Source organism: Homo sapiens, chromosome 9 (assembly GCF_000001405.40).
Source record: "Homo sapiens chromosome 9, GRCh38.p14 Primary Assembly".
NCBI lineage: Eukaryota > Metazoa > Chordata > Mammalia > Primates > Hominidae > Homo > Homo sapiens.
Window position 1 is genome coordinate 15,068,852 of NC_000009.12, and position 243,793 is coordinate 15,312,644.

Sequence of the window (243,793 nt, forward strand, 5' to 3'; positions counted from 1 at the left end):
CTAGTTGGATAAAATATTAGTGCTAATAAAAGTATAATAAGGATCTGAATCCTAAAATCACTTATAAAGAGCCTACAGAATGTCCCTCTGGCAATAAGAATATCATATAACACCTAGATTTTCAAATAATGTGCAAAAAATGCTAACTACTCATACTTTTCAGAGGGAAGAAAAAGGAAAAACATCTATTATAATAGAAAACAAAAAAACTTTATTTAGATACATTGCTGATCTAATGAATGTCAAGAAATAATTTCGGGAGAAACTTGAAAAAATAAGACCCCAAACTTTTATTTCAATGGCAAAGCTACACTTTGTGTGGTTTAAGCCCATCGTTAGTCCTCTAGGATCTGGCACTCTTCTAACTTCCACCTTTCTACTCTACCCCCTCTACTGAGTCACAACAAAACTGCCTTTGTTGTATCAAATTAACCCAAGAACAACATACTAGGCATTTCCTCCCATCACAGCATTTACTCATTTTATTATATGCATCAGGAATGCCCTATCGAGTTCCCTTGTGTATGTGAAAACAGTCTGCTTTGATAACACTTGTCAAAAGGAGACTCATCTCCTCTCCCCCTAAGAACTTTGGGACTTTAGGGGAAGAAGAGATTTCTATCATTTCTCTCATTCACTAGAAGTTTACGAACTTCCTCAGGATTTTGTTTCTTTGTTTTAAACTTCTTATGCCTCTACCAGACTTAAAACGCAAGTTCAAGACTTAAAACACAGTTATTATGAAGATACTTGTAGTGAGAAGCAGTTTAGCCTCATGATTAGAGTATGAGCCAAGTATCTGGATGGAATTCTGACTTTTCCTTAACATTTCCTCCTCTCAATCTTGTCGACTGGAAAATGGGGATTATAACAGTGCCTACTTCATCAACTTGTGATGAGGATTTAAATGATTTCATACATGTAAAGCACTTAGAACAAGCCAGGCACAATAGCTCACACCTGTAATCTCAGCTACTCGGGAGGCCGAGGCAGGAGGGCCGCTTGAGCCCGGGAGTTGGAGACCAGCCTGGGCAACATAGTGAGACTCTCTCTAAATAAAAATGTTTGTCTTTTAAATTAGCCAGATGTGGTGTTGCATGCCTGCAGTCCCAGGTACCTGGGACAGTGAGACGGGAGGATCTAAGCCCAGTAGTTCAAGGCTACAGTTTGCTATGATCACTCTACTCTTTCACCCAGGCTGCAGTGCAGTAAAACAAAAAAACCACTTAGAACAGTATTCAGCTAACAGGAAATTCTAATAAATATTAGTTATTATTAATATTACTATTTTTATCATAATTCTCCACAGCACCTAGTAGTGCTATATATATATATGTATATATGCTCACTTTGAATGAAACAACATTTAAATAATTTTTAAAGGCCCCTCATGGAGTAAATGGAGGCTCAGGCCCAAAAGATCAAATCCATTATAAAGGGTTGGTACAAGAAAGAAATTTGACCTCCAAAACTACTTAAACATCTTGAACAAATTAAGAAGAAAGTCAAAGTGTAAAACTAACAGTCCAAATAAGCCAAGTATTTTTTCCTGATAAAAAAGGAAGAGACATTTTGAGAGAGCTTGACTGTTTCTATATAGGAAATCTACCCCTAAAGATGGTTATTTCTGAAATGTCATCTTAATTTCTAATCTATCAATAGTATATCAAACTGATTCTATTTTGAATCTACTTATACTTCTAGATTTGACATTATTTACTTAAGTAGGAAGCTTCACTATTTACCATCTCACCTTGAAAAGTAGTATTAAATTCAATTTACCCAACAAAGGTAATCCCTGGCTATAGCACTCAGGGATTTAGTATACAGATCCATGTTTACTTTATTGATATGCTTCACAATTTTATACTTTATCTGCCTCTTCACTATCAGCCTGAAGATCAATTTTAATCATTATAGTTTTGTTCTTCCTCACAGGGAAGCTGATTCTGTTTTTTTTTCGATTTGTTAGCTGCCTGTCTCCATCAGTTCCTTTGTGTTGACCCATGGCTACAATGGGTCATAAATTATGGAAAACAAGTAACATCTTACGCATAGACACTAGGATACTACAGTATGTTTGAGGAAATACAGTACAGTCAAGCAAGCCCAATAACTGCCTTATCTCTTCTACAAATACACAATGTTACTTTCAAATAACAATGGCTTATATTAATAGATTAGTTCTCATCAAGTGATAAAGAACCTATCTGAGTTGCCAAGAGTAGGACTGATTTAGATCCTAAGCAAGATTCTTAAAGGATTATTTATGAAAGTATAATAGAAATAGAAAGCTTATGTTTTGATAATATCAGTAACCATGCCTACTCTCACATAAGTTTTGGCTTATTTCTTATTATTTGCATATTTTACACTGAGACAGTCCATAAGTAAGTTCTGTCAAAGACTGTCAAGCTTCACACAAAGAACTTAAATTTCTGAAGCCCAGGTATTCTAGTTTATCATCATTAACAACCAAATGTTGTAATAGCATGGGGAAAACATAGTCTGTCCTGTTTTACAGTTTAATTACTAATTAGCAAATAATGTGACATTTGAACACTCACTATTCATTCACCTTGCTTCCTGTTTAAAGAAATCATTACCAAAAAACTGATGATGAGAACACAGGAAATAGAAGAACTTAGGATTATAACATTAAGAAAAGAAAAAGCTCTCAGTGGTGTGATTATGAGAAATTATTTTCTCCTTTATGCCTTTAGATATTTCTTCCAAACGGAATGCTCAGTAAGCCTTAGAAGTTTGAGGTATTTACCTGTTCTGTGTGTAGTGACCATGGCAAATGTCTGCAGGTTCCTTTGGGAAGGTTAAGCAAAGTAGTCTCCATATGCATTTGTGATGTTTTTGAAATTTTCTTTCTCAAGTGTACCTGCCTCCTTTTCAAAGGACTCTGGGTCTAGGAAGTGACTCAGTCTAAAAATTGGAAGAACAGTCACAATTCTCTACATATTGACTCAATTCAGGCAAAAGCTTGAAGTCAATCAGGCCCAAATGTTTTCATATATACCAGCAATCTGGGTGAACTCCCTTTCAATTTCAATCTTTAGTACTCCATGATCAAACAGTCCCATTAAAATACCCCAGCAATAACAAAACAAAGTAAGACAAAAAGATCGTATTTCACCCCTAAATATTTTATCATGCCATCCTAAAAACAAAGGTCATTATAATACCACTACCACATCTAACAAAATTAACAAATTAGTATCATCTAATATCTAGTTAATATCAGTGTATCTCCTCCTTATCCCCAAAATAGCTTCTTACGATTGATTTATTACATTATATTATATTATGTTATGTCATAATATAGTACACATTACATTAAAATACATTAAATAGACTTCTGGTTTCAGCCCAGAGATGTAGAGAGCTGAAAAAAAAGCATCACTTACACCTTTACAACAAGAAAAAAGCTGCACAAAGCGGAAAGTAACTGCTTTTCTTGATCTCATCCATCAACTGAGATCACAGGGCAGACAAGTCATCTGCAATCTGGGAAGGAGAAATAGGATGGCAGCATTCACCAACGTGGGGCCAATGCCCCTCGAAGCCACATAATCAGTAAGAAGTTCCAACTAGAAACTCTAAGAATAAAATAAGCATCTATCAGCCCATGCTAATGTAAATCAAGGACAGAATAAATAAATAAATGAAAGAAAAGGGACAGCTCTTCCCTATAAAAGAATTCTCTTTAATAAATGCAGAAGGAATGAAAGTCATAGAAAATAACCCTTAGGACACCACAGTAATAACCGTGGCAAGATTCACAGATGAACGCTAAAATTATGGGCAAAACATTACAGAGAAACAGAATATTTACATAGCCTCAAAGTATCTTGCCCAAATATTTATTATTTTTAAAATAAGTACACAAATTCTTTGATAATCCACCCTTGGAGATGGAGCTTAATTCTTTTCCCCTTGAGAATGGGCTGCGCTTAGTGACTTGCCCCTCAAGAATAAACTATAGAAAAGGTAACGTAATAACTACACGATGGAGAAACCTGGAAGACACCACCTTATCCAAATGATCACATTTAACAGCACCAGTAAAAAGTCGCATTGATGTCAGGTAGCCTTTGATATAATGTGATGAAAAAAAATACTTCACCTCAGTGGTATCTTTCCCCAAAACCTGTAACTCCAAGCTCATCATGAGAAATCATCAGAAACCCAAACTGAGGGACATTCTGCAAAATACCTAATACTCTTCGAAAATGTCAAAGTCATTAAGAAAAGGTAAAACTATGAAACTGTCATAGATTACAGGAGAGAAAGAAGACATATAACTAAAGGCAGTGTAGTATCCTGGACTCATTCCTGGAAGAGAAAAAGGGCATTGATTGTAGAATGATTGGTGATATCCAAATAAAGTGTGTAACTTAGCTAATAGCATTGCACCAAAGTTAATTTCCTAGGTTTAGTAACTTTATCATGGTTATGTAAAATGTTCAAATTAAGCGAAAGTGGGTACGGGGTATGCAGGAACTCTGTATTGTCTTTACAACTCTTCTGTAATCTAAAATTATTTCAAACTGAAGGCTTAAATTATATATATTAACATTATGTATGTTCATATAAGTAGCTGTTGATCTGTATCACTATTTGTCTTATCTAATTATCTAACTAGACCTAGAGTGAGAGAGAAACAGAGAGAGAATTCATTTGGATGTATACATTCCAATGTGAGTCTTAAACCAGTCCTTCTGATTAATAGAATGACTTCACAACTCCATTTAGTAAGGCTCAGGGCATTTCCTTTTTGCTAAAGAACAAGAACTTGATCACAAAATTCTCCTATGAGAAGGGTAATAGAGAACTTCTCTCTCATTTTCTCATTGAATTCTGCTGTGGTCAGAGAACATATCCTTTACCATTTCAATCTTTTGAAGTTTATAAAAGCATTTTATCATACTGGTGGGGAATGTTCCCGCATGCATTTGCAAAGAACGTGTTCTGAAGTTGTTGGGTGGAGTGTTCTAAGTGACAATTTCATCAAGGAATTTGACAGATGATTAGATCATCCAAGTCTTGTCTTTTTGCCTATTTGTTCTATCAACTACCAAGAAAGGGGTGTTAAAGTCTCTAAGATGATTGTAGATTTGTTTGTTTCTCCCTCTAGTTCTGTCAATTTTTGCTTCATGTATTTTGGATCTCTGTTATTAGGTGCATACACATTATAATTGTTTTGTCTTTATGATGTATTGACCCTTTTATTAAATATCACAAATGGTCTCTGTCTCTGGTGAATCCTTATAATTAGGGCTACTTTGACATTAATATTGCCACTCAAGCTTTCTCATCCTTATTATTTGTATGGTATATCTTTTCCCATCTCTTTTCCAATTGCAATATATGTTTCACTATACTTAAAATATATCTCTTTAGAGAGCATATAGTTAGATCTTGCTTTTTTATAAAATCTGACAATTACTGCTTTTCAAGTGGAGTATTCAGTCTATTTATATTTAATCAATATGATTGTGGTTTAGTCTACCATCTTGCCATTTGTTTTAAACAATTGTCTTTTAATGAAATTAAGAAAAAAATTGTAGTATTTTGTATTTATCCACATAATTACCATTGCAAAGTGCTCTTTATTCTTTTCTATGGATTTGGTTTTCCATCTGGTATTATTTCTTTGTAACTTCAACCAAATCCTAAAGGATTTCTCACAGTTAAAGCTTACTGGTGATGAATGCTCTCAACTTTCATTTATGCTAATGTATCTTTATTCCACTTTCACTTTTGAAGGGTATATTCTCTAAATATAGAATGCTGGGTGGATATGTATTTTGAGGAGGTTTGTTTGTTTGTTTGTTTAGCACTTTACCAATACAGTTCCATTGTCTTCTCCCCTCCATCACTTCCATTTAGAAATTACCATAATTTGTATCATTGGTCCCCTCTATGCAAAGTATTTTTTCTTTACCTGCTTTAAAGATTTTTCTCTTTATCTTTGGTTTTCAGCAAATTGACTGCAATGTGCTTAGCTAGTGGGGTTTTTTGTAATCATCTTGTTTGAGTATGCGGAACTTAGGTATGTAAAGATTACATCTGTTACCAACTTTGAAAAATTTCAACCATTGTTTCTTCAAATATTTTTCCACTCCACTCCCTGCCTCTCTTCTCTCTTCTCTTCCTTCTCTCTGTCTTTTTCTCTCTTTCCCTCTCCCGCTCCCTCCCCAGTGAAGGAATCCCCAAATGGCACCCCATAATCTCCCTGTAGTCTAGTACCCTGCTGCGTAAATTCTAGGCACTTGAGCAGTCTTGAACTCTCACCTCTGCCTGCTCAGCTCAGAAAAATCACCATAATGTGCTTGACCCCTTCAGCCTATACTGGAGTCAGGCAGAAAGATGAGGGCAAACATAGTTCCCATCCTGTATTAGTCCGTTCTCACATTGCTATAAAGAACTACCTGGAGCTGAGTAGCTTATAAACAAAAGAAGTTTAATTGACTCACAGTTCTGCAGGCTGTACAGGAGCCATGGCTGGGGAGGCCTCAGGGAACTTATAATCATGACAAGGCAAAGGGGAAGCAAGCACATCTTCACATGGCAACAGGAGAGAGAGAGAGCAAAGAGGAGTGCCACGCACTTTTAAACCATCAGATCTTGTGAGAACTTACACACTACCATGAGAACAGCAAGGGGGAAATCCACCCACATGATCCAATTACCTCCCACCAGGTCCTTCCCCCAACATTGAGAATTACAATTCAACATGAGATTTGGGTGGGGACACAGAACTGAACCATACCATAACCCTTGTGTTTCCCTTCTCCCAAGCATCACAGTCCTGCACTGTCTATTGTTCAAAGCTTACAAAGAGATGATGCCCCATATATTTGTCCAGTTTTACAGTTGTTTCTGATAGGAGGAAAAGTCTGGTATGAGTTACTCCATCATGGTCAGAAGCAGAAGGACATCCTTCTCACAGTGTTAATAATAATAGTTAAGTCAAGACATAACACAATTGCCCACGAATAGTAAAGCAGTTAAATTATAATTGTATCATGGAAAACTAAGGAAAATGAAAGATTATATTTCATGGGGGAAAATGATGCAGAAATATCTGAGTCGCCTATTTCAAATTTTAAAGGTAGATTACAAAATGGACGTTTGTTAGTGAGGACACTAAGCGTTAGCCAGGTGAAAAAAATAGCCAGAGAGCTATCTTGGTCAGAGGAAACACTGGCAAAGAAGCACTGACTGTTGGACTATTTGGAGAACTGCAAAGAATTCAACTGAGCTAAAACAATGGATACAGTGAGTGTTTAACAGGACCTGAGGTGGGAGAGATTAGCAGAAATAAGATCAAGCAGGACCTTGTGGATGTGCTAAAAGATGTCTCTCCTTAATTATTCAGCCTTGAAAAGGAAGGAAATTCTGACACATACTGAAACATGGATGAGCCTTGAGGACATTATGCTAAGTGAAATAAGCCAGTCACAAAAAGACAAATACTACATGATTCCACTTATATGAGTTTAACCTAGAGCAGTTAAACTCATAGAGACAGAAATAGAATGCTGGTTGCCAGGGGCTGGAGGGTTAGGGGAATGGGAGGTTGTTGTTCAATTGACATACAATTTCAGTTTTGCAAGATGAAATGAGTTCTGGAGATTGGTTACACAACAGTGTGGATGTAATTAACACTACCGAACCACATATTTTTAAATTGTTAAGGTGATAAATTTTATGTTATGTGTATTGTAGCACAATTAAACATTTTTAAATTGAAAAACGATTTTTCTATCTGAAGACAATGATTGCTAAAGATGATTGTTAAACAGAGTGACATAATCACATTTTAGTTTAAGAGAGGGTGCCTAGCTGGGGAGATAGATTAGAGGTTGATAGGCAAGGAGGACCTGTAGAAGGCACTTGAGCTACTCAAAGTGAGAAATGATGAGAATCTGGACCAAGGGAGAGCACGGAATAAGGGGAGAGCCAGTAAAGAGACAGCCATTTAAGAGGTAGACTTGACAGATTTCAACAATCAATTGGGGAAGCAGGGGAGAGAAAGAAAGAGAAACCTCAGAGAACAACCAGAATTCCAAGCTGGGAACTCAGGGAGTGGGAACATTGAACCAAGAGGAGATAATGTGAAAAAGACCAAGTTTGGGAGATCAAATTCAACCTAGACATATTGCGGATAAGGAGCAGGGATGTTCAGTTTATGTCAAATGCAAACTTAAAATTGTTTTGGCTCTAAACATTACCTTCAATAGACATTACCATCAATAAAATTGAAGAGAAGGTGTTGAGTAATATAGTTGTAAGTATGCAGTCTTTAAAATTCAATTGAATTATCAATAAAATCAAAGGGATACAAATCTTTCAAATTTGATGAAAGTTTTTCTGAGTCAGGCTTGGACCAAGATATATTTTATTTCCATGGATTACTGGATATCATAGGCTATTAAAAGTTTCTAATACTGTGGTAGTCAAACAGGCTCCATTGACCCTTAAGTGCTCCAGGACCCTAAAAGAGAAGTTCTAGAAGCTGTTTCAAAGGCCACATAAAAACATTAAGATGAGCCTTCAAAGCACATATATGTTTACACAACAAAAAAAAGGACCAGGTATTTATTATTCCTCAATATTCTAAATGGTGGGGTTTTGAAAAATATATTCCAGTATTAACTTCAATGATATGGAGTTTTTTTTTAATATGGCATGACCACAGTAGGCCCTATTTGGTTTTGTTGGCCCTCAGGGCAATTAAAAGCCATCACTTTAAGCAGTAGGTCCCAAATTAGTTTTATAGGTATTAACAATGGGAAAATTAGAAGATACATATGAGCAAAAGGAAGAAAATGAAAATCACTACTTGTAAATATCTTTTTATATCAATAAAAGTTATTCTACAACATTTTCTGCTCTCCATTTAAGCCATTAAATTTTCCCTAAATATGATTCATAGGTAGAATATAATGTTTTAAAGGTCAGTGGAATGACAGCTACAACACCGTAAATTGTTGATTATAGTATCTGCCAAAGTAGATGCTTTTAAAAGCAAAAATAAAATTCATAGGAAGACACTTTACTGTACAGTACCAAATTAAGCAGTTTTAATGATCTTCTCTTAGGGTCTTCGCAAAGGCCACATTTGCACAATTTCTCCTACTCCCATTGACTCCACCCCCAACCCAGGAAATCCTATATCAGAGAAGTGTCACTAAGGAATTAAGGGAAAAAATTTTTTTTAATTTATGGCAAACAGCTACGTGCTGTTATTATACTCAATCAGATAATTATATCTCAGTTGCTTACACAAGCTTAGTCCCAAACAAACATATGTTAACTGATAAGTGAATAGCTGAGGAAGTCAAGAAGGAAAACCATGACCTGCTTTTGCTGCACAGCTTGAAAAATTCAAGTGAAAGGAGAAGAAAGAGTATTGTTTCAGTATTTCTCTTTCATACCACGGTGGAAAGTCAGTACATGGGAGGCTATATGTATGCACTCCCTTTTGATCTTTAAAATAAATATTGTTTTTTCTTAATTGCAAGAAAACAATTATTATCTACAGTAATAAGTTTGCTAAGAATTGAAAGGCAAGATAAGGCATATCGATAACGGAAACTTACAGCAATGGTGGTGACTCTTATACAAGTGTGTCTTGGAAGTACATGCTCTGTTACACAATATACGGCAAGCTCTCCCTGCCACTTACAGCCATCTTGAGTGGAGTGGAAGGAGGTTCATGATACTCTGCACGGGTATCCATAAACTGGACATACACAATCCTCAAATAACACAAACTCATAAACCTTATGTTTGGAAGTGGTCTCAGAATTTAATCTTTTCAATCTACCCAACTGAGGGAATCCCCTTAATACAATGCCTAGGAGTTGGTATTCATAGAAGTCTCTGGCAGAAAAAAAAAATGTATGAAAGAGTTAGCAGGGTGGAAAGAAGATTTCGAGAGCTTAGAGTAAAGCTTCTCCCCCATTTTCCCTGAGGAAACCAAGAAAGTTTATAAAAATGAGGTTGGAGAAAGATTTTAAAGAAAATTAGAAAATCATTTAGCCTTGAGAAAAGACAATGATAGTGAACTTCAAGATAATGTTTTTCTCTCAGGGTATGACCAATTTTTTAAATATCCACAAGGGTCACAAAAGGAAACATTTTAAATCATAAACCATTTCATTCTCCTTTTCATTCTATTTAAATTATAAAGCACAGAAATGTCCTGAAAAGGAAAAGTTAAATGCCACAGTGGGCTTCTGAGGGAATGTGGCTAAACTCATTCTTTGGAGATATTTGAAAACTGGATTGACTTAAGTGTAGCCCAGGGTCGGGCATGGTGACTCATGCCTGTAATCCCAGCACTTTAGGAGGCTGAGGTGGGTGGATCACTTGAGGTCAGGAGTTCAAGACCAGCCTGGGCAAAATGATGAAACTTGTCTCTACTAAAAATACAAAAATTAGCCAGGTGTGGTGGCGAACACCTGTAATCCCAGCTACTCAGGTGCTGAGGCATGAGAATTGCTTGAACCTGGGAGGTGGAGGTTTCAGTAAGCCAAGATTACACCACTGCACTCCAGCCTGGGTGACAGAACGAGACTGTCTCCAAAAAAAGAAAGAAGGAAAGAAAAGAAGAAAGAAGAGTAACACAGGATAATTCCACTTATGAATGACGAAAATAAGGTGTTAAGTGTAGCCCAAAGACAAGAATGGCTGGATGACCTCTTGAAGACCCCAGCACTGTGGTATCAAATGCACTGCCTCGGTGTTCTCTGGTATCTTTCATATGCCTAAGGAAGAATTCAGGAAGTTCATTGACTATGGAGGTCAAAGTTAAGGAGTCCCAGAATTCTGCAGCATTGCCAAGAACCTCGGAGATTATTAATGATTTTTTAGGATGAGTGAGCAGCTTCATGAAGGAGAGAGAAAAAGAAAATGCTTTGGTGAAAACTCAAGCTTTTTCAAAACAGTTCTGCAAATTTTTCGATTCATTTCCCGTTCAGTTTGGGATTTGATTTTAACCTATCTACAAGTTAATAAGGTAGCCCAATATTGTTTCATGGATGCTGGCAGGAGACACAGGACCTCTAGTTTGGAAGCAAAGGACTTTGTTGCTCATGGTACAGCAAGCAGCTCATGCATCAATATGTCTGTGTCAGTTCTACTTGCTCTCCAATTCTCACAGGTCCTACACAGAGTAGGCTGCTCTATAGGAGAGGAACACTGAGCTTGGGGGACTCAACATTTCATAACAAGCAATAAGCAAGGTGACTCTTTGTCCCAGAAGAAGATATTACTTCATCCCTCAAGGTTGTCCACTGCAAACACAACCTTGGGAAATGGCCTGGGTGCAAAGCATTGTTGGCCTTGCATTCTTGGCATACTCAGCAAGATGTGTAGGATTGCGAGATACCTATGTGACAGTGTCCCTCCCACTATTTTCTCTCATTATCTTACTCTCTTGCCTAACCCTCCTCCCCTCCTGAAACCGTGGGGAAAAAGGAAATTCTAGTATGCGGTCTCAGATTCTTCCCATAGCCTAGCTCATCACACCTTTGAGGTCTGTGGCCTGAGAAGAACCCCCCAACACTCAGGAATTCTTATACCATTTCAGATTCTGAGAAATAAATGTCATCATCTCCATAATCTCTTCTATGCGCACCCAGGAGGTAAGTGGGCTGTTCCTGCTTCTCTTGGCTTCCTTTATGCCTCACTGCCCACAGTTTTCATCTCCTCCCGCTTGGTGTCTAACTTTCATCTCTGTTTGTTGTCTCAACAACACTCAAAACATCTTACCATACTCCATGTACAGATCCCCAAAAGTTCAGTTTTCCTTTTTTTTTTTTCCTTGCCCTGTCACCCAGGCTGGAGTGTAGTGGCGTGATCTCTGCTCACTGCAACCTCCACCTCCTGGGTTCAAGTGATTCTCCTGCCTCAGCCTCCTGAGTAGCTGAGACTACAGGCACGTGCCACCAGGACTGGCTAATTTTTTGTATTTTTAGTACAGACGGGGTTTCACCTTGTTAGCCAGGAAAAAGCTCAGTTTTCTTAGTTCTGTCCCTCATTGAGGAACTGTATCCATAGTTATTTCTGAGAAAACATTGAAGCAAGTGTTTGGTAAGAGAAAAAGAATTAACATTTACTGAGTGCCTACTAGGTACGACTAGATACTGTACAAGGCAATTTCACCTATGGTATATCACTTAATATTCACAATCCATAAGGTAGGAATTATTATTTTTTTCACATAAGAAAATAGACTCAGTGAAGCAGTTATCCTACCAACACCACAGACCTGTTGGGAAGAATCAGCAAGATGTAAACAGAGATCCACGTGGCCTATTGTACTACAGCACATTTGCTCAACCATACCAAAGGGTTTCCACAAGTCACACAAGTGATTTGCAAGTATTCCTCATTGCTCTGAGCTGTGTTACGATATATGAATGCCAAGGCAAACTGACCATTTGCCCAAAAGAAGATATTTGGCCTTCTTACCACACACACACACTCTTCTCTTGAATCAGAATTTTGGATCCAAAATAACTACACATTTTTGTTAACCATTTGCCCTTTTTTTTTTTCTCAGCTATGCTATGTGCTCTCTCCTATGTGACAATGAGGGGTGGCTGTGGAGCCACCTAAGGGCCTAAGGAGTATGTGGTTTCCAAGGTCTCTGGCCGGCGTCACAGGAAGTTAAACAATAAAAACAAAATGAGGACAAGGTCAGGCATCTGGGTTGATCACCATGAAGCTACCTGCAGCATTCAGTTCAGAAACAGAGCCAAGTTTCCCTACAGCTTATCACAGTTTCATGGTCAGGAGTAATCTATGAACAAAGCAGCCTGAGGGTCATTTGGAAGCTTCTGCTTAACTAAGGCAGAGAAGTTCAGAGCTCCCTGTAAGCCTCAAGTTTGCCGATCAACCCTTAACCCAGCTTCTGTCTTAGTTCCATTATTGTTGGTGTCTTCCGGGGATATAATAGAAAGTACACAGATTTTTAAATCAATGGATTTTAAAGCCTAGACCTATTCTATGACCTTGAGCAAATAATGTGCTCTGTCTTGCATGTAAGCCCCATAAGGACATAGACTATATCTGTACTCACAAATGCCAAGTATATATTAGGTGCTTGATCAACATTTATTTATCAACAATAAATTTCTCTGGAGGATACCTGTATTAGTCTGTTTTCATGCTGCTAATAAAGATATACCTGAGACTGGGTCATTTATAAAGAAAAAGAGGCTTAATGGACTTACAGTTCCATGTTGCTGGGAAGGCCTCACAATCATGGCAAAAGGCGAAAGGCATGTTTTACATGGCAGCAGACAAGACAATCTGTGCAGGGAAACTCCCCCTCACAAAACTATCAGATTTCGTGAAACTTATTCACTCTCATGAGAACAGCACAGGAAAGACTCACCCCCATGATTCAATTACCTCCCACTGGGTCCCTCCCATGACGTGGGAATTGTGGGAGCTACAACTCAAGATGAGATTTGGGTGGGGACACAGCCAAACTGTATCAATACCCACCTCAGATTGTGGTAGGCATGCAATGAGCTAATGCATTGAAACCTTCTGGCAGTGTCTAACTTAGTAGAGATTCTTAATAGCTGCTAGTCACCTGCGTCGTTCCTCTCCAGACAGCCTGATAAAGCGTGCTGAGGAAGGTACGAACACCTGCACACCTCTCTCTGCCTCTACCACCTTCCTCCTAAATTGAACAAGAAGCCAGCAGAAGACATTCACTTCTCAGAAGGAGAAGGCAAGGATGCAGGACCTTCTTGTTTGTCTATGTTTCAAGTCAAATTAAGGTCTTAAAAAGTACGCTTTAAAAACTGCAGTTCTTTAATAACGGGGGATTTGGAAGCACAAGAGTCTTTTATTTTACTAATCTCCCTCTGCCTCGGGGAATAGGTAATTCTGGCTCTACCTTAGAATCGCACTGGCTCAATACATCCCATTTTCTTCCAGGTTTAACTTTATAGAAAGAGTTCCCAACAACCATGACCACTGATACTCACTTCTTGGATCAGGTTAAATTCTCACCTGCCAGCAATAAGGCCACCTTTCTTTTCGTCACCCACGAAGTCATAATGGCAGCGAGTAAAAGTGATACCATATAAAGAAAGTTTAGAATACATCCTCACCTATTTGGTTAGAAAGTAAACCATTTGCAAGCTTGACTACTTTACCCTGATATTACTATTAAATTGCTGGTGAACCAGCTCACAGCTGACAACCCAGCTCACAGCACTGTGGTGAACACTGATAAATGATTAAGAACTATTGAAATCTTCAGAGTGTAGATAATACAAATTTTCGCAAAAAGTATTTCCTGACTGGATCTCTTTTGACCTCAGCATTTTTAAGTTAATTTGGAGAAATTAACCTAAAAAATTATTAAGAAAATGTAACTGACCTTTTTAAAGATGTGGGGCATTTCAATTTTTGTTCAGAGAAGGGTTTCATTCCATTAGCTTATGACAAACACACACACACACTCACACACGATATTGTCTTGTGTAACCTTACGCCTGCCAAGAGACAGTTTATGGCATTTGCTTGGCTTCACCACCAACCAGTTACTTGTACAATATATGTGGTTGGTGGGGCAGGAGCAATCCCAGAGTCAGGCCTTCTTGCAAAATGTTTACAAAAGAGTTAATTCAGCAAATGATAGGCCCACTATTTCTCCTAGCTCTATACTGGGAAGCTCCCAAGTTTAGTCACTCAGCTATCAAAGAGGAGATATATTCTCTGTCACTGTTCTTTCTCTATCTTAATATCTAATGCTCTTTGATCTCTCTGATTTTGACGTTCCCCAACCATACTCATTATTCATGGGCCATACAGAGGTAAGAAGGAAAATCTTTCTCCTTCATATTTAATCAGTAGCATTTCCGTGAGAAAAATCCCCTATAGTGGGGGCACCATGGCTTTATGCTGCCATTTATCAGATCTTACCTTGTGTGGGCATTATGCTAAGAGCTCTGTCTGCTTGGTTTCATTTAATTATCACAGCAGTCCTCTGAGTGTTTCCTAATAGATGAGGAAATGGATACTGATAGGTGTAAATGTCTTGCCCAGAGACGCCAGTGTCAGGCTCCAGAGCCCATGCTCTGTCTATGACCATAACGCTATAAAAGAAGGTAGCCTTGTTGCTGGAAAGGGGTCTCAATCCGGAACCCAAGAGAGGGTTCTTGGATATCACACAAGAAAGAATTTGGGGTGAATCCATGATGCGAAAGCAAGTGTATTAAGCAAGTAAAGGAATAAAAGAATGGTTACTCCACAGGCCCACTTTTATGGTTAAACAAGGGGTGGATGATATGCTGATGATATGCTAAACACGGGGTGGATTATTCAGGCCTTCCCTTTGTAGACCATACAGAGTAAACTTCCTGACATCGCCATGGCATTTGTAAACTGTCATGGCACTGATGGGAGTCAGCAGTGAGGACAACCAGTGGTCAGTCTCATCGCCATCTTGGTTTTGGTGGGTTTTAGCCAGCTTCTTTACTGCAACCCGTTTTATCAGCAAGGTTTTTATGACCTGTATCTTGTGCTGACCTCCTATCTCATCCTGTGACTTAGAATGCCTAACCTCAGGGAATACAGCCCAGTAGGCCTCAGCCTTATTTTACTCAGCTCCTATTTGAGATGGACTCACCTATTTGAGGTGTTTTGGTTAAAACACCTCTGACAGCCATTTTCTAGAACCATTTTCTAGAACTTACAGTGTTACTACAAGGAAATCATTGTCCACTTGTTCTCTCTGCTAAGGCTCAAACAAAAGAACATGAGCATAAGTTACATGGAAAGAAGAGTTGCTCAGACAAGTTGATCATGATCCCCTGAAACAGAAAGCTAGGGGATGGAGTGGAAGCTCCATCCTTCAAAGTGACTACAGGGCCAGGCGCAGTGGCTCATGCCTGTAATCCCAGCACTTTGGGAGGCGGAGGCCGTCGGATCACGAGGTCAGCAGTTCAAGACCAGCCTGGCCAACTTGGTGAAACCCCATCCCTACTAAAAATACAAAAATTAGTCGGTCGTGGTGGCAGGCGCCTGTAATCCCAGCGACTCAGGAGGCTGAGGCAGGAGAATCGCTTGAAACCAGAAGGTGCAGGTTGCAGTTAGCCGAGATCACGCCACTGCACTCCGGCCTGGGCAAGAAGAGCAAAAATCCATCTGAAGAAAAAAAAAAAAGAAAGAAAGAAAGTGACTGTAAGATGCCAGGTGCGATGGCTCACGCCTGTAATCCCAGCACTTTGGGAGGCTGAGGCGGGTAGATCACGAGGTCAGGGGATCGAGACCAGCCCAGCCAACATGGAGAAACCCCTGTCTCTCCTAAAAAACACAAAAATTAGCTGGGCGTGGTAGTGCACACCTGTAATCCCAGCTACTCGGGAGGCTGAGGCAGGAGAATCACTTGAACCCAGGAGGCGGAGGTTACAGTGAGCTGAGATCACGCCACTGCACTCCAGCCTCAGCAACAGAGCGAGACTCCATCTCAAAAAAAAGAAAAAGAAAAAGAAAAAGGAAAAGAAAGTGCCTATAAGAGAAACAGTAATTGCCTGTCTTTAGTGGTTAGGGAAACATAAGAAACTTTTTTCTTTCAGGGTTAAGTGACTCAAAGAGGAAATTTTAATCAAAGGAATTCTCATGGCTAAGATTTAATGTGGTGCTTTTTCTGTGTCAGACTCTATTCAAGTGCTTTATATTAGGTAATGGAACTGAGATCAGAAAAAATGAAACACAGTTTCTTCCTCTGAAAAATAAACTGTCTTCAAACTATTTTTAAAATTACAAACAACAAAGCTCCATTTCACAACTACTATCAGAATAATATTTCCGCTCCAAGGGCAATAAAAAAAATTGGTGAGGTGGAGATGGGGGAGAAAAAAGAGAAAATAATAAGTAAAGCAAAGGTAGGTAGCGGCGAGGAGGAAGTAAAGAGAATATGAAGGAAACATATTTAAAGGTGGGGAAGGGGAGACGAGAAAGAATCAGAAGGAAAGGACAGGAGAGAAACTGAAAGGTAAAGATAAAAAGCGGAACAGCTGAAGGAGAGGAAAGCTTTATACGATTATTTTTGCATCACGCTCTGCTATTCATTTAGGTCATAAGTGGACTTTAGGCCAAACTATCAATGGGTTCTGTTACAAGAAAACTTCAGACAAGTTAAATCTGATGGAGTTTAATTGAGCAAAAAAAATAAAAAACAATTGGTGAATTGGGCAGCCTCCAGAATCACAGCAGACTCAGAGAGACTCCAGGGGTGCCTTGGGGTCAGAATAAATGTATAGACAAAAAAGTAAAGTGACGTACAGGAATCAAAATCAGAAGTGAGGTACAGGAACAGTGGGATTGGTTACAGCTGGGGTTTGCCTTATTTGTACACAGTCTCAACACTTAGCAGTGTATGAGTGGTGGAGGTGTGGCCACTGGGATTGGCCAGCATTCAGCTATTGTTATGGTTGCATACTACTAAGTGAGGTTTTCAATCTTGTCTGCCTATTAAGCTAAGGCACTGTTTGTCCACAAGGACTCAAATATAGAAGTATGGAGTCCTTCTCCGGCCATATTTAGTTGGCTTTAACAGTTCTTTCCTTTTACAATGCCTAGTTAACTGTTCAACCATTGTTCACAGGTTTTCAATGTCTCTTATCAAGTTTTCAAACTCTTGGCATGAACTGGGGTAATACCAGTAGCTATCGGGAAAAGTTACCACACAGGCCACGCTGCAGATAGCCAGGGACTGTCGTTTTCACACTGAACGAAATCAAAATGAAAACAAATTGATCCTTAAGTCAGAAGTCACTTTAATATTCTCTGAGAAAATTGATTGGACTACATGGTTTACATTTCAGTTCAATGCCAAAAAATAAAATAAAATCTATCTACAAACATAATACTGTGAGAAGCATTCTCAATGGAAAAAGTCTATCCTTGGCTGGACTCTAGATTTCCTCTCTCTGTGGAGCAATCCCTTGCTACATCTGTTCCTCAAGCTAGTCAAAGAATCTTCCTTCTAGTCTAAAAGTTCTGTTGGCCAGTCTCATCACCTCCTCAAAGAAATTCTCTGAGGTGTTTCCTGTATCATAACAATGCGTGAAGTGACTCCTCTAGCCTCATTCATCTTGGCTTTCCATTCATCACTATGTTCTACCCCAGCTCAAGAAATCAGGAATAGTAGCACATTTTTCAAGTTAAGTTGAAAGTTTTCCAAGTTCCCTAAGTCTCCACAGACAACTTTACAGATTTGTATAACACAAAATGGAATTCTGAAAGCAGAGTGAAGCTGTTTGGAATAATCAGAAAGTCACCAGATGTTGCGGTTACAGGGCATATGAAATGCTTTCTTCTAAATGTGCATGTGATTAAATCTTGCGGAACTACTCTATCATTATAGTAATGGATTCTTTTCCTCACAAAGTTGCATTTTTTCTACTCAAAGTCTCTTTAGACTAAATGAATTTCATATGTGTAATCAAAACATTATGTATGTCATTGTACTTGGAGTTAATTTGAGCAATTTTTATTAAAAATTACCCACATGGTAAAACACTTTGAAAACACTTTCATGAAGGAGACTTTTTAAAGTTATTATTTTAAACATATCCATGCATCTTTGCTTTTGCTGCAGCATTTTTATTTTGTTTTTGTTTGTTTTACCAAATGGGTGTTCTTAGATACAACGTGTTTTTACATCAGTGCAGACATTATATTTTGATGTCGAGCAATAACTGGAAGGTTATGTATTACTATGCAGGAACATTTAAAACTTCAAAACTTACTAGAAGGAAAAGGAATTTACAAGTATATTTATTAACAAAAATGATGTTCACAGTACAGTAAGAACACAGGTTACAAAGAGGGTTAGAGTATAATTTTTATTTAAAATGTAATAGTAATATAAGAATTAACTATTATTGAGGATTCACTACAGGTAGGAATTGTACTAAGTATTTTGCATTGATTATTTCATTTTAACTTCATTACAATTTGGTACAGAGCTTGTACCGAATTGTAATAAGGATACGTTGTAATGTATGTGAGAGAATGCGAATTAAGGCAAAACAATATTAATTATTTTGCTTAAAGTCACACAACTTGCAACTGGATTTAAACCCAGTTAGTTTGGCTCTAGGGATGACTTGATCAACATGCTGTTCTGACTCGGGAGCTCTGGACTCAGACTTCGTGGGTTCAAATCCAGGCTATGCTAATTGCCAGTCATGTGATCTCAAGCAAGTTATCTAACCTCCCTAAGCCTCAGTGTCTTCCATTATGAAATGGAGAAAACAATAGCTGACTTATAACATGGTGCTGACATGTAGATAAAGTGAGAAAATCCATTTAAAGTGTTTAGCACAATGCTTGGCACAAAGTAAGGATTCAATAAATTTTCATCATCATCTTCAAATTCTGAAAGAATATACGGTCATGCACCACATAACAATGTTTTAATTAATGATGAACCACATATATGACAATGGCCCTGTAAGACTCTAAGATATAATGCAGCTAAAAAATTCCTAGCACCTAGTGATGTCATAGCTGTAGTAATGTCATAGCACAACACATTCCTCATGAGTTTGCAGGTGTAAACAAACTTACTGCACTGCCAGTTATATAAAAGTCTAGCATGTGCAATTATGTAACAGTAAATAATACTGATGATAATAAACTATGTTCCTAGTTTATGAATTTACTGTACTATTCTTTTTATTCTTATCTTAGAGTCTACTCTATTTATTAAAAAAAAAAAAGTTAACTGTGAAACAGACTAAAGCAGGTCCTTCAGGAAATATTCCAGAAGGCGGCATTGTTATCATAGATGACAGCTCTATGCCTGTTACTTCTCCTAAAAACTGTCCAGTGGGGGCTGGGCATGGTGGCTCACTCCTATAATCCCAGCACTTTGGGAGGCTGATGCGGGCGGATTGCCTGAGGTCAGGAGTTCGAGACCATTCTGGCCAACATGGTGAAACCCGATCTCTACTAAAAATACAAAAATTAGCCGGGGGTGGTGGCGCGTGCCTGTAATTGCAGCTACTCTGGAGGCTGAGGCAGAAGAATTGCTTGAACCCGGGAGGCGGAGGTTGCAGTGAGCCGAGATGGCACCACTGCACTCCAGCCTGGGTGACAGAGCAAGACTCCGTCTCAAAAAAAAAAAACTGGCCAGTGGGACAAGATGAAATGAAAGACAGTGATATTGATGATCCTGACCCTGTATAGGCCTAGGCTAATGTGTGTGTTTGCGTCTTCGTTTCTAACAAAAAAGTTTTAAACATTAAAAAAAAAAACCTAGAAAAATGTGTATAAAATAGGAATACAAAGAAAGAACGTATTTTTGTACAGCTGTACGATGTCTGTGTTTTAAGCTAAGTGTTATTAAGAGTCAAATTTTTCTTGAATTAAAAGGTTTATAAAGTTAAAAAGTTATAGTAAGTTAGGGTTAACTTACAACTGAAGAAAGAAAAATTTTATATAAATTTAGTATAGCTTTAGTGTACAGTGTTTACAACATCTACAGTAGTGTACAGTAAAGTCCTAGACATTCATATTTACTCACCACTCACTCGCTGATTCACCCAGAGAAACTTCCAACCCTGCAAGCTCTGTTCATAAGTGCTTTATATATGTGTACCATTTTTTACCTTTTATGCTGTGTTTTTACTGTACTTTTTCTGTTTAGATATGTTTAGATACAGAAATAGTTACCACTGAGTTACAGTTGCTTACAGTATTCAGTACAGTAACATGCTGTACATGTTTGTAGCCTAGGAGCAATAGGCTATGCCATGTAACGTAGGTGTGTAGTAGGCTATCCCATCTAGGTTTGTGTTAGTACACTCTACAATGTTTGCGGGATGATTAAGTCTCCTCAGGACACATTTCTCAGAATGTATCCCCATTGTTAAGCAACCCATGTCCATATGCCCAAATAGTAACAGTGGTAATATCTAGGAAATATAATTACAGAAAACTTTCCTTTTTTTCTTTTCACTTAACAGTGTGTTCTACTTTTTCTTTTCTTTTTTATTTTTTTGAGACATGGTCTCACTCTGTTACCTAGGCTGGAGTGCAATGGCACAATCTCAGCTCACTGCAACCTCCACCTCCTGGGCTCAAGTGATTCTCCCACCTCAGCCTCCTGAGTAGCTGGGACTATAGGTATGCGCCACACCATGCCTGGCTAATTTTTATATTTTTAGTAGAAACAGGATTTTGCCATGTTGGCCAGGCTGTTCTTCAACTCCTGGGCTCAGCGATCCACCTGCCTCAGCCCCACAAAGTGCTGAGATTGCAGGTGTGAGCCACCACGCCTAGCCTACTTTTTCTATGATAAATATATGTTGTGTGTTTAACAAAACTCCTGGTTATAAAGTAAAATTCACATTACTTAATTGTTGCATGCTACAAATAAAATAATATCTATAGAGAGAGGAGTCACAGTGCTGAACTTTTACCAATCACATACTGTATATCAGGCATCATCGTGGCTTAAAAAACACAAATATCAATAAGACATGGAATAAACTCTGACACAGTTTGCAGTACAGCAGGCAAAAATGACACGTAAAGGGAGAGCTTTCAAGACAACAAGGTAATATTTCAAGAGAGACATGTGCACTATGTTATATAAGCCCAGAAGGGGCTGGAAAGCTCTCCAGGAAGCAGGAGAAGGCTTTGCACTGAAGGGGAAGGGAGTATCAGTCCTTATGGCATCAGGAGATGTGTCCTCCAACTTCTCAGAGAAAAAAACTAATTATTAGTATAATATGTTAGAAATGTCAGATGTATCAAAATCAGCTGCATAAACTGTAAGCCAGAAGCCACATGTTTATATGGGACTAAAATTTACGAGTACCACATCTAAGGATCTGTGTGCTCCCCAGCAACCAAGTCACTGCCCAACATGCTCACAGGTAAGTCTAATGTCCTGAGTCCTGAGAATGAGTAGGAAATCTCCAAGTGGATAAGTGGGTCAAGAGCAGAGGAGACTTTTCTGACCAAAATAAGTTAGAGTAGAAGCAATGGCAGGGACTTGTTAGAGGAAAGGTTTGGAGGAAAAAGGAGAAGCTCACCCCATGAGAGGTATCCATGCAGGAGGAAAACTGGCAGGAAGTCAGGTGACAGGACCTACTCAAATTCCCAGAAAACAACAGTGAGAGAAAGGAAGACTCGGCAAGATAGTGGAGCCTGCATTGGATTTTGCGCTGATGGAGACATGAGCCTGTAAAATATGGATTCCTTATCTCATTTTCATACACTTACCACTCTCCAAGAGACCCGTATTTACCTGAAACTCACCTGATCTGAAAGAGTCAGCTAAGCCCAGGGATAACATTTGATTACCAATGGGGAAAGTCAATCTGATGTATTATTTGGATGCTGCTGCTCATAAATTGCCATTCTTCCAATTCCTGGAGACAGGCTATTTATTTTTAAAAATCAAACCAAGCTTTTATACTCTCTTAATAAATTAAACATAAAACCTTCAAAGTTGCCAGCTGACAAAAAATCTCAACATAACCATAAGAGTTGGAACTACATTAAAGGCCTGATACAAATCATTAAGACAAATGAGAACCCTCCCTATAAACTGAATGTTTGTGTCCCCCTAAAATTCATGTATTGAAACCTAATCTCCAATGTGATGGTATTAGTAGGTGGGAACTTTGGGAGTTAGGTTATGAGGTTGGGAGCCCTCATGAATGGATGAGCGCCCTTATAAAAGAGGCTCCAGAGTACTCCCTTGCCCCTTCCACGAAGGAAGGACACGGCAAGAAGATGGCAGCCTATCAGGCATAAAGCAGGCCCTTACCAGCCACCAAAAGCCATCGGCATCTTCGTCTAGGACTTCCCAGTCTCCAGAACTGTGAGAAATAAATTTCCATTATTTATAAGCCATCCAGTTTATGGTATTTTGTTATAGAAGCCTGAACAAGCTAAGACAATGCCCAAAAGTGAGATGTGTAAAAGTCATGGTCAAGTAATTTATACACAAAAACAAGGGCAAATGACAAATACACATACAAAGATGGCTATTCTTCTCTATAATAGAATAAATTCTAATTAAAACAATTAAGTACAATTGTTTTTTGTCAAACTGAAAAATACTTTTAGAATGAAAAAGCTAATATTATTGTTTAGGGAAACTTTCAGAACTGTTTGATAATAGGCACATACTTTAACCCAACACTTGCACTTGCACTTCTAGAAATGAATTTTAAGGAAATAGTTAAGGATATGCAAAATTTGTGGCAAACATATTCACTGTAGAGTAGCTCAGGCAAGGCATGGTGGCTCATGCCTGGAATCCCAGCACTTTGGGAGGGCAAGGCTGGTAGATCACTTGAGCCCAGGAGTTTGAGACCAGCCTGGGCAACGTGGTGAAACTCCATCTCTATAAAAAATACAAAAATTAGCTAGACATGGCAGCACATGCCTATAGTCCCAGCTGCTTGTGAGGCTAAGGCAGGAGGATCCCTGGAACCTACGGTAGGGGATGGAGAGCTGAGATGGGTCCACTGCACTCCAGTATGGGCAACAGAGAAAAACTCTGTCTCAAAATTAATTAATAATTAATTAAAGTTGTTCAAAAAACAATTTAGAAACAATCAAAATGTTCAACAATCAGTGATTACTTAAATAAATTATGTCATTTTTAACTTTTTATTTTGAAATCATGTTAGACTTACTGAACAGTTGTTTAATAGTACAGAAAACCAGCCAGGCATGGTGGCTCATGCCTATAATCCCAGCACTTTGGAAGGCCGAGGCAGGCGGATTGCCTGAGGTCGGGAGTTCGAGACCCGTCTGGCCAACGTGGTAAAACTCCATCTCTACTAAAAATACAAAAAAATCAGCCTGGCGTGGTGGCATATGCCTGTAATCTCAGCTACTCGGGAAGCTGAGGCAGGGGAATTGCTTGAACCAGGGAGGTAGAGGTTGCAGTGAGCCGAGATCACACCACTGCACTCCAGCCTGGGTGACAGAATGGGACTCTTCCCAAAAAAAAAAAAAAAAAAAAGGTACAGAAAACCCCCATATATCTTTGTGTTTGTTTTCTATTGTTGCTGCAACAAATTAACACAAATTTCGTGTCTTAAAATACCACAAACTTATTAACTATCAGCACTGTAGGTCAGAAGTCCAGCATGGATCTCACTGCGCTAAAGTCAAGGGCTGTGTTTCTTCCTGGAGGCTTAGAAGCAGAATCCATTTCTTTGTTCACTCAAGTTGTTGGCAGAATTCAGTCTCTTGTGGTTGTAGCCCTGAGGTCCCCATTTTCTTGCTGGCTGTCAGCTACAGGTCGTTCCCAGCTCCTAGAGGCCTCCTACATTCTTTGGCTCATGGACGCCTCCTTCCCTCTTCAAAGCCAGCAACCATAGGCTGAGACACCCCCACATTGAGAATCTCTGCTGCCTCTTTTTTCATCACATCTCTCTGACCAGCTCTTCTGCCTTCCTCTTCCACTTTTAAGGGCTCATGTCATTACATTGGATAATCCAGATAACCTCTTTTCAATTTAAGGTCCAGAACTTTAATTCCATCTGCAGTGTTCCTTTTGGCATGAAATGTAACATTCCACAGGTGCCAGGGATTAGGACATGGACATCTCTGGAGGAGGAGGGAGGATCAGATCACTATGCCTACTACAACCCTTCACTCAGCTTCTGCTAATGACAACGTCTTGTAAAATATAATTAAAGCCAACAAATTACCTTTAATACAACACTAGAAATTGAACTACCAATTTTACTCAAATTTTACCAGTTTTTCCACTAATGACCTTTTTCTGTTCTAAAATCCATTCCAGGATCCTACACTGCATTGATTGTCCTCTCTCCTTGGTGTCTTCCAATCTGTGGCAATTCCTCATTATTTCCTTGTTGTTAATGACTTTGACATTTGTGAAAAGTGCTGGTCAGTTATTTTGTAGAATGTCGTTAATTTGGGCAACATAGTGAAACTCCATCTCTACAAAATACAAAAATTAGCTGGGCGTGATAGTGCATGCCTATAGTTCCAGCTACTTGGGAGGCTAGGCAGGAGGATTTCTTGAATCTGATGTCTTGGCATGATTAGACTGAGGGTATTATTCATTTTGGGCAATAATACCACAGAAGTGATGTGCCATTTGCAGAATATCACATTAGGAAATATATGATGTTGATATGTTTTATTACTAGAGATGTTACCTCTGATCATTTGGTTACAGTGGTATCTGTTGGGTTTTCCCACTGCAAAGTTACTATTTTTCCCTTTGTAGTAAAAATATCTAATAAATAATAAATAATAATATCTAATAAGTACATCATGGGAGATACTTCAAAACCAAGCAAATATCCTCTTTCTTCTCAAACTTTCACCTACTAATTTTAGCATCCCTTGAAAGATCTTGTTTGAAGGAACAGTCACTGCATTCCACTGCTGATTTCCTAGATCCTCATTTCTTCTGGATTCATTTATTAATTGAAATTGTTCTGTAAAGAATAGCTGTCCCTTCTGTATTTTATTTACTCTATTACTTATTTATATCAGTTTGGACTCATGGATATTTATCCTATTTTATGGGTTATAATCCAATAATATGATTATTTGCTTTGTTGCTTAACTTGTTCCCACTTTGGCCATTGGGAGCTCTTTCAAGTTGGCTCCTGTGTCTTTTTGACAGCCTCCCGTCTTTTTCCTTCTACCTTTTTTTTAAGCTCTTCTTTACTCTCTGGCACAATAAGACGCTCAAGGCTCATCTTGTGTTTTCTCCACATCAGCTCTAGAATGAATCACTTCTCCATAGAGCTCTGATTCCTATCACAGCAAAATAGTACTTAGACACCAAGATCTGGGTGTTATATGAGCTCACTGTTCTTGAGAAAACATTACTTCTAGGCCTTCTCAATAGACGGAGTTTGGAAGTATATATGGGTATATTAACCCATTCTTATACACATTTTTTTAACCTTTCCGTGTGTGTGTGTGTGTGTGTGTGTTTGTGTGTGTGTGTGTGTAGATTTAAACTGATACCTCTGATTTCTAATTCTACATCAATGGTTTCTTCTAGCCTTTCTCTTACCTTTTTAGGTAACTGTCTTTTCTTTCTTTGTCCTTCTTTGACAGTGAGAAATCTGGTTTTTGTTTTCTACTATGTATTTGTTTATTTGTTCAATCTTAGTATACATTAAAGTCATCTCAGAATTGCCAATCCATAACCCTCTAGGAAATAAATTCACTAATTAGAGTATAGTATTTATATACAGTTCTTTTTGTCTTTAGCCCTACAGTGTCTAGCCAGAATACTATTAAAGAACTTCAGTTCATTCTTTTCTTGACTGCTGCCTTCAATGTTATTTGTAATACAGTTAGGTTCATTTATTACTGTATTCCATTTGGATTCCCCCATATTCTGACTGATTTTAAAAAATATTTTACCTACAGAAAACTTCATTTTCTGTGACACACAGTCCTATGGATTTTGACAAATGCATAGTCCTGTATCTACCATCACAGTTCTGCTACAGGGAAGTTCCATCGCTCTAAAACTTCCTTCATACTGCCCCATCTAGTCAATCCTCACCTATTCCCTACTCTTGGCAACCACTTTTACTTTTTATCCTTCCAATTATGCCTTTTTCAAAATGTCACATGAATGGAATTATACAATGGTAGCCTTTTGGGTCTGGCTTCTGTCAATTAGTAAATGCACTTAAGGTTTATCCACATTGTTTTGTGAAACAATAATTTATTCTTTATTGCTGAGTAATATTTCCTTGTATGATGTTTCACAGTTTATCCATTTACCAATTGAAGGGCATCTGGGTTCTTGCCAATTTTTGTCAAGTATAAATAAAGCTACAGGTCGAGCATGGTGGCTCATGCCTGTAATCCCAGAATTTTGTGAGGCCAACATGAGTGGATTGCTTGAGCCCAAGAGTTTGAGATCAGCCTGGGCAACATGGCGAGATTCCACAAAAAATACAAAAATGAGCTGAGCCTGGTGATGCACAACTGTAGTCCCAGCTACTTTGGGGGTTCAGGTGGGAGGATTGCCTGAGCCCAGGAAGTCAAGGCTGCAGTGAGCTATAATCATGCCACTGCACTCCAGCCTGGGCAACTGAGCGAGAGCCTATCTCAGAAAAATAAATAAATAAAGTTACTATAAACATTTACAGTTTGCATACAGCTCTTTGTGTGAACATAAGTTTTCATTTCTTTTTGGTAAATATCTAAGAGTGGGATTGTTGGGTCATATGGTAAGTCTACATTTAACTGCATAAGTCTACATTTAACTGCATAAGAAATTGCCAAACTGTTTTTCACAATGATAGTACCATTATGTATTCCCAACAGTAACACATCATTTCAAGGGGATACTATATGGCCACATAAAATCTTGTAGATGAATACTGATGAACAAATAATATATTCACAAAACATTATGTTTAAAAAGCAAGCTATGAAACATTACCCAATGTGCATTAACATGTCATTTTTCTTCAAAAGTCATGATTTTAATTACTTGCATAATATTTCATTAAATGGCTACATCATTATTTTACTAATCCTCTGCTATTGAATATTCAGGTTATTTCTAATTTTTCACTAATATAAGTAAAAATATGATTAAAATTTTGTATATAAATCCATATACACACTTCTGGTTATTTTCTTAATAAATTTCCTTGGAAATGCAGTTACTGGGTGAGAGAAAAATCACTATTACCATTTTTAAGATACATTGCCAAATTCTTCCCAGAACTTCCTAACACAGCACCGCATTGTGGTATTTTAATTTAATTCCTGGTCTCTAACCCTTCCAGGTAATCCTCCTTCCCCTTCCCCTAGCCAATCCTCCACTCTTTCCCATTCCTACCTGGGAACTGGGCCTCCCCGCCTATCTATCCAGACTGACTTCCTCAGCAGATTAGAGGGAAGTTCTGCATTCCAGCGAAGTTCCCACTACAGTGATTAGTTCTGCACAGGTTGATCCACAAATTCCTGTTTTGGCAGCTATTCCACATCTGTTAACCTTCAACATGTCGCTCTACTCTCCCCATTTATTTTTGAATCATTAGTTATGATTTCAACTTATTTCATACAGTCAGTAAACTGACTATACCTCATAATCTTTGTTCTGACTTTTCAGCCAGCTTTGGATGTTTTACTGAGCCATTAAACATGTGGTTCACTTCAGTCTAAGCTGATGGTTTTCAGGTATTACATTTAAAGGCATCAGAGAGACATAAAGTATTAACAGTAATACCCAGAATCTCCACTGGGATCACTGATCAACCCTTCAGGGAAATTCCATATAAACAGCATAATTACATGTACTCACTTTCTAATCATAAGAGACTGGATAGGCTTCTGTTTACATGATTCTACCCGAGAAGCAGAAGAGAAGCAAAGATTTACCTAAAATTTTTCACCAAATACACTCACACACATCCGCACCTTCTGAATACTGAAGATTATTCTAAAGCAAAATATACCCACAGTACAGATGCAGGGAGGACCACGACCTCATAGGGAAGAATGGTGAAATACAGTTATACTTTAATATGGATTAGGGATATAGGCAAACCAAACCCTTCCTAAAGTCTAGATATGACTCACACACACCACCACCACACTCCCCCAACTTGGAGAAACCTGTGCTTCTCCGTGGAAGCAGAAAAACATTTTAGGGAATTACAGTCCGGGGAAAATGGCAAGGAAAAAAAAATTCCTTTATCATCAGTAAATAATTCTTACAATAACTTTGGAACAAATTTAGATTAAGCCCACAGAACATTTTAGTACATGCCTTCTAAGTGGCCAAGGGGAACTGCTCCACCAATTCTGGAACTTTTTTGCAAGAAGGCTGTGGGTAAGGTGCCCTCTGTGCAAGCTTAGAAACCCAGTGGGTACATTGACTTTGACCAAGCTAATGTAAGACTACAAGCCCCCACATTGCTGATGGCTTAATTACAACAGAATGTTGAGTCTCCATCTCCTGTCTGTAGAGGAAAGCTAGAGAAACACAGATAATCTAACAATGTTCAGATAGAATTTTTTTATTTTTTATTTTTTTATTTTTATTTTTATTTTTTTGTGAGACAGAGTCTCACTCTGTCGCCTAGGCTGGAGTGTAGTGGCGCGATCTTGGCTCACTGCGACCTCTGCCTCCCGAGTTCAAGTGATTCTCTTGCCTCAGCCTCCTGAGTAGCTGGGATTACAGGCGGGCACTACCACACCCAGCTAATTTTTGTATTTTCAGTAGAGATGGGGTTTAACCATCTCTACGGAAAGGTGGCCAGGCTGGTCTCAAATCCCTGACCTAAAATGATCCGCCCACCTCGGCCTCCCAGTATGCTGGGACTACAGCCATGAGCCACCACACCCAGACCCAGATAGAAATTTTGAAAAGCATAAACCAGTGAAATTGATGATCAATGCCCAGGAAAATTCTAGAACTGACTACTACTCAGAATTGAGGAAAATGTAAGAAAAAATAACATTGGCCAGGTGCAGTGGTTCACACCTGTAATCCCAGCACTTTGGGAGGCCGAGGTGGGCAGATTACGAGGTCAGGGTTTCGAGACCAGCCTGGACAACGTGGTGAAATCCCGTCTTTACTAAAAATACAAAAAATTAGCCAGGCATGGTGGCAGGCGCCTATAATCTCAGCTACTCGGGAGGCTGAGGCATGAGAATCGCTTGAACCCAGGAAGTGGAGGTTCCAGTGAGCCGAGACCATGCCACTGCACTCCAGCCTAGGCAACAGAGCAAGACTCCATCTCAAAAAAAAAAAAAAAAAAAAAAAAAAAAAAAAGAAATAAAGAAAAAATAGCAGCAGCATTATGAGACAATATAGGCTCACAAAAATTAGTCAGACTAGATCACTCTCTTTGACTTTTGTCAAAGGGCCCCAAGATTCATAGAATAAGAAAATGCCATAAAGAGACATAGAGGATTTTTAAAATATACATATCTGTGATCAGTAGATATTCTGTCCATTGACCCACTGAAGCACTTATCATATTTTATTAAATGTATTTGTATAAATGTGGCGCTCATTATTTTCTTTATATCCCTTCCACAATGCCCATGTATAGTAGGTACTCAAAAATGTTTGCTGAATTGATTTTAAATGATGCTATACTTTAATTTTCTTTGGAGATTCCAGTAAACTTTTCAATGAAAGGTTAGCATTTCAAGAAAAGATCCTAAAGATAAATGTGAACAAAGGGCTCTGGTTTTCTTTAGCAGACCAAAGGCAAATAGATTTTCCCTCTCAAGTTCCCAGAAGAGAGGAAGAAATCCATTTGTTGGTGCTCATAAAACAAACACTTGGAGTCCCATTAAATTCCGTTTGTCCTCAACTACTACCCATGAGCCCTTATTTTCAGTCCCAAAATCTGAATGGCCACTAACCCAACTCTTTTTCTCCAATGTCCTTGGAAGTTAATTTTTCAAAATAATAAAATTTAGCATGACCTGAGCTATACCAAAACAGTAAGAGAGCTGAGTAGTGAGAAGGAAGGCACATGATACAATAAGATTGGGTCTCACAAATCTTCTAAGAAATGTCCTTTCCTCATTTAGATAACCAGCTTGGTTAGTTTTTCCCTCATTTGCTTACGCTGTTTTAGACTGAAGTTAAGTATATGTTTACATTTCTAAAATGCTGTCATTTCAATAATTCCATCTCAGTACCAGAGAACACAAGTCTTGACTTTCCAACTGCCTCCCTGGTGCTTAAAAAATTTGTAGGAATTGAACTTTTAGAAAGAAAGAGAGAAAGAGAAAGAAAGAAAGGAAGGAAGGAAGGAAGGAAGGAAGGAAGGAAGGAAGGAAGGAAGAAAGAAAGAAAGAAAGAAAGAAAGAAAGAAAGAAAGAAAAGAAAGAAAGAAAGAAAGAAAGAAAGAAAGAAAGAAAGAAAGAAAGAAAGAAAGAAAAGAAAGAAAGGAAGGAAGGAAGGAAGGAAGGAGGGAGGGAGGGAAGGCAGGCAGGCAAGAAAGAAAGAAAGGAAGGAAGAAAGAAAAGAAAAGAAAAGAAAGAAAGAGGGAGAGAGAGAGAGAGAGGGAGGGAGTGAGGGAGAGAAAGAGAGAGAATTCAGGTCTCTAACTAAAAGGAAAGAGCAACTCTTCCTAAATGTTTAAGTTACAACATAAATTACAGGTAACTCCCACCATAAACACAGCTGCACTATCTCCTTTCATGACATTAATGACAAACACTGTTCCATCAGGATCTCAGGAAAAGCAACAGAAGTCTGCCTTTGTAGAAAGCAAATTAAAACAGTCCTGTTGGCATTCCACAAAACACAGCGCATTTGAAGATGTGGGCAAACAAACTAATCCCTCCCATCCACTCTCTCTGGCTTTAGATAAGTAGGAACATTTTTTTAAAACAGCTTCTAGATGAAAGGAAAGACTTTCCAGCTGGAATGGGAGCCTGTGTGTCAATGACAAACACATGTACCGAATGTCAACAACACAACCGTATGAAGCATGACAGGAAGTGCCTCAAATGACTCTTTCCAATGTAGGCCTGACTGGCCGTGCTGCTGAGACATTATTTTAAAGGGTCCACAGACACAGCTATGGAATGGGAGCCCCATACAATGAGAGACTGAGCTGAAAACTTCCAAGGAAGTAACAGAAAAAGTAGCTCATTCTTAAGTAACTGAGATAATCTCAGTGCCACTGAGACAGTTTCAAAGCTCCTAAGGACAATAAAAATAAAAATGAGGAGAAAATATTTTGCACTTATTTTTACATAGAGCTATGGCTTTGACATCTGTAAATAGAATAGAATAGCTAGAAATAGAAGGAGGGAGGGGGAATGGAGGGAAGAGGAACAGAGGAAGAGGGAATGATGAGGAGATAATCCTACCAAATCTTGGGTTGAGTCAGAATTTTAGAGCTGGATAGAACTTTAATGTTACTCAGTGGTTTTCAAGCCCAACTGTGCCTCAGAATCAGCTGGGGAACTTAGGAAAGGATGAAATAGATAAATAGACAGTCACCAAATCACTCATCTCCAGACTCTGATGGATCTGAGGTGTGCTAAGGCTAGGGTACGAGTTATTTTTAAGCTCCCGGGGGGAGAATTCTCTAGGAAAGTCAGGGTTAACAAATATTGGTCACACGAAGTATGTTCAGGGCTAAGAGACCAGGGGTTCAGGGTGCTATCGAATCACAGACAAGGAACCCCTGCTCCCATTTGACAGGCTGGAAGGACGACTGATGGGCTGCTAAAATTGAACCTTAAAGGATAAATTATCGGACAAAGAAAAGAGAGGCAAAGATGAAACTGAATAAGTAAGCAACGTACATATAGCATGCTAAGGAGTTTGGCAATTATCCAAAGACATTTAGGAACTGTTGCAAGACTTCGTACATGGAATGTCATGTACATCTGCTGTGTTTCCCTGCCAAGGCTCCCTTCCCCCTTCGGCTGATAACAGAACCAATTCATGAGGTTTCGGTGGGGCTGATTCTGTTCTCCAAGCTACAGCGGGTGGGTGTATTACCCAGTCTGGCCAAAGAGAAGGCTTAAGCATTAGCAAATGATTCAGGAATAGACCAGTGATCCTCAATGGGACCTTTCTGCCAAAATCACATGGGAAGAGGTTCTCTTTTTGCTGGATCTTGCAGCTGGTAGGGTCTCAGTGCTGATCTGCCAGTGGCCACCATAACCAACAATGCATATGTTTGAAACTCTGTGTCAAGCTGGGCCTGAAGTCAAACCTATCTCTTGGAATTCTCAGAGTTGTGGGTCAAATAAATCCCCTGATTTGTTTAATACAGTTTGAGCTGGATTTCACTCACTTGTAAACAGAAAAGCCTGACTAATACAGAAACACTATTTTATTTTAGAAAAGCTATGTTCACTGGAAGAGAATGGCATACCATTTGAGAGGCTACCGCAGTAATGGAGGGGAAAAGTAATGCAGGCCTGACCCAGGCATGAACAATGGGGGTGGTGAGGAAGTGGAGAAAGAGGGAAAGAAAGAGAGAGAGAAACTGCCTGACCATGGTGTTTGGAAGATGATACATAATAATTACAAAAAGAAATGATAGATGTGGCTAAGTGCAGTGGCTCACACCTATAATCCCAGCACTTTGGAAGGCCAAGGCAGATGGATCACTTGAGGTCAGGAGTTTGAGACAATCCTAGCCAACATGGCAAAAACCCTGTCTCTACTAAAAATACAAAAATTAGCCAGGCATGGTGGTGCGTGCCTGTAGTCCCAGCTACTTGCCAGGCTGAGGCACGAGAATCGCTTGAACCTGGGAGGCGAAGGTTGCAGTGAGCGAAGGTTGCAGTGAGCCACTGCACTCCAGCCTGGGTGACAGAGCAAGACTCTGTCTCAAAAAAGCGAATAAACAACAACAACAAAAAATGATAGATGTATGCATTCATTTGACAAATGTTTATTTTAATGCTTACAGTGTAAAATAGAAATAATATTTCATGAGGAAGTTGTGAGGATTTGAAGAGTCAATGCATATTAAAAGCATGCCAGATGGGTGCAGTGGTTCACACCTGTAATCCCAGTACTTTGGGAGGCCGAGGTGGGCAGATCACAAGGTAAATAGATCTAGACTATCCTGGCCAACATGGGGAAACCCCGTTTCTACTAAAAATACAAAAATTAGCTGGGCTTGGTAGCGTGCGCCTGTAGTCCCAGCTACTCTGGAGGCTGAGGCAGGAGAATCACTTGAACCCAGGAGGCAGAGGTTGCAGTGAGCCGAGATCGCGCCACTGCACTCCAGCCTGGTGAAGAGCGAGACTCCGTCTCAAAAAAAAAAAAAAAAAAAAGAGCATGCCTTTGTAGACATTGAAAATCAGGGTAAGTACCAAAGACAGCTTGCTATCATAGATATTTTGTTGGTATCTTTGAGTCTAGATTTCCAGTCATTTTCTATTCCAAATCTGTCAACAAGATATCATTATATATTGCCAGTAAGATATTAATAATGATTTTATAATTTGGAGGAAATCTGATATTAATACTTTTTAAAACAAAGTTTTATTAACTTAAGTTACCATAAAGTAACACCCCAGATTAAAACAACCAAGCTCAGCACAAATTATGTGTTTCTAGTGATTCTTGCAGATCTCATTTTTAAAATACGAAGGGAAAGACCATTCATGCCTGTCCATAGATGAATTCAGTAGCAGAAAATTAATGAACAGAAATATTGGATATTTATCAAAATAAAAAGACCAACTTGATATGAGAATAAGGCTATTAAAATTTTGAGGTATTCAAAGAAGTCTATTTCAGTGAAATACAGGCAATTACATATGATAGATAGATTACAAAGCCTAATGCAACGACTGAAAGAGACCCCAAGAGAACTAAGATTATCCACCAAGGACATAACATCAGTGATGGAGTCCCAAAAACCAAGTCTCCAGTTTTAAGTAACAACTTTCTACAAGTTTAATAAGCTATGCATCATTCTACATAAGCGAAGTTATTCTGAGGCTGACAGCATTAATGATACACTGCAACGTGGTACATATTGGCAGGAAATGTTTGCTTTAATGTATGCCAAGCCATCTCTATCATGCTGCTTGATGATCTGCAGAGTCTTAAATGTGATCTGTGTAGGGAAATACAAGAGAAGTTATTGTTTGCATCTATTTAGCCCCACATATCCTCTGTTATTCAGTAAGATATTGTCAGCCACTTCCTGCATGTGGACAGAAAGCCTTTATAGTCTGTGAAAATCTGTCCACAGTGTATTGATGTGTTATGTACACACATACACAAAAAGAAGTACAGAGGCAAAAACCAAAAAATATAACCTCCGAGTTTTAGCTGAATCCATCAGGGCTGTGCCATGCAGATAGATATTTCTACCTGGGGAAACTGAGTATTTTTTCTTGATGTGTTTCATTACCTCTTTTTCAACACTGCATGGTGTTCTAAATGTTATAGCCCTTCCACTGATTTTAGCTTCCACATAAAATGATCAGGAATCAGAATCCTTCACCAAGTTCATACAAATTCAGACCCAGATAATTTTAAGACAGCTTAATAGGTGTACTTCCATCTAGAGTACGAATTCTTCCACATCTCTGTCAATTGATTTCTCTGTCTCAGCTTAAATACTTCCGAAGATGGGAATCTCTCCAACCTATGCTATATTCTGATGATACCTTTGACATTTTGCTTTTTGATAGAACACGGTCTATCTCCTTAGATATTTCCTTTTAGGAGACATTCATTTCCTCCAATAAGCTGCTGACTAAAGAGGTGCTCTTCAAATCTCCCTTAGCACAGATGTCACCTTGATCTTGTGATCACCTGGATAGAGCTATAGGCAGCCTGATACATTCTCAGATCCACTGAAGCAGATCCTTCAGAATCCCCACTTCCTGGATATCAAATGAATCAGAGTTCTTTGCAGGTTTTTCTAGAAGCTTCCCCTATGAACTGCTAGAAAAATTGCCTACTTCTCCAGCTGTTCTCATTCTCCCTGGATTGAAAATTCTTTTCTACCTACTTGGTTCCACTCTCTAGGAGCCAAAGCCTCTTCACTATAGATTCCATGGAGAAACACTGATGCTCAATATTTTTTATCTTAATTCATGTAGTAGACATAGAGGCACTGTTTTTTAGCTGTAGTCAATATGACTTGATAATCACCTAGTGTTTTGATTCCTAAATGTCTGCAGAAGAAATAGGTGTCAGAGTGATGTTAGCAAGATGATGGACTAGGAAGCTACAGGCCCTTCTTTCCCCTACAGAGACACCAAGTTAACAACAGTATATGGACCAGAATGCCCCTGTGAGAACTCCAGAGACCAGGTGAGATGCTATAGCACCCAGGCCATTGTAAAATGAAGAAAGGATTCCAGAAAAGGGGTAGAAAGCCTTATGGCAGTTGGTGCACCAGTTCATGCTTCTGCACATTCACAGTATAGTATGGAGAAATTGGGAGGAAATCTTCAAACTGAGGGTCCTTCCTCAGAACAGAAACAAAAGAGCAGACTTTGCACTCAAAGTTCTGGCATGTAGGGGGGCTGTCTGAGAGTCTGGTTTTGCTTGACTTAGAGCAGAGGCAGGATCAGACGCTGCTGAAAACAAAGTCTAGCAGCACATTAGATGTGCAGTTCTACAGGCAGATGCCAGGGGGAGCAAGAGATCAGAAAAGGTTTGAAAGGTGCTTGAACAGATAAGTAGACTGACTGGTGACGGGTTCCACCTGAACAAATCCAGTATGCAGACTGTTAGAGGTGGGTGCTTTTTCAAATGCCCAAATCCCAGCCAAAAAAGAAAAAAATTTACAAGATGTACAAAGAAACACGGAAACATAACCCAATCAAAGGAGCAAACTAAAACTACATAAACCAACCCTAAAGAAATGCAGATGTATGAGTTATTTGACAAACAATTTAAAATAACTGTCATAAAGATACTCAATAAACTAAAAGAGAACAGATAGACAACTAAATGAAATCAGAAAAACAACATATGAACAAAATGTGAATATCAAACAGAGATAGAAGCTATACGAAGAACAAAACAACAATTCAGCAGTTGTATGTCAATAAATTGGATAACCTAAAAGAAATGGATAAATTCCTAGAAACACACACCCTACCTAGACTGAATCATGAAGACATAGAAAATCTGAAGAGATCAGAAACTTGTAAATTATTGAAACAGTAATCAAAAATCTCTCCACAAAGAAAAGCCCAGGACCAGATGACTTCACTGGAGAACTCTACCAAACATTTAAAGAAGAATTCAAGTCAATTTCAAGAGAATTCACATCAATTCTGAAACTCTTCCAAAAAATTAAAGAGGAACACTTCTAAGCTCATTCTATTAGGCTCTGATACCAAAACCAGACAAAGAAATTACAAGAAAAGAAAACTACAAACCAGTATCCCTAATAAATATTGATGTAAAAATCCTCAAGAAAATACTAGCAAACTGTTCAACAGCACATTAAAAGGATTATATGCCATGACCAAGTGGGACTTATTCATGAAAAGCAAGGAGAGTTTTGCATACAAAATTTAATCAATGTAATATACCACAATAACAGAATGGAAGACAAAAATGACATCATCATCTCAATTGATAGAGAAAAAACATTTGACAAGATTCAACACCCTTTCATGATAAAAATCATTCAATAAACCTGGACAGGAAGGAAACTACCTCAACATAAGAAAAGCCATTTATGAGGCCAGGCACAGTGGCTCATGCCTCTAATCCCAATGCTTTGAGAAGCCGAGGCGTGTGGATCACTTGAGGTCAGGAGTTCGAGACCAGCCTGGCCAACATGGTGAAACCCATCTCTACTAAAAATACAAAATTAGCAGGCGTGGTGGTGCACACCTATAGTCCCAGCTACTCAGGGGGCTGAAGCAGGAGAATCACTTGAACCTGGGAGGCAGAGGTTGCAGAGAGCTGAGATCCTGCCACCGTACTCCAGCCTGGTCAACAAAGCAAGACTCTGTCTCAAAAAAATAAAATAATAATAAAAGCCACTTATGAAAAGCCTACAGCTAACATTACACTCAATGGTGAAAGACTGAAAGCTCTTCTTCTAAGATAAGGAAAAAGGCTTAATAACTGCTCTCCCCACTCCTATTCAACATAGTATTGGAAGTCATAGCCAGAACAATTAAACAAGAACAGAACAATTAGGAAAGAAAAAGAAATACAGACGGGTGCAGTGGCTCACGCCTGTAATCCTAGCACTTAGGGAGGCCGAGGCAGGCGGATCACGAGGTCAGGAGTTGGAGACCAGCCTGACCAACATGGTGAAACCCCGTCTCTACTAAAAATACAAAAATTAGCCAGGCGTGGTGGCATATGTCTGTAATCCCAGCTACTCAGGAGGCTGAGGCAGGAGAATTGCTTGAACCCAGGAGGCAGAGGTTGCAGTGAACCGAGATCATGCTATAGTACTCCAGGCTGGGTGACAGAGCGAGACTCTGTCTCAAAAAAAAAAATAGATAAATAAAGAAATACAAGAAATCCAAATTGGAAAGGTGTTAAAATTATCACTGTTCACAGATGACACGATTTTATATGTAAAAAACTCTAAAGATTTCGCACCAAAAGAAACCTTGTTAGAATTAATAAATTCAGTATAAATTGCAGGATACAAAATTGACACAAAAAAACCCATTGTATTTCTATATACTAACAATGGACAATCTGAAAAGGAAATTAAGAAAACGATTCCATTTATAATAATATCAAAAAGAATAAAATGCTTGGGAATAACCTAACCAAGGAAGTGAGAAGCTTATACATTGAAAACTAGAAAATATCACTATTACTAAATGAAATTAAAGTTGACACAAATAAATGGAAAGGCTCCCAGTGTTTGGGGATTGGAAGATTTAATATTGTTAAGATGGACATACTACCCAAAAGCAATCTACAGATTCAAAGCAATTCTTATCAAAAAATACAACAGCATTTTTTGTAGCAATAAAAAAATTCATCTTAAATCATCTTAAAATCAATATGGAATCTCAGGGGATCCCAAAAAGCCAACACAATTTTGAAAAAGGAGGAGATATTTGGAGGACTCATACTTTTGATTTCAAAACATACTACAAAGCTACAGTAATCAAAACAGTGTGATACTGGCATAAAGACAGACAATAGACCAAAAGAATAGGATAGAGAGCCCAGAAATAAATGCTCGTATATACAGTCAAATAATCTTCAACAAGGGTGCCAAGACCACTCAGTGGAGGAAGGACAGTCTCCTCAACAAATGTTGTTGGGAAAATTGAACATCCACATGCAAAAGAATAAAAATGGGCCCTTATCTTACACCATACACAAAACTTAACTCAAAATAGATTGAAGACCTAAATGTAAGACCAAAAATAATACAATTCCTAGAAAAAAAAATCTTCATGATTAGGATTTGCCAATAATTTCTTAGATATGACACTAAAAGCACAGCCAGCAAGAGCAAAATAGGCAAATTGGAATATATCAAAGTTTAAAACTTTTGTTTATCAAAGGACACAATCAACAGAGTGAAAAGGTAACCCACAGAATGGGAGAAAATCATTGGAAATCATAGATCTAATAAGGGGTTAATATCCAGAATATATAAAGAATTCCCACAACTCAGCAACAACAACAACAAAAATACAAATAACCCAATTAAAAAATGGACAGGCCAGGCACAGTGGCTCATGCCTGTAATTTCAACACCTTGGGAGGCTGAGGCAGGCGGGTCGCTTGAGCTCGGGAGTCTGAGACTAGCCCAGGTGACACGGCAAAAAGCCGTCTCTACAAAAAATATAAAAATTAGCTGGGTGTGATGGTGCACACCTATAGTCCCAGCTACTCAGGAGGCTGAAGTGGGAGAATCACTTGAGCACAGGAGGTTGAGGCTGCTGTGGGCCGAGATCACACCACTGCACTCCAGCCTGGGCAACAGAGTGGAACCCTGCCTGAAAAAGAAAAGGTGGGTAGGGGTAAAGGATTTGAATAGACATTTGTCATAAGATGACATACAGATGGTCAACACACATGTGAAAAGATGCTCAGCATCAGGGAAATGCAAATGAAAACTTCAATGAGGAGATCACCTCACACCCATCAGAATGACTACTATTAAAAAAAATAGTAAGCGCTGGCAAGTGCTATGGTTTGAATATTTGTCCTCCAAAACTCATGTTGTAATTTAATCCCCAATGTGGTAGTATTGAGAGGTGGAGCCTTTAAGAGGTTATTGGGTCATGAAGGCTCTGCGTTCATTAGTGGATTAATGGACTAATGGATTAATGGGTTAGCATGGGAATGAGACTAGTGGCTTTATAAGAAGAGGAGGAGAGACTTGAACTAGGATACTCAGCTTCCTTGCCAGGTGATGCCCTGTGCCATCTTGGGACTACAGAGAATCCCCGTCAGCAAGAAGGCTCTCACCAGATGCAGGCTTTTGACTTTGGACATCTCAGCCTCCATAACTCTAAGAAATAAATTCCTTCCAGCCTGGGTGATGGAGCAAGACCCTGCCTCCAGAAAAAAAAAAAAAGGAAAAAGAAATTTCTTTTATCCATGCAGTTTTAGGTATTCTGTTATAAACAACAGAAATCAGACTAAGATAGCAAAACATGGAGAAATTGGAACCCTTGCACATTGCTGATAGAATTGTACAATGATGCAACCACTATACAAAACCATATGGAGATTCCTAAAAAATGTTAAGATAGAACTGCTATATGAGCCAGGAATCCCACTTCTGGGTTTATATGCAAAAGAATTGAAAGTAGGGATAGCCAGGTGCAATGGCTCACACCTATAATCCTAGCACTTGGGAAGGCTGAGGCAGGAGGATCACTTGAGCTCAGGAGCTCAAGGGCAGCCTGGGCAACATAGTGAGACCTCATCTCTACAAAATTTTTAACATTAGCCAGGTATAGTGGTGCATGCCTGTCCCAACTACTGAGGAGGCTGAGGCTGGAGGAAACTCCTTGAGCCTGAGAGGTTGAGGGTGCAGTGAGATATAATCATGCCACCGCACTCCAGCCTGGGCGACAGAGCAAGACCCCATATCAAGAAAAGAAAGGAAGGAAGGAAGGAAGGAAGGGAGGGAAGGAGGGAGGGAGGGACAAGGAAAGGGAAGGGAAGAGTCTCGATGAGATATTTGATGCCCATATCCACAGCAGTACCATTCAGAACAGCCAAGAAGTGGAAGCAACCCAAATGTCCATCAACTGATGAACGAATAAACAAAACATAGTATATACCTACAATGAAATATTATTCAGCCTTAAAAAAGGGAAGTGGTGTCACATGCTACAACATGAACGAACCTTGTGGACATTATGCTAAGTGAAATAAGCCAACAACAAAAAGACAAATAGTATATGATTTTACTTACATAAGGTACTTAGAGTAGTCAAATTTATAGAAGCAGAAAGTAGAATGGTGGTTAACAGAAGCTAAGAGGAGGAGGAAAAAGAGTTATTTAATGGGTATAGAGTTCAGATTTGTAAGATAAAAAAGTTCTGGAGATCTGTTTCACAATAATATGAATATATTTAACACTACTGAACTGAACATTGTTTAAATTGTTAAGATGGTAAAGTATATGTTATGTATTTTTTTTACCACAATAGAAAAAAATTCTGTGGAGACCTTCAAGAACCTAATGAAAGTTATGCCCCTAACCTTGCCAGAAAAATACATAGACATTGTATATAATTTCAGGGAGTCAAAGGACATCCACTGGGAGAGATGCATAGGTAAGAACTGCTAGGCTAGGCTAAGCTTTATACTTGAAAGATAAGAAAAATAAGGAACAGAGAAGGCAAATTATTTTCTCCAAGATCTCATTGCTCAACAGTAACAAAGCTTGCTTTAGACCCCGGGTATTCTGATTCATGATCTGGTGCCTTTTCTACCGCTGCATGTTGCTTCTTATATTGGGGGCTATATAACCACTAAAAATTGGGCAAAAAGTCGAACTGAAATTCATTTGCAACAAAGGCCTCAGCTGACCCTATGAGGAGCTCTGGAGCTGAGAAGGCCAATCATAGTTGTCTGAAGTTGGAGAGGGGCTAGAAAGTGGGATCAGGAGTCTGGTCCTTCTTTCTTACCCATTAGCCAGTCAATAAATGCAGCTGCTCAGAAGGCATGTGACCTTGGGCCAGGAAGATCTCTTCAGGACCTCAGTTGAGACCCATCAGTCATCAATACTCCCAGCAGGACAGTGGGATGTATACCTGGATCCTGGGGAAGGGGGAATTTGGGCAAGGCAGGATTACTTCCAATACAGTGGGTATGGGAACACTTGCAACAAGCCTTCTCTTCCTTTTCAAATAACCTCAACATTTTAAAGTCATATTTTCCTCTTGTTTCTTCATGCTTCTTGAAGAACTAAGGACAACCCATAGATTATCAAGAGCAGAAAGAATGCAGCTATGATGACTCAAGCTTATCTGCGAGGCATCTGAGGACTCCTCTAAACACTGTAATGACAATTGACCTTGACAAAATTGGGGAGTCTGTTTCCGAAAATAGTCTCTGGGGGATCCCAAGAGTAATGGGATGAAATTGATCGAGCAATGCACTGCTTCGCTTTATAGGCTTTCCATTTGTCACACAAATTATAATGAATACTTATTGCTTGATTTACATTTCGGCCTTCACACTCTTTGCAGCTCCTGCCATGTTTACATGCACCATCTGGAAGAACTAATGAGTCAAGAAGCACCAGAAATTATAATTTGCTCTGACTAAACCTAGAAGATTTTTACTGGCAATAAAATGATTTTGCTTTTTATTTCCCCTGGAATTGCAAGGAGATTAAAACATGAGTTTCACTGAGTTTAGGGCAGAAATATGCAAAGCAAATTTTAATAGAATGAACCTGCAGGCATCTGGCATTCCTTATCAATTCAGAATAATTTAGTCATTATAGCAACAGTCTCATGATAGAAAGTCTCCTCTGACACTGGAATTCTTAAAAATGATTACCTAGCCTGTACTCAAATGTCACAGTGGGTCTCAGTGGGCATAAGAGGGAACACACAGGAATGCTAAGTAGCTTAGAGTTTAAGAACTTGGTCTATGTCTCCCATGGCCTTACAGCTCACATCTGGCATTTATGATTGATATGACACTGGACAGGTCACCTAACCTCTTTATATATGAGGTACTTTGTATACAAAACAGAGATAATAATAGGAACCATATAATGGGGTTATTGTGAGAATTAAATGAGATAATAGAAGGAAATTACACTAAACTTTAGGCATGATACTAAAGCACTCAATAAACAGTCACAGTTATTTCCCAAAAAATAAATTACTCTTTCAAAGGAAATTTAGTCTCTCTTGGGTCAGAATTGCCCTGCATAGAGAGTAACTAAGGATAATATGGATGAGTTAATTAAATACATCCATAGTTTAGTCGAAGTGTTCATTTTTATTCCACGACAGAGTGTGAAGGAGTTAGCCCTGGCCTAGCAAGGCTAGGTCCAATGGACTCTAGGAAATGTAAATGAAGATGCAGATGGGGTCAACTACTTGGAAAACATTTCACATTCTAATTCTTCCTAAAAATTAAATTTAGAAAAGGAAATAAATGACTGTTCTAGTCATTTCTGTTGCCATAGCAAACATCTCTCCCACTGGCAAAGTGAAGGAAAGAGGTAAATATTACGACTACCCAGTAAATCCAAAAGGACATAATTATAATCCTTGAAAGGCTCTACTAAAAATAATGTGTTCAATTTAGCATGCTGGAATTAATGTAATTTGTACAGGTTTTATAAAATAGTATTTGTTATTTCTGTTTATAAAACAGAAAATTTTGTATTGTAGAAGATTAATAAACTACATTAAACTTCTGAAGAAGATAACAAAAATCACCCAAATTCTACAACTCAGAGATTAAACACATAATATTAATGGGTTTCCTTCTAGTTTATTCCTATGCACAAATATGTTGGGTTTTCTTTTTTCAGAATTATGATCGTACTATCTGTTCAATGTTTGACCCTACTAAGATTTACTGTTTAAAAGTAAACACTTTCTACTGTCATAGTTTTTGAAAATGTGATTTTTAGCAATGTGTAATATCCTCTTATATAGATTTCTTGTAGGAATCATTAGTGATTTTTAACTTTTTACTTTAAAAAATAAAGCTGCAGTAAACATCTTTGCTCATTAATCTTGCTCCAAATCTTTGCTTTTTTAAGATAGATTCCTAGAAGTGGAATTATTACAAAGACTATATTTTAAGCCAATTAATGCCAACCAATTGCTTTCCAAAAAGACATAAGATGATACCCACTTACATTTTTATCAGCAATGCATGAATACTCATCTTACCAAACCTTCGCCAGCACCAAATTTCTTAACTCCTAAAATGGAAAAGTGTACTTCACACAAAATAATTGATATCTTGACAATAAGGTTATTTTGTCTACTTCTTGGTTAAAATTTGAATATTAATTTATGATAATTCAGTCAAAGTTAGTTATTATATAATCTCTATTACGGTCAGTCTTGTGGTTGAATTGGTTGTGTATTCCTTTATCTGTTGCCACCATCACTGGTTTACGAGCCTCTGGAAAGCAGCAAGGGATATTATGTACCTCCCACACCACCTAGAACAGTATCTTGTACACAGTTCATGTTCAACAATTATTTGTGGAGTGGAATTGATTATGCTATCTAGCCTTTAGGAATATGTCAGCCAATCTTGGGAAAGGGTGAGATATAGATTTCAATAGACAGATGCCTATCTTCTAGTCACCATAGTTTTGTTAAGATCAGGGAAAAATAAAAACAAACCACAGAAAACCATCTTGGCAGTGACAACACTGGCAAACCTTATACTAGATCAAGATCTTTCAAATTTTTGGCCCTGACCCAGAATAAGAACATTTACATGACTCAGCACACACATACATCTATAGAGATCTATAATTAAAATAAACAGTTTATTCTTCTCTATGCTACCTGTGAAATAATCTACTGTTTCCTTTTCTATTTCAATGTTTAAGAAATGTTCAATTTTTAAGGAATTTTTAAGGACTAAAGACAACATTTCCCAACTCCTTTGTAGGACCATTCACAGGTTACAAGAATAACCAAATTATTTCACAATAGATGGTTTGGAAAACAACTCATTTGAGCAAGATCATAATTGACCACTAGTCCTGTGGCAGCCTTATAGGCCAGCTGCTTCCATACCTATCAGAGGTTGGGGAGACCTTCCTTGGCTTTCACCTTTTCTTTCCTACACATGCAAGTCTACAGAGGCTGCCTTGAACCCATAAGGTCCCACCAGTGGGCCCTTGTTTTCTTAGACTACAGCTCCAGGCAACAGTTGGTAAACCTACACTAGTGTTGCAGACTGACCTGTGTCTCAAGGAAGTTCAATGTGAATAAATCTTTAATTGTTAAATGTAGAACTTGTACAATGAAAATAGACGGCAATATTATAATCAACTTAAGTGGATGAAAACACTTAGGAAGGAGGAATAGATTTCACATTTAGTCCTCGGATTCAACTGATTTTCTCTAGAAATCAGAGCAACTCAGAAATATGACTTCAGCTTTTTCAAATTCCAAATGTGAGTTTTCATCACAGGTTGCTGAAGGCCACAATAGTTTTCACAAGGTTGAAGAAGCTGCCTTTTTCCTTCTTAGAAGCTCTAGCAACCATTTTCTGACCCTGAGATTCACAAGCAATCAACACCTCTACTAATTTCCAGAAACTCGAGTCCCGAATCATGGCATTTCTGATAAAGGCTACAAATGAGGCAATTCTTGATAAGATGAAGGGGGAAATAGCAAAGACTCACAGCGTGCAAGGTCTCCAATACCCTCACAAACCCTCCAAGTCCAGCTCTTCATGCCAGCAGAGAAAACTCTAGGTTGACGCAAAATGCAGATCACTTTGCCCTTGTGATACAGTCAATCATCTCCTGGGGATAGAGCTATAAAACAAATATACTAGCTAAAAACAATTGTTTAATAAAAACTACCCTAACAAAAGACAAGCATCCAAGTAAACCTACTACTTTACTCATAGTTATTTGAATAGTTATGTCCTAAGTACCATATTAAAAGTCTTACAAGAATTATCTCATTTTCCAGATGGAGGAGATGAGACACAGAAGATGTAAATAATTCATCTGTGCAAGAAGGCAGTTGTCTCCTAAAATCTATTATCCTCTTCTTATTTTAATAATAAACCTCTGAGTTTTAGCTGGGCACATAACCACCAGACTAAAGACAACATTTCTCAACGCCTTTGTAGGACCATTGTCTACAATGGCATTGTCTACTATGGCAGCTTGAGCTGCCATAACAAAATACCGTAGACTGAGTGGCTTAAGCAACAGAAATTTATCTCTCACAGTTCTGGAAGCTGGTAAGTCCAAGATCAACGTGTTGGCCAGTTTGGTTCCTGGTGAGGGCTCTCTTCCTGGCTTGCAAATGGCAGTCTTCTTGCTGTGTCCTCTCACAAGGCAGAGAGAGATGGAGAGACAGCAAACTCTCTGGTTTCTTCCTAGAAAGGAGCTAATCCCATCAATAAGGACCCCACTCTAATGACCTCATGTAAACCTAAGAACCTCCCAAGGTTCCACCTCCTAATGCCATCACTTTAGGGGTTAAGGCTTCAGCATATAAATTTGGATGGTGGACACAAACATTCAGTTCATAACAGCCATAGAGTTAAGTCTTAGGCAATGGGCTGTGACTGAAAGTGACCCATTGACTTGTCCCATAAAGAGACATGCTCTCCACTTCTCTTCTTTCCTTCCCAGTGGCTGAGATGCAGATTTGGTGATGGGAGCTGGAGCTCTGCTTTGGACCACAAAACAGATGCTGTGGGTTGAAGGTGGAAGAGCAATGAGAAACTAGATACTGTGAGGTTGTCACATAAACCCTAATGTGTATAGGGTGATACAAACCTCTATCCTATTGGAGCCACTTTACTTTGGCCTTTGCTACAACAGCTGAATCTGCATCGTAACTAATTCATTATCCAGGTCGCAACACTGATAAATAACAGAGCCTGTTATTTGAACTCAAATCTGTGTAAATCCAAAGCCCAGTCTCTTACTGACTATACAGTACTGCCTGCAAAAACCAAAAGGTTAAAGTATAACAAAAGGAGGTCAAGCTGACACCCAGAGAAAGTGCTAAATGCAAAATAATTTTAGCTCTTTGAGGTCTGAAACAAGCCTGTGCCACTTACACTAAAAGTTCACGTGTCCCAATTGTGAATAAAAACACTAATAAACATTCGGAAGAATGGAGGAGCATGCCGCAAAACTGAACTACCCAAGTACAATTCTGACAGTGGCAGATAAGGGCTGGATTCAGGTTTACTGTGGGAAGCAACAATTGTAAACCACCCACGGTGATAACACCATATCAGGGACACTTCCCAGTTGAAGTCCACTGTGGTAGCACCAAGGTTCTTTGGTTGTGGTCACCTCTCACCCCACTCACCTAAGGCGTTTCTAAAGCCCAGCTCCCAGTAGCACCCTAGAGCCTGAAATTGGAGAGCAGTCACTTGGAGATCTACACTGTGAATGAATCAGGTCTGGTCCTACAGGCTAGCCCACTCCGAGAACCTAAGCAGGCATTTCCCCCTCAGCAGGAAAGCCTCCGTTTCCATCCCAAAGCCGCTCTGGGAACATTCATTTGATTTAGTTGAAATGGACAAACAAAACCTAAATCATCTGGTTTTAGACCTGAAAGATTTTCAAATCCAGCAAGTAAGCACTCTTTACGCGTTTTTCTATCTACACCCCACCCCTGCCGATGCCCTCACCACCTCCTCCCTGCCACCTTGTGACACAAACACTGTGAGAAAGCACTTTAATGCAAACAGGAGGATTGTGAAGAAACTGTGCCTGTTTCTTTCATTTCTGAAGACATTACTAAAATCCATTCTGACCCAAATGCAGAGCTAGGGGCCACATCTCACAGCCAAGCAACAAGGATTCCAAGCCAAAACAGCCCCAGCTTTTTGTGACTGTGGAAGAATGTAGTCCAGAAATGGTTTCCAGCCTGCCCAGTGGCAGAAACCGAAATCCGACACCCCAGAGAGAGTCCCAATTCCCTGTAAACAAAGAAGGGAGGAATCGTTTACTACAGCCACTGAAGTCTTAATGTAAGGCTCCAAGTATGTCAGGCACACCAAACAAATTTAGCTTCACCACCTGTTCCGGAAAAGAAACGCCCAGCCAAAATCCCCCCAAAAGTGCACAGATATTCTCAGTGTGGATTAGCTGGGAGTCTTTTCAAATATATTCTATATTAGAGTTTGTAAACTGGGCACTTGATGTATACCACATGGCTGCCGCGTAAGACGTGAAGTTTTTGTTCTGTGCCTCAGAAAATCACACTCTTTTGCTCCATAGTTTTCAGATAAAATTTTACAAAATGGTAAGAAATCCTAAAAAAGAAAGAAAAAAGAAAAAAAAAGAAGAAAGGAGCTTACAGTCTTATTGGAGGAAAAACACACGTACTTGAAAAATTCCATTATCTAAGAGGTATGCAGACAGTGTGGTTAATTGCCAAAAAAAAAAGTGGGCTAGGTGATAATTGATAAAACACAGATGTGTAAGCATGTCAGGGCCAAGAGGTATAAAATGCCATTGTATAGACAGGTGACAGAAAAGTAATGCCTCAGTTAAGCCATGCAAAGGGTCAAAAAAATAAAATCAGGGCAAATGCCAAAATCTAGTTCCACTCAACATTTACTTGCAAAGCACCTTCTAGTCTATGGATTCTGATAGATCAAATTGAGAATGCCTGTAAATTGTTTAGGAAAATGCCAAGCACCTGCTAAACTTTCAACAAATGCTCATTGCTCCAGTTGCTGTTAAGACAAAACTACGCACCCAGGGTATGCTGCACCTCCCATGAACTTGCTGAACTTCTATCCTTCCTTTAAGACTCAACTCAAACCTCCTCTCTGAAGCTTTCCTTGGCCCCAGGTCCCCTCCCCAGGCAGTGTTAGGAGCCCCTTTGTCAGTGCTCCCAATGCACAGTCTTATATACACAGTCCCCCTAGAGATCCAGGAAGAACTTAAAAGTAAGGCACAAAAACTATATATCTATGAATCTAATGTCTACTTTGAAGCATTCTTGAAGAATGAATGAGCGCTGAGTGCTAGAAGGAAAGAAGGCAGGAAAACAGGTCAGTGAGAAAACCTGAATATGCCCCAACCTCACCAATCTCCAGATACATATGAGGTCTCACCAACATTAAATCTCAGTGTGAGAGCAACAGACCTACTCATATTACTGACACAGGAACCCAATCCTTTCCAAAATTGCCCTGAGTTTCTTCTGAGGTTCTCCAGAAAGTGTTTCTCAGGTGCTCACGAGTCAGTTCTGCCTACCACTCCTCATTTTCCTTGGGAACTCTGAGCCCACTCTTTGCCCCATAACACCACTGCCTCTACAGCTGTACCATAGCATTGGGAGCAGCAGCTCTGCCCAGGCCCAGATCCCTGCGGAGTCGCCCAGGCACAGGCTCTCTTTTCTGGCTGTGCGTCAACAGCTGGACTGTCCCATGAGAAATTAGAAAGGAAAGGTACGCGCTCTATCCACCACAGAACTCAGGAAATGGACTGCAGCTGAGGGTGGGAGCAGGCTAAATCATCAGATAGCTGAAATGGGATTTTCAGGTAACACACACAGCAGCCATTTCTCTCCTTCCCCACTGGGTGCCCATGGGTATCCAGAAAAGCAGAGTTAGAGTGGGAGCAAGTGCCAGAATCCTCAAGCCCTCCTGCTGAGTCTGAATGGGGGTGGTACCCACTCCGCTTCTTTCCCCAACAGGAAACTCTCGAAGGGTCCTGCCTCAGGGTTGTTTTATCCACTAGCTGCTCTAGACACAGTGCCTGTGGCCTTCCAGCTATTCAGTCAACAGCATATGAAAATGGTGAGACCTACTATAAAAAGTATTTATTCCAAAATTTTTTTAAAAAAATACATAATTGAAATGAATAAATATTTATCTAAAATGATTATCAAATGTAACATTACATCAACTCAAATACTATTTCCTTAAGGACATTCATCACCATAACGTGGGTGCATTTGCATTTGTTGGAATGATATGGGATGGCGTCTCCAAAAGTAAGATCCCTGACAGCCTCTGTAGTCAAAACAGGTGGCTCCTCCCTGCAGTCTGGTTTCTCTGACCGTCGTCAGCCTCCTAACTCTGCCAAGCCTGTCTAAAAAGACTGCAACCCGATTATAGGTACACTTCAATTTTCAAAAAAAATTGTTATAGAAATGTTTGACTATACAGAAAAGAATACTATCAACCCATATGAAGCACTCAAGACCCAGCTACAATGTTCATGAACCCACAGCCAATGCATACCTCCTTTCCCTCCAGCAAATTCCAGATATTGTATCATTTCATCCATAAATATTTGATATATATATTTACATATATATAAAATCTTTAAACCTTTTTCAACCTACATACAATAGTATTATCATACCTAAAATACTGTAATTAATAATTTCTAATACCATAAAGTATCCAGTAAGGATAGAATCTAATTTTTACTTCTTCCTTAGCCTTCAGGTAAGTCAGTCAATGGAAGTAGTTTGGTTTTGTTTTTGTTGCTGCTGTTGTCGTTTGGAAGAGGTCACTTTACCCACCATCTGCATCAATCAATTTCCAGCCCAGGAAAACTCCTAATAGGTAAGACTGAAAGAGAAGAAATGAAAAGGAAGATGGGGCTGGGGGCAGTCACTCATGCCTGTAATCCCAGCACTTTGGGAGGCTGAGGCAGGCGGATCACTTGAGGACTGGAGTTGGAGACTAGCCTAGCCAACATGGCGAACCTGTCTCTACTAAAAAAAATAACAATACAAAAATTAGCTGGGTATGGTGGTGCACACCTGTAGTCCCAGCTACTTGGAATGCTGAGGCAGGAGAATCCCTTGAACCCAAAAAGTGGGGGTTGCAGTGAGCTGAGATGGCGCCACTGCACTCCAGCCTGGGCGACAGAGTGAGACTCTGTCTCAAAAAAAAAAAAAAAAGGAAAAAGAAAAAGAAATAAAGAAAAGGAGCTGGAAGGAGGGAGATATCTCTATTTGACCACGGAAGGGATTTACGGCAAGGAGAACTGGGAATTTTGGAGAATGAAAGAGGGTCTGGAAAGAAGAAAGGCAAGAGATAGGTGGACGCCAAACACAAACATGCCTGTATGCTGAGGGTCTGCGCTCTCATTTAGCAGGTATGTCTGAAACATGTTCAATCCTTCTGTTACAACAGCCAGCAGAAGAGGTCTCCTCACGCTGAGGGAATCATTGATGGTGGTCTTTGACAGCACTAGCAGCGTCTCTGGGACTTCACCAGCTGAACACAATAAGCTTCACAAGCCTGCTCCTCTTGAAGAGAAAATAGTTTTTAAGTGGATTTTATTTCAAGGCAGGCTGGCAATTCAACAGACACAGGCAGGCAAAAATGTTACAGAGCCAACAGCAAGTTTTGTTTTAATTCACATTATGCAAAACAAATGAATTTGAGGTACTTAAAAAAATGTTCTCTTCACCTCATTCTCATTGAGAAAGTAAAAATTGTTCTCCCTCTTTCTGCTAAGAACCATAATTATTATAAAACCACAGGAGGAGCTCTGCGACACTGTAAAATGTTTTCATAGTTAAACGATTGTATCTTTCTTTGTTTTTTGTGGACAGTCATATCTGGGAGATGTCCCTCTGTCTGTGAAGAAAACTCCAGTCTCTTCAGCCTGGAATCCAATCTATGCCCACCTTACCTAGCTGATCCCAAGAAATACTTCTCTACCATAGGTCTCCCTCCTTCCTATTCCTCACTCTCATTCAACCCATTCCCACAACTCCAGCTTTATCCAAAACCTTCTCCTCACCTGGTGTTTCCAACCTCTCTTGCTCAGGCACAGTTGAAGTTCTAGTTCCCTCTCAAAAGCTTTTAATCTGACCAAACCATCACATCCTTCTCTTCTCCAAAATCCTACAACACAGAGCTTGACCCCACAGCTTAGTCCTTAAATATGCTTTCTCATATGATCTAAAAATTGTTTCTACTTATATCTTATTTCACTAATATGATTTGCAACTTCCCTGAAGCAAAGGACTGTGACTCATGCATCTTTTATACCCAGAACGGTACTAAGCACCTGGTAAACATGTGGTGCCTACTATCTTAATTTGCCTTGAACTTTTAGATCTAATGTGGGAACTGTCATTTCAGCTACTTGTATGCTTACCAAATGGGATTTTATAATTTCACAAATATATATGGAAAGATTTGGATGACACTATGGTATAGTGGCATCTTTTCATCATAGACGATTTGACATGGCTCCCTTTAAATAAATTACCATTGCCACTTTGACAAGTTCATTTGTTGGAAACATAAAGGACTCTATTAATATATGGGCTGACCTATATGTATATCTTAGCATTTTCCAATGAGTGAACACTGAGTTTTCCTTTTTGTTCTTCATGTCAATATCCACTAATGTACTTCTAGCATTCTAGTCAATGTATACCAAAAAGAAAGAAGACAGAGAATAAACATTTTGTAATTTATCACTAGTCCAATTTAAGATGAGGTAGGAAAAAATGTATTATTTTAACAGTTGCACCATGCCCTCCTAGGGATGGAATAGGTTCTGAAAAACGCTTTGACGAGCACTTGCAGTATAAATTGAGACACTGAGCATCTGGCCATCAGAGAAACACTTGAAACTGCTCTGAGGACAAGGAAAGGAATTTCTTTGTTGTTTAAATGAGTCGAGGAGAGGAAAGAAAAGTAGGAAAAGAGAGCAGAACAAGCACAAGACCCTATGAAGAAACCCTTTCTCCCTTTTCCATCTGGAAAGAGCCATGGGACGACCCCAAATGGAAGGGCCTTAAAGGGTTTTGGAGAGCTTAATATAGACTTTTAATTTCTTATTCTATGTAAATGGAGACCTCTGTTCCTTGTGCCATCCAAATCTCCCACCAAACTCCTCAACACTTTCTCTGAAGTACTCAGTCTTTGTAAAACTCAATCTCTACATAACTCAGCACCTTCTCAACACAACCTCTACGCAACTCAAACTCTACTCAAGCCAACTTCTATGTAACTCATTCTCTACCCAAATCAATCCCTACTCAAATCAAATTCTTCTCTACTCAGTTAAAACCCTTCTCAATTCATACTTGAATCAGCTCCAACTCAACCTAATTCAAACTCTACTTAAGTAAACTAAACTCTACTCAACTGAGTTTCCTAAACTAAAATTCACTGTGCTTACAGATGCTTTGTGTGGGTGTAGTTTTTGGAAGAAATTGAAGAAGTCTGCATCTTACATCTACAGGCTGTGGTTTCAAGCCACTTTATCTTAAACTTTATCTAGACATCAGAACAAAGGCTCCCAGCTGATGTAAGTTACAGACATTGTTTAAAGCTTTGAATATGCGTATGTAGACTACATGAAAGTAGGAAAATTTTTTCTGGACTGAAGGTACTCAGCCCAGAATGCACGGGTTAGAGAGCAGAACTATGGCACTGAGCAAGTAGAAAAGGAAGCCATTATCAGGTAGCAGGTGTTAAACAAAAACCATAGGAAGTCATTGTTTTGAACTGAGCTCCTGGACTAACAAAACAAAACAAAATGGGGTCACACATGCTAAAGGCCCCATCATCAAACTGAAACTTTTTTTTTTTTTTTTTTTTTTGAGACAGAGTCTCACTCTGTTGCCCAGGCTGGCAGGCTGGAGTGAAGTGGTGCAATCTCAGCTCACTGCACCCTCCACCTCCTGGGTTCAAGCGATTCTCCTGCCTCAGCTGCCTGAGTAGCTGGGATTTCAGGCCCAACAGGGCAAAACAAAACAAAATGGAGTCACACATGCTAAATGTCCCATCATCAAATTGAAACTTTAAGGAAGCAGATAGATCCCTTAACAGACCAGTTTTTCCTGAAAACAGGAGATTCCAGTCTACCTGAGTCAGCATAATAAACATGTCCCATCAGGCCGGGTGCAGTGGCTCACGCCTGTAATCCCAGCACTTTGGGAGGCCGAGGCGGGTGGAGCACCCTGAGGTCAGGAGTTTGAGGCCAGCCTGGCCAACATGGCAAAACTGTGTCTCTACTAAAAATACAAAAATTAGCCAGGCGTGTTGGTGCACGCCTGTAATCCCAGCTACTCGGGAGGCTGAGACAGGAGAATTGCTTGAACCCAGGAGGCAGAGGCTGCAGGGAGCCAAGATTGTGCCGCTGCACTGCAGCCTGGGTGACAGAGGGAGACTCTGGCTCAAAAATTAAATAAATAAATAAATAAATAAATCCCATCTGCTTTAATCTTTACCAAAATAAAGTAACCTGAAATAATCTGATGTTAAGAAATCAGTTTCTTAGATGTTGTTCTCTTTCCTTGTTCTCACCTTACAAAACTCACTGTTCTGCCATTGCCCAGTCAGAGCTCTCATTCTGTTTTGCAGAATGGAGGTTGTCCCAATTCATGAATCATAACCAAAGGCCAATTAGGTCTATAACTAAATTTGTTGTAATTTTCTTTGACACAGGTGATCAGTGATAGGCATTTTACAAAGCATACTTTGGATATCAAACCTCTTTAGAAATAGCATTTTTGAAATGTTTATTGTTCAAAGCAGTGGAAAAGAGTACATCTGGCATACCAGAGTGAAATGAAGAGGTGTAATTGTCCATCACCTTTTGAAAGGCCACTAAAATAAATTAAAGGACTTTAAAATGCACATACCCACAAGGACAAAGAAAAAAAAGGAGAGGAGACACCTGCCAATGAATGATGTCAACAAATCTTCAAAGATGGAAAACAGACAAGGGAGTAGTAGCAACTCTAGCAAAGGGGTCTAGCATCTGAGCACAAAGAAAAATAATAATGCATGGGGCCATAGCACCTGCAGCACCAGGAAAGGCTCAGGAATGGAAGTACCAGGAACCAGAAGGCAGGATGAGACTAGGAAGGAAAATCTGTATACAAAGTAGAGAGTGATCAAATACTATGGACCCTTTTACTTTCCTCAGTTCCTTGCAGCCAGGCTACTGGCTTTCTCCCCATTGCTTAGGAGAATGGAAATGTGGTCTCTGGAAAAATATGGGCCAGAGAGAGTCAAAAGTAACTAGGAGTACAGAGTTGGTCTGAAGCATGGAGCTCAAAAGGGTGGGATTAAGAACGCCTTCAATGGTAAATGTTGGGACTACATCTTCTTACCCTGCAGCTGGAAACTATATTCTCTCTAGGAAATATGTTAAAGTATTCTTGTCTAAAGAAAGTGAACAATGGGCCGGGTGCGTTGGCTCATGCCTGTAATCCCAGCACTTTGGGGGGCCGAGGCGGGCGGACCACGAGGTCAGGAGATCCAGACCATCCTGGCTAACATGGTGAAACCCCGTCTCTACTAAAAGTACAAAAAAAAAAAAAATTAGCCGGGCGTGGTGGCGGGCGCCTGTAGTCCCAGCTACTCGGGAGGCTGAGGCAGGAGAATGGCGTGAACCCGGGCGGCAGAGCTTGCAGTGAGCCGAGATCGCGCCACTGCACTCCAGCCTGGGCTACAGAGTGGGACTCCGTCTCAAAAAAAAAAGAAAAGAAAAGAAAGAAAGTGAACAGTATGAGAGGGGGAAGAAACTCTAAAGACATTGATATTAGAGGATCTCTTAATGAAAAAGTCAAATCACAAACCAAAGCCCACATACTTTCCTATCAGCTACCAATATGCTTTAAGTATTATTGAGGTTGTTTGTTTGTTTGTTTGTTTTGAGACAGAGTTTCGCTCTGTCGCCCAGGCTAGAGGGCAGTGGCATGATCTCGACTCACTGCAACCTCTGCCTCCCAGGTTCAAGCGATTCTCCTGCCTCAGCCTCCTTAGTAGCTAGGACTACAGCCGCGTGCCACCACGCCCAGCTGATTTTTTTTTTTTTTTGTATTTTTAGTAGAGACGAGGTTTCACTGTGTTAGCCAGGATGGTCTCGATCTCCTGTCCTCAAGTGATTTGCCCACCTCAGCCTCTCAAAGTGCTGGGATTACAGGCATGAGTCACCGCGCCTGGCCAAGTATTATTGTTTTAATGAGAAGACAGAAAATATCCCCAAATATCTGACCAAGTTGGTAGCCTTACACTACCTGACTTCAGGACTTTTGATAAGCTGTGGTAATGTTGCTATAAAGATAGATATATGAAACAATGAAATGGAAATAGAACTGTACATATACAGTCAGTTGATTTTTAACAAACATGACAAGGTAATTCTCTGAGGAAATAACTATCTTATCAGCAAATAGTGCTAGAACAACAGGATATGTATATGAAAAAAACTAATCTCACACTATGCACAAAATTAACACGTAAAAGCTAAAACCATAAACAGGCAATGACTTTTCTTATAAAAACAAAAAATACCAACTATTAAGAGATGTTAAATAAAATTTATGGGAGGCTATTGTTATGGAATGAGCGCCTGCACTGGGCCCCAACAGATCAGACCAAACCACAATGAAATCACTTCTGCTAGGTGCCACGTAATCATGCCAAACTTTAAAAGAGGCCTGTTTTCAAAAACAACAGCCTGTCCAGGCACAGTGGCTCACACCTCTAAACCTGACATTTTGGAAGGCCGAGCCCAGAGGATTGCTTGAGCCCAGGAGTTGAAGGTTGCAGTGCACTATCATCACACCACTGCACTCCAGCCTGGACAATAGGGTGAGACCCCAACTGAAAAAAAAACAAAACAGAAGATTTACCATAATCAATCAAAAGGGGCCCAATGAACCTGAGCTGGCATGATAAGGAAGCCCCCTCAGCTGTAATTCATAGAAGGGAAGTAACTTGAAGTAACCTGGTGTTAATCGATCTCCTTTTTAGACTATGCTGTTTCCTTGTTCCTGCTTAAGCCACCTTTAAAAACCAACTGTTTTGCCACAAATGGAGGAGCTCTTGTTTATTTATAGACTGAATGCTGCCGGTTCATAAATTGCTGATAAAAGCCAATTTGATCTTTAACCTCAATTTGTTGAAATTTTGCTCTTTGACACATAAAGAATATTAATAATATATTTTGTTAAAAATGTTTAAACTTTTTCTGTATAAAATGTCCATTTATAGGTAATGAATAAACAAGGTAATATATCTATACAATAGAATACTACTCAACAGTAAAAAGAAGTAAGAATAGACATGCTGAGTGAGGTGGCTCACCCCTGTAATCTCAGAGCTTTGGGAGGCTGAGATGAAAGAATTGCTTGAGGCCAGAGTTTGAGACCAGCTAGGCAAAAAACCAAGACCCCATCTCTAAAAAAAAAAGTTTTAAAAAAATCAGCCAGGCATGACGACACTTGCCTCTGGTCCCAGCTGCTCAGGAGGCTGAGGTGGGAGGATCGCTCGAGGCCAGGAGTTCAAGACCAGTCGGACAACAAAGTGAGACCCCATCTCTGCAAAAACAAAATTTTTTTAATTAGCCAGGCATGGTAGCATGTGTCTGCAGTCCCAGCTACTCATGAGGTTGAGGTGGCAGGATCACTTGAGCCCAGGAGTTCAAGGCTGCAGTGAGCTATGATCACAACTGTGCTCCAGCCTGAGTGACAGAGCAAGACTTATATGGTTTGGCTCTGTGTACCCACCCATATCTCCTCTTGAATTGTAATCCCCACGTGTCAGAGGAGGGGCCTGGTGGGAGGAGAATGGATCATGGATGCAGATTTCTCCTTTGCTGTTCTTGTGATAGTCAGTGAGTTCTCAAGAGATCTGATGGTTTAAAAGCATGGCACTTCCCCATTCACTCTCTCTGTCCTCCTCCTGCTCTGATCACATACGATGTGCCAGCCTCCCCTTCACCTTCTGCCATGATTGTAAGTTTCCTGAGGCCTTCCCAGCCATGTAGCAATTAAACCTCTCTTCTTTTCTTTTTTTTTTTTTAAGATGGAGTCTTGCTCTGTGGCCCAGGCTGGAGTGCAGTGGCACGATCTCGGCTCACTGCAACCTTCACCTCCTGGGTTCAAGCAATTCTCCTGTCTCAGCCTCCCAAGTAGCTGGGATTACAGGCGCCTGCCACCACGCCCGGCTAACTTTTATATTTTTAGTAGACACAGGATTTTGCCATGTTGGCCAGGCTGGTCTCGAACTCCTGATCTCAGGTGATCCACCTGCCTCAGCCCCTCAAAGTGCTGGGATTACAGGTGTGAGCCATCGTGCCCAGCCATAACCTCTTTTCTTTATAAATTACCCAGTGTCAGGTAGTTCTTATTTATAGCAGTGTGAAAACAGACTAATACAAAGACCCTGTCGAAAAAAAAAAAGGAGAAAGGAAGAAGAAGGAAGGAGAAGGAGGGGGAAGGAGAAGGAGGAGAAGGAGGAGGAGGAGAAGGAGGAGGAGAAGGAGGAGGAGAAGGAGGAGGAGGAGAAGGAGGAGAAGGAGGAGGAGAAGGAGGAGAAGGAGGAGGAGACGGAGGAGGAGACGGAGGAGGAGAAGGAGGAGGAGAAGGAGGAGGAGGAGAAGGAGGAGAACAAGGAATTCAAGATGGTATAAACACCCATCAGGTTCTTCCTGATCACTGCACAAACCAAATCAATTCACAGAAACTATGGCACTGCAGTAAAGAAAGAGTTTGGCTGACACAGGGCCAGCCATACCATGTGAGAGATGGAGTCATTCCTCAAATCAATCTCCTTCAGCATTTGGGGGCTAGAAGCATTTTCAAAGGTAGTTAGCAGGGAAGAGGTGGGGTGGCTAGGCAATAGGTGGAAAGGAGGAGGAGAAGAGACACAATAACATGGATGAATCTCAAAAACATAGATGCTGAACAAACAAGTCAGACGTAAAAGACTGTAAGTGTATGATTCCATTTATATGAAGTTCTACAACAGACAAATCAAACCCATAACAACAAAGAAAATCAGTGGTTATCTGGCACTGGGGATGGGGGCGAAGGGATTCACTGCAAAGGGGTATGAAGTAACTTGGGGGGTGATGGAAATGTTCTAAAGGTGGATTGTAATGATGGTTGCTCTGGTGTAAACATTTACCAAAACTCATCAAACTGTCAATTTATAATGGGTATATTTTATTGTATGGAAATTATACCTCAATATATAGTAGTTAATATTTTCTAAATCTCTTGGTATCACTTCTTCCTCCAACTTCTGTTCTATTTCTCTGCTCCTGTTACAGGTATGCTCTCAGAAAGATTTGTCTACAACCGCTAACTCTATTTTTTCTCCTCTTATTCTTAGGGGTCCTAAGTCAGGCTTATAACCACACGATACACCAAAACTGTTATTGTTAGAATCATTAATGACTTCAAATTTCCTAACCCAATTATCAATTTTATACAGTTTCTCACTCCTTCTTCATGATATGCTTAGAGACACACCTAACTCTTTTTTGGTTCTCCTCCTACCTCACTGCCTGTTCCCTGTCAGTCTGCTTTATTGGTTACTTGTCATCTTCCCAACCTCTGCTTGGAGTTTCTCCATGCTTAGTAATCCTCTATTCTTTCTCTACGCTCATTTGCTGGGTGATCCCATGCGGCCTCTAGCTTTAAATATTATATCTAAATGCATGGCTCCCAAAGTTGTATCTTTATCTCAGACCTCTTCCTGAACTCTAGACTCACATACCAGCTGCGACTTGATATTCCACTTGAATGTCTAAGAGGTATGTCAAACTCAAAACATCTACAGTATGCCGAATAATGGCCTGCACAGCTATCCAGATCTTAATCCCTGGCTCTAGTAAATGTTACCTTCTGTGGCAAAAGAAACTTTGCAGATGTGATTAAGTTAAGGTTTTTGACATGGGAAAATTATCCTGAATTAGCCGAATTGACCCTAATTATCATCTCAAATGTTCTTATAAAAGGGAAAGGACTGCAGATGAAGGCAATCACATACTGACTAAAGTTCTCTAACATAAAAAGCTGACTTTGAAGATGGAGGAAAGGGCCACAAACTAAAGAATGAATGCAAGGAATGCAGTTCCAAAAGATGGAAAAGGCAAGGAAACAGATTCTTCCTTAGAGTCTCTAGAGGCAGTGTGGCCCTGCTGACACCTTGATTTTGGCCCAGTAAAACTGTTCTCAGACTTCTGACCTCTAGAATTGTAAGGGAATACAGCTGTGTTTTTCTTGTTTGTTTGTTTGTTTTGTTTTGAGACGGAGTCTCACTCTGTCACCCAGGCTGGAGTGCAGTGGCACAATCTTGGCTCACTGCAAGCTCCCCTTCCCGGGTTCACGCCATTCTCCTGGCCCAGCCTCCTGAGTAGCTAGGACTACAGGCATCCACCACCACACCCGGCTAATTTTTTGTATTTTTTAGTAGAGACAGGGTTTCACCACGTTAGCCAGGATGGTCTCGATCTCCTGACCTCGTGATCCGCCCACCTCGGCCTTCCAAAGTGCTGGGATTACAGGCGTGAGCCATCGCGCCTGGCCAGCTGTGTTGTTTTAAGCTGCTAAGTTTGTGGTAATGTGCTACAGGAGCAGTAGGAAACTGATACCACGTCCTGAAGTGAACTCCAATCTCTTGCCTCCAAATCTCCATACCATTCTCATTCTCAGTAGATGGCTCAGGCCAAAAAACTTCTAGATACACATTCTATAAGGAAACAGACTTTGTTTTATGCACTGCCATATCTCTAAGCATAAAATAATGCCAAAGTAGGAATTCAACAGTCATTTGCTGAACAAATAAATGAGTGCAGAAAACAGAAGATCAATATAAAACTCTCCTTAATAACTACTTTTGCATCCATGAAACAGGACTGAAGTAATGTAGTATTAAAAATCAAATATTAGTACAAAGAGGTCTTTAAAACTAATATCTTTGCTAAAGTTTTTAAAAATGCAACATAAGGGAGGGAAAAGTAGAATGAAAAAGCTAAAGACAATACTATAGCAGACTAAAAAATTAGGATTGACTGCTAATTCTTTTTCTTTCCCTTTTTTTTTTTTTTTTTTTGAGACAAAGTCATGCTCTGTTGCCCAGGCTGGCATGCAGTTGTGCGATCTTGGCTCACTGCAACCTCCACCTCCTGGGTTCAAGCGATTCTCCTGCCTCAGCCTCCTGAGTAGCTGGGATTACAGGCATGCGGCACCATGCCCGGCTAATTTTTGTATTTTGAGTAGAGGCGGTGTTCCACCATGTTGGCCAGGCTGGTCTCAAACTCTTGACCTCGTGATCTGCCTGCCTTGGCCTCCCGAAGTGCTGGGATTACAGGCGTGAGCCACCGCGCCCGGCCCTTGACTCTAATTCTAATCCAAAATTACAATCGAGGCCCATGATCCAATTAACAGGCATTCCAGATGGAGAAAACAGAAAAAGGGAAGAAAGAAAATTACTAAAGAAAATAAAAGAATTTTCAAAGCTGAAGGACATAGGCCTTCATGTTGAAAGAACTCATGAGCACACATAAATTATGAAAGGACTACATAAAGGCAAGTATATAGAAGAAGATATAGAAGAAGAAAATTTTCCACAAATATAAGGGCTGTGGCACAAGAGAATGTCATCCCTCAGTACCTAGCGCTGCGCGGGACCAACAGAGTGAGGACCGCGGGGAAAGGAGCCAGTGGGGTCAAAGAGAGACCACTTTCTAGCAACACCTGGCTCAGAGAGTTCACTAGTCCTCTTGTGAACAGGCTGTTGGAAACTAATAACGCCATACGTTGCTTTGTTGTTTTTAGTTTTTTGCACATGAAGTTTTACCATGGAGAAATGTGCTTATGGTTCTCGTAAACACTAGGTTCAATCATTCTCAGCAACTATCCATATCCCCCTCAGCAAGACCTGAAGTCAAGAGCCCTTCAGGTATGTCACAGTTAGAAATCTGTACTGGCCAGGGCATGATGGCTCACACCTGTAATCCCAGCACTTTGGGAGGCTGAGGAAGGCAGATCACTTGAGGCCAGGAGTTCGAGACCAGCCTGGCCAACATAGTGAAACCCCGTCTCTACTAAAAATACAAAAATTAGCCGGGAATGGTGGCAGGCACCTATAATCCCACCTACTTAGAAGGCTGAGATAGAAGACTTGCTTGAACTCGGGAGGCAGAGGTTGGAGTGAGCCAAGATCACGCCACTGCACTCCAGCGTGGGTGACAGAGACTCCATCTCAAAAAAAAAAAAATCTGCATTGGCCAGAACCAAGGGCAAGTTTGACACAGAGGTCCTTTGACAGAAAGCTAAAGCTAACATTAACTGAGTCATTATTTGAACCATTAAAACACACATGCACGTGCACACACACAGACTCAGTGTGTGTTCTCGAGAGGAAATTTCACCATTGTCTTCTGGCTTTTCTCACTCACTATTTGCTGTTCCTGTCTTCCTCCCTTCTTATTATGGTTGCTGCATGACTTTTTTAAGACTTCATTTTTTTAGAGCAGTTTTAGGTTTACAGCAAAATCAAGCAGAAGGTACAGAGATTTCCCATGTGCCCCCTGCCCCGACACACACGGCCTCCCTGACTTTTGACATTTTACATCACAGCAGTCCATTTGTTACCATGAATGAAACTACACTGACATATCACGAACACCCAAAGTCATAGTTTACATTCTATGGGTCTGGACAAATGTATAAGAACATGAATCCACCATTAGAGCATCATATGGAATAATTTCACTGCCCTAAAAATCTGGTAGCACCACTTTTTAATTGAACATCCACATTCAACTTACCTAGAACAATGATATGTAAATTGCATTGTGTGAGCTGAGCAAAAGGCACAGAATACTGTAGTACATAGACTGGAAACAACAAATTATAATAATGCCAAAACTGACTATAAAAAGAAACCTATTAGCTGGGCATGGTGGCTCATGCCTGTGATCTCAGTGCTTTGGGAGGCTGAGGTCAGAGGATTACTTGAAGCCAGGAGTTTGAGACCACCTGTGCAACAAAGTGAGACATTATCTCTACAAAAAAAAAAAATGTTTTTGATTATCCAGATACGGTGGCATGCACCTGCAGTCCCAGCTACTCAGCAGGCTGAGGCGGGAGGATCGCCTGAGCCCAGGAGTTTAAGGCTGCAGTGAGCTATGATCACGCCACCGCACTCCAGCCTGGGCAACAGAGGGAGATCTCATCTCAAAAAAAAAAATCTAACTGAAAATTGTTCTAATCTAATCTCAAACATATCTGAAAATTACTCTAATTTAAAAAGATCTTGCTATGTTAGAAACTTCTTAATGCTAAGGCTGTGTAGTTTATTGATATATAGCAACATCTTTATAAACATATTTTCATTGTTTATAAGGCCGCCAGGCTTGAGGGTCGCCTGTAGTCCACAAATAACCTTTGACCAAAACAAATAAAAACCCTTTGTTTCAAAACAATGCACAAGTACTTTTTTAAAAACTCAAATTACGTTCAAAGAGTTGTTTGTGTAACCCAGAGGTAGTGGGGACTAAATAATTAAATGGCAAACCCAGTCTCTGAGCTTACACCAAATACCCAGAAAAACCTAGCTAGGAAGAAAATAGGTGGTAAACTATTAAACACAGATGGAGGTACTTCTAAATAAAATGGGAGACTTCTAAGAAGTTCCCAAGTTGGTTTTTTGTTTTTTTAACCTAAAATCTGGGAGGTTTCTAAAACTTCTCCTTTCACAGTTACACAAAAAGCATTTTGCAATAGGTGTAATCAGAGCCTGTCCACCATGAAGAAGAGTCCCAGGCAACTTCAACGTTGCTGTGGCCCTGAAACACCATTTCAGTCATTTCTGGCCAGTAGCCTGTAAAGAGATATTGATGGGTAGTACCAAAGCAACCTAGTGAAGCCTGTGCCTCAGGAGGGGCTGCTTCGTGGGTATGCACATGTATGTCTTCACACACACAAAATTGCTCAACCGCATCTGGCTAGTTACCGTGGAATGAAGTGGCTATTACGTAGTTGGTTTTAGAGTGTGGGTTCAACTCTTTAGTGAGAGCATGGAATTATGGTTCAAGCCACACACCCTGGCACTTAGTCAACCTGGAGTCAAATCCAGCCCAGCCACGTACTTGACCTTTCTGTGCTTCTGTTTCCTTCTCTATAAAATGAGAATGAGGATATCTCTTTTACAGAGTTTTGTGAAGATTAAATGAGTGAATAAACATACAACACTTAGAACAATGCCTGGTACAGAAGAAGTGCTATATTAAGGACTGGCTATCACTACTATTCTTGGCATCTGCATTTGTTATCATAAAGTCTAAGTTAAAGAACCCACAGAAGGATTCTCAATAAATGGGAACTGAATCTGGTGGATGCAATGAAACTTGAGGCCAAGACAGTTGTGTCCATGTTAGGGTGCCCAGGTAAACTGCAGCTCTAGGTTCAAATTCCAACTCCTCCATCTTTGCACTGGGAGCAATTCTTAACATTGTTGAGAATAGAAATTACTTGAGTTACACTCAACCTGAAAAATCGAGAGGGGTAAGTGAATACTATCAATATTTCACTTAGTAGCTGACACGTAGCATGTGCTTCCTGAACAGCATTTTACTTTCCATGCCCTTAAAGTGGCAACCTACTGTTCAATAAGCTCCACTGAGACTGAATCACATCATGGGCCTTGTTACCTGCCGTTATCAGTAGTGCAGTAAATAAATGATTGCAGTGAGTATGTGCTCACTTAATAGTGGTTGTATGAATGCATGAATATACCTATTAACCAATTATTGATTAATAAATGAGTGACTACTTGCAAAGGATATATTTCTGTGAGGGCATACCATTCCTTACAAACTGGTGTTCAAAAAGAACATTTAACTGAATTGATCTGCCCTAAGCAATAGGTATGGATGAAATTTAACTGAAATGGTGTTGGGGGTGACCAAAATGACTATAATAGTCTCAGAACCAGGGATATTGTGAAAAAATTAGAATTAACCTAAAAATTGTACAATAAATGAGATTTGAGTCAAAATACTCTCTAATAAACACTCTAATAAAATATGACATTTCCATTGAAAGGATGGCAAAATTAAGAATAGGGAGAGATTACAGTGATGAAAAACATTATTTTGTTGTGTAAATTAGAAACTATGTTTCTAATCCTGAAGATGTCTGGCCTTGGAGGTAGGTGAGTCCAACAGGAATTATTCATTTTCAGGTAAGATACCAACGCTTTAGGGAATACATTCTTCTATATAGAAGGTACAAATGAGAGAATACTAGAAAACCATCCTGAGAGAGGGTAAACAAGAGGATATTAGGCATTTGTTACTCCTGGGATGATACAAAGCTCACATGATAAATGCCACCTGAAGAGCACGAGAATGCAAAAGCATACACAGAACTGAGGATTCATGGAATGGCCCCAGAACGGACCTTGTCCCATTGCAACAAGCACTGAAATAAGACCAAAAGAGGAGTTTGGAAATGTTTTGAGTCACCAAATCATTATTAAAAGAAATGCCTGGTACCCCACAGAGATTTCTTTGAAGAGCACAGTGTCTATTTAGAAGTAGATATTTCTATTTGCTTGCTAAAATTCAGTCTCTTTTTTTTATATTACACTTGAAGATGATTTGAGGGAAAAGTAATATTTATTAAGGGTTGCATGATCCAAGGAAAATTTCCCACAAGTAAAATGCACACTGGTGACCCAAAGTTCTGGAAGGACACAAGAAAAGGAGTGCACTAATTTTCCAAGCAAGATGCCTTAGGAAGTGGCAACAAATAATTAAGATGTGAACTCGGGACCGGGCGCAGTGGCTCATGCCTGTAATCCCAGCACTTTGGGAGGCCGAGGCGGGCAGATCACCTGAGGCTGGGAATTCTAGACCAGCACGGCCAATATGGAGAAACCCCATGTCTACTAAAAATACAAAATTAGCTGGGTGTGGTGGCAGATGCCTGTAATCCTAGCTACTCAGGAGGCTGAGGCAGGAGAATCATTTGAACCTGGGAGGCAGAGGTTGCGGTGAGCCAATATCGCGCCATTGCACTCCATCCTGTGCAACAAGAGTGAAACTCCGACTTAAAAAAAAAAAAAGATGTGAACTCGGAGAAAGAGTAATCTCAAGTACAATAATGCCTGTGTCATCACTCCAGAAAATGTATTCCAGAAATGTCTGTATGCCAAATGTATCCATGTTATGTGCCAACTTCTCCATGTCAGAACACAGCCAATTCTCAAATATTTTTTTTAAAGGACAGAATTCTGAATAATATACCTAATTGTTCATATACCTTTGTTTTCAATTAGCAGTCTAGCCTTGGGTTTTTTGTTTTTTGGGTTTTTTTGTTTTTTAAATTCTCTCCTTCTCACTATTGTTAATGATAAAAACCCCATACAAGGCTGGGCATGATGGCTCAAGCCTGTAATCCCGGCACTTTGGGAGACCAAGGTAGGCGGATCACTTGAGGCCAGGAGTTCGAGACCAGCCTGGGCAAAATAGTGAAACCCCGTCTCTACTAAAAATACAAAAATTAGCCGAATGTGGTGGTGCACGCCTGTAATCCCCGGTACTCGGGAGGCTGAAGTGGGAGGATCGCTGAGCCTGGGAGGCAGAGGTTGCAGTGAGCTGAGATCACGCCACTACACTCTAGCCTGGGCAACAGAGTGAGACCCTGTCTCAAAACAACAACAACAATAACAAACTCCATACAAAAAGTTTACATTATTATCATCTTGTAAAAAGAAAAAACCACATACTCAAATTTTTTTTAAATCTTGATTTCTCCCAATTCTTTGAGGGGAAAAATACAAAGAGGAGCATTGCTTTGATATCTTCTGATCTTCTACACACAAGGTGGCTGGGAAACGGAGTCACTTAAATAACAGCTCAGACTGCTTTCCCTCACAAAACAGAATAATAGTAGGAACGTTTCTGTGCCTCCAAGAAAGCAAATGTTTCTAATTAGTGAATAAGCTCAGCAGCGGTAGCTGCTCTGGGTATCAGCGCCTCTCGTTAGGGGCTCTATCCTGTTGACAAGCTAAGCAACAAAATCGCCTGAATTCTGTTTGTGAAGGTTGCCACCTACTGAAGAACATGCAGTACTACAGCTGGCTTCACGGGGAAAGAATGCTAGGGGAGTAAGGAAAAAGCAGTTGGTAATCCTGGGAGCACGAGGAGTTTCCACGCCAAAGAATTCAGAAAGGGGGTATGAACCGACCTGGCAGGGCACAGCTACGGGTACGGGAGGGGTGAGTCTGGAAGGCTTTGTGTAGAGCAGGTACTTAACTGTGCCTTAAGGAGTCTTAGGGTTTGGCAAAGGAGTGAGGGTTTTATACAAAGTGGAAGCATTTGGGGCTCAGACACCGCAGAGAGAAAAGCCACCATAATGACAGGGTCCAGAAAGCAGATGTCACTGGCTGTAGAAGATCGTCTGCAATGGAACTTACGGGAAATGCGATTAGATACTGAGGGCCTTCGATTGATGAATTAGGACTTCTATTAAGGCCTCGGTAAACGACCCTTAATTCAGAACCAACGGAATAGGGAAACAGCTCAGTTAGAAATTACTGCATGGATTGCACACCTTTTTTTTTTTTTTTTTTTTTTTTTTGACAGGGTCTCGCACTGTCGCCCAGGCTGGAGTCTGCAGTGCAGCGGCAGGATCTCGGCTCACTGCAACCTCCGCCTCCGCCTCCCGGGTTCAAGCCATTCTCCTGCCTCAGCCACCCGAATAGCTGGGATTACAGGAGCCCGCCACCACGCCCAGCTAATTTTTGTATTTTTAGTAGAGACGGGGTTTCACCGTGTTGGCCAGGCTGGTCTTGAACTCCCGACCTCGTGATTCGCCTGCCTCGGCCTCCCGAAGTGCTGGGATTACAGGCATGAGCCACCGCGCCCGGACTGCACACCTCTTGACTCTTTGGAAATTGCCTCAAAGGAAACTTCAGAGTAAAGATTGAGATGAGAACTTTACAGGTAACCTGCACCCTGGGCAACCACCCTCCTCCCAGCACTCAGAGCTACAGCAGCCATGGCTACCCCAAGATCTGTCAGTATTGGAGCCCCAACCCTGCCCCCCAGGACACCAAAGCCTACAAAGTACCTCAGTACTTCACTGCTTAACAAGTAGAACATCAACTGTGATACTAAGCAGCATTGATTAATGATAAAGATGACCCTTGGTTGGTAAATTGCATCTGGACTAACCAACTCCATTTTGCTTCTAACCACCAAGCTGTCCTTGTTCATTCCTGGGCATAGGCTGAATTAACTTTGAGAGGAACCTGTTTATAGTTTATAGTTTAAAACAAAGATGATAACAGGCTTTTCCCAGGGAAAATCTCCTTCTTGCCTGGGGACTAGACCGCCTTCGCAGGACTAAGAAATTAGCCACAAGATTAGAAATTTCGGTTTAGGAGTCATGCAGCTGGAGGCTACAAGATTCTGACACTACCTAAGCTGCTCCTAAGAGCAGTGCTTGAGATGTTTTGCAGACCCAGCACTTGAAGGATCAGGTGACACCACCTGGACCAATAAACTGGCTCATCTGATCTTGTGCCTCCCACCCAGGAACTGACTCAGCACAAGAAGACAGCTCGACTCCCTATGATTTCACCTCTGACCTGACCAATCAGCACTCCCGGCTCACTGGCTTGCCCCCCAACCACCAAGTTGTCCTTACAAACTCTGATCCCCAAATGCCTGGGGAGACTGATTTGAGTAATAATAAAAGTCCAGTCTCCCGCACCACCGTCTCTGTGTGAGTTACTCTTTCTCTATTGCAATTCCCCTGTCTTGATAAATCGGCCCTGTCTAGGCAGCTGGCAAGGTGAACCCACTGAGCAGTTACACTATTAAGTTGTTAAAAAAAGTGTTTAGCCACTGTGAAGTTTGAGGCCTCCAAGCCATGTGCCTGCCTAATGTGTTTTGCCTCTCCTTGTACCACATCTGTACTGGCACAAGAACTCACACTGAAAAGGAATGCCTGATGCTGCCCTGTAGATGCACTGTGGTTCCTGTCTGACACCTTCCACGGCAGCCTGGGCCAAATGCATCCTCTGATAGTCTTGAGTCTCAGTGTTTAATTGATTCTAACAAGTCCCCCTTATAGGCATTGCAGATACATAAACACACATTTATCTATCTTTACAAAAAGTGAATCATCCCATAAAGTCTGATTTGGAGTCACTTTTACCACTTAAAATATCATCGCCATTTTTCTGCTGTTAAATATTCTATATTATTTATAATAATTGCATAATATCTATTATGAACATATAATTTACTAAACCTGGTATTGAACATGAAGACTGTTTTTTTTCCTTTTTTTGTTTTTTTTTTAAATTTCAAACCACACTTTAAGAAATATGGGCTGGGTGTGGTGGCTCATGCCCACAATCCCAGCACTTTGGGAGGCCAAGGTGGAGGAGAGCTTGAGCTCAGGAGTTTGAAACCAACCTGGGTGACATAGCAAGATGCCGTCTCTATAAAAAAGAAAGAAATACATCTGAGCTCAGTGGTTCATGCCTATCATTCCAGCACTTTGGGAGGCCGAGGCAAGAGGACTGATCACTTGAGTTTGAGACCAGCCTGGGCAAGACAGCAAGATCCTGTCTGTACAAAAAATTTAAAAATTAGCTAGGCATGGTGGCATATACCTGCAGTCCAAGCTACTCAGGAGGCTGAGGCTGGAGGATTGCTTGTGCCCGGTAATTCAAGATGGTATAAACACCCATCAGGTTCTTCCTGATCACTGCACAAACGAAATCAATTCACAGAGACTATGGCACCGCAGTAAAGAAAGAGTTTGACTGATACAGGGCCAGCCACACCTGGGAGTGGGAGATGGCGTCATTCAAATCAATCTCCCTGAGCATTTGGGGGCTAGCAGCATTTTCAAAGGTAGTTTGGGGGAAGAGGTGGGGTGCTAGGCAATAGATATCTGCTGTTGATTGTTTGGGGGTGCAGTCCTAGGGGTATGGGAAGTTGTCCCCCTGCATGCTGAGTTGCTTCTGGGTGGGGCCACAGGAGAGACTGGCAAGTCCAGGTTGAGCCATCAGTTTCAGACATGCAAAAATCCTGAAAAGATATCTCCAAAGGCCAATCTGAGGTTCTACAATAGTGATGTTATCTGCAGGAGTAATTGGGGAAGTTGCATATCTTGTGACCTGCAGAATAATAGCTGGTAATTGTTTATGTCTACCCCTTAGCAGAATTCAGGCTCCTCTATCCTCCTAGCCTGCTGGTCTCTCATTAGCTTTACAAAGGCAGTTGAGTTTTGCGGAAGGGCTATTACCATTTAAATTATAAACTAAATGTCTCCCGAAGTTAGCCTGGCCAAAACACAGGAATAATTAAAGGCAGCTTGAAGGCCAAAGGCAAGATGTGAATTGGTTAAATCAGATCTCCTTTAACCGCCATAATTTTCTCACCATTACAATTTTTGTGAAGGTGGTTTAGGCAGCAATGATCTATGATAGTGCCACTGCACTCCAGCCTGGGTGACAGAGCGAGACCTTATTTTAAGAGAAAAAAGAAAGAAAAGAAGAAATATGTGTAAGATGTCAAATAATTTAATATATCTATGATTATTTCAAGGATATGTTCACAGAAATGAAAAAGTCATATATATTCTGCTTGCATTCAGACTAATTTTGAAATTTCTACAAAAACCTTCTGTGACTATTTCTTTTTTTTTTTTTTTTCCTTTTTTTTGAGACGGAGTTTCGCTCTTGTTGCCCAGGCTAGAGTGCAATGGCGTGATCTCGGCTCACCACAACCTCCACCTTCCAGGTTCAAGCGATTCTCCTGTCTCAGCCTCCCGAGTAGCTGGTACTACAGGCATGTGCCATCACGCCTGGCTAATTTTGTATTTTTAGTAGAGATGGGGTTTCTCCATGTTGAGGTTGGTCTCGAACTCCTGACCTCAGGTGATCCGCCCCCCTCAGCCTCCCAAAGTGCTGGTGAGAGAAGAGAGACAGACCCTCTCATATTGTTTTATATTGTTTTATACTCAGAAAAGAAAAGAAAAGCAAAACAAAATGCAGGCAGCCCGGCGCCTAAGAACCAGACCCGAAACCAGGCCTGGGCCTGCCTGACCTAAGCCTGGTAGTTAAAGATCGACCCCTGACCTAACCGGTTATGTTATCTATAGATTCCAGATATTGTATAGAAAAGACATCATGAAACTTCCCGGCCTGTTCTGTTTCACTCTGACCACCGGTGCATGCAGCCCCTGTCACGTACCCCTTGTTCAATCGATCACGACCCTCTCACACGGACCCTCTTAGAGTTGTGAGCCCTTAAAAGAGACAGGAATTGCTCACTCGGGGAGCTTGGCTCTTGAGACAGGAGTCTTGCCTGATGCTCCCGGCGGAATTAAACCACTTCCTTCTTTAACTCGGTGTCTGAGGAGTTTTTGTCTGCGGCTCGTCCTGCTACACTAGGATTACAAGGCATGAGCCACCGTGCCCGGCCACCTTCTGTGACTATTTCTTTGATATAAGTGCTTTTTTCAGCTCTTAATTCACTAGGTGAAGACCTTATCCATATCTATTTTTCAATGATCTAGTATTTATAATGTAAAATATGTAATAATTATTATTTTTCAGAGATTTTCCATAAAATAAATCCACTTGATAATGGTAAGTATACTGCTTTATAAATCTAACAGTCATAGTTTTTTGGTTAAAGAATAAAATGAATTTATAGCCTATACATTTCTTTTTTCTTGCCAGTGAAATGGAGACAAGAAGTTTCCTCAGTTGCTGAAGCATGTTTATAAACCTCTTCTAAAATTAGAAGTAATTTATGAGTAAATGTTCTGTGTGATACAGCTGTGTATCCATCTGGCCCTGGTGCTTTATTACCTGCTATGTCTTGTAGGGCAATTTTTAAACATTTCTTTTCATCCACAGAGCATATTTAATTTCCCTTTGCGTCTGGCCTCAATAATTCCAAAACTCTATTTCATCCTCATAGCAAATACACAAAAGAAATCCCATAATCCTACATGTTATTTTCCAGGGGTTATACTTGTAAGGCTCATAAATCAATGAGAAGCTTCAAAAAGGAATTTTCTTAAAGTCTATTTAGAATTTGCTTATCTTGTCCATGAGACAAACTTTAAAAAATATTGAAAATCAGCTTTTATCTCATCAGTATATGTCCTTTTAGAATCACAGACATATCTATAAAGAAGTTGCCAATGTCCTACAGAATTTCTTTTCAAAGAAGAGACCATTTCTAGGGAGTTACTCATAATATCTCAAAGGGCAATCTGGATAAGTCAATTAAACAAGCAATTGGTAGGCCTTCTCTGACTTTAGACTTGAGAGTAATGAGGAAATAATGGTTGCCTTTGTTGGATCCCAACAAAACTAATATGGAGGGCTATCTCCTGAGAAGACTGGGAAACCTGAGCCACAGCTACCAAGGTGTATGCTGTGGTTAATTATGAGAGTGGAGCCAGGTGAGTGCCTTTCGTCCAGGGTAAGTATCTAGAGAGAGATTTTGAGGGCCCTCACTCCCATACTCCACTGCATCTGAGACTTCAGGGCACAACCAAGACAGAGGCAATGGGAGGGGATTATTTTTAATGTCCTTTGTATTAATAAGTCCAAATAAGGGGAACCCCATACCCACTGTGAATGTAAAAAGGCACGATGCTTGTGAAATGGCATAACCTGGATACTGAACTCAGGCAAATCCTGAGAAAATTGCACTGATGTCCTTGGAGAGGTGCTGGGTCCAAATGAGAGAGTGAAGGCAAGTCTGTGACCTGCTCAAGTCACTCCATTGGCCACATCTCCAACAATAAAACCAAATCACCAATTGGCCTTGATGCCAAAGATCACAGTGATGATCATAATGATCTCCCCTTAAAAGCAGATGAGTTCCCCAAGTTTAGGAAAGAGGAGGGTGTGGTGGGGTGCTTCCCATAGCTCTGGGGTACAAAGCCGCACTTTCTACAGTGAACGTTGATCACAAGATTGAAAACCATCTACTTGAGGTTTGTTTTTAGTCTTCTTAGGAGACATGGCAAAGAAGTTTGAAGGGTCTAAATTATCTACGATGCTCTCTTCAACTCAAAGCATTTAACTAAGTACCTAACACTGCCTGCTATTACTTACTTAAGGTAGTACCTGATTCTAGAAACAGTGCTAAGCATATCACAGGTAACACACTCACTTACTAAATATCGGATGTAACAGAGTATAAGAATTAAGTAGCATAAGACCGTAGGATTTGCATCTACATTTCCTTTTCATCAAGAATGATGTCTTATTTGTCTTTGCATCCTTGGGAGAGTACTGGGCACACAATGGGCACTCCACAAATATGAAACAATCTAAAGCTATAACTATTTCAAGCAGTGAGAAATTTTCCAAAGAGAAGAAAGCCTTTCAATTTTTTCAGTAATTCAGCATTTATTTTTAGTAATGTAAATTATACCCCCAAAAAGTTATATCACCTATGTATTATTCTGTTTGCTTTAAGTATGACATTTCAGAATACAAAAACCAAAGCCTAGGCCTGTTCTAGAAGAGGTTTGCCTCCTTGGTGAGAGTGTATTTACAAACCTCTCCTGGAGCAGCAACAGCCCCCAAAGTATTCCACAGAGCATCAGTTCTGCAGGCCACTAGGTCATGTGCATAATCAGCAACGGCATTAAAGTGGATCTGTGGTCAAATCAGAGTAGGGGATACTGGGCTAAGAAAGGGTAAACCAGTTTCTTTACAGGAACGCGTATTAGAACCCTGACTGCACTTCATACCTTGTAAACCTCCCTCAAAGAGCATATGGGCTGTGGCATTTCTCAAGTCCACTTTTGCATGGAACTGCTTCTTCATGATATGTCTTCAGGAGCAACCGTTTACTGAACCCTCCTGCCTACCCATGTCTCCAGTGGTTTGCTTTTGGTTCTGCTTTTCCTCCTTGCCATCAATTTTTAGTAGGTGAGACTCTTCTTCTGTTTGTGGTCTAGAACATTAGGAGTAGAGGCAAGAAACCAGGTTCCAGAATCCTAACTTCTAGATCACCAATTGCTCCTGATGGAACTAAGAAATGCCTTCAAAGCTACTTGGAACTACGGGTAAAGGTGAAAAGATAATTAAGGCAAAGAAGAAAGAAGGCAGGGGATACAAGAGAAGACGAAGGCAGAGTAAAAAATAAAAAGACAACACAAGAAGAAATACATGGTGAGAAAGGATGCAAAACCACAATTAACACTCCACCTTCCACTTTAACACAAAAACCTCAGAGAGGAGTCAAATTCCAACCATCAAGGAGGTAGTATTCCTGCAGGAGTAGTGGACCGGTGACCTGAAGAGCAGCCTTTTTCTGGGTCCTCAGCCTCTTACCCTCGTTAGCCAAGGGAAGTTATCCAAGCACACAGCAAATCTTTGCCATCACTCTGATGTATTCTTAATGTTTCTCACCATTAGGGTTTCTGCTATTTTGAATGCATAATATACTGTCTACTAAAATTCTTTGATCTTAACAAAAACAAAAGCACACAAATGTTGAGTGGTGGGCAGAGACCATCTCTATTTGGCTTAGAATCACAGATTCACAGATGTTCAGAGACTTAGAGACTTTAGAGGCAAGGTTGTTTTGGTGACTGTCTTGCAAGTAGCCCACAGAGATGTGTGTTTTTATAAACCTTGCTCTCTTTTCCAGCAGTTCATTAAAAGTAAACCATCCAAGTCACCTGTTCACTGTGGCTTCCTGTCAGGAGGGACAGTTTAGATGACTTCTTGGAGCCTGTCAACTCGTACTGCACTGATGGTATCAGATGCAAGCTGGGGAATTTGGAATGCTATCTGCAATAGTGACATCTGGTGGCTTCTAAGTTCTACTGCACCTCCTTAAGGCAGGAAAGCAAGCCTGGCTTTTAAGCAGTATTTGTGAAAAAATAAAGGAATTACATGAGTTCTGGAAAAGGACCTCAGAAATGGTATCATTTAACAATCTCCACTTGAACGCTTATGTTACTCACTATATTAAAAATTATGGTGCTTGTTTCAGGAGCACACAGACTAAAATTTTGAAAACTACAGAGATTAGCATGTGCAAGGATGACACACAAATTCGTGAAGTGTTCGATATTTTAAATTTTATATATGTACATTTTTTTGAGACAGGATCTCACTTCTGTCACCCAGGCTGGAGTGCAGTGGTGCCATCATGGCTCACTGCAGCCTCGACTTTCTGTGTTCAAGCGATTCTCTTGCCTCAGCCTCCCAAGTAACTGGGACTACAGGTGTGCACCACCACGCCTGGCTAATTTTTGTATTTTTTGGTAGAGACAGGGTCCCACTATGTTGCCCAGGCTGGTCTCAAACTCCTGGGCTCAAGCGATCCTCCTGCCTTGGCCTCCCAAAGTGCTGGGATTATAGGTGTGAGCCACCATCCCCAGCTTATGTAATTATTTTTAGAAAAGATAAAAAGAAAAAATTATGATGAAAGAACTATTATGAGATGAATCCTTGTTTCTAAAGGAGAAGCAGCTAGAAAAATATTGAATTATTTGGATTGCAAAGGGTCTTGCATGTCTCTGAGTGGGGTTTTGAGTTGGTTTTCCATGTCTGCTCTGTGGTGTCCCTCATCCACACACCTGATAAATGGGTGATGAGCCAGGCAACCCCACCTTGTACCCCCTGCACCATGATTTTAAAAATGAAATGAACAATAAACATTCTCTTTTAAGAATTCTGAAATTGGGAGAATCAAAGATATTGTTATTTATCTAGAGAATTGAAGGTGGCAGTATCCCATGAGGTAGTGGGGTAACAAAAATGGACCCTCTACAAGATGAAGTTTTGAAGAAGCAAGAATCTATGAAGACACGAAGCTGCCTTCTTCCAGTCATGAGAAGAATGGAATAAATGTGCAAAGACAGGCCACGAAGCATGAAGGAAAGATAGGGAAATCAATGGAGAGGGAGGCAGAGAGTGAGGCAGACGGTGAGGCAGTGGGGCTTGATCCTGGGGCTAACTTGGTTGCTGCCCTTCCTTGGGCTTAATTGCTCTTTAATTGAAAAAAGAAAAAGTCCCAGGGGACACCTGAGTGATTTCCTAGACATAAAAACAGACTTGACTACTCCTAATTAAAATATCAAGTTTTTTCACAAATCTGAATTTTGCTTTTCATACTGCACTAATTCCTAAGTACTCATTGCCTGTTTTCTCTATTTGTCAGTGCTCAGCAGCCCTGACAGAGGGGGCTTCTGGATTGAAACTATATTAGACATGTTGCTTCCACATTTATGCATTAAAGGCTTGGCCACCTGGGAAAAACATAACCTGTGGACTCCTTTGTCTTTTACTCTTCAGCACCGCACAGGTGCCCAATTCAGTTCTGCAGAGGTGCTAGCTTAGAGTCAAACTTGATGTGTTCAACTCGGCTTACTCATCATCCCCACTCATCCTGCCAACCCACTCATCCCCGTATCGCTGACTTTCTTCCAGGAACCTGTGCCAAAAAACTGGGAGTCATTCTAGTCCCTCTTTCACACCCCAGATCAAATTTCGTGTCACTAAATTTGTTTAACTTAAAATTGCAGAAGCACAATCTTAGCCATCAACTTGCTTTGTGTAGTTTCCTTATGCATTGCTTCATTCCTTTGGTCTGAATTAGAAATGCTTCTTAAAGAGTAAACACATTAAATCTAATCAACTCTATTACCATTGTTGACAGTCAACACCAATGGGTGTTTTTTCCTATTGTAAACTGGTTTGGCAAAAAGTCAAAATTGTTTTAGTCCTGAGTCAACACTTACTTCTCCAACAAATACTTTGACTAAATAATACATGTTGGGGACGCTGCTGGACAGGATAGAAATGTGATTAACTTAAATAACTTAACTCATGTTTTGAAAACACATACTTTCAAATTAACTGTAAGTAAATGATATGCATATTGTAATACACAGATGGAAAATATCAGGTAACAGAGGAAGAAATAAGGAGTCTCACCCAAGGAATAGAGATGTGAAAACTATATGAACCTAGTCAAGTAAATATCACAAAACAAAATGTAAAGAATATAACTGTGCCAACTGTTAAGAAATAAGGAAAAATTCGTAATACACAATTTATGTATAAATAATATTTGACTACATTCAAGTAAACATTACTTCCAAGCTTTTTTAGTGCCACCTCATAAAAACAGGAGCAAAACAGGGATGAGATCTGGCTTTCCCAGGAGAAAGGTGGTATGGCCAGTAAGGTAAAGTGGTAAGGCCAGTAAAAAAATTCTCAAAATTCTTCCATCACCAGGACAGGAGGCAGAATGGATGGGGCATGTGCTGAGCTGGCCTCAGGTGCTACACCCCTACCCCCACCCCCACCCTCACCCCCACCCCAGCCTGGGCCCATGCCAAAATGTCTCCGATGTTCATATGCCCATCATAATAATGGACAGAGAATTTAGCAACCTTGCATAAGGATGGAGGTGTACAAGAAAAATCTGGCCCACTGACAAAGGCAGAACAAATCACTTGAGAATCTTCTCATGAATTAGAACCACAGGGGACAAATTGCCACTGCCAAGCCATGTTTTCCTTGTCGGGCAGTTTTGTGTGAAAATGGACAGCAAAGCAAAAGGACACAAAGAACACAGTATTTTGCACCAGGAGTGTTTTCTCAGAGGAACAGACAACTTACTGACCTCCACTTTCTCTCACCAGGTTCAAGGGCACCTCGGTAGGAGGGTGGCTTCCTCCTCCTTCTTCCAACAGGCCCAACATGGCGGGTTCTTTACCTGTTCCAAGATCGCAGTTCCCAGAACAACATCAAAAGCAGTAATGTAAAGTCTGTTTTCTTTCTAAAAAGAAAACTCAGGAGGTAAGGAGAGGCAAGACCTCAAAAGCCTCCTTTATTTGGAATACTAAATTGCACCTGAGGCATACTCAATTGAGACTTTCTCTCCCACCTTTGGAGATCTTACTCCGTTGGAGTGGGAAGACGGCAACTCACATAGTAATATGGAATTTGAATAGAAAATAAATTGTGCTGAATCTCACGTATGATGTCCTAAAAGTGTCCAAAATGATGTCATTAAAAAGGCAGGGAGGGGGACTGCAATTAGATGGATGAGGAAGAGGCAGTTGAGAAAACAGATTAATGATGCCGTTGACACAATCAGCCTGTGAGGAATACTGGTTTCTATGACAACCAAACCACTTAACCTCAATTAACAAAGCTGTTCAAAAAGAAAAACTTGAAAGATGGGGAGGGGAAAAGCCAGCGGATCCTCTTTGGGGGAATGAAGTAGCCTGTCCCCTCAGCGCCTGTGAGACAAGCGTGTATTAACTACATATCCGCAGGGTGCGTATCCTCTTACACTCTCCAGTTCCCAGTAATTAGTTTTCAGAAGCAGCCCAAAGATGTTGAGAAATTGCAACTCATTAGCGCGGTTTTCTGACAGAAGAGACTTATTATCCTGATTGAGCTTTAACTAAACAGCACGGACAGGAGGAGACAAAAGGCTACCTCTTGCTTTTCCCAAACTCAGTGTTGCTGTTCACACACACCAAGTTCCCAGCATCTTCCAGGAACCCCTTTCTGAGAATTCGGCAGGTCAGGCTGGATTCTGGACTTTAGTTTGTAGCAGAGAATAGTTGTTGTTAGAACGAAACACCCAGGCCGTTCACAATAAAACAATGTCAAAATCAAATAACCGAAAATTTATGCAGTTTAACGTCCTCCATGTAACGAAGGGAACTGGATTTTCCAGAGTCGCTCTTAAGTCAGTGGAGAACTATCTTCATACTTTCCTGGGTCTGAGATGCGTTTGTCTGGGTTGCAATGGGCATGAATAAAGTGAGTCTAACAGAAAGGAGGTGGGGGGAACAGCAGAAGGGTTCATCTTTCTTAGCATGGCATCCATTACCAATTCCTACACCGCTCCGTCACCCTCTACAGACCCTGAAAGTGGTAGGAAATGGAGACTTTTGTTGGAGTGCCTCTTGATTGTTTCTGATGAAAATATATCTAGTTATTGATATTCTACTATCAACACAAATAGGAAGGACAAAAAATAGAAACCCTAACAATATCAAGAGCATTGCCAGTTTTAGCATTTTGTATAGGTGTTTCTTGCCGGTTTTATTAGAAAAAAAAGTAAGTATTATAAGGAGAAATTAATTTACAATGAACCCTTGTTAACATACGTTAAATTTTGTAAAAAACTAAGAATACATTGGAGTTATAAAAAATAAAACCAGTTTCTATCAAGCTAAATTTTAATAATTAAATCTAAAAGGCAAAAACATGCACCTTGAAATTTTTTAAAAAATATAAATAGCCACACACATCTACATAGGAATATCTCCTGTTTCACAACTTTGTTGTAAATTTTGACTCATATTTTCCCTCCGATGCTGGGGATGTAAAAAAAAGTCAGCCTGACTATAAATAGAAGCACTGACAGTCTGACAGAAGAGTATCTCATAGTTTAAACTTTGTCTTTTACTTTTCAAATGCTAGTGATGATGGGCTGGGTGCGGTGGCTCATGCCTGCAATCCCAGCACTTTGGGAGTCCAAGGCTGGCAAATCACTTGAGGTCAGGAGTTCGAGACCAGCCTGGCCAACATGGTGAAACCCCATCTCTACTAAAAATACAAAAATAGCTGGGCCTGGTGGTGGGCGCCTGTAATTCTAGCTACTCAGGAGGCTGAGACACGAGAATCACTTGAACTCAGGAGGCGGAGGTTGCAGTGAGCCGAGATCATGATGCTGCACTCCAGCCAGGGTGAAGGAGCGAGACTCCATCTCAAAAAAATAAAAATAAAAAAGTTAGTGATGATGCATATTTCTTCTTTCTTGAATTGCCTATGTCCATTTTTTCCTGCTAGAGTTTTAGAATTTTTCTTACGCTACTGAGATTTTGAAACAGAAAAACTATTAACATTATTCTTGCCATATTTATGAAAAATACCATCCTAGATTATTACTTTTAAATTTTATGATGTTTTAGCATACAAAAGTTTTCTTTTTTTGTAGTAAAATCTGCTAATATTTTCCTTTGAGGTTTTACCTATTACTTTTATCCATTGAAACTTCACAGTCTGGCCAGGTGCAGTGGCTCACGCCTATAATCCCAACACTATGGGAGGCCGATGTGGGTGGATCACTTGGACCCAGGAGTTGGAGACCAACCTGAGCAACATGGTGAAACCCCATCTCTACAACAACAACAACAACAAAACAACAACAAAATAAGTTAGCTGGGCATGGTGGCGTACACCTGTAGTCCCAGCTATTCAAGAGGCTGAGGTGAGAGGATCACTTGGGCCTGGGAGGCAGAGGTTGCAGTGAGCTGAGATCTTGCCATTGCACTCCAGCCGGGGCGAAAGAGCGAGACCTTGTCTCAAAAAAAAAAAAAAGAAAGAAAAAGAAAACAAAGAAACTTCACAATCCTCAGAGCAGCTCAATATTCATGTACATTTAATGTAAGGATTTATGTCTCTAACTTGATATGATTATCTGCATAATCTATTTTTCCAATACTTTTTTTTTTGAGACTTAATCTCACTCTGTCATCAGGCTGGAGTACAGTGGCACCACCTAGGTTCACTGCAAGCTCCACCTCCCAGGTTTAAGCGGTTCTCCTGCCTCAGCCTCCTGAGTAGCTGGGATTACAGGTGCATGCCACGACACCCAGCTAATTTTCGTATTTTTGGTAGAGACGAGGTTTCACCATGTTGGCCAGGCAGTACTTGATCTCCTGACCTCGTGATCTGCCTGCCTTGGCCTCCCAAAGTGCTAGGATTACAGGCGTGAGCCACTGAGCCCAGCCCAATACTTTTTTATTGAGCTATAAATGTGCACAATGTAAAATTTACCATAAATTTTTTTTTTTTTTTTTGAGATGAAGTCCACTCTGTCACCCAGGCTGGAGTGCAGTGGCACGATCTTGGCTCACTGCAACCTCCATCTCCAGAGTTCAAGCGAGTCTCCTGTCTCGGCCTCCCAAGTACCTAAGATTGCAGGTGCATGCCACCATGCCTGGCTAACTTTTTATATTTTTAGTAGAGACAGGGTTTCATCATATTGGCCAGGCTGGTCTTGAAATCCTGACCTCAAGTGATCCACCTGCCTTGGCCTCCCAGTGTGCTGAGATTACAGGCCTGAACCACTGTGCCCAGCTCATAAAATTTTGAAGTGTTACAATTTAATGATTTGTAGTAGATTCACACAAAGTTGTGCAACTATCACCACTATCAAATTCCAGAATTCTTTTCATCATCCCCAAAAGAAACTCTGTGCCTATTAGGAGTCACTCCCCATTCCACTGTCCCCTCATCTCCTGGCAACCACTAAGCTACTTCCATCTATTCTGGGAATTTCCTGTTAATGGAATCATTTATGTGGTCTTTCATATCTGGCTTCTTTCACTTAGCATAATGTTTTCAAAATTCATCCATGTAGCAGCATGAATCAGTACCTCCTGACTTTTTTTTTGGCTAATATCCCAATGTATTAGTACACTGTATTTTATTATCCATGTATCAGTTGATGGACATTTAAACATTCATGTACAAGTTTCTGTGTGGATGTACATCTTTAACTCTCTTGGGTATCTACCTAGGAGTGAAACTCCAATACTTTTTGTTTAATAATGCCTTTCCCAGTGATTGATGATTCTTTCTTTATCATACATTAAATTCCTTGTTTCAGGGCTTTCCCATCTGTTCTGCTGTCCTGTCACTTCTTTTGCAAATACAAGACCTTTCCAGTTTTAGTAGATGTATGTTTTATGCGCTCATAGGGCAAGACACCCCTAACTTTCCTTTCTTAAATTCTCTTATTGCTGCTTATTCTTCCCTCTCAGCTTTAGAATCTATTTGTCATACCACTGGTATTTTGACTGGAGATGGGAAATTGATTTGGGAAAAACTGATATATTTGCAATATTTTATCTTTCTATCCACAGATATGGTCTCTCTTCTTTTATTCAAGTCTTCTACTATACCTCCCACTAAATTTTGTGACTTTCCTCATACAGGACTCACCCATTTTTTGTTAAAGAATAACTAGATAATCTAGCCTCTGAGGGGGTGACAGCTGGACTCAACTGATGAGAAGAAGTGAACCAAGCAAAGACTTGAGGGAAGTCAACTCCAGGCACAGCAAAGGATGAGTGCAAAGGCTATGAGGTGAGCCCAGTTGGCAGGAATAGGGAGAAGGTGAGTGTGGCTGGGACAAAGTGATCAAGGAAGAGTAGAAGAAGTTGAAGTTGGACTTAGGCAGGCCCAGATCAAATAGAGACATAGAGGCCACATGATGAGCTTAGACTTTTGCCTTATGCAAATTGAAAGCCATGGGAGACTTTAAAGCAGGCACTGACATGGACTTGCATGAGGGCAACTACCCCTGGTCTAGCTAGGAAGTTGCCCTCTCAATGTGACCATGTGGCTTCCTGACCTGTGGTCAGTGCCAAGACCTAACAGACAGACAGGAACTTGAGACAGCTAGAAGAAGTCAGTCCATAAATACCTGTGAGTGGCTCATCAGGATCACTAACCCCACAAGCCACACACTTATTGTGCTAGAGGCTGGTCCTGAACTCACCAGCACCACCAAAGGGAACTGGAGGTCCCAGAGAAAGGCAACCCTAATTCCCCATCTACCTTCACATGCCTACAAAAAAGCCCACATGATGACTGTAGCCATGAACACTTCTGGAGAGAAAGTAGCAGGCAAATACCCTCCTCCCACCAGCCTGCCCACCCTTCTCCCTCAAAGCTGCTACCAGAAAAAGTGTTGTGGGACGGGCATTTCCAATACCAAGGAAGGTGCCAGGAGTCACCAAACCACCCACAAATCTTAAGGGGATTGCCGTGGCCTCTTAGTCACCCAGCCGGAAGCTGCTATCTTCCTGGCAGGAATTGCCTCCCCCTCTACCCCTGCTATTGTGCCAGATGTTCAGGTTGCCTGAATACGTCTGCCCTGGTGGATTACTTCAGGCACCCCTGCCCAAGAACATTCATGGATGCCACACCTGGAACCTACTTGACCAACACTTCTAATGATTTTGTAAGCACCTAATTTCCTGTATTAAATTCTTTTCTTCTTAAAGTACCTAGAGTGATTTCTGTTGAACACTGACTAATATTCAAATAGCAGCACCAACACTCTGCCATGAGAGATGCAGCATGAGTTTGTGTCCTCAGCAATCTCTATCATCTTCCACTCCGTCTATTCACCTTGCTCTGTGAAACCATTCTGCCCAGCCACTGTCCTGGTGAGGCAACTGCCTCCACTTGCAACCTTCCCCTCTCTATGCTAAGGCCGAGTCCTGTGTTAAACCCATAAGAATCTTTTAGATTTCTTTTCTGTCTATTCTCTGTGGCCCTCCCAGAAGGCAACACAACCTGAGGTCCCCAGCAGAGGCAAGTCCACGAAAGGACTTCTGACACCAGCAATCCACGGGTTCATTCAACACATACTGAAGGTCTATGTTTTGCCAAGGCTGTTTGCAAGAGACCACAAAATTTCTGAAAGTCCCTGCATCAGCAAATGATTGATATAAAGGTAATCCTGCAGGGTACCAAAAGGTAGCCAAATTGTCCTTTCCAATCAACTTTCCATTGACATTTGAAAAAGGAAAAGAGGGTTGGGCACAGTGGCTCACGCCTGTAATCCCAGCACTTTGGGAGGCCATGGTGAGCAGATCATGAAGTTAGGAGTTCGAGACCAGCCTGGCCAACATGGCAAAACTCCGTCTTTACTAGGGATACAAAAATTAGCTCGGCATGGTGGCGGGCACCTGTAATCCCAGCTACTCGGGAGGTTGAGGCAGGAGAATCACTTGAACCCAGGAGGCGGAGGTTGCTCCAGCCTGGGCAACAAGAGCAAGACTCCATCTCAAAAAAAAAAAAGGAAAAGAGGACGTCAGTGTTTTGCCCCTGCTGCAGCATGCCAAGTTGTCTGGAGTACAGCAGAAAGCTTGGCAAAGTGGATTGAAGCACTTGCCTGAGCCTGCTGCTCCTGCAGCTCCAAAACCAAATGGGAGATTTTCAGTGGGGCAGACCCCTCTCATGGACGAACTTCACACAGGTGGAAGACAAGGTGGGAAAGTGGGAAAGCGGGAAAGCTCATTCAATCTTGAAACAATCAGAATATTTCTGCACAAGGCAAAGAGACTTGTCCTTTGTGTGCTGTGTGTGCATACAAGAACACACACACATATATACACTGCCTTGGTAGTCTTGGGGGAAAGCAATCTCTCGTGGTGCCTTGGAACTTCAAGCAAATGCTACCTGGTGCTGTGGATTTTGCCCTTTGGCCAACAGACTGTCTTCTGAATTGGTTCAAGTCTACGTAGGGTTTAGTATACAAAAAAAAAACAAAGATATTTTATTGGTTAAAGTGCAGTGAGTGGAATTTCATTTAATTATTAGTGAAACTGGTTTTTTTAGTACTTTTTTTGTATTGGTCTGCTCCAATAAAGCCTAGCCACTCTACATAAGTGCTCTGACTACCCCCAGTCAGCCTCACTCAGAAGGAGCCTTTCTCTGGCCTTCCCCTGGGGCATCTGGAAACAACAGACTCTGGTCCACGCTATTATATGATCTGCCCAAAGTCCCACCAGCAGCATTGTTATCCCTCCTGAGCAGATGGGGCTGACAGTGCCCACCTCTGAGGTTTGCAGCGTGACAGCCACCCTCCCCAGACAGATCTCCACAATGCAGTTCTTGGCCTTGAAGCATGAGTGCCGGGACCTTAATTCCCTCCTTTTTCCCTTTCCCCACTCAGTCAAAGGGTGGAGGTAAATGGCTATAAAGCTTGTTTTCTTGCACTTATATCTAATAAGCTGGGTTCTCTGAATTAGGCCTACTTAGAAAAGAAGTTTTAGAACTTAGACACCTATGCCCACTGGAAATGCACAGAAAATGTTGCATGAGGGCCTTTCCCCAAACTAAAGAATGGAATGTCCTATTGGCAGACTTTCTACTCTTTTCTTAATATTTCATTTTTGGTATCTGTGTTTCTTCCATTAATTGCCATTTTCATCCTTTTAATTTTGTATAATTGCCTACCATTTAAAACCCTTCCTATTTCAGTAGGTGCCCGGTCATTGATACTCAACATTATTTGAACAATTTGGTATAACAAAACAAATAAAATATACCATAGAGAAGAAAAAAGTGTACATTTGCTTGGAATAACAACAAAAATGACATCCATTGCAATCATCAATCGTCCACATTACACACGAACTGAGGTCTGAACCCAGAGACTTCAGAATGGGATGAAAGGCCTAGGAGGTTCCCAGCTTTCCTTCTATCTATCATTCTCAGCCAGTGAAGACTGAAAGCACGACATACCTTCCTGAGTTTGCCAAGGAAAAGTCCAACAGAATCTCCTTTGGTCATTTGAAATCCTGTTTTAAGGCTAAACAAACGTCCAAGCCACAAACCAGGATAAAGAAGCACAACCTCAATGACTGTCCCAGGTGACAGCTTGGAAGCCCAACCTGAGTTTAATCTCCAGCTCAAATGTGAATTACCTGTGTTGTTTTATTGCAACACATCCAACAAAGATAGGGAACAACGCAGCCTTAGCCTCATCTCCAGGTCCTTCCCAAAAAGGGGCTACTGTCAGAAGAGCTGAAAGTGGCTGGAAAGCTAGAGACTGTTAGCAGCATCCATAAGAGAGTCAACAAAAGGCTGTAACAAGAGGCCAGTTGGTGGCTGGCTGGCTGCTAGAGGCCACGTGGAGGAAGAAATTTGCTGGCCTTGGAATAGGAGTCTTTTCCTTTGGACTAAGCTTTAAAGAGTCTTCCTTTGGAGAGCAGAAGATTGCTCAAATAAAGAAAGAAACCAGCTTTATTAAAAAAAAAAAAAAACAGGTGAGAAAGGAACAAGATGAAATCAAATCTATTATGCTTCCTAAGATTTTGGAAGACTTCCAGGGACCAATGTTAGGGAAAATGAAAATTGAGCATCAAATGTTAATGGAAAAATCACTATCGGGGATGTGGAAAAATAAAGTTAATCTGGAAGGAAAAATGGAACAAATGTTGAATGTGTGGGCTTCCCAGTGGCTTGTATAAGAGCCACGAAAATGGATTTTAAGTATAGAAGATTCTGTTGACCTGGTATTGACTTGTTGCTCCATGACCAAATGGGGGACACAGGGTTTTAGCATCAGTTATTGAGATTTTGTGCTCCCTCAGTCCCCTCATTCGCCCCAACAATATCGCCCAAGAATGATTATCCAGCCAAGGATTATTTTGATAATCAAAATCATGGACACTTACTATTTTTTGTGTGTTTGTGTAAACTAAGTCTAGGGACACAGAGCTCATCTAGGAAGATGAGGAGGAGGGCATCCTAAAGGTACATGGTAGTGCTCCAATCTGCAATACCGTCCCTCCCCGCACCCTCACGCCATCTCACTTTCTGCTTAGACAGCAATAACAGGTGCCTCTCCACCTCGTCCTCCCCATTCCCCGAAAAAAGATTTGTAGAATTTAAGATGTGAAAAGCTGGGAACCACTGCACTAAACCACACTGTATCCAGTACTCCATACACAGATTGCCAAATGGCTGAAGAACAAGGTCTAGCCCTTAAAACGAATGAAGCTGGATGGCTAAAAGAGCATTGCAACAGAAATCTTTGTTCTACAAATGAACTGAACCTACCCAGACGGTCCTAACCATAAGGCCTATGGCATCCTTTCTAAGAGCCACAGTTTTGTTGACAAGGAACACCATGCTGCTATTTTTAAAGGAAGCATTCATCTTTCTGACAGCTAGTCAGTAAGTCACCTTTTGTGGTCAAACTTTGCGTGATTTGGCCTTAGGAAGCTCACCTGGGCGAGAAAGGGTAGGGGAAGAATGTGTCCTTCTTCCTACTGGATAAAAGCTATGCATAAATCTCAGACAAAAATTAGAGAAAAAAAAAGAATCCCCCATGGCGCTAAAATGTCAGAATATACATTTCCTAATAGATTAACAAGTACTATAAATATTTACATGATCTGCTGATATACCTAACTTGTAGGGGGAATATGGGAACAGGGGAAGAAGCAGCCAGATAAATATTAAAGCGTATTTTTAAAATAATTATGCTGTAATCATTTTTTTTTAAATCCATTTTCCTGAAATAAGGGATTCCGTCTCTTTTCGGAGAAGCCATTTAATAGCCAAATTAAAGAGAGGTTAGCTCCATCACTACACCGGTTCCCTTATCACCACTCTAATCTCCATGGTCACCCAGAGTTTGCCAACTAGAATTTTGGATGAATTAAGATTTGCTTATTTAATAATGTAGAGGAGATCAGGAAATAGGTGGTGTCTCAAGACTTTAAATGAACACATGCCTTCAGTCTGGGTTTTAAGAAGTTTTATTGTTATAAGTAACTTCAGACACAGAAATAAAAAGAAAAAAGAGAAATGTTTTTCTCTTTTAATAAAGAAAAATATAAAGCCTCCAACATATTATTAAAATGACTTTGCTTTTAATTTCAACATAGAAGTTCTCTGTTTAAAACTATTAATAGTTTATTAACATAAATCTTTAGTGAGTGAAGAAAAAAATGAGATGGAAAACTTTCAGGGCTGGAATGAGCTCTTATTTTCCATTTAATATTTGGGTAGGAACAATTCTTGGAAATGATCACAAACGCAATAATTACTGGCTTAATCCTAAATAGATTTGCAGCCGTTCCTTTTCGTGTTATTTTTGGCATGCTGGCTGTGGCATGCTGTAATGTTGACATAACTGGTTTCTCAGAAAACAAGATTTGTGACAATTTGCTCCATTCTGCTCCAAAGACAATCAATCTGAGGCTTTCAAAGCAGGGCTAAAAATGCACACAAATCTCCCCCCTCGCAGCTGCTTCTTGTTTAACATTGTCAAATTTTCTTAATTAAAATTTGAGATTTTATGCTTGGCTTCCTCTCCCCTTCCTCTAAAGCTCAAATGACACTTTGCCTTTTTTAGCTATATGGAAGTCTACAAAAAGCCAGACAAAGGCCCTAATTGTTTTATCAGAAGACCTCATTTTTAAGTTTGTGCTTAGTATTTTTCATCTATATTACATTTTATCCAATCTGAATCTTAGCAGGCTTAATTCAGCTTTGAGGGTGAACAGAACATGTATTTCACCCAAAATCATAATTACTGATGAAATATTGGAGGCATTTCCTGAGGTTTTCTCATAAGTCTTCAGTCACATGGCTTTCAATGCCATCTGCATACCAAAGACTCACAACTTTTTATCTCAACCCAAGCCTCTTTTCCAAATTCCAGTGTCATTTATCTAATTGCCCTCTCAACATCAAGATGTCTTATAAGATCCTTAATAAGGATCTTAAACTCATTATGTCCATAATGCCTTCTGAGCATTCCTCCAAAACCTGCTCAGTCTGCCACTTTGCCCATCTCAGCTGATGCAACTCCACCCTTCTGGTCATTCAGGCCCAAACCCCAGACATCATACTATGGTCTGGGTCACTGTGATGGCCTCGTCTCCTGCTTCTACCTCATCCACCTCACTCTACCCTCAATATCCAGTCTTTTCAAAACTTGTTAGCCCATGCCACTCCTTTGCTGAAAACTGCAATGGTTGCTCATTTCAGTCAGGGTAAAAGTCAAAGTTTTTTAAATGGCCCCATTACATTCTGAAGATTACTTATAAACCTGCCATTCAGAGACAATATTATAGGTCTCTTGCTTTTCTGCATACCTCAAAGAAAAGGTACTGACTGGCTTTGTTCCAGACTAGCTTTTCAAAACTGTTTGGAATGAGCAGCTTTGTAAGATATAGTGTCTCCCCCCAGAGAAGAAGGCAGGTTTGCTTACTGTTCAGTGTGAGGCAAAGAGAATGTCTATCTTCCGAGGAAAGGGCAAGAAAGTTTGCTTGCAGTCTGTTATAAAAGATTCAGGTTTGGCCAGGCGTGATGGCTCATGCCTGTAATCCCAGCACTTTGGGAAGCCGAGGCGGACGGATCACAAGGTCAGGAGTTCGAGACCAGCCTGGCCAACATGGTGAAACCCTGTGTCTACTAAAAATACAAAAATTAGCCAGGTGTGGTGGCAGGCACCTATAACCCCGGCTACTCGGGAGGCCTTGGCAGGCAAATCACTCAAAACCGGAAGGCAGAGGTTGCAGTGAGCCCAGATTGCACCACTGCATTCCAGCCTGGGAGAAAGAGCAAAACCCCATCTCAAAAAAAAAAAAAAAAAAAAAGATTCAGGTTCCCTGAGAGGCTCCTCTGCTGTGACACAAACCCATTGAGGGTGCAGCAGCCACCTGAGCCCCTCCACATCACCCTTGTGGGACTTGGCAGGCAAGGGGAATTGACACAAATGTGCCAGTGTTCATGACGCTTGTTGTGCCATGAGTAATAAAGCATTTTTTTCTCTGACCCAGGATTCTCATGTCTTCTGCCAGAATCCACAAAACTGTGCAGGCTAACCTTGTTAGCTTGCAAGAAGAGTAAAATCTGACTTTCGTCAGTACTTAACCACCTATGTGACTCGTCTCCTGCTACTGTCCCCTCAGTGCCTCAGGCCAGCCACATGGTCTCCTTGATGTCCTCAGAACACATTTGGCACACCCTTTCTTAAAGCCTTTGTATGGGCTTTTGTTTTCTTCCTGAAATGCTCTTCCCCCAGATATCAATTTAGCTCCCTCCCCTCTGTCAAGTCTTTGCTCTAACTTGACCTTCTTGATGAAGCCAGCTGTAACCATCTTTTTTAAAACTACAACTGACATCCTTCCCCACCTCAGCATCCCCAGGTCCCCTTACTTGGATACCTTTTCTCTTTCCAAATGCACCTATCACCTTCTACAGATTATTTAGGGGTCAGTGAATGTTTTTTTAACAAGTCAGATAGTAAATATTTTAAGTTTGTTTGCCTTAGATATCTGTTGCAACTATCCAACTCTGCTGGTGTATTTTGAAAGCAGCTGTAGATAATATGCAAATGAATGGGCATGGCTGTGTTCTAGAACACTACTTATAAAATAGGCAGTCTGCCTGAGGGCCTTAAATTGCCAACCCCTGCATTATATAATTTACTTATCCCATTTATTGTGTAATGCCTGACCCATCCCATTAGAATATAAGCTCCAAGAAGGACACAATCTGTTTATTCACCAGTATTTTCCAAGTGCCTGGAGCCGTCTGACAGGAAATAGTAGGAACTCAATCAACATTTGCAAACAAAAGTGTCATCAGGGAACATATAGTTGTGGATCACTTTTCAAGTAACCTAAACCAGAGTTAGATTCCAAATGATAGATGATATTTTGGGGGTAACTTACCTGGGTTATAATGACCACTTACCCTTAACTATCCCACTCACCAGTCCATAGGGTGAACTTCCAGCAGCCATGTTTGTTCCAAATGACCCTGTTCTCTTAGTTACAATTGTTTGAAGGGAGGGTCACCACACCTCTCCCAAGCTAGGCCAATAAAAACTCCCCCTATGAGGACTTGTAACCTGTACTGAGAAAGAGGGTCACAGAATTCTAATATGTGAACTCAGAACCATGGATAGATGGGTAGAATTGTACCTACCTGTCTCCTTGAATCTGGGCATAGCCACATGACTTGCTTAGACCAATGAAATATGGATGGAAGTGATCCATGTGAAAATTCTGGATGGAAGCTTTAAAAGTCAATGTGATTTTCAATAAATGGTGATGGGACAACAGGATATCCACATGCAAAAGAATGAAGTTGAACCTCTACCTCACATCATATACTCAAATTACTTCAAACTGGATCAAAGATCCAAATTTAAGAGTTAAACTATACAACTCTTAGAAGAAAACATAGGTATAAATCTGTATGACCTTGGATTAGGCAATGGACTTTTAGATATGATACTAAAATCACAAGCAACCAAAAAAACAAAAACAAAAACAAAAACAAAACAGATAAATTGGACCTCACAAAAATTAAAAACTTTTATGTCAAAGGACACTATCAAAAAAATGAAAAGACAAATCACAGAACAAAATATTTGCAAATCACGTATCTGATAAAGATGTAGTAAGAAAACCAAATTTTAAAATGGGCGAAAGCTTTGAATAGCTTTTTCTCTCCAAAGCAAATACATAAATGGTCAAAAAGTACGTGAAAAATGCTCAATATCATTAGTCATTAGAAAAATACAAATCAGGCTGGCGTGATGGCTCATGCCTGTAATCCCAGCACTTTGGGAGGCCAAGATGGGTGAATCACCTGAGGTCAGGAGTTTGATGCCAGCCTGGCCAACATGATGAAACCCTATCTCTACTAAAAATACAAAAATTAGCTGGGCATGGTGGCGCATGCCTGTAATCCCAGCTACTTGGGAGGCTGAGGCAGGAGAATCACTTGAACCCGGGAGGCAGAGGTTGCAGTGAGCCAAGATCACACCACTGCACTCCAGCCTGGGTGACAGAGCGAGACTCCATCTCAAAAAAAAAAAAAAGAAAGAAAGAAAGAAAAAAGAAAAATACATATCAAAAACCACAATGAGATACCACTCATTATCTTGTATTTTAATACAAAGTAAATTTTGTATTAAAGGCAAAATTACAGCTGTAAATAGGTCAGTGTTTTCCTGGGCCTAAGAGGTTGAGTTTAGGGATTGACAGCAAAGGGACAAGAGGGAACTTTTTGAGGTGATAGGTGCGTTCTAAAACTGGATTATGGTGATGGCTGCACAAAAGTACACATTTACTAAATGTAGACCTGTTTTTAAAAGGAGTAAATTTAATGGTATTTAAATTATACCTCAATAAAGGCATTCTTTTTTTTTTAAAGCCAGTATGCAATTTGCCAAACTTCTCTTTGCCATGGCAATGAGTATAATCCTAGATGGTGAGGGTCCAATGGCCTCCACAGTGCAGAACAAGGTTCTCTACTGACCAAAAATGCACATGTAGTGTGAGCAAGAAAAAAACTGTTATTTTAAGCCGCTGAGACATGTGGGGCTGTTTGTTACTGTTGCATATGCTAGCCCATTCTAATTAATACAGAAATCAGTCCAGAGATGGTATTGGCTCAAGTTAATATTAAGTTTCATTAATTAAGGCAACAGGAATGAGTAATGTCTTAGACACACTGTGGTGTGGTTATTTGGCATATGATGCTGTATCAAATAGAATAAATTTTTTAGAAAATTGTACTACTGAAGAACCACCTGCACTGAAAAAGGCTGACTTTTTGAAACTTAAAATGATCCTTTGGCCCCAGTGTGAGGCAGGAAAGGTTGAGAAAGTTGTTCTGCTCCTGGGGAGGGCAATTTCTTTGACAGTCTCTTCAGATATGGCAAAGAAAAATCACAGAAAATAAAAAAAATCTCTCAGAAGGTGAACCCAGATGCCACAGAGACTAATGAACAAGAGCACTACTCCAGGAAATGGGCTCAAGGCCCAATCAAAGAACATTCTCTATTCTCAAGATATGGAAGCTCAAAACATGAGATTTCAGAATCATTACAGACCAGTGCTCACTGTGGTTTCCCATGCTTCACTTTTCATCTTCTAAATGGGAGTGTTCACTGTGGTTATCCCACTTCTGTTCAATCAGTGTCTTAGTTCATTCTGTGTTGCTATAATGGTATGCCACAGACTTGTAATTTATAAACAAATTTCTTCCTTAGTCCTGGAGGCTGGGAAGTCCAAGGTCAAGGGGCTCGCATCTGGTAAGAGCCTTCATGCTGTGTCATCCCAAAGTGGAAGGCAAAAGGGCAAGAGAGTGCAAGAAAGCAAGAAGGAAAGAGAGCAAGAGAGGGCCAGACTTGCTTTCACAAAAACCCACTCCTGCAATATCAAACCCTCTCCCAAGATAACATTAATCCATTCATGAGGATGGGCCCTCTTCACAGTCCTACCTCTTAATACCATCACTATGGCAATTAAATTTCAATGAGTTTTACTGGGCACATTCAAACCACAGAAACCAGTACATACATTGTGTGTTGAGGGCAAATAACTGTTAAGCCCACGGTGTCCAGATCAATTGGAGCCACATTTGGATTCAAAATAAGACAAGAGGGCATGCCACAGAGATGTTACAACCAGAAGGGATTTTTTTTCCCCAAGATGGAGTCTCACTGTGTTGCCCAGGCTGGAGTGCAATGGCACGATCTCAGCTCACTGCAACCTCCACCTCCTGGGTTCAAGCAATTCTCCTGCCTCAGCTTCCCCAGTAGCTAGGATTACGGGCACCTGAAACCATGCCCAGCTAATTTTTGTATTTTTAGTAGAGACAGGGTTTCACCTTGTTGGCCAGGCTGGTCTCGAACTGCTGACCTCAGGCAATCTGCCCACCTCAACCTCCCAAAGCACTGGGATTACAGGCATGAGCCACTTCGCCTGGCCCCAGAAGGGATTTTTGTTGTTACATCCCTTGGTGGAGAAGTGAGCGTATTTTGTGTGTAGGAAAAAGAGTGAATCAGATATCTGGCAACCAGAAAGATAGTCATTTGTGCTACTCACCATCTACTTCTGGTGCTTCTTCCAGACACATTAGCATTGTACTTTCCTGCTCAGTTGAAGTTAGGTAAAGCTGTGTCATTTGCTTTGGACATGAAATATATGTCACTTCCAGGTGGAAGCTGTAAGACTAAGACAGCCAGTTAAAAGGGGTCACTGGAGAACCTCCAACCAGCCTGGGCACTGGGAAGAGTATACAATGGGGTGGAGCATACACTGGGGTGGAGCCTCGGGAAGTTCACGCTATTTGCAGTGGGGAAGAGCCTGGCCTCTCCTGTTCCGAGGTGGTACATGGGATTCAATCTGTGAGGCGGGAAGCCTGCTAGCAGGACTCTTGCTTTGCCAAGCATCCCTGTTTCCTCTTTTTTTTTTTTTTTTTTTTTCCTTTTCACCTAATAAACCCTGCCGTTCTCACCCTTCAAAGTGTCTGTGAGCCTAATCTTTCAAGGTAGTGTAACAAGAACCCGGCTTTTAACAGAACTAAGGAGAAAGTCCTACAACAAGACCATTTTATATACACCATGCCTCCTTCCTCTTCTCATTCTAGATAGTGGAGTCTCTGGCAATCCAGGGCCCTGTGTGAGGATAATATGGAGCTGATCCCTCCCTGGCCTGAAATAGAGATGGAGCATGAGAGGAAAATAAGCCTTTGCTGTTGTGGACATATTCCTCCCATCAAGTCTCTTCAGGAAGCACAGGAGAGACAGAAGAAATATTCTCCAAGTCTCTAAAGCTTTTCTATTCTGAATTTAAATACTTCCTGAGTATCTCCCACATTCTTGCCCCTGAATTCCACAGGCACCCTTTATCCATTTACTAGATAGCTGTTCAAGTTTTTGTTTTTAAACAAGCTCAAGTTGATTACACTGAGTTGTAACTGATGCATTCATAAATCTATCAAGCTTCTCATGCCAAAGAACAAAGGAAAGACAAGCAGGAAGGCATGGGACACATTGGGAGAATCACAGTGGACCCAGCCCAAGTGGGAATGTGGCAGAGACAAGCTAACTGTTCACCATACCCATTGCCTCTTTTTCCTGAGCCCATGGCTAGACTATATTCCTCTGCCTCTTTTGTCATGAGGCAAAGCAGTGACTGAGTTCTAGCTAACGGAACTTAAACAGATATGTACCACCTTCCTCACACACCCCTCCATGCTTTGTCCCCTTCAATAGCTTGATGCAAAAGACCACAGTGACCTTAGCAGATGTGTGAAGACAGCAGAGCCACAAGACTGAAAGAACCGCGATTACTGAATCACATCATGAAAACCCACCCTCTGACAGAAACAACTGGTTTGTGATGGACATCTGTTTGCCTTATCTCACATAGGGGAGGAGGGGAAGAATTTAATCTTGGATTAGCCCTTTGTGGTTTTGCATACCCCCTTCTCTGATCCTCCTTAGAGGTGAATAAAGTAGTGGAATGGTCCCCATTTTACAGCTGTGTTAGGCAAAGTTCAGAGAAGTTAATGGCTAGGGAGGGGGAGCACAGGCCACAGTCTAGCCAAAGCCAGCCTCAAATATAGATCTCCTGATTCCCAGAGCCTATTACTTCTTCCACTGTGCTATACCCTGAATGCTGAAGATTCCTCCTTAAACTGAACATGTCAGCAGCTAATCTTTGAGCTATTAAATAAATTACAAAAAGATGATATAAAAGGCAATCCTTCCTTGAGACAACTGTACCATCCCATTTATCTCTTCATGCCCAGGACTTGGGCAAGAACTTGGTACCGAGAAGGGCCTTCATAACTGTATGTTATGATTTTTAAAAAAAGTCTTACCAAGAAACAAAAATTCAAGTTTATATCACATTGACAACTAAAGACCAGCAAAACAGATGTCGTGTACTGCTTCCACATGTAGACCAACCAGAATAAGACTCCAATTCCATCAAATGTAATTTATTTAAATAACAATTCAATTGCATGTTAAGTAAACCAGTTGTAGCAATATAAAAATACAGAATTTTGAGAAAATCTGGCAAATTAAACCTGTATCTAAATGCAGCATATTCTGTGATACTACGGAATGAAAAATAAAATGTGTTGACTTTCAAGTCAGGATGATTTATTTGCACTTAAAAATATAATTTCTAAGATGACATCTGTTTTCAAAAACATCCTAATGGTAAAAACAGGCTACAGGAATTGTTGTCATCATGTTGAAATTTTAGATTTTATATTAGCATTAGCTTAAAAATCATAGACAATAACATTAACACAAAATCAGCAAGAGAACACTCATTGGGAACAGTTTTTATGTTAAAAATATCAGAGGTTCACAGTTTTCTTCTTTTTTCTTGACTTACATTGATAAAATGCTTTGATAGCTACAATCAATTTCACCTTCTAGTACCAGATCCAATGCCTCCTTGATCAGCAGATGGATGTTACTAACACATTCATTTTATATAGAACTCACACATATTCAGTTTCTAAAAATGTTTTGCTCTGCAAAACTGTGACTGCTGAGAGTGGGAAAGATTGGAGACTAAAATGTAATGAGAAGAGAAAAAGATAAAATGCTGACAATTTTTACTAACAGAACATTAAATTATAAAGTACATACAGGTAGCTTTTATGATTCAACAAGAAACTTCACATTAGTTTACAAAGTGCTATGGACTCTAATTTTATTTTTGTTTAATCCAAACAAAAGTGAAAACCACACATTATCAAAGAATTCTGAACTCCTTCTACATGTCAAGTTAACAGAGGTTTTGAGGTGGGCAGACCACAAGACAGGTTTATTTTGTATGTTTTAAGGCAAAGCAAAATCTCCCAAATGAAACATCTACAAAATACATTTGCTTTGAGAATAAATTTCAGTAATAAAAAAATACTTCTCATTTATTAAATATACATATTTGCCTTTACATTTGATTTAGCAATGTGAATCAAAAAATGCAAGTGTTCTGTGAACATCTGCAAATCAATATTTTTAAACACCAATACAGAAATGAGTCAGTTTTCATTCAGGTGTTTGGATGTTAACAGTCAGCAAAAGAAAAAAAAAAATAGACTACTTATGGAATTTTCCCTAACACAATATGAGAATGCAACATATTTTTGAGAATTAAGTAATTTTTCTGGACCATACATATCAGTGAAACACATATGTTCTCCTTCTGCAAATATTAATTAAAGAGAACCCAACAGTGCTTAAACCATTAAATTTAACCAACAGCCTAAGATTTAAAATGTTTACCATAATCTCTGTTTATGTAAATTATTTTCTTAAAGAAAAAACAAAACACTCTATAGAACATAACTGTCTACTTTGAAGAATAAATCACTTTGGGGAAAAAATGTGAATAAAAGCTGAACTCGGCCAGGCATGATGGCTCACGCCTGTAATCCCAGCACTTTGGGAGGCTGAAGTGGGCGGATCACCTGAGGTCAGGAGTTCGAGACCAGCCTGACCAACATGGAGATACCCTGTCTCTACTAAAAATACAAAAATTAGCCGGGTGTGATGGCACATGCCTGTAATCCCAGCTACTTGGGAGCCTGAGGCAGGAGAATTGCTTGAACCCAGGAGGCAGAGGTTGTGGTAAGCCAAGATCGTGCCATTAAACTCCAGCCTGGGCAACAAGAGCAAACTCTGTCTCAGGGAAAAAAAGAAAAAAAAAGGGTGAACTCATTTATTATCCCCAAAATTGCTACCTGGACGTTTGTCTACATTAAAAATAGGAATGACTTAAAATGTCTACATGATTTCCAAAGCAAAGAGTGTCATACCTTCAAATTGATTAAGACCATTGTATTAGTCCATTCTCACACTGCTATGAAGAAATATCTGAGACTGGATAATTTATTTAAAAAAGAGGTATAATTGACTCACAATTCTGCATGGCTGAGAAGGCCTCAGGAAACTTAGAATAATGGCGGAAGGCAAAGGGAAAGAAAGGCACCTTCTTCTTCACAGGGCGGCAGGAAAGAGAAGTGCTGAGCAAAGGGGGAAAAGCCCCTTATAAAACCATCAAATCTCGTGAGAACTCAATCACTATCATGAGAATAGCATGGGGAAAACTGCCCCCATGATTCAGTCACCTCCCACTGGGTCCCTCCCATGTGGGGATTATGGGAACTACAATTCAATAAGAGATTTGGGTAGAGACACAACCAAACCATATCAACCACACAGCACTTCAAAATAATACAATTCCTTTAAAAATGAAATAATATTCTTTATTATACTTATTTTTTATTCAAAGTTTTTGGCTACAAGTCTGCTACACTGAGACCAATTTATTTCTTTCCCAAATGGTGCCCAACAGACTACCAATAATTAAAACTAATTTACTAGAAAATACTAAGCAGCAATAAAACTGAAGGTGTCACTGGGATATGCCAGCACCCCTTAAATTTGTTGTTTAAATTAGTGTTTCTAAAAACTATGGCATTAATATACAAGGTATATTGTATGTTAATATTCAACAAGTTTCACATAATGAAGTTTGTTATTAAAGTGCCTTAATTTTCCCTATTAAATATCCAATCTGTAGGCATTCTTTTCAGTTAAATACAGTGAGCCAGCTGCTTTGATTTTTCCATGTGATGTCCTGTTACAGTATTACTGTGCTAAACACATATCATGGGTACATTGTAAGCAGAAGGGAATGGGGTGTAGACTTCCTCTGAAGCTAGATCCACCTATCTCCTCTGGATAATTCAGGCCAAGAACCTGCTCAGCCATCTCAGTCCACTAAACAGTCCTTGCATCATTTCTTTCTGCAGTTATGAAGTTACAAAATGACTAGAATGGACTTCAACAGTCCTCTAAGAGGACAGTCTGTCAAGATCAGATAGCAGCTGCTCAACATAAAAGATATCTTCCCTGATGATAAATTCTGATGTGTCCTTTTCATTACATTTCAAGTTCAACATTTCAAAATAACTAAATCTAACAGCAAATGTGTAAAAGACAAAACTACCAACAATAGGCAGCAGAAACAAGCAATCTAACACTTAAAGACAAAAATATGTAAATAACTGGACTCGGGGAGGAAGGACTAGGATAAGAAATCCTGCATTTCTTTGGAAAGAACTGTATAAAACAATGTCTATTTATTATTTGTAAGTAGTTTTGTATATAGCTATCTATAGATACATGTATCTTATGAAGAAATATCTGAAGAGATTTAAAATGTCTTAATTATATATATGCATATCACTTAGGTATCATACACATTCAAAAATAAATTATTCTCTAAATGGGTAACATGTGTCCACAAACCTTTATTTTATATATATATATATATATATATATATATATATATATATATATATATTTTTTTTTTTTTTTTTTTTTTTTTTGAGACAGGGTCTCACTCTGTCACCTGGGGTGGAGTGCAGTGGCATGATCTTAGCTCACTGTAGCCTCAAACTCCTGGGATCAAGCAATTATCCCACCTAAGTCTCCCTAGTAGCTAGGACTACAAGTGCACTCCACCATGCACGGCTCATTTTTTTTTTTTTTTTTTTTTTTGTAAAGACAGGTTCTCACTGTATTGCCCAGGCTGGCCTCAAACCCCTGGTCCCAAGTGACGCCCCCCAACTTTGGCTTCCCAAAGTTTTAGGATTACAGGCGTGAGCCACCATTGCCAGCCTCTAAAAACCTTTAAATAGTAATACTGGCCTAGTTGAGAAAGTCAGTGTTGAAACATTAATAACAAAGCAATGGAAAAGATTCCACTAGATTTCTCAGAATAATTTTATCTTAGAAAATATTGGGCCAGGCATGGTGGCTCACGCCTGTAATCCCAGCACTTTGGGAGGCCAAGGCGGCCAGATCACCTGAAGTTGGGAGTTCGAGACCAGACTGACCAACATGGAGAAACCCCATCTCTACTAAAAATACAAAATTAGCTGGGCATGGTGGCACATGCCTGTAATCCCAGCTACTTGGGAGGCTGAGGCAGGAGAATTGCTTGAACCTGGGAGGCAGAGGTTGCAGTGAGCCTAGATCGTGCAATTGCACTCCAGCCTGGGCAACAAGAGCGAAACTCTGTCTCAAAAAATATATATATTAATCATGAAATCTATCTTCTCAAAGATGTGAATCACTCTTCTATAACTCTAACAACTGTACTTTGTAAAAAAGAATGTCTGTAAAATCAAATTAAAATCATCATCTCAAAAATAAAATTTCTTAATCTAGTACATAAGGAGTTTGGCGGAGGGAGGGCAGAATAATGTTCAAATATGCCAATGACACTGACCATCTGCAGATAAACACGATCAAATGAAAGTTTAAGGGCACTTTAAATAGAAAAAGCAAACTTCACAGATATGTATGTGAAGCACAAATCAGGTGATCATAGTAGACAGCAAGTAAAAGCCAGAACTCCGCAAAGCAGGCTATTGGGAGGCCTTTAAGAAGTGCAGCACGTATGAGTGAATGCTTCCTCAGCATTCAGCACCATTCCCACATGTGCTGTAAGCCATTCCGGGTGCTCCGCAGCCATGTGTGGCGAGGGGCTACTGTACTGGACAGAGCAAGACTGAGGGGAAACAACACGGTTTACAGGCTCATGAGGGCAAGGTAATTTTCTAAGATCCATTCCAGGCCCAAGGAATCACAAAATCTTAGGGTATTAAAACATCACTGGAGTCTTCGTCAACTCATTTTAACTAAATGTATTTGAATTTAAGATTTCTAAATATGCAGAGTATAAATACAAAAAAAAAAAACAGAAATGGAGGGAAATGAATGAAGCATTAGATAATTCCAGAAGATTTTCCAGTTAGCCACAAAGATCTTTTTAAAAATTATTTTTAATGTCCAAGCTGGAGGAAAACCCTCCTATTTATGAAGATCAACAGACTAGACTCACTTTAAAAAGGAGTGGATCACGAGTTCAGGAGATCGAGACCATCCTGGCTAACACGGTGAAACCCCGTCTCTACTCAAAATACAAAAAATTAGCCAGGCGTGGTGGCGGGCGCCTGTAGTCCCAGCTACTCGGGAGGCTGAGGCAGGAGAATGGCGTGAACCTGGGAGGAGGAGCTTGCAGTGAGCAGAGATTACGCCACTGCACTCCAGCCTGGGTGACAGAGCGAGACTCTGTCTCAATAAAATAATATTAAATTAAAATAAAATAAAAGGAGTGGAAAGTATTAACACCGGGGATTGTTAGTGTCTATCACAACTACCTCTAATAGTAGCTTTGAAAGAGAAAACATTCACTTTTATTTGAAATGGTAGGGGGGGAGCATTTTTTCTTTACACACTCCCTGCTGATTTGAAGCCCTAATAAAAGAATCATAGAGTGACCTCAAAGTTCAACTAGTCTAAGCTTGCAGGACAGGCAGAAATGACAGTCACATTAGCCCTGCTTAAACTCACCCCTTTGCAGAAGAACTGGTTATTGATTTTAGACTGTTGGGTTTTCCGATAATGAAAAATCTTCCTCGGCACTGATTAATCTGGAATTCAGCTTCCTACAGCCTTTATCCACTTGTCTCATTTCTGCCCTCTGAGGATAAAGACAGGATCAATGGACTTAATTTTCCTATATAACTTGGAAACTTCTTGTATCAGGGAGCATAGAAAACATTAACATATATGTCCAGATAAGAGCTGATACAGTTCACCTTTCATTCCTTGTCAGGGGGAAATCATGCCTTCCTTGTCACCATTCCTACAAAGCACAAAGTTACTTAAATTTATACAGCACCAATCAGAACCCTGCCTCTCCATTAAGGAAAAAAAAAAGGCAATTATGCCAGGAACTACATGAATTGCACTGTCAGACACAATGGCAACCCAACCCCATCATAAATGCCCCTCAAAAAACTAGATAAAACTGTCACTTCAGTATTCATTCTTCACAGAACACCCTAATGACTCCAAAATGCAATATTAGCTGATGCCCAAGAAGTTGGTGCCACTACAATATCTTGAACATAGCAGGAAACATAAATATTTGTAGCATTTTGATATTACAGTACTAAAAGATCCACTGGATATACTGTCCATAGTATCAGGTAACTGCATAAAGAATAGGAAACAAAAATAAAACAAAATATAAATAACAAAAAAGATTTTTAAATGGAGATGAATTTCTTTTATATTTGTTTAGTAATGCAGAGTTAAAATAAAAATGGCCACTCTAAGCTTAAAACTGTTTCATTTTATCCCCAAAAGAGAATTTGTTACTGACTTGCAGCACTGACTTGCAGCTTCTCACAGTAACAATGTAAGAATATATGCTCAGTATACCCACAGTCACAATGTGAGTGTGCGCTTTCAAAAATAATGTTACCAAAGCTCTTCTAAGAGCTTTTTTCCAAAAAGCTTTTTTTGGAAAACTTTTTTCCAAAGCTATACACAAATAATTTTTAATGTATTTTCCACTACTAATTATAATGACAGTTAATTTTATTTTCTATTTTGTCTGTACCTAAAGTTGTATTACTAATAACACATTGATATCTACCGCCATTGATATCTATCTTTCATTGGATATACATCCTCAGTGTTGGTCAAGAATCAGTACCTTGAAGAAAACAAGCCACACACTGCTTGATACAGGTCCATGTGGCAGGGAACGGCAGGAGCAGGTTCATATAACCTGGGTAGCCTACTGTCAACATCAAACACATGAATACACAGTAAGGTATTTGAATTTCTACACTTCTTTCATTTTACAACACAAACCACAGTATCAGCCAATACTTTTGTGTTGATACTGTAATCCAGACATAAAAAACCATAATTATTATAATAATTCATACTTTTGTATAGCCTTTTACAGTTTACAAAAAGCTATCATATGTTTTATCTAATTGAGCCCTCACAAGTACCAAATACCACACCGCTATCCATAGTGGGGCAACTGAACCCCTGAAAAGCTGAGCTACGTACTCCGTGTCATGGAACTATTAACCCACAGAGATGAACTCGTGACTCCCAATATGTGGCTCCTTCTGTTAAACTGCAGAGGCTTCTATGACAAGTTATTCTTCAAAATGGAAATAGAAATAAGGCCCAGATTCATCAACTCATAAATTGTCTTTTCTCACTCTGGATGCCACAACACATACATGTGGGGAGTTGGGGGCAATGATGATGATTGAAAAATAAAACACTCCAAGTGGGAATGGTTTGCATTCGACATTTTAAAGTCATTTGTTGAAAATAAATACCTAATACATAGACTCACAGTTATAAAACTGAAAAAGACCTTGAAAGTCATCTGTTCTTTAATCTTGATTTCACAGAAGAAAATGTGGTGACACACAGGGCACAGTGGACTCCCTAAAGGTCTCCTCACTAATCGCTAATGGGTAGCAGAACCAGGACCATATGGAGTGTCAAGCTCTCTTCTGCTCTATGCCCTGATTCTGTTTCCCAACTAAAGGACTAAGCAAGGTCCAGATTATCTACAAGGAGACATCACAGTGCTAGAGAGATTAGAAAACTAGGTCTTACCAACATCTTAAGTGTAAAAATTATTGATATTTTACATATCATTTAAAGCAGCAGGAAATTTACTTCCTAGAAGAAAAATAATCCATGTATGTATTTTAGGCTCTCATTGCTAAGGTTAAGAAAAATTCCTAAAATATGACACTTCCTTCCCTTTAGATACACAGGGGTTTTGAATTTTGTTATTATAATAGACTTAAGTACATTCAAAATCAGTCTCTCCAAAACGTCACCACCTTTAATCAAATGAAGAGTAAAAAACCACTAACTGAATACTGCATCATCCTTTATAGAGAAAGGTCTCTTCAACCCATGAAGTACATTATATCGATCCGTGTTCATGTTCTCAGACTGTCTTTTTCAGAAGTCTTCTGAAGGTCACTGTTAAGCTATTTTAAATGCAATGATATTTATTTATCTTCTGAAATTTAAATACAGGCAACAAAATATCTCTGAAGTTTAACTACCCAACAAATCCAAAATTGGCTCAACTTGTAAGCTATTTGCTAAACAATATTAATTTTCACATTAAAAAAATAAATAATCTAATTAGACTATTGCATCTGCAAGTCTTTCAAAAGACTTCTTCGCCCCCTAATTCAAATAATATGAAATTCTTTTGGGGGAGGCAAAATATAAGAATTTTCTAGATAATATAGAATGCCATTCCATAGGAAAAAAAATTATGTAGACCAACAGTAAATCTCTCAGATGATAGAAAATATTGACCAAAAAAACTGTTTTTTTGTCTCTTATTCACAAGATCATTTTTCCACTTTAATATAAGGTTGAATCTATAGCAGATGCCGATGCTAATTGAGGAAAAATTCCATCCTTCAAGTTCTGATCAATCTGAGGAAGGTTTTCTCCAGAGGTGAAGAGCTGCCTGAATTCTGAAGTGTAGTCTGGACTCCAGGGAGTAATCTTTGTAGTTGTTCCTGAAGACAATAACAATAAAATTGTACAGTCAAAATTTCCTTATATACCAGGTACCACCACTCTCCCATTCCTCTCTCTGATCTACTTACTTACTTTCAAACTCTAATATACATAACCGTAGATCTTAGTAAAATGCAGATTCTGGTTCTGTTGGGGGGTTTTGGGGGGAACTGCAATAATCTGCATTTCTAGAAGCTTCCTGGTGGTCATCTAAAGGTCATACTTTGAGTAGCAAGGTTCTGCTTAATTACCAAATCATTCACAAGCATAGCAAGAAGTTGTGAGAAGGGCTGTACAAATTTTGTGAACTAGTCCTAAATAATTAGACTTCCTTTTTTAAATTGGAAAATTTTAAGGTAGGTGCATATAAACATGGTTAGCATGATCACATGATCGATCACTCAAGAAACTCAAATGAAACAACTGCAACAAAGGCAGCAGAATTACTTAATGACGTCAAAATTACTTATTCCAATTCTCACATGTAAATATCAATGGTTTGGCCAATAATTACATAAGAATTAGGCCAATGTCTTTAAAGGGGGCCATAGAAATCCAAAGATTATTTAAAACCTGCCTAAGAGCATTTATGTTGACCTCCCTTTACCAGAATTGTTAAGAATCAGAAAAATGGAATACTTTTACATACTGCCTTGGCCCATGGGTGAGCTATAACTGCTTTCTTTACAGTGGCACTTATTTCTATAGCCCTTCATTTTGAACAGGTATAAGGGCTACTCACTGGTAATCTTGATGTGGGTTAGTAAAATGTATTATTCATAAACTAAAATCAATATGTTACTGGAGTTTACCGACAGATGGAATTGAGTATTTTCCTAAATGCCACCAATGTGGGCAACTTTGCAAAGCTCCTAATGCATAAAGGGAAAGTGCAGATAATAGTCTTGGAATTACTGGGAAGTATCTTTATGTTTGAATTGTCAGTATTGTCTTGAGTTAGTGGAGGCTTTTCATTGCTTTTTAGCAGTGAGTTACTAGTCTTTTATTTTTATCTTATAAAGTTGCCTTATTATACATTGTATATTCAAATAATGAATATTTGGAACAGCAGCATTTATAATCCATAATTTTCCAATAGCTGGATTTGAAGATATCTATATCTAACACATGAAATATTGGTCATACTCCCAACAAATTAACTTTAAAAGCAACTTGCTCTCATATCACCTATATATAAATATTTTAAGGAAGCCCTTCTTGGCTCTACCATGCCCGTAAAGCTTTTGCCCCATTACGATGTTCTATTCACAGCAAACATCCTAAAAGAGTTGCCTAAAGTAGCGGACTCCATTTTGTTTGTCACCTCATTTGTCAAGGTCACCAATGATACTCATGCTGCCAAATTCAGCAGCCACTTTTCTGGTCTTAACTTGTTTGACCTCTTAGTTGCTGCCCTCATAACTGACCATGCTCTTCTTTTTGAAACACTATTTGGTTGGCTTTCCTAGATGTCTTCCTAACTCTCTTAATCTTCTTAATCTTATCATTTAATGTCTAAGAAGATGGCATATCCCAGACATTGTGCTAGACCTCTTTCTCTAGCTATATAACATTCACAAAATGACTTCATCACACGCCATTGCTTTAAATATTACTGTCTCTGTGCTGTTGACTGCAATCTCTACATTCAGCCCTGACCTTATCACTGAACTTCATGCTAAGTATGAACGCCAACTTGCCATCTACCTAATATGAGTACCTAATAGCCATCTTAAAGAATCATGGTCTGAACAGAAGTATGTTTCGTTCTCTCCCCAAATACATTCTTCTAAGTATTCCCCAGCACAGCAGAAAGCATCATCATTGACCCAGTGGCTCAACCTCCTCAATGCAGATGTTCACTAACTGTGACTTCTGTCAGGAATGCTCCCTACCTAGTTGGTTGATTTCTGATGACTGATCTCAAGATTGGCTTTAATTATGCAAATCTCAGCTACAATATCATTTCCCCAAGGAAATATTTCAGAATCAATCTATCCTGAAGTAACACCCAGGCACCATGTATCATATTATAAATCTCAGCAAACATATACCACTGATATTTTTCTTGTCTATTTAGTATCTCCCTCTGGCTAACAGAGCAGAAGTATTGCCTGCTTAGTTTATAGTTGTCTCTCTAAAGCCTTTACTAGTAGTGTCTGACACATAATAGGTGCTCAGTGAATAACTGCTGAATTTGAATAAATGGACAAATCACTGTTTATGACCTAGAGCTAGTCTGGCATTCTTTCTCTACTGCAGAAAGTGTTCAAGGCAAACAGGCCACAGGGTTTTTGCCTTACCTAAGTGATCCATGACCACAGGTCTAAAAGCTATTGTCTACCAGAATTGATAAAAATACTTTGAAACTGCCGCAATAAACAGAAAAAACAGAGTCTGGGTAAGATCTGCAAGCTTCACAAGATCAATGGCTCTTCAAGGAAATAATAGGTATGGCTGAATACAATGAAGGTTGGCAAACTAGGACCCAAGGGCCAAATCTAAACATACCCATCTGTTTACATATTACCTTCTATGACTTCTTTTGATATAATGGAGTAGTTGCAATGGAGACTTTATGCTATAAAGCTAAAAATATTTACTATCTAGCCATTTACACAAAAAGCTGGCCAACCCCTGATATAGAATAAAATAAGTTAGAAATCTTTCAAATAGATGCCCATAATCATATCTGTAAACAGTCACAGGGTGAGGCAGTAAGAGGGTTGGAAACAGCACAATTACAGCAAAAGCCATGAGCATAAATCAACCAGAAGTTAGCAAAAGTAGCATTATTACTAATTTGACATTGTTAATTGTTAAGTATATAATGTTACTGCTGTTGTTAGAGCAGTACTGACATTTCTGACTCCATAACAATCAAGGAAAAGCTGCCTTCAACACTTACCTTGCAGTTTCTAGGAACTTTATGGCCTTGTCAATTTCCCCCTGGCTTTTATACAAAGATGCCAATTCAAATAGAGTGAACGGCACTAGGTAGTGGTCATACTTCAGTAGCTTTTCACTGAAAGAGCAGAGGAAAATCAAGTAAATCTTAACAGAACAAGAAATACACATTTTTCTAAATATATATTATTCCCATTCTTCAGAAAACATGTGCAGCACTAAGTCTATTATCATAGAAAGGCGGCCATTGTATAGTTATGGAACTCATTAAACTATGGCAATAAATAATGTTCTTTTCCTATATTAATCTTTTATTCCTTAATGTAAACCCAGCACTGATGGTTGATCGCTGTCTCTTAAGTAAATCAGCGCATACGGATCTTTAAAGATTAACCCTAGAAATGGCAAGATCATCTTTCTGAACACAAATGTGTTCAGAAAATGACTCCATTTAGAAATAAGAAAGTTGTATTATTTTTAAACTAAGGTTCAACTCCCTTTGTATTTTAAAGTCTTATAATACTTTAAAAGGCCAATAAAGAAATGGTCAACACTTCTGTTTTCAGCACTATTAGGAGAACTCTCTGGTTATAAAACATGTAAAAGCAATGAAAAAAAATACAACTAACACCATTTCAAATGCATAGCTTAGCTCACCAGAACATAAGAAAAAACCCTCAAGTGCCAAAAACAGCTAGAATTGAAAAAGTGAGACTCTACATATGTGGGATGATGCTGAATGAGCCCTGTGGTCTACCTCCAACTGAGTCAAGGGCTTTGTATCCTAATATCCATGCAGGAGATGAGGCCTTGGGCCCACAGAAAGCAGGGAGCTGAAACTGAGACCTCTATTTAAAGCTGGGATCCTTACAGGACTACTCCTTAAGACAAAGGCAGGTTAGAACAAACCCACTCACTGGCAAAGGAGGAAGACAAAGACAGTTGTCTCCTTGGCCAGCACTTTCAATGAGAAGAAAAAAGAATTCCTTAGGAAATCAATAACCAATAGGCCTGCCCACATTGAATGTGCAATTCAAATTTACATTGTCTAAATGATCCAAGAAGTAAGCAATGAAATTAACATGAAAGAGGCCCTGGGCAGAAAAAACCTTTAGGGTACCTGACAGAAATAAAATGCAAAATCACTGTAGAGCAACTCTTCTTCAGTATAGCCTCATGGGAATCTCAAGAAAAAACTCCAATGAAGGTGAGTTCACAATCCACAATTATAAAGCACATGAGCAAACAATTCACTATGAGATTCACATACAAAAAAACAGCACAATAGGTCATCCTTTTGATCATCCTTTTAATCCTTATAGAAACACTAATAAAATAGAATTCAATAGATATTTCTTTAACATGTTTACTAATTACAGAATATTACTAAAGACAGTACATTTGGGAAGTAGATATTTTCTCTTTATTCTTACAGGGGCACAAGTCCTCCTATATTCCCATCAATACTGTCAGGAAGAAGGGGATCAGGTGGCCACGGATGGAAAGGCACATGACACAGAGCACAGGATGTCCACCAGCAGTCTATAGCTGTGATTGTTTTGGCTTGCAGAATATTTTCAAAAAATTTGAGCCAATATTTTAAAATCAGGTGATTTTACATAATATCCAGATTCCAGGCTTCTCGTGAAAAATGGTAGGGATTATTGCTATTGGGCCCACACTGTGCAAAGCAATAATCAAATAGAGCTGAGGAGTGTGGCTACACTCTTCAGAGAAAACACCCTGACCTATAGAGCCTACCAATCCTATTCCTGCCACCACTCAGCCGGCCTTATTAAGTAAGGTTACATATCTGGCCCCTGTAAATACTGCATTTGTGATACAGAGAAAAGGGCCAGGCATCAGTACCCTGATTCAACTCTATGGTTAGTAATGGAGCAGGACATCATCATCAATGCTACTGAGGGGGAATAAAACCAGAACAAAACTCAATTATATACAGAAGAACTGCCCTTTGCCAAAAGAGAGACAGAGTGCTCATCACATGCCTCTCTTTACTGCCAAATTATTATCACGGTGATGGCAAGTCTGTTTACTCAGCTCTGAATCCTTAGAATCCAGCACAGTCTCTGGCATATAGTGGGTGCTCAAATATCCATGGAATAAATGAATGGACAAATAAATGTATGAATTAAATTAGTATCAGAAGCCAGGCATAGTAGTGCACACTTGTAGTCCCAGCTACTCAAGAGGCTAAGCTGGGAGTATCTCTTAAGCTCAGGAGTTCCAGGCTGCAGTGAGCCATGATTGTACTACTTGCACTCCAGTCTGGACAACAAGGAAAGTCTCCCATCTCTTAAAAAAAAAGAAAAGAAAAGAAAAACTAAAGAAATATGTAAAAAACAAAAAAATTAATGAGTAGCAGAGATTCAGTATGATGCTGCCAGAGTTTGGCTAGACACCTGTTAGTTGAGCTATAAATACAGTTTTTGTAAGTCATCTTTAAACATCAAGTAGAAATACATAAAGTCATGTTCCACCCAGACCATAATTTTGTTCACGAGGAAGAACAACAACAACACACTACTGGATTTTCTTTCTGGTAACACCAAGTAAGAGTTTAGCAGTAAGAGATAAAAGCATTTTGCATCACTTTCTCACAGCAATTCCCCAGAAACCACAATTTGCACTTGGGCTGGTTTTATTGTTTGGTCTTACCTTTCCACAACATGATTGTAACATAGTTCAGCTTGCAAGGGCCGCTGTAAGTTCTTGAGGCAACATCCTTTAAGTAACTTCACTAAGCACTCATCATCCACAGAGAAGCTGTTAAAATCTTAAAACAAAAAACATACAAAGAAAACACACAAAGAAAAATACTTTTTAAGATCTTTTTTTTTTTTTTTTTTGAGACGGACTCTCGCTCTCTCACCCAGGCTGGAGTGCAGTGGCGCAATCTCGGCTCACTGCAAGCTCCGTCTCCCGGGTTCACGCCATTCTCCTGCCTCAGCCTCCCGAGTAGCTGGGACTACAGGTGCCCACCACCACGCCCGGCTAATTTTTTGTATTTTTAGTAGAGATGGGGTTTCACCGTGTTAGCCAGGATGGTCTCGATCTCCTGACCTCATGATCCACCCACCTCGGCCTCCCAGAGTGCTGGGATTACAGGCGTGAGCCACCGTGCCCGGCCTTAAGATCTTAATTAAGAGAAAGAACAAAGTTTCAGAGGGATCATTTACAAATAAGGAAAACTTTTTAGCATTTGTTATGCCTCACTAAATAAAATACAATGAAATTATTTTAAATGAAAAGAACTGGGCACAGTGGCTCACATCTGTAATCCCAATGCTTTGGGAGGCCAAGGTGGGAAGCTCACTTGAGCCCAGGAGTTCAGGACCAGCCTGGGCAATACAATGAGACCCCGTCTCTACAAAAAAAAATTTTTTTAATTACTGGGCATGATGGCACATGCCTGTAGTCCCAGCTACTCAGAGATAGAGGCAGGAAGATCATTTGAGCCCAGCAGTTGGAGGCTGCAGTGAGCTATGATGGCGCCACTGCACTGCAGCCTGGGTGAAAGAGCAAGACCCCATCTGATATACACATACATTCCTACAGTGCTGAATTTACTATATCAGAACATCATTTTATTAAGGAGTTCACTCTATTCACTTTAAAATATTCTTCAGGTGGTCACGCTCTGAGCTTTGTGACCTTAGATACAACAACCGAAAATCTGAGCTCTAAATAAAGAGCTTTATTAATTCTATAAAAGGTAAAGCCATGAGGAACAAGAAGGCTGCCTCCTCCTGTTGTTTGGCTTCTGTGTTGGCTTCAATACAGGAGAGGATAACACTTCCATATGGAGAAGCAGATGGCCTTATCCCCATTAAAAATTCAGGAAGTAGAATACCCTCTCCAGATCATTATGTTTACAACTTATCAATTCTCCCAGGTTGTGTTCTTTTTGGGGAAAACTATGCCATAAGATTTAACAAAACGGTTCTGAAGTACATGAAAGGCACCTAAAATCTCCACAAACTTCTAACTGCTTGAGGAAAATGTCAAGGATTTTTTCACCACTTTTTCCCTTTTGAAAATGCTCTCTGCCTTCTACAGCCCAAGACAAATGTGTGTTAAACAGAAGGAACCATATTACGTGTGACATCTATCTGACAAAGGTAGCCATTCCACATTTACACTTTTGAAATTTTTTTGCAAGTTACAGGCAAGTACAACGTTATTCCAAGACAGAACGACAATTTACACATTTCAGGCTGTGACAGTAGAGAGGACGGCAGTAAAGGGAACATACGAGGCCCTGGGAGTCCCTCCTATTGAAATCCTCCTGCTTTCAGCACAAACCTCAGAAATCATCATTAACACATGCTGGCAGTTAAGATGGTAAACCACTTGACTATGGAGATTAACAATGCTACTTAACCAACCAGAAAGGGGTTACTTCTTAGGTGCTGAAAACTGAATATTCACCTCTAACTTTCAAGCTCTGATAGGTCATTCACCCAGAAAACCACGGGTATCAATAACACATTACCTTTTCTATTATTTATTTAGAATCATTTTTCTACCAAAATAAAATTCTATCCATTGCTTTTAATCACGGATGTTAAAACAGACATTCAAGAAGTAATATCTTTTAGGACCTAGAACCAAAACCAAAGGGTCCATATTGGATGCTAGCTTGTAGTATCATTTTTGTGCATTCTACTGAGTTTCCTGTAGCATTGTATCGACAGTTTGTATTATGACAACATTCTGGTGCTCTGTGAATGATGATTTTGTTGAGGAACAGACGTAACATCATGGGAAGTTAAAATACTAGTAAAGCCGCATGTAACTTCTATGACGAACTTGAGTTAGGCATACGGCGACTGGGTTCAAAAATACTATATTCCTCCAAAAACCTTAGATGGCAAAATCATTATTTCCTCCGACTACAGACCATTATCTAGCAGATGATTATTTTCCCTTGAAGTATAAATGCTTTGTCATGATTTTCAACCTCATGAAAGTGTTCATAGATGAACATTTCGACACACAACACACATGTAATATGTTTCCATTTAACATTCAAAGAAAATTACATGATAAAGCTACTAGAGTACAATTTTACGACAAAAGATCCGCTGAACTTTTATGGTGGATAGGCTGAGAAACAGGGAAGTTTGAAGCCCAAACTACAAAAAGTATCTATGCTGAAATTTTTAGAAGCTAGCTGAAATGGCCCCAAGAGAAAAATCTGAAAATAGATTTAGAAAGTAAAAAGTCATAAAGTCAGTATCACTTTCCCTTTTACATAACTCTCATAATGTTTGCTATATAATTTCATTAAGCAAATTAGTCAAAGTGGAACTTCTGGTTACATGTTGAATTTAGTTAGATTTCAAATGAAACACTATTGGAATTAATACCAAATGCTGACTCCAGGGATGTCACCAAATTCTGTTCTGTCTTCAAAGTTCTATCTTTTGTATCAATGGCCAGCATTTAATAACTATGGCCAGAGTATTGCAGAGTAGATCAGTTGTATCCTCTACCATCTTTTACTTTAGACACACTTGCAAAGCTAGGAGAAGCCAATACACATCCAGTTTCCAATAATGGGGGTGGGGGATGGGGTGGAAGATGATGTAACCTCAGGTTTACAACTTCTCCCCATTTTCCAACTTCTCTCCATTTTCCAACTTCTCTCCATTTTCCAATTATGGACTTTTTCTTCCCTGCTCTGAAGGATAGGAGCTTAATTACTAAACCGTCCTAACAGTTCAAGGTGGGAAGGAGAACAGGAGATAATCTTGCATAAAAGAAGTCCTAGAAGAGGTCATCATAAGTTTCACATGAAATATCTGGCAAAGGTGATCTTCAGAAAATAAACTAATTATTTCACCCAGAGAGAGGACACACAAAGCCAAAACTGTAGGTAAGTATGGCATGTCTGTCTGTCTGTCTGTCTCAGTATCCCCCGCCCTGCTTAAATATCTCTAAAGCCTATCATCTCAGCATGTCATTAAGAGAAAAAGGAATGGGTGGAGGAGAGTGACTTGGTTTTCCAAATTTCCACTGCATTTTACTAGCATAGTCTGATAAAATATATTTCCCCTCGAATTTTGCCCCCAACCAATGGGGGGCTGGGGGTGGTGAAGAGCTTGCTCAAATAGACAGTAGGCTGGGCTCCTGGAGTGCCCATCTTTTTACAGTTAACAAAAATGAGTTAACTGTTAAAATGTTTCCCCACCATTCCTGAATTTCTATGCCCTTTACCATGTTTAGCATCACAGAAGTTTTCATTTTACTTATGTGGTTAGAATATTACAAAAGACCATTTCTCTTGGGGTAATACCTAAGTGACTTGGCATTGAAAAGAAATACAACAAAGGCTATCACTTATGGCATGGTTTACCCCTCTTAAAAATACAGAATCAAAAAATGTCAGGGCAAGGAAACAACTTTGGATAGCATCTGGTCCAACACTCCTCCCACTTCACGAGAAAACAGAGGTGTTACCCAGAGTCTGATGGCAGAGCTGGGACTATAAGCCCAGACTGCCTGATTCTGATACTCCTTTTACCACATCAGCTGCTTCCGGTAAACTGAAATGTGGCCTCTAGCACAACCAAATGTAATGGGTAGAATAAATCGTGATAACATTTCACCTTGAAAACTATTCCCTGTGTCTGCAGAAACACACTAATGGTTAGACAGCAATAAGGAGGCATAGAAAGAGTCACAGCAAACTCAACCCAGAGGGAAGTGCACGTTTCCTTGTGCTGCGCTAAAATTCCAATGCTGGGCTTCCTCTCTTCATCTTTTTTGTCATAGTTTTAAGATACAGTTCACATGCCATACAATTCACCCACTGAGAGTAACCATTCAATGGTTTTTAGGATATTCACAGAGTTGTACAGCCATCACCACAGTCAACTGTAGAACACTGTCATCACCTCCCTCCCCAGAAAGCTATCATAACTCCTAACTTCCATACTCCATCCCTAGGCAACCACTCATCTGCTGTCTGTCTTTATAGATTTCCCTATTCTGAGTATCGTGTAAAGGGAATCATATAATATGTGGTCTTTTATGGCTGGCCTGGCCTTTTTCCCTTAGTAAGCTGTTTCCAAGGTTCATGCAGTTGCAGTGTGTATCATTCCTCCCTGCATTTGACTGCAATCACCCAGACCCCTGCAGCTCAAGCTCTTTGTCCTTGGGATGTACACAAATTAATGTTGGCAGATGTGCACAGGGAAAAGACAGGAGAGCAGTCATGGAGCAGAGACAAAGGCTCCTCGGTGCTTACTGTGTATACTTACTTTGACTTTGTAAAGCTGCCTCAGCTTTTTCAACAGTTACTAACAGATTTTCAGAAAGGTCTTTTCTTTTGCTCACTATTGAAAAACCATTCCAGACATACATCATTTCCTAATGAGGAAAAATGAAAACCATTTGCAGTTATATGAGGTTATTCAATGTCCTTTATGATCCCCAAACAATGTTCATGTGTTTTGCTTCGGTTTCTAGGAACCTCAGGACAATATTTACAGATCATTTTCCTTTGCTTTTGCCTTTTATACTGTGAAGCAATTCAGTATATATATTTTTACCAAAAATTTAAACTCATTCATATAACAAATATTTATTAAATATCTACAAGCATTTAATTCTTTTGGAAGGTAATAGAATACAGATACAGAAATAAATATTTTAAACCGATACTATGAATAATAATTCTGTTTAATGTAAACTTTTGTTGTTACTTTTAAGTAAAGAAAAATATTTTTAAATGTCTGCCAGTTGTTTACATAAAATGTTTCCAAGAATATCACTGGATATAAACACTGGAATATTTCACTGGGCTTAGGATCTTTCATACAATTAGAAACATGTGACGGTCCAGTAATGTAATCCAATATGCAGAAAACGTATTCATTTAAAAGCCATATGGCTGAATGACAGCTCCTAAAATGTAAACTAATGATTTCTCATTACAGATTATATTTAATGGGCTACCAGATGAGAATTTTTTTGGATCAAAAGCAAATGTGCTTTTGCTTGAAAATATTTTTCTAATGTTCCTGATAGTGCAGTTCGTATTTTGAAGGGTATGAAGTAAGCAGGGTAATTAGTATCTTCTTGGAAATAAATTTTAAGATATGATAAAAATATAGCTTGAAAAGCCTCTTAGCAGGAGGTAGTGGAAATGAGGACGACACACTCAAGTAGAATGGCAGCAAAGGTATCTTTATCTTATGGCACCGAAAACTAAGATCATGACACTCTACCTTCAATTTTACATGTAACAATTTATTGCTGCTAATAGAGCAAGAGTTCAATTCAATAACAGAATCTTTTTTAAATTGATGATGATCTTTTAAAAATTCCTTTTATTGATAAAATCTTTTTATCAGAAGAGGGCAAGCTCATATCTGAGACTTTATGAAAAACAGGCTTTTGGTAAAATTCCTAGGTACAAAAAAAAAAAAAAAAATCCCAGTACTAACATTTCAAGCCAATTTCCTGTACATTCTACTTCCATAGACCTGGAGAAAGAAGTGCAGGGAGTTAACCTTCCCTATGGTTCTTAACAGTCAAAGCAGGATACACTTACGTATACACTGGTATCTAAGTATTAAGGCAAAGAAAGATGATAGTCTAGAAAATTTTCTGTAGAGTTCTGTGAGACAGAAAAACCTTCCCAGTGCAAATCACTTAATAAAAATGAATCAGGCATGGAGCTAAGGCTCTAATTGGTTAAGCAACAGAAGGCTCTCATGTGAGCTGGGAGAGGGAGATGTTTGGTTATTTGTGTGATTTACACAGTGTTCTTGTTTTTATTTGTGCTCAGACACGATTACAGAGTGGTCATATTTTTGTCTTGCTCCGTCACAGTCACAGAATGGGCCTGTCTGATGCTGAAGTTCTCTGAGTTTGTGTTAGGTAGGAAACACCTGGACCTAGGTGCTAGGCGCAGGCTAACTCCTGTCTGACCCCTGTCAGGGAGGGGCTGCATTGTTCTTTCTCATAGAATGTATAAAAGGCTCCCATAAGTCACTAAGAAAACAATCAACAACCCAATGAAAAATTAGGAAAGAATATGAACAACAATTTACAAAAGAAAAAATAAAAATGAAGAAACACATGAAAAGATGCTCCACCACATCCACAAGGAAATGCAAATTAAAATGGTAAAATACTATCAGTACTTATTTAAATTGGTAGAGCTTTTTTTGAGGGGAATTTAACAATATCTACCAAAATATTAAATGTATATATTCCCTTGAACCAGGAATTCCATTTTTAAAAAACCTTTCACAGAGAATTATATGCACATGTACAAAAAGAGGATATTCATTGCAGTGTATAATTGTAAAAACTGGAAAAATCTAAATAACTGTCAAAGAGGAATGATGAAATAAACTCTGAATTTAAAAAAAAAAAAAAAACTCAGGAAACCCCAGAGTGGAGGACTGCAGACATCGGTTACACTGAACAGCTTTCCTGTGCTGACTATCTATATAAAAACTAAAGCACCAGAAGAGTCATAGTAACTTGATATATTCAGTATTTTTTGAAGAACACTTCATTAAGAAAATTCAAGTTGAAATTGTGTTTTTCACAGAAGCCTTGCCTAAATGGCATAAAGTTTAAGAATGTGAGCTGGAGCTAGAATACAACAGCCAGCAGCCAGTTATGGCTCTTGAGCACTGGAAATACAGCTAGACCAAACTAAGATGTCCTCTAAGTGTAAAAGACACACTAAATTTCTAAGACTTGGTTCAATATGAAAGAATGTATATATCTCATGGATAAGCTTCTATTAATTACATGTTGAAATGACAAAATTTTGCATATACTGGGTTAAAATATATTCTTGAAATTCATTTCTATTTCCTCTTACTTTTTTAATGTGGCTATTAGAAAAGGTAAAATTACATAATGTGGCTTGCATTAGAATTCAACTCAACTTCAATGGAATCAACTTCTTTCTGTCTAAATTTCTTCACTAAAAAATGGGGCTAAGAGTTAACTATACTCAAAAAGTTATAAGAATAAAATGATACGTTTTTAGTAGCCTTTATCGTAATGCCTGGATCATACTAACTAGTCAAAAACCATTAGCTACAGTTTTTATTTATTAATTATTTATTTAGAAATGTTCAACTTACAACAAAACCTACAATGGTTTTTAAATGAGCTAAACTTCATAACCAAATTTAGATATGCTCCCTGCTGCTGTGAGTAGGTAATTTATTTCTAGTACATGAAAAGAAAATAAAAGCAGATACCAGGGCAGGTAAGATGAGCTTCACAGGTGCAGGTAAGGAGGCGGAGTAACGCCGAGCCTTCCTCACAGCAAACTTCTCAGTAGGGATAGATTTCCCGGCAATTCTCTGCTTCAAGCTGTCCACCTGTCTGTGAAGAACCCCAGCCCAGCCCCAGAGAAAGGTCATGGCAACACATACATTATTTGTACCTGTGGTTTTCACAGTGAACTTCACAGACCACCAGCAGCAGCAGCAGCATCACCTGGGAACCTATTTGAAATGCCAATTTTCAGGCCCTACTCTAGACCTACTGAATCAGCAACTCCAGGGCCGGGGCCGAGCAATCTAGATTTTGATAAGCCCTCCAGGTGATTCTGAGGCACACTCAAGATTGAGAACCACTGACTGACACATATTTCTTTCCAGTCAACTTAGCTAATGTCTTAAATCTATCAAACACAGTCCAGGAAATCTAGGTATACAACTGGCGATTTCTACGAGTAAGCAGGAAAGAGTCCAAAGTATTTACTTACGTTGTGGATACTCAGGGAGAGAGAAGAGGGTACACTGGTATATGGCCTATTCCTATTTGCAAGTATTACACAGATCTATAAAATAATATGGCTCAAAAGACAGCCAACAATTAACGTATAATTTAAGAAAATGTTTCCCAAGCACAGGTTGTTTGGGAAATAATCAGCTTAGGATGTGTACCATGTTTAGAAACTTCCTTTTAAAATTCTACAGAATTCCAATTATGAAATTCATAAGCAGGTAAAAATGACAGTAGGATGGGGAGACTACATGTTCCTGGGAGCACTTTCTTATGCATAATTTTATGGATGCATCAAACAAGTTGCTGAGAAAGAATTCAAGGCAATACTCAATTACATCACTGAAAGAAAAAATAACATGAAATAATATGCCTCCAATATGAGTCAAGCTTATGTTAGGTTAATTCCGGGCAAAATATGGAGCTATGGATTTTAAACTACAGTGTCTCATCATTTTTGTTCATTACCGTCAGTGGAAAAGGCAGTGGAAATGTGAGGTGGGGGTCAGAGGAAGGGGTCAGAAGCATGTCTCAGACAGGAACCCTTGTAGTTTAAAGGTAACAGCATCTTTATGAAGAGACCATTCATTGTTAGAACTCTCATTATCCCAACAACCTAGAAGCTATGACAGAGCAAGACCTCAAAGCTTTCTCCTGAAAATAAAAATGATCACATCTTTCACATAAACTGTTTTGATATGGAGAAAACTTAATCTGCAGTGGAAGAAAGAGAAGGAGATTTAAAAGATTTTAATGTATCTTAATACTCCCTTCCATTAATTGTTGTTTCCGTAAAATAAGGAAATGAACTTTACAGTAAAAAGTGACATTTATCATGCCATGGCTTTTACTAATGTTGATGTTGATGCTACAGTTAATATACATGGTTTTTTTTTGGAGACAGAGTCTCACTCTGTCTGTCACCCAGGCTGCAGTGCAATGGCATTATTTCAGCTCACTTGCAACCTCCACCTCCCAGGCTTAAGCAATCCTCCCACCTAAGCTTCCCAAGTAGCTGGGACTACAAGCACATGCCACCAGGCCCAGCTAATTTTTTGTATTTTCAGTAGAGATGAGATTTTGCCCCTTTATACCCTCAGAGCCTTTGTTATAGGAATAGTGTCTCACATACCTGAATAAAGTTACCACATTCTCATTCGTTGCTACTACATCCTCCTCTGGAAGCATACTCAAAATTGCTGCTTTCAAGAACACATAAGTTGCCTTGAGAAAAAGAAGGAGCTTATTACAGAACATCCCTAGGTAAATGACATTTCTACCTTTCAAATCAGGAATGACCAACAAGTCTTCCAGATATAAAATTAGAGGCATTAAAGAAATCAGAGGAAATGAAATCTTATATTCCCTGTTCAAAATGACAACAACTCTTTTCAATTACCCATAATTTAAACCATTTTCCTATTATACAACTACAGCATTCATAGGTGAGAAAGTGGACAGAATGAACAAGAAAAAATTATCTCATTGCCCTCCAACTTCTCATAAGTGGATCAGAATTAATTTTCATTATCATGAAAAGCCTGGGCATCAGGGCACTGGAAAGTCTACACAAAATTATCAACATGATTAAGATTTCATAACTTTATAAGTACAACTCATTTTCAGAGATAAAACCTCATGTTTAAAATAACTCTTTGTTGTTGTTTGAGACAGGGTCTCACTCTGTCACCAGGCTGGAGTGCAGTGGTGTGATCATAGCTCACTGTAGCCTCGAACTCTTGGACTCAAGCTATCCTCCTGCCTCAGCCTCCCACGTAGAAGGGACTATAGACATGTACCACCATGCCTAGCTAATGTTTTTATTTTTTGCAGAGATAAAATCACACCATGTTGCCCTGGCTAGTATCAAACTCCTGACCTCAAGCCATCTTCCTGCCTTAGCCTCCCAAAGGGCTGGGATTACAGGCATGGGCCATCGCATTTGGCCCTGAAAAGAACAGTAGATGGCTTTTAAAGCATGCAATGCTGAGGACAGTACCTATAAATAGTGGGTACTTAAGGCACATTTCCTCCTTTTGTGGATCTCTAAGTTGAGAAAACACTGTGGTATCATACTACTGAGCAAACAGTCCTAAATGAAAATCATCCTGGCCATGTATTAGCAAACAGATGACATTAATGAAAGTATTGCACTTTACCTTGGACCATTTACTCTCTTTGCAAAGCAGATCTGAATAGTAATATGCCTGCATCCAGTTTTGTTGGAAAACATTAATCCACATTAGCTCCCAGTAGCAGAGATGGTGAAACTGTTTCCATTCTTCTTGAACTGAAATGCATTTTTGAAATACTTCTTGTGCCTGTAAATCAAGTACACAAAGTTGATCGTCCAGATATTAGACAAGGAGATAATAACCTAATGGAAAAATACATAAAACACTTAGTACAAAAAGGACAAAATTATCACTCATTAAACCTCTCAATATGATGATATGTTCTTTTCCTTACAGGCAATGATACAGTTAAGTTCTGCCTCTTTCTTTAATTTTGTGAGAGGGCCTTGACACTTTGTAATGTGGGAGTGGGGAGGTTCCATTCCAAGGAAGATATCAAATGCAGAAATCATTTAAGAAAAGACTGACAATAAAGTTAGAACTTCCATAGGACAAAACACTGTAGGCAGAGTTACAGGCAACAGACAGGAAGAAGATGTCACTATCTACGTAACTGGCAAAAGGTTAACTCTTTTATCATTCATCAATTTAATAAAATTCTGTAAGAAAAAGAAAACTCAACAGGAAACAGGCAAAGATGTAAATAGGCAAATCAGAAAAAAATATATAGATGACAGATATACATGTGGATAAATTTGTAAACTAGGCAATATAAACTTAAAAATTAGATTCTCATTTTTAGCCATCACGTAATGTCCTGAGCCAGCAAAGAGCATTGGAAAAAAATATTTTTATATGTTTACTGGAGTTTACACTGGAACAATCTTAAGTGAGGAGGACAATTTGGCTGGATTTATAAAAATGCAACCACCTTTTGGCCCAGGAATTCTACTAATCATAATCTGTCTTCTATAAATGTACCTGTGCACAGAAATATACATACAATGATGTTCACAACAGTTTGTAGTGGCCAAATGTCTATGGACCACTTTAATAGGTATAGTATATCCATCCCATGAAATGAAACCCAGCCATCAAAAAGAATAGGAGACATTTAGGCATACTGATCTGGAAAGAGATCCAAGACATATTGTAAACAGTGAAAAAAAAATCACAGAAAAATACATTTTGATCCCATTTGTGTGGAAAAAATGGTTTGTGAATGTATATACATAAATGGCTCCTTACTTTTCTACTTCTGACCTCGACGCTTCGTTTTTGAGGGAATTCGTTTTTTGAGGGGTCCTTTGATACGGAGCCCACACGTAGTAGACCTGCATGTCACACAGGGGCTAGATTCCAAAGTCAGTGTGTAATGCAGAAATTGGTAACAGTCACAGTTTCTTGAAAATCCCTGAGCTTGTTATTTGGTATATATTACCCTAAAGTGCTTAATGTACTCTATGTATAAATGTAGACTATATTCAGTAATCCACTGCATAGATTTTATATAATAGAATGTATATACAAGTTAAAAGTTTTGGCTTTTTACTTATATATTTTTTTCTTTATTTTTGTCTAGTCCATATAGCCAAGTTTACTTTTGTTGAATAAGTAGGTCACAGCGACTCATGTAGGAGTCGCCATACAGACAACTCCCCCAAATAATTCCCACCTAATAAATTACCTCTTCAAGATTCCCTTTCAGCAACTCTATTCGGGCATGATAAAACAACACGAGTGAGCCCTGCAGAGCAAGGAAGAAAACACACTGTTCAACAGTCAACACTGGCTGATTAATTATGGTTGAAACATACACTTTGAAATACTGAGCGTACATTTGGAAACTGCTGGAGGAAGGGTGCCAGGAGACGCTCTGCTTCCGCAACATTCACTTCTCCTGTACCTAGAAATTTAACAGGAAAAGACTCAGTCTTCATAAGACATGGGGATATTTATAACCAGCTCTCCAAATTTCATTAACATACAGTAAAGACCTACTCATGGAAAAGATGAAAACTATTATTTCATCATTTTTATATCTGGGGAATAAAATAAAGACCAGTCTCACCTATAACTTTAGTTTAAGAAAGCTCTAGGACACACTAATTCTTAAGAATGCAGGTGGCTGTCTCAGATTCCTAATTGGAATTTCTGGTTTTAACAGCAATATTAACTTATTTAGCCCAAAATTTCATTTTCTGCAAAGAAAAAAATCTCATATATGATAAAATAGATCACCTTAATATAGAAATTTTAGCTGAGAACAGATGAAAATTATTTAATGAAAGAAACTACCCTACTCCTTCTGCTAAATGTCACTATGACAAAGGACACTATTTTCTACCTTTATTCAAAAAAAAAAGTAAACAGATATGAACTACTAGCTCTTGCTGATCTTTCTAAATTTTTACTTACTCAGATTAAAAATAATCAACTTTATGTTTTGTCTTGTTTTGTTTTTTTTAATTTAGAGACAGGATCTCGCTCTGTGGCCCAGGCTGGATCCAGTGCAGTGACGTGATCATAGCTCACCGCAGCCTCAAACTCCTGGGTTCAACTGATCCTCCCACCTCAGCCTCCCAAGTAGTTGGGATTACAGGTGTAACACACCATGTCTGGCCAAGACAATCAATGTTCAATGAAACAATCTAATCCAGATCTTACCAAGTATTAGGGAGATGTAAGTATGAAAAGCTAAGATGGTTAAGCAGCACAGTGCAGACCTCATGCTCCTTCCTGAAGCACCTTCACGTAACTGCAGGAGGCCCAACTCCTATGGGAATTAAATGCATTTTTAGAAAGAGAACAAGACTGGAAAATCATATTCAGAAACTTTTTAAACATTTTTATATATTAGGGGGGTTACAAGTACAGATTTCATATATTACGCTGTGGTGAAGTCTGGGCTTTTAGTGTCCCTATCACCGCAAGAGTGAACATCATACTCAACAGGTAGTTTTTCAACCCTCTCTTCCCCCACCCCTCCCATCTTTGGTCAACTATTAAGAAAGCATAGGAAACCACGTGAGAGTAATAAGATCTAGCAAGAAGCAATATTAGCAACACATAATTTTTCATCCAAGAATTTGGATAACAAGGGTGAACATTTTTAACTTTCATCAGAAAAACTATGTCTAAGTCCTGAAAAACATGATCAAGAATCAAAGGCTTATTTTCTGTCCTACAAACAAATTGCCAATAATTATCAAGGTAGTTATGCAGACATGTTGCATTGCCCTCATGTTCAATAAATACTGTCTTATCTTCCCTGTCAAAATTAACATAAAATTAAATTTGTACCCTATTCCCAGAAAATCCAATAAATTCTAGTAGTCTGATAATCCTTGCTGGTAAAAGGGACAGCATCTGTAAGAAAAAAATATACAGTGTACTTATGTGTTAGTGTTTCTAACTGCAAACAAATCTAAACTAACAACTTACAGTTTTAATGCTTCAATAACATGAGAAATTGGGAACAAGTTTTAACCACCAGATATTTCTGTTACCACATACTGTAACAATCATTTATGAATTAATTTCATTTAGCTAAGACAAGGAACCTTTAAAAAGTTTTTTTTAAGCCTGGTCTTTCCAGGGTTCTCTATAGAATACTGGGACCTTTGATGTGGTGTGATGAAGTGACAAGAAGGTAACCCCTCAAAGCCCACATCCAGGCAAGGTTTCTTAGTTTCCTTTCCCAGAAGCAAAAATCAGTCATAGTCTGTGTGATGTGTAGACACCACCCAGAAGTGGACAGCTGCAGCACTACCACTTCTCTCTGGGATATTCCTGAAGGACAGTGGTGAGGGAATATCCTTCCAGTGGGCAGAACCCTGGGCAGTGCACCTGGTTATGCACTATGCTTGAAAGGAGAAATGGCCAGATGTGCAATTATATGCTGATTCAGGGGATGTAGACAATGGTTTGGTTGGAAGGGCAGGGGCTTAGAAGGATCATGATTGGAAAATTGGTGACAAAGAGGTCTGGGGAAGAAGTACGTGGTCAGATCTTTCTGAATGGGCAGAAAATGTAAAGATATTTGTGTCCCATGTGGATACACACCAAAGGATGACCTTAGCAGAAGAGGATTTTAACAACCAATTGGATAAGATGGTCCATTCTGTGGGTACCAGTCAGCCTCTTTCCCATTTATCACCCCACAGGCTATAAGCAAAGTGGCCATAGTGGCACATTCACTCATGTGTATACTTCTCTTGATCACTTTATTTTCTCACTAATTCCAGTGAACCATCAATAAAATTTAAAAATCTCTTAATCACATATTGGAATTTGACAGATTACTACTCAGACTTCCATCTCCTCAGGAATCATCAAAAATCATTCCTCAAGTTATACTGGTCCCTCACACATTTTCAATTCCAGAGCCGTCATTGTCATTGCAACAATATTTCTGCTGTGGAAATGGAAATGGATTCCACTGTTCCTTGTTACCAAAAACCTTACTAGTCTATTCAGAGTACCACACGCTTCCCTTACATTTTACAATCCAAAGCTACTCTGAGCATGTGTGGAACTTTATAACACACTGGGTCACAATGCCAGAAAACTGATCCCACTCTAGCTGTTTGTCAACCAACCCAAGGAAAGGTTCAGGATGAGGTTCAAATGCAGTGGAGAAGGCACAGAAAACCTTAGGTTCTTCTACAAAAGTTCTGGTTTCTATACAGTGATTTCCTTACCAAATTAAAGGCCCCACTGCCAAGCTTGACACCCCCTTCAAACTCATAGAAGAATTCCTGCTGAAGTTTGTTCTTCTGAATTTCATGCAGGATAGAAAGACATTCTCTGGGTTGAAGAAAAAAAGTGACAGCATAAGTTGACCATGACTCTGAAAATAAATATTAAATCAAATTTTACACTTATGTGCTATAAAATAAATGTCATTAATTAAAATACCATCAAAATTTTAAAGGATGATGCTGTGCTGAGTTTACTCTTAAGGATACTAGGTAATAATCATCAAAGAAAAAGGAGATGCTCATTTTTACAGTGTCTAGCAGGACCAGTGTTTCTGGGCTTAAAGAGAGGGTTCATCCATTGGCAAGCACCAGCCAGGAGCCGCAGGACCACAGGCTGCCATCCCACAGCTTCCGGCAGCATATCACAGCGGACTCCCTGCAAGCGCTCAGCTCCTCCACCACTGCACACACTGCAGCAACCTGAGGAAATGAAATGCTACTGGCAAGAAGATCTGAATTTCAGTGTGACTGCCATCGTCTCAAACAGACCAAATAAATTAGGGCTTGGGACCAGGACAGACTGAAACAAGAAAGCAAAGGCCATCACAATGGCCCCATCTGTCCTCTGCTTTCTTCCTGCTCCAGCCATGAAAATCTTTCCAACTTCTCACTTTACTTTCTATGTATTTCTCTCTTGCCTGTTCACATCATCTTCAAAAGGCAAATATTTAACCAAAGAAATACAAATTAAAACAATGACAAAAATATAAAAATTGATAATACCTGGGAATTGCTTATTAAATTGGCAAATATATTTTTAATAATAAGGAATAATGAGATATCATGAATCACTTGGTGTGATGCAATTATAAAATGTGCAACTACACTTGTGATCCAGTCTAGCCAAATATTTTTAATCTGAATCTAGCAAGCCTATAGACCTAACTTCCAGTTTACAAAAAATGTAAGGGTTTAGAGAGTCAATTCAGATGCCTACAAGCATCCCCTGCTGTCATTTCCCCTGGGTCATTTATTTTTTATTATGGTGCATTTTGCCAAGATAAAATGATGAATGTTTATTTGGTCAGCTCAATCAATTTCTTCTGATTTCTGATTTTATGCCATAGTTAAAAGGCCTTTGAAACTGACATCATGTACCTAATGATATCATTTCTAAGGTATTTTTGCCATAGAGTCATAATCTGAATTTAATCATGAAGAAACATTAGAAAAGTCCATATTGAAAGATGTTTTACTAAATAATTGGCCAGTTTATTCTTTTAAAATGTCAACATCATTAAAGACAAAGACTGAGGAACTATTCCGAATGAAAAGAGACTAAGGAGACATGACAGCTAACCTCGATATCCAGGATCCCGGGTTGGATCCTGAGCCAGAAAAAGGGCATTGATGAGACAACTGGAGAAATGTGAGTAAAGGCCATGGAGTAAATATGAATACTGTATCCATGTCAGTTTCCTCATTTTAATAATTGTACTGTGCTTCTGCAAAATATTAATATTTGTAAATCTGAGTGACGATTTACAATCTTCCATACAAGTGATGGAAATTTTTTGTAATAATTTTCAAATTATTTCAAAGTGAAAAAATAAAAAACAAAAAAGTTTAAAGCCTTTATATTTAAGAATTATAAAAGTACTTTCTTATGTTTCCTGCTAGAATTCTTTTTAAATCTTTTAATATTAAACCTATATGGACTTTTTTCGTCTTAATGATTTTTCTATAAAATGAACAATTTTCCCAAAAACATTTACTAAAGTACCTATCTTTCTTCACTGTTTTGAAAGGGCCTATCTATATAAAGGAATTTAGTATATTTTGAATTCCCAGGTAAGTATGTGCGTGTGTGTGTAAGTCCATGTGTGTGCACACACACACATGCTGTCTCTTTCAAAAAACCCTGTGGTTCATTTCACTGATATGTAAAGGCATACCTTGTTTTACTGCAATTTGTGGATACTGCATTTTTTACAAATTGAAGATTTGTGGCAACTCTGTGTTGAGCAAGTCTATCGATGCCATTTTTCCAACAATATGTGCTCACTTTGTGTTTCAGGGTCACATTTCAGTAATTCTCATAAAATTTCCAAACTTTTTAGTTATTACTGTATCTGTTAATGGTGACCTGTGATGGGAGATCTTAAATGTTACTATTACAGTAATTGTTTCAGGGTGCCCTGAACCACACCCATATAAGAGCGAAAGTTATCAATAAATGTTGTGTGTGTTCTGACTGCTCTACTGATAGGCTGTTCCTCCATCTCTCTCCTCCTCAGGCCTCCCTATTCCCTCAGACAAAACAAAATTGAAATTAGGCCAGTTGGTAACTCTACAGTGGCCTCTCAGTGTTCAAGCGAAAGGAAGATTCGCACCTCTCATTTGAAATCAAAAACTAGAAATAATTAAGCGTAGTGAGGAAGGCATGTCAAAAGCCAAGACAGGCTGGAAGCTAGGCCTCTTGTGCCAAACAGTTAGTCAACTTGTAAGTGCAAAAGAAAAGTTCTTGAAGAAAATTAAAAGTGCTACTTCAGTGAATGCACAAATGATAAGAAAACAAAACAGCCCTGTTGCTGATATGGAGAAAGCTGTAGTGGTCTGGATAGAACAAACCACCCACAACACTCCCTTAAGCCAAAGCCTAATCCAGAACAAGACCCTAACTCTTAAACTCTATAAAGGCTGAGAGAGGTGAGGAAGCTGAAGAAAAAAATGTTGGAAGCTAACAGAGGTTGTTTCATGAATTTAAGGAAAGACACCATCTCTATAACAAAAAAGTGCAGCCGGGCACGGTGGCTCACACCTGTAATCTTAGCACTTTGGGTGGCCAAGGTGGGCGGATCATGAGGTCAGGAGTTTGAGACCAGCCTGGCCAAGCATGGTGAAACCTTGCCTCTACTAAAAATACAAAAATTAGCCAGGCACGGTGGCGCACACCTGTAGCCTCAGCTACTCGGGAGGCTGAGGCAGGAGAATCACTTGAACCTGGGAGACGCAGGTTGCAGTGAGCTGAGATCGTGCCACTGCACTCCAGCCTGGGTGACAAAGGGAGACTCCATCTCCAAAAAAAAAAAAAAAAAAAAAAAGTGCTAAGTGAAGCTGCAAGTGCTTATGTAGAAGCTGTAGCAAGTTATCCAGAATATCTAGCTAAGATCACTGACGAAGGTGGCTGCACTAAACAACAAATTTTCAATGTAGACAAAATGGCCTTCTATTGGAAGAAGATGCTATCTAGAACTTTCATATCTAGAGAGGAGAAGTCAACGCCTGGCTTCAAAACTTCAAAGGTCAGGCTGACTCTTGTTAGGGACTAATGGAACTGGTGACTTTAAATGGAAGCCAATGTTCACTTACCATTCCAAATATCCTAAGGCCCTTAACAATTGTCCTAAATCTACTCTGCCAGTGCTCTATAATTAAAACAACAAAGCCTGGATGATAGCACATCTATTCACAGCATGGTTTACTAAATATTTTCAGCCTACTGTTGAGATCCACTGCTCAGGGAAAAAAACATTTATTTCAAAGTATTATTGCTCACTGAAAATGCACCTAGTCACCTAAGAGTTCTGAAAGAGATGTATGCAAGGATTATATTGTTTTCATGCCTACTAACACAACATCCATTCTGCAGCCCATGGATCAAGAAGTAATTTTGACCTTCAAGTCTTATTATTTAAGAAGTACATTTTATAAGGCTATTGCTGCCATAGTGATTCCTCTAATGGATCCAGGGAAAGGAAACAGAAAACCTTCTGGAAAGGATTCATCATTCTACCTATCATAGAGAACATTCGTGATTCATGGAAGGAAGTCAAAATGTCCACATTAACAGGAGTTTGGAAGAAGTTGATTTCAACCCTCATGGATCATTCTGAGGGGTTCAAGACTTCAGTGGAGAAAGTAACTACAGAGGTGTTAGAAACAGAAAGAGAACTAGAATTAGAAGTGGAGCCTGAAGATGAGACTGACTGCTGCCATCTCATGATGACACTTTAATGGATGAGGAGTTGCCTCTTATGGATGAGCAAGAAAGCAGTTTCTTGAGATGAAATCTATTCCCGGTAAAGATGCCACAAACATTGTTGAAATGACAACAAAGGATTTGGAATATTAAATAAACTTAGCTGATAAAGCAGCAGCAAGATTTGAGAGCATGGATCTAACTCTGAAAGAAGTTCTCCTGTGGGTAAAGTGCCATCAAGTGGTATTGCATGCTATAGAAAAATCTTTTATGAAAGGAAAAGTCAATAGGTATGGCAAACTTCACTGCTGTCCTTTTGTAAAAAATTGCCATAGCCACCCCAACCTTCAGCAACCACCACCCTGAATGTCAGCAGCCATCAACATGGATGCAAGACCTCCACCAACAAAAAGATTATGACTTGCTGAAGGCTGAGATAATTGTTAGCATTTTTTAGCAAAAAAGTGTTTATCAATTAAGGTATGTATATTTTTTAGACATAATGGTATTGGCAGACTTAACAGAATACAGTACAGTATCAACGTAACTTTTATATGCAGCAGGAAACCAAAAAGTTTGTGTGACTCACTTTATTGCAATAGTCACTTTATTGTAGTGGCCTGGAACCCAAAATATCTCTGAGGTATACCTGTATGTCTTTGCCTCTACAGTCCTATTTTAATCCTTTAGTATTTTTAGGTTTTGATGACTAAAACAGCAATTAGCATTGAATTTAACATTCGTTTATACCTTCTAAAAATATTTCACAAAGAAATCTATACAACAGCATGTCAGGTACCCAAGATCTACCACCCCCTTCCAGGATTTTGAATGAAACACAGTTTTGTGAAAGGATTTTCAGTGAAAGTACCTCTTAAAATACTAAATTTTGGTTCTGCTACCAGTAATGGTAGGGTAGCTTATGTCAGATTAACTTTCCCACAAGTAACTATTACAAATTGTGGAAAAATCAAAATATACATTTAAAACATATTTTTACACAGTGGAAAATGAAGGGAAAAAAGTAGGAGTCTCAGGAGAGAAGAAAGTAAGAATGGGGCAGAAAAAAAAAGTTTGAAAAATTATGACCACAAATTTCTCAAAACCACACTTAGGCACATCATAGTCAAACTACTGAGACCCAAAGATACAAACTAGTCAATCTTCAAAAAAGCCAGAAGAAAAGACACATTATATATAGGGGAACAATAATACAAATGAAAAACTGAACAACACAGGCTTTAATACAATAGGACGCCAGTTTTAAAGGGCTGAAAGAAGGAAAAAAAACCCATCGACTCAGAATACTATAGTTAGCAAAAATAAGCTTGAAAAGAAAAAGTAAAAAGTAAATATATTTTAAGATAAATGAAAACAGAATTTGTTGAAAGCTGACACCCTCTAAGAAATGCTAAAGGAAGTTCTTTAGTCTGAAAGTAAACAGGAAATATATTTACCATTTTGAATAAGAATATGAAAAATGGTAAGAATATGGGTAAAGAGAGAAGACTACAACATATAACTGATTAAAGAGAAAGTCTGACACCGCATTGTAGGGTTTAAAATATATGTAAATCTGCTATACATCATAAAAATAGCACAAAGGGCCAGGCGCAGTGGCTCATGCCTGTAATCCCAGCGCTTTGGGAGGCCAAGACGGGTGGATCACGAGGTCAGGAGTTCGAGACCAGCCCGGTCAATATGGTGAAACCCCGTCTTTACTAAAAATACAAAAATTAGCTGGCCGTGGTGGTATGTGCCTGTAGTCCTAGCTGCTCGGGAGGCTGAGTCAGGAGAGTTGCTTGAACCCAGGAGGCAGAGGTTGCAGTGAGCTGAGATCACACCACTGCACTCCAGCCTGGGCAACAAAGCAAGGTCTCGGTCGCAAAAATATATATATATATATATATATATATCATAAAGGGCAAAATGTGGTAAATGAAATTACACTTTTGCAAACTTCTTATAATTTATGTCCAGTGCTACAATATTAACTCTAAGTTGACTGTAATAACTTAAAAACAATATTATAAACACTAGAGCAACCACAAAAAAATTAGACTACAGCTAAGAGAACAACAGTTCTAAAAATGTTATTAAAGCAAAAGAAGACAGGAAAAAAGGGGGAGAGAACAGATGAGGCAAAGAGAAAAAGCAAAATGGTAGTCACAAGTGCAAACATTCAACTGCCCAGCTATGTGAATCTACAAGAAATACAATTTAAATATTTAAAAATACAATTTAAATATGAAAACAAAAATAGGTTTAAAGTAAAAGAATATATCCCATGCAAAGACTAATTATAAAAAGCATGAGTGCCTATATGAATATTAGACATAACAGATTTCAAGACAAGGAATATCACCAAAGTTAAATAGAGACATTTCAAGATGATGAAAAGGTTAATTCATTAGGAAGACAGAAGAATTATAAATACATATTATAAAAGCCTAACAACAGAGCTCCTAAATATATGAGGCAAACACTGACAGAACTAAAGGAAGAAAGGGATGACTCCAGATTCAAACTTAGAGCCTTTAACACTCTCAGTAAATAACAGACAACTGGATAAAAATCAATAAGGATATGAACAACGCTACAGCCACCTCAGCTGAACATTTCCATCTATTGCAGAAAGTTCTACTGGGCAGTGCTGCTCTGGAGTCTGAACCAAAGATATTACTATAATTTTAAATTTATAAACTGTTCTAAGGAGAGAGAAAACTAAAATTATCTAATCAGAAATTATGTCAGTAGCTTTATTTTCAGCTAGCTCTTAAAATTGTATTTAAACTTAAATTCTGTTGTCCTATAACACTGAATACACACTCAACAAAAAATTAAGTTCATTTTTACCAACACCAAATAAAAAATCCTAGTCAGGCCAGGCGCGGTGGCTCACGCGTGTAATCCCAGCACTTTGGGAGGCTGAGGCGGGCGGATCACGAGGTCAGGAGATCGAGACCATCCTGACTAACACAGTGAAACCCCATCTCTACTAAAAATACAAAAAATTAGCCGGGCGTGGTGGCGGGCGCCTGTAGTCCCAGCTACTCGGGAGGATGAGGCAGGAGAATGGCGTGAACCTGAGAGGCGGAGCTTGCAGTGAGCCGAGATTGCGCCACTGCACTCCAACCTGGGTGACAGAGTGAGACTCCGTCTCAAAAAAAAAAAAAAAAAAAAAAAAAAAAAAAAAATCCTAGTCAAACTTAATTTAGGAGAACTGTGAAGAACAAAGGAGTACACAGCACAAAATTATTTACAAACCACATCTTACTTTTTAACTTACTTATATATTTGGTAACTTGTTCTAATTTTGAGTCCACCTTTGATGAAGTTGATCATATTTTCATCCTGAAAATAATTCAGTTAAAAAATTAGATTATTTAGCAAAAAATTTTAAATTGTCCCCACAGTTGTGTGTTTGTGTGATTAGAAAAACAAAAACAAACAAACAAAAAAAAGTATTTTGAGGACATAATTTTGAAATTAACACATACTCTTGCTTTACATTTAAAAGTTTTTGGGGTAATTTTTCTTCCACATTAGAGGACAACAAAAAGAAAATACTTGTAAAATCCTTCGATTATTTTATATTACTAAGGAGGTAATCCTCACCAATTAGGGGCCATATGCGGTCCAAATTATTTTAATAAACATTGACATCTACTGAGCAATTTTCTTCTGGGTTTAACAGAATGTAAAATGGATGACTTTAACAATCTGCTCTAAGGCCAAACCTTCCAGTACATTACACCCAGTAAATGGGACAATGGTCCTTCTTTCACAGAGTACTTTAGCAGTCAGAGTCTTTTTAATGTTGCGAATTTTACTCACACACATTTCTAGGCCCAAAATAACTGGTCTGGTTTCTGAAGTGGCTGTCACTACTACACAATTTTGTTTTAGGAAAACAACACCACTTCAATTCTGTTTATCTGATTGTCATCGACCATAAAATTGAGGCTGTTGGCCTAGATGAATGGCATTTTCAGGGTCAGCATTCTAGGATTCTAAGACAATAAATTACATCAAATAACCACTTGAAGGAAGTTACTCTAATAGATGGTACTAGTGGAGACAGTCCTACGTTTTGCATATCCAGAGAGAAAGTTTTTCTAGTCTATTGATATCAGAAAGATGCTCTGGCTGGGCGTGGTGGCTCACGCCTATAATCCCAGCACTTTGGGAGGCCGAGGCGGGTGGATCACCAGGTTAGGAGATCAAGGCCATCCTGGCCAACATGGTGAAACCCCGTCTCTACTAAAAATTCAGAAAGTAGCCGGGCATGGTGGCGGGTGCCTGTAGTCGCAGCTACTCAGGAGGCTGAGGCAGGAGAATCACTTGAACCTGGGAGGTGGAGGTTGCAGTGAGCCAAGATCGCGCCACTGCACTCCAGCCTGGTGACAGAGCGAGACTCCATCTCAAAACAATAAATAAAAAGAAGAAAAAAGAAAGATGCTCTGATATGTATTTCTCGTGTACTTAAGCATCCTTCTGTAGCAAAAGAAAAACTGAATTTCATTTACTAATTTCATTAATTGCTTAAATATTTAATGTTCTAATTATTATAAGAATCAATAGATATGAAATTCAATGTTTATCTTCTTAAATTAAGGAATCTTATGATTACATAAAATCCAATACCAACCAGAAAAGAATTTCTTAAATTAGCTTGAAATATACCTCAAAAAAAAAAAAACAAACATATCTCATTTCAGGATTCATCAAACTTAAACTTAATGCCTATTTTATACCAGGCACCCAAATGCAAAAACAGATGAAAGTAATACAATATGTTAAGGGAGGGCGTCAAGCACGGGGAGGGAGCCATGCACGGGGACGGGATCATGCATGGGATGTCATGAGAACACAAAGTAGTGGCATGGAAAGGGCCAGACATGCCTCCTGGAAGCATTGGTGCTTTAAGCACAAAAATAATTAGAAACTGGACAGGTATAGAAAGGCAAAGCAGATGTGAATTTTGTAAGCAAAGTAAAACTCAAGTGGAAAGACAGGGTGGCATTAAGGATCATGATGGGTTTGGCCATGTGTGCATATGTAATTCCACACTGCTGAAGAATCTATTGCAAAGAGAATGACCAAGGAGTTAAGAAAGCTACCTCCAGCCATGCTACTCAAGTATGCAAACCCGTCAGTGGCTTTCAAGGACACCTGTAAGGTGCGGGGGGCGGGTAGGGAACATAGAGAGGAGGTACCAGTTTTGTTTGAAAAAGTACCCCCCTCATTTGTGACATTCTGATACAGAATACTGCCATACTCAATCAATCAGAGCTACTGAATGCTGAAGCAGAGAAGTGACCAGGTCAGAGACTCATTTTTAAGAGGTTACTCAACCCTCAACTGCAGAATAGGGAATGAGCTGAAGGTAAAAGAAATTAGAGAGGGAGAGTCACTAGGTTGCTGTGCAGTCCAGAAAAGAGTAGATAAGCACTTCTTCTAGAACAATGATAGGAAGAGACGGAGCTGCACAATCTTTAAAAGGCTAAAGCAGCATGAATATAAAGGTGACTGGGTGGGAGTCATGAGGAAGAGGGGACAAACATGGATATCTCTTTAATTTCAAATCCCCAAATATAAAATAAGCCTTCAAATCCCAGATTTGATTGCCAAATCCCTGTTTGGAAAACAGAAAAAAACTTGGGCCTCCATGACTATCATTATGATGCTTACTGAGGCAGTAAGACTGTTGTTATCAACCAGTCTTTGTAATGTCTGGGTTTTAGGAAACAGGGTCATGGGCTACAGTGATTCCGTTTTACTAAACCAGAATCCAACCCAAGAGGTAAACCTCCAGGAAAAGAAAGAAGCAACTGTCAAATAATTCAAAAGATTGTGGCTGGGCGCAGTGGCTCACGTCTATAATCCCAGCACTTTGGGAGGCCGAGGTGGGTGGAACACCTGAGGTCAGGAGTTCGAGACCAGCCTGACCAATATGGTGAAACCCTGTCTCTACTGAAAATACAAAAATTAGCCAGGCATGGTGGCACACGTCTGTAATCCCAGCTACTCGGGGGGCTGAGACAGAAGAACTGCTTGAACCCAGGAGGCAGACGTTGCAGTGAGCCGAGATCATGCCACTGTACTCCAGCCTGGGTGACAGAATGAGGCTCCAACCACCCTGCCACCCCTCCCCCACCAAAAAAAAAAAAAAAGATTGTGAGTGAGGGAAGATTTTCCATTTCACAGCTGAATTTCTTTCTGATTTCTTACAATCTCTACCCCACCTCACCCTCACTGTAGCCATCACTACCACCCATGAAGCCATTATGTGAAAGTTTATGTTTTACAGAAGCATTGGAAGATACAGAAATAGGCAAGGTACTGACTGTATCAGTTCCCAGAGGTGAAATTAAAATGGATCATAAGAAAAGGATTGTTTAGTGACTTCTAAAAACTGCTCTTCCAAAGGAAGAAATAAAAGAAAGGAGAATGAGAATATAGAAAGAAGGGGAAAAATAAAATTTGAAGTATACATGCTATGCATGCATAACTGAACTTGACTGAGGCAAGTGGTGTAACAGGGGACACTTCCTCTGCCCGGGCCACTCCCATGTGCGGACTCTACCAGTAGAAAGCGCAAAGGAGAATACTCTCCCGGTTTCCACACAGATGCATCTTAAAATTAGATGTGACGGTTGCAAAGCAGTTTCTTTAAAGTTTCTTTTTTGTTTTTGAGACAAAGTCTTGCTCTGTCACCCAAGGTGAAGTGCAGTGGTAGGACCTCGGCTCACGGAAATCTCCACCTCCCAGGTTCAAGTGATTTTCCTGCCTCAGCCTCCCGGGTAGCTGGGATTACAGGCGCCCGCCACCATGCCTGGCTAATTTTTTTTTTTTTTTGTATTTTCAGTAGAGACAGGGTTTCACCATGTTGGCCAGGCTTGTCTCGAACTCTGGACCTCAGGTGATCCGCCCACCTCAGCCTCCCAAACTGCTAGGATTACAGGCGTGAGCCACCCTGCCTGGCCTAAAGTTTCTTTAAAGACACAGTCTTTAAAGGGCAATGATTCCCAGTGGAGTGCAATTTGAAATAGATTCTTAAGTGCAGTAGAGGAGGAACAAAGCTCTCTAGCATCTTTTTTCAGCCAAAGTTTATCAGAATAACAAATATTTGCCATTACAACTCTAAGTCAAAAGAACTGAAGCTTTGACATAGAATGCACCACATTTTTCTATGCAGCACTGGCAGTCTTCCCAGCCAATACGAATTCCAAGCCAAATATTCATTACCTGCACAAACGTGAGTGCAGCTTTCTGTAGGAGACACTCGGCATAACAGATTTCAGCATGCATTTCCTCTACAAAAAACAAATAAAATTATATTAAGTAAAATCACACATCCAAAGTGATTGCTCTGTGATGTTCAGGAAAGACTGGCAGAAAAATGAACCCAAGAGAGACCCCAAAACTTAGATTGCCCTTGTGCTTCCACAAAAGTGGAATGATAACCCCAGTTCTCACTTTGTCAGGAAGATTTTCCTGGAATGTGTGAAGTGTTCAGGGAAGTCATCCCCATTCAAATGTAACTGCAAAGAGTCAGTCACTTCGTATCAGAGACGCAAACTCAACTCACAAGGGGAAATGAACATTTAAAAGCACTTTTTTAAAAAAGGAAACCACTTATTTTTTAACTTAATTAGTAACATAAAACTTTGGCTGTGCGTGGTGGTTTACGCCTGTAATCCCAGCACTTTGGGAGGCCGAGGTGGGTGGATCACCTGAGGTCAGGAGATCGAGACCAGCCTGACCAACAGGCAGAAACCCCATCTCTACTAAAAATACAAAAATTAGCCAGGCGTGGTGGCACATGCCTGTAATCCCAGCTATTCGGGAGGCTGAGGTAGGAGAATCACTTGAACCCGGGAGGTGGAGGTTGCAGTGAGCCGAGATTGCGCCATTGCACTCCAGCCCGGGCAACAAGAGTGAAACTCCATCTCAAAAAGAAAAAAAAAAAACAACTTTCACACAGTTTTAAAAGTTGAAAAAAACTAAATTAAATGTATGAATGCTAGCTTCTAAAATATGAAGGTATGGTAACCATGACACTAACCAGACACATTAGCTACCTGAAAAGAAAGCAGCAATTCTCTAGAGCTCGGTGAAAAAGAAATGTCCTGCACGGCCACGTTAAGACTCCTCACACATGAAGACCTGATATAGAAAGAGGTAGCACTACCCCAGTTTCAGGCTAATTTGATCATGTAGATGTCTAGCACAAGAACAAGGTACTCACAAAAAGGGGTTAGGTGGGGCTCTGTGCATCCCAGGGACCTGCGGAGTACCCCAAAACACACACCCTAGCTTCCCAACCAACCATTATACTTGCAGAGGATGGAGAGACAAACCTTTACTTTTTTCCATACACAAGTCAGCAGATTCTTGCTCTATCCATGGGATGCAAAGTGGCATGATATTTAAGTAAACGAGCCTGGGGTATTTAGGAGCCTGAGCTGCTAAAAAGGCTCTGCCATGTACGAGCTATGGGACCTCGTCCCCTCTCTGCTGGTTTCCTCATTTATAAAGGCCACTAACGCCGCCTCTAGTTCACAGCTGAAGGATCAAATGAAGTGCTGCACATAGAGCTCATGATACAGAGTAAGCACTGGATCAGTGCTAACTACGTGCACTGAGATTACTGCCCATGATCCGTGTCACTGCTTTTTGGTAAAAGCTCAGAAAGAAGAAAGCATTTTTATGTGGACTGTGACTGAAAATAGGGTATTTCTTATTATTGGGATTAGTGCTAAATAGACTTAGATGACAACAAGTACTTTCTTGCACTTATACACATAGATGCCACCCCCACCCTACACACACATACAACCCACTGGTTCTCATAAATTGGTTCAAGTTCCTGCCATGCTCATATTCCAATGTTTAATTTACAAAGAAGCACCTCTGCAGCTAAGGTCTTCAACAGTACACAGAAAGATGGGGCCAAAGCCATTAACAGACCAAACTTGAGGAGTTAGAGCCTGCACATCCACAGTCAGGGTCTCAGTCCTTCAGAACACCTCTCCTCAAAGTGTGCCTAGTGATTTTCTAGCTGTGTTCAGCGGGATACCAACTGGTAACTTATTTTTACCCAGTCACCTGAATATCCTCTTCCTAGGTAATTCTGTAACAGAGTGAGAACCAGGAATTATGAGCTATGAAAGTCTGCTCAGGAATACAGATTGCTGGCTTGGGGTACATGCAGAGGGGATGAAGTCCGTGGTGGTGATGGCAGCGGTGGGGGAGCCGGGGCGGAGGGGACTGTGCTGGTAACAGGAGCAAGGAAAGCCAAGAGCACCTTCAGGAAAAGCCAGTCAAGGGAGGAGACATCAATGAGGCTGGAAGGGCTCAGTCAAGGCTCAATTATAAGTGGCCTTGAATGTTAGAGTCTGCACTTGATTCAGGAAGCAACAGTGAGTCAGTCCCTGCAGAGATCTGAGCAGACGGGTGGGCAGATCAGGGTTAAGTGAAAGATGAACAAAGTTAAGAGCAGCATGGGGATGTGACAACAAGGCAGACAGAAAAGGCATGAGAGTTTGAACTTTGTATTCTGCAAATAAGTATCTGTCATATTAAATCCCTTTCACATCCCAGGCACTCATTGCATTTAAATATCTGTTTGTAAAGGCAATTTGAAACCCATTTGGGGCAATCCGCCAGCCACAAGAGAAAAGAACTAGTATGTTCCACATTAAAACCATGAAAAGTTTAATGAAATATACTCACTCCTGTAGACAACCAGACACTCAAGGATGTAAATGAAAATTACCAAGAGGAAAAACAAATCACACACTAAAGCTACAATGTTTTGACATGCTCCCTTGAACACAAAGTCTGTTTGGGTTGCAGTTGACAGCCAAACTCACTAAGAATAAAATACAGCTTAATTTATAAAAGTCTTATTCTTTCACTGTGGTTGATTTACATTGCATAGTTCTTTAGTTCTCAAAATTAGCCATTAGGCACTTATGAGTAGGTAACTACCAGAATATCTCTTAATTATAAATTCCTTAGTCCACAGGAGTAAATATCTTCATGATGCACTGAAATAATGTTAGCTAAGCTAAATAAACTTAGCTAAATAAGCTAAGTTTATTTAGATATGAAAGTCTAAATAAACCTGTATTTCATAATAGGCTATAGTCACAAGTTTATTAGTTTATTTTTTTTATTTATGTAGAGACAGGTTCTTGCTCTGTCACCCAGGGTGGAGTACAGGGGCATGATCTGCACTCACTGCAACCTCTGTGATATGGTTAGGCTTTGTGTCCTCACCCAAATCTCATCTTGAATTGTAATCCCCATAATCCCCTTGTATCAAGGGTGGGAACTGGTGGGAGATGTTTGGATCATGGGGGTGGTTTCTCCCATGCTGTTCTCATGACAGTGAGTGAGTTCTCACGAGATCTGATGGTTTTATAAGTGTTTGACAAGTTCCTCCTACACGCACTTCTCCTTCCTGCCACCTTGTGAAGAAGGTACCTTGCTTCCTCTTTGCCTCCTGCCATGACTTTAAGTTTCCTGAGGTCTCCCCAGCTATGCAGAACTATGAGTCAATTAAACCTCTTTCCTTTATAAATTACCCAGTCCTGGGCAGTTCTTTAGAGTAGTGTGAAAATGGACTAATACATTCCACCTCCTGGGCTCAAGGGATCCTCCCACCTTAGCCTCCCAAGTAGCTGGGATTACAGGCACAAGCCACCAGGCCCAGCCTACTTTTTATAATTAGTAAAAAGTAATTTTCTACCTTATTCCAGATTTCCTAAAGTGCCATTGTTCAAAGACATTATAAAAATATAACAACACAGTATCATCTATTTTCAAGATGACTAACACAGAAATAATTCATTATTTCCTTCATCCGTATATGACACATTTCATGCCCTTCTCTACTTGCCTATAGGAGAAAGTGTGGGTTACAGTGAAAGAGTTGTGGCTTAGGGAAAGGCAGATGATCAGTTAACCCTACTCTGCTAGGTGGGGAATCCTGGCCATTTGTTTATAACTCTGATCAGTTCCAAGTCTACAAAGAGGAGGTTAGATTGGTTAATGTTAAGAAAAGCAACAAGGACAGTATATAGCACATACAGGATGCTTTTTAAAAATGGAGGATTATCAGCTGGGCACGGTGGCTCACACCTGTAATCCCAGTACTTCGGGAGGCTGAGGCGGGCGGATCACAAGGTCAGGAGATTGAGACATCCTGGCTAACGTGGTGAAACCCCGTCTCTACTAAAAATACAAAAAATTAGCCAGGCGTGGTGGCGGGCACCTGTAATCCCAGCTACTCGGGAGGCTGAGGCAGAAGAATGGTGTGAACCTGGGAGGCGGAGCTTGCAGTGAGCTGAGATCATGCCACTGCACTCCAGCCTGGGCAACAGAGTGAGACTTGGTCTCAAAAAAAAAAAAAAAAAAAAAGGAGCATTATCATCTTATTTTTCAAATTATTATTATTATTTTTGAGACAGAGTATTACTCTGTCACCCAGGCAGAAGTGCAGTGGCGCGATCTCGGCTCACTGCAACCTCCACCTCCTGGGTTCAAGCTCCCGCCTCAGCCTCCTGAGAAGCTGGGACTATAGGTGTGCGCCACCATGCCTGGCTAATTTTTATATTTTTAGTAGAGACGGGGTTTCACCATGTTGGCCAGGCTCGTCTGTAACTCCTGACCTTGTGATCCACCCGCCTCGGCCTCCCAAAGTGCTGGGATTACAGGTGTGAGCCACCACACCCGGCCAAATTATTATTATTATTTATACTCATACAAAAAATACCATGTCATTCATGCCAAAATGCAGCTAAAAAAAATCTCAAATATCAGCCTTCATACTAAAAGGAAAAAGGGAGGCAGAGGTCAATGGGCCACTAGAGGGAAACCATAGAGAGAGTAACAGAAAGGAGAATACAACAAAAAGGTTCAATTTCTTTTGGGCCTATTTGATTTCTCATTAACCCATTTTAGTGAACTTTAGGTCTAACGGGACTAATTTACATAAGCAGCTCAAAGATGGAAAATATGCAGACACATTCTATCCGAAGTCAAGAGGATAAATACATTCTTACAAATAGTTGGAGGTCAGTTTCTGGAGAAAAAGATGATGGGTTTCAGCTGCCTAGAATGACCAATGAAATGCCATTCTGTTTGACCATGGTTTTGGGGTCAACATCATGCCCCTTTGAAATAAGTCCCAAAGATGTGAAATGTCTCATAATTCCTCTCCTATAATCAATACTCTAGCTTCACATCATGCAAATGTTCCCAAGTTCTCCAACGTCCATAACAAGTTGATAATACTCATCTAACAAAATAAACAAAACTTCCTAATAAAACACACTCAAAAATATGTCTGACATACACTTGACCATTAGAAACTACTCTGACAGCAATATCCAGAATTGCTCTTGCTCTAATCAGCCAAAGCTACTTCTAGTAGCTTTGTATTTTGTGTTCTCTAGTATGGTATATTCTAGTATTTTGTGTTACCTCTTCAGAGAACATGTTTGACAATGGCAATACAGGCACAGATTCTCCTGGGATGGCAAAAGCTTTATTCTACAATAGTGACATTTGAAGGACTTTTTTTTTTCCTTCTACAGGAATATTTAGATGCTCCTTTCTTGTAAACTATTGTGGACTAGAGTGTAACACTGAAAAGACAGAACTGATCATGAACCTTCTGCCCTAGTCCCAGGGGGCACGTCAAGCAATTGACAGCAACAGGGGTCATTTCCTCCCATCTATCTGATCAGGGTGCCGCAGCCAGCCATTCCTGGATTCTTGAATATTCCTAAATGTCCACAAACCAAGCATCTTCCATACTGTGAAACATTATCATTTTTAAAAGATATCAAAATTACTTTCACTTTGAAAAAAATGTTTAATAGCTTGTGGAAAACTGAAACTCTCAAAGATGAATGCTAAGAATATAAACTGACCTATATGTAGAAAAAAACTGGGAATACCTATAAATATTGTAAGTTTTCAAACTGTCAGTCCTGGTTCTTCCACTTTTAGGAATCTATCTTATGAAATAACTTTTTAAAATGCATGAATCCATATGTATAAGGATTCTAGGACACCATTATTCATATCAGTGAAAAAATAAAAACCATAGAGAAAAGCCAAGTAAAGTACAGTATATCAATCCTATGGAATACCACACAGCTGTTAAACACTCACATGTAACGATCTGGGGAAGTGTCAATGTCAAATTCACATTGTAGGACAACACCTATTATGTGATTCTATGCTTGCAAAAAAAAAATGAACAATCCATGAGCAACAACAAAAACCTTATGTGTACCTTATTTATGTATTTGAGTATGTACACAGAAAAGGCTTCAAAATGAACTATTAACAATGATTTCTTCCAGAGGGTGAGTATGATAGGGAAGAGAAAAAGACATTCCATTTACTTTATATACTTCAGGATGGAATTTTATGAGATGATCATTTAACTATTAAAATCAAGGAAAAAAGTGATCTTTTAAATGACTTTTACCTTCACTCAGTTGCTCCAGGGATCCTCTAGAAAGAAGACTTGAGAAAGATTCTACAACTGTGTATTTTTTCCTGTATCTACATTGAATAAATAAAAAGGGAGATAGAAAATAGAAAAAAAAAATCAGGCTGAGCTCATTTTCATTTGACGTTCATTTCAGTCACTATCACACCAAAGAGTCAAAAAGCTGAAACTCTAAACCCTGAAGTCTATAGGACACAGATCATCCTTTTCCAACACTCTACATGCAGCACTGGCTAGCCATTTGTGGGAACTCAGTCTGTGCTACTGAACACCACGTGGGGAAACCCACACACACCAATGAAAACTAACCTCCAAAGTACCTTCCCTTATCCCTATAACTAAAATCAGTATTTGTGGTAAAATTCTCCACAGGTTAAAAATGAAGTTAAAGTGCAATATTTGGAAGCTCTCTTCATTTGAGGAGCTTACAACACAATTACATCAGGATGTAATTTCACCCATGTTAACCTTCTGATCATGAACCTTCTGCCCTAGTCCTATGGGGGGCACATCAAGCAATTGACAGCAACAGGGGTCATTTCCTCCCATCCATCTGATCAGGGTGCTGCAGCCAGCCATTCCTGGATTCTTGAATATTCCTAAATGTCCACAAACCAAGCATCTTCCATACTGTGAAACACCTATCATTTTTTAAAAGATATCAAAATAACTTACCCCTTGAAAAAAATTTTGATAGGGTCTTCCTATACACACAAAGTAAAGCTTAAAATAAAACTAAAAATCTATCTCATTTTCACCAAACAAAAGTGTTCAAAAACAGGTCCTTCTTAAACAAATAAAACATTCCCTCATGAATTTGCATCTCCCACTTAAAACAAGAATGTTCCTTGTGTGGCTTGGTTTGGCATGCAGTACCTAATGTCATCTACATTGAGAGATGCTTGCTGCTAATCCCACTGAAATCCCCCCGAAATCCCCCCCAGATCTCTGTAGCTCAGACCCCAGGCTATCAAAAAGAAAAGTGGAATATGTAGATGCCAAATGGGAATCCTTCAGCTTCGAGGCTGAATTTCTTTTCTGTAACTGTGGCCAATTTCAAACACAGAGCTTTTGGTCAGGCAAATGACATTATTTTTGTCACACAGGCATAAAAGTTTGCAGTCACATCTTAAGTATTTAATGACTCGTCATACTTTTGGCAGGTTTGTAAAGCGTCCTTCATGGCAGAAATGCCGTTCTGGATGTCCTGTTGCTCGAAGGTCAGGACAGCCTGCAACACCACAATGGTACTGTAGCCCAAGGCATGGTACATACTCTCCTTAGCCCTGGGAAGAACACAGGGAATTCAGACATTTTAATTCAATGGAAATACTGATCATAAGAAATCCTAGTAAATGCATGTCCTGACTTGCACAGTAACCTTTATTCCTTCACCATAATCACTGAAATTATATGGGTGGTGAAAAGTAACCTCTTAAAAACTCAAGTACCAAGGACTTTCCAATGTAAACCCACACAGGCAGAACAAAATGTTCCAGGTTGAAGGGGACAATATGCATTTCCCTATTTCAACACAAGAGGGCAGCCTGCAGGCAGATTGCAAGCAAACTGTTTTCTGTTGAAAAAGGGGCAGCACACGGCCTTTGGCTCTGAAATAAGTGCTAAAATAAAGGCCGCTGGAAATGTATTTTTTGACAGAGAGATTCTGATATATTTTTTCAAAAATAAAGGCTTATATAAAATAATCCCTCTCCTCGCCAGCCAAAGGCCAAGAGCAAACAAGATTTTGGAATAAGTTAGGCTGGTCACAAGAGCCATGACCAAAGTAGTTGTCAGACCTTGTATCTAGTCTAATCCCATTATCTGAAGTTCCTGATTAAAGTTCTTGATATTTCAAATCATCAAGTTACAGTGAGAACTGCTTCAGGATTCTTAAGGATGTTAACTAGAACTAGTCCTAATAGATGGCAGACATCCAGATTCTCGGGCTATGAGAACATCATTTATTTTCTCAAAACTTCTTAAGCTGTATTAATTATTTATAAGGTTTAAAATGGTAATGCATGGTTTTGTTTTTAATTTAAATATTAATGCATAACAGCCTGCTGCCATGCAAAACAAATGCAAGCCACATTATTCTTTGCCTCCATGGAAATAGTCTAAACATCCTTTGGTAATTTGCAGCTTGTCCTGAACATTGAGGGCACTATCTGTTCAAAAGAACCACAAGGAATCAGAGCAGCCCAAAGTTAATCATTAATTGTGGTTTCAAACCTCACATTTTTAACTGAAAGCTCTTTCAAGAAGCAAAAAAAAAAAAAAAAATGATTCAAGTGAGGGAAAAGTATTTTTATTTATTTAATTTTTTTTGAGACAGAGCTTCGCTCTTGTTGCCCAGGCTGAAGTACAATGGCACAATCTCGGCTCACCACAACCTCCGCCTCCCGGGTTCAAGTGATTCTCCTGCCTCGGCTTCCCGAGTAGCTGGGATTACAGGCATGCACCACCATGCCTGGCTAATTTTTTGTATTTTTAGTAGAGACAGGGTTTCTCCCTGTTGGTCAGGCTGGTCTCGAACTCCCGACCTCAGGTGATCCATCTGCCTCGGCCTCCCAAAGTGCTGGGATTACAGGCGTGAGCCATTTAAACACTGAAACATGTACAAAAATCGGAGACTAACCTGACTGAACACAACACTAAATCACCTATTTTCATTCCATGTTATGACCAGCTGTGTGTCAGTGGCAGAGAAAGACTCGTTTGAATAAAAATCAAAGGAGATAATGGATACAAAAATACAGTTAAATGGAAGCAATAACTTCTAGTATTTAATAATAGAGAAATTATAATTAACAATAATTTATCATTATTTCAAAATAGCTAGAAGAGAATAATTATAAATGTTCCTGACACTAAGAACAGATAAATGTTTGAGGTGATGGATAACCCAGTTAACCTGATCGATCACTGAACACTGTATACAGGTAAGGAATTATCACATGTACTCCAAAAATAGGTACAACTATGGCTCATCAATAAAAGCATTTAAAAACCCAAAGAAGACAGGCAAGTAGGCTGAGAAAAGAGAAGGAGAGACTGAGAGAGGGAAAGACAAGCAGACAAAAGGAGGTAGAGACAGGAGACAAAGAAGTCTGAGGGACAGAGGAGGACAGAAGGAAAAAAGCAGAGGACAGGCAAGGTGGAGATTGTGAGGCAAATATTGAAGACAACACTGGAAAATTTCCTTAGACTACAGGGCTTCATTATCGATTTCATCATTTGTTCTTAACCTGTGAAACAATAGCTGACCCATCTTGATTACAGCTATTCTAAATCTTAACACAATTACCATAGCAGCTCCTCAGCAGGTCAATCAATCTCTAAGATTCACATGACCAGAGTCCAGTCACCCTGGTAACCACTCAAAGTAAGGAACGAGATTGCCGACTTTTATGCCCAAGTAATCTTGGAAATTATCATATGAGGTCTAAGCTTCATCTAAGCAAGTGTTTGAGGGCACAATGTACGATTATTCTTGTCAAGACAAAGGCCGAGTAAACAGGCAAGCACAGGTTTTATTGCCACATCTGAAAACTTAACAGGTACTATTAATTGAAATTAAATTGCTTGTTTTTCGAACAAATAGAGAACCCCAATAATAGTCTTCTTATCTTAAATTTCTTAATAGCATTGAGATCAGCATATTCTGGTTTTTCCCCTCCCCATTTCAAAGGAAAATTTTCTCAATAATATTTAAAAGGAACAAACATAAAAACATTTCACTGAAGAAAGCAAAATTGAAGCCTTATAAAACTACTTATAAGATGACAATATCTGAACAAGAGAGATTAAAATATGCAAAACAATCAGAAATTTTCTATTAATTATATTTGAAAACTCAGATTTCTAAATTGAATTTTAAAAGTGACCAAAGTAAAGAGGTCTGAACTAAATTAGCTTATCAATATTCAGATGGGAACAGCTAAATTAATTTACAAGCATGACATCAAAGAATCATCAGAAACATCTGAAAGATATTTTATCTAAAAGAGACAAAGTAAATTACCAGGGGCGAAGCAATTCTAAGGCGTCTGTAAATTTGTTGCTTAGAAATAAGTTCAATGCCACAGCACATTCTTCGAGGCCACTCTTGAGATCCACCTTGGTTGATGATGAACTAAAGATCAAGAAAAAAGCACAGAGAATTTCTATAGCTTTACGATCAGCAAGTTGTCCGAAGGGAGTGTGTGTGTGTGTGTGTGTGTGTGTGTGTGTCTGTGTGTGTGTGTCTGTGTGTGTGTCTGTGTGTGGATTCTGGAGACAGGACAGGCTGGTTATACATAGGAAAAAAATGTGCTTCATTGGAAAACCATGCACTGTTGAGACTCTAGAGGAGACCTCTACAGGTAATTAGATTCTGATTCTCAGGGAAATTACAACTCTGTAAATCGTAGGTAACTAATAGCAGTGCAAAATAACTGTTGTCTATAGGCATGTTAATTTTGTCCTGGCCAGTAGAGGTTCAACTAACTTCCCTCCCCGACCGTGGAATAAGTTAGTTTTCCTGAATTTGCATATTAATTTCAACAGTACTTTACTTCACAGAAATTTGTTCTGTTTTGATTTCTCCTTTGAACCTGTTATAACATCTGCCAAATGTCCTCATCTATAATTAATAATCAGTGATTAAATAAAATCCTTAACATGTTCATTTTTGTATCTATATGAGTCATGATTTTATCCTTTTTTGAAAATTATATATTAATCACTTATGATTGACAGAGATTTTGTTCTTTAAAGCCATCTCTAAAATGTTTTGTGTAACGACTTGCAAAAGGGAAATATTTCAATAAGTAAATGAGCAGTAGGATGATTTGGCAAACAAAACTGCTGATAAGAAATAAACCAGCACGCATGTTTGGCTCATGCCCGGCACTTTAGGAGACTGAGGCAGGAGGAATGCTTGAGGCCGGGAGCTCAAGACCAGCCTGGGCAACAGAGTGAGCACTCGTCTCTATAAAAAAGTTTTTTTAAATAGCCAGGCATGTGGTGTGTGCCTGTAATCCCAGCTACAGGCATTGCAGTGGGAGGATGCTTGAGCTCAGGAGTTTGTGGCTGTAGTGAGCCATGATCACGCCACTGTACTCCAGCCTGAGCGATAGAGACTTTGTCTCAAAAAAATAAAATGAGGCTGGGTGTGGTGGCTGATTACAGGCTCAAAGTGCCTGTAATCTCAGCACTTTGGGAGGCCAAGGCAGGTGAATCACTTGAGGTCAGGAGTGAGAGACCACCCTGACCAACATGGTGAAACCCCGTCTCTACTAAAAATACAAAACTAGCTGGGTGTGGTGGCACATGCCTGTAATCCCAGCTACTCGGGAGGCTGAGGCAGGAGAATCACTTGAACCCAGGAGGTGGAGGTTGCAATGAGCCAAGATTGCACCACTGTACTCCAGCCTGGGCGACAAGAGTGAAACTCCATCTCAAAAAAAATAAATAAATGAGACAGGCACGGTGGCTCATGCCTCTAATCCCAGCACTTTGGGAGGCCGAGGCAGGTGGATCATTTGAGGTCAGGAGTTTGAGACCAGCCTGGCCAACATGGTGAAACCCCGTCTCTACTAAAAATACAAAAATTAGCTAGGCTGGGTGTGGTGGTGCATTCTTTATAATCCCAGCTACTCAGGAGGCTGAGGCAGGAGAATTGCTTGAACCTGGAAGGCAGAGGTTGCAGTGAGCCAAGACCATGCCACTGCACTCCAGCCTGGGCAACAGAACGAGACGCTATCTCAAAAACTAAATAAATAAATAAATAAAATGAAATAAAAATAAATAAACTTGGTAAGTATTTGAAGTTGAGCTTCCATCCCACCAACCTCTTCAATTTCATTCTTTAAAACATGAAAGCAAAGTGCCCCTTCAGTGACTCTTCTAGCACGAATAGGTTATGAAGGCAAGGCCAGAACCCCTCTCTCCTCGCAGGTCTTCTCAAGGCTCCTTCTTGTTATTCAGATCTAATCTAACGCAGAGCAGCCTGGCTGACCCCATCCCATCCTGTCTCAGGGTTTTTTCTCCCACCATTATTACCATCCAAAAGTATCTTGTGCATGTAGCATTTGTAGACATGCTTGTCTGTCTTTCCTCTCTAGGACATAAATGCAAGGAGGTTGTTTTAGTCATTCCTGTGCACCAGTGCCTTCGACAATACCTAGAACATATTACGTGCTCAAAAAATATGTTGAGTGGTAAATGGGTGGATGGACGGGTACAACTGCTCTGAGTAGAAACAGAGACTTCTTCATGCCTAGAGTTTGAGACACCTCCTCTAGGATGGAGTAGAACCGAGGCAAGCTCTTGATGGAGGGCTAAGAATTGCTTTGCCCTTAAGTTTCCAGTGAATGAAGAGATCATGTAAGAATGCTAGGAGTTCATAAACCTCTCACGGCAAGATTTTTCACAAGAAAGTTGCCTGACACCTCCTATAACAGTCCATCACGAAATTTTGTCAGTGTTACATTCTGAACATCTCTTGAATTTATCCTGTCTCATCTCTACCGTCCAGTCCAGGTTGGTCACTGTGTGTTGCCTGGGGTCTATAGACCCATTTCTTTCCCCATCGCCTACCTCTGTCCCCCTCATCAAATATTTGCCTAAAGCCCTTTCAACTAATATTTATGCTAAATATGTGCCAGGTACTCTTCTAGGTTCTGGCGATACAGCAATGAACAAGACACACAGGAACCCAGGCTCTCAAAGAGCTTTCATTCTACTGGAGAAGGGAAGACAGATTTGCACAAGTAGACCAAGAACTGACCAGGGTCATCCCTGATTGGGATAAGTGGTCTGGAAGAGAACCTAGTTTTGGTGGGAGGCAGGGGTGAGGAGAAGGCCCAACATTACTGAGGATGGTCAGGAAAAGCTCTCCAAAAAGGTGACATCCAATTGCTGTATAATGGAGCCAGCGATGGGAATATCTAGGTTGAGGGCAGAGGGGGGATTCTAAACTGGGAATGTGATGAGCAAGGCAGAGAATGAGAGAAAATGAGGACAGAAAACAGGCAAAAGCCAGAAACCATAGTGGCAGAGAGGATGTATTTTATTCTTTGAACAAAAGAAAATACATCAGCTCTGAAATCCTCACTCTTTTTCTCAACATCCGTTCCCTTCGAATATTAGGTGTTCCCATTTTAACTCCTGCCAATTCTCGCTAAGGTTACACCTCATCCTTCATTACCAGGAAACAGACTGTGAACAGATACTAGTCCTCTTGCCAAACATCCACCTCTGCATCTCAGCTGGCCACACTGTCACCTGGGAGGATACACTATACACACCCCCACTTAGATACACAAAGTGGGAGCTCAGCACCTCCGAGCACATAAACTCAGCTCTTCTGAGTGGTTTACGATGATGCTCACCTGGAATTAACACCCCTCTCCAGCACACTAGGGCTACCATGGGTTCTGTAAGGAATGACCAGGAGAGCAACTTTCACCATGGCCAAGACTTCTGTCAAGTATCTCTCGGACACACGTGTTCCTCTTCATTTCCACTGCCATCACATTAATTGAGACTCTCATCACTTCAGATCTGAATTCTGAAATGCTCTCCAAGAATGCCTTCCTACTACTGCTTTGACTCCATGGTTCTCAAACTCCAGCACACATCAGACACACTGGGATACCACTCTCAGGTTACTCTTCTCTTCCTAAAACAGATGCTCATCATTCTGCCTCCTCAGATTAAGAACCTAAAGTAGCTACCCACACCTACCACATGAACTGGAAATTGGCTCACCATACCTGTCCAACCAGACCGGAATGATGAGCAAGGCAATTTAAAAACAGCCCAGTATAGCCAGGTGCGGTGGCTCACGCCTGTAATCCCAGCACTTTGGGAGGCCGAGGTGGGTGGATCACGAGGTCAGGAGCTCCAGACCAGCCTGGCCAACATGGTGAAACCCCGTCTCTACTCAAAATACAAAAATTAGCTGGGCATGGTGGCTCACACCTGTAATCCCAACCACTGCGGAGGTTGCAGTGAGCTGAGATCGCGCCACTGCATTCCAGTCTGGCAACAGAGCGAGACTCTGTCTCAAAAAAAAAAAAAAAAAAAAAGCACTCCAGCATTTTTTGCAAGAGGCTCATCAGCATAGCATCCCCCTCAAGTATAGCATGATGTAAATAATGAAAAGATTCCTGGACTGGAAATTAGAAGTCAGCCAAGCCATTCTCTAGCCTTGTGACCTTCACAATGTCCCTTAACTTCCCTGAGTCCCTAGGCTCATCTTTGAAGTGCTCTCACTTCACAATGTCTGCAGAAGCAAAGGCAATGGTTGTTATGAGTGTGTTTTGTGAACTTTCAAGCCCTATGCAAGTTAACAACCATGTCTAACTCTCCAAAAACTGTGGTGCTCAGCCCACATATTCATATTCCTGCCCTGCTAGAGACATGCCCGAGTGCCCTTCATAATATATATCTTCAGTGAGGTGACGACTCCTCATGTTTCTAATTTAAAAGATATGTTAAGTTAAGGCAGGATGAATTTTTTAGTCTATTTTAAATATATATATATAATGAACACATAACTTATAAAAATTTGGAACTATACTATATCATTATCACTTACATTCCAATTCTTACTTTAGTAATTACTTTATAAGCTTGGTTACAAAAAAAACTTCATAGTAAATGAGCATCTGGGCTCTGGAATCAGATCCTTTTATTCATTTCCTGACTCCCTTTTGCCTCAAGAGAAGTCAAATGTTTCCCACAATATATTGGTTCCACTGAAACTGTGATCCTAGAGAACTAGGCTGCAGCCTCCCAAGGCCATTTTCTATTACTTTTCTGGAGGTTTTGTCTCTTTCCTCTAGCAATCATAATTTTTACTCGCTTATGTTAGACAGGGAAATAACTGGTGACTTTTTTCTCCTCTTTCCAAATTATCTGAACTCTGCTCACATTACTTTTACAATGAAAAACTGATTTATAAAAATTTTGAAACATAAAAGTAGTATTTTAAATAAGAACAAAGGAAAAGTCTTTTCTCTACCACTTCCCAGTTCTGTAACCTTGAACAACTCACTTTACCTCTGTAAGTCTCAGCTTCCTTATCTGTAAGATAGGGATCATTAAGTCTGCAGTTACTACTATAAAAAGTAGTTGTAAAGATGGAGGAAGCTCCTGGAATTAAAAGTATAAGCATTTATATATATTGAGGCATTACTACAATTCTCCAGAAGTGTCAACCTGCCCCAACTCCCCTGCTAAGAACCACATATGCACACATACATGGTGACCTGGCAGTTTCTCTGCACTTTGCTCATAATCTGATGACCTTCTACTATTAATATATCTGATTCATAAGATCTATTGATTAAAAGGTAAAAAAGGGATTTTATTGTGTTACAATAAATAAAAGTCTACAAAACCAATATATAATAATCATATCCCCTCACCCTTCTCCCCTGAAGCAGGTGACAAGACCCTCATCCAAGAGGTGCCCTCCCTGTACCCTGAGGAAAGGAACATCCTTATCTCCGACACCTCGGACTTCCCTGAGTAGGGACTTCACTAGATGAATGCTCCTGGACTTTCCTCTCCCTCCTCCCCTCTTCATTCCTCCTCTGAGAAAGGAATTAATTATCTGATTGGTGAGTTGGAAAGAAACACAGGGCATAAATGGCCCAGCCCCTTTCTTACAGGGAAAGAGGGTGCAGAAAAGTCTATTCTCTCAGCGATGCAGTGAGCTAGTAGGGCAGGCTCTACTGCCCCACACCGCCCAACCATGACCCTCACAAGGGAGGCCTGCACTTTAGGGCTGAAATTCCATTCAGAGCTATGTCAAAAAGAAGCCCATTTTTCCACGCATCTAAGCTATAATACATTCTCCAACATAGTCTTTGTGAATAACGAAGCTGAGAATTTGATCTCCATACGTCTGACTCTTGCATCAATATTTCAACTTAGGCCAAAAAGGAACCTTTTTTCCAAAGTGAGAACTAAACACTTAGAATCTGTATGCACAGAATGATGGGCAGACAAGTTTACTCTTCAGAGACTTTTACTAATTTGTGTGGAAGTATCCAGGGTTCTTTTGCAAGCCAATCCAAATCCAAGTCCCCTGCACCTGTGGACTCCAGACCTCCCTGCCCTCAAGAGCTCCATGGCAAGAAGTCTCAGGTCTATTGATTCAGCTGTGTGGAGTCCAGAATCTCAGAAGCAACTGTGGCTGGACAGCCAGACTACAGAAACTCCTGCTACCATTTCTCATTAGTTATCCAAGGGAGAGGAGGGACCCCATAAGCTCATAGTCTACAGTGGGCTGTGTTAGATGGCGAGACTTCCAAGAAAGTCATTAACCTCTCCAAATCTTTGTTTCCTCAGCTATGAAAAGTATATGAGGATATGACAATATCCACCCAACAGGTATTATTAACATTGCCGTTATGAGCATCAGAAAAGATAAAAATGCAGATGTAAAAGGTAAAAATGCAAATACATAATGCAATAAAAGGAATGATATAAATATTACATCTAAGAAAGAATAATAGGGTGCTCATCCTTCAGACTCAAATGGGGAAGCAGAGTTTTTTTTTTCTTTTCATTTCCAAATAATTTCAGGCTTCCAAAAAGTTGGAAAAATAGGACAGAGTTTGTATAACCAGTTCCCCTAGATAACATCTTACATAACACTTTTGAAGGGTGCTGGCAATTATTTTGTAGCATGGCCCTTTGGTCTGTCTGATGTTTCCTCATGATCAGATTCAGGCTACACATTTTGGGCAAGAGTCTACAGCCACATCACCCTGAACACACCCGATCTTGTCTGATTTTGGAAGCTAAGCAAGGTCGAGCCTGGTTAGTACTTGGACAAGAGACATTTTGGGCAAGAAAACCACAGCAGTGATGCCGAGTTCTCAGTGCATGATATCAGGGCTACGAGCTGCATGCACATATCTGGTGATGACCGCATAGCTAGGGTGGTGTCTACTGTGAGGTTACTACTGTTCCCTTGGGAGTCACTAAGCATCTTCAGGGGAGGTTCTCAAGACTCTGCAGATACCCCGTTTCACAACACACATTGCCCCCTAACTTTAGTGTCCACTGAGTGTTCTTGTCTGTACCCATTACCACTGTGGTTTGTCAAACAGCAATTTTCCGTTCCCATCATTTCTTCTACATTAGTCAGAATGAGTAGGGAAGAGCTCTCCCTCCCACCACTGACATGTTTACCCAATTATTTATATACTATGAACACATTCATATTAATTGATTCTGTGGGCTATATAACTCATTACAGTCATTATTTATTTTCTTTCTCAAATTGTCCCGGATTTGGCAATTGGAAGCTCCTTTATGTTGCTCCCATGTTCTTTCGACAAGCCCTGTCCTTTTTTTCAGCAATTCTTTACTTTCTGGCACAAGATCTTCTAGGTTCATCTTGTACTTTCCCTGCCCTGGTGCTGGAATGAGCCAGGAGCCTTGGTCTCTTTTGTTAGAGAATGGCATCAGAACTGAGGCCTTGGGTGCCAGGGGTCTCTGCGTCTAGGCCCTAGAAGAGCAGAGTTCTGACCCAGAGCCACCCCTGTGTGCCGCAGTGCTTCAAGCTATGTCTACTTTAGTAGATCTGTTAATTAACAGAAAGAGTTGGGTTTTGTTCATTTTTTTAAAAAAGCACTTAGTCTACATAACCAAAACATGATATATAAATTCCTTTAAATTATTATACCTTAATGCCCCTTCTTCCTATCCTGATTTGTTAATAAGCACAATTATAATAAGTTGCTTTTCAGTATTGCATTGTTACATATGGTAACACTTTTACATTGCCCAATATGTCTCTAATAAAAATAGCTTATTTTGAAATGGCTTCTTGGCAAACACTGGTAACTACTCTGGTTAAGCAACTAAGCCAGATCATTAGGTGAAGGCTAAATGAATTCGGAAGAAGCAAGAAAGAGTAACGTAAGTACAGTCAGAAGGTGGGATGTATTCCCAAAAACCTGCCTCAGCTTTCCCGAGCTCAGTCAAGGGTTTCTTTTGTCGTAGTTGTTAAACTAAGAGGGATCGTTCCAAGAGGGAATGGTACAGATGTGATAATGGCATGGAAAATACACCTGGCACTCTTCTAACACAAAGGAGGTAAAAGCTAGACTTTATGTAATAACAGCTGGGAAATCTGTCCTGCATTCTTTTTTTAAATTGTGGTAAAATACACATAGCATAAAATTATCATCTTAACCATTTTAAAGCACACAGCTCGGTGGTGTTAAGTATATTCACACAGTGTGAACCACACAGGTGTGGTTCATCACTTCAATCTTTAGAACTTTCTCAGCTTGCAAAACTGAAACTCTGTACTCATTAAACAACTCCCTCTATCCTACATTCTTTACTAACCAATCCAAGGGAGAGTCACCCTCTTCTCTCAAAAGCCCTTGGCCAACATTTTGCCGTAACCTTCATGATTGAGCCATTTGGACAACTCATCCCACTAAACCAGTCTCTGGAACTCAGTCTCCGGAGCAGCCAGAACTCCCTGTGTAATTCTGGGATTTCCCAATGCCAACCTTGATTTGGTAACTAAAGCTACCAAAGTTCTGTACCCACACTGGGCTGACATATCTAGGCTTGGTAAGTGAACTACAAAGAAGTCTATGAAAGGTTTTCTCTCCGTTCCTTTAATTCTAAGGCCCTAGACCCCTGTTCTGTTTTGATGACTTTCTCAAGTAAATAAAAAAGACACACTTTCTCTTAGAGACTGTAAATTGAGTAACCTTGTGTTCAGCCCATTTCCTATGGAAAAATACATATTTGATGAGCCAACAACAGGTCTCCCACCTCTAATGAAGAGATGTGGTAAGAGGAGAAAGTAAAGTGATGACAAAGCTCTGGCCAGGGTGCAGAGTCTTTCCTCATTTTTCCAGGGACCTTAACACAGTTGTTTCAACAACTAGTTTGTAAACAGATTTGAAGTGATGAACACAAAACTGTCAAATGTCTTAAAGTTTGTCACTGGTGCCCTTTAGGACAATGGCAGGAAATTCTAATTCCAAGAATTTGAGAGTGACAAGGCATTTTAGCTGATCATGTACTTCTCTGGATATGAGGATCCTTTTGTGGGAAGATTCTCTCTTGGCTCTTTCAAGGTTGGAGGGAGAATCGCAAGAAACCATGGTTGTCAAAACACTCTGTAAGACTAAACAAGTGAAAGGGATTACAAGTAAGGAGGCAAATGAGTTTCTTAAAGGTGCACCAGCCCAGAAATTAGAAGGTGGAGCATCAAGATGTAATTCCACCACTGCCTGGCTGTTGCACTTGGCTATGTCACTTGACATCCGGGGTGTCTCACTTGTTAAATGGTGACCCAAACTCTCTCCTTGGCTGCCTCACAACTTTGTGTTAAGAAGCAAATAGCTAGTTGTGGAATGAGGAGTACCAGGAGGAGTAACATATGAGGTATGGCGCTATCATTTTCTGTTCAGACTAACTCCATAAGAGCCACACTTCTTGTCCACATCCAAGCTTCCTCCACTTTGCCAAGTGTCATTTTAGGCTGCTTCACATTATGTTTATTCTTCAACACATGCATTAGAAGACCTATCAATTAAAAGGCAGAGTGAGAATGTCTGTTGTTTAGTTTTTAAAAAGAAAAAGACTATGAAAACTGCAAATGTGAGTACAGGTTGAGCATCCCTAATCTGAAAATCCAAAATTGAAATGCTCCAAAATCTGAAACTTTTTGAGCACCCACATGACACTCAAAAAAAAAAAAAAATGCTCACTAGAGTATTTTGGATCTTTGGATTAGGGATGCCCACCCTGTGCTATCATGAAAACACTTCTCAATTATTTCTTATATTTCACCTCCATTTCCTCTTTTATATAACTTTAACCTCTTCCTCTCTTTGACTCCTTCCCGACTCAGAAATATACACAAATCTCATTCATTTCTATTTAAAGTAAAACTAGCAAGAAAGATAACTCCCTCAATCTTGCTTTCTCTCCTAACACACCCTTCTCCCACTCCTTCTATTCACAGGCAAGAGCTTCAGAAAACAAATGATGCTCACTCTCCCTACTTCCCCACCTCCCACTGACCTTTAGCCATGCTGCCTGACTCCTGCCTCAACTTCCCTAAAACCTTATGAGCTAAAGGTCTCCAATGACCTAACTATGAAATGCAAAGGATACTTTTCCACCTGTATCCATGAAGACCTCTTTGCCACACCTGGCTCTGCTGACTGCATTCCAGAACTCACCCTTCCCCCAAGTCCCTTGCCTGTCCTGTGGCCACCAACTTGTAGTCTTCCTCTCTCACACATCTATGTAGCTCTTGTTTGAACGGTCACTGTCTCAGCCATGCTTCAATGTTCTGTGTTCCCAAAAGGTTCCTTCCTCCATTCTCTTCTCTTTTGTTATGGCTCTCTGGGAAATACAGGTGTGGTTCATCACTTCAACAACTACGTGCATGCTAAAGACTTCCAGTCTACAGATGCAGCTTGTTGCTGCCTGTGCGTGTCATGCCCTTATTTATTAATGCTTTCAGTAATTTTTATTTATTTTATTAGAGCTTTCAAACTCAGCATTATAAATGTTGATACAGTAGTTACTTAGGAAACTATCGAATGAGTTAGAGGATAACTATGAAGGAAGAGCACTTCTTTTTGAAGAAAACACAAAATTCCATGAGCAGGAATTTTACACACACAGTAAAAAAAAGGATATGGAAAACAAATGCCTTAAGATCCTTAGAAGTTATTTTCACTTTATCTCCATTCTGTAACCTTTTCTATATATTGCGAGGGTAGAATCCTAAGACAAACTACCAAACCCATGAGTATAAAGAACACACGCATAGCTGAAATTTCAAATGCAAAATCCAAAATGCTAAGTAAAGGATCTGCTGTATAATTCTAAAAGTTTAATAAACCTCTAAGGATGGATGAAAAGTACTTTCTCATGTACTAGAACAGCTTTAACAGAGCTGCCTTAATAACTCATAAAAAAAACCTTCATGTTCAAAGAGAGAATCTGTTAATTCTAAAATGATCTGGAAAGGAACAAAAATTAACCAAGTATGATACCACAGAAAAATATCTAATGGAAGGGGAAAATATCACGATATATTAAATTTTAAGAAGTAGATTACTGAACAGTATATTTAATATGATTCCAATTAAGAAAAAAATTTAATATCTCTATATTTGAGGAGAAAAAGAATACACACAAAAATAATCAGGATTATAGTAATACATATTTCATTCTCTTTGTGCTTTCTATAGCTCTGAATTTTCTACAATGAACACTTCTTAAAATATATTTTTAAACCAAGATTATGCAAAAAATGTAAGAAAGAAATAATCATAATATAATATTTGACGAAAAAATCTATTATGGTTACAACTGTATCAAGAAGCACATGCCTAGGAAAAAGACTGGAAGGAAATACACCAAAATTCTGTGTTCAAGTGATCATCATTATGGTTGTTTCTCCTTTCCTCCATTTTCCCCAATGTTTGGCAGTGTGATTTATTATTTTATAATAAAAATAATAGCTAAAAATATTTAAAGATAAAAGCGACTTGAAAGGGAGTTGTGCCCCAAAGTTGAATTTTGTTTTGCTTTCATGTAACAGTGCCACCTATTCACTGAGTCCCTGAGCAGCCACCGTATCTCCTTCCCTGATTTATAAAATGGGCACTCTACTTGCCTAGGCCTCTCCTGACCTCATTGGTTTGTCAAACGCAATGCACTATGCAAATATCAGTATTATATTCCTTCAAGGGTGGGACTGTCCTCCCCTCTTCCCCCAGGAATGCCCACAACCCTTCCTGACCTGCTGACAGTAGACGCTCCGCGCTGTCTGGGCGCCTGTTGTGTATCACATGATGCAAAGTGAAGGCTGCTTGTTGCCATATCTGAGTGAGAAGATCTGTTAATTAAAAAGGCAGAGCAAGGTTTTTTATTTCTTTGTCCTGTGAGAAAAGTCTACACCAGTGCAATTACACAACATAAGTCTTCCAATTATTTTTATACATCTTACCTCCATTTCTTATCAATTTTAAAAATCAAGTAACAAAAATCTACTGTTATGTGTCAAACATTCCTGAAATACAGCCCTAATAACTTTATTTTTTCATTCTAGTACACAAAAAATAAGTTAACTGAAATTACTCCACAGGTCTCCACCCAAAGATAGGATTGTATCTTGTATATATCCGTCCAGGTTTTTTCCCAAGTAAATCTATACATATTTTAATAAAACTTTATTAAAGATACTTATTATAATGGGTTATGGTATACAGTATAATGGATTACATATAGGAATTATTCTGAATCTTTTCTTCTCAATAAATCCAGAGTTGCTTTATCATAGCATCTGCAACATGCTGCTGACTGGAAATAATGATAATTTGTTACCTGTCCCTCATTTTCAGGCATGTAGGTTACTCCCAAAGTTTTGGCATTACAAACTACTGTTAATAAGCCCCTTTACTCACTTGCCTAATTATTTCCAAAAAATACATTCCCGAAGGCAATGGTACTTATTTTGTAAAGTACTTTATTTTTAATAAACTGTCTAATTTCCCACTAAATACACACCACAGAAAGCTGAAGTAACATAAAGAAGGTAAGGACCAATTTGCCTTGCAGAATCTTCGGCCAGTTTGTTGACCCACAGATATCTGACAGGCACACAATGGGGGCAGGTCCACTCAGAGAAGGAAATTTCCAGAAAGAGTTTAAGAGTAAGTCCTGCCCTGTATTACAATAGAATTGCCAATCTCCTTCCATTTCCACTCACCTTAACAGTACACATTTCACAGAGAAGAGCTAGAGTCATTAAAAAAAGAGGTAAAGTCATTAAAAAAAGAGGAGAAGTTTTGCGTGTTTTTTTGTGGTTGTTTTTTGTTTTTGTTTTTGTTTTTTAATTCTAAGATGTACAATGGGTGCAGTGGCTCACGCCTGTAATCTCAGCACTTTGGGAGGCCGAGGCAGGTGGATCACCCGAGGTCAGGAGTTCGAGACCAGCCTGGCCAACATGGTGAAACTCCGTCTCTACTAAAAATACAAAAATTAGCCAGGTATCGTGGCGCATGCCTGTAATCCCAGCTACCCGGGAGGCTGAGTCAGGGAGAATCGCTTGAACCCAGGAGGCGGAGGTTGCGGTGAGCCAAGATCGCACCATTGCACTCCAGCCTGGGCGACAAGAGCAAAACTCCATCTCAAAAAAAAAAAAAAAGTGCAGTGTCCTCAATTAAGTGGAGTTTTGTTTTTTGTTTTTTTCCCCCATTGGAAGTTCAGACTTCCCAATGCACTCTAATATTTTACACTAGACATTCATTTTTATCTTGGATATATCAAGTTCCCTAAATTTTTCACATCACATAGGGGAAAACTGAAGTTGTTCTTACAAGGGTGGTTAGGTGTGGGTGGTGGGAGGGAAGAAAACTCCACAGGTAAGGGAAAATGTCATTAGAAGACAAGTTATTTCCATCACAAAAACTTCTTATTCTGAGAATACAGGTACCACTTCCATAAATAAGACTCTGGGCAGTGACCATCAGCTCCGTTTACAAGCAGGGAAAGAGGAAGTGACCGACTGAAAAGGCTATCTACCCATTTGGACCATTCTTGCCCATCTGTTCATTTACAGACTCATTTTCGAGGGCTAGAAACACACAGTCTCTGAAATGTACTGTTAAAATATCCCCTTTTCACATTTGCCTTTAGCTTTAATAAAAGTCTCCCCAATATTGAAATTTTTACTTAGTCGTAACTATCACCCTTTTCTTTAACATTCCTGATTTTGAGGGCATACTTAGAAAAACCTTCCCTCTACAAAGATTATATAACATAGTTTTACCTGTGTTTTACTTTTTAATATGTTATATTTAATCGTTTATAATTTAAATAAATGGTACAAGATAGTGCTGTGTAATTTTTTCCCTAATCTTTTGCCATGTTTCCCAAGATTGTTTTTAAAAAAACACATCTTTTCCCCCAATGATTTGACATGCCATATATAACACACTAGATATAAACATAAATTTGGTGTGCCAGGTAAATATTATATGTTTCAAAGTGCTAAAATAATTGGGACTGGGCACGCTGGCTCATGCCTGTAATCCCAGCACTTTGGGAGGCTGAGGCAGGCAGATCACTTGAGGTCAGGAGTTTGAGACCAGCCTGGCCAGCATGGTGAAACCCCGTCTCTACTGAAAATACAAAAATTAGCCAGGCGTGGTGGTGGGTGCCTGTAATCCGAGCTACTCAGGAGGCTGAGACAGGAGAATTGCTTGAACCCGGGAGGCGGAGGTTGCAGTGAGCCAAGATTGCACCACTGCATTCCAGCCTGGGTGACAAGAGTGACACTCCATCTCAAAAAATAAAAACAGTAATAATGAATTGGGAGGCCTTCAGCAAAGATGGTTCCTATACGAGCAAATGGAAACTCAACTCACCGTAAACAGTAAAAACAAAACTTAAGCTTAGCCAATCAGAAACCGCCAACTCACCTCTAACTAAGAACTTCCCACTTGTTCCAGTCAAGTATTTTATTTGTCTTGCTTCTTTAAATACTTCATAAGTTTCCCCCTCCCACTCCTTAAGTAGAACACTGAACTGCTTGTGTTCTAATGATATTCAATTCAGGAATCACTTATGCTCAAACAAACTAGTTAAAATATTACTGTGCCTAAATTAATCTGTTAATAAAAGCTAAAATTATTGTATCTTTACCTGGCACAACAGACTTGACTTTAGCAGAATATAATAATTATTAACAAAATAATGTTACATTTTATTCATCTTTTCTGAGGTATAAAAGATTAGATTCAGATTCTTCAAGTTCTTTATGTTTGTATACACATGTACACGAATTCATGGAAATTCTACAGTATTTCTAGATTTATGTTAATATCACAATAAGCATATCATGCCACAAACTAATTTTTTTATTAAACAGGATTTTTTTAGATATAGACATAACCCATTTATTGAAAGTACTGTCTAGTGTTTTAAGAATGCATTTTCTCATTTCATTAATAAGAAATGCTTCAAATACATAAAGTAGAGAAAATACTATTGCAAACACACAAATATAATCTAGAATCCATTTTTGTGTACAGTCTGAGCTACATTTAATTCTTTCCTGCATGGATAAGCAAGAAATAACTCATCTACTTGTTATAAGAGCTTGGAAACAAGGCAAAAGGAAGACTGCATGTCCTCTCAAGGTCACCTTGGAGCACTGTCTGACAGGCCCACCCAAGGAACATTTAATTCCCTAGGGAGTATATATCTTGTTTGGCTTGCTATTTACTATTAAAACCTATACTCTGTAAAATTATGTTAACTTGTAGATTTTTTAATCTGGTAGATATGCAAATAATTTCTGTGTGGTAAGATTATGGTTTTATTACCTTGCCGGAGGTTAACCAGTGTTGTGCATAACAAACCTTATTTCAACACTTTTTCTTTCCTCAGTTCTCCAAATGCTGTTACCAGGTTTACCATCTTGCTGATTTCCTCACTGACATGCGTTGATTCCATAATTATGATACTTTGACATACTGGATTATTCTGCAATCTCTTACACACAGCAATTTTCCATACGTGCTCAGGTCTGTTTCTGGGCATTCTTTTGTTCCATCACATATTTGCCTCTCTCTGCACTAGTCACACCGTTTTTATTATCATGGCTTTCCGAGACCTGTAAGCCAACTGGGGCAAGTTCTCTACTTTATTAAACACTCTTTTTGTGGGGTTGTTATTATTACACCTACATTCTTGTTTATGAATTTCAGAGTTAGTCATTATAATATTACAAGCAAGTCCTGCTGGAGTTTTGACTGGGAATTCATTACATTATTAGGAAATCTACAGAGAATTGTTGTCTTTATAACATTGCATCTTCACATCTTTACACATTTATTCAGGTCTTCTCTTATTTCCTTCAATAAAGGCTTTTAATATCTGAACACTGCACTGATATGCATGTACCCTTGCAAAAGAGCCATGCTAAATCTTTATACTGGAGGCTACGAAAAATAACACACCAAACTTCAATTACAGCTATTAGTACATTGGAATATATGCCCTTATTTTGCCCTATTTTAACGGCTCTAACTTTTAAGTTTTTAAACAGCTTTATTCAGACCTAATTCACAGACCATAAAATTCACCCAATTAATGTTTACAATCAATGGTTTTTAGTATATTCACAGACTATCACCACAATCTAATTTTATAATATTTTGTCACCAAAATGTATCCATATATTAGCAGTCACTCCTCATTCTCCACTCCACCTCCTCTAGTCCTAAACAACCACTAATCTACTTTTTGTGTCTATAGATTTGCCTATTCTGGACATTTCATATCAATGGAATCATAAAAAGTATGGTCTTTATGCTTGGCTTTTTCAGTTAGCATGTTTTCAAGATTCATTCATGTGGTATCATGTAACAGTACTTTATTCCTTTTTATTACCTAATATTATTCCATTGTATAGCTATACCACATTTTGTTAGTCATTTGTTGATAATATATGAATAATTTGCATTTTGTGGCCATTACGAATAATGCTGTTATGAACATTCATGTACAAGTTCTTGGCCAAGGCATGGTGGCTCACTCCTGTAATCCCAGCAGGACTTTGGGAGGCCGAGGAGGGCAGATCACTTGAGGTCAGGAGTTCAAGACCAGCCTGGCCAACATGGCAAAACTCCATCTCTACTAAAAATACAAAAATTAGCCAGGCATGGTGGTGCACACCCGTAATTCCAGCTACTCGGGAGGCTGAGGCAGGAGAATTGCTTGAACCCGGGAGGCGGAGGTTGCAGTGAGCCAAGATTGTGCCACTGCACTCCAGCCTGGGTGACAGAGTGAGACTCCATCTCAGAAAAAAAAAAAAACAAACAAGTTATTGTGTGGACATGTATTTTCATTTCTCTTAATTATATATCTAGCATTGCTATGGAATGCTAAATTATGGTATGTGGAATTGCTACATTATGTGGTAACTTTATGTTTGACATTTTGAAGAACTACTAGACTGTTTTCCAAAGTGGCTGTGTGATTTTTCCGATTTTTTTAATTTTTATTTTTTGTAGAAATGGTGCCTTGCCATCTTGCCCAGGCTGGTCTTGAACTCCTAGGCTCAAGCAATCCTCCTACCCCAGCCTCCCAGAGTGCTTGGATTACCAGCATGAGCCACCATGCCCGGCCAGCTATGTGATTTTATATTCCCACCAATAATGTACTAGATTCCCAATTTCTTAACAGCTTGGCCAATACTTGTTTTTGTCCATGAGATATGGTGGTATCTCACTGTAGTTTTTGGTGTGCATTTGCTTAATGACTAATAATGTTGAGAATCTTTTTTAAGTACTTAATGGCCAATTGTATGTCTTCTTTGGAGTAATGTCTATTCAGATTATTTTCCCATTTTTAATTGAGTTACTTATCTTTTTATTATTCATTTGAATACTGCTCTAATTTTAATCACTAGGTACAACTATTTTCGAGGGTAAAGCTTACAGCTATCTTTGTTTATACTTTTTCTCTCAATCAAATCATAGATAGCAGAGCCAATTCAAATTTAACTTCCCCAATAAATCCAACACAATATGTTATGTTCCTGCGCAATGAGATAAAAGCTAGTCCATATTTAAAACTAAAATAAAATTTCAAAAATGAATAAAAATATGTCCTTCAAGGTTTTCCATCAACGTTAAAATCTCTCCTTAGGGGAGAAAAGGAATGAGTGTAGATAGGCCAACTGATGTGCTCTGGAAGCCACCATGTTTGTAATCTAGAGTCGAAATGGTATCCATCAAGCCAGTGGAGCCCTCTCAAATCCTGCAGAGACCTTGGCACATCTCACCAGGAGCTCCCCCGAGTCACCCCCACCAGGGCTGGAGCTTGAGCTCGTCACTGTGATACTCATGGGCAAGCTAGGGAATCCAGTTCTGCCCAGCTATGTCCCCCCTCCCCAACCTGAACAAGAACCTCAAGGCACCAGGCACTCCTCTGTCCAGCTCATCACCTGAAACAACAGAGGTCTCATCACAGTAAATAAAAATCAAGTATATACCCATCTGCTTGTGCGGCAAATGGCTCTTACCCATAGGCGCCACCTACTGACCTCCAGGTCAAACTGCACAGACCAATATAAAACCTGCAGACAGAATCGCGCAGGGCCTTAGAAGCGAACCCAAAAGACCCTACCCAACATACTAACGCTATAGTTACACCCCTAGAAGAGGTGGAAACGGGAGGTGGGGGGGACGCCCATCTAAATGAAAATAAATTCAAAAAGAAAAAGCAGTAGCCTCTCTAGATGAGAAGAAACCAACATAAAAATTCTGGCACCATGAAAAATCTAAATGTTGTGACATCACCAAAGGGTCACACTAGCTGTCTAGCAACAGACCTTAACCAAATAAAAACTCAGAAACGGCAGATAAATAATTCAGAGTATGGACTGCAAGCAAGCTCAATGAGATCCAAGAAAAGGTTGAAAACTCAACACAATGAAACCAAGAAAGTAATCCAAGAAATGAGGGAAGAGACTAATATCCTTTAAAAAACAAAAACAGAGCCCGCCTAGCTGAGGCGCGCAGGCAGCAGCCGTTGCTGCGACGCCTCTGGTGTACTAAATCTGGAGGGGAGGTTGGGCCCTCGAAGAGAAGGAGAAGACCCTCAAACCTTGGCTAACGGCGACGTAGCTGGCTTTTTGGAGAGGCCGCCTAACGTTCTGCCACTTCATTGGAATCAGCCTCCGCCCTTCTCAACTGGCTGCTGCAGGGCCAGTGGTGCCGGGAGACGACGGCGGCCGCTCAGGCACGGTTCGAACACTCTGGGGACTCTTTCCCTGAACTATAAAAATTCTCAAACACTGCATACACAGAGAGGATAGGAGACATGGCATTTGTGGATAGGGAAAGAGGAAATTTTGCGATAGGACAGCTGTAGATCCTGTTGCGGACACCCAGCCGGGCAGTTGGAGGCGGGGTCAGTCCAGAAGCCTTCAGATAACACCAGGGTGTAGCCCTGGCGAGAAATCTTCAGTTGCTTCAGGACCTTTTCTAGCCCCACGCGACGGCTAGGTCCTCCGTGAGAGAAAACTGGTTCGAGAAGCATGGCCAACATTCCCAATGATCCGCAGATGTGGTTTCCACCTGGCCGGTGCCATGACACCGGAACACACGGCGACAAGGAGAAGGGAGAAGAAAACCTCGCCCTCTCCCTCTCCCTCTCCCTCTCTCTCCCCACGGTCTCCCTCTCCCTCTCTTTCCACGGTCTCCCTCTGATGCCGAGCCGAAGCTGGACTGTACTGCTGCCATCTGGGCTCACTGCAACCTCCCTGCCTGATTCTCCTGCCTCAGCCTGCCCAGTGCCTGCGATTGCAGGCGCACGCCGCCACGCCTGACTGGTTTTCGTATTTTTTTGGTGGAGACGGGGTTTCGCTGTGTTGGCCGGGCTGGTCTCCAGCTCCTAACCGCCAGTGATCCGCCAGCCTCGGCCTCCCGAGGTGCCGGGATTGCAGACGGAGTCTCGTTCGCTCAGTGCTCAATGGTGCCCAGGCTGGAGTGCAGTGGCGTGATCTCGGCTCGCTACAACATCCACCTCCCAGCCGCCTGCCTTGGCCTCCCAAAGAGCCGAGATTGCAGCCTCTGCCCGGCCGCCACCCCGTCTGGGAAGTGAGGAGCGTCTCTGCCTGGCCGCCCATCCTCTGGGATGTGAGGAGCCCCTCTGCCTGGCTGCCCAGTCTGGAAAGTGAGGAGCGTCTCTGCCTGGCTGCCATCCCATCTAGGAAGTGAGGAGCGCCTCTTCCCCGCCGCCATCCCATCTAGGAAGTGAGGAGCGTCTCTGCCCCGCCGCCCATCGTCTGAGATGTGGGGAGCGCCTCTGCCCCGCTGCCCCGTCTGGGATGTGAGGAGCGCCTCTGACCCGCCGCCCCGTCTGGGATGTGAGGAGCGCCTCTGCCCGGCCGCGACCCCATCTGGGAGGTGAGGAGTGTCTCTGCCCGGCCGCCCCGTCTGAGAAGTGAGGAGTCCCTCTGCCCGGCAGCCGCCCCATCTGAGAAGTGAGGAGCCCCTCCATCCGGCAGCCACCCCGTCTGGGAAGTGAGGAGCGTCTCTGCCCGGCAGCCACCCCGTCCGGGAGGGAGGTGGGGGTCAGCCCCCGCCAGGCCAGCCGCCCCATCCGGGAGGGAAGTCGGGGGGTCAGCCCCCCGCCCAGCCAGCCGCCCCATCTGGCAGGGAGGTGGGGGGGTCAGCCCCCCGCCCGGCCAGCTGCCCCATCCAGGAGGGAGGTGGGGGGGTCAGCCCCCCGCCCGGCCAGCCGCCCCGTCTGGGAGGTGAGGGGCGCCTCTGCCCGGCCGCCCCTGCTGGGAAGTGAGGAGCCCCTCTGCCTGGCCACCACCCCGTCTGGGAGGTGTACCCAACAGCTCATTGAGAACGGGCCATGATGACAATGGCGGTTTTGCGGAATAGAAAGAGGGGAAAGGTGGGGAAAAGATTGAGAAATCGGATGGTTGCCGTGTCTGTGTAGGGAGAAGTAGACATGGGAGACTTTTCATTTTGTTCTGTACTAAGAAAAATTCTTCTGCCTTGGGATCCTGTTGATCTGTGACCTTACCCCCAACCCTGTGCTCTCTGAAACATGTGCTGTGTCCACTCAGGGTTAAATGGATTAAGGGCGGTGCAAGATGTGCTTTCTTAAACAGATGCTTGAAGGCAGCATGCTCCTTAAGAGTCATTACCACTCCCTAATCTTAAGTACCCAGGGACACAAACACTGCGGAAGGCCGCAGGGTCCTCTGCCTAGGAAAACCAGAGACCTTTGTTCACTTGTTTATCTGCTGACCTTCCCTCCACTATTGTCCTATGACCCTGCCAAATCCCCCTCTGTGAGAAACACCCAAGAATGATCAATAAATAAATAAATAAATAAAACAAAAACAAAACAAAACAAAACAAAAAACAGAACTTCTGGAAATGAAAAATTCACTTAAGAAATTTCAAAATACAGTTGAAAGTTTTAACAATAGACTGGACCAGGCAGAAGAAAGTATTTCAGAGCTTAAAGACCTCCAATTCATATCACCAACTAATAATTTTTTAAAAAATAGCTTGAAGACCCATCTTTCAAATTAACCCAAACAAAAATAAAGAAAAAAGAATTTTTAAAAATGAACAAAGCATTTCAGACATACAGGATTGTGCAAAGCAACCAAACCTATGGCTTATAGGCATTCCTGAGAAGGAAGAAGAAAAAGTAAGCAACCTGGAAAATATATTTGAGGGAATAATTCAGGAAACTCCCTAATCTTTCTACAGAGGTGAACATACAGATACAAGACATTCAGAGAACACCTGCAAGACACTATGCAAGACGAACTTCACCAAGGCATATAGTCATCAGACTATCCAAGGTCAACACTAAAGAAAAAATTTTAAAGGCAACTAGAAAGAAGGGTCAAATCACCTACAAAGGAAAACCCATCAGACTAACAGCAAACTTCTCAGCAGAAACCCTACAAACCAGAAGAGATTGGGGTCTATTTTTAGCATCCTTAAAGAAAAAAAAATGCCAGCCAAGAATTTCACATCCTGCCAAACTAAGCTTCATCAATGAAGAAGAAATAAAATATTTTCTAGACAAGCAAATACTAAGGGCATCTGTCACCACAAGACCTATCCTACAAGAAATGCTGAAGGGAATTCTAAACATGGAAATGAAAGGACAATACTCACCATCATAAAAGAACACGTAAGTGCAAAGCTCACAGATCTTATAAAACAACTACACAATTGAAACTCCAAAACAACTAGCTAACAACACTATGACAGGAATAAAACCTCACATATCAATACTAACCTAAATGTAAATGACCTAAATGCCCCACTTAAAAGATACGGAGTAGCAAACTAGTTTTTTAAAAAAAATACAAGACCCAACCATCTGCTGCCTACAAGTGACCCACCTACTGGCTAAAGATACCTTTCGACTCAAAGTAAAAGGGAGAAAGAAGACATAAAATGAGAATGGAAAACAAAAGTGAGCAGGAGTGACTATTCTCATATCAAGTAAAACAGACATAAACCAACTAACAGTAAAAAAAGACAAAGAAGGACATTATGTATAATGATAAAGGATTCAATATAACAAGAAGATTTAACTATTCTAAATATACATGCAACCAATACTGGGGCACCCAGATTTATCAAACAAATGCTACTAGACCTAAGAGAATAGACTGATATCAATACAATTATAGTGAGGGACTTCAACACCTCCACTGACATCACTAGACAGATCATCGAGGCAGAAAATCAACAAAGAAACTTGGGACTTAACTGGGTTACAGACCAAATGGACCTAAAAGACATTTATAGAACATTCTACTGAACAACCACAGAATATATATTCTTTTCATTTGTGCATGGAACATTCTCCAGAATCAACCATATACTCAGCCACAAAGCAAGTCTCAATAAAATCAAATAAATGAAAATCATATCAAGTATTTTCTCATACCAGAGTGGGATGAAATTAGAAATCAATCCCAAGAAGAACTCTCAAAACTATACAAGTACATGGAACCTAAACAACTTGCTCCTGAACAACTCTTGGGTAAACAATGAAATTAAGGCAGAAATAAAAAAATTCTTTTAAATGAATGAAAACAAAGACACAACATACTAAAACCTCTGGTACACAGCAAAAGCAGTGCTAAGCGGAAAGTTTATAGCATTAATTAAACGCCTACATCAGAAAGACAGAAAGACCTCAAATTAACAACCTAACATCACAACTCAAGGAACTAGAAAAACAAGAACAAACCAACCCAAAGCTAGCAGAAGAAAAGAAATAACAAAGATCAGAACAAAACTAAATGAGATTGAGACAAAAAAAAAAAGGCAAGGACTCAATAAACTGGCTGGGCACAGTGGCTCATGCCTGTAATCCCAGCACTTTGGGAGGCCCAGGCGGATGGATCACCTGATGTCAGGAGTTTGAGACCAGCCTGCCCAACATGGCGAAACGTCATCTCCATTAAAAATACAAAAATTAGCAGGGCATAGTGGTGCATGCCTGTAGCCCCAGCTACTTGGGAGGCTGAGGCAGGAGAATTACTTGAACCCGGGAGGCGGAGGTTGCAGTGAGCCAAGATCATGCCACTGTATTCTAGCCTGAGCAACAAAGCAAGACTCCATCTCAAAAAAGAAAAGAATAAATGAACCGAAAAGTCGGTTCTTCAAAAGGATAAACCAATTGGCAGACCATTAGCTAGACTAACCAAGAAAATAAAAGAGAAGATTCAAATAAGCATAATCAAAAATGATAAAGGTGATATTACAACCAATACCACAGAAATACAAATGATCATAAGAGACTCCTATGAACTCATTTATGCACACAAACTAGAAAACCTAGAGGAAATGGATAAATTCCTGAAAACATACAAACTCCCAAGATTGAAACAGAAAGAAAAAGAAATCCCAAGCAGACCAATAATAAGTAAGTAATGAAATTAAACTAGTAATAAAAAATCTTCTGGAAAAAAAAAAAAAAGCAGCTCAGGACCAGATGCATTCACAGCCAAATTTTACCAGACATATAAAGACAAGCTACTACCAATCTTAGTGAAACTATTACAAAAAATTTGAGGAGGTGCAATAACACCTTCTGTGAATCCAGGATCACCCTGATACTAAAATCAGACAAGGACACAACAAAAAGAGAAAACTACCAACCAATATCCCTGAGGAACACAGATGCAAAAATCCTCCACAAAATACTAGCAAACTGAATCCAACACACATCAAAAATATAATTCATCACAATCAAGTGAGCTTTATTCCAGGTATGCAAGGATGGTTCAACATATGCAAATCAATAAACTAAAAACAAAAACCGTATGATTATCTCAATAGACACAGAAAAAACAACTGATAAAATCCAACATGCCTTCCTGATAAAAACCTTCAACAAACCAGGCATCAAAGAAACATACCTCAAAATAATAAGAGCCATATATGACAAACCCACAGCCAACATCATATGGAATTGGGAAAAGTTGAAACATTTCCCCTAAGGACTGAAACAAATGAGGACACCCACTTTCACCACTCTTATTCAACATAATACTGGAAGTCCGAGCCAAAGAAATCAGGCAAGAGAAAGATATAAAAGGCATCCAAATTGGAAAAAAGGAAGTCAAATTATCTTTGTTAATTGATGACATAATCATATACCTAGAAAGCCCCAAAGACTCCTCCCAAAAAGACAGAAAACCCCGAAGACTCCTCCAAAAGACTCCTAGATTTGATAAACAACTTCAGTAAAGATACAAAATCAACGTACAAAAATCAGTAGCATTTCTATATACCAATTATGTTCAAGCTGAGAACCAAATCAAGAACTGAATCCCATTTATGTTAGCCACAACAAAAATCCTTGGAATACATTTAACCAAGGAGGTAAAAGATCTCTACAAGAAGAACAACAAAACACTGATGAAAGAAATCACAGATCATACAAACAAATGGAAAAAACATCCCATGCACACGGACTGGAAGAATCAGTATCATTAAAATGACCATATTGGCTGGGTGTGGTGCCTCATGCCTGTAATCCCAGCACTTTTGGAGGCTGAGACGGGCTGATCACTTGAGCTCAGAAGTTTAAGACCAGCCTGGGCAACACGACAAAACCCTGTCTCTACAAAAAATATGAAAATTATCTGGGCGTGGTATCACATGCCTGTAGTCCTAGCAACTAAGGAGGCTTAAGTGGAAGGATCACTTGAGTCTGGGAGGCATAGGTTGCAGTGAGCCAAGATCGCACCACTGCACTCAGCCCAGGTGACAGAGTGAGACCCTGTCTCAAAAATAAGAAAGTATTTGCAGACTATGCCTCTGACAAAAGACTAACATCCAGAATCTACAAGGAACTCAAACAACTCAACAAGAAAGAAACAACACCATTAAAAACTGGGCAAAAGGCCTGAACAGATATTTCTTAAATAAAATAATACAAGAGGCCAACAAACACATGAAAAAAAAAATGCTCAACATCACTAATCATCAGAGAAACACAAATTAAAACCACAATGAGATATCATCTTATACCAGTCAGAATGGCTATTATTAAAAAATCAAAAAACAACAGATGTTGGATTGCTTATGGAGAAAAGGGAACACTTGTACACTGTTGGTGGGAACAAACGTTGCTTCAACCTCTATGGAAAACAGTATGAAGATATCTCAAGGAGCTAAAAATAGTGCTACCATTTGAGACAGCAATCCCACTGCCTGGTATCTACCCAAAGGAAAAGAAATCATTATATAAAAAAGATTCCTGCACTCATATGTTTATCACAGTACTATTCACAATAGCAAAGTCATAGAACCAACCTAGGTGTCCATCAATGGTTGACTGGATAAAGAAAATGTGGAATAGATACAGAATGGAATACTATGTAGCCACAAAAAGGAATGAAATCATCTTTGCGGCAACTTGAATGGCTAGAAGCCATTATCCTAGATGAAATAAGTCAGAAGCAGAAAATCAAATACCATGGGTTCTCACTTCTGAAAGCTAAACAATAGGTACAAATGCAAATAAAGATGGAAATAACAGACACTTGGTACTCCAAAAGAGGGGAGGGAGGATGGAGGTGAAGGTTGAAAAATTACCTTTTAGATACAATGTTCAATATTTGCGTGATGAGTACACTAGAAGCTCAATCCCCACCATTATGCAATATACCCATGTAACAGACATGCACATGTACCTTCAAATCTAAAACTTTAAAAATAAAAAATGGTATCCACTAGAATTATGAAATGCAGGACTCTGACACACCACTGGAAATCTATTGCTTAATAGTATTAGCTACATAGACAACATTTGTCTTTCTTACTAAAAAAAACTGCTTCCCAGACCAAATTCTGCCCAAGGATGATTCCTCAAAGAGCTGTTCTCATGGCCGATGATCAGAGGAAGGAGGAGGTGCTGCTGCTGACAATGAGAAAGCAAGAAGAGCCCAAAAATAAAAAGATACTCCCCAAGTATCATTTTACTGCCAACTCCAATCCCATTTTGCCAGGCCTGTCACCAGTGCATTCAGAATCAAAGGAATATACTTTCAACTTTTTCTCTCCACTCTGGCCCTGTTCCTCACGAAGGAAAAACAGCTGAAAAAGGCCAAAGGGCAAGCACCAACAAAGGATATAACTGTTCTATTAAACGAGAAACTGGCGAATAGATAAACTAGATAAACTTCTCCCTAAATAATCTATGCTTAGACTTCTTACAAAGCCTTCCTCAATCAAAACTGTAACCCTTAGTATTATTTGTAGGGCGTGGGTAATCTTTAGATTCTTTGTACTTTTCAATGTTTTTTTTTCAATTTTTTCAAAAATGATAATGTACCATTTTAACAATAATGAAAAAAGTTAAGCATATATTTTGAGTAATTTAAGTCTATATTCATGAAGGGAATATTCAAATATTAATTTAAGGAAACACCCTCTGATCATCCCTTTTTATCACACATAACTCAAAATAGTTATCTAAGAAATATGCAAGAACAGTATAATTTATTATTTTTGGCCCTCTCCACATGAAGAAGTCAGAATACATCACTACTCAATGTGTTTCTCATGTTATTTTAGACCTTTTAGAAGTCTTCCAACCTTTCACTACTTTAAAAAAGTCAGTTCTTGAATGTGGTTTTTCTAATTTTATCTTTTCTATTTCCTGCATTGATAACATGCTTCAATAGGTCTACTATTATATTCCTGAACTGCTTTCAAACTTATTACTTTATGCATATTTACCATCTCAATCTGGTCCTTCATGCATCTACCTTTGCTAAAAACGAACAATGATTCATGCCTTATTGAAGGAATCAGCCCTCATAGGAAGCTAAGAGATGGCGCTCTCACGAGTTCTCTAATACCAGCCGTGTTTCCCATCTTTGGCAGATGAGAAAAATGTAGCACATGAGGCCCATGTGAATGTGATATTTGCCAAGTGTCCCTTAGCTCTGTATGGAAAATGGGGAATGACAAGCTCATTCAAATAGATGGATTCATAACTGTTTGAACAGCTTCTCTCAAGAGGTACTTCCCTTTATCATGTGTTTTACATTTGTATCAGAAACTGGGATTAAAATAGAGAATGCAAGGTTAAAAAAAAAAAAACTCTGCAAAACAATGAAACTGGAAAAGATAGCAGTGAATGAACCATAATTTAAAAAGATAATGCTCTAAGTGGATGACTTATATTTAGTAAACTAAAATTTAATTTTTATCCATAAACATTTAGGAATGCCATATTCCAGGCATGGTATCAGATGTTAAAGCACAAAAAATAATAGCATGCCTGCTCTCAAAGATGATACCTGAGTGAGAATAAATTATAAATTCCTGAATTTATAATTTATAAAATCTAACTGAATAAAAACAGGATAAAAGAGATGTGACTTAAAAACATTGTAAAAAGTTGTGAATTATTTTAAATGAATTTGTGAACACAACAGAATATGAATCCTGATACAACTTAAGCTGTATTAAGAAAACTATAGCATCTAGAATGAGGAAAATAGTAATCTTTCGTAAGTTTCTTTTAATTAACTCTTTTTTTTTTTTTTTTTTGAGACAGAGTCTAGTTCTGTCACCCAGGCTGGAGTGCAGTAGTGGGATCTCAGCTCACTGCAATCTCTGCCTCCTGGGTTCAAGCAATTCTCCTGTCTCAGCCTCCTGAATAGCTGGGACTACAGGCACATGCCACCACCACACCTGGCTAATTTTTGTATTTTTAGTAGAAACGGAGTTTCATCATATTGGTCACGCTGGTCTCAAACTCCTGACCTCAGTTGATCCACCTGCCTCGACCTCCCAAAGTGCTGGGATTACAGGCATGAGCCACCGCAAGCAGCCTAATTAACTCTGACTTAAAAATATAATTATCTCTTAATCAGAGTACAAACTTCATAAAGGCAGGATTGTATCGCAGCACCTAGTACAGTGTCTTGCAGGTAATGATCTTCAATACCACTGTGCTGGTTGATTAAATAAATAAACAAAGGAGCAAATGAAGGATAACATCATTCTCCTCTAGTCAGACCAGTCACACCTGGCCTATCTGATGGTCTAGACATACACTTTTAAGAATATCAACAACGGGAAATGCAGGCTGGGCACAGTGGCTCATGCCTGTAATCCCAGCATTTTGCAAGGCCAAGGCAGGCGGATCACTTGAGTCCAGGAGTTTGAGACCAGCCTGGGCAACATAGGGAGACCCCATCTCTACAAAAAATACGAAAAATCAGCCAGGCCTGGTGGTGCATACCTGTAGTCCCAGCTACTCAGGCGGCTGAAGCGGGAGGATCGCTTGAAACAGGACGGTTGAGGCTGCAGTGAGCTGTGATCATGTCACTACACTCCAACCTGGGTGACAGAGCAAGACCCTATCTCAAAAAGAAAGAAAGAAAGAAAGAAGAATTGGAAGAAAGCAGAGAAAAGAAAGGAATATGAAAGCTCCATTCACTAGAAAGATTTTGGTTCATCCTTCTAGACCACCTTCTCTGGAGCAAAATCCTATTCTCAAATGACTCAGAAAATACCTAATAATGTATATACATAGAATAATAAAACAAATATGGCAAAATGTTAAAACTGAATTAAGGGCATTCAGAAGTTCTCTGTGTTATTCTTGCACTTTTTCTGTAAGTTTGGAATTATCATAAAATAAAAATGTTTTTTTAAAAGACTGCTTATTGGCATGATGATTCTGTAACAAAGGGCAGAGACAGCGATTAAATGTGAGTGGCCGCTGGATCTCAGGAACCTGTGGGCCAACCAATGCCAGTGGAGAATGCCAAGCCCTTGGGCCACAGGCACACCAACAGTCCAGAAATCCTTTGGTGGCAGAGGCAGCAAGGAGAGAGGCCAATGCAAAGACAACAGGATGGGGCCCTCTACCAGGCAGCAGTCCCCAGACAGGGGCCATCTGTACACCACCTCTTCCTGCACCCAACGCCATGTCAGAAGGAGGAGAGAGAGGGAAAACCTTTTAAGAAGGAAGATATAAGCCTGATACAGAGTTTAAGTTTTTACTTAACTGGGCATTTACCCCTCCCACATCTCCCAGAAAACCTGAGTCACTCCAAAACAGACTGCTGGAAATTTGAACAGATGATGTAATTTTTAATTGACCACTTAATGTGCTTTTCTGTCCTCAATGGGGATGAAAGTTCCAGAGTAAAGGAGAACAGTTGAAAAGAATACAAGTACATTTTCATATACAATACAAAGCATGATTCAGACCCTACTCATTAAGGGGCAGAGCAAGATGGCAGAATATAAGGCTCCACTGGTCATCGCCCCTGCAAGGAAACCAATTTAACAACTGTCTACAGAAAAAAAGCACTTTCGTAAGAACCAAAAATCAGGTGAGCACTCATAGTACCTGGCTTTAACTTCATGTCAAAGACGCTACTCACTAAGAAAATGGAAAGCAGGCTGGGTACAGTGCCTCACACCTGTAATCCCAGTGTTTTGGGAGGCTGAGGCAGGAGGATCACTTGAGCCCAGAACTTCTAGACTAGCCTGGGCAACATAGCAATAGCCCATCTCTACAAAAAAATAAAAAATTGGACGTATGTAGTGGCATACACCTGCAGTCTTAGCTACTCAGGAGGCTGAGAGGACAGCCTAAGCCCAGGAGTTCAAAGCTGCAGTGGGCAGCACTGTGAAGTGCACAGGCTGTCGCCCAGGCTGGAGTCTCTAAAAACATTTTCTTTTCATTTAAAAAAAAATTTTAGAAAGAAAATGGAAGGTAGTGCTTACTATCTCTTTCAGCAAAAGAAACTACTCCAACAGCTGCTGTTTTCCTTGCCCATAGTCATAGCAAATTACTGACCAAGTTGGAAACTTAGAACCAGAGCCTGTATCTTTTCAAATTCTTTCCTTAGGCAAGCAAATCAGACTCCTTCACATTATTTAAAACAAACAACAATGGAATGTTGGATTGGCAAGAGATAGGCACAGCTCCTGTTTCATTTTGCTAGTTTTCTTTGCTGATTTTTTAAATTAAAAACAAACAAAAATCCTTTCCCTATTGGAGGGTTCTCTTATTTCTGACTGAAAACTTCTTACCTAATCTATGAATTATCCTCTCTTACCACATGACTGGAGCGTGATTTAGGAGAAGGCATGCTGGGACACATAGCAGACCACTGTGTTCCTGTCCTAGGTACGCCAGTCACTGGCGGGCAGTGTGGCTTTGCGCCACTTCCTCACCTCAGTGGGTCTCAGTGTCCCTATCTGCAAAAGCAAAGCAGCAATAACAACACCTGCCCTATGTCCCTCCCAGAGATACCACGAGGAAAGAACGTGCTCCATTTTGTAAAATCGCTTTTTAAACTGAAACATCACATAAATGCAAGGGAATGAAGTGGTGCTGATGTTATTAGAGGAGTTATAGAGGAGTATAGTGGTGCTGATGTTATTAGAGGAGTTATGGGAGCCAAGAACTTCCCATTAGACAGACCATTATATTCCTGCTATTCAGCAGTTCTGCTTAATGCTTCCTGCAGTCATGGGGCAGAGGCCACTGAGGCAGCATTTGCCATTTGCATTGCATCGCTCCACGTTGGAATGCAGATATTTTCAGATGTAGAGCAAATACAGGTTTTCAGTGGGACACTGAATGGGGGGGACATTGTCTTTTCTTTTAAAATATCACCACCTAAAACAAAGAGTAACAAAGTTTTTCTAAAGACAATTCTGACAACAAGTTTTCCTTTTATTTGCCTCATGATCCATGGAGGAAGAAAAAAAATAAAGGCTTCCAAAAAGTCATTTTCTCAGGCTAGATAGTATGTTTCTTCTCTGGGTTCTCTGGTTGGAGTTTACAACTCATAGTATAATTATTGGTCTACTTTTCAATTACAGTGAGTAGCTTATGAGCTTCTTAAGAACAGGAACTATCTGTTTCTTAATCCAGAGATGTTCAATGACTGCTTGATGAATGAATGACATTCTTCCTGATGCAATTAGCCCCTTGCATCAAATTCAGTCTTCCTACTTGGCATTTTATGTCACATATGTAGATCATGAAAAGTACCCATGAATATTTCATCACAGAAACCTTCATTCACAAACAAGCAGCTTTCAGTAGATATAAGGGCTCTCCCTACAAATATCTATTAGTAGGAAAAACAAACAAAACTGAAGAAGGAGCATATAAATATTCGAGTAATTAAACTCTAGAGTTTTTCTTTAGTTCTTCAATATGTGGCTGTTTCCATAGTTAATGTGCTGTATTTATTCAGCCTGTGGTATCAAGCAGGCATATGAAATGGTTTTGCTATACAGGGATGCTATTACTTTAAAAAATAAAAACAAAAACACCTAAGCTAATATTAAGGAGGGGTGATGGCAAATAAACGCTATATATTGGGTCCTGGATTGCTGGAATGAAGGGCTCAAATTCTGTCACAACTACTAACTAAGAAAACAATGACTACAGCCCCAAACCACAAGAGAAATTCAAGTCTTGGTTTCATACTTTCCTGCTTTCTAAATTACAGCCACCTATAATAACTCAAAATAAAATATTCTATAACCCATTAATCTAAAATGATCACCGAAGAAATCCATCCATACCACTTGGTCACTAAAGACTTTCCACATCTGTAGACTGACGAAACATCAAAAGAAAAGTAAACCATGCATGAAATTCACATCAAACTCATGTTCTGTTTGCTCTTCTGCAATTACCACCTAAATTTCTCTGGCTAAGTCAGAGAACTTGGGTAGAATGGCACTGTTAAGTCATTTCTTACCCAAATAAATCACCAGGCCGGGCGTGGTGGCTCACACCTGTAATCCTAGCACTTTGGGAGGCCCAGGCGGGCAGATCACCTGAGGTCAGGAGTTCGAGACCAGCCTGACCAACATGGAGAAACCCTGTGTCTAATAAAAATACAAAATTAGCTGGGCGTGGTGGCACATGCCTGTAATCCCGGCTACTAGGGAGTCTGAGGCAGGAGAATTGCTTGAACCTGGGAGGCAGAGGTTGTGGTGAGCCGAGATCACGCCATTGCACTCCAGCCTGGGCAACCAGAGTGACAGGAAACTCCATCTCAAAAAATAAATAAATAAATAAATCACCAGAGTCACATAACATTTTGGTTAATGTCTTGATGTTAGTCTGCAGAGGGGTATCTCATTAAGGTGAGGAGACTCACCTTAACAAAAATTCAAATCTAACTCTTGGGGTTTTAGTTGAGGAGTTTAAGGTGTATGACTCAGCTGGAAATAGAGAGAAGGACAGAGACCAAAAATTTGGCAAGTGTGGTAGATTATAAACGGCCACAAATTCTTTGTCACCCTTCCTGTCAAGAAGTGAGGTCTATGGCCCCACTTCTTGAATCAAGGTGGTCTCTGTGACTACTTGACCAATACAACACTGTGTTAGTTTGGGGTCCAAATCTTAAAGACTAGCAGTTGCTACTTCTTGTCATTTGGAATACTAAAGCTCAGAACCACATTGCTATGCTGTGAGGAAGCTCAAGCAACAACATGGAGAAGAACAAAGCCCCTGACAACAGTTCTAGCTAAATTCCCAGCTGACAACCAATACTAACTGGCCAGCCAGGTAAGTGAGCCATCATAGCAATGGCTCCTCCAGCTCCAGCTGAGCCACCCCAGGTGATTCCAAGTGGGCAGAGATGAGTCATTTCCTCTGAGACCTGCATAAACTTCAGATTCATAAGCAAATAAATGATTGTTATTGTTTTAAGTCTACTAAGCTCTGTGGTGATTTGTTACACAGCTATTGATATGCAGCATAGGAAACATTAACAGAAGAATAACATTACTGCATCATGAGAAACAAATGACCCATTTGCACTCTTGGCTGACCAGACAAAACTAGAAATAGTGTCCAGTTTTGGTTGTAACCATCTAGAAACTATGACAGGTCAAATTCAAAGAGATCAGAATGGAGAGAAGCATGAAATATGTCACAGGAGAGAGAAGTGACATAACTGAGGATGTGTAGCTTGGATATACGAAGATCCACCAGGGACTGGTAGGGAGAATATTTTACATATTTGAAAGACTACTTTGTAAAAACACTAGAGTGGTTTTATCTTAAGATCAGTGGGTAGGAGGCTGTAGAGAGGTAAAGTTCATCTTCGATAAGGAAGACTTCATTCTAAGGAAGAACATTCTAACAGTCATTCAGAAAGGAAATGGACAAATGGCCTTTAGAATCAAGATGTGCTATAATATCTCTCCTGAAAAGTTACTCCCTACCCTCAATTTTCAAATTTGCAAGAATTCCAACTCATTACAGGAGACAAGTCCTGTGTACAACTCTGAACATGGCGGCCCTATAGGGAATTGCTGATGTTGGTGAACAGCATTCTGGACCTAAAATTCAAGAAACCCTTGATTTTTCCATTAGCATTCCTCTTCTAGGGTGCATGTTTTCCACGTTCCTTAACTGGCCTGCCACTGAAGCATAATCTGCCCATAAGTGCAATCCTGTCCTTTCTAAAGTGAACCAAAGACATAAATGTATATGTGCTGTTAACAGGTGGAAAGCAAGTACAAAATGTTAGGAAGACCTCTGGGCATGAGGCAAAAAAAAACTATGCATTTTCCTGTTTCATAATAGCATGATATTTAGGAGTGCACTGTGGCTTTAGGAGAAAAAAGAAGAAGAAAAAGGAAAAAAAAAAAACGAGGGGGCTCCCCCAACCAACCTATGACTAAGGGACATAATCCAGCAGCTTCAAGGAGCACAGAGTTGCCAACTTTTAGCATGATGGAGTTACAATCAGGATTCTGAGTGACCCTAGGCAACTGAGTTAGTCTTTGTGCACCTCGTTTTCCTCATTTGGAAAATGGGAGCATTAAGGTCAATCAACATGGTTGCTGTTGAAGATTTTTTTTAAAAGCCAAAAACAGATTTACCATAGATACTGGGCCTGGCACATAAGACATTTTAAAAATAATCTAGGTTGTTTCTTCTCCAGTAAAATGGGAAATTGATGACAGAACATTCTAACATAGCCAATTTCCCTTCCTCTTCCACTAAGACTATGAGCTCCTCCAAAGCAGAACCATTTCTCACTTACTGACCTAAACTCAGCACTTACTATAGCACTGACCACATGCTTGCTGAACCAGTTAACTCATTTCCAACATCTCTTTCCAGCTTAAGCATTCTAGGGATCTGTACCTTCAGATCTGGGGCAGAATTAGTTGCAGGTATTTATATGTCCTATATGTTTGGCCACAAAGTACTTACACTTCTACAGGTGAAAAATTACCACAATTTTAATGAAATTAGGTAATCAGTTTTTTAATGCCCTCTTCATCTGCTAAAAATATCTGCTCCATGAGGGAAGATACAATATTTTGTTCAGCATCATATCCCCAGAGCCTGGCAAGAGCTTCGTAACAGATGTAAACATTTTTGAATGAATGAATGAATGAATGAATGAATGAAATGAATGAACGAATATAAGATCTTTGCAAGTTTAAGTAAGGCAGAATTTCCTAATTTTAGCAATCCTTCCTAATTAAATTCAAAGTTGCTGCATTTAGGTATGACAAAATGTTTAAAAATAAAAACAGCAGATGTTTGATCTCTGGGTGGTAGAGAAAATTTCTTTTTTTAAATCCTTGATTTATTTTACCCTGCAGGAAGTCAACCAAAATACTGGCACCCAAAAAGCTCCTATAATATGTCAGCCTAAGTCAAACATATTCTGCATCTACAACGATGACTGTTACCAGTTGGTGTTTAAAAGTATTTTGACTACTGATCTCTGAACATATCAACTTTTAAAAATCATTTCAGCTAATGTAATTTTAAGATAAAGGAACAAAATCAGTAGCCAAATTATATGAATCTGTTCAATAATATGACTTTTATTCAACAAAGACAAATCAGGAACATATGGGGGTTATGGTGAGAATCAAAAATTAACTTATCTTTAGAGAATGCTCAAAACTCACTCACTAATTCAGCAAGGATACAATTCTAACGTCCAGGAAATTCCAAAGGGGGAAAATGGGACACGATGACTAAGGACAGATGTTTAGACTCCAGGGTCTGCGTCACACACACAAAAAAAATACCCAGCATTGATTCTGATGCACAATTTTAAAAGGTGGCCATACAAAGGTCACTTTTTGGTAGCTCACATTTACTGTAATCTGCTACAAAGAGACCACTAAAGCCAGCACAGCAAGGTCAGAGGTGAGAGTCTAGGACAATCAACACATGCTATTTCTGAGGACAAGCCACTTTACTAATCTCTAAGGTTCTAATTACCCTAACAAAACAAAACAAAATGCTATAATGAAACCAGCAGAGGACATAAGACAAACAGTAAATACAAAGTGAACCAGCATCATCCTGCCATTGTTCTGCAGCAGGAGTCTCAGCCGCCCAGACGCACACCTTGCAGCAGCAATAAACCAGCCATGGCATCCCGGGAAGACCAGATCCTCCTCCGCAGCAAGTCACACTATTTTCTTCAATTTCAGCACTCACCTTAGGAAGTTTTAAAAAGGTTGGGGGGAGGGTCAGAGGGGAAGCCAAGCAGGCTTGACATGAAGCTCTTAATGAAGACAATGTCATCTAACAAAAACTGCAGGTTCCAGTGAAATTTAACTGGAGTTTAAAAAATTTACATAGCCTTCCTTAAATTAAACCCTCATAGATTTAAAGAGAACATTTGAATCATAAACCCAGGAACTGCTAAATAAATATGACATACTCACAGATTTAGAGCAGCTGTAACTTTGGAGGAATGAATATAGTCCCACTATGAAGATGTCTTTCCCTCTCTTCTACCAGATTTTTTTTTAAGCCAACTAAAAGAAGAGACAAACCTCAATTTTAGAGCCAACAAAAATCCTCAATTTCTATTTTATTCCTTGGTCTCCAGTGAGACTCTCAATTCTCAGGCACAAGCAAAGTAGTTGCCGAGGCAGCTGACAGCATCCCAGGGCTTTCCAGGGCAGAATTTAAGACATGTCAGTTAAAGTGGCAGCTACACTCACTGCTGTAGCGGATGCTTCTGCAGGAAGGGATGCCGGGAGATTTTTTTTCCCCCAATCTCTGCTGCAGCCTAATTCTAATCCATCACTGTTTAATTATCTAGAGAAACAGGCAAGGAACATACAAATGGCCTGGATTTATAAAAACCACAGAATATTTTCATGATTTTTCACCTAATCCAGGGATTCATGTCCTATCTAAAAAGGGACAATTAAGAAAAAAAAAAAAGAATGATCCCTTTTGTCTTAAGGAAAAATGTAGGCTGTTATTGCCGACTGAGACGCAGATTTTATATCATGGACTTTAAAAAAATACTAAATAAGAGAAAATCAACTTTTCCCCTAAGTTTTTAGATTAATGCACAAAAGTTAAATTAGCAAAGGGAATTAAACACATATATGACATGACAGTCATACCAAGATAGTTGGAAAACTCCACTTTTAAATTGATAATTGATCAACAATATTTGAAGTGGTTTTGATGAAACTAGAAGATAGTAGGCATAGGAAATACTAGTTCAAAGACCCTAAGATAGAACATAGTTCTAAAGTTCAGCTATACTTTTTTGGTTTAAATAGATAAAAGCTCTCCTGGGGAATAAGGTGGTCGTTGACTTCACAAATTTCTTATCTTGCCTCAAGGGCTCTTGCACATGCTAGAATTGAAACGTTTTTAGTATAGGACTCACTAATTTTTCTAATTATAAAAGTAATACCAGGGCTAGGCGCAGTGGCTCATGCCTGTAATCCCAGCACTTAGGGAGGCTGAGGGGGGCAGATCACAAGGTCAGGAGTTCCACACCAGCCTGGCCAATATGCTGAAACCCCATCTCTACTAAAAATACAAAAATTAGCTGGGTGTGGTGGCTCACGCCTGTAGTCCCAGCTACTCGGGAGGCTGAGGCAGAAGAATCGCTTGAACCCGGGAGGTGGAGGTTGCAGTGAGCCAAGATTGCGCCACTGCACTCTGCCCTGGATGACAGAGCGAGACTCCATCTCAAAAAAACAAAAAGTAATACCAGGTAAAATATTGTGGTATTTCCAAATTATAAAATAGTAAATTCCTTGGAAAGAGCTAAAAAACAAAGAAGAAAATTAAAGACAGCCTGTAATCCCAGCACTCTGGGAGGCCAAGGTGGGTGGATCACCTGAGGTTGGGAACTCGAGACCAGCCTGACCAACATGGAGAAACCCCGTCTCCTCTAAAAATATAAAATTAGCCAGGCGTGGTGGCGCATGCCTGTAATCCCAGCTACTAGGGAGGCTGAGGCAGGAGAATCACTTGAACTGGGTAGGTGCAGGTTGCGGTGAGCTGAGTAGCGCCATTGCACTCCAGCCTGGGCAACAAGAGCAAAACTCCATCTCAAAAAAAATTAAAGCCAGCCATAATCTCATAACCCAGAGATAACCACTCTTAATGTTTTGCAATAATATACTTCTAGTTTTCTTCCTCTCTATATATATACGCGCATACACACACACACACACACACACATACATATACATATATATATATATATATATATATATATATATATATGTAGTATATATGGAGGGGACAAGACAGCTAAATGTATTTTTGATACTACTATTTTAAATTACCCTTTTCACACAGAATTGTTATGATTATTTACCCAAAAATGTACCCTATAGTTAACCACTCATATTTCTAAAAGTTCAAAAGAGCATATGCAATGACAGTCCATTTGTATCTGTATGCCTACTATGCACCAGGCACAGGGGATATAGCAGGGAGCAGAGCCCACAAGGTCCCTGCTCCCCTGGAGCTCTCAGTCCAGTTGGGGAGCCAGATATTCACCAAACGACAGCAAATATCATGTGCGCTGTACTACAAAAGAAAACTATAGATTCTTTAGAAACATGAAAAGACCTGGTGTTGTGAAGTTCAGGCTTTTTCAAGGAAGGAAAAGAGAACTGCAAGCCCAAATGCAAAATTATTAGTAAAGTACATTTCACACCTTCATTTTTCCATCAATATAAATATCTCTCATCTAATTTTTCTTTTTTCCTTTCAAAATTAATTAAGTCCAGCTTCCAACTACATTTTTGTGGATAATATGTAACATGTAAGAGAATAATTGATGTAATGTGTACAGATCTTAAGTATTTAATCAATTACAACATATCCTTTAAGAAATTACAAAAGGTGGGCCGGGCGCAGTGGCTCACGCCTGTAATCCCAGCACTTTGGGAGGCCGAGACGGGCGGATCATGAGGTCAGGAGATCAAGACCATCCTGGCTAACACGGTGAAACCCCATCTCTACTAAAAATACAAAAAATTAGCCGGCCGTGGTGGCTTATGCCTGTAATCCCAGCTACTTGGGAGGCTGAGGCAGGAGAATGGCTTGAACCTGGGAGGCACAGGTTGCAGTGAGCCAAGATGGCGCTATGGCACTCCAGCGTGGGCAACAAGAGTGAAACTCCATCTCAAAAAAAAAAAGGATATTAGGTGAAACCTAAGGAAATCTGAACAAAGTATGGACTTTAGTTAGTGATGTGTATCCAAAATGGTTCATAAACTGTAACAAATGTACGATACTAATGTAAGATACTAATCGTAGGGGGAACTAGGTATAAGGGTCTGTGGGAACTCTACTACATTTTCTAGTTTTCTGTAAATCTAAAATTGTTCTTACAAAACTGTCTATTAAAAAATCATCTTTCCAAGAGTTTCTTAGCTTTTTCTGATCACTAATAAAATACATTCCATAAAAATTCTGACAATGCAAAACAGTTATATAAAAGGAACTTTTCGAAAATTATAAATACCCTGTAATCTCAACACACTGAAATAATCCCAAACATACCATATGTATGTCCTTGCACAGGCTTCATGCATACATACACAGATAAACATATGTGTATCGTTCCACCCCACATGCTATTTGATAGGTGTGGTAGTCTGAATAATGGCACCCAAGGTTATCCAGGCCTTAATACCTATGAATGGTACCTTATATGACAAAAGAGACTTTATAGATATTAGGGATCCTGAACAGAGTCATTATTGTGGGTTATTTGAGTGGGCCCTAAAGGCAATCACAAATTTCCTTACAAGAGGGAGGTAGAGAGACACAAAAAAACAGAAGGTGGTGGGACCATGGAAGGAGAGTGATTTGAAGATGCTATGCTGCTGGCTTTGAAGATGCAGGATGTGGCCAAGAGCCAAAGAATGCAAGGAATGTAGCTCTAGATACTGGAAAAGGCAAGGAAATGGATTCTCCTCTAGAGCCTCTCAAGGGAGCACGGCCATGGGACACCTTGGTTTTGACCTAGTGAAACCCACTTCAGACATCTGACCTCCAGAACTGTAAGAAAATAAACCTGTATTATGTGAAAACACCAAGTTTTAATCTGTTATAGCAGCCATAGGAAATTAATGTAGCAGCCTGACGGACCTGTATTTCTTCTTTTAATTGTCTGCTTATGTCCCTTTGCCAATATTATCATCAAAGTATTCTCTTTCTGGGTCTGTTTGCAGTGTTAACCTTCTTTCATATATGTTCAAGTATTTTCTCTTTGAAATGGGCTTGTAAGGGTTTTGTCATAACAATCAAAACTATCACTCTTTTTTCCTATTGGTGCCATGTTTGAAACAGACTTCTCTACCCAAAAAAAGATAGAATTATATGCCTTAATTTGCTCTTAATATTTAAACAATAACATCTCCAACTATTGTCCTTTATTACTAAGAACCATACAAAGCAACACATCCCTGCACATGTGAACCTCTCCCCTTTGCACCCTGGCCCCTGGCTCAGTGTCAACATTGAGACTTGACTGGAGAAAAAATGTGGACTCGAGACTTCCTGGACACTCCCATTCCATACCCACATCCCCTTTGTCAAGTCTGTCCCCTTAAAATAGCTTAATGCTTGATGTAAAGGATGTGTTCAATAAAGGCTTGTTAAACCTGGGGTGTCTATAAATTCATAAAACCAGCATTAAAAAAAAAAAGAACCATGCAATGAAGGCATCCTCTCCTTCCTTTTCCCTGTTTTGATGGAGTAGGTCTCAGAACTGGGAAATGACCAGGGATAATTTTATTTCTTAGATATTTGTTAGATTTTTTTTAATGTGTTCTTTTTTTAAATCTTTAAAAAGTGTTTTTATAGTTTAAGGTAGCCATTGTGAGACTGTATGAAACAGCTATATGAAAATGTCTTACATCATGAAAGAAATAATGCTTTTACAAAAACAGCAGTGCTCTTCAATATATTATATGTATATACTATGTTACGTTTGCTTTACGCTTTGCAGTTTTACAAAATGCTTTCAAATAAATTATTTTGTAGGTTAAATACATATTACCAAATAATTTTTACTTCTATGGGATTGTCTGAAAAGGTATCCTTATACAAGTTTAGTAACTAAGTTCTGCTGAAAATACAGGACCCATCTACTGTACCGAGACAAAGAGAATGTATCGTTTAAAATACACTTTTTAAATACCAATCACAGGCTTAATTTTCTTACAGTGATTACATAAAATTATTTTAATCAAAGCAAACTACACATTATGGGTATAACTTCTTTCAAATTAAGCTGAAATTTTTAAATGGCAAAGAATCCCTTAAGCCAATGGGAGATCTGACACACATAACTTTATACACACACACACACACACACACACACACACACAAACACACACACTTTTTTTTTTTTTTTGCTGCATAAAAGTCAAGTTACGCTTGCAGAAAACTTTCCTAACTACTAAAATAAATAAAAATCAAAAGCTTATAGCTGTATTGCCTACAGGGGAGACCAAATACTATGCCCACACCTTTGAAAAGGTTAATTCATCAGAGCTATATGGAGTTTTAACATTTTTCATTCTAACTATAACATTCTGCTCATCAGGTAATTTTAAAAGACCGCTGCTGGTATGAATATTTTCATTCTAGACAATAAAAATAAAATAAATAACATAGAAATTACTTTATACAATAATAAAAGTTATATGTAAATCCCCAAATATCTCTTCAGTTTTAGGCAATTTCAGGGTTCTTCCAATTTGTTGATGGCTATTAAGTCTTCAGACTATTTATTAGATGTGCATCATGCATGGTACTGAACTATACACTATTCAAAAATGTACCTAAACCAAATATCACTATGCCTTTGAGGAGTTCTATTCTCTGGTCGTAGAATAATGTTCCACAAGCAGAGACAAAAGGGGGAAAGAGGGAAGAAGGAAAAAGAAAGGAGACCAGAGAGGCTGATGATTTTCGGAACACAAGCAATGAAGAAGTTTGGCGCATTTCAAAAGACAAAGCTCCCAAGTATATGCTTTTGGGTGTTTTATTAGTCATCTTAGGTTCCTATTTTTATCGTGAGGTAGATGAAAAGGGAATGGATGAAGGCGTCAGAAAAAAAAAAAGGATGTCAGGTGAAACAGGGTAAAAAGTTAACAAAAGGCAATGAGCTCACTGTATCCTTTAAGATTCTGACACTCATTTATGCAAACGTCAAGTGAAAACTGAGTCAGCCCTTCAGAGAAAAATGGCAATGGAGACACCAACAATTATGGATAGTGTTTACTATGCCCAAACATTTGGACTTTATTTAATTATATATGCATTTGAGTTTATGAACACAATCAGCCACAGTCTTTTTTTTTAACTGTGTATTCCAAAAGATCCCTTAACTAACCATTTGAATAATCACAGCAATTATCACTGTGCCCTATACTCATTAGGAACTCAATGGTGGCTACATTTTTTTCTTTAATTTACTGCAAATCCTAGCAGTCTACTCTGAGGATCCACCTATATTTTCTTAATAGTACATGCTATGGTTTAATGTTTGTGTCCCTCCAAAATTCATATGTTGAAACCTAACCCCCAAAGTGATGGCGTGGGGCCTTTGGAAGGTGATTAGGTCATGAGGGTTCCACCCTTGTAAATGGGATTAGTACCCTAACAAAAAAGCTTGAGGGAGTCTCTTTGCCCTTTTTCCTTCTTCTTTTTTTTTTCTTTCCCCTCTTTCCACTATTTTCTGCTTCCTTCTACCACGTGAGGACACAAAGAAGGCACCATCTATGAGGAATGGGCCCTCACCAGACACTCAATCTGCTGCCACTTTACTCTTGGACCTTGCGGCCTACAAAGCAGTGAGGAAATAAATTTCCATTGTTTATAAATTACCCAGTCTAATGGATTTTGTTACGGCAGCCCAAATGGACTAAGACAGTATATTAATTTCACACATTCATTTTTTCAACACATATATACTGAGCACCTACTATGTGACAAGCATGGTGCATAGGTGCCAAGTACACCATGACAAGCAAAGTAGATCAGACCCATCGTTATAGAACTTGGAGCTCAAAAAAACAGATGATCAAAAAACAAGTAACAATTAACTGCAAAATGAGAAATGGAGTGATAGAAACAAACAAGATGCCAAGACAGAGAAATGGGGGAAGACTAACTGTTTTGGTGGAGTCACTGAGAAAGTGGGAGGACACGCCAGCTGAGAGTGGAGGATGGCCAGCAAAAAGCCCTCAAAAGAGTGAGGGCAAACACGCTCCAATCCGGAGCAGCACAGGGTTTACTCTCACAAAAAACTGTATAAGGCTTGTGGCTGGAGGGTCATGCATGAGGGCAAGAGTTGCCCTCGATGAGGCAGAAGCAGTATGTGGGAGCCCAACCACCTCAAACCTTATGAACAAAGGTAGATTGGGTCTTCAGCTTTAGACAGGAAAACTCATGGATGGATTTTAAGCAAGCAGTGACATCATCCCATTTAATTTCTAAAAGGATCACTCTTGTCCTGATTCACACAAACATACTGTTAAAAAAATAAATGAGACAGTCGGAGAAATTTGAGCACTGACCAGTTACTGGACGGATATTATTATGTTTTAGGTGTGACAACAGTCTTGTGATTTTTTAAAAAGCGACCTTTGCAAGCTAAATACAGATAAAATGATGTCATATAAAGCATACAGATTAAACTATAGCTCTATATCAATGTTAATTTCCTGATCTTGGTATCTGAATGGTAATTATGAAAGAGACTGTCTTTGTTTTGAAGAAATATATTTTAATATATTTAGAGGTAGAAATAAATTATCATGTCTAGGATTTGATTCCAAATAATCTGGGGATAGGATATGGATGAAATAAGATTGGCCTTGAGTTGACAACTATAGAAGCTAAGTGATTAGTATATAAGGTTTGGTTTACTATCCTCTTTACTTTCTGTAGATGTTCAAAATTGGTCATATTAAAAATTTTTTTTTTGAGACAGGGTCTTACTCTATCACCCAGGCTGGAGTGCAGTGGCACCATCACAGCTCAACACAGCCTCGACTTCTGCGGCTCAAATGATCCTCTCATCTCAGCCTCCCAAGTAGCTGGAACTACAGATGTGTCACCACACCTGGCTAATTTTTTGTATTTTTTATAGAGAGGGGGTTTTGCCATGTTGGTCAGGCTGGTCTCAAACTCCTGGGCTCAAGCAATCCACCCGTTTTGGCCTCCCAAAGTGCTGGGATTACAGGCATGAGCCACCGTGCCTGACGCAAATTATCTTATTTTTAAAAATAATTTTAGGCCAGGCACGGTGGCTCACGCCTGTAATCCCAGCACTTTGGGAGTCCGAGGTGGGTGGATCATCTGAGATCGGGAGTTCGAGACCAGCCTGACTAACATGGAGAAACCCCGTCTCTACTAAAAATACAAAATTAGCCGGGCACGGTGGCGGGCGCCTGTAATCCCAGCTACTCAGGAAGGCTGAGGCAGGAGAATCGCTTGAACCCAGGAGGCAGAGGTTGCGGTGAGCCGAGTTCGTACCACTGCACTCCAGCCTGGGCAATAAGAGCAAAACTCCATCTCAAAAAAAATAAAATAAGATAACTTGGGCTGCTGTATGGAGAGTAAGTGGGGTGCAGTTGGAAAAGTAGAGGGAGAGAACAAAAGAAGCGGGAACACACATTAACCATTAGCCAGCTCTTAAAGTAGTCCAAGCAAAATCTTATAGTCACTTAAGCTAATGTAATAGAGCGGAGAGAGAGGAAAGTGAACGGATGGGAAATATATATTGGAGGTAGAAATCATCAGACTTGGTAATGTGGAAATTAAAAGAAAAGAAAGGAATCAAAGATGTCTCCCAAGCTTCTGACTTGAACAAATGGGTGGATGGTGGGTGGAGACATTTACAGAAAAGGCAAAGTTTTCAGATAAACAAAGGAGGTGGATACCAAGAGTTCAGTTTGGGACATAAAAATTAATGTGTTTGTGAAACATCCTAGTGAGTGATAAAAGAAGCAATGATTGGACCTCTTTCCCATTACAACTACCAAAATAGCCCAAGACAGCAGCAGGGAGCAGCAGCCATGTCAAGAAGGTTACTTATGGAGGAGGCAAGGAACTCAGTGTAAGAGCAAAGTCCTGGCTTTCAGACACAAGCTGAGCATTGCTACCAGGGCTGAGAAAGTCAGAGAGGACACTGAGCCTGCAGAAAGGCAACCACAGTCACAAAGATCCTGCTCATAGGGGTTCACTGGTCATTCACTTTGCACCAGCAACACCCCAACCACGACTCAGTCTTCCATCTCTGCTGGGACCTCCTTGGTAAGATGAGATAATTGCACCAAAGTGTTGCTAAGGAGCTTTCCTTCAGAGGCTTTCCTTCAAGTGATGAAATCTTGTCACTCCTCATAGTGAAAAGCAGCATTTATAGGATCTATATCTTAAAACGTGTACTACACACATTCTCCTTCCCCCTGTGAATTTATATGAAGAACTTCACAGTGGCAGGTCTAAACACAACAGCAGACCATTAGAGTAGATCTAACAGGACAAAAGAAAATACAAAGAGAAGCAAGCCCAGTGGTAACAGAAACAAGGAAAAAACACCAGGAATGCTGTTTACCTTGAGCTTTTTAAAGAACTTTTATTTCCATTTACTATATACCATTGACTCTATGACACACAAATTTTCATCATGGAATATCCCTAACCCCAAGATACATCTTAAAATTGACAGCAACTTTGACTGCCCTAAATCAAAGTTATGTTCTTAGGGAGAGGATCTGCATTTGCTTCTGCCAATTACCTGAGGACACCACCAACCTGATCCACTTAAAGTTAAATAACCTGCTTGAAGTTGTTGGGGGTTACACCATTTATATGTATTCAGACTCCAAACCAGCTTACAATTCAAATTCTAAAGGGCATTAAAAAGTTAAACATAGGTTCACCATGCAACTTACCAATTCCACTTCTGTGTCTGTATGGCAGATAATTTAAAACATGTTCATACAAAGACTGTACACAATTGTTTATAGCAGCATTATTCACAATAGCCAAAAACTGGAAAAGACTCAAATGCCCATCAACTGATGAACAGATAAATAAAATGTGATATATTCATATAAATGAATATTATTCAGCCATAAAAAGGAATGAAGTGCAGATGGTCCCCAACTTAGGATGGTTCAACTTGCAATTTTCCAACATTATGATGGGTTTGTCAGGGTATCCAATGCATTTTCACTTACTATATTTTTTATTTATGATGAAGTTATCAGGAGGTAACCCCATCATGAGTCAAGGAGCATCTATCTGTACTACACATTCTATGACATGTGTAGACACAAAATAATACATATTAGATTATTCCATTTATATAAAATATCTACAAAAATTAAATTAGTGGTTGCCCCAGCCGAGGGTGACAGAAATTAGATTAGTGGATGCCCCAGCTAAGAGTGGGAATAGATAATGACTATAAAAAGGCACAGATTTCTTTTTCAGACGATAAAAATGTTTTGAAGTTAGATTGTGGTGATGGCTCTATAATTCTGTAAATACATTAAAATGCATTAAATTGTATAATTAAAATAGGAATATATATGAGATATAAATTAATATTGCAATAGAGCTGTTTAAAAAAATTCTCTGAGTGGAGAATCTCATTAGAGGGTTTTTTTTCCTTCCCTACCTAATACCAAGATTGAAATATACACATTTCCTTACTGTGCCTTCCTGCAAGATGATTTTATTTTTCCTTTCCTTTATGCAAGGTCTCCTACAAAATTCCTCATTGTGTTTTTTTTTTTTTCCTTCCTTAGGAATATATAAGATAACAATATGAATGGCATCTTAGATCCAATAAAATCACTGTCGACTTGGTTAAGAAAATCAAATTAAGAGAGGACAAAACTCCCTTTCCAGACTTGAGTAACATTTATATTACCTACAGGGGAAAATTGGGGCCAAAAAAAACAGCAGAGAAAAATGAAAACAAATCTAACTCTCCCTGTAGTTACTATTTATAACTTAACCACTCTGAAGAAAAATATCAGATGTTTTCCAACTATCATTCACCGATATTCACCCTTAATTAAAACAGGCAAAACTATTGTATCACCAACTGATCTAACCTAATGAGGGGAAAAAAAAAATGGCCCTAAAAGCCTTACTTCACTCTCATCTACAATTTATGGTTCGAAAGAGAAGGTGTGGAGAAGGAAAAAGTTTGTGAGAAATGTTATAAAACAAAATATTTTTATACTACACTTGATCTTAGACAAAAGGCCAAGAAGCGATCAAAATATTTTTATTTCTATTGTAAGCTTCTAATTACCTGGCTAAAAAAATCTGCCTATTTCACCTTCTACAGGTAAGTACAAATTCAGAGCAGTTCTTGAAAATAGACACATACATCCCCACTGTATTCACACCACCTCAGGATTCCATTGAACACATATGAGTTTCTATGTAAGGATAAATTTGAAATTTCCGTAAGATGCTCTGGAATATGAAAGACCACTGCTGAGAATATATTAAACCTGCATCTGTTCTAACAGTCTTTGAACATAAGTTTGATCTGTCTCCCCTGACTTCTCTAAACTACCATGAAAAGAAAATCTTAATTAATCAGTGCCCAACCAGGACTCCCGGTTAGATTTTTGTCCCATTGCCCACAGTGGTTTTTATGAGAAAGAGGTTAATCAAAAATACCACCAGCCAGGTACAGTAGCTCATGTCTGTAATCCCAACACTATGGGAGGCAAAGGTGGGAGGATCACTTGAGTCCAGGAGTTCAAGACCAGCCTGGGTAACATAGGGAGACTGCATCTCTACAAAAAATAAAATTAGCCAGGCGTGATGGCACCTGCCTATAGTCCCAGCTACTTGGGAGGCTAGGTGGGAGGAGCACTTGAACCCAGGAGTTTGGGGCTGCAGTGAGTTGAGAACGCGCCACTACACTCTAGCCTGGGAGACAGAGTGAGATCCTATCAAAAAAAAACAAAAACAAAACACCAAATCACGATGACTGTAAGTGGTTAGTCCATTCTCCCCACTAGACAAGACCAGGAATCCTCCATGACCCAACTTCATTTGTGTCCAGGGCCCCACTGGTGTTTCAAACCCACTGCTCTGTGCTCTGGCCACTGTCCTCAGAACTGTTCACCCAGCATGTCCCCACCTCTGACCCTCTGCACTGCCTCTACCAACTGAAATGCCACCCATCCCTCAAAACCCAAAGCAAATGCCAGCACCCCCATCTCCCAACCAAAAGATAGCTTTCTTTTGGAATTCCCAAAACACAATATTTACTCTTCACATGCCATATCACAGTTAATTATCAACAGATTTATTATACCCACCACTACATTGTCAGAGATGGCAACTGGGCACTAACACTGAGAAAAGGGACACTCCGTCATCAGAGCACTAGAAGTGCAAACCAGCATGGAACTGTTAAATAAGGAAGCAAGAAACTATAGCTAATCTAGAACTGCATGTTATTTGTGACAAATTTCTATATATCATGCAACAGGTCCTTAAGAGGTCACCTCCTTATGCCGAACAGGTCATAAAGTTCACAGACTATTTTAATTTTTATTTTTTATTTTATTTATTTTATTATTATTATTTTTTGAGATGGAGTCTTGCTCTGTCACCCAGGCTGGAGTGCAGTGGCACAATCTCAGCTCACTGCAACCTCGGCCTCCCGGGTTCAAGTGATTCTCCTGCCTCAGCCTCCTGAGTAGCTGGAATTACAGGCATGCGCCACAAAGCCCAGCTAATTTTTGTATTTTTAGTACAGATGGGGTTTTGGTATGTTGGCCAGGCTGGTCTCAAACTCCTGACCTCAGGTGATCCACCCACCTCAGCCTCCCAAAGTGCTGGGATTACAGGCGTGAGCCATAGCACTTGGCCTATTTTAATTTTTAAAAAGAACATGGTCAATGTACTACTAACATTTTTGTACATCTCTAATTTTTCCTCCAGTTCTAAATGGTGGAGATTTTTGTATGACCTACCAGTTTTATTTTAACAGTTTTATTTTATTTTATTTTGTGTTATTTTAACTATTTTGAGAAACTGCCAGAAAAACTAGCAATTTCTCAAAATAGTTAAAATAACACAATCGTTACCACAAAGATCCAGAGGTAGGAAAAATCTGTGTTGAGAGTGGTAAATTCATTAGGCAGAAAAAGAAAAATAAGAAACTATTTGCTTTGTGGAAACAATTTAAGGCCTCCTTCATCTGTTAGTGTGAATCCTTTCATTAGGCATTCAAGAGAAAATACTCACTGGAAGAAATTAATCATCAGGTTGGCAAGAGCACTGCATCTTGATACAGAGATTGAAGCACTTGCTCTCTGCACCAGAAACATAAGATCAAAATATATGGTTCAGTAAGTGTAAGGAAAAAGAACTCTACTAAGTTTTGCAGAATTCACAAAGGGAATGTTATAGTATCACCAATTTAAGAGGAAATGTGAGAAATATTGACAAACCCTGAAATTAGGACAAACAAAAAGTTCACATAAAAACAACTGAAGAAATTTTTTACAATTAACATGTATTTATAATCAGAGGCCTCTGACTTGGACTAGAAGTCCATTACTTCTCCTGTGTCTCCAGCTTGCCAACTGCAGAACTGGGGACTTCTCAGCCTCCATAATCACATGAGTCAATTCCTTACAGCAAATCTCTTCATATATAGACATTTTATGTCTCCTATTGGTTCTATTTGTCTGGAGAACCCACACTCTTACAAGGGAGAGCAGAAAAGTACCGATGTTCACTGAGCACTTACTATGTGTTTTACTCCCATTATCACATTTAACTTAAATTTCATTTAATCCTCTCAATAAATCTATGAGAGGAGAAAACAAGCTCAGAGAAACTGCCCAGGCCTCCCAGCCAGTAAATGGCAAACTGGGACTACAGTTCAAGTCTGACTGTCAAGTGTGGTCAGTCCCGTCTCCCCAGGAAGATACATGTAGTTGTGTGCATGAAGGCAAAATGAAACCACACCGCTGTGCTTTGGAGTTTTATGGCTGTGTGTAATATTTTCTTTGTTCTCTCACTGCCATTTTTTGTCATCACCAACAAGCTCTGCTTCGGAAACAACCCCCCTTACAATACCTCTCAGAACGCTGTAAGGCAAAAGTACGCACAAGACCAAAAGGCAAAGTTTATTAAAATCAGATCAAAATCAACTGCAGACTCTGAATGGAGGCCTCTGCTACAAGATTCTTCGTGTATGGACTCCAGCACCTAATCTGGCTACCCCTTCTGATTTTGGGCTCTATCTCTCTCTATTAGGAGAAGGGTTCCTATAATGTGTTGCTATAACCAAGGTGAGAGGAGTGGAACAATTCAGCAACATTGAAAAGGACACACAAACGTTTAAGCGACAGTCTAAAGGACACGAGAAATAATGCACACCAGAAACCTAAAAGAGCAAGATACATTCTAAAATGGGGAAACCTTTGGATTTGTTAAACTGAGCAGGACAGGGAAGTTAAAATTAGACAAGAGGAAGAAACTGCTGGCAGATAAATACAGCCACAGAGAAGTTCTGGAGGCAATGAAGGGAGAATGCGTGGTCATTAGAAACTGAGGCAGTGTTAAGGAGCTGCAGTCTTCAGGATGAGAAAAACTATAACAGAGTTGACAGTAGAATAAAAGACACCAAGACAATGCTTCTCGAATTCCCCACTTTAACAGCACATGAAGGGGTTTCTCTAGCAAATATGAAGGATGAACAAGCTAAAAAATCTAATGTACAACATGAGGATTATAGTTAATAAGAAATAGTACACTGTATTCAGGATTTTTGCTAAATTAAATTAGATTTTTCTTCCTTGCCACAGGAGGAAAAAAAATGGGTAACTAGGCCAGGCGCAGTGGCTCATGCCTGTAATCCCAGCACTTTGGGGGAGGCCAAGGCAGGTGGATCACCTGAGGTCAGGAGTTTGAGATCAGCCTGGCCAACATAGTGAAACCTTGTCTCTACTAAAAATACAAAAATTAGCTGGACGTAGTTGGCAGGCGCCTATAATCCCAGCTACTTGGAAGGCTGAGGCAGGAGAATTGCTTGAACCCAGGAGGCAGAGGTTGCAGTGAGCTGAGATCACACCATTGCACTCTAGCCTGGGCGACAGAGCGAGACTCTGTCTTAAAAAAAAAAAAAAAAAAGGGAAACTATGTGAGATGATAGATATCGTCATTTGTTCTTCTATATAACAATTTTACTATATATATATATATATATCTTATAACATCATGTTGTATACCTTATATATACACAATAAAATTTATTTTAAAGCAAAAACAAAAAGTACACAAAGGGGTTTCTGATAGTCACGAATCAAAAGCATCTCCATCACAGGAGTCATTTTGGATGATGTTCTGAGAACCAGACAATGCTAATATTAAACCATCTAACTCGGTTGAACAAAAGAGTTGTTTTTGTGCAAACACAGGCATCTAGATCAAAGGAACTGAATGGAAAGCCCCCAAACAGTGTGTTATTATTTTAATGAACTTATTTGACAAAGGAGGTATCAAATATAAATTGTTTCCCTCATGGACCTAACAAATGGTGCTGGAATAGTGGGCTAGCAATTTTAGGGCTGGTGTGAGATAGGAATCTAAATTAACTTCAGCTGGGTTGAATTTAGGGCTTTTGTTTATTTCTGTGGTTTGATTTTTTTAAAAACTAATAGATGTTAAAAAAACTGCTTGCAATGCCTTCCTGAGGTCCCAAAGGTAAAGCCACTACCAGCCTACTGAAGCCAGTGGGAGCTCAGAGAAGCACAAGCATCAATGTGCACTGCTCAGGGGTCACACTGCTCCCACTGGTCAGTGAGACCCGTCCTCCTCTGTGAGGTCTGCACCCCTCTCTGTTGTGTGTGGCATGCTAGCTCCCGCTGGGAAAAGCAGTGTCTCCTCTGGTGAACTCCAATCACCAGCCCCAAGGCCTGATCCTTTTCCATCCCCTGGACTGTGATCACCTACTATAGCCCAAGCTCAATTCCTGCCAACACCAAGGGAGGAGCAGGGTTGAATAATTATAAGATTTCTGAATGGCGATCACTTGCCCACCATAGAAGTGATTTCTTAAAAATCACATAAACAGATTATCTTCCAAAGAGTACTGTATAAAAAGGGAGGAGGGGAAAAAGGGCAACTTCACAGTGGAAAAACCTGACAAACACTACCCATGCCATGTGACCAAGTTCAACATCGGTAGTGCTAAGTCACATTGATATCGTGGATCTTTGCTATGATGTGATAAGAATGGCCCTTTCCATCTGGGGTCTTCTTCCCAAAAACACATGACCACAGTCAAATCATGAGGGGGGAAAAACAGACCAATCTCAATTAAGGGCCATTCTACAAAATAACTGACAGTACTCCTCAAAACTGTCAAGGTCACCGAAAACGAGAGTCTGAGAGACTGTCACAGCCAAGAGGAGCCTAAGGGGACATGACGACTAAATGTAAAGTGGTATCTTGGGTGGGATGCTGAGGCAGAAAAAGGACACTAGGTACAAACTAAATAAATCTGGATAACGTATGGACTGTAGTTAACAATAATATATCCATATTGATCATTAATTGTGAGAAATGTACCATGCTAACTTAAGAAATTAATAATAGAGAAAACCTGGGTGGGGTACACAGGAATACTCTGTACTACCTCCTCAATAATTCTGTAAGTCTGAAACTGCTCCTAATTAATAGGTTAATCCCAATCACAATTAAGTTTTTTTTTTAAAAAATCATATAAACATGAAACTTTTGGACAAAATAAAAATGTATAATACTAAAATAAAGAAAAATTGCAGTCTGGAGGAAATATCTATAGCAAATATGACAAAAGATTAGGGTATATATAATTTAAAGTCCATAAGTATGTTAAGAGAAACATTCTGAAAAAAGCTAAGAGACAAAAGAAAATTAGAAGTCATACAAAAGATGCAATGTATTTTTAAAATAATTTTTAAAAATACTAAAGTAGGTATCATTTAAGTTGCAAAACTGTTTTTGAAATAATACCCAGTGATGATAATGTGACAGTTTAAACCACTTTGCTTACATAGTATTGGTAGCCAAGTAAATTGATAATACTCCTGTGGAAGTACTGTAAAACAAACGGTGCCCCTCTACCCCCACCTGTACATGCACATGTTCAAGCCCAAACCCCCAATGTGATGGAATTTAAATATGGAGCCTTTGGGAGACAATCGGATTTAAATGAGGTCAGGAGAGTGGGGTCCTCAGGATAGGATTAACACCCTTATAAGAAAGGACATCAGGCAGGGCGCAGTGGCTCACGCCTGTAATCCCAGCACTTTGGGAGGACAAGAGGGGCAGATCACGAGGTCAGGAGATGGAGACCATCCTGGCTAACATGGTGAAACCCCGTCTCTACTAAAAATACAAAAAAAATAGCCTGGCGTGGTGGCGGGAGCTGTAATCCCAGCTACTTGGGAGGCTAAGGCAGCAGAATGGCGTGAACCTGGGAGGCGGAGCTTGCAGTGAGCCGAGATCGTGCCACTGCACTCCAACCTGGGCGACAGAGCGAGACTCCGTCTCAAAAAAAAAGGACACCAGAGAGCTTTTGCTCTCACTCTCTCGGCCATGTAAGAACACAACAAGGAGGCAGTCTGCAAGCCAAGAGGAGAGCCCCTACCAGAATCCCAACCATGCTGGCACCCTTAACTCAGACTTCTAGCCTCCAAAATTGTGAGAAAATAAATTATTGTTGATTAAGCCACCCAGGCTATTGTGTTTTGTTATAGAAGCTGAAGTTAACTAATACAGGAAGGCAATTAGAGATATACAAAGAACAATAAACATATTCATCCCTTTTAATTCAGTAATCCTACATTTGTTATGTTAACCTTTAGAAATAATTCAAAATATAACAAAGCTATACACATGTAAAACTTAGTTCTACATTTCTAAGCCAGTGACAACCTAAATGTCTAACAATGGAGAAGCAGGTAAGTAAATTGTAATATTCCATTTGATCTAATATGATTTAGCAATTTAGAATTATTACAAAAACTATATAGGCTTACAGTGAATGCTTTTAATAAAACTAAGTGCAAACCAAACACAAAAATCTACAAAATGAGACTGACATAAATATGAACAACTATTAAAAGAGTTAGCTATAAACAAATACTTTGTTGAGAAATATTTTATTTTGTTACAAGAAATAATACTCAGAAATGTATCTGAAAGTATTAGATAGATCCTTTCTTAAATATAATCACATCCTCTTTAATTATAGAAAAGTGACTTTTTTTTTCTGAAAATAGCCATTGCCGTACTCTCCAAAAAATGAGAATGAAATATTTACTTTTTATGTAAGACAACCATCAATTTTTCCTTACTACATACTTTTTATTATGTTATTACTTACATTGAGATGGTTTCCAAGGCATCTTCGAAAACGTCCTGGGGGAAATAAAAAATACAATGAGTTTCTCAAGAATTCTCAATGGGTTTCTCAAGAATTCTAAAAGAGAAAATGAATACACGCATTGGGGAGAGTGGTCCTGGCAGGAAGGTATAGCAGGCAGTAGAATCAATCAACTTAACGCTTATGGAATTCTGTTTACAGAAATCAAGCAGATGCATTTCAGTGACGTTTAATTTTTTTTTTAATAAGGCTGGTAAAATACTCAGCAAGTGATCAAACTGGCCTAATTTAAAGAGACTATGACGTCTTTTATGAAGTTACCTTTCACTCCTAAATCTCATTCTTCCCAACTATAGAGTAAAATAAATAAGAGGACTTGCCCGATGTAGTCTTTTCTTTCTCCATGGCTAGCCAAGTGAGCATCCTCTGGGCCTTCATTTCACATATTGCACCACCCTCTCAGCTCGTCTCCCTGCCACCAGCCTTTCCCCCAGTTTACTCTGTGCCACACAGGATAGCCCTTTGCTTCATGCCACTGGCCTGATCACAGCTGCAACAGGAGAGAAACGCACACAGTCATATGCACTCAGAAGACCACACACACACTCCACACTCAGACACAGTGACTCACACACAATCTCACAGTCACACATACAAATACACATGCACTCACTCAAAAACTCACACATTCACAACAGCTCCCTCACAGCTGCAAAAACCAAACCTAAGCTCCTCATCCAGGTATCCGGGGTCCACCACAACCCAGCTTAATCTTCCAAGCATCCTTCTCTGACATCCCTACCACTCTTACCATAGCCCAAGCCACGAGACCTCCAAAGGGCCACCTCACTGGTCTCCCTACTCCTGTGCTTGACACCCTCCATTCAATTCTTCACATGACAACAATATCATTCTTTTACTTCATGTTTTTGAATAAGCATACACCATTCCAGTTTTCTAGACCTCTTCAAGAGCTTTCCATTGCATTTAGAAAAATCCCAAACTCATTCTCCCTATCTACAGAGCCCTAAAACAGCCCCGCCAGCCTCTGACCACATCCCCTTACTCACTCGACTCCAGCCACAGGTCTTTCTTTCCGTTCCTTGGACAAGTCAAACATCCCACAGCTCTCTGCACTGTCCCCTTTCTTATAATGTCCTTTGCTCAATTATTCCCATGGCTGACTCATTCTCATCCTTTGATTTTCAGCTTAGAAAGCCACCTCCTCAAGAAGAACATCTCTGATCACCCTAATTAAAATTACTAGGAATAGCAGCTTACATAAAGTTCCTCATCATTTCATTTGTTTCATTCATAGCACTTATCATAATCTCTAATGATCTTCCTTGTTTACTTGGTCACCCTCTGTCTCCATCAGAGCAGGCTCTTACATACACAGAAAAAACACCAGGGCTTCGCACCAGGGTTTGCTCAATAAATACTTGTTGCCTAATGAATGAATGAATGAATGAATGGAACCTGGACCGCCAAGGGACTTACCGTATCACACCTCATTTAGAGTTATGCACAGAAATGAGGAAAGGGGGCTAGGGATCTTTTCCCTTGTGTGGCCATTAATACTGAACAAGGTTTAGACCATACTGGATTCTGCGGTGAGGCAGAAAAAACAAAAGTGTAAATACTAAAAAGAAGAACCTGGCCAGGCGCAGTGGCTCATGCCTGCAATCCCAGCACTTTGGGAGGCCGAGGCGGGTGGATCACAAGGTCAGGAGTTGGAGACCAGCCTGGCCCACATGGTGAATCCCTCTCTCTACTAAAAAATACAAAAAAATTAGCTGGGCGTGGTGACATGCACCTGTAATCCCAGCTACTTGGGAGGCTGAGGCAGGATAATCGCTTGAACCTGGGAGGCGGACGTTACAGTGAGCCGAGATCATGCCATTGCACTCCATCCTGTGTGACAGAGTGAGACTCCGTCTCCAAAAAAAAAGAAAAAAAAAAAAAGAAGAACCGACTGGACCTGGTGGCTTACACCTGTAATCCCAACACTTTGGGAGGCCAAGGCTGGTGGATCACCTGAGGTCAGGAGTTTGAGACCAGCCTGGCCAACATGGTGAAACCCCATTCCTACTAAAAATACAAAAATTAGCCAGGCATGGTGGTGCATTTCTGTAATCCCAGCTACTTGAGGAGGCTGAGGCACAAGAATCACTTGAACTCAGGAGGCGGAGCTTGCAGTGAGTCAAGATTGCCCCACTGCACTCCAGACTGGGCAACAGAGCAAGACTCCATCTCAAGGAAAAAAAAAAAAAGTTGTAAACAGTGGCAGAACTGAGTTTGAGTTTGGGACCCTGACCTATTAATCTACATTAATATCATACTCCATAAGGGAGGTAAAATCAAGGGCCAGCACACAGGTTATCATGTGAGTAGTTACAGAGAAGGGAGGAAAACGTATTCTCCAGGAACCCAAATCTCACTATGATAAGCCCAGCTCATAGTCCCTCCGGCAGCTCTGCAGACTCCCTCTGCACTTACCAACAATAGGGTACATGGACAGCCCACTCCTGGGAGCCTTCTGTGCCTTCTCCTCCTCCTCACAAACCTCAGCATGGACACTAAAATACTTACTGAGTGAGCGACGCAAAGGATAACTTGGGAAGCCAACCCTCCGTGTAAAGAAGATAAGACTAATATTTTCATCTAAACAAGAAGTATTCCCACCCCTCCATCAAAAAAAGAAAAAAAAAAAAAAGAATATCAAGCCAGGTGGTGCACACCTGTAGTCCCAGCTACTCGAGAGGCTGAGGTAGAAGGATGGCTTGAGTTCAGCATGGACAGTATAGTAAGACCCTGTATCTAATAACTTTTTTATTTAAAAAAAAAAACACGATTTCAAGAATATCGAAACTCTCCATTTTGTTGAAACAGTAATCACGGGGCAGAGAGTTTTCTAAATAAAGCATATGTGGTCTATAAAGGCCAGACAAAAGGTGGAAGTGTCTTAATTTTAAAAAAGGAAAGGTGAAGAGAAGAACTAAGATTTACTGAGTACCTATCATGTGCCAGGCACCTTACAACCTTACAAAAGCTATTTCATGTGTTCCTCCCAACATACAGCAAGTTAAGCCAGTTGTAGTTTAATTACTTGCCCAACATTACACAGTGAAGAAACTGGGGTTCAATCTCAGGCTTAAAACCAAAGCATTTTATTAATGTCAATACAAACTATCTAAAACTTGGAAATTAGACAGTTGGGCAGGATGGGGAGGGGGTGGGAGATGAAGGGGTGCCATATCCTCTCAATGTAATATGGTAGCATTGTTTTACAAGCCTCCCAAGGATTATTTAACTCTCTAGAAGAGTGTATTTGTGTTTAATTTTGCCATCTGCTGTCTGATTGGAGTCCGCACACTGTGAAGTTACATGTTGACTTACAGGATTTTTAGTGGCGAAAAAGACTACCTCAAAGATTATGATTTTGCTGCTCAGTGAGACAGCAGTTCCCAACCTTTTTGGCACCAGGGACTGGTTTCATGGGAGACAATTTTTCCACAGATGATGGGGGACAGTGAGGAGATGGTTTCAGGATGAAACTGTTCCACCTCAGATCATCAGACATTAGATTCTCATAAGGAGTGCGCAACCTAGATCACTTGCATGCACATTTCACAGTAGGGTTAGCTCTCCTGAGACTCTCACGCCACCGCTGATCTAACACGGGGTGGAGCTGTGGTAATGCTCGCCCGCCCACCACTCACCTCCTGCTGTGCAGCCTGGTTCCTAACAGGCTACAGACCAGTACCAGTCCACGGCTCAGGCATTGGGGACCCCTGCTTTAAGGTATTACCCAGCTTTATGTATAACCTAGCAATCTTAATCTAACATTCTTCCTTAAGCTTATAAATACTAGTTCCTCAAATACTGTTTGGATCAATTTACCATTTCACTGGTTTCCTAATTGGTGGATGAAATAAAATTTTGACATGCTCATTTATATCTTTATGAGACTCTTATTTCCAATTCTGGGAAATTATACTTGGACCCGGAGATGGCCAACCGCTCTCTCCCTGGGTACCAGCAAATACAGTTTCCTGCATCCTTGGGAAAAGTGATGTGGGGTCCACGTGGAGGATGAAACACCAAAAGGCAGAGACTGCTCATGCATCTGTTCCATATCCCTACAGAAAGACCAGTGCTTCCTTTCCCTCCTGTCTGTCTTGGTCCCCACACTCAGTTCAAATTCTATCCCTTTTCTGCTGCTGCCTCAGGAAGCTCCTTTTCCTTGTGTGAGATTCCCATCAGGGCCCCTAGGTTTGGCACTGACAGCTATTCCACAGTCTCCCACCTGGCCCTCAGTAGTCACGCATGTATTCTTCATGTAGCAGAACTAGATGTTTCCACCAAAGTCTCTTTGCTTCTCCATACTCACCATAAATTTCCTAGTGCTCCTCCAGTGTTGGTTTCCCTTAGCTCCCCAGTACTGGTGGGCTCACCGTGTGCCCTCCAGTTACAACACGCACACTCAGAGGAGCATCCTGACTCCTTCCAACATAAGTAAAGTAAGACAGGAGAGCTCACACTGCCAACAAATACAAAGTGTTACAGGAAAACCTCGGTGTTTAGTTCCCTCCTTAAAGGCAGCTGCATTTGCCTGCCCTACTCCCATACCAGGGCCAACCTTGAAGTGCTACTACTGTAGGGCCTGGTGTAACAGATGTTTTCATTGAACCACACCTGGCTCCCAAATAATACACTGCCTCCAAACAGTATCTAACTTGTTCAAGAGCCTATCTTGACTCTCTAGTTGGAGTCAAGCACCATTCTATTCTTTATGAATCTGCTTTCCAGCCCAGCACAGTACTCTGTACTTCATGGACTCTTAGCAAATCATGGTTAGCTAACTAACTGGCTGAGCACCCTTGTCTGGAGGTGGAAGGTCCTCACCTTGAGCAGTTTCATTTTGCACGTTAAAAAATGGGCTCACCTGTTAGTTGAAGGATTCCCTAGGTGAGCTGACAGATATAAGGCCAGCACCCAGGGCCTGCTGCCTCCTGGGAGATCAGCCTGAACCCTACCTCTGCCTCCAGATCATAGAAACTGCCATCCTGATCGTAGAACTGACACAGAGTGAGGAAAGCTGCATCACCTACTAAGGCTTTTCCAAACAATTTCCATCTTAACTCGCTAGCTTTGTCATATTCTGAGTAGCAAAAATGCATGCAAGAACATTTGAGTGGAAGAGCAGGTTCTTGATGTTCATTTAAGAATCTTAATGAAGATATTAATGACAAAAGTGTTTACATTATTTTTATCTCTAGAGAACAAAGAGTAAAGATGACAAATATGCTATTAACAGTAGTAATGTCAATACTCTCCATTAACTGCCAAAGAGACCAAATAGATTTACAAATTTTTCAGGCCTCCCTATCTGATTTTTAATTCACTTCGTGGTTTGAAAAGGAATATGTGACAAATATTACTGCAAGAAGGAAAAGGAAGTAGGAAGTAACATGACAAAAAATAACGCCAGGTACTGTAAATCCACAAAGCTGTATCGCTTCTCTAGAACTCCGTTCCTCCCTCCTCCTCCACATTCCTCCCTCCTCCTCCGCGTTCCTCCTCCTCACCCTCAGCCCTGTCCTCCATTTTACCATCTTTCTCATAGGGATGACTTCACAGGCCTGAGAACAGATTCTACCACGCTCATTTAACCACCGCACTTTAGCAAAGATGACAAGGTTTGAGAGGGCTTGCAGATACCTTCCTCCTCAATGAAGACCACAGGTGGGCAGGTGCCCACCCCCACACAACCAGGCCCCTTCTCACTGGAGCTTTCCCACCCAACATTCCATTCCACTGACCAATGAAGCTGTGTGTTTGGTATCATGGACTCAAAGAACGCTACAACTGTTGAGAACTCTGGCAAGTCATGAATTCTTTTGGGGCATATCTGGACCATTCCCATGGAGATGAGACATGAAGAGGATGCCCCAACTTCCCCCCAGGACTGAGGCAGGGACTAAGAGCCATGGGTATTAGGTTCTACGGAATACAAACACGTGTCTACATGGCATCCACTCCTGTAAATCAAGATGTCCAAAATGGGAAACCAGACTGACATCAGAAGCATTATCATAGTGACTGACACACCTGGAGGATTCCTCAAATATTGAATTTCTCTCATAAAGAGAAACAGCACATTCCTAGTTAAAGGAATCATATGAGAAATGCATAAACTCAAGTCACATCACTCCCTATTAAAACTTGAATAAAGTACTGATTTTTCTAAGTCAGAATTAATTTAAAATACACCTTTATTATTGTGCAAAATTCATTTTAAAAATATATACGTACCCTGAGCTCATCTGTTAGGAATAATTTTTCATTCTGCTCACATTTATCATCCAATTCTCTGTAATCTATTTGTCAAGTTCAAAAAGTAGTCCATGGCCTTCTACAGCATTTAAACTCTCCAACTAAATCCCAAGGACTACCAACTAGTCGCATCTTATCTGCAGTGCCACATTTTTTTAAGTTTCATATTGCATGAAAGAGCATCAATGTTCTTTGATGGCAAATGTAATAATCAGCTTCAGCTCCCCCATAACTGGGTTTGCAAAGGACAAGCACCCCTCATACCCTCCTTAAAGGATTAGCATCAAAGCAAGTCCTTTGTGAAACCTTAACTGACCTACAGAATTCTTAATCAAAGGGAAAGAAAGCAATAGGGGCCCACACATTAGACACACTCACATTCCAAGTCCCCACCTGTAACGACTGTTGTTGGTCCTTGCAGGGAACAAAACATGACCTTCTCAAATTTCAAGTATCACACCTGAAAAAAAACTAACACTAAGTTTATCTTCTTAATTTGTCCAGGTTTGTCAAATTCCAGGCAATAATTTTTTTAGATTTTTTTAATAGACTTAGAAAAAACTGGAGATTTTCAAACATTTTTTCAGAAATAGGGATTAAAAAAATAATAACAGCAAAACAACAGTAAAATCATCTGCCAAAACATAAAGCTCATGCTTTAGAAATTTTTAAACATTCATCAGTTGAGATTAAAAATAATTTTCCATGTTCTCCAGGTGTAGGATTAATATAGTTCCCTGGTTGCTCTTGTGCCAGGTAAGTGCTCTCATATAATCCCACGTAAATTCTGTTTTTTTTTTTTTCCTGAGATGGAGTTTCACTCTTGTTGTCCAGGCTGGAGTGCAATGGTGCGATCTTGGCTCACTGCAACCTCCGCCCCTCCAGTTCAAGCGATTCTCCTGCCTCAGCCTCCCAAGTAGCTGAGATTACAGGCATGCACCACTACACCCAGCTAATTTTGTATTTTTAGTAGAGACGGGGTTTCTCCAGGTTGGTAAGGCTGGTCTTGAACTCCTGACCTCAGGTGATCTGCCCGCCTCGGCCTCCCAAAGTGCTGGGATTACAGGCATGAGCCAACGCTCCCAGCCAGTTCTGTGTTCCTTTGTATTGCTTTGTTTCTCTAGGCCTTAGGGTTGATGAAGTAAGGTTCTATGTTTTTTAAAGCTTCATTTTTACCAAAAAATCACAGATCTAATAGTAGAAACTGGGGATATGGAGTAACGGGCATTTTAATGGGAAAGATTACTTTCTATGCATTTAGGAACTACCAGCATCGATACGCCAAGCGCTAGTGAAACTGCAGCAAAAGAGTCCTTGCTTTAAGGAAGTCTTCTGGGAGAAGGAGGATACGCCCATGATGAAACCACCAGGTAAAGGGACCTCACTTCATCAGGAGATAGAGGAAGGGAGGACATAAGGAGCTTGGTGGGGAAGGAATTAGGCAGGTGGAAATGTATAAGGTAAGGCCCCAAGGTAGAAAAGAGTTTACTACAGTCATGTTGTCTACAGTTGAGAGAACAATAATGCCCACAGAGCTCACTATTATGGATTAAAGGAGCAGAGGAGAAACGGAAACATAGTCCATCTTCACTCACAGTGTTTACAAAGTGCTAGTAATAAAGCAGCCTAAAAGTGATCTACACACAATGCCTTTAAGATCTTTTTTTGAAAAAATTTAAAAAGACCTCAGGAATACAGGAGCATTTTCAATGTCACATTTGTAAGAAACAAATGCTGATATATAAATACCATGGAACCATGACTGACTAACCAAAGTCCCCTCTGGGAGCAGGTAGTTTGCTAGTATAAAGGGCCCTGTGCCTTGATTTCAACTGTCACTATGTGGAAAAATTTAAGAAATTTAAGAGGTTATTAGTAGGACATCTTACTTAGCCTATAAAAGTCCTTTGGATTTGGCAGCAGGGTTATAATGAACTTGAAGAAAGGAGTGGGTTAATTGCACCTGCCTGGCTCACCATGTGGTTTATCAACTTCAGCATGGGAGGGCCAGATACAACACGAGTGTGCTTCAGGCCTGCTGTTCACCCATTCTCTCCTCCTTTTTCTTCCTTAGTATCCCTATAGAAAATCCTTTCCCCCTTCCACTCTGGAGTTATCTTCTGTAAATTAGAGATGCCCATAGCACCCACCCTAGGAAGCTGTTGGGAGGACCAAAGGAGATCAGAGGGGAAAGTGCCTGGCATGGAGCCAGTGCCCATCAAGGTAGTCATGACTTGATGACATGAGCCCTCCCTTCTCTCACAAGCACAAAATACTCCTGGATGTGTCCACATAGTCACAATACAAAGTCCATGTCATGTGCTCAAGTGTCTAGGAAGCAAATCTGCCTCTACTCCCTAAGTACTACGCACTATAAATAAATACACAAGTGATTTTAATTACACAGCCTGTGTAGTAGAGCGGAAAGCATAAATTTAGGCTTGGAGGTTAGACCTGTCTGGGACTGAATCCTGGCTCCACCTCTGACCCTAGGTGAGTCCAGCCTTTCAATCCTCTACTTCCTGTTGTGTACAATAAAGATTCCAGCCGCCCACTGGGATTGTAAGGATGTGAGATAACTCACAGAACAGGTCCGACTTAAAACAGGCTCAATAAATACAACTTCACAGGATATTAAATTCTCAGATATGGGACCAACCAGTAGACTCAGGAGATGGGGCTGGGATCCCTAACTATACTTCCTCAACAACTCTTTTTCATGTCAAAGATGCTGAGCCTCTTTTGGATGAGAGAAAAGCCGGGTGTGGGATATTTACAGCAAATAGGTAGTGAAAAATGTTAACTCCCTTTGCCCTCTAGCCTTTACCCTCTAGCCTTTCACTCCCAGACCTTTCTTACTAGTGGGTTGCCCAGCATAAAAAACATAATTTATGGGCTGGGCGCAGTGGCTCATGCCTGAAATCCCAGCACTTTGGGAGGCAGAGGCGGGTGGATCACCTGAGGTCGGGAGTTCAAGACCAGCCTGACCAACATGGAGAAATCCCGCATCTACTAAAAATACAAAATTAGTTGGGCGTGGTGGCGCATGCCTGTAATCCCAGCTACTTGGGAGGCTGAGGCAGGAGAATTGCTTGAACCCGGGAGGCAGCGGTTGCAGTGAGCCAAGATAGCCCCATTGCACTCCAGCCCGAGCAACAAGAAACTCCGTCTAAAAACAACAACAACGTAATTTATGAGCACAGAGCCCAATGCCACACTGCTCCCTGGTAGCACAAAACCCATAAGTTATGGAACCTCTGCTCACCAAGAAGCAGGTGACCTTGGCCAACATGGTGAGACCTTGGCCAACACAGTGAGACATTGCCCAACACAGTGAGACATTGGAAGACACAGTGAGACCTTGGCCAACACACTCTATTTCTCAGGGCTCCAGCCTCCTCATGAGTAAAGCAGAGAGGCTGGCACAGATACCATCCCTTATTCAAAATCCTAAGTTCTCTGAATTAAAGAGAAATCCTTCCCAAGACAGTGTTCGCCCATCACAAATTCTAAAATGTTCATTCATCCAAGGAAGGCTGGTGTTCCCTTCAGAGAAGGGCTGCGTCCAAATGGAGCACTGAGGTTTTCAAAGTTCAAGCCACGTCAATGGGACTAACTTGATTCTCAATAGCTAGCTAGTGTTAAATGCCAAGCGAAGCAGTTCACACAATGATTCTTCGGAATTTCCAACAACCAGCCAAGCACAGAGAAATCACGAGAATTAAAAAGGAACCACCAGATGTCACTGTCACAAAAAAAATTTGAATTGTATAGCATTGCTTTAGTTTCTACTAACACATAGATTAGAGAGCTAAAAAAGAAATGAAAAGGTTAATTAATTATCGGTTATTTAATTTATGGAGGTGGGAAAAATGTTCCTTTTCTGCATTTCATTATAGAGTTGAGCTGCAGCTTAAGGCAGGGGTTAAGTCCTAAGGTCAGTACTTAAAAGAAAAATCGTGTATATAGTCAATCTTAACATTGAACAAATACTTTAAGTTGCCATTATCATAGAATACTCACAGTTCTGGACATAACCCCACAGAGAAATAAGTATATACAAAAAATATGCATAGTGATATATGGTATATAATAGAGTGCATATGTAAAATAAAACTTTTTTACAATTAGGTTATCACTGAAATTTAACATAAATGAGCAAATTATTTTACTCTCCTGTGCATATTTCTAAGTTACTGCTTTTATGGCTGTACAATCCACCTTGTAAATCATTTACTATGTCAAGCATATCTATCCTCTAGTGCCAACTCTATCCAATCTACCTAATTTACAGTAAACAGGAATATCTGGGGCTGTTTTTGCAGGGAGCAATTTTACCCAAAACAAACAAAAACAAACAAAACCAAGAGACTGACTTTTAATATTTTAATGTTTAATTTTAAAACCATCACCAGTGGAGGTATTTTTAAATTAAAAGGAACAGAACTTTACACAGTTTCTTCCTATAAATAATCATAAGTTCCATCTATTAACACCTAGGCACTATGTTGAATACTCACGTGCTTATTTCTAATTCACAAATACTCATAAAAAGTGAGCATTTCACCTCTACAATTACTACTATGTTCTAATAATAACAGCAACAATAACAGGTAACACTATTGAGTGCCAAACATTGCTCAGAATCCTTAACATGTGTTAACTCATTTAATCTTCATAGTGACCCTAACAGATAGGACTATCATAATGTCCACATGAGGAAACTAAGGCTCAGAGATTTAAATAACTTATCCATAACTGAGCCTCAACTTTTCCATCTGTGCAATGGGAATAATACCACTTAATTTACAGCATTGTGAGATTTTAACCAATATTATATATTTAATGCACTTAGCACAGTATCAACAAAACAGACACTTAATAAATCATCTCTACTGTTATTAAAGTGCTTCTGCAGTTGAAAGTCTCTGGTGTAGACCAGGGATGAGCAAAAAGAAACCTCCTGCATGATCTTGCTCCACCCTTGAACTATCCAGCTGTAACAGAAAATTGGCAGAGTTAGCAGTCCTTTACTTGTAGCTCTGCTCCAAAATAAATGTCTCAAAAAGAGAACACAGAACCTTATCCACTCAATATGAGTGTTCGGAAGAGGCAGTTCCCAAAGAGTAAGGCTTCAAAGATGATCTCAAACTGAGAAATCCTATAATGGGGGAGAGAGAAGGTAAAGGGACTTGAGCTCACAAGCTTAGAACCACTCTATCTGGGTTCAAATCCCAGTTTCACCACCCACTGGCTCTGTGACCTTGAGCAAGCTATTTTCCTTAGGACCTCAATTTCCCATGTCACTCAGCTGTCCATAGATTAATGTCAGATGTGAAAAGCACTTAGAACAATGCATCCAGTAGAAAGATGAGTTATTATCACTATTATTGTTGTGCCTTGAATCTCCTAAAGGTACTCGTGAGTGGCACTGTGTGCTGCAGCCTGGGAAAGGTTAGGAAGTGGACCACACACAATGCTTGGCACTAAGAATCCTAAGTCACCTTCTCTGTGGCTGACATGTCCTGATGTCCCCAAATAGATCAGTCTATTACTATTGGTGTCAGGAAACTACAAACAGGGCCAAATTCCACCTGCTGCCTTTTCTTTTTTTGTAAATAAAGTACTTTTTTTCTTTTCTTTTTTTTTTTTTTTTTTTTTGAGACGGAGTCTCACTCTGTCACCCAGGCTGGGGTGCAGTGGCATGATCTTGGCTCAGTGCAACCTCCACCCCCCGGGTTCAAGCGATTCTCCTGCCTCAGCCTCCCAAGTAGCTGGGACTACAAGTACATGCCACCAAACCCGGCTAATTTTTTTGTATTTTTAGTAGAGACAGGGTTTTGCCATGTTGGCCTGGCTGATCTTGAACTCCTGGCCTCAAGTAATCGGCCCACCTTGGCCTCCCAAAGTGCTGGGATTACAGGTGTGAGCCACCGTGCCCGGCCTGTAAATAAAGTGCTATTGAAACACAGCCACAACTCAATCAATTGACATATTGTCTAAGGCTGCTTTCCTGTAACAGTCACAAACTGCATAGCTGCAACTGAGATCACAGAGTCCTCAAAGCCAAAAATATTTACGCTGTCCCTTTACAGAAAAAGTTTGCCTACGTTTGCGCAATGAATGAAACATCAGGTTTCCTTCCCTACCGCATTGGATGCTTTGAGGATAGAGTGAGAAACAAATGTTAAAAATCTATAAAGTTCAAAGGGTTGGCAAATACGAGAAATTATTTAGCCCAAAAAACTCACTGCCTTCAAGATTTAAATTCAAGGGAGAAATAACACTAAGAACAAAGACTGCAGAGTCCCGCTATCAGCTCCATCACTTACCAACTATGTGTGGCCCGAACAGTGATGATGATACCCCGCTTTTGCTTAGCTGAGACCACCAAGCAGCCTCCTGGCCCTTGGTATGGTTGCTGCAGCTAGCTGGCGGAAAAGGGGCCAGCAGGGGAGTTTGCTAGAAGAGGGTCAGGAGAGGCAGTGGGTATCCCTAAAAGTTAATATATTGAGAACTTAGCTTGAGTCTGGTCCTTCCCAATTCCAAAAGTAGGAGGAGTAAAGAATGCGAATGCTTGCAGTGGGGTTTAGTAGAATGCCTCTCTCAGGGCTCCCCCTACCATTCTAGAGAGTCGAGGCACCAGCCATTCTTGCCAGTCTCATCACAGTGCTTCCCAAAGAGGCTGTTTTGTGTGTTGAAAAGATGAAAACAATGCAATTATCCCAAACAGTATTGAGAAGAATAATTTATTTCTTTTTTCTTTCTTTTTTGTCTTTTTTTTTGTTTAAATCATCAGTCCCTATTCTGGAAGAGGTACATCCCAGCATCTAGCCCAGATGTCCTTTTATGCAATAGTTATTTTAACAAACTTTCTTTATTTCCTTCCTTTTCTCTTTCTAAACTAAAAGGAAAAAAAATCTAAAAACAACAACAACAACAACAAAAACCCACTGTGTGTGGTCTTGGGCAAGGTACTTCTCTAAGATTCTTATTCATCACCTGTAAAATGGGAATAACAGTGCCATCAAACTCATGGGGTTGAAGAATTAAATGAGATGTACGTAGGCTTTAACATGATGCCTATTCACAGTAAGTACGAAATAATGTCAGCTCCCATTAAATTATTACTTTCATTATGATTACTGCAGGGAAAAGTTGTGTGTCCAAATACTGGACCACTCATACAGTGCCCTCCCTCTCTTGGTATCTATCCTTATAGGTAATTTTGGTATTAGCAAAGCAGAGATGCTGAGAAGTTAAATCTGTCCTTTTGGGGCAATCTAAGGGAGAAAAGCTTAAGACTTCTACATATTAATTTCTGCTAAGACTAAATTATCCTCCACTCCTACCAACATCCCCCCTGCAACAGCAAAAAAAAAAAAAAAAAAAAAAAAATGGCAAAAAGCTAAATGCCTCTTCTGCATTTTTTTTTTCTTTTTGAGACAGGGTCTCACTCTGTCACTCACGCTGGAGTGCAGTGGCACAATCTAGGCTCACTGCAATCTCCGCCCCCAGGTTCAAGCAATTCTCCCACTTCAGCTTCCCTGAGTAGCAGGGACTACAGGCACATGCCATGTAGTCCGGCTAATTTTTGTATTTTTTGGTAGAGGTGGGGTTTCACTATGTTGGTCAGGCTGGTCTCAAACTCCTGACCTCAAGTGATCCACCCACCTCAGCCTCCCAAAGTGTTGAGATTACAGGCATGAGCCACCACACACAGACTTACCTACATATTTTATTATGTAGGAAAACAAACTTTCAATTATACCGTAAAACAAATTAACTTGTTTTACAGTTAAAAGAAATTTAACTATAAATTAATTTGTTCACCAAATTGCTTGGTGAACCAATACTATCATAAGTAAAATGCTGACATTTTGGTTTCTAACAAGAAGCAATTAAACATAGACACTTACTCAAAACTCGCAAAAAATAGAGACTGCCAGAAGTGATAATTAGTATAACAGACCATATAACTAGTATCTCAAATTTCATATACATTATCCACCAAAAAATGAATTAAAAATTCTAAACATGTTAAAAGACAAAGACTGACACTCTGGTAAAACAAATGCAGTAAAAGGAATTTGAAATGACTGCAGAGGGATAGATACCAAGGAACCCTGGGGGCTCATGGAAATATTCTGCCTTAGTTGTACTGGGGATTAAATGGGTGCATACATTTATAAAACTTAATCTTAACATGGTGCTACTCTTAGCACGTACTCTTAACATGGGTTTACTGCATGTAAGTTATACCATGAGAAAGGTGGTCTTTAAAAGAATTTGGGAAAAATAAATAATTCTAAAATTCCATATGAGGTGTTAAAAATTTGGATGCTAACGAAGTCACAATAATGGCTAACACACCCTCTACAACACTCTATGAGCCAGACACTGCTCCACAAACTTTTACATATAACAACTGATTTGCTCTTCATAAAAACCCTCGGTAGTGGCTTCATACTCTACTCAGTTTACATATGATGAAACTGGAGCACAGAGAGGTTAAGTAACTCACCCAAGGTCACAAAGCATGTATAAGTGGCAGAATCAGGATTTAAACCCACAGAGTCCAGCTTCAGAATCTGATCTACACTCATTCTCATTAAAGCTTTTAAAATGATGTTTGAGAAGCAAATTTTGTAAATTCAACAAACTGAGCTATTTGACAAAGTGAACTTCATCAAACTGAGCCAGAGCTGTACAGACACTGTAACTTTTCTTCACACCGTATTTCTCAATCGTAATTACAAAATTAGGTACAACTATTTGTTTCACGTCTGCCCTCCCTCCAGGCGGCATTTACCATAAGGCATATCTATAAGCTCTATCCACAAGCACCAAGCGCCACGCCTACCCACAGCAACCACACCAAGATACTACTGGAAGGAATCAATAAAGAAATAAATGAATGAGTACAGGAATACACTAATGTGTTTATTTATGTATCAAGTGGAATATCACTAAAGACAGAAATTTTATTCACATGTGTATATAAGTATGCTATTTCTTAAATGAATGCAAGGCTATTCTGATTAATAAGCTATAACACTGTCACAGAACATATCATTTCTCTGTCACTATGGAGATATACATAATATTTTGTAAGCATGTCTGTACACCAAGCATTAGCTTTTGCACCTTTATGCATTGTCTCATGTAAACTTGACATTTCTGTAAAACAGGTGCAATTATCATTCCCACAGCTAACAACTGGTTTATACACAGGCCTATTTGATTCCATAGCCTGAGTTCCTTTTCATGCCAGGAGAACTTTTTACATACAGAGAACTCAGTCAATAAGATTCGCAGCAGAACTCTCAGTGGAACCTGACAAGTAGTTCTAAAGTTATCAAGAAGGAAAAAAAATTGTAGGATTTGCCCTGAAAAATTGAAACTATGGAATTGGCACAGGAACATATATACAGATCAATAGAACATAATAAAGAATACAGACAGGGATTCCTGTGCATATCGGAATTTTATTATTCAGTTACGATTTTACAGTAGAGAGAAAATATTTAATAACTGATGCTAAGGATATTGGTTGTCTACTAAGACAAAAATGAAATTAAACCCATATACAAGTTTCCATATAAAGAGATAAATATAAAAATTTTAAAAAATGGGTATTTTTTAAAATAATCTTAAAACAGGGACAGTCTTTCTAAGCAAAACACAAAGACCAGAAGCCTTAAAGAAAAGAGTAAAAGATTTTGCTACATAAAAATTTTAAACTTCTAAGACAAGCAACTGGCTAGGATAAAATAATTAAGGCACTTTAACAGGCAAAACAATTACTATTTAGAATAAACAAAGAACACTCCTACAGGTCATAAGGAATAGACAACCAAAAAGGACAAAAGATAAAGGGTGTGACATGCACTCGTACACTGAAGAAGAAATCCACTAGCCAATAAATGTGGAAATGTGCACGTAAAAAGTCATATTATTTTTGTCCCTGTGATTGGCAAAAATTTACAAGGTTGATAATATCCACAGTTGGCAGAGATGCCGGAAAATAAGCATATACTATCATTACAGTCTGTTTAGAAGTCCGTTTTGCAGGACCTATTAAAAAATTTAAACACACATACATTGACACAGCAATACTACTTCCAGGATGCATTATTAAAATTTTCATGTACCACGGTTTCATGTACCAAGATTATGATACACACTGTGCTGCGAAAGAAATTAGAATTAGACCCAAATGATCTTCAATAGATAATTAAATAAATTATAGTACAATTACCCAACTCTCTTCAGACATTATATAAATAAAGCAAACAGTGAAAACATATCTCTAAAATATATTAAGTGAAAAACGTAATCCTGGGAAAGGTGTAGGGTACAAAATCCCATTTATTTTAATAAAAGCTGGATTTGCATTTATTTAACAAAAGCCAGATTTGCAGATTTCTATGACTAGAAAGTCACAACCAAATTCTTACTTAAGCTGGTCTCTTCTGAGGAGAGGAAGGGAGGGAATATAGTAAAGGCAAAAATCATGTTTGGCTTCTGAAGGATTTAAATCTTTTACAGTGAGAATAATTTTATGTATTACTATATATGTAAAAATAATGAACAATTTAAATAATATTAAAAAGGGTAAAGTATTACTTCGAGACAAGCAAATCGAACGTACCTAGAGAAAAATTCAAGCCAATTAAGGTAAGACAACATTTCAGCTAAATTTGTTTTATAACTAAGATCCTTTCGGCCGAGCTCGGTGGCTCACACCTGTAATCCCAGCACTTTGGGAGGCCGAGGCGAGCGGATCACGAGGTCAGGAAATCGAGACCATCCTGGCTAACACGGTGAAACCCCGTCTCTACTCAAAATACAAAAACAAAATCAGCCGGGCGTGGTGGCGGGCGCCTGTAGTCCCAGCTACTCGGGGCGGGGGCTGAGGCAGGAGAATGGCGTGAACCCGGGAGGCGGAGTTTGCAGTGAGCCGAGATCACGCCACTGCACTCCAGCCTGGGCGACAGAGCAAGACTCCGTCTCAAAAAGAAAAAAAAAAAAAAGATCCTTTCATGCCCAGTGTATTTGTTTGTTTACTTTCAGTCTCTAGACAACTTTTTAAAAACTTTTTATTTAGAAATAAGTTCAAACTTACCAAAAAGTTGCCAGAATAAGAATATACACACAACGAAATGATAAATGCTTGAAGTAATAGATACCCCAATTACCCTGATGTGATTACTACACATTGTATGCCTGTAGCAAAATATCACATGTACCGTATAAATGTATACGCCTATTATGTACCCATAATTAAGAATTGTTTTAATTTTTAAAAGAATATACAGGCCGGGAGCGGTGGCTCACGCCTGTAATCCCTGCACTTCGGGAGGCCGAGGCGGGCGGATCACGAGGTCAGGAGATGGAGACCATCCTGGCTAACACGATGAAACCCCGTCTCTACTAAAAATACAAAAAAATTAGCCGGGCTTGGTGGCGGGCGCCTGTAGTCCCAGCTACTCAGGAGGCTGAGGCAGGAGAATGGCGTGAACCCGGGAGGCGGAGCTTGCAGTGAGCCGAGATCGCGTGACTGCACTCCAGCCCAGGGGACAGAACGAGATTCCGTCTCAAAAAAAAAAGAATATACAAAGGACACCTGTGTGCCATTTACCAAATTTATCTATTGTGAACACTTTGCCCCATCTGCTTATAATCTGCTTTCTCACCCTCTCCACCTCCTTTTCCCTTCCTATCGATCAATCAATCTAGCCAAACAGTATTTTTTTCCTGAACCATTTGAGAGCGAATTGTAAACCCTGTGGTCCTTTACCTCTAAATACTTCAGTGCATGTTTCCTAAAAATAAGGATATCCTCTTACATGGCCACAGTGGAGTTCTCTACTTGCATAAATTAAACTACTTTACACTATTGCCCACAATCCAATTCTGTCAACTGACCCAGCAATGTCCTTCACAGCATTTTCTCCCCTACAGAACAGGAATCAGTCTAGGCTCAGCTTTCACATCTGGCAGTCACAACTCTTTAGCCTCCTTTAATCTGAAACATTTTCACAGCCCTTATGTTTTATGATACCAGCAGTCTTGGAGACTACAGCCTTTCTCTCTTTTAAACAGTAGTATCTTCCTGTTCCTCATTTAAAGCTTCTCTGATGTTTCCTTGTGATTCGAGTCAGGTTAGACGACTACAGAACAGACAGTGTCCTCCTAAGGGCATTTATATCCAGAGGCACAGATGTTCATCTCCTTCCACCTGTGATGTTAATTTTGGTCACCTGGTCAAGGTGTTGTCCTATTTCTCCACTGCATAGTTACTGTATTTGTCTTGCAACTAATAAGAAGTCTCCGGTGAGATAGTGTAAGATAGGTAAACATCATGTTCCTCACCCAAAGTACCCCTAGATTTAGCACCTAGGGTGGTACTGCCTGACTCATTATTTACAATGACGCTGAAACTGAGCTTCCAACCTCAGCACTCCTTCCATTCCTGCCAATCTGTCTCTGGCATTCTACTAAAGCAAAAGTCTTCCATCTCCCTCATTTAGCTATCTAGTTATTTCTTTATCATCCATATGCACTCAAGGATTCCTATTACTTTCTATGGCCCGTAATACTCCACTGTTCTTAATTATTTTGTTGCTCAAATTGTCCCAAATTTGACCTGGGGAACTTTTAAATTTCTCACAATTTATCCCATCTCAGAAAATTCTAATACCTAGAACTAGCTTATTATGAGAATTCTGTTTTGTCAAGGAATCTTAGAAGGCTAAGGAATAGCTAAACTTCAGCAATAAGACTAAATTATTTTTCTAATTCTTTTTCATTCCAAAATGGACTTTATTAAAATGAGGATATTGGGGGTCTGCTTGATTTGCCATTCTCTAAAGCTGAGTTTCATTACTAAATCTTAATTGATCTGTTTACTCTTTGCTCTAAATGCTTGGAGGGGAGCCCAAAGGGCCATCAGTATTTGTATGACAATAATAGCGTACATGGCTAAAACACTATCTCTTAAAATCATTTCTCATTAAGAGAGAGGGAGAGAAATCTATAGTGACATCTGACAAAGCTGAATGGTCAATCTGAAAATAAAGAACTGCCAAAATTAAGAAAGCTGAGAAACAGCTAGAGACAACAGAACAGGTCAGTCGTAACAGAGTTACGGAAGAGATGATTGTCTCCAATTGCCACAGTTGAAATGGAATGCTTTGTGGTCTTTAACAAAGAGATAAGAGTTCATTAGGCATGTCACATGTCCCTCTGTCTTAAAATGTCAGAGCCTAATCTATTGCCATGTGGTACTCGCTTCCCGGAGCTTACAGACCTGAAGTACCCTCTTGGACTGGACTTGCATATATCAAACAGGGGCACCTTCATTTAAGTTAAAATGTAAGCTCCTCTGCCATAAACTGTAAAGGGAGGTAAAGACAAGAAAACCTTTAGGGAAAAAAAAATGATTCTTTCTGGCTGGGCGCAGTGGCTCACAAGGTCAGGAGATTGAGACCATCTTGGCTAACACGGTGAAACCCCTTCTCTACTAAAAAATACAAAAATTAGCCGGGCATGGTGGCATGGGCCTGTAGTCCCAGCTACTCGGGAAGCTGAGGCAGGAGAATGGCGTGAACCCAGGAGGCGGAGCTTGCAGTGAGCCGATATGGCGCCACTGCACTCCAGCCTGGGCGACAGGGCGAGACTCCATCTCAAAAAAAAAAAAAAAAAAAAAAAACATAAAAAAATGATTCTTTCTAAGCTAGTACCTTTCCTTTGTAAATTTCAAATATAATTAGCTATACAATTAAGCTTATGGAACCCGACACCTTAATAAAGTCATTTCTACCATTTGTGAAATCAAACTACATTTTGATAGATTGCCAGATGAAAAAGCATACCAAGAATCTCAATGTTTTCTATCAAAGTTGTGAGAAATACCAATACATCCATATGATATGGACAGGAGACAGGGAAATACTGGATAGAAGAGAGCAGTTCCCCAGCAAAGGCCCCATTCTCAGGCCTGGAAACCCGCAGCCCTAAATGAGAATGGGCATTCCTGGTTTTGCACCCAAAAGTTATCTTTCGGCCCACCACATCCCCTATCCTGTACCCATATAAACGCCAAAACCCCGGCTCCACAAGGAAATGAACAGAAGAGCAGAAGAATGGCAGAATGGCACAGCAAAGAGAAGAGAAGGAGTATCTGAATGTCGTCGAGAGGAGTTCAGCTGGGGATGGTTGGAGAGGAGATTGGCTGCTGGACAACCACACTCCAGGGGAAGATCATCTTCCCACTCCATCCCCCTTCCAGCTCCCCATTCATCCCACTGAGAGCCACCTCCACCATTCAATAAAGCCCCCACATTCATCCTTCAAGTCCATGTGCAACCTGATTCTTCCTGGACACTGGACAAGGGCCTGGGTACCAAGAGGACACTATGCTGGTTAACACTTAAGCCATCCACGGATGGCAAGGTTAAAAGAGCGCACTGTAACACAACACATGCCACTTGGGCTTTGGGAGTCACAGACACCCACCCCTGGATGCTGCCGTGAGGCCGGAGCCCAGGGGCACTTGCCCCAGCTTCTGCACCTGCCCATCTTTGTGCTCCCCCACCCATAAGGGGTTTGAGCATGCATGGCAGCCGAACAGACAAGCCACACCCAGTCACACATCCCATGAGGGGAGTCAGGGAACTCTCATAGGCTATTATTACTAAATAAGCAAGTTGTTAGAAATGTGAACACCCCAGACCTCTAGGAGCACTTAATTACACGCTTTTAAAGTATAATTATCCTTATTTTTGTGAATGTTCCTTATCTACCCCAGGTAGCAAGTTGCATACATTATATCATTTAGCCCCACTGTATAAGTGAGGAAACTGTGGCTCAAAGTGCCTTGCCCTTGGTTACCTGGCTTCAGCCAGTCCTCCAAAAGGACATTTACCAGTGTTGGTATTTTAAAATAAAAACAAAACCTTTCCTCCCAAAAATAAAATGACTATCAGTAAATGAATATTTAATACCAAAATGTTCAATATGGCTAGTTGCAGTATTTTAAATAATCTTATTATGATTCTTTCCTGCTCTGTAAAACTCTAGTCATATGAATGTACTTACAAAAAGTAAACTTTATACACAAATGCTAATTAAATTAATGGATGCAAATAAGTATTTAAAGTATGCCAGGCACTGAGGCACCAGAGCTGCACACAGCCACTATGAGGCAGACATTAGAATCCCCATTTGCTTGGTCAGGAGACTGAAGCTCACAGAGAGGTTAAGTTACTTGCTCAAAGGCACAATGCCGGCAAATGGCAGAACTCCATGTGTCTGCTACCTCGCAAGCCTACCTATATTCTTTCCTCTCTCGCACATGTCTTGCTAGGAACAGATACCACAAATCTGAAATTCAGGTATGCCGGGAAAGAGGCTGATTTTTTTTTATTCTTTGTCCTACTTGAGACTTTGGATCCAGTGATATTTCCTTTTGTTCACTCGTAATGGCTTAGAAATGCAACTGTTTTGCATACTTCCAGCAGGAACCTAAACATGTTGGACAAATAGCAGCTGCCTTAAGGAATGAATAGAAAATCAGGAAAAGTCATCATCCATATGAACTACATATCATCTGCTTTCTTGCAAGTGGAACAAATTATTCATGTGGGCAGGAGTAATTCATACAGCCCTTGACCCCCCTGATGATGTCCAGTGTGAGAGCCAAAGCCAAACACTGACCCAAAAGCACCCGTGCTCTCCCGGTCTTGATTTGTGACACCTAACACTTGTGCTTTATCCTAATCATATATAATGACTGCTCATTTTTATTTCTGTCTGGGAAACTTTACTTTCTCCTGGTGATTTTTAATTTTTTAATTATTTTAAGTATTACAAGTGTACTAAAGTGAGAAAAAAATGGTTAGAGAAATCCTTATAGGATGATAGAAATGTTCTTAAATTGGATTGTGGTGATGGCTATGCAACTCTGTAAATTTACTAAAAATCCACTGACTTGAACACTTACATTAAAGGAAAATAAAATCTCGGGACCTAAACTCATCATGCCAAAGAGAAAATTTAAGCTTGGGAACTGAGTCACACAAAAACTTCCTCCCTTCTGTTCCTAAACAGATAGCTGCAATGATAGAAGGCCACCTATCTCCCCAGGTGGTCTCCTTCACAAATTGCTCACAAGGAAATGCCTTGTGGGCCCCAGAATCTTTACCATAAAACAGAGTTCTGTTCAATCTCACCCTGAAAATATAACTTAACAACTTATCTTCACAGGTATGGGACAAAGACAAGACTAGAAGTCATCCTACCATCCACCCAGAGACAAATGCACGTTTGACGTCTTCCTCTACTCTATGTTTACTTTGTTTTACGTAAAATGCAGATTTAAAATGCAGAATGCATAACTGACTGTTCCTCTACTCCCTCCTTTCACATGTAACATGTGGATCCAGTGAACGCTAATCAAAGCCTCACAAGAATGTGACCCCTTACCTCACTGCATATCTACCTCTTTTTTTTCTTTCCTGCTTTCCCCTTCTGCCACTCTCCCCTTTAAATGTTGAACTCCTCAAAATCGTCTTTGGAAAATGCACAGGGCACAGATCCTACTGCAACTGTGTCTCCTTCCCAGGCGTATCCTCTATCTTGGCAAAATAAACCTCTAAATTGAGATCTGTCTCAGACATTTTTTGGGTTATACGTAAAAGGAGTAATGCAAAGCACACCTTAATAAAGCTGGGCGTGTTTAAGTGTATTGAGATAATGCTAATGGATTACCGAGGTAAAGTCTCCCTCCTGAGAGGATAAAACTCTCACATTGTTAGACAGCATTAAAGGAATTCCTTTGCTGCTTTCTATGGTGAAGAAGGGCCACCCTCTCTTGTGGAAACACATTGTCCACATGAATAATTTGTTCCATTTGTGATATGGTTTGGCTGTGTCCCCACCCAAATCTCATCTTGAATTGTATCTCCCACAACTCCCATGCGCTGTGGGAGGGACCCAGTGGGAGGGAATTGAATCACCAGGGCAAGTCTTTTCTGTGCTATTCTCGTGATGGTGAATAAGTCTCATGAGATCTGATGGTTTTAAAAATGGAAGTTTCCCTGTACAAGCTCTCTCTTTGCCTGCTGCCATGCACGTGAGACGTGACTTGCTCCTCCTTGCCATCTGCGATGATGGTGAGGCCTCCCCAGCCACAGTGAACTGTAAGTCCATTAAACCTCTTTCTTTCATAAATTGCCCAGTCTCAGGTATGTCTTTATCAGCAGCATGAGAACGGATTAATACAATTTGCAAGAAAGCAGATGATATGTAGAGTTCATATGGATGATGACTTTTCCTGATTTTCTATTCATTCCTTAAGACAGCTGCTATTTATCCAACATGTTTAAGTTCCTGCTAGAAGGATGCACAAACAGTTGCACTTTTAAGCCATTACCAGTTGAACAAAAGGGACCGTCACTGGATCCAAAGTCTCAAGTAGGACAAAGAATTAAAAAAAAAAATCAGCCTCTTCCCTGACACACCTGAATTTCAGATTTGTGGTATCTGTTCCTAGCAAGGCATGCGGGAAAGAGGAAAGAACATGGGCAAGCTTGCAAGGCAGCAGACACAGTGGAGTTCTGCCACTTGCTGCCAATGTGCCTTTGATCAAGTAACTTAACCTCTCTGTGAGCTTCAGTCTCCTGATCAATCAAATGGGAATTCTAATGCCTGCTTCACAGTTGCTGAGTGCAGCCTGGTGCCTCAGTGCCTGGCACCCTTTAAATCCTTATTCGTGGCCATTAACTTAATTAGCAAATATGTGTAAAGTTTACTTTTTGTAAGTACATTCATAAGGCTAGAATTTTACAGACAGGAAAGAATCATAGTTAATGCCCACATCCCATTCCTGTTGGATGCCACAGCATGTATGCCAAAGAAGGAATAGTTCTTCTCAAGGCAGCCAGGAATGCTAAATACAGACAAAAGCCGTGTAACTACAACAGGTCAATGATGGACCACATACACCACGGTGGTCCCATAAGATTGGAGTGGAGCTAAAAAGTTCCTGTCGCCTAGTCACAGCCATTATAACACACAGTGCAATGAGTTACCTACATATTTGTGGTGATGCCGGTATAAACAAACCTACTGCACCAACAGTTATATAAAAGTATAGCACATACAATTATGTATAGTACAGAACAATAAAAACAACTGTTACTGGTTTATGTATTTATTATACTGTACTATTAATCGTGATTTTAGAGGGTACCCTTCTCCTTCTACCTATTAAAAAAAGAAGAGTTAACTCTAAAACAGCCTCAGGCAGGTCCTTCAGGAGGTATTTCAGAAGACGGCATTGTTGTCATAGGAGATGACAGCTCCAGCCATGTTACTGCCCCTGAAGACTGTGACATTGGTGATCCTTACCCTATGTAGGCCCAGGCTAATCTGTGTGTTTATGTCTTAGTTCTTAAAAAAAGTTTACAAGTAAGAGTAAAAAACTTTTAAAATAGAAAAAAGCTTGAATAAGGATATAAAGAAAATATTTTGTATAGCTGTACAGTGTGTTTGTGTTTTAAGCTAAGTGTTATTGTAAAAGTGCCAAAAAGTTTTAAAGAATTTAAAAGTTCATAAAGCAAAAAAGTTCCATTAATCAAAGGTTTATTATTAAAGAAAAAACATAAATGTGGTGCAGCTTAAGTGTACAGTGTTCATAAAGTCTATACTAATGTGTAATAATGTCCTAGGCCTTCACATTCACTCACCACTCACTCACTGACTCACCCAGAGCAACTTCCAGTCCTGCAAGCTCCATTCATGGTAAGTGCCCTATACAGGTGTACTGTTTTTTATATTGTATACCACATTTTACTGTGCCTTTTCTATGTTTAGATACACAAATACCATTGTGTTATAATGGCCTACAGTATTCAGTACAGTAACATGTTGTACAGGCTTGTAACCTGGGAGCAATAGGCCATGCCAGAGAGCCTAGGTGTGTAGTAGGCTGTACCATCTAGGATTGTGTAAGTGCACTATGATGCTGGCACAATGATGACATTGCCTCATAACACATTTCTCAGAGAGCATATACTCATGTAATGACATATAACTAGTTGCTGAGCACCTGGAGGTGGGCTGGTACCTGAGGGAGGTCTGAAATGATTCAAAAGAATTGTCCAGGTGGGGGAACAGTGTATGAAAAAGTTGGGAAGAAATGACCACCTTTTAGGAAATTGGGCATGAGAAAAGAAACCACAAGCACATCAGAATGGCTGATGTTAAAAGTCCATGTTAGGAATGCAAGATCCTAGGACCTACTGAGCAAGAATCGCTGGCGGTGAGACACAGGGATGTGCATTGTAACAGGCCACCTGTACCCCAGCCAGGTGATTTCTATGCACACTAAAATATGAGAACCACTTAGGAAGATGCTAAGAAAGGCCTTACATGTGTTAAATCAAGTTTAGCCTAAAGCTGCCTCCTTACATATTTTAAGTTTGGCCTAAAGGTTTCTCTGTACATCGTGAGCTACAAGTGGAGGTGTAAACAGACCTTACCTACACTTGTGCCAATCACCGAGTTTTGGTCCATCAAATGTAGCCAACGGTTGGAACCGTGTTCAAATAAAGCAAACTGTGGGCTGTAACCAATCCAGCTGTCTCTGTACCTCACTTCCGTTTTCTGCACGTCACTTTCCTTTCTCTGTCCATAAATCTTCTTCCACCACATGGCTGCACTGCAGTCTCCGAGCCTGCTCTGGCTCCAGAGATCGACTGATTCACGAATCTTTCATTGCTCAATTGAACTCCTTTAAATTTAATTCTGCTGAAGTTTTTATCATATGTCATGCTAAGGTATTTGCATGTTACTTTAAAGGCAATGAGAAGCTGTGCACAGATTTTAAGAGGCAAGGCGAAAATGGACTTGCATTTTAGAAAGAGCAGTCTATTGTCAGCTGCTAGCAGCTGGAAAAAAAAAAAGCAGTCTAGCGCAGTACACTGCTTTAGGGCACAGCAAGAACCCTAGAGTCCCTCCAGGGCTCAGGAATGCTTGCACACTCTTACTTCCTTTACCTTTTAGCCTCTTACGTTCAGTAACTGAACACAAACATACCTTTTACAGGCCATAGTCTCCTACCAACATCTAGGTGCTACCTGAAAACCCTGTAAGAACTTTATGACATTGACCAAAATGTTTGGAGAAAACAAAGGTTACAACACCATTTATGTGTCAGCGACCAAATGCTGTTTCCAAAATATTGCTGGCATTATCACCTCCCTTGCTGACAAATATTAACACTTTTCAGTTTTAGATAGAGCTGGAACAGATGGCCCTTTGAGCCCCTGTTTACTGCTCTCTTTTGTGTGAAGTGGTTTCCCCTCCCACTCAGGAAAGGAAAGGAAAGGTGGGAGGATGTAAACTTGAAGAATTTCCCAGCTGGAGTCCTGGGTATTAGCCTGAGAGGTGACTTATTTATCCTACAGGACTCCATCACAGAGGAAGGTTTTTCTGCAAGACTCTGGCTGGGCCAATCTTTACACAATGCCTGTGAGCAGCCACAGAGTGCAGCCTTGACAATGCCACAAGCCAACTTCTGGGCCCCCCACGATAAGCGCTGCATAGGCCTCCCTGAACCCTCACAACAGGTTCTATTATCGCCATTTCTCTGGTGAATATGGAATAGATAGATTGAGTTAACTTATCCCAGGTTATACATGGAGGAGCAGGGATTCAAGCCCACGTCCAACTGACTCCAGAACTTACAACCAAACCAATTAATGGGATGTGTCAAGTAATTTTCTATTTTTCCTATTTTTTGATGCTTACATGCACATGAAGGAAACAAGCACATTTAATTCATAAGGCTTACAATACATTACAAACAAACTTAAACACCCCAGAAGGTCAGAAGTTTGCTGACCACCTAGTACCAGGGTCAGCAAACTTCCTCCATAAAAGGCATATAAATATTTAGGCTGTGTGAGCCACACATCTGTTTCCCAACTGTACCACAGTAGGGCAAAAGTAGCCATAGGCAACACCTAAACAAATGGGTATGGCTGTGCTCCAATTAAACTTTATTTACAAAAATAGGCAGGAGGTGGGCAGGCTGCATTTAACCTCTTAGTCAAGTTTGAGAAGTTTGTGGCTGCTTGACCTAGTGTAAAGGGCAAAGGGTTTAGAGTTAGGGAATCTAGCTTCTAACCCTGATTCTGTGCCTAAGCCAGCTGAGTGACCTCGGGCCAATCACTTCCCTTCTGCTTCTTCTGTAGAATTCTCTTTTCAATTGACTGCAAAAATAAGGTAAAAATATATTTCAACATACTGAAATGTTAGCTGCAGATTCTTCATTAAATCCATAGATAATGAACCAGTAGCAGCAAGACTTTAAAAGCATAAAGAGAAAGTAAATTTGCATTTTAGTAGTACCTTCTATGTGTCAGGTGCTTTATAAAATATAATCTGACTTCATCCTTCATAAATGAAGAATGTCAGAAGTGAAATCACATGTTCAAAGTCAGAGAGGAAATGGGAAGCCAGAATCTAAGCCCAGCTGGCCACTCTCTCAGAAACTCAGTGCTGCTCTGCACATGGAGGACCTGGTATGGGTCAATGAGCCCTTGATTGATGATTCTGCACAGGGGGTGACATATGAGTACTTTTGGGGGAGGATTTTGGAGTCAGGCCTCACTTCCCCCTCTTGAGGACTCTCCCTCTCTGTCCTCATCTGTCTTGTCTACCTCCTCTCAAAAAGATAATACTCCATTTGGTCTGAAAAACAATGTGAGACTCTGAGGTTTGTTTCCTTTGGTTCTGAGTGTAAGGACTGTGACTCATGGTTGTCCAGAATGCCAGGACAAAGTGGTCTGAGAAAACAGGGAGGGAAAAAAGGAGGACCAAGCATTTCCTCAAAGAAGCTGTGACTGGTCCTGCTGCCCACACGAGCACCGTGGCTCAAGTTGGTTTTCTATCTCAGAACTTAGTCCGAAGGTAAAAGTCTATGTGATGAAATATAAACCTGTGAAATTACCCAAGTGCCTCTGACCTTGTCTGTCTCCTTAACCACCCACTGCATTTCAGTTTACAGGCATCCGTTTAAAACTGTACCTTAGAAATGGGGTTGGGAAAGGGAAAGTGAAACCAAACAAATGGAAATCATTATTGTTGCTTCCTTTACCCCAAAAGAAGAAGAAAAGCAAAAATATTCCCCAAATACAGAAGGGTGCATGTGTGTCTCCACTGTCAAAAAAAGCAATTTTTTTTTTGAGAAGGAATTTCACTCTTTTTGCCTAGGCTGGAGCTCAATAGCTCAATCTCGGCTCACTGCAATCTCCGCCTCCCAGGTTCAAGCAATTCTCCTGCCTCAGCCTCCCGAGTAGCTGGGATTACAGGCATATGCCACCATGCCCAGCAAATTTTTGTATTTTTAATAGAGACTGGGTTTCACCATGGTGGCCAGGCTGGTCTCAAATTCCTGATCTCAGGTGATACCCCCCTGCCTCGGCCTCCCAAAGTGCTGGGATTACAGACATGAGCCACTGCGCCTGGCCAAAAGCAAATTTTTTTAAAAGGCAGGGCCAGGCATGGTGGCTTATGCCTGTAGTCTCAGCACTTTGAGAGGCCAAGGCTGGGGGATCATGCGAGCCAAGAGGATCCCTTGAGCCCAGGGGGTCAAGTCTGCAGTAAGCCATGATCACACCACTCTAATCTAGCCTGTGTGACAGAGCAAGACCCTGTCTCTTTAAGAAAAAAGAAAAGAAAAGAAAAAAGAAAAGCCAAACTCGGTAGCTAAGCATTCAAGGCCAGATTCTGATCAATCTGGCTGGAACACACTCACAGCAGCTCTCCTGCATTAATCACTTAAAGGGGGCATATACTGTGCTCCAACCACATGGCCTCCAGCCTACTTCACCACGCCTGAGGAGCGCAGTTCCCCTGCTGTTCCCTCTGCCTGAAGGAATGAGGGGTGATCTCCTCCCTTGCTGCCTGCTGAAATTCCACCTCATGAAGCCCAGGTCGAATGTCACCTTCTAGAAGACACATGTCAAAAACTCAAAGGAACTTTTACAGACAGATCATCAGTTTCAACTCCTTCGTGTCGCCTATGAGGAAAACAAGGCTCAAAAACATTAAGGGACTTGCTCTAAGTCACACAGCTAGTCAGTAAAGACTTGGTCTGGAAACAAGTCAGCAGGTGGGGTGGGCAGCAGGCAGGAGAGAGAATGTCCAGGTGGACCACCCTGTGACAGCCCTCTTCTCCTTGGAGCACAGGACACTTGAACCCTCTCTAGACTCTACCCTGCACTCCAGGTTACAGCTGTCTGTGTCCATATTTCTAACTGCCTTTTTCAGAGGGATCCACACCATATCTTACCCATCATGTTGCCTTAATTATTAGGTACCCTTGGGTCGTCAGTGAGTCCCAATAATCATTCAACAAACAAAACAAAACACCAGCCTCCGTCACTCTGGGCTTGTCTACCTCCAATCAGCCTCCACGCCTTGCCAGGGAGCCACCTAAAATACTGCTTGCTCCCCACCACTCCTCACTGAAACCCGCAGATGCACACCATGATCTCCACAATCTGACATGAAAGTCTCTGAACGGCCCTTCTTACCTGTGATGGTTAATTTTAGGTGTCAAGTTGACTGGATTAAGGGATACCCAGATAGAGAGAACAGGTAAAGATTTTATTTATGGGTATGTCTGGGAGAGTGTTTCCAGAAGAGACTGGCATTTGAATCCATGAACAGGGTAAGGAAGACCTACCCTCACCCAAAGTTTTGGGTACCATCCACTCAGCAGAGGACCCAGATAGAACAAGAAGACAGAGGAAAGCCAAATTTGCTTTTTCCCTCTTCTGGAGCTGGGAAGTCCTTTTTCTCCTTCTCTTGGACATCAGAACTCAAGGTTCTCCAGCATTCGGTCTCCAGAACTTGCACCTGTAGTCCCCCAGGTTCTGAAGCCTTCATCCTCAGACTGAGTTATACCATCAGCTTCCATGGTTTTGAGGCCTCTGTGCTTGGACTGAGCCACGCTACCAGCCTCTGCAGCTCTCCAGCTTGCAGACAGCATATGGTAGGGCTTCTCACGCTCCATAATTGTATTAGTCCATTTTCATACTGCTGTGAAGAAATACCCAAGACTGCATAATTTATAAAGAAAAAGAGGTTTAATGGACTCACATTTCCACACGGCTGGGAAAGCCTCAAAATCATGGTGAAAGATGAAGGAGGAGCAAAGGCACATCTTACATGGCAGCAGGCAAGAGAGTGTGTGCGGGGAAACTGCCCTTTATGAAAACATCAGATCCCATGAGACTTATTCACTGTCACAAGAAGAGCATGGGAAAACCCACCCCCATGATTCAATTACCTCCTACTGGGTCCCACCCATGACACGTGGGGATTATGTGAGCTATGACTCAAGATGAGATGTGGGTGGGAACACAGCCAAACCATATCAATAATCATGTGAGACAACTCCCATAATAAATCCCCTCTCATCTATCTATATATTATGTCCCATTTCTCTGGAGAACTAACAAAGTACCCTTCCAGCCTTGATTCCTGACACTCCACCTGTCCAGAGCACCACAGGATCTTCCTCACCTCTGCACCTTATCCCGCTATTCCCTCTCCTGGAAGACACTTCAAGAGCTCCCCCTTCCCCACATCACTTCTCCATGGCTAACCCCTACTCATTCTTCTTGACTCAGAATGTCTAAGAAATGGCCTCCTCCAGGAAATCATTCCTGACTACCCTCTCTCCCAGGAGAGGTGCCCTCCTCTGTGCTCACAAAGTACCCTGGCATCCCTCCTCCACCAGGTGGTTCTCAGAACACACATGTCCCCACTCTCCACTAGACCATAACCTGAGGCAGGAGCTGCATTTGCTTGTCCAGCACCTAACACAATACTCAACACATTAAGTCAGACTGAAAATTGTCACTCACTAGTTACCTTCAGATCCAACAAACATACAATGTATCATTTCACCAAAATATTTTAAAATACGTAGGCCCTATGTATATGACAGCATAATATCAGCAGTACCAAGGGGACACATCCACAGATCACAACAAAAAGCATTTACTACACACCTAGTCTTTAAATAAAGAGCTGAAGATGCATGATGGCATTAGGAACTGCCAGGCACTCCCCACTTCAGAAGTCCCTTTAGAGAGGTGTGATGACATCACCAATACAGCAACTGGCCGCGGTGGCTCTGGGTATAAACGGACTTGGTGCATCAGGAGGCAGCACAGATCCACGAAGCACAGGGGGAGAAAAGGAGAGTGCTGACTAAGGTGGTGGCCAATGGGAGGCTCAAAAAAGGAAAATCTCTCCCCCAGGAAGCCTCAAAAGCACCCACAGGAGTCCCCAGGTACTCATCTTTGGGAAGTGAATACAAAGTAACTTCAGGAGACTCCGCCTGAGATGCTACTGGGGCATCCAAGACTGGAGATTGGTCGGCTGTCAACAGATGGCTAGATGGAAACTCTGAGCTTCACTGAACTCACAGTATCAGATTCACACTAAATGACTGGTAACAGCACCCATGGGCAGGAAACTGAGATAAGAAGGCAAGCAGCTAGCACAGGAAGAACTGATACTTGTCTGCAGAAGCATATGTGTTACCCAGACTTGAAGGGAAGGAAGTGGGTATCCAGGTACAGGGGGAGGAAAAGTTTCACTAGAAAAACAGCTGTCAAAAAACAGGGTTTCAAGAGACTCAAGATTGAACATTTCAGGAAACATTTCAGGAGAATGTCTGTTTGTTAACCTGAGCTGGAGTTGGGACTGACGGTAAAGTGATGCTGCTTCCCTCCACTAACTTGCATTACCAATTTACAAACACCCTTTCTTAATTCTGCCCAAATGCATACCCTCATGAACAAATGGCCCATGCTCCGCAATCAGAAAATTCAGTGAGGCATAGGGGTTAGTTTCATCTGCTTGCTGTCCTTCCCCATCTCCTACCCAGCTGAAAGGAAACAGGAATAAACTCTACTCCTTCTCCTTAGGGGACAGCACCCCTACCCAGCCACACAAGGAACCCAGAATTATTACTCAATGGCTCCTCCCTCACTGCACCACTGACCCTCAAACTGGGGGACAGGCCACCAAGTCAAGTCCTCTTTCACGTTCTGAGAAATCCTTTAACTCTGGCCTCTTCTGTCCAATGCCACAGCCTCTACTCTACTTCATTACTCATCATCTTCCACACTAACTGTTGCAACAGCCTTTTGTCCTCCTTCTGCCACCTCCACATCCTGGCTTCATCCACTTCACCAGATTTATCTTCCTAAAATCAGCAATCTTACAACAATTGCCTCATCAAAAACCTTCCATGTGGCTGGTTGCAGTGGCTCACGCCTGTAATCCCAGCACTTTGGGAGGCCAAGGCAGGTGGATCACCTGAGGTCAGGAGTTCGAAAGCAGCCTGGCCAACATGGCGAAACCCCGTCTCTACTAAAAATACAAAAATTAGCTGGGCGTGGTAGCAGGCACCTGTAATCCCAGCTACTCGGAACGCTGAGGCAGGAGAATCGGTTGAACCCAGGCTGTGGGGGCAGAGGTTGCAGTGAGCCGAGATCCCACTACTTCACTCCAGCCTGGGTGAAAGAGTAAAACTCCGTCTCAAAAAAAAAAAAAAAAAAAAAAAAAAACCTTCCAGGTTCCCATTTTTTAGGAGATACAACCCAAATTCCTTAGCGTGACATTCAGGACACAATGACTCACGACCCAAGTCAGCCTTTTTGGTTTCTGCCCTTGACACTCTCCTTCCCACTGTACCAAGTGCTCTCTTATTCCCGCCCATCTCAACTTCCCCCAAGGCCTTCCCACTGGGGAGCCCAACACAATCCCACTTGCCCTTTGAAACCTAGTTCAAATACCATCTCTCCTTTCAAGTCTTTGCCGGACCCTAAACAAGGGAAGCCAATCATCCCTGTTTGTACCTGTTGTCTTAGTGCAATTACTGAAAGCGCTCATTTACTCAGAGTGCCCTGCTTTGAATGATAAATTATATGACCTTCCTACCTAAAACCTACCCTAACCCAAAGATAGAAATAGTACAGTGACTTGTGTTAAGTGTTTTGCTTGACGTTGTGCTCCTCAAGGGTAATAACTGTCTTGTTTTAGTGTGTACATCCAGCATTTAAAGACTGTTAGGACCTGCCAGGCGTTCAATGAACGTTGGTGGAATGAAAGAATAAATCTCAGCTGGGAGCAGTGGCTCACGCCTATAATCCCAGCACTTTGGAAAGCCCAGGTGGGCGAATCACCTTTAGTCAGGAGTTTGAGACCAGCCTGACCAACATGGAGAAACCCCGTCTCTATTAAAAATACAAAAAATTGGATGGTCGTGGTGGTGCATGCCTGTAACCCCAGCTACTCGGGAGACTGAGGCAGGAGAATCACTTGAACCCGGGAGGCAGAGGTTGCCGTGAGCTGAGATCGTGCCACTGCACTCCAGCCTGGGCAACAGAGAGAGAGTCCATCTCAAAAAAAAAAAAAGAAGAAGAAAAGAAAGAAAATTGTGGTAATGAATTTTATCAAAACTTCATCTAAACTTCCAAAGAGAAATTAGCCAAATCAGAATTAGATCTAAAAATTCCTGGGCCAAAAAGCAGGCGGTAAAAACATGTCACATAAGCCATTTATTTCCTAGTCAGTGTCTTAATTTTTTTCATTATCAACCCTCAAAGGAGCCTAAGTATAAAGCTTACTTTTTTAATTCAATAACAGGATCAGAATGACTCAATAAATATTTTAAAAGTTAAGTGTAAGGTTGGGCACGGTGGCTCACGCCTGTAATCCCAGCACATTGGGAGGCCAAGGCGGGTGGATCACTTGGGGTCAGGAGTTTGAGACCAGCCTGGCCAACATGGTGAAACCCCATCTCTACTGAAAAAAATACAAAAATTAGCTGGATGTGGTGGTGGGCGCCTGCAATTCCAGCTTCTCCGGAGGCTGAGGCAGGAGAATCACTTGAGCCCGGGAGGCAGACGTTACAGTGAGCCAAGATCATGCCACTGCACTCCAGCTTGGGTGACCAAGCAAGACTCTGTCTTTAAAAAAAAGGCCGGGCGCGGTGGCTCACGCCTGTAATCCCAGCACTTTGGGAGGTCGAGGTGGGTGGATCACAAGGTCAGGAGTTCGAGACCAGCCTGGCCAATATGGTGAAACCTCGTCTCTACTAAAAATACAAAAAAATTAGCCGGGTGTGGTGGCACATGCATCACGCCACTGCACTCCAATCTGGGTGACAAAGCGAGATTCCGTCTCAAAAAAAAAAAAAAAAAAAAAAAAGCCGGTGCAGTGGCTCACACCTGTAATCCCAGCACTTTGAGAGGCCGAGGTAGGTGGATCACCTGAGGTCAGGAGTTCGAGACCGGCCTGGCCAACGTGCTGAAACTCTGTTTCTACTAAAAATACAAAAATTAGCTGGGCATGGTGTTGGGCGCCTGTAATCCAAGCTACTCGGGAGGCTGAGGCAGGAGAATCGCTTGAACCCGGGAGGCGGAGGTTGCAGTGAGCCGAGATCATGCCATTGCACTCCAGCCTGGATGACAAGAGCAAAACTCCATCCCCCACCAAAAAAAGAAAAAAATGTTTAAAAAGCTATGAACATTTGGCCGGGCGCAGTGGCTCATGCCTGTAATCCCAGCACTTTGGGAGGCTGAGGCGGCCGGATCACGAGGTCAAGAGATCGAGACCATCCTGGCCAACATGGTGAAACCCCGTCTCTACTAAAAATACAAAAATTAGCTGGACGTGGTGGCACGCACATGTAGTCCCAGCTACTTGGGAGGCTGAAGCAGCAGAATCGCTTGAACCCAGGAGGCAGAGGTTGCAGTGAGCCGAGATTGTGCCACTGCACTCCAGCCTGGGCAACAGAGGGAGACTCCAACTCAAAAAAAAAATCTATGAACATTTAACTTTATAACTGTATTTGCTGAGTGACTTTTAATATAATGTTAAATATAATGCATCAAATTATATATACAAATTATCAATTTCTATACCTACATAATAGCAATGTAATCAACTTTTCAAAAAACATTCAAAACTGTTATTTTCCAGCAAAAGTAAAACTATTGAAAAAATCATTTTCTGAAAAGTGATTTTTTTTTTTTTTTTGAAACGGGGTCTGTCACCCAGGCTGGAGTGCAGTGGCATGATCAGAGTTCACTGCAGCCTCAACCTCCTAGGCTCAAGTGATCCTCCCACCTCAGCCTCCAGAATAACTTAGGACTACAGGCGGGCACCACCATGCCCAGCTAACTATTCATATTTTTATTTTTGTAGAGACAGGGTCTCACTGCGTTACGCAGGTTGAAAAGTGATTTTTAGTGAACTTTTGTTTCATATGAGAAAAATTTTTTTTTTTTTTCTGAGATGGAGTTTTACTCTTGTTGCCCCCGCTGGAGTACAATGGTGCGATCTCAGCTCATGCAACCTCTGCCTCCCAGGTTCAAGCGATTCTCCTGCCTCAGCCTCCCAAGTAGCTGAGATTACAGGTGCCCGCCACCACGCCCAGCTAATTTTTTTGTTATTTTTAGTAGAGACTGGGTGTCACCATGTTGGTCAGGCTGGTCTCGAACTCCTGACCTCAGGTGATCCACCCGCCTCAGCCTCCCAAAGTGATGGGATTACAGGCATGAGCCACCACACCTGGCCTCATATGAGAAAATTTTTAACTTAATTAGCTGCTAGATATTAATTCAAATACTGTCAATGTTTTCCTTTTTGGCACTTGAGATAATTATTGGTGAGCTGAATAATCTTAATTGAATTAAATAATAAAATATAAATGATTTTCATTCAATTCTCAAATCCTTATATTTGAGGGCCAAATATAAGCAAGCCACAAGGCACCCAATGGTAGCCCATAAGTATGTGAAGGTAACCAACTAAAATGACTTCAAGATCAGGCAACTAGAGAGAAAGTCTTCCAACCACAGCCATCTCTACGTTATAAATTTGTTGGATTGACCTTGAATATATTCTGTACATCTTCCATGAATCCATTATCAATGTTGCTAGTGTAATACACAAGAAAACCCAATGAGAGAAATTCAAATATTAAGAAACAAGCTTTTGTTGATTGAGCTTTAAATGGCCACACACCATTATAATATCTAAGATGCTTGTGCTCCCCAATAACCAATTTTTGCCTCCAATGAGGATGCAAGTCCTAACTTCTATGCTCCCGAATTTATCATACTAGCACCTAAAAAACACAAATTAAAAAATCAATTTAGCCAAGAAAACCTCCATCCCACAGCTACCATGGGAGCTTCTCTACCATTATCATTCATTCCTTGGGTACTTTTAAAGAAAAAGATTTCCATATTATTAGCCCTTCTCCCAAAAGAAACTCCCTCTTCCCCAACCTCCCCCCCGACCCCTCTCCCCCATCTCAATAAAAACCCAGATCTTTAGAGCTGGAAGAACACTTAGGGCTAATCCAGCCCCTCCTTCTTCAGATAAGGGAACTGAAAGAGCCCTCTGAGGTTGACAGACTTGCTCAATCAAGGTCAACAGTCATGGGAAGGACCTTGTCTGTCTTGTTCACTGTTGTACCTCCAGGCTAGTACAGGGCTTGGCACCTAGTCAGCTGTTTACACACATAAGTGATGAACAAAGAGAAGAACCAGGTTACCTAAAAACCTAACCTGGTACTTTTCCAACTATATCACTTTGTCCCTTTTAACTCCCCCAGAATATCAAATAATGGCCATTAAAAACTATCAATATCAAATAAAGACTATCAGACTCTTCTTAAATACGTGAAAAGCTTCCTAGCTGAAATAAGCTATTTGCGCACCCAGTAAAATTGAAGAGCAGGGTCTTATGAACTCGAGGTTAGAGTTCTTCAAGCCCATTTACGGTAAGGGACTTTCTACAAATAAATCAAGGGTATCCAGTCTACAACACACTACTTCTTACTTGCTTACATTTACTTGAGCTCCTTTTTAGAGTTCTTGTACCCAGGTCATATCTCCCTAATCAGACTGAGAACCATAAAGAGGCAAAACTATGCCTTCTCTAAGGCACCTACCAAGTTTGAGCCCAAAGTAAATGCTCAATAAACGCTTGCTCAGTTTATAGCAATGGAAGTGGTAAACTGTGAGGGACAAAAGTAAATTTGGCATGAACAAAGAATTCAATTTGTATTTTGCTCATCAACTAGGACTAGTACAGTACCTAGCATGTAACAGAAGCCTAATAGTTAATGAATGAAGAAAAATAAATGAATGATATGGCAAAAACTGAGTTGTTATTAAGCAACATCTTTTCTGCAGTCTTTCATTCATTCAACAAATATTTATTTACCAAGTATCTGTGTGCCAGGCTCTCTGCTACTCTGAAACCTAACTTCCACCCAGAGTTTCACCCACAGAAACCTAACTTCCCTCCTCATCGGCTAATGCATCTCAACCGTTCATCTAGTAGGCAGTGAGCATAGCTGGGGTGACCATTTGTCAAAGTATCTCCGAAACAGTCCCAGTTTACACCTATTATCCCAGTGTTAATTAATAATAGCACCGCCTCAACAATGCCCTAATCTAGAGAATTACATAGTTCTAAGCACAGCAAATCTCCTACAAACAGATCGGGATTCAAATATTTCATTCTACAGTCTTGGGATCCTCAATGCAAGGGACAGGCTGTAAGCAAGGGTCTGGACAGCCCGGCTTGCCCTCTTGTCTCTCTGTCATGCAGAGGAGCTGTAGTTCAGTTTTTGTTTTTTGTTTATTTTACGGAGCACATTTAAAGTATAGTCTTCCTTGTCAGGAGATTCCTGGCACTAAAGAGATGGACGGGAAACTTAACCGCCTCCTCCAGATCGTCCACTATTGCATCATTTGAAACCAAAGCCTTCTAAAGGCAGCGACTCGCACAATTCAAGTCAGGTAAGATGGCAGGAACAGCAGCTGTGGGTGCTGGCTGCTGCTGGAGCCTCGGTCTCAACTTCAAGAGCAGGGAGAGCGCTGTCTCTGGAGTTGCCAGGTGCTGAAATGAATAGTCAATAAATCAACAGGTCCGGCGCGCTAGCCCCTGGGTGCTCAGGCCCGGGCGCGCCACGACTGAAGGAGTGGCTAATTACTCAAACACAGTTGAAACCAAAGGAGGCCGGAGTCGGTTCTCAAAGTGGTTTCCCTCCGGCCACCACCGACTCTGAGGACCTGCTAGGGGAAGTGTCCCGGCCCCGTGGAGGGAGAGGGAAGCACCACAGCCTGGGCTGCGGCTCTAGCCCTCCAGCCCCAGCCCCTGGCAGCCCTGCCCTGCTGTCGCGGCAGGTACCCCTCTACTCATTGTTCCTCAGGCTGCCCCCTCTTTTCATCAATCGTAAGCCTTTCGGTTCTGCCACCAGGAAACTTCCATAGAAGGTGAGATTCCCAGGTCGAGGGATGATTCCACGAACACCCAGAGAGCCAGTGCCAGGACTTCAGGGTCAGACTTCGTAAAGCCCAGGCGTCGCTGGGCCGGCCCGGAACAGCTCAGAGCTGCGGGTCCTATGGTCCCGCGCCCTCACGCCCATCCAAGTGCTGGCAGGACGTGGGTCCTCCATCCCCACGACTCGCGGGGCCGGCGCTCCGAACCTCGGCACTGCGTCCGCTCCGCGCGCCGCAGGGACCCTCCTAGCTCCAGCGGGGACAGACCTACCAAGGCCGGGCGCCCCCACCCGGCGCCCGCCAGCCCACCCCAGAGAGGGGACCAAGGGGGCGGGGCCTCGGCCGTCCTAGCCGGGCTCACTCTTCTCTCCCGGACTCCTGTCCAGGGCTTCAGGGGCCGGGCCCGCAATCCCCATCGGATCGTACCTCGTCCGCTTCCAGCTCCGCTCGGCTGCCTAAGAGCGCCATATTCCTCCTCTGGCTGCTGCCACCCAAAAACCAAGCAGGGAACTCAGAGCCGACTCCTGCTCTCGGCTCTGGGCTCAGCCCAGCGCAAAGGAGGGCAAAAGGGGACGGCCCGGCGCTCCCTCCGGGTCTCGGGCGGGGCCTGAGTGCAGCTACTCGATTTCCCCGCCCCCGGAGCCGGCAGGCCAGCACAGCATCCATTTCCTCCCCGGACGCCGCGCCGCTGGCCGGGCCACTTGCCCGGCCCCCAGCGGGCGGCAGCCCCGCCCAAGTGGGTGGAGTCACCTCCCAGATAAAGTTTCCCGGTCTGGCACGCCCTCTGGGAGGGTTTCCTAAGCTTTCCTGCCGCCTGTTCTCTGCGGTGGCTGGGCACACCTGGAAAGAAGCTAGAGAGCGCGGGCATGACGAAGCCAAGGTCAAAGCAGCGCCCCACCTGGGGTCCGTGGAAGCATCCACCTGGTCTTTGGTCCGGTGCCAGTCCTTTTCCCTCGCCAGGTGGCCACCGCATCTCGCAGATGGTGTGGCCTGAGGGCAGCCTTGGGTCACGGTCACTGGTCCCCGAGAGGCCTCTGACACACCACCCACCTGGACTGTAGGTGGAAGGACTCTGCTTGCTTCTGTGTTCAAAAAATAGAAAAAAACGCGGGACAGAGATTTATACATATTGGAACTCCTCTACTTCCCCCTACCCGGACAGTGTATTCTCCCCATAGCATCCTGTATTTTGTAACTCCAAACATAGGTGTATAATTCGTGCTTGAACTATAAACTCCATGGGGGTAGGATGCTATCTGTCCTCTTCAAGACTGTATCCCCAACACCCAGAACAGTGTCTTGCACATCGTAGGTGCTCAACAGATATTTGTTGGCTGAGTTTAGAAACTGAACCTTGCTTCTGACATGTAAAATAACTGGAAAATTAAAAGCTAGATCTTTAAGAGTTTGGGGGAGAGAGGTCAGATTTACTTTACATACAGAAAAATGCACCAAGTTAAATGTGTGATTCAGTGACAAGTGTTTACAAAGCATCCCAGTCATAATATAGAACATCCTGAAAAGTTTTCTGTGACCCTTTGCTGTCAATTTCCTACCTCCGCTCCCTAGCCTCTGTCAATCACTGATCTGCTATCAACATCGATTTGCCTTCTCTAGAATTTCATATAAATTTAATTAGAGCATGTGGTCTTCCATGTCTGGCTCATGAAAGGCTATTTAATAGTCATCCAGTGATAACTGTAAAAACAGCTAATAGTTCTTGAGTCCTTACTATGTGCCAGGACTCTACTGAACCTCTTGCATATAGTATTTCATTTATTCTTCATAACCCCATAAAGTAGGGTGCTGTTCTCTTTCAGATGAGTAAACTGAGGCTCAGAGAGTTCAAGTAATATGCCTGAGGCCAGACAGCAGTTAAGTAAGTAGGGATGCCAGCATCTGAACCCCAGCAGTCTAACTCTAGGGCCTAGCTGATAACCATTGCTTTGTACTGTACTGGCTCTAGCCACCCTCCCTCTCTTTCTTTCTGTGTCAGTAGAGCAGTTGTCTGTGCAAGTCCATTACATACATTTTCAGTGAGTCACTTTGCATCCTTAATACTTGCTGTACAATTTTAATGGCTTGGCATGTACTTTTGTACTAGAATAATAAAATGGTTTCTACAGCAGAAACATTGAAAAAATGGGTTAGATCGTGTGATGGTTGCTCAACTCTCTGAATTGTCTAAAAATCCTTGAATTGTGTACTTACAATAGGTGGAACTTATGATTATGTAAATTATATCTTAGTAAAGCTGTTTTAAAAAAACTAGCTGACACAGGCTAGGTGTGGTGGCTCACGCCTGTATGGGATTACAGCACTGGGAGACTGAGGAAGGAGGCTAACTTGAGTTTAGGAGTTCGAGACTAGCCTGAGCAACATAGCAAGACCCAATTTCTAAATAATAATACTTTTTTTTTTTGAGAGACAGTTTCACTCTCATCTCCCAGGCTGGAGTGCAATGGCTCGATCTTGGCTCACTGCAACCTCCGCCTCCTGGGTTCCCACTAATCTGTAAATTGCTTAGAAGGAGGCACTATCTTATTCATCAGTGCAGGTACTCAATAAAAAAGCTCCAGGTGCAGTGGCTCATGCCTGTAATCCCAACACTTTGGGAGACCGAGGCGAGCGGATCACGAGGTCAGAAGTTCGAGACCAGCCTTACCAACATGGTGAAACCCAGTCTCTACTAAAAATACAAAAAGCAGCTGGGCATGGTGGTATGCGCCTGTAATCCCAGCTACTGAGGAGACTGAAGCAGGAGAATTGCTTGAACCCTGAAGGCGGAGGTTGCCGTGAGCCGAGATCGTGCCATTGCACTCCAGCCTGGTGAAAAGAGTGAAACTCCGTCTCAAAAATAATAATAATAATAATACTTTTATTATTTAGAACACATGCTCTGAACACTTAGAATCAGATGGACCAGAAGAGACATAGAGTTTGTTTAATTCCAATACCCTTGAAAGTTTCCATTCCTTCCCAGACCCCCAACCCACTCCTACCTCCTCCTATGTTTCACTTTCTGAGGCTAGAATTCCTATCCAGGTCCAGATTCTACTCTGTATTACTCATGCATGGTTCTGTTTTTCAAAGTTCATTGGTTCCTGAATTGATAGCACATCCTTTTGACATGAAGCCATCTCACTGGTAGCTTCTTCTCCCATATGCTGTTATTCTGCCTTTGGAATTTCAACTCTTCAAATTTTGAAGAGATCCAAACAAACTTCGCTCTAATTAGTGACAGAATTATGTTATAATGAAAATCGAGTACAATTTTTCAAAAATCTATACTTATAATTGAAGCTTGATTGGTGTTTTTGTTGTTGAATTTTTTACATATCAGGGATCAAACCTGAAGTCTCGTATGTTTTAAATTCACGGCAGGAGATAAGCAACATTCATGTTTCAATTATAAACACTGAATGAATAAATGTATTCTAGCCACTGGAACGTCTAATCAAATTTGCTTTGCTCAGGGCAGCTGTCAGCTTTGCCTATACAAGAGTGATTTTATCGTGAATCACAAATATAAAAGTTTTTCTTCAAAGAACAATTAGAATGGATTTGTTTTTACACAGAATTCCCCTTGCAAGTTTGCTGATAATGTTATACTCTAGCAGTCAAGTGAGATTACTCAGATATTCCATATCCCAGAAGTAATTAGCATAGAGATCAAGCAAGAGGGTATCTGAATCATTTCATTTTGAAGCCACACCTACTGGGAGCTGTTTGTGTTTCAAAATAAATCTAATATTGTAAACAATCTAATCTTCAGTATTCCTGAACATGTTACCTTTAGCTGATAGTTTTTTGCTGGTACTTGATTTAAGTGAAAATTGAATCTTCATGATTTGTGTGGTAGGAGAAGCTCAAATCCATGAAATAAGTGCTCATTGTAAATCATGTGTTTGTCAGTGACTTTGTCTCACATTCGTGTCTTAGCTCTTCAAGGAAGACGTCCCCTTCTAAAGCAGTCCCTCCCTCTCAGTCACACTCTACCACATCCTCCTGCTGTATGTATAGCACTGTTCACTACCTGGAACTTTCTCGTTCACTTGTTTACTGGTTTATGAGTATGTCCTTCAACAATGGCACCTCACACACACTATAATACAAGCTCCATGAGGGAAGGAACTTTGTGTTTTGTGTCTACAGCAAAAACCCGAATGCCCAACACATAATGACTACTTAATAAATGGCTATTGAGTGAATGAATGAAAGTATAAAAAGTTCATAGTACATTAAGCATTATTGTTTAGACCTAGCAGCCAATGTTTTAGCATAATCCAGTAATAATGAGGGAGATTTAAAGAATGCAAATCACGTGTAGTCTAAAATGTAAATTGTTTCCTAGGGTAATGTAACAGGCATGAAGATTATCTTTAATGCCTACTCAGTTTTTCAAAGTTACATAAGAGCTAAGCACTTAGAGGTCCCTCAGTGACCTAAGAAGAATAATTCACCTCCCTGGGAGAGGTTGCGATGCTAAGGGGAAAAACCTCATCATTTAGTGGAAGCTGAAATCTTCCCTTCAGAATATCCTTTTTCCAGGCACTTGGGGCTGGGTAAACATTTATTTTGCCCCACCTATTAGTTGTTTGTTAACTTTTTTGATATATATATATATATATATATATATATATATATATACACACACACACACACACATATATATATACACGCACACACATATATATACACACACATCAAAATATATATTATATATATATATAATCTTTCCAATTGCCTTCCTGTTGATTTTCATATCTCTTTAAATTTGATTAATATCGTTTTTTCAGACAAAGAAAGTAAAACCCAAAGAAGAGAGCAACAACATGAAGAGTAACTTTGGCTATATGCAATCTCAGGGCAGAGTGTCAAAGATTTAAAAACCAGACCAAGCAGGCATGGAGGTACACCAGTAGTCCCAGCTACTCTGGAGGCTAAGGCATGAGGAGGATAACTTGAGTCTAAGAGTTTGAGTCCAGCCTGGGCAACATATCAAGACCCTCATCTGAAAGGAAGAAAGAAAGAGAGAAGGGGAGGAAGAAAGAGAGAAAGAGAGAGGAGATAGAGAAAAGAAAGAAGAGAGAAAGAGAGAGACAGAAACAAAAGAAAAGCAATATCAATAAAAATAAACAGGTAATTGGCAGCTTGTTGCCACCTGCTGTTCATTCTCCCATAGCTCCATCCATAGGAGCAACTGCCTAGCTGAAAGACTACATTTCTCAGGACTCCTTTGCAATTAGGAATGGCCAGTGTAACTAAATTCTGGCCAATGAAATTCATTTGACATCCGGGAAGGCTATTTGAAGGAAAATGACTCAACTAGGGCATGGGCCCTTTTGCCATTATTCCAGTGAACATATGAATAATAAGAAAGCAAAACAGCCTTATTGCTGATATTAAGAAAGTTGCAGTAGTCTGATCTAACCAGCCACAACATTCTCTTAACCCAAAGCCTAATCCAGAGCAAAGCTTTAACTCTTCAATTCCATGAAGGCTGAGAGAGGTGAGAAGGCTGTAGAAGAAAAGTTGCAAGCTAGCAGAGATTGGTTCATGATGTTTAAGGAAAGAAGCCATCTCCAAAACATAAAAGTACAAGGTGAGGCAGTGAGTATTGATGAAGAAGCTGCAGCAAGTTATCCAAAAGATCTAGCTCAGATCATTGATGAAGTTGGCTACACTAAACAAAAGATTTTCAATGTAGACAAAACAGCCTTCTATTGGAAGAAGATGCCACATAGAATTTTTGTGGCTACAGAGGAGAAGTCAAGGCCTGACTTCAAAGCTTCAAAGAATAGGCTGACTCTCTCATTAGAGACTAATGCAACTGATGACTTTAAATTGAAGCCAATGCTCATTTACCATTCAAAAAATACCAAGTCCCAGCCGGGCGCAGTGGCTCACGCCTGTAATCCCAGCACTTTGGGAGGCCAAGGCAGGCAGATCATGAGGTCAAGAGATTGAGACTATCCTGGCCAACA

The 243,793-nt window shown here is 40.3% G+C and overlaps 1 protein-coding gene, 1 long non-coding RNA gene and 1 pseudogene across 15 annotated transcripts, besides 11 other annotated features; 2 read left to right on the forward strand and 1 right to left on the reverse strand.

Annotated features, from left to right (window-relative positions):
• Positions 69,418–69,949: an enhancer, noted in NCBI's record as "OCT4-NANOG-H3K27ac-H3K4me1 hESC enhancer chr9:15138267-15138798 (GRCh37/hg19 assembly coordinates)". NCBI's record gives its function as "activates a minimal SCP1, AML or CMV promoter by ChIP-STARR-seq in primed H9 embryonic stem cells {active_cell/tissue: H9 hESC(primed)}" and the evidence as "EXISTENCE:reporter gene assay evidence [ECO:0000049][PMID:30033119]".
• Positions 69,950–70,481: an enhancer, noted in NCBI's record as "NANOG-H3K27ac-H3K4me1 hESC enhancer chr9:15138799-15139330 (GRCh37/hg19 assembly coordinates)". NCBI's record gives its function as "activates a minimal SCP1, AML or CMV promoter by ChIP-STARR-seq in primed H9 embryonic stem cells {active_cell/tissue: H9 hESC(primed)}" and the evidence as "EXISTENCE:reporter gene assay evidence [ECO:0000049][PMID:30033119]".
• Positions 70,482–71,012: an enhancer, noted in NCBI's record as "NANOG-H3K27ac-H3K4me1 hESC enhancer chr9:15139331-15139861 (GRCh37/hg19 assembly coordinates)". NCBI's record gives its function as "activates a minimal SCP1, AML or CMV promoter by ChIP-STARR-seq in primed H9 embryonic stem cells {active_cell/tissue: H9 hESC(primed)}" and the evidence as "EXISTENCE:reporter gene assay evidence [ECO:0000049][PMID:30033119]".
• RNU6-559P (RNA, U6 small nuclear 559, pseudogene) lies at positions 74,438–74,535 on the forward strand (annotated as a pseudogene).
• Positions 78,164–94,142, forward strand: LOC124902123 (uncharacterized). The gene is made up of 3 exons (XR_007061423.1): positions 78,164–78,247; positions 81,436–81,586; positions 94,056–94,142. It is a non-coding gene; the product is annotated as an uncharacterized LOC124902123 (long non-coding RNA).
• A 628-nt stretch (positions 94,143–94,770) lies between these two features.
• Positions 94,771–238,365, reverse strand: TTC39B (tetratricopeptide repeat domain 39B). 14 transcript variants are annotated; one of them, NM_001168339.2, is made up of 20 exons: positions 238,233–238,365; positions 199,063–199,097; positions 157,066–157,161; positions 145,288–145,398; positions 142,415–142,546; positions 141,237–141,307; positions 134,972–135,039; positions 131,010–131,074; positions 123,739–123,844; positions 122,339–122,404; positions 121,703–121,811; positions 120,874–120,941; positions 120,723–120,782; positions 119,120–119,281; positions 118,093–118,184; positions 116,429–116,555; positions 113,456–113,564; positions 108,846–108,963; positions 106,168–106,284; positions 94,771–103,258 (listed from the first exon to the last, which is right to left on the reverse strand). In NM_001168339.2, exons 1-20 carry the CDS (start codon positions 238,272–238,274, stop codon positions 103,168–103,170), a joined length of 1,845 nt encoding a protein of 614 aa, NP_001161811.2. In that variant the 5' UTR covers positions 238,275–238,365; the 3' UTR covers positions 94,771–103,167. The 14 variants fall into 14 exon arrangements, with proteins under 14 accessions (NP_001161811.2, NP_689787.3, XP_024303190.1 ...); NM_152574.3 differs by having other exon boundaries at positions 141,237–141,313; XM_024447422.2 differs by lacking the exon at positions 238,233–238,365 and adding an exon at positions 230,499–230,910 and having other exon boundaries at positions 141,237–141,313.
• Positions 107,085–107,586: an enhancer, noted in NCBI's record as "NANOG hESC enhancer chr9:15175934-15176435 (GRCh37/hg19 assembly coordinates)". NCBI's record gives its function as "activates a minimal SCP1, AML or CMV promoter by ChIP-STARR-seq in primed H9 embryonic stem cells {active_cell/tissue: H9 hESC(primed)}" and the evidence as "EXISTENCE:reporter gene assay evidence [ECO:0000049][PMID:30033119]".
• Positions 136,980–137,274: a silencer, noted in NCBI's record as "tiled region #7105; HepG2 Repressive non-DNase unmatched - State 14:Gen5', and K562 Repressive non-DNase unmatched - State 24:Quies". NCBI's record gives its function as "represses a minimal TATA promoter and a strong SV40 promoter by Sharpr-MPRA in HepG2 and K562 cells {active_cell/tissue: HepG2 | K562}" and the evidence as "EXISTENCE:reporter gene assay evidence [ECO:0000049][PMID:27701403]".
• Positions 235,979–236,048: a silencer, noted in NCBI's record as "silent region_19777". NCBI's record gives its function as "represses an Ori minimal core promoter by ATAC-STARR-seq in GM12878 lymphoblastoid cells {active_cell/tissue: GM12878}" and the evidence as "EXISTENCE:reporter gene assay evidence [ECO:0000049][PMID:35858748]".
• Positions 237,003–237,566: an enhancer, noted in NCBI's record as "H3K27ac-H3K4me1 hESC enhancer chr9:15305852-15306415 (GRCh37/hg19 assembly coordinates)". NCBI's record gives its function as "activates a minimal SCP1, AML or CMV promoter by ChIP-STARR-seq in primed H9 embryonic stem cells {active_cell/tissue: H9 hESC(primed)}" and the evidence as "EXISTENCE:reporter gene assay evidence [ECO:0000049][PMID:30033119]".
• Positions 237,930–238,249: a silencer, noted in NCBI's record as "silent region_19778". NCBI's record gives its function as "represses an Ori minimal core promoter by ATAC-STARR-seq in GM12878 lymphoblastoid cells {active_cell/tissue: GM12878}" and the evidence as "EXISTENCE:reporter gene assay evidence [ECO:0000049][PMID:35858748]".
• Positions 237,930–238,692: a biological region, named in NCBI's record as "H3K27ac-H3K4me1 hESC enhancer GRCh37_chr9:15306979-15307541".
• Positions 238,130–238,692: an enhancer, noted in NCBI's record as "H3K27ac-H3K4me1 hESC enhancer chr9:15306979-15307541 (GRCh37/hg19 assembly coordinates)". NCBI's record gives its function as "activates a minimal SCP1, AML or CMV promoter by ChIP-STARR-seq in primed H9 embryonic stem cells {active_cell/tissue: H9 hESC(primed)}" and the evidence as "EXISTENCE:reporter gene assay evidence [ECO:0000049][PMID:30033119]".
• Positions 238,280–238,619: a silencer, noted in NCBI's record as "silent region_19779". NCBI's record gives its function as "represses an Ori minimal core promoter by ATAC-STARR-seq in GM12878 lymphoblastoid cells {active_cell/tissue: GM12878}" and the evidence as "EXISTENCE:reporter gene assay evidence [ECO:0000049][PMID:35858748]".

Excerpts from the sequence above, each read along its gene's own strand:
- TTC39B (XM_047422828.1), bottom strand. The coding sequence starts at position 194,008 with ATGTTTCTGGTGCAGAGAGCAAGTGCTTCAATCTCTGTATCAAGATGC. Across the intron at positions 135,040-141,236 it reads CCTGGAGCAACTGAGTGAAG|AGGAAATGCATGCTGAAATC; the intron begins GTAAAAGTCATT and ends TGTTTTTTGTAG. Across the intron at positions 118,185-119,119 it reads AAGAGAGTAAATGGTCCAAG|GCAACTTATGTGTTCTTGAA; the intron begins GTAAAGTGCAAT and ends CTTTTTCTCAAG.